At 45.9% G+C, this 280,009-nt stretch overlaps 18 protein-coding genes and 1 long non-coding RNA gene across 46 annotated transcripts in view; 8 read left to right on the forward strand and 11 right to left on the reverse strand.

The window, feature by feature from the left end:
- Window positions 1–345: 345 nt before the first annotated feature.
- KIAA1210 lies at window positions 346–66,707 on the reverse strand. Of its 8 annotated transcripts, XM_080365682.1 has the most exons (14): window positions 45,974–59,828; window positions 44,982–45,069; window positions 37,242–37,404; window positions 29,764–29,840; window positions 24,780–24,948; window positions 19,740–19,869; window positions 17,058–17,216; window positions 15,953–16,018; window positions 11,913–12,125; window positions 10,694–10,796; window positions 8,004–9,596; window positions 7,095–7,246; window positions 6,308–6,413; window positions 346–2,584 (listed from the first exon to the last, which is right to left on the reverse strand). In XM_080365682.1, exons 3-14 carry the CDS (start codon window positions 37,286–37,288, stop codon window positions 2,412–2,414), a joined length of 2,988 nt encoding a protein of 995 aa, XP_080221808.1. In that variant the 5' UTR covers window positions 37,289–37,404; window positions 44,982–45,069; window positions 45,974–59,828; the 3' UTR covers window positions 346–2,411. The 8 variants fall into 8 exon arrangements, with proteins under 8 accessions (XP_080221808.1, XP_080221810.1, XP_080221806.1 ...); XM_080365684.1 differs by lacking the exons at window positions 37,242–37,404; window positions 44,982–45,069; window positions 45,974–59,828 and adding exons at window positions 60,995–63,228; window positions 66,275–66,707; XM_080365680.1 differs by lacking the exon at window positions 37,242–37,404 and having other exon boundaries at window positions 45,974–59,829.
- A 118-nt stretch (window positions 66,708–66,825) lies between these two features.
- PGRMC1 (progesterone receptor membrane component 1) lies at window positions 66,826–73,283 on the forward strand. Its single transcript, XM_080365810.1, has 3 exons — window positions 66,826–67,269; window positions 69,080–69,235; window positions 71,359–73,283. Exons 1-3 carry the CDS (start codon window positions 66,951–66,953, stop codon window positions 71,457–71,459), a joined length of 576 nt encoding a protein of 191 aa, XP_080221936.1. The 5' UTR covers window positions 66,826–66,950; the 3' UTR covers window positions 71,460–73,283.
- A 2,034-nt stretch (window positions 73,284–75,317) lies between these two features.
- Window positions 75,318–92,400, reverse strand: LOC308053905 (A-kinase anchor protein 17B-like). The gene is given in 6 exon segments (XM_080365822.1): window positions 75,318–77,150; window positions 77,718–79,233; window positions 80,497–80,712; window positions 80,715–80,733; window positions 82,529–82,650; window positions 87,545–92,400. Coding segments are annotated over 6 exon segments (2,226 nt in total). The 5' UTR covers window positions 87,761–92,400; the 3' UTR covers window positions 75,318–77,013.
- LOC308053908 lies at window positions 82,659–87,526 on the reverse strand. Its single transcript, XR_013923851.1, has 3 exons — window positions 86,336–87,526; window positions 85,335–85,418; window positions 82,659–83,172 (listed from the first exon to the last, which is right to left on the reverse strand). It is a non-coding gene; the product is annotated as an uncharacterized lncRNA (long non-coding RNA).
- Window positions 92,401–93,533: 1,133 nt separating the features above from the next.
- Window positions 93,534–115,504, forward strand: SLC25A43 (solute carrier family 25 member 43). Of its 3 annotated transcripts, none has more exons than XR_013923847.1 (6): window positions 93,534–94,091; window positions 97,036–97,277; window positions 98,260–98,432; window positions 111,952–112,086; window positions 113,162–113,440; window positions 115,338–115,504. XR_013923847.1 is itself a non-coding variant. In XM_080365792.1 (5 exons), the coding sequence occupies exons 1-5, from the start codon at window positions 93,820–93,822 to the stop codon at window positions 113,363–113,365; spliced, it is 1,026 nt and encodes a 341-aa protein (XP_080221918.1). In that variant the 5' UTR covers window positions 93,535–93,819; the 3' UTR covers window positions 113,366–115,504. The 3 variants fall into 3 exon arrangements, 1 of the variants encoding a protein (XP_080221918.1); XR_013923848.1 differs by having other exon boundaries at window positions 93,535–94,091; window positions 113,839–115,504; XM_080365792.1 differs by having other exon boundaries at window positions 93,535–94,091; window positions 113,162–115,504.
- On the forward strand, window positions 113,317–118,523 carry SLC25A5 (solute carrier family 25 member 5). Of its 3 annotated transcripts, XM_080365770.1 has the most exons (7): window positions 113,317–113,440; window positions 115,338–115,393; window positions 115,509–115,697; window positions 116,447–116,637; window positions 116,776–117,262; window positions 117,379–117,519; window positions 118,129–118,523. In XM_080365770.1, the coding sequence occupies exons 2-7, from the start codon at window positions 115,369–115,371 to the stop codon at window positions 118,284–118,286; spliced, it is 1,191 nt and encodes a 396-aa protein (XP_080221896.1). In that variant the 5' UTR covers window positions 113,317–113,440; window positions 115,338–115,368; the 3' UTR covers window positions 118,287–118,523. The 3 variants fall into 3 exon arrangements, with proteins under 3 accessions (XP_080221896.1, XP_080221895.1, XP_080221894.1); XM_080365769.1 differs by having other exon boundaries at window positions 113,401–115,697; XM_080365768.1 differs by lacking the exons at window positions 113,317–113,440; window positions 115,338–115,393 and having other exon boundaries at window positions 115,652–116,637.
- A 6,462-nt stretch (window positions 118,524–124,985) lies between these two features.
- Window positions 124,986–128,761, reverse strand: STEEP1 (STING1 ER exit protein 1). Its single transcript, XM_080365807.1, has 7 exons — window positions 128,613–128,761; window positions 128,140–128,257; window positions 127,939–127,980; window positions 127,694–127,832; window positions 127,076–127,165; window positions 126,857–126,949; window positions 124,986–126,108 (listed from the first exon to the last, which is right to left on the reverse strand). Exons 1-7 carry the CDS (start codon window positions 128,734–128,736, stop codon window positions 126,046–126,048), a joined length of 669 nt encoding a protein of 222 aa, XP_080221933.1. The 5' UTR covers window positions 128,737–128,761; the 3' UTR covers window positions 124,986–126,045.
- Window positions 128,762–130,154: 1,393 nt separating this feature from the next.
- Window positions 130,155–139,401, forward strand: UBE2A (ubiquitin conjugating enzyme E2 A). The gene is made up of 6 exons (XM_080365814.1): window positions 130,155–130,431; window positions 130,722–130,802; window positions 130,929–130,954; window positions 136,297–136,386; window positions 137,413–137,501; window positions 137,944–139,401. The coding sequence occupies exons 1-6, from the start codon at window positions 130,388–130,390 to the stop codon at window positions 138,070–138,072; spliced, it is 459 nt and encodes a 152-aa protein (XP_080221940.1). The 5' UTR covers window positions 130,155–130,387; the 3' UTR covers window positions 138,073–139,401.
- Window positions 139,402–142,135: 2,734 nt separating this feature from the next.
- Window positions 142,136–150,762, reverse strand: NKRF (NFKB repressing factor). Of its 4 annotated transcripts, none has more exons than XM_080365722.1 (4): window positions 148,260–150,276; window positions 147,747–148,133; window positions 146,805–146,926; window positions 142,136–144,624 (listed from the first exon to the last, which is right to left on the reverse strand). In XM_080365722.1, exons 3-4 carry the CDS (start codon window positions 146,908–146,910, stop codon window positions 142,637–142,639), a joined length of 2,094 nt encoding a protein of 697 aa, XP_080221848.1. In that variant the 5' UTR covers window positions 146,911–146,926; window positions 147,747–148,133; window positions 148,260–150,276; the 3' UTR covers window positions 142,136–142,636. The 4 variants fall into 4 exon arrangements, with proteins under 4 accessions (XP_080221848.1, XP_080221847.1, XP_080221849.1 ...); XM_080365721.1 differs by having other exon boundaries at window positions 147,747–147,837; window positions 147,969–150,276; XM_080365723.1 differs by lacking the exons at window positions 147,747–148,133; window positions 148,260–150,276 and adding an exon at window positions 150,393–150,762.
- A 588-nt stretch (window positions 150,763–151,350) lies between these two features.
- Window positions 151,351–183,761, reverse strand: SEPTIN6 (septin 6). 6 transcript variants are annotated; one of them, XM_080365765.1, is made up of 11 exons: window positions 183,444–183,761; window positions 176,407–176,521; window positions 168,744–168,939; window positions 167,392–167,578; window positions 166,991–167,152; window positions 161,422–161,518; window positions 160,986–161,154; window positions 160,360–160,492; window positions 159,472–159,662; window positions 157,466–157,509; window positions 153,832–154,938 (listed from the first exon to the last, which is right to left on the reverse strand). In XM_080365765.1, the coding sequence occupies exons 1-10, from the start codon at window positions 183,744–183,746 to the stop codon at window positions 157,506–157,508; spliced, it is 1,557 nt and encodes a 518-aa protein (XP_080221891.1). In that variant the 5' UTR covers window positions 183,747–183,761; the 3' UTR covers window positions 153,832–154,938; window positions 157,466–157,505. The 6 variants fall into 6 exon arrangements, with proteins under 6 accessions (XP_080221890.1, XP_080221888.1, XP_080221892.1 ...); XM_080365764.1 differs by lacking the exons at window positions 153,832–154,938; window positions 157,466–157,509 and adding an exon at window positions 151,351–152,246; XM_080365762.1 differs by lacking the exons at window positions 153,832–154,938; window positions 157,466–157,509 and adding an exon at window positions 152,462–153,776.
- Window positions 183,762–185,619: 1,858 nt separating this feature from the next.
- Window positions 185,620–192,808, forward strand: SOWAHD (sosondowah ankyrin repeat domain family member D). 4 transcript variants are annotated; one of them, XR_013923849.1, is made up of 3 exons: window positions 185,621–186,740; window positions 188,185–188,518; window positions 190,499–192,808. XR_013923849.1 is itself a non-coding variant. In XM_080365794.1 (2 exons), exons 1-2 carry the CDS (start codon window positions 185,867–185,869, stop codon window positions 191,221–191,223), a joined length of 924 nt encoding a protein of 307 aa, XP_080221920.1. In that variant the 5' UTR covers window positions 185,620–185,866; the 3' UTR covers window positions 191,224–192,808. The 4 variants fall into 4 exon arrangements, 3 of the variants coding, with proteins under 3 accessions (XP_080221920.1, XP_080221921.1, XP_080221919.1); XM_080365794.1 differs by lacking the exon at window positions 188,185–188,518 and having other exon boundaries at window positions 185,620–186,740; window positions 191,174–192,808; XM_080365795.1 differs by lacking the exon at window positions 188,185–188,518.
- Window positions 192,644–196,129, reverse strand: RPL39 (ribosomal protein L39; the record flags this gene model as incomplete). The annotated part of the gene is made up of 4 exons (XM_080365203.1): window positions 192,644–192,983; window positions 194,672–194,775; window positions 195,061–195,262; window positions 196,065–196,129. 4 exons carry the CDS (start codon window positions 196,127–196,129, stop codon window positions 192,935–192,937), a joined length of 420 nt encoding a protein of 139 aa, XP_080221329.1. The 3' UTR covers window positions 192,644–192,934.
- UPF3B (UPF3B regulator of nonsense mediated mRNA decay) lies at window positions 195,255–203,192 on the reverse strand. The gene is made up of 10 exons (XM_080365791.1): window positions 202,880–203,192; window positions 202,648–202,754; window positions 202,420–202,526; window positions 200,877–200,975; window positions 200,412–200,522; window positions 199,735–199,778; window positions 198,861–199,049; window positions 198,219–198,370; window positions 197,197–197,509; window positions 195,255–196,324 (listed from the first exon to the last, which is right to left on the reverse strand). Exons 1-10 carry the CDS (start codon window positions 203,057–203,059, stop codon window positions 196,178–196,180), a joined length of 1,449 nt encoding a protein of 482 aa, XP_080221917.1. The 5' UTR covers window positions 203,060–203,192; the 3' UTR covers window positions 195,255–196,177.
- A 53-nt stretch (window positions 203,193–203,245) lies between these two features.
- Window positions 203,246–204,097, forward strand: NDUFA1 (NADH:ubiquinone oxidoreductase subunit A1). Its single transcript, XM_080365821.1, has 3 exons — window positions 203,246–203,437; window positions 203,644–203,733; window positions 204,001–204,097. Exons 1-3 carry the CDS (start codon window positions 203,336–203,338, stop codon window positions 204,019–204,021), a joined length of 213 nt encoding a protein of 70 aa, XP_080221947.1. The 5' UTR covers window positions 203,246–203,335; the 3' UTR covers window positions 204,022–204,097.
- A 2,318-nt stretch (window positions 204,098–206,415) lies between these two features.
- Window positions 206,416–211,008, reverse strand: NKAP (NFKB activating protein). The gene is made up of 9 exons (XM_080365789.1): window positions 210,636–211,008; window positions 210,048–210,128; window positions 209,601–209,674; window positions 209,265–209,384; window positions 208,759–208,804; window positions 208,231–208,346; window positions 208,013–208,088; window positions 207,375–207,524; window positions 206,416–206,745 (listed from the first exon to the last, which is right to left on the reverse strand). Exons 1-9 carry the CDS (start codon window positions 210,887–210,889, stop codon window positions 206,571–206,573), a joined length of 1,092 nt encoding a protein of 363 aa, XP_080221915.1. The 5' UTR covers window positions 210,890–211,008; the 3' UTR covers window positions 206,416–206,570.
- A 9-nt stretch (window positions 211,009–211,017) lies between these two features.
- Window positions 211,018–221,993, forward strand: ZBTB33 (zinc finger and BTB domain containing 33). Of its 4 annotated transcripts, none has more exons than XM_080365705.1 (2): window positions 211,018–211,150; window positions 216,919–221,993. In XM_080365705.1, exons 1-2 carry the CDS (start codon window positions 211,123–211,125, stop codon window positions 218,958–218,960), a joined length of 2,070 nt encoding a protein of 689 aa, XP_080221831.1. In that variant the 5' UTR covers window positions 211,018–211,122; the 3' UTR covers window positions 218,961–221,993. The 4 variants fall into 4 exon arrangements, with proteins under 4 accessions (XP_080221831.1, XP_080221833.1, XP_080221832.1 ...); XM_080365707.1 differs by lacking the exon at window positions 211,018–211,150 and adding an exon at window positions 214,631–215,038; XM_080365706.1 differs by lacking the exon at window positions 211,018–211,150 and adding an exon at window positions 215,072–215,701.
- Window positions 221,994–223,338: 1,345 nt separating this feature from the next.
- On the reverse strand, window positions 223,339–251,514 carry TMEM255A (transmembrane protein 255A). 2 transcript variants are annotated; one of them, XM_080365797.1, is made up of 9 exons: window positions 251,386–251,514; window positions 247,079–247,221; window positions 242,536–242,598; window positions 236,911–237,000; window positions 234,943–235,005; window positions 233,791–233,879; window positions 230,915–231,074; window positions 229,440–229,583; window positions 223,339–226,051 (listed from the first exon to the last, which is right to left on the reverse strand). In XM_080365797.1, the coding sequence occupies exons 1-9, from the start codon at window positions 251,441–251,443 to the stop codon at window positions 225,893–225,895; spliced, it is 969 nt and encodes a 322-aa protein (XP_080221923.1). In that variant the 5' UTR covers window positions 251,444–251,514; the 3' UTR covers window positions 223,339–225,892. The 2 variants fall into 2 exon arrangements, with proteins under 2 accessions (XP_080221923.1, XP_080221922.1); XM_080365796.1 differs by having other exon boundaries at window positions 230,915–231,077.
- On the forward strand, window positions 251,442–265,078 carry ATP1B4 (ATPase Na+/K+ transporting family member beta 4; the record flags this gene model as incomplete). Its single annotated transcript, XM_080365781.1, has 9 exons — window positions 251,442–251,880; window positions 254,092–254,156; window positions 256,873–257,035; window positions 259,660–259,788; window positions 260,659–260,763; window positions 261,030–261,226; window positions 261,824–261,880; window positions 262,599–262,694; window positions 263,608–265,078. The coding sequence occupies 9 exons, from the start codon at window positions 251,442–251,444 to the stop codon at window positions 263,767–263,769; spliced, it is 1,413 nt and encodes a 470-aa protein (XP_080221907.1). The 3' UTR covers window positions 263,770–265,078.
- Window positions 265,079–265,229: 151 nt separating this feature from the next.
- LAMP2 (lysosomal associated membrane protein 2) overlaps window positions 265,230–280,009 on the reverse strand; it is a 16,200-nt gene continuing 1,420 nt past the window's right edge. The window contains exons 3-9 of one of the 2 annotated variants that reach the window (XM_080365782.1): window positions 279,575–279,788; window positions 278,780–278,941; window positions 277,782–277,999; window positions 277,131–277,250; window positions 276,787–276,865; window positions 275,763–275,930; window positions 265,230–268,295 (exon numbers count right to left, since the gene is read on the reverse strand). In XM_080365782.1, the coding sequence (XP_080221908.1) occupies window positions 268,153–268,295; window positions 275,763–275,930; window positions 276,787–276,865; window positions 277,131–277,250; window positions 277,782–277,999; window positions 278,780–278,941; window positions 279,575–279,788 (1,104 nt within the window). In that variant the 3' untranslated portion in view covers window positions 265,230–268,152. Of the gene's footprint in view, window positions 268,296–272,216; window positions 274,578–275,762; window positions 275,931–276,786; window positions 276,866–277,130; window positions 277,251–277,781; window positions 278,000–278,779; window positions 278,942–279,574; window positions 279,789–280,009 lie in introns of those variants that run through there. The other variant, XM_080365783.1, reaches the window with a different exon arrangement.

The raw sequence follows: 280,009 nt of genomic DNA on the forward strand, positions 1-280,009 counted from the left end.
TGAAAACATTAATTTCTGAAATCCAGAAGGCAAATAAGTTCCAACTGTAACATCACATGATTCTCATGTGGTTTTCTTCTCTTTTAAAGCAACCCCAAAATCTCTTACAGCAGCTGGTTAGCAATACCAAAACACATTCAAACACGGCTTCCTGCGACCAGAAGTGCTAACCTTCAAGTCAACTGAAGGAGAAATAACTCCAGAACACAAGGAGAGCCATCAGCACTCTGGTGATGCTTTATACTTTTAAATAGCTAGTTTTAGAAAAGTTCATTAGTCTGACCAGCTGTGTTGATCAGTCCTAGGCCACACAAAATCCTCTCAAAACAAGATCTATGCAGTATATCCGTATAAAGAGTCTGCATTGACCAAAGACCTCTCTTTATTTTTTCCTTCATGAATGAGGGCCATCTATCACTCTTCCCAGGAATTATAACATCATCACTAACAACAGCATTCAATCATAAAACAAATAAGGGAATGGAATACAAAACAGGTTCCTTCAAGACAAGGATTACAAAAACATATATACATACCAAACATAAAAGACAGAAACAATATTAAGATCAAAAGCCAACACAAGGAAAGAGAGATTATAGTATCATTTGCAGTACTTTGGGTGAAGGGTCACAATCCACACTAATAAAAAGAGGAGAGTTTGCTGAATATAGAAATCGCAGGTATTTTACACCAGGTCAGTAAGCTTGTGATGGGACAGCAGCTGTACAAAACTTCAGGAATCGAAGCTGAGTATGTTCATTTACATTACACTTAAAAGTTTCAGAGAAATACAAATGTTTCGGTGCTTTGTAAGAGAAGATATGCTTCCTAAGATAGAGAAAAGCAAGTAGTAAAACAGGCGTGAATTACCAAGCCAATGTGAAACTCTTACTCTTTCTGGTGTTAGTATAAAATACACAGCATCTCTAGCTTCAGTCAGCCTACTTGGGTGAGTAAGTCTTCACCTATATTAAAAAAAAATCACAGTCTAGGTCCTAATAAATACTGTTTTCAAATTGCAAGAGCTACATGTTAAATACAGGCCAAGACTGGAAGATTAAAGTTTTGCTTCAGCTGACCTGAAACCAAATTTTTTATTTTGTAGTTAATTCTACCAACAGGTAATATTTTCCTTAAAAATACCTACCAACTTTTCAGCTAAAAACTGTCCAACAGCCAAGTCAGCCTTCAAATTTTGCACTGACTGTAAACAAAAACTACATAAATGTACAATGCTGCCGAAACTGAAAAGGACTGGTAAGCACCGCTGCCACTTAACCCACTAACATAATTTTACAAAGCTTCTTTTTCAAATGACTGCTTCCTTCAAAGTCAACAGCACAACTTCCATCAACTTAAGTGACTGCAATGCCAGGCCCTGAGAGAAAAATCCCTTCCCAGCTGCACATTCTTAGACCAATATTGAGTTACTGGTTAAAGACTGATGCAGCAAGGAGGAAAGCAGATGCCCCTTTTATCACTAGTATTAATACAACTGACTAAACCCATATCCACATGAACACGGAGAGTAGAGTGGCACTTGTTGAAAACAAGATGCCATCTTTTAGGTAGCCAACAGTTCCCATCCCCAACATCTCTTTAAGAGAGACAATTGGCTGAGGAATCTCACAAACAAAAAATCACCATCTGCCATAATTAAATAAGGGTTGGGGTTTTAGGGTTTTTTTGGTAGAATGGCCAAATTATCCCAGATTTCAAAAGGTGTAACCAAAAGCATAGAATATGCTAGAGTGTGGTGATTTTCCAGTGCATGGGAGAGAACAGGTGTGGTTCTGGGCCATTCCAGCTGGCATCAATGAGCAAAGCACAAGACCCACAGTGTTGTGACTTCAAAACATCCAGGAACCAGAATTCCTCCAACTCCTACTGCTGTTCAGATCTTATAGCTATCAAAAACCAGATCCATTAACAATCAGAAGCAAAGTCAGACTGCCCATCCCAGAGCATTAAAGAAGCATGATGATACCAATGCCCACAAGTCATGACGTGTCAGTGCCCAGCATTGTATCTATTCTATAGCAAACATTAATTTCTTAGCCAAAATCACATTGCACAAAATACTGTATAGTCTGTGGAAACTTTAAAAACATATTCTGCAAGGGAAATGTTTCAAAAGCCTGAAGCATGTCTTCTTAGAACATCACTGTCAGATGTGTAAAGATATAACAAATTCATCAAGTTTTCCTAGCATTTGGTAGTAGGAAATGCTCAGCTTCCTAATACTTCCAATTAAGCCTGTGATGGCATTTCTTCATTATGTATTTACATACAACAGTCTGATCAAAAGTTTTAAGGCTCTTATTTCTCAAAAAAATGGTCACAGTAAATAAGAGATTAAATGGAGTTAACACAGCTATTGGCAACACAAAGAAGGATGCTCATGACATTTGCTATTGTACAGTCTGGGGCATTTCACTCCATGCTTTGGCTTTCTTCTTGGCCAGGGATAGCCATGGTGGTTCAGCAGGGCTGCATGGTGTCATTGGCAGGTTAGAGGAGTGTCTGGCTTCCTTTTCAACAGCAGGAATCACAGATGCTTCCTGAGCAATAGGTCCAACTTTACCTGCCAAGAACAAGATATCCATCACTCATCAGAAGCCTAGAGAGTTAAGAACTCAACGTCTGCCAATAGTATTTCCTTCTCTCTAAAGCAATTGTTATACAGCCTGGAATATTTGTGACTCAAAAATAAGTCAGAGGAGTTGTTAAACTGGGTATTGCTAGCACTATCTGGTCCAGCTACAGTAACAGCAAGGACTAGCTATTGCGATGGAAGAACTGATACTGAACTGTTAGTGAATAATCTGCCCATAGAAGAATCTTCTTGGTCCCAACAGCAAGTGTCTAAGCCCTGATAAACGAAGAAGTTCTTCAAAATTCTTCAAGCATGTGGAGACTATAGCCCCAGGTATTTTTATCATTCATATTCTTGGCTAACACATTTCTTAATCTTTTCAAACTCTTAATTTCCATGACAGTGCACAGCAAGGAGTTCCACAGGCTTATTCTGCTCTGTGAGTGCAAGAAAGTCTAGAAATAAGACTCCTGAGTATGCAGGAAAATGGAAACAAAATATCTGCAGGGAAAATATCACCCCAGGCTTGCTTCAGGGTTGAAAGTGACTGGTATATGTTTTTCAACACTGAGAAGTCTTAAGGATTCTTTTTTTTTTTTCAGTCTTCACTGTTGGCACAAATATTGCTCCAGCAATATCATTAAAAACTAGGTAGGGATCAAACCAGTACTTTATGCTCTTGGGCTTGTAAGCCAAGAAAGTGGGATTCTGACGCGGCTAGGTGTTCCTCTTCACGTAGCCTAACACAAGCCTGTCATTCTCACAAAGGATGGAGGAATACAGGTAACACTCCTTGTATGGCTTTGAGTTACTATTTAGAAAAGGCCTCCTCCATCCACCTTGTTTGAAAATTTTCAAGATTAATGGCTTCAAACAGACAGCCTGGAATGGGACTTCAGAGAATGCAGCTCTGAACAGACGCAGCTCTCATTTCTGAAGACATGGTTCACAAGTTTTTCAACGTCATGCTCTCTTCATCCATTTCAACCCAGTCAGTACTTCACTTCTGTGTCTAAGTCAAACTGAGAAAATTCACACTTTTTCTCATACTTGATTAGTCTGTGTGTGGCATGTGGCAGGCACGATGCAGCTACTGTGCTCCAGCACAAGAACAGAGGCCACATGGGGACTTAAGCAATGTTAAGTACAAGAAGCTTGATCTTGCTTGCACTGAATTCAATAGAAAATGTCCATTAGTTCCATCAGTGAAACTCCTGAGCAAAGTCAAAGAAGTTTCTTATCTCCGCTCAGGAGGTCTCTGGTCTTTAAAAACCCTGGCTCATTGGTAGTTCTTGCAGGAGGCAAGCTATACTTAGGAATACTGTAGAAAGTATACAATTCATTAAAAACAGGGTGCGGTTCTACATACACAGGTCATTTTTCAGAAGTACCTAAGAATTTAAGTGTTGCTGAAATTTTTGTTTTCAAAATTAATTTTAATGTTTTGGGAGACTTCCTTCTTTATAATAAACAAAAGCAACAATAAAGTCCTTTGCATGCTCTCAACAGCACAAGGTAAAAACGAAACCTGAAAATGGTGGCTCATGCCTATTTGAGGGAAGATAGGTTCTGGAACAAACCCACCATACTTAGGATGAAGTGGGAGAGAGAAAAGGCAAGCCAAGTAATCTTTCCTTGGTTATGACATGGTCTGCCACACAGCAGTAACAAAACAGTCACAGTCAGTGAAGTAAGAATCTGATTGCTTGGAATTCTCTTCCAAACTTAGCTGACCTTGAGCTGTCCTGGCTCTTGCAGTTGTGTGCAGGATGTATGTATTGCACAGAAAACCTCAACCATCTGTCAAGAAAACCACTAACAGTTAACATAAGCCAAAAAGCATGATCCAAATTAATAACTCTTTTGGATACTAAATCTACATCCTTTCCACCACCAGCATCTTCAGCTAGACAAATGGCTGGTTGTGCTAATGGGAACCAAACCAGAGAAGAGGAGAGTTTACATTTGGGGTTCCCAGTTTTCTACTTCTGTGCTTACAGTAGGGCATGGCTTTCTGAGAAGTAGAGAAGCAGTGTTTTCCTTAACCATCAGCACTGGTCAGAGCTCTTTGTGATATTCAAGGAGTGGAAGACTACAATATGACTATAAATGCTATCCCTGGAGGGGAGGAAACAGTCATTGGATGTCAGGAAACCAGGCCAATTCTTGGGAAGAGGTGATGCAGAAAAAACTGTAATTCTGCTGCAAGGACCGCAAGTGGTGTAAGTTCTAGTAAACAAGTAGCAAAGTACTTTGCAGAGTTCTGAATTTTAACTGATGCAGAGTTCTGAATTTTAACTGAAGGCTGCTGGGATTCCATGGTTTAGATGATTTCAACACACAGAAATCCAGTCTGCTTGTGCCAGCATTTCAAAGGAAGACCTTCTAATCTGAGCAAAAAATCTCAGACTCTTTACATTTCATCTCTCACTTTGTACCTAAAACCGTAAGACAAAGCTGGCCTGTAACAGAATCCTTTTAAAAAACTATTGTATCTTAATCACACACACAGTTAGCTAGCAACTGACATCAGAGCCTCTGTGTTGGTGCACATCTTCAGCTGGTCAGCTACCTGTAGTAAGGGAGAAATCCTATTTTGTAGGACCCGTAGATTCAAAACTGGGTAACATCTCTATAAACAGCTACCATAGGGAGCAGGCACAGAGGTAACCCTAATATCTCTAATATAACATTTCTGGATGCTGGTGCATTATAAGGGCAAAGTGGCCAGGTGCATGCACTCTCTCTAGACAGTATCTCTTACTGACAGTGTCAGCAACCTGAAACAGAAAAGCCACTGCTCTGACACAATGGGGCATTTCTTATCTTCTTAGGCAGTATCTGAAATCAATAGCTTTCAGCTAGCACAATATGCTTTTAGAGCTAAAGAACCAGCTTATCTATATCTAGCTGGAGCGTGTCTCTGAGGTTTGGCACCACACTGAGTAAGCAGGGAGGGATATGCTGCAGCCCAGCAGTAGCCTTGGAAGAGGTATGTGAGTCACGATGTCTGAGTCACACTCTCCCCCGGCATCTGTCTTACAGAGAATCACAGCTGAGAAACACAGCTAACAGGCAGGAGAGGGGCCATCCAGCCTCTGTGCTCACCTGAGGGGGGAACTGCCTCTGCCTACATTATTCTTGATACATGTTTATCTATTAAACACATCCCACAATGGCAACTGAACACACTCTGCAGGCAACCTATGCTATTCTGCGCTTCACCACTTTTATTGTTGGAAAGTATTTCCTAATGTCGAAGCTAAACCTCCCTGGGTGCATTTTAAGCTCACACAGGCCATAAAGACTAGTCTTGTCCCCTGCAGCAAATTAAGCTGTCTTCTCTAAACTCCACTCCCATCAGTAATTCCTGGCTGACTAGAGGTCTAGAAGACCTGACCTTTTTTGCTGCTCTCTTCTGGACTCTTTCCAACTTCAACCACTATTCTTTAGTACTGACCTTTGCCAGTAATAAATAACCATACAATTTATATGTCATTCCACGAACTGGCAGTGGAGATAAAAGTTCCTCACTTGCTTTCTCTGTTAAGTAAGCAAGCCAAAGCGTTGACTTATATGCAAACTATAGTCTGAACAAGCTTTACATAAAGTATGCTGATTATCAAAAAAGTAGTTATCTCCCCCTCCATTACCTGTCACCCACACCACTTAGTGGTGTAAACTATGTAAAGATACAAAGAAAGAGAGTACCTGCTGCAGCAGACACAGTGGTCTTTGTCTGCGTTTTTCTGTCCTGAGAGTTCAAGCTGGAAGGCATATTCTTCTTCAATACGTTCTCACTAGCACAGATCCCTTGCTACAAAAGGAGGAGAGAAAATAATGCAACTAAGAAACCCGCTGGCCACTGGCACTCATAAAGCTCCCCCTGGCAACATCTCTAAGCCTGACTGTGGAAATGCAGCAAGAGCCAGACCAGGGTGGCTGGGGACATCCTGTGGGAGAGAGGGAGAAGGCAAGAAGGATGACAGCTGCTACAAATACAGGGTTACTTCACGTGCAGGCAAGATATCTTTCTCTCTTACAGACAGAGAATTGAGGAACTTGCCCAAGCTGCACAAAAAACTTGTGCAAGCGTGAGTGGAAAAGTCAAACTTTCAGTACACAGTCTCCAGAGCATAGCAGTGAATGCAGCCTATAGGTCACTAATATTGAGGAAGCTAATGCAATTCAAAGTAGCTCTTGGGCTACAAAAGTACATTCTGGGCAATAGGCAAGCTCTGAAAAGGTTCAGGTTTGAGTAGTGCAAAGGAACATATAGGAAGATCCAGCTCTGAAACTAATCACTGTGACAGCGTACATGTGTTTGCTCACTTGCATCATTTCTGTCTCAATACATTTGAAAGGCCAGTCTTTAAAACCTCTCTCCAAATAGTGCTCACAATATACCTCCCATGAAGATGATACTGAGTAGTTTGCAAAAGTACCCAGGCAATCTGGTGCACGATTCACAGCCATGCAAAATTACTTGGTACTCTACCTCCTCTTGATCCACTTTGGTCATAGCTTTGTCTTCAGCTTTATGTTCTTTGGCAAGAGGGTGATCCTGGAAACCCTTTTGTTTTAGTTTTGCCATGGAGACCCAAGCTGGTTCAGAGGAAGCTGTTTCCAAATGTGGAGAGGAGACTTTTTCTACAAAAGAAGCATTTTTGAAGTAAAGAAGGGATTTTTAGGTCAAGTCTGTCTAAAGCTAGTGTTTTTTGTTTTAAATCCTTCAGCATCTGTAATACCCTTTGAACACTGTGGAGATAAAATTACCTTCCCTGATGATTTTGTCCTTGGCAATAACTGTTTTCTGTTTATTCTGGAGTTTTTGACCTGACTCTGCTTCCGTTTAAGTCAATGGCAAAACTCCCACAGAGACCACTGTGAACCGGATTTTGCCTTTGAAACAACATCCTTACATTGCAGATTAAATGAGCATGATAACCATTATTTTTTCATGTAGGCCGTTAAATACAGGCTGCCTTTTCACTTTTTAAATATTTTAAATGAAGTGATTGTAGAAAAAAATCACACCTAATGCAACTCCTAGTTAAGGTTTTAGCTGCTGCAGTCTGGAAAATTAACTACAAAACAGCAGCAAGTTTTAAAAAGCTGTGTTAAAACTCGAACTATATGCGCAAGTAGGTCATACCAGAAATCTTTCAGAGGCCCTTAAGCTATTACTCTGTTGTTATTCTTGCTGGAACACACCCTTCATTAAGATAAGCCAAGAATTCTCTTGACTGGCCAAGTCATCAAGCCAATTAAATTACAGTGCTGACAAACTCAAGGCTGAATTTGGTCCTTGTCAAGAGGACTTTTATCTTTTGTTTTCCATTCTGCCAAGGTTCTTACATGACCACTGTTATTTACAATGTCTGGGTAAAAATACAGCATAAAATACCTGAAGGTTTATGACCATTTTGCTTCTTTGCCACTTCTTCTGATCTTGTCTTGGGAGAATTTTTGTCTTCTAGGAGATCTGGTTTTTTAACAAACGATTTTGGGCTGATAGGAAAGCACGGAGGTGGCTTCCCAGTGCCCACCGATTTCTGATCCTCCTTAACTGAAGCAGAAGCAGCAACAGGAACAGCTGAGGGGATCAACTTTGGAGATTCGGCACGGCTTTCACTCTGGTATTTGAGTAAAGAAGATGTTCTCCTTAGTCTGACCCCAAATGGGTTTTCAACATTTTGTGCTTCATGGTCAGCCCACTCCACAGAAGTCAAATGAAAATCACTGTCCTTACAATCTCGATCAAATCTACCCGAGCTGTTTTTTGCCGATTCCTGGATGACTACATCAAAACGTGTGTGTTCTTTCATCATACCTTCAAACAACTCTGGTCTTATAGGGAACGTTGGGGAACTTCTGGTATAGGAATCTTCCTTTGAATTTGAACCCCCTGAAAGAGATCTTTGCCATGCTGGTGCAATGGTAAATCTGACTGGTTTAGCAGAAGCAGTCTTCCGTGGAGTTTTAACATTTTCATCTGAAGATGGACTGTCTTCCACTGTTTTTCTGTGAGAAGCTGTACTGCTTATCTGGTACTCCTTACTGTCATCAGCGGAAGAAATATTACTCTTCAAGCCAGCCAAACTGGAAGAGGCAAGACATCCAATGGAAAGTTTTTCAGAAATATTTGAGGTGTTGGCCTGTTGACTGCCTTGGTTACCCTTCGAAACAGGAACAGTTTCCGCTTTAAAACATACTTCCAATTTACTGGGAGGTAGCATGCAACCTGCTTCCAAGATAAATGCAGCAGTGTCTATTAATCTTTCTGCATTGCCTTTGGATGACTGAAATTCCATTCTTTCACAAGTTTCTTTGTCATTTCTTCTTACTGAGCTGTTTTCAGGCTTCAAAACAGCTACCGTCTTGATGTCAGAAGACTCTGAATCAATTACCACAATCTGTGAAGGGCCTGGCGCAGTACCTGAGACAATGTGGTTGGACTGATTCTCAATAGTACCCAAGCAGGCTTCTACTTTGCCAATAAACAGTAGATCCCCCTTTTCCTGGTCTTTAATGTTTGGGTCCACAGAATTTACTGAGGACCTTTGTGTAACCTCTGCCAACATATCCTTGCCCTCTGTTTCCACACCATTGCTAAACAAGTCAGCTGCTACTATGTCTGGAAACACAACAGCTTCTACTCCAATTTGTTGTGATTCTGGAAGTGTAGATACTTCAGTATTGTTGTTTTGCTGATGTAATGTCAATTCATCAGCAGACTCATCTGAACAGTGTGACATTTTTGCACTGTGGTGCTCCTCCATGCTCACTGGAGAAGACTCAGGTTTCAGAAGGGGTGCAGCTGCTTTATAGTGATGGTCCATGCTGGGGAGGCATGTATCCTCTTGCAGCAAAGCACACGAGTCTTCTGCCACAAGTGTGGAATCATGAGAGTCACGGGCAGCATCAGTGGGACTTCTTACACCTTTTGTCTCCATAGGATCACCTCCCTTTGCACAATATCCCACCTGGGCTGATAATCCTATATTAAACAGAGGAAAAGAGTGTGCACTTAAAGGTTACCATACAAGCACCATCTGCATCAGTAATTCATTCCAGTTAGTGCAGTCATTTAGCACACATTCCTCAGGTGTCGGCACCATTGCCTGATAAATAAGGCTGTTGAAAGTGTATTTAGAAATGGGCTGTCCAAGTGAGGAGACTATAAAGTTTTTAGTTCAAACATATCTAATCCCAGGAATGACTGAAAGTTGTTGTCTGCTTAAGTGTACCAAATCAGTTGCTCTTCAGTTCTTTTCTGTGCATACCCCTAGCTGTAAGACTACCAGCCAGATTTCCCTAGACATTTCTTCATGTGTGCGCCTAGAGCAGCTGTCTAGAATGATCTGGAGGATTTTCTGTATTTCAGCAGAACATCTTAGCATCAGGTAGCTTTTCCTCCTACAGCTCCAGCAGGGCTGCTGAACATCTGGATAGCTTAGATGTGTCTGCACACACAGTAACTCTGATGTGTGACAGCATCAGGTCCTGAGTCTGCCCTGACAACAAGGTGTCAACATTCCCACTACACTATAGCCTTATCATCAGCCAGTGCATTTGTAATGCAGTGTTAAAGAGAAAAGTCTTCAGTGCTGTTCTGGAGAAATTTCATTTGTTTTTAGAATTTAAAGATACAACTGTGTTACCACTGGCAATTAACTACTATTCACATGATAAGAGGGGAGGTGGCAAAGGAAGATATAGTAAACACAAGCCAATTAAAGTCACCTTACACACATAACAGATATAATGCTGAGGTTAACATTTTTCTGAGTATCACAGAACTCAGATCCCCAGTCAACGAGCTCTAGCCAACTGTGTAGCACACAGGTACTTCTGAACATGCAGCTTTCACCTCATGTATTTTTCAATGCTGCTCTCAAAGCTCACCATTCAGCACCACTGCGTTGAGTGGAGTACATGACTTTTCCATCATAACACTTCAACAGCCAGGACTGGTTTTATGATATAAAACCAAAAGATGCCTAGTTTGAAAGGACTTACAATGCAAATAGGTCCTGTCAGCTTTATAGGGAAGAGTTCACGGACCCAAAGTAGCAACACATAAGTCTTCATTACCTTCCCAATCACTTTTATGCTGGTCATTCGCAAGTAATTCTGTCGAATTTCCCTTCTTTTCTGGAGTTGCAGGAAGACATGCTTCACTTTCCAGCTCTTCCACCTAATGATGTGCAGTAATATCTTTTAATTAAAGAATAATGCACAAAAAATGTATTTTATACACACACATGTTTATGCATACTCAGAACATAGACGCAAAACCCCCATCCTGTAATTTACCAACACAGTGGGTAATGTACTGTTTCAGTTAAGAACCTAGAAATCATTCATGTTTAAAATGTCAAATGCAGCCCACTGATGTCTCTTGAATCTGAAACATTCTGGGATTGACATATTCTGAGTGAACAAGTACATTTTTAAGACATCACCAAAGCTAACTGGTGGCATAGAACAGACCAAGCCATTGAGAAGAGACATTATCACCACTTCTGGTACCTCTGATTGACTCTCCACAATTAGCTTTTCTTCAGCAGTTGCACCAGCTACAGCACAAAGAATATCCAGCAAAGATGTCATAAGGCCCAAGTTTCAAGGAAACCTCATTCTATATTACACTCATCCTGAATTCCCCTGTCAGGCTCCTCTCGACCTTTCTCAGGGCAGTGCACTTCTAAGTCCAGGACAGATTTTTGTGCATGATTCTCTGATGGAGAGGTGAACATGCAGTAGAGAAGCATAACTCCTTATTTCTGTTTTGCTCCAGATCAATATCCTTTTCAATCTGGTGAACTTCACCTTCACAATGTGTTTCCTAGAAGCCAGGATGAGAAGCATCTCATCCTAATTTCCCACATGCAGAGCTACATTCCTTCCCAAAGTCCTTCAGTCTTTCCTTTGACAAACAAAGAATAAAGTTAAAGCTAATCTGAAATAGTTTGTAGAAACAGATTTAAGCTTATTTAAAACTGAAAACTAGGTTTTCAAACAACAGAAATGCTTTTACAAGTGAAGTGTAACCCACAAACTTTTTGGCTAAATAATGAAAAACCAAAGCTGCACTTTTCTTTAGCTCCCATGATATTGAAGTTTTCTGAGTCTTTGGTTGGTTGGTTGGTTGGTGGATAATAGGTGGTTTCCCATTTTCCATTGGAAGATTAAAAAAAAAAAAAGTAAAGGAATGTGGATAGGAAAGAAGAAGAAATAAATATTAAAGTAACAGTTAAAAATTCATATCCACTTCCTTCTGCGCAGTGATTCTTCCCCAGAAAACACTTACCTGGGGAGTTTGCTGATTCTTGTTGGTAAAGCCCTTCTGTTTCCGTGGGTTTATGGCAATCCTGTGCCTGGCGGCTGAGGTGTCCAGGCAGCCGAGGGGACTGGCAGGGATGGTGAAGTCAACAGGAAGGCAGCTGCTGCCCCGAGAGCTGGGGGCCCCCAGAGTGGCGGAGGATGAAGGACTGATGGGCCTGGAGGAAGCTCCAGAAGGTATCTGTAAAACACAAACATGTCACTATACGTTTTGTTTGGCTTCCCCACATCTCTGAAACAATTCCTTGCCTAGCTCATTCCACTTCAGAAGCCTGAAATGGCTGTATTTCTGGACATAAATCCTCACTTTAAAATGCATGTCTAATGTCGTCTCTGCATAGAAATTACTCAGTTCTGTGTGTTCAGCTGTATGTTACACAAAAGTGAGAAATTCCTGTCTCTGCCTCTCCCACAGTAAGAGCCTCAGCTTGTCCCCCTCCCAGTTCTTAACCGGAAAACCATTTGCAATATATGTATACACCAGCAGGAGACACTGGTGCAGTTTTTATAGCTGCTTTTTCATCCCAACAATGTGACACATTGCAGGAGTACATTATTAAAAAGCCACAAAAGTAGCAGGGATGCTTGCTCCTCATTATCTGTATTTCTAAGAAAGTTACTAAAGCCACTTTGCTCTTTTAATATCCACTCTCCCAGGAAAATCAAATGCTCCTCTCCAACAAGTATCCCAGAATCATCTTCCAGACAGTGATGCGGATCTCACCCTTGCAGCAATGCTGCTCTGGGGATCTAAACAGCAGTAACCTTAAGTTATGCTATGAAAAATAAAGGGTTAACATAATTGTTTGTAGAGGGACCCCTAAACGTGCAGTTTGGTTCGTTGTGTTACTGCTTTCGAAGCATAGACCAGACGTTGGAACATTTGCAAAATTTCACAGACATGCCAAACAAGCTTCATTCAGTGTAACGTACCTCCTATTTTGGCTTTGGCCATAAAGCTAGGTGAAACACAGCCATTTAACTGCACTTGGCATTCAGATTTTAGTTTTATTTAGGCTTAGGATATAACACAGCATTTAAAACATGTACGGTGATGAAGTTTTAAATATAATGAAAATATCTTCCCATCTGAGCTACAAAAATTGTCTAGGTACATTGCTTTGTGTTTAAGATAACTAAAAACAACTCCTTTATACTCCATTGAATTTTTTTAGTTCCTAGATCGGAAATAAACCACAGCAGAATGTATTATGACAGATACAGACTCTTCTCATGAAAAATTTACACACTATGAAAGACAGAAAGAAGAACACAGCTAGCAAATAAGCTAATTACTGTTATAATTCTACAAGATTAATGATAAACCTGGAAGGATCATAAGAACTTACAAAAACAGTAACACTGTTACTCATTTCTACATACAAGTTCTTCTGCCTTTCAATTATAAAATGACGGTTGTGCTTATTTAATATAAAAACACCAGCAGCTGAGCTACTGCTGTACACAAACAGCAAATTCCCTACTCCACTGAGGATTCAGGTATTTTTGTCTCTGCACACTGACAGTTGGTAACTTCTCTCAAGGACAGCGCAGCAGACACAAGATTTCCACATCAGTGTTTAAGTGTAAGATAGATTTGGTGTTTGTTGGTTATTGGGCAGATGCAGGAGCCTGCACAAGGAGAATGCTGCAGCTAGGAGACCCATTTCCTGAAAAGTGTTTGTGCCAGCCCCACGAGCTGAGAACCTGCTTTGGTTTTAATCAGTCCTGGTTGAAGATGCCAACAAGGAAGTTACATTTCCATAAAGGTTATCTGGAAAAGGCAGGGTAATGCTGGCTAATGTCTCTGCGAAGTCACTTGCTGCTTGTTTTGAGTGATAGCCTCACATTTAGCTTTAGATTAGCCAGAAAGTAGGTCTTCATAGATGTGGAAAGCGCTGAGAAGTCACACGCATAACACAGCAGTGTTTCACGCAGAGGTGACAGCAGCATGAAGCTCTTGGAAATCCCAGTGAAGCAGCACAGGGAAAAGAAATGAATTAACCATCATCTGCAGCAAGATCCATGCAATGGTAAAATGTAAACTACTACACTGTGTGTAACTTCAGATTGCTTAGGCTCAAATCCTCTTTTTCCTTTACTATATTCCTGTACAACACTGTTAAATGGAATAACTGGTGTAGATTTCTTGGTGCTTTTCACAATTGTCCTCATCTTTGGGATGAGATTTTTCAGTCTATAATTTGTGTTCTGCTAGCTCAAATGCTGGTATTACATAGTTTCAAACGCTACTGCAAAAAATTATGATTATTTAGGAAAAGGGTTTTTATTTCATTTAAACATCTTGGCAAGATTTCTGCTAAGCCAGGCTCCTGACTAAGAAAAGTATTTGGGTAAAGGAACATACATGATACCATAAAGAAGCTAGCCGGATTCCTAGTGAGTTCGGAAGAAAAAGGAAGACACTTTAAGTGGGGAATCCTGTGCAATACAGAAGAGAGAAAAAAATTTTCTCCTGTCCCTGCCTTTCTTTCTTGTAAGAGATGAGGCTGTAACACTGAAAGGGCTCAAAAGCTTCAGAACTGGATAGAAAAGGGCTTTTTGCACTATAAGGAAAAACAGAATGTAGGCTTACAAAAATGGAGCATTTTATTCAAAATATAAGACAGGAGATAAGTTAATAAAATGTACATTGAAGTAAAGATAAAATATATAAAAGAAATTACTAAAAATAATTACGTTCCAAGTTACCTAGATCACTTGGGCCTCTAAAGTGGTGTGACTAGTAATCTGCTATGAGGGGGAGACATTGCTTTATCTTTCTATCCCTAAAGGAAAAGATCTAGGAATAACTGAGCGGGAGAGTGTCTGATCTCAACCACAGATAGGAAAGTTGAGCTAGCCTTGCACAAAGGTTGCTCTCTTCCTTCTCAAAGGCTGGCCAAAGAGAGAGAGAAAGGGAAAGCTTCCTTAGCAGTGGGACTGGCACTAACTGACCCTCAAGGTCTTTCCCTGGCTGCTTAAGACCTTCTTAATCAGGGAGGAATCTTCTACACACCCTGCTACCTCCCCTTTACGTGTGGGCTAGTCTCAGTTTCACAAAGGGTTAGATTTTGTTCTCTCTGGTGAGCTTTTCAAACAGGGATTTTGTATGGAAGACTGCAAAGCTTGGGCTAAAAAGACCTGTAGCTGTTCTGGACCCGTAATTATTCCCCTTCTCAGCTCTGTGGCAGATTACCTTGCTAGACAAGGACTATTCCATGAACCAATCAGCTCTACCAGAGCGGCAGCTGCCATTGTCACTGGCATTTGAAGACCTCATTGGCATAACTGTGGTCTGACTTGTCTTTTAGACATTATATTAACACTGGAGAAAGGCAATACAAGCAAATCTTGCAGGCTTGTCTTGAAAGCGTGAGATGGGCAGGAACTAATTAAGCTTCAAGCGGCAGGGACAGACTGTAAATTTTTCCAAGCTGGTCAAGGCTTAGACTGTGTTGGTCTGACAGGAGAACCTGATGCTTCTGATGGTCACTTATCATCCAAAGAAAACTGCAAATTAACACAGATCTTTTCCTGTATAGTACATGGTGTCAGAAAGGGCTGATACTGCAATTATTTCCCATGATAAGAGATGCAGCGCACTGCCTACAAGCCACTGCTGATGGGCAGGTGTTTAAATTAGACTACTGCTGTTGTTGGGTATTGGGGCTCTGGGACATGGAAATGGAACTGAAGTGCTTTGCCTTCTTCAATTTTCTGTTGTATAAGTTTACAGATTCATACTGTGTCACAAAGCTGACTATGCTGTTCACACAAACCACTTACCAGTAGATTTCTGCCTCTACCTGGTTCTTATTCAAAACTCTGAGAGAGGTATATTTTCAGTATCATTTGCATCACTCTGGAGTGTTTATGAATTGTTTGCTAGGATACACTGTACCCAGAACAGATTTAAAAAAAAAAAATTGTAATTGTACTGGGTCCATACAGACACCACACATGCTGTCTCAGGAAAGTTTATTAGCAGGAAAAGTAGCTATTTACCTGTTCATCTTCACTGTCTGTCCCGCCTAAACTCAAAGAGCTATGACGCTGAACAGGGTTGGAGGACTGTGGGATAAAATAAGGAAGAGGGTAAGTCAAGGAAAGTATCACATTGAATTATCTGGGACTGGATAGCCAGTGCTAATTATGAGAAAACACAAAAGGAAAGATAAAGGAAGGGTCACCGAGTCCCTGCCTCATAGAGTAAGTTTCATTTGTTCACTGGGGATCAAACAGAAAGCAGGGGAGCTTTATCTTGCTTATGAGATATGCCATGAAGGTTGACCGCGTGAGGCGAAGTTATTTTGGCTTATTGTTTTAAGATATTCAAATTTACAAATGCTCACATGTTCACTCAAGTCCAAAATCATGCATCTGCTGTGAGAAGGCAATTCTTAAGATAATCCAAACTCCCTCTGAGTCCCACCAAGACCTGTTGTCCTCACTTACAGCATTGTCACTTTCCTGTCAATACAACTAATATTGCCCTAGTTTTGAGCTATTTCATTCTAAAACCAGTAATTGTTTAAGATTCTTTTGCAGTCCCCATTATTTTTGTTTTCCTCACTAGCTTTAAAACACCTAAAAGTTCTTTCCATTTCACAGGTGCAGGAAACTGCCAATCTCTCCAGCTCTTTGAAGCTGGAAAACGGAAAGTTTGTTCGTGCAGTGTAAGCACCTCAGCTTGTTCTCAGACTGGAAGCAGAACAGTCACAGTAACACAACACTCACCCATAAATAATTGACTTTTTATGCTTTCTGTCATACAGACCTGCCAGGAGAGACTGCCTTGCCCAAAGGCACTGACAGTTGTCATATCAACTGACTTTCTCTCCTCTTCCCCTAATGATTTAGATCACAACTGCCCCAGCATTGGTCTACATAAAAGCATAAAAAAATTGTACTCTGAAAGGGTATTTGTAACGACACTTCCTAAGTAACCCTCATAGTGACAAGTCCACGATCCACCTAGGCAATTTGTTCTAGTTCTGGCTGATCTGTACCATCAGATTTTATCACAAGCAAGCAAAAAGGTCCCCCTGTTCTCCAAATAGATTTTATCTTTTCTGTACAGGTGGTCACTGAAGTGACATAACAATTGTACCTTGCTTGGTGAATCTGTCAGAACTTCATGAAGGGTTGAAATTTCAGGAGGGCTTCTAGGTAAACCATCATCTTCAGAAACAGCACCTGCATCTTCCAGTTTCTTTCCAATTATAACAAGAGGAGGTGATCCAAGTCTGATGTTCGGCTGCAACTGAAGCTGTGGTTGAAAAGAAATTTAGAATATAGACTTTTAATGGCATTATTTATAAAGGACATTTTGGACACTTTTAACCCAGGTGCTTCCATTAGGCATGCAGAACCTATTTGTTAACAAAAATACTTGAAGATACAGACTGCTTACAGAAAATAGCCATTAATAAAATCTTATGTAGTTATATTCATGAAAGACCCATCATTGGAACTGGCTTTGGTACAAAATTAAAATCACTATCAGTTTTATTCAGTAAGTTACCAAAGACAGAAATTTCACCATTCCAGAAAACTTACAGCAGTTTAACTCAGTTTAAATTTAAAACATTAAAAATTATAGATTTAAATATTCTTTAAATAATTACATGTATTTGAATGTTCCAAATAGCCACACAAAATTTTGTCAGTCAGCAGTTCTCAACCCCAGGTTTATATGGTCAGCTTTCCTTTACAAAGCCCTTCCAGATATTGAGAGCTTGTCACCACCCTCTACCACACAAGTAGCTGAGTCCCACTTTTTATACAAACACAATTTAATTCAGTTTCTAGTCCATCCTAATGAACTGCTTGTTAATTTTCCCCAGCATCACATCCTGGTCCTGTCTACAGCAAGAATGATAATGGCAGCCAGGAACAACTTTGTTTGTACAGGAGTGTGGGGATTCTTTTCCAAGATTGCACAAAAGAATGCTCTGGCAGGCTCTGACCTTAGAAAAATAAAACAAAGTCTGCAACCTCACAAGCAGCCAGATGTTCTCTCAAACTAAAAAAGTTCAGATCTCAGGAAACACCACTACTAAAATTCTTGGCTTAAGTCTGTCAGCTATGTCAAAGCTGGAACAGAAACAAGGTCTGAAGCAAAACTTTGTCCTTCAACTAAAAATGTCTCGACTGAATATTCCCAAGATAAATACGCAGACCTGTTTTTTTTCTGTTTCTTTGCTTATTAAACCAGACTGGGAAATTCTAGGTCCAATTCTGTGCTTTTCTGCAAGCTATGAATTCATTTATATCTCTGTAAAACAGATCTAAATAGCTGACATTCTTATTCAGCAAGATTCACTTGCAATGTTAATTCCTATGGATCTAACAACCACGCAGGGTAGCACAATGTTACCCTTTAATCCACCAGTCTCCCATTTCAAACAGCTTTCTCACTCTCTTACCCACAACAGAGAAGTATCACTGATACCAGCTGCAAAAGAGCTGCAAAAGCAGGACAAACTGATGACAAACTGCACAAAGATTGCAATATATGGGCAAAACAAGACATAAGACATACCTGTGCACTTCACGGGAAAGAAAATAGAAAGTCAGTTTTGCTTTTCTCTCTTTTCACAACTTCCCATCTTTGATTTATTAAATTTATTACATGCAGACAGCAAAGTGTTGTGGGGAAAACTCTGAATCTACAGTCTGTCTTCTACTGGTAGAAGTTAATTTACATTGCTAAGAAAGTAACAGCTTTTATTAGTGCTTGGCTTTTATTCTGGCAAGAGTCAAGCTCACAGAAAAAGGCTGTCTTTTATGGCTATAAAAATAGTGCTGGTGGTATTGTATTAACACACAGGATGATGGACGGATGAAGAGAGGGCACAGTAGACTAGAGATAGCATGAAAAGAGCTTTTTTTCCCTGACAAAGTTCTGTCATATATAAACATGATTTCTCCTGCTACTCCTATTGTTATGCAAAAAATACCCTGAATTGAAGCTTAGCCTATTTTGCAGTCTTATGGAGGAACAAGTCCCTCTGTGCATCTTCTGTTACTTAACATGTGATGCAACTGGGTTTTGCAACATGAAGCTCACACTGAGCAAAGGAAGAATTTCAATGGCTTTTGGCTGCTTTATCAACAGTTTGTTTTCAGACTCTGGAAAAACCTTAAACTTTTATCTCAATGCTCTGAGTTGGGCTGTTATTTAAATGTAATTAATATAACCAACAGTTGATAAGGGAGCTGTCAGCGAGGGTTCAGTATGTGCTTTGGAAGACGGAAATGACCCAGCAGAATACAGTATCCTTTGCTGGCAGAGATCGGAAGAATAATGATATAAATAAAGCTGTCACTAAGATTGCCCTGACATATTCATCATCCCACACATTTACATAGCTGCTGGTGCTAGCTAGTGAAAACAACATAGCCAGAAACTGCCAAAAAGAATAATATATAAAGAATAACAGTGCAAGGGACATGCTATAGAATAAATAAATGGCCTTAACCCAAAAGCAGTAGCTATGAAGTTCAGAATGGAAATCCCATTGGAAGAGGAAATGCTCATTAATGAAAGTTTCCAAGAGTCCATGAGCTGGATTCATGTCACACACTGAGACGTGGGCAAGGCTGAAAGCACTGGGACTGCTCAAAGATGCAGCTTCCAAGAGGCAGAATAGGTCCAAAAGTAGTGAATCTGGCTTTGGACACTTTAGTCAACAAAGTCTTAAGGCACACAGCAGAGGAATCAAGCAACAGTTTCCTAGGAGAGAGCTAATACAGAGCAGCACCGTTAATGAGGGGGCAGTGTCCTCACCTGCAAAGCTTTCACTCTTCCAGGTATGTTTTCCTGAGACAACATGTCACCCGCCACATTCCCTGGTGCAGACTCAAAAATGAAGACGCTGTCATGGGACAAGGCTTTGTTTCCCATGCTTCCTTTGGGCCTGGGAAAGAAGGAAGAGTGGTCAGTGCACTGGGTACAGCCCTCCAACACTCCCCTGCACTACTTCACCAGGGCAGAAGGATCATAAAGATGCCAGGGTGGGATGCATCTCACTTAACTTCAGATCTGTGCATGTTAACTGCCCAAGGTAGTCACTGCTAGCTCCTTTTATACTCAGGAGGGAGGAAAACCCACTTTTTAGGATGCTGATCTAATGCAGGTGTTGAGCATCTGCATTGAACACACAGGTCAGTTTATGTGGACTAGGGAGGGAATCCAGGGTGATTAGGTCAGATACTGGGATCTAGTTGGATGTATGCCACCTTGAAAGATGTCTACAGCACAGAGGAGGGCAACATGAGTCCCCTGCCCTCCTTTGGTGGCAACGTGCCTAGCATGAGACATTCAGGTTACAACCTTTGCAGCCTGGTGTGTGTCATACCTGCCAAAGATCGTGGATTATCTTTCCCCTTCCCGCAAATGCAGGCAGAAAATGTAATTCCGCTAATTAACAAACAAGTCAAATCCTCTCAGGTCCAGCAATTAAAACAGTTCCATTCACCTGCATCATGAACGCCACCAGATCCTAAGCATATTAAAAAATGTAGAGGGGACAAGCGTCCATGGCCATAGTTACATACCTGTACGTGGTCAAGTTAAAGTACCCAGGTTAAGATATTCCTGCTCACTGGGTTAAGATATATGCTCACTGGGTGTTCAGCCAAGTGAAGCACTGATGAGTTCCCACAACAGCTGTTAACTGAGTTGTAATCAATTAAGATTGATTGGGGCTGGGCTATTAAGTTTTGCAGGGCAAATTATGCACTTGGGTGGCACAACAAGGCAGGCTCCAAATCTTTTATTCACCAAGTTCCACCAGCATAGGCAGACACTGTCTGTACATTACTTTGTCCAAAAGACCACAAGGATGGCCTCTACCAGGATCTTATTCTAGAATTTAACTGGAAAACAACAGAGAATACTCTCATGTTGTTGACCACCAGCCTCGTAACTCACAAGCTACAAGGATTCTTTTGCTCAACTGCCATGCAGGCAATGTTCATTGCCTCTGAAAGTTTTAATGTGGGTAACGGGATGATTAGGAACAGAACTTTCACAAGAAAAATCCAGTAAGGCTAACATTCTTCTGCAAGGAAAGCAACTAGAAGAGGTCTCTGCTGTTTGCCTAACCCCAGATTCTCTCTTTATTTAGAAGAAAGCCCTGAAAGACTGTGAACTTTTGTAAGGTAAATACACCATGTAAAAAAACCCAAAAAAATTACTTTTCTTTTTTTTTTTTTTTCTTCCTGCATTTCCCTTCTTTACACCTCCAGAGACAACACCTCCTTTGTCTGCTTGACTAATCCTCCTGTTGCCCCAAAGGTACAGTCAATCTGTATACAGTTATACCAAGTCTCACAGTAGGGCAAAACAGTTTTTCTCTGTGTTTATGTTGTTTTGAAGACAATCTGAACTCTTGCCCTCACAGCACAGGTCAGTTCATGCTTTCTCCTGGTGTATGTAATAGTTAATGCCTGTGTTAGTTTATAGGACAGCAGTTCTACACACAACTAAGGCACTTGCCTTATTTCACCACTAAAGTGAATGAAGTCATCCCATCTTTTTGTGTGTTTGATTTTTGAGTCTTTTTCAGGATGAAAGACACTCTATATGGGCAAGACATAATTTTACTGCATTCAGAAAGACAGTGTCATGCAACTTTTTTTTACTGTAATGTATATTCATTATTAGTTGGCATATTTTATTTACTATACATGTGCATTAGGATGTATTAACCTTCTTAACTGGGGATTTCCTCACTTCCTTTACTTGGAATTCTTTAGCAAGAAGAGCTGAGGCTTCCTTATTTTTGAGGCTGCCAGTACAAGATCTGCTTCTTTTTTTCTCTCTCTGCTCATGTTTCATATGTGTTTGCAGGCAAATTACTGTATTTTCTTTTGGCAGTCACAAAAAGAGCACTGGATTAAATATAGAATTAACTGCGGCTTTAGTATAGATGAATCTCTTATGTGCAAATATACATTCACGTGTAATTCCAGGCAGTGTATTCATATTTGCACTGAAGTTAAAGATGCACTGTTAGCTAAACCCCCAGATGTTTTAGCCATTGTATCTCCACAGTGGTTTCCCTATACAAATGCTCATGTGTATCAAACACTCGAGCTAGCAAGACTGAGGAAATGATGGGACTCAACAGCCAGCAATAAAGCCACTCCTAAACTCCACACGGCCTGTGCTGTTTTCCACTTCTTCCTGCTGCAACCCCACGCCTTTTATTAGTGTTTGAAGTAAGGGGAAGAAAGGTGACACAATTCCTTCAGGCAGCCACCCTCTCAAAAACGACTGCAGCCTGCCAAAGCAGTGAGTGTTCATTACAAAGACCAGGACAATTTTACATGTTGTCCCAGCAGTTTTTCCTGCTCAAAGCTTTTTAACTGGATTAAGACTATTTGGGACCCAATTTTCCGCTATGTAAGGTCTTTTATCCCTTTGATGATACAGAAAAGCAGTCATGCTTTAACTTTGCCATCCAGGTTTTCCTATTTCCATTCAAAACTCATGCCTCTTGGAAGATAAAGAGGCAGTGGCACATAATGCTCCCTTCCCCTTCACAGATGCGTAATCCTATTGATTCCTTACAGCACCCTGACATCTAGACACATCCCTTTGGTTGTTACAAGAAGCCTTTGGCACATCTGGGGGTTTGGTCTCTGGTTAGTATTCTGAGAAGTTAAATTTTAAGAAGATTACATGGTGTATTGGGTTTGCATGGCCAAGTTTTGGTAGTGGGGGGCTGGAGGGGTGGTTTCTGTGAGAAGCTGCCAGAAGCTTCCCCCATGATTTGCCCCTGATGGTCATTGGTGAGTGATCTCCCTGCCCTTATCTCAACTCATGAGACTCATTCTATTTTCTCTCCCCTGTTCAGCTGAGGAGGGGAGTGATAGAGCAGCTTTGGTGGGCACCTGGTGTCCAGCCAGGGTCAAACCACCACACACAGTTTAAAAAGAAAAAAAAAAAGAAAGATAAAAAAAAAGGAAGGAAAAAGCAAAGCAGTGCTTCTGCCTCAAGAACAAACAAACAGCAGCACTGTTCTAGGATTGGTTTTGAAATTCTGCATGCCAGAAATTGCAAAGCTCAGGGTCCTGCTATAAAACTTTCACAAGCTGTATTTCCACTCGCTTTCAGGATCAGGTTTTCCAATGGATTGTGTAGTTCAGTCTCTCTAGGTACTTACAAAGCATGCTTATGCCATGCAGGGTCTGGACATGATAGGGTTTTCAAGTAGCACAAACACATGCTCTAATTTTTTTGGATAGTCCATCTGATCCTATCTCTAAGGGAAAAAACAGAAGGGTTTTACTCAATTCCTGATTTCTGATCTTGCAAAACAGTTCATTATCACTGGAGGGTAGTGCTGAGGTAAACAGCAAATGGACTTTAAGTACTTGGTTAAGGGCAAGAGAAAGAGTTCACACTCATGCTGCCTCTGGAGCAGACAGTTGATTTTTAAGCCAGATCCCTCTTATGGGCTGGCGGAGTAAGCTCAGCTGTTCCTAAACTTTCGACTGGGTTAGCTGAGTCAGTCTAATTCCCTTACTCCAGGGGACTGGTTGTGTGGTCACTTACTCTGTCGCTGTTATGCTAACAAACAAAATAGAGAGACTGTTGTTTCATTCCCAGATAATTTCCATGATGCGTTACATAAACGCAACAGAAGAGAGTGGGGAAAGGTGGGGAAAGGAGGAACAGGCACACATGAGAAAGTAACATCTATAAGCTGTTCCACCAAAAGAAATGCAGTGTCCAGCTCTACCAAATACCTTCTTTGGTGATACCAAGCATTTGGCAGCAATGCTGATTTCAGCGTGTCCCACCCCAGTCACCTATTCATGTCCTTTGCCAGTGTCACCCATCCAACGTCTTCTCCAAAAGAACACTGCAAACCATAGGATGTGGCTGGTGTTTTGTCACACCTTGTTAGTCTGCAGCTCCACAGCCCAAGGCCTAGGGTAATCCAAAGGCAGGCCTAGCTGAGTAGCTAGCAGGAGAGTATGAGGAGGGTGGGGAGATGGAAAACAGCCAAATTATAGGTTGCCAGATACTGGTCCATGACACCCCTGGTGAGAACCATAACCATGTTCAGAGGGTTGTCCCACCCCAGATTCAGTTTGAGACATGCAAGGGAAGTGTTGTATAGGTTGAGGGTCTAGGGTTATCAGTGAAGCAGTGTTAGCAGTCCAAGTGTTTGTTTTACACTAACTGAAAAAAGGGTAAGTTTTGGAACTAACATCATTCAGGGTTGTGAAAATTGCTCTGGGCACTCCTTAAGGACTTGCAAACCTCACCTTATGTGCACAGCCCTTCAAGGGTAGCTGACACAAAACTAGAGGCCTTCAGTTGTTGTCTATACCTAAACTGCTATGTAAGAAAGTTAAAGCAGCAATCTCATACTGATAATACACCAAAAATATTTCTTTCCTTTTACCTCAGCCATGACAGAGGGCACTGATGCTAAAGAACAGCAACTCAACTTCACACGTATTCTCTGTACTAGCACTACCCAATCATCATCCTCTTGTAAAGTTGCTGATCGGACCTTCCAGGACAGATTTCAGACACTAAAACCAATCAAAACAATCTGGGCTATCTGCAGTTCTAGACTAAGAGATTGGATCACCCTGCCCCTGGCTGCCCTCCCCCTCCTTTCCTGGCTGGCTTTTGAAGCACTAGCAAAGAAAGAGGAAATTCCCGGAATTCCTTCATCAGCATTAGGGCTTGTTTTGTACAAACTTGGACAGAGGTTGCTCCTAAGGGGCCAACTCACGCTTTCATCCTACTGCTGTGAGAGGTCTGCTTTTATTTATTTATTTTCCTTCCCCGCCAGCTTACCCAGCCTCCTTTGGTGAATGAAGTGCAGTAGTGTCGAGCACAGAGATGCTGACATCGCTGCTGGACTGGCAAGGTTTTAAATTACTCTCACCCCTGGGAGGTGGAGGGTCTTTCCTTTTCTTCTTGGCAAAGAAGTTCTTGAAAGTCTGAAATTTGGATTTTTTCTTTCCTGCAACATGAGAAAAATGAAAATTTATGGAAGTTGGAAGTGTTGCTTAGATTGGAGAATGTTATCTCTTAAATTCTAGAGGAAGCCTCAAAGCTAGAGCAGCCCATTCAGTTTTAGTCGGCTCCTTTGTAAATAATTCAGTGGTGGAGTCCAGTGAAAGGTGAAGCTGCAGTTCTTACGTTTGCTGCCTATAAAGCAACACTGGCATTACGCTGACAATAGTGGTGCCTACTTAGGTTCCAGTTTATGAAAAATACCCCTTATACAGAGAATGCATCTACCTACAACTGAACAGTGATCATGCCAATCACAGTTGGTATATTTTCACTTAAAAAATTGATGCCAATGTCTTTAACTCTTACTGTTAAATGTCTTTAATCATAGTGTTCTTTACTTAGCTCGGTTTAGTTCTGCTTTCTCTTTACTCAATGCTGTAAGGAGACAACACCTCAAGGATATTTAACATTTGGTAAAAAGATTGAAATTGGCAAAAGAATTCATAAACTCTAAACCCAAAATATCTGTTTCCACATTAAACCACTGCCCCAAAATAAAATCAACAACTCCTCCAAGGGCAATGGAGCAAACTTAGATTAAGACACTGCCCTGCAGGACATTAAACCCCTAAACATAGCAGTCCTAAGAAAGAAATTAGAGAACTGTTAATCTGATTTCAGATTTTCCATTGTCCAAATGAAAATACAAAAAGAACAAAATAAACCATAGAAAACATCACTGACATTTCATTTTTAATAACCTAAGATACTTTAACATTCTTACTTGTATTTTCTTTCAGCACACAAGTGCTGCATTTTGTCACTGACCCTTACATTGAGGGGTAAGTTTGGAGCAGTTTGGGCCAAACTATTGTACTAAGACCCTGTGATTTACTTAAATACATATGCAGAGCAATAACATCACTGCATATCTGAGCCAAATTCATTGTTCAATTAATACTTTACAGCAGTGGGCATAATAAATGCCCACAGCTGGAGGATTCCTTCATAAGCAAGGCATTATTTCAACACAATTATTGTCTTCTCCCAGCAATGATTTAGTCGGCGATGCTCTGTCTCAACGTGTGCCCTGTACGTGTAGGGATCTCTGCCAATGGGCCTTATCTGGGCTGAAACTGTGCCACCACACAGCTGCATCAGACAGTAGTCACTTTGAGAAATAAACAATGAAACTGAGATCTACTTGCCCTGCCTCCTCCCTGCTTTCAAAACCAGTGCCAGCACCATGTGTCAGGACACACAAGGACACTGCTACACTGTCCGGCACAGAGTGATGAAATGGCTACCTCTGCAGAGCAGTAGCTCCCACTCATCTGAGTAACAACAGGATGTGGTGCTCCTATGGAGAGTTTATCAGTGGAAGGCCTTTTTGTCTTCCACTGCTGCTTATCAGGCAGTAAGTGGATACGATAGTCACAAAAAACATACGGGTTATATTGCCTGCCCCAGATTACAGAGCTGGCCCCAAGGCTTTTGGATTTGTTAAGACTCTGACAGGGCCCGATGAGTTTCATGCTGCGCCCACAGCAATAACTGGTAAGAGAAGACGGGTCACACAGCAACCAGAAAACCACAGTGCCTCTCAAATAAAACAAGCATGTCGAGTATCATTTATAAAATCTTTAGAAATACCTCCCTACCAATACTGCCATTCATATCAGCAATTAGATAATGTGTATGGTATTCTCCCAGTCAAAGTTGAGTTGGTTTATTTCAGATGAGCAAAACAAAAGATTACAAAGTTTCATGAAAACAGTGTCCCAAAATTACCAATTCAGCAATGTGTGCTACCACAGCCCAACAACTCAAGGAACAAAATGGAAGACTTTGTTATATGTAGAGTGGCCTGCAACTTAAAGGCAGTCTAAATGAAAAACAAGGACACTCTCATGTACGCTGGTCAGCTGACAGTGGTACAGACAGAAAGCAAGTTCGATCCTAGCGCAAGTATTACTGATGAGCTTAATTAGATGCTGCTATTTCCAGAGAACCAAGGGAACGTTTAAAAAAAAGCCCACAACACAAATAACACAACAACAACAAAAAAAAAAAAAAAAAAAAAAAAAAAAAAAAAAAAAAGTGATGACATTTAAAGAGACACAGGATAACACTGCCAAGGTACTACTCCAAATATTTTTTTAGATCAGAAGTGGTGCTAACTTTAGAATGGAGCCCATGGAAGGGATTTGCAGACACTGCCAATGAGTAAACCTCAGCTGTCACGGGACAACGCTTGGGTATCATTGTGCACAGAGATCCTCTGATGCAGACGCATCAGTTACTTTTAGTGCCTTCTCTAGCCTCTAATTTATTACTGATGTGCAGGGTACACCCCCTCCAGCAATAATTCCTCTTCAGCCATGCTCTTACTCAGCTGCATGCCTTCAGCTGTTTCAGATGAATGAGGAAACAGAAAGCCTCCCTGCAGTTCCAGAAAATGGGCACTAGCCATATTATTGTGCTGAAACAGATAAAAATCACTCCTAGACACTTAGTGCTGCATGTGGATGAAAACTGTGGGACTGCTCTGTGTGAGAGCATTTGGCAAAAAAGACATGGTTCAGAAAGACGGTGTTCATATTTGTTTCCTGCTGTGAACACTTGTGTGCTGGTTTTACACGCCATTAAAAGCATGCCACATTAAATTTAAAGGTGCCCACATTTCAGTGCACTGTGAAGCAGCCCAACATATCACTAAATTGGTAGAGTGCTCTATGATACTTGAACTAATAATAATATACAGGAGGATCTCACTACTTACAATGGAAAAAAATCATTGCATAACAAAAATCCAGTCACAGCAGAAAAAGACAATCCAAGCTCAAATGTGTCTATCTCCCCTTCACTCACTGATGAATAATGACTCATGATTTTTTAATTCTTACATTTACCAATCTTCAATTTTATGTCATTAAAAATAAAATATTAAATTTAAAGACTACTGCCCTCAAAAGCAAAAGCCTTCCCAAAAACTAGTTGCTTATGCTAACTATGATTTAGCCCATTATAACAGGAAAAGGGGTAGGAGTAAGCATTTTGCTTTCTCTGTAAAGTTTGTTTATTCTGTATTTTTTATAGTTTGTGTACTGCCTATTTCATTGTTTCTCTGGTGCACAGAAAATTAATGCATCTTTCTGCTCTTTTCATGCTTCTTCCCCATAACAAGATAGAAGAGAAAAAGATGCTTTTTCCAGTGCAAAACTGAGACTAAAAAGCAGAGGGAACATCTAGTTTGGGAGCTCAATGATCATATTTAAATTAAACAGTTAATTTTGGGATCTTCTACGCTCTCCGACTTCCTAAGGTATGTTTAGGACACATTTTCCATTTCTTTTCTGAAATCCAAGGACTAGATATTTTCATCAATAAAAACAGACAATAAAAAAAAATCCAGACAAGATTGTGAAAAAATACCATGAGTCTAGCTTCATAAAAAATAGCCGATATTGCCAGACAGGCAATAAAATCATGGGATTCAGTACGGCTAACATTGGGTGCTGACAGTTTTTGGACTGACCTGATTACTGCCATCAAGAAGGAGCAGCACACACTGGAAGCCCTCTACTACCAGTCAGACAAGAAGGTAAAGCTCAAGAAATCAATCTAATTGACTACACTGTGAAGGCTGGGGATTTTAGCCTCCTAGAGCCTTTACATCACCAGCCAATTAAAGCTATGAAGAGGAAGAGGTGAGGCAATCCTACATTAACTGGAAAGTAAACAAAAGATCCAGGTGCAGTCAAGTGTCTCTGGAATACTTCAGCAATAGCATAGCAGCCTTTAACTTTTTTAAATTTCGGTTCAGTTTGAGACAAATATTCCTGGTCGGTTTAGAGCCAACACTTAAGACAGCAAGCCATCTCCTGCCTTCCCTATCACCCAGGTCAGAAATTGATCCATTTTCTGAATCTTCTAGTGAACCCAAATACAAAATTTGCACGCGTGGGTCTCACACAAGTTTGCCAGTGTGCCATGGGTAACACTGGACTATGTGATAAACTAGGTTAAATTTAAGAAACCAGCCACTGCTGAGCACCCATCATTACACTTTCTTCAACCCCATCCATCTGCCCTGCAGAGTTCAACTGACAGTCACTTTGCCATTTGCTTTTTGATGGTGGCAAAGGTATTTCTAAAGGATAAAGCAAAATGACCTTTGAAACACAAACATTTAAGATGATTGCAAGACATTAGCCAAAGAAAAGAAGAAAAAGTATCAAGATATATGACAGCCACTTCCAAAACGCCTCAGCCATGATACTGTTCTTCATATTCACCTATCTCCTCAGGAATAGTCTGAACACTGGCAAAGGGGATTTCCTTTAATTAAGACAACTCTTTGGCATAAGTAGCGAAATTACTTTTTACTTTTTTACTTAATTACATTTAAAGAATAAGTAACAAACGGTTGTCTCTGGCCAGAAGCAGAGAATGAGGCTGCAGCAGGGATACTGGTACAGCTCCCACAGACGGGGGCTGGCTAAACCGCTCAGCCCCCACCTCTGTAGGCTCCATCAAAGCAGGCACAACAATGAGCCCTTTAAGTTCTAACATCTTGGTTTTGAAAATCCAAGCCAGAATTGAAAAGAATATCCTCCATCAGGTTATGACCCTCCAGTACTGTACATTAAAAGATCCTTCCCATAATATAGCCAGCTGACAAAGCCACAGAGTTGGGGTTTTTTACAATACAAAAACCAAAACAACACTGCAAAACAAGTCACTACAGCCCCCCCAACCTGAAGAAAATAAATCCCAACTTCCAAATCAGCTATACATTCAGAGAACAACTGCTTACCCGTGCACTCTTCAGCTGTCTCTCCTGTTTCAGGTGACTGTGTGACCTCTGTTGGCCCCGTAGCCATGTTATAGTCACTGAAATAGAGATGAAAGCTTCAGTTAAATTTTAGTCCACTTTCCCAGCAGAATATGGTCCCACCCAACATGAAGAAAGAACATGGCTGGTTCCTTTCTGAAACTGCATACTCAAATGCTTATCAGAAATATGGCTTTCACACTTTTTTGCGCTTCAGCCACGAAGCTTTTCCTCATTTTTCAGTAACACCTATTTCTCCAGCCAAAACTAACAAACCCTCTAATTTCTTGCCAGTACCTCTCTCTTTTTAGTAAACCAGGATCAAAGTTTGCGTTAATGAAAGATGTCATTAAACTTGCTCAGCAAAGACTCTAAAGCTTCCCAGCTTCAGAATAATGAACATTTATGATTTCTCTTTTCTAGAGAGTGACAGCTCCATGCTACTGTAAAAAAACATCTTAAGTGCTTTGCTGCTGAGGGTTCATGTATTACAGTGTCCTCACAGCAGGCACCAGGCTAGTCTGTCAGCGTTATTAAAATTAGTTAAGCTTCAGCACTGAAGCATCATCCTGGGCTATGCTACATTTGTGGAAACCAATAGATCAAATTTATTTTGGATTCAGTGCAATCAGCTTTTAGCCACAAGCTTTGAAACCCTATCGCAAGCAGGGCTATTGATCAACCAAATTAGCTGATGGCATCATCTTCCTCCCTGATGAAAACAAAAGTTCAGCCTAGTTTTAAGATCATTCAATGTTAACTGGCTCCGCTATGTATTTTCCAAGACTCCTAAACGGGTGTCTGTTAGACACAAAGGAACTAAGCAGCAGACCACAAGAGTTACAGTACAGATGTCAAGCAACAATAGAAATGTGACAGTTTAGCAGGTCAGCTCATAAATATTGTCCTTTGTTATGGAAGATATCTAGGTGATACATTTACATAGTTAGCAGTTCCAATGTACTGTGTCAGGAGTAAGAAATCTTTACAAATAAATGAAAATACCCAGAAACAAATCCTGCTCCCTTTTCTGCATAGACCTCATCTAACAATTTTCCACATCAAAATGGTATAATTTGGCAGTATAACTGCCAAATTAAGTACCTCAACAGCAAGCAAGATTATGATTCTATACTAATTTGACAAATCAGTAAACTATTCTATTTCTTCTGTATCACCCCCACATTCTATAATCTGTCATGCCCAAAAGCACTGGAACTTTCCTACAAGCCCACATCCTCAGTTAACCTGAAAAGATAAGGTGCACAAAATCAGAGGCAGAGGCGATAGGACTGTCAAAAAAGAAAAAAGGGGGGGGGGGGGGGGGGTAGGTGGGAGGTGGAACACGGATGACACACAGACCACAGAGGTAAAAGAAGCAGGGCTCCTGCAAAAAAAAAGAAACAGACCTCAAAGTAAGCTTTCCCTGTGCTAGACACAGATACACAAACTGCCATGCTGCTGTACTGTAGCAGAAATGGAGGAGACAGACTACAGACTGCAGTTTTCTTCTGGTTTGGAACGGATCATCTGTGAGCAGTGAAGACAGGAGAGCATTAACACACTGTAGTTCCAAGCAATCTCATCCCAACCTGCTAAAATCAATGAAAAAGTCATTGCAGCAACCAGGACCAATTACACCTTTTCCAAGTAAGAAGCACTGAGGATGTTTTTGAAACATCCTCATGTTGAAACATGTTTGAAACATGTTAGACAGTATTGAGAAGGAACAAAAAAAATAAGACTTTTAAGATTCTCCCTTTTGGATGATCATAACCGTTCAACTCTTCTTCCTTTTTTCCCCCGTGTCTCATCAACTATCCATGCAAATGTCTGCATTTTCTGCATATTTTGATTAAAGTGGTCATCAGCAGACTGTCTCATAGATTCTCTGTATTAAAAAGAATTTTTTCCCCATTTTCCTCCTCAACTTTATAGACCATGCATATTGATTATGTTAGATTTTTCTTGAGGGAAAGGGAAATGCATTTGAAATAAAACATCAAGAAAGCACTCAAAAAATTTCCAAGGACAAACTGGCAAATCCCCAGAGATGAGCTTATTTTCACAGAATGTGAGTGGGCCTGACATCTGGTTCATTTAGACCTCTAACTTCTGCTTTACCCATCTTCAATAAAATCAAAGCAAGAGAAAATGCTGCTTTCAGATCCAGCTTTTCTTTCACCAGCTCTACATTTATTTAAATTACTCAGTCATCTCAGCCGTTCACTCCAAATCCTTCCAGCCTTTGGAGATATTTTGACTGCTGTGTTTATTATAACTGGAAACATTTATTTCCAATTGGTATATCTTTTATACAAGTAGAACTATAATTGCAAAGCAGTTCAGCTCCGAGGCAGTCTCTTCACAGTTAAATCAGCTCCAGCATTAACTCAATTTTATAGCTGAGTTCTCTGGGGCATATGGAGGTCAAGTGTCAATTGCAAGGGTGCATTGGTTGTTTGCAAATGTGCCCCATTTAGGACCTAATGGTTTGGTGCCTTTGTATACCTCATCACAGGATCATCTTTTTCCAGTGAACTGAAGAGTGACTTGAGGTGAGGGGAAATCACAGGTTTTTACAAGCTTTAAGTTAGCAAGTATTTAAGCGACAAGAAAAAAAAATACATATATATATGTACAGCAAAGTGTAAGTTCCATCATTAAAAGCTCGATGACACACCCAAAGGAAAGTTAGCAATTAGTCGACACTTAGACTTCTATTTCTGGTGACAGTGAGTTGTACTTTACAGAGAACAGATAGGAAATGTTCTGAGCAAAAAACCCTAGCCTGAGGATCAATATAATGGAGAAAAAGAGGACAAAACTCCATCAATACAAATACATGTGAGTGCACAGGCATTAACTGATCGAATCTTCAGACATTCACCACTTCCAGGCCTTAACGACAGCTGGCAGACGCGGCATCAGGATCTATCAATACCATGTATGTTCAGTTCAATCAACTGTATGAATCCTGTGCACCCTGCAAGCTTTCCCAGAGCATTATGCCATTAGAGACAAAATTTTAAACAAATACCATATGCATATTGATTTCTAGTGATAAAAATATCAGGTTAAATAAATGGCCTTTTAGAGCAGTATTTCTGATACTCTTCAGGCTAGGAGATGCTAGAGGACAGCTGGGAGAAGGAGCTCACAGGGGGGGAAGGAGACTCCCCTCATGGGGGAACAGTCAAGGCAGAGCAGCGACAGACTGATATCTACGGCTGGCCAAGGGAGTAGAGTTGTCAAGTACCAGCTACCGTTTGATTACCACTAGAAGTGGAACAGTGGGCACATTTCTCCAGTCTACAACTTTTTTAATCATGTTCTTATCCTCTCTCCAACAGGATTCACAATCCCTGCATGTGCACAGGCCACAAGATGCTGAGTCTCTCCTAGACACCCTAAAAGCCAGGCCTGGCCATGCCCAGTAAGGCTACTGCAGCAATTCCTGCATAAGGCCATGGAAATGACCGAAAGCTTACTGAGGGCAGCAAGGACTGACTACATGGTGTTCATCTCTCCTTGCACAGGGTGATGGGCTGGGGCATTACATCTACAACCCAATGAATTAACTTGCAAATTGTGAAGTGGCTTCCTATACAGATGCAATCACAACAAAAAATCTGGTATTACTAGACTTTATTTGCATTGCGAGGGTGTATTTTAAAGCAAAAAAAAAACAAACCCTCCTGCAAAATTGCAGGGCTTGCTTTACTTTCAAAGCAGGCAACAGGACCTACTTAGCAATCACCACTACCTTCACATGGTTTGATGGTTTAGATCTAGGCTCCCTGCTATCCCATACAAAACTTCTATTAATAACCCTGCTGTGTTGCATTCACTTGAGGCTCTTCAACTCATTAAAGGAACTAATGAGTCTTAAGAGAAAAAAAAGAATCTCCAGGAACAGGAGAAAAATTCCTGTCTCCCTGCTACAAATGGGGCAACTGGCCAGATATTTGGAGTGCTCTATGGGAGGGCAGTAACAGGGAAAAAGAAATAAAGTCCCAGGGTGGTGTTCTGACCATTCCCTCTTCCCAGATGAGTACATTACTGACTACCTACATTGGGGTGGGGTGGGGAAGCTAAAAGAAGAAAAGACAATTTCCTTTCACTGCTTGGTTTGTGTATTTAAGGACTCCTGGGAAGTTAACATTGTACAGTCCTCAAGTCTCCTGCATTTAACAAAGGCCCAAGACAGACGCTTTCTGCTCAGTCTCAGAAACAGGACACAGCCTCCTTGCTGTCTCTCCAGTGGAGCAGAACACTTGGAGACTGCACAGCAAGCAAGCTCCTACCCCACCTTTAGTGTTTCTTCAGCTTTAGTCCCATGCTTCTGTATAAGCATTCCGGAAGGCCTTATGATAGAGAGATCAAAGGAGATGTTGAATCCTGAACAGCCTCTTTCCTACCCAATAAATGCTTGAGGAAATAAAGACTCAAGAATATAAAGTACTGGATTCAGTTAGCATCTTTATAGCCTACAGAAGATAGACAATGGCAAGCAGCCAAGAGAAAGAGGTGAAATTTTTGCCTGGAGCTTTTAAAGACCAATTTCCTTCACGCTACAAAAATTATTTGAAATCAAGCTTATGCTCCACATTTCAGAACACACACTTTGCACAGCAAGATGGATCATCACTGGGAAATACACTCCCTTCATCTGGTTCTCTAGGCCACCACCCTGCAGCCAGACTCCCCCCAGAATACATTTCAAGCTACAGCAGGACCTCAGAGAAAGCCCTTCTCTGTTTCTTCTCAGCACCAAGTTTCAAAGAGACACAGAATGCAGGATGGTCTAGTATTCAGATTACGTTCCGCAGCAAAAAGGTGACTGACAGGTTAAATTTTCACTCAGTCTTACTAAAGCACATTAAAGGACTTTGTTCTGACAAAATGTGGCTGATGGCTTTGTTCTCAAGGAACCCTACAAAGCTAACTATCAATGAACTCATTAATCCAATGACACTTAAGTGAAGTAAAGTTTACCCTCTGCTACTCCATGGAACAGGATTTCAGTCAGTCATAAAGCAGCAGCAGAGCCAGCAAGATTCCTATCTCATTTTCACATCCCTTGAGCATATCAGAAGCTCAATAGAAGCCCTTTGCCCTCCATGCAATGAGCAGAGCGAACTGCACTTCCAGGTCCAGGTTCAGGGAACATGCTGAATAGCGTGGGATCCCCACACACCTTTGCTGAAACAGCGTATGACCCAACATGACAGCAGGAACTGGGATCTGACCTTGCACAGCTGATCCCATTGTACTCTTGTATACTGTAGTGTTTCTAGGATGAAATTCCCAGCTTTTTTTACCAGCTCCTAGCTGGTATGTCCCTAGCCAGACCGTGGCTGTTTTAGGTAAGCACAAGAGAACAGCACAAACAGCAGTTTACATTAGGACTCTTGCTACTGCCTCCATTGATAACAGTGAGGGGAAGAGTTTACCTTGTTACTGAATATTGCTCTTGTCATTTTCACAGGCGGGAGAGTTTAAGAAAGTGTAAGGTCCTTTTCCAAGGATTACCAATGATACAGTAATAGTAGCGATCAGGAAGTCTGGATAAGCACCTAGATAATATTTAATATCAATAGAATACTCTCCCAGGATAAGTTATGACCAGGGGGTCATAATTACCCACAGCAACAGGCAGCATTCACCTCCTACCCTTGAGGAGATATCCAGAGCAAACAACCATTCACATAAAGAGATCCATTCACAGCTTTCACACTTTGCCTTCAGCCAACACCCCCTCACTGCCCTCTGTCCCCACACCTTGGCTTCTCTGAGAAGGCTTGTCAGAAGACAGGCCCCTATGTGCTGAACTCTCTTAACCTACAATCTGCTTTGAGAAGCCTCTGTCTGACAGCAGTTCTGAAGGATTTCTGCTATTCAGCAGTGCCTGAAGCATTATGTGCTGCTCTCCTAGTGAGTGTGTGTGTAACACTAATGGAAAGCAGCTGGTGGGCTGAAGCTGACTAAAAAAAAAAAGTAACAGGAGGAAATGCCTTTCATACAGTCGCACAGGCTCAGTCTGTAATTGTGTGAGAAGCCAAAAGGATAAGCAGGGGGAAGGGCAAATGAGACAAAAACATTCATAAGCTACTACAGAAAAAAAGTGGAAATGCGCTCTGTTACCAGTCCAGGAACTGGGAGAGTAAATGCCTCTGTCCCCTGCACGCTGCCTGGTCTCCACTCCCTCTCAGCAGTCATGCCATTTGCTACATCACTGCAGAACGGTCACCCTGCACGTGGGAACACAACTGCAGCGTGCACACGCAGGCCTGTGTCACCTTAAACCTGCAGCAGGTACCAGCAGCAGAGCAGCTGTTAGTTTGTACTGAGCTCAAGATACCAAACTGAAGTTGAAACTCCTATAGCTTTGCAACGCTTGGCACCCAGGCCAGATAGATCAACCTGTTTTGGACATGCCACTTCAAGCTGCCCTTGTACACCTAATCACTCTGCAGTGCTTATTAGCATGACCTTGTGTAGTTACTGTCAGTGCAAGGATCTCCACTGCAAGTTTCTATCTGCCCAGACAACAGAGCAAATATCTACCTGTTTGCCAAAATCTAAACAAAATGTTTCTGAATAGCCCGTCCCTGATAATAATTTATCACATAGTTTTTCCAGTGTATTTTCTAATCTGCACCAATCAGGAGAAATGTGACAGAACTTTGCTCAGACCAAAACTGGCACTAACATGGTCATCATCTAAGCACACGCAAGAGCTCAGCCAGTATTTTGGGCCCAGACTGCCTCTATTTTTAAGGAATGTACATTAAATGACCCAGCTGAATTGCACCATTTGGCATTAGCATAGGAATAAGTCAGTGCTTTTCCCGTGTAGTAATTCTTTTTCTTCACACTACCACACTGGGGAAATTCAGGAAACAGCTGGAATGGGGATCTTCTTCCACTCTTCCTAAAAAGATGGAAAAGCAGCAGTAGTCATCCAGCAACTGTGCTAAAGAGCTAGTACCATGCCAACAGTAAGAGACACTCTTAAGATCTACTTGACACAGATGCATTTCGAGTAGTTGGGAGGGAGGGGGAACATACATTTAAAAATCAAGGATATAACCAAAGGCTGCCTTTGCCAGTTTGGGAGCTACACCCAGTGTTACTGCCTTTGGAAACAGTTTCAAAGAGCAAAGCAACAGGAAACATCAAGCCACTATCACTAAACAGCAGGCATGCCTCATGCTGGCAGAGTCAAGATGTCAGAGAGTTAAGAATGGAAATAAAAGTAAAGCTTACTGTCTCTGCCTCTCCATGTGGCTGATTCAACAAATGCACATAATTTTCCATCCCAGACCTGGGTGGTGGGCATATTTGGCCACTGTTTTCTAGCTTGTGCATGTGCTTTTTACCCCCTCTCCAAATTCCTAATTAATTTTGCTCCACCTGTGGCCTCCCAACATAAAGTTAGATGACTGATATCTGACCTGTGGTGTGCAGAGCCCTGGGAGTCCACGGGCTGCTTCACGGGCATCAGCAAAAGGTAGCTAAGGAAAGAAGTTTACCGTCAGCCGGCTTCAACATGCTCTACAGGGGCTTGAAAAACTGCATGTCTGAGAAAACTCCATGGAAATTGCCAATATCTGCAAACTGTGAAGGTGACAATTATTAGTTTAAACAGTAAAATCTCTAAGACAGAGCTCATCTTTTAAACATATCCTAGCAGATGGAGACTACTGGGCTGGGACTTGGGAGAATTGGCTGATTTTCCTGGCTCTACCGCTGGATAAAAGGGCAAATTACTGGATTGACAGCAGTAGCCAAGTTATTTATCACTCAGCTTTGAGTTTCTTTACCTGTGGAATCGAGATGGTCACACTGAATGCCTGGAAAGCTTACAAGCCCTATGGGGAAGTTAAGCACTACCTCCACTATGGGAGACCAGCATGCTGGAATCATACCCACTGACACTGCTAACAAAAAGATGAATAACAAAACCCATAAAATTTCGCAAAAGTAGCATGCATATCTGCCATACCCCTGTATTTGAGTCTCACACTGATTTCCAAGACCTAATTCTCACAGTATATGAAGAATCATTTCATCCTGGGCCTGAAAGAAAGAGTCTGGAGGCATTTTTACCAAATTAAGCTGTTTGAATATTGCAGGGGAAATGAGGCTGAAACAATAGTGAACTGAATGCCAGAACCGAAACATGGGACTTAAGACTATGTTTAAATCTTTCTTTTTTTTAAGGTTTTTCCAAAACAGTCACTTATCCCTCAATTTGTGGGTTAAAAAGCAGCTTAAGGATGGGGAAAAAAAAACCCAAACTTTCAGACAGATCAAAATTCCCAGGACACATTTCTACCAAGAGGAGATAGTATAGGTATTTAATGCCCAAGAATTCAAAGTACACTGAAAAAAAGGAGAGGCTAACAGAAATTTCCAGGGTGAACTGTGTTACAAATTTTCACTCTGAAGATCAAACTGTCATAAAAACAGTGAGCCATCTTTTGGCTACAAGAAAGCAAATAAAACACAGGCTTTGTGGTCTCAGAGGCTGCCTTTGGCAGGAAGCTCAGGAAATCTCTCTTCATGTGAAGTCCCAAGACCTAGCTGGGGCAACATCTACTGCCTGCACACACACAAAAATAAAAACAAAGCCAGCTCCTTCCTATGTTGAAACATACTGTGTCTGGCTGGCTAAACCTCCTGAGTTCCCACTGCCTGCGGGTATTTCTGGAATTCAGACCCCATTTTGGCTCCTGATCAAGGAAGGTCTGGGGCAGCTTCTAGCCTTGTAGAAGGAACTCTTCTGCAGCTATGTGTGAACTTTGGGGGTCTCCCTTTTTTTGCTCTAAAGGAAACCTCCTGCTGTCCCTGCTCTTCTCTCTCTGAAGCCTCAAGTTAGGCAGCTTCTGAAGTACACTTGGTCTTGAAGCACATGGAGAACTGTTAGAACCAAGGGAGGTAATACATGTGCTTAAAGCAGCTTCTGAGCCATTCCTGTCCCAAGGGCATCTACTGACTTTCCTCTTTAGTATGAGCAACCACAAAAAAGGGATCCTGCTTCTCCAGGATTCCAGACACAAATACCTCTCTAAAATAGGATCATATTAAATAAGATTATCTGAGCTAATGCTGTTTTGCACCAATGAAGTATCAAGCTGTATTCAACTGTGTTTTGAAGAAGGTGATACGGTAGCATCAGGCAGCAGAGAGGTTGCATGACAGTAGAAAAACCCAGGCGGGTGACAAAAAAGCAAGAACTGCAAGATGGGGTACTGACAAGTAGGCAGTGGCGGGGGGAATCAGATGTGAACAGGCATTCTGTAAGGTCTTCACAGGCCAAGGCTACAAGAAAGGAAGCAATAAGACAATCTGCTTTTTTTGAAGGAAAGCAATGAAGTTTCCACTTCTGGAACATTCTTTTCACTAAACGGAGATGATGGAAAGCAGTTTGACTGCGAGAGTGAACTAGCAAACAACTCCTCTGCACCTCTGTCAGATCTGTATTTTCCCATGTGCACAGACAGCTTGATGATTAACATGATGTCTGCATCATAACTCTGAGCTAGAGCATTCAAATACATGCCATTTGTATCCGAACTACTGTGTGGATCAGAACCATGTTGTTAGATGAGCAATACTTACAAGCCCTGGCAAAAGCACACAGTTAACATATTTTTGAGAATGAATAAGCATAAATGAATTCATCATGAATAAAAGTCAAACGTAGTTCACTAATTAGCACCAGATTCTTGAAACTCAGAGGCCAAAAGAAACAAGCACCACAAAAATCTGAAGCTGGAATGCTGCCTTAGCTCTGGCTAGATGGTTAAAAAGCATAATCAGGCAGCTTTGTCTGCACAGTCAAGTTACCCTGCTCCAGTGGAGAGGGCTACAATCCCCTCTAACAGTGTACTGATTTGGGCTGGCACAGGGTTCATTTTCTTCACAGTAACTAGTATGGATCTACATTTTGGATTTGTGCTGGAACAGCGCTGCTGACACACGGGTGTCTTCGCTATTGCTGAGCAGGGCTGGCACAGAGCCAGCCAGTGGGCTGGGGGGCACAAGGAGCTGGGAGGGGGCACAGCCGGGGCAGGTGACCCCAGCTGACCCAGGAGATGTCCCACACCGTATGGCGTCATGCTCAGCGTATAAAGCTGGGGGAGGAGGAGGAATGTGGGGACGTTTGCAGCGATGGCGTTTGCCTTCCCCAGGCACCGTCACGCGTGCTGGAGCCCGGCCGTCCTGGGGATGGCTGAGCACCGCCTGCCCATGGCAGGTGCTGGATGAACGCCTTGGGCTGCTTTGCTTGTGTGCGTGGTCTGGCTTTACCTGTTAAACTGTCTTTATCTCAATCCATGAGTTTTCCCACTTTTACTCTTCTGATTCTTTCCCCCATCTCAACAAGTGGAGGGAGCAAGCAGCTGCGTGGGACTTAGCTGTTGGCTGCGGTTAAACCACAACAGTCACAAAGGTACCAATAAGCTGTAGCATGGTGGCAGGGTACGATAGACCACAGAATACCTTGTACCTGTATGAATGCAGCAGCAACACACCGGTATAATGACACAGTTAAAAAATGAATAATGATGTATGTGGCCCAGTTCTCAGCTTTCTCATGCACGTTGTGTTGGAAATGTTGAGCTGTTAGGACAACCCTGGCTGTTAACGCAGTGATGAACAGTGACAGCTCAGCATCTGCAAGCAAACTCAGACGGGATATGAACTGGTTGACTTTTTTTGTTTGTTTAAACAGTGACTCCCACAATGGAGTCTTGGAGGGCCACCTGCCATCTTGATAAAAATTATTATGAATAATATAACAAGATTTTAAAAAAAATCAAAAAGTTTGCAGTTATTATTTGCTGTATTCAAAATACTGTTTAAAACACCTTAATCCATCATATTTTCACCAACCTTGAAACTACAACAGATTTAATGCAGAACTGTACGTTTGGATCATGTTAGAGCACAGCACCTCCTGCTCAACTGTTTTCTTATAGCAGCAACCTTTAGGAGAAATTACGGGGGGGAATCAACCTTGGAATTACCTTGGGATTTTCTTGATTTCCCCACAGACAGACTTATCTCAGGTTTTCCTAAGTTTGGCTAGTAATCCGCTCTAGCTGCCCTACACCAGCTCAGGTAATTATCTACTGGAAGTACAGCTTGGACCTACTACATTTTTGTCTCACTTATCTATAGACAGATTTCAGCTTCTAAAGCCAATTCTAGGCCTTCGCAACACGGCTATTAAACTTTCTAGACCTCTGTACAAGGAGGAAATGACAAATTCATGTCTCCAGTTGGCTGTAAAGGTACAAGCTAGACACTTTGAGCAGCATAAGTTTTTGTATAAGAAGAGAACACAAAGCAAAGTTATGACAAGATGTTTTCATTGCTCAGTCTGGCAAAATAATGTAGACAAAAAACCTGCCAAATGGTGCAGAAAAGTGAGAATCACACTCGGCAGATTGTCCCAAACCAAGAAGTTTCTGCTCCACTGCAAGAGAAGTAGGACAGGCAGCATTAGAGGTGCACATCTGCCAAATACTCAGCACCTTAGTGATAGGGAAAGGGATGTTCTGCTGAAAGCAAACTGGCATGCCTGGTCGGAATTCTTCTGCCTACAGACAGCAAACGCGCTGCATCACGGTGGCTGCTGAAACAAACACCGTCCAGGGAGAAGCACGAACAGAACGAGGACTGGGAGGCGCGGAGTGACTCACTGGTGTATTAAGCCAGAACTGAGCTTCTTGCACAGAGGTGAATCAAATGGAATGAATCAACAAAGAGAAATAGTTGATCTTTTTGTTAATAATACAGCACTATTGTACTAATTGTGCTCAAATGCTTGCAGTGCCACGGCTCTGCTACCTCCTGACTGCTTTTGTTCACCCTCTCTACTATTCTTAAGTAAGAAAACAGCACTTAAGCCTCCAAACATTTAATACCAGGCATTGTAATGAACAATTCCTGTGGGCTGAAGACAAAATACTCACAAATGTCCAAATGCTCTGTATAATTGCCATGTACAGGAACATGTTCATAGGTTGCATATTCAAAGATTCCACTGAAAGACTCCCAATGTCCAAGGATTCCTTCCACCTCAGCTCACCCTCTCTGACTTGGCCCCAGCTGGGAGAGCTCTCCGCTTTCTACAAAAGCACAGCACTTCTGTCCAATGCTGTGCCTCTTGCACCTATTTCTTGATACCCAGTATTGTCACCCCTGTGTAGATCCAGGGAGTCTCTGCACTGATGAACTAGCTTTGCTGGGCAGGAAGCACCTTTCATCCTCAGATGTTTTCATCTCAATAAAAAAAAAACGTGGAAAAACTGAAATTGAGTAATTCTTGCCCTCCCTGGGAAATATTGTGTTAAAGTGGTGTAAAGACAGGTACACAAACACATTTCAGAATTCCAAAGTGTTCATGTGAAGAATTTCACCTCACCAGAATTCACTGGCCACACAGGCAGACCCCCTAGATCACCATGGGACCACAGCACTAGCTCTGCCACAGCTTCCAGGCAGCATGCACCAACATGGAAGCCACACGGCCTCCTGACAGCTGCCAGCCCCACTGAGCCTATGGACCGCTGCTGAGCCAAGCCAAGCCCAGGTATGTGGAGGATGCCACAGGCAGGGATAGCCAGGGAACTCAGCATCTCACTTTAAACAACCTGTGAGTCCAGGAGAGATGCTCCATATCTAAAAGTGTGCCAAAGAGCAGTGTCATGTACTGTGGACAGTCAATAAACATAGCTACTTAGACCCCATGGTGATGACATGCCTCCAAAAAGTGAGAGAGGCCACAGGAGGCGAACGAGCTGCTGACAGAGAAGAGCCAAGCGTTTTAAACTGCCCCATTACTCACAGTGCCAAGTTGCTACTTTGATAGCAGTTGGTGGAGCTTTAAAACACTTCCAATCCACTTGCTAGTGTCCAAGCTAAAACAGCAGCTGCTTGCTGTGGAGGGGGAACCAAAGGCTCTAAGGACTCCACACACATATAACAGCTGTAAAAAGCGTATTACGCACCAAGGACCAAGGGACTTCTGGCACTCCTTCCACTGTCCTCTACAAGCCTCTCCAACAAGAGGGCTTGGGGTGAAGGTGTGGGAAGCAGTGAACAGACATCTGAGCCTACTTAGTTATCCATCATGTGGACAGCACTATACCATCTTTGCAATAATCCCAGTAAACACCAAAACCACTTCCTGATGCTCATCTGAACAGGCAACAATGCAAGCTACAGCAACACAGAAACAGCACCTAATCCAGAAAACACATTTTACTCAATTTCATGGTCATAACATCATTCCACATGTGCAATGACTTCCATCTCAAACAATCCAAAAATGTATTGAAAATTACACTGATGCATCCCTTGCTCAACTCAGTTTACTCAGATGCTGAACCTCTTTGCAGGACAAGAGTGCACATCAAAATTTTCTGATCATTTCGAACTATAAGAAAAGAACACAGTATCCCACTGGAAGTGCAGAGCTTGGCATAGCAAAGACATTCAAACTGAAATATGTCCATAATTCTGGGATTGCTCGTGAAAGGCACCATGAAGCCCTGAGTGACCACATTAAGTACAGAACAGTTAAATACATTTCCTTATAGTCTGCTACAGAAACCAGTTCTGAGCTGGCATGCAAAGCCTTCAGCCAAATATTTTATATAGCTTCTAGCATACTATATTTGTCTTTGGAAATTGGCAGTTTGTGTTGACCATCAGTGAACCTTACTATTCAAGCAACCACATTTTCAGCTCATAACTATATATTTGGCTAGTACCAAAAATTGAGCAATGTATAAAAAGATCCCTCCACAGACTTTAGAAAACTTCATCATATCTGTCCAGGTCTAATATTTATTCCTGGCACCATACTAGGATGAAGCACAACAAAACTTTGCAACAAGGATGATGAGCTATAAACATAGTAGAATAACAATTTAAGATTATTCAGAATCCAGATGCTGGTCAAAGAGAAATATGAAAGCAATCTACAACTTTAATTTCAGTGGAATAGCAGCCAAGATTGGGGCTGTGATGAAGAATTACCTGGTGGATACCTTTGGGCATTTTTTTTTTGTGACATCTCATAAAAGAACATTAACAAAGCACAGAGACAGGAGACTCTGCACAAAGATCAGATTCAGCCATACATTATCCATGTATCAAGACAGAGCCTTTGCTTCCCCTTGAAAAATGTGGGGGAGTGAAAGTAAATGTGACAGCAACACAGCAGAGCACTACCCAAAGCAGCTTTTAAAACAGCCCAGGTGCGTTAGCTAGACCCAGCAGCATAAAGCCCTGGATGGACCCCCTCTTTCTCAGCATCAGTGGCAGGTTTTATGGCCTTCACTGAGCTCTACATTGCTTTGTCTAAATCACTACTGGCACCCAAGCCAATTGTTTAAAACATAAAAGTAATTTCATTCCAAAACAGCTTTCATTCAGAAAGCAAAGTAACTCCTACAGGTCAAATGACCATGTGAGGATTTAGGAAAGCCGTTCCAGTGACCCATTTGTCCAGAAGGACAAACACTTCATGTCAAACTCCAACTAAATTTAATCCAAAATTAATTTCAGGCTAAAAACATCACTGTTACTGCAATTGGTGTCTTAGATTCATTTTAACTGCCAATAATCACAGCCAAAGCAGCATATAAAATTTGTAAAGACTGCAGAGTATTAATAGTTGCACTAATCCACTTGGGAACACATCACAGGGCTGAAAGAACAGATCAAGGAATACAATCTATACACATATCAAGCGTAAAGACATAACTGAAGAGTAACAAGAAAGAAGAATTTGTTGATGAAAAAAAACCCTATTCCCCACAGATCAGGTGGAGATCCACCAGTAAAGAAGAGATTGTATGCCACATGAAAAAAGCTTCACCCACCCGGCCTTTATAGCCTCTCTCAGACCTCCAAGTTTGTTTTAACTTCATTAGATGCTGGAGGGTTTGGGGGAAAAACAACTTAGCATAAAACAAACAATGTAAATTGATTTTTCTTTCAAGTGTCAATCCTCCTACCTTCATCAGGACTCACTCTTAGCCCTTTTGCTAGTTCTGATTGCATTCTTCCCCTTTATCTAAGGCAGACTTACTCTCCAAATATTAATTCCTTCTCATAGACACTGTTACAAATTTCAAAGGAAGACAAAAGTCAATATGGGATGGAAATGCTACCTGAAATCAAACAAGATTGATGTGCCTTTGAAAACGCCTGTTTCCACTAGCATAATGTGAGACAAACTGTTGGTATGAGGGATACAACCTTTAGGAGAGAGGCAAGGAGAAAGAGTGAATCTTTGAACTACTTATTTTTCCCTCTGCTAAATAGGACTTACCCATACATTTAGCTATCAGCATTCACATCTTAAGCCTTGAGATACAACTTTGCTTGCCTTTCACTGTGCATTTTCACTTTCTGTAATCTCATACTGTGTGCAAGAATAGAGCCCTCTACAGTCTGCTAAAGCAAAACATGATGAAAAACCACTGTTCAGTTTTTGCAACAGAAAATTTTGTTCCATTCCTTAGCAGGGACAATGTCAAAAGAAAACTAGAATGTATCTTCATGGTGGTTTAAAGCACAAATACTAACATGTATTGTTGCATCCTCTTCTACCTTTACAGTCTGCTCCAACAGAATTATGTCAGTGAAGCAATAAAAGAAATATTTCCTTTAAATACAACCAAATCTCTCAACGGGGAGCAATTACAGAATCAAACCTCAGGTTCCTTATATAAAAACTGAGCACATCAAGTTCTCAAAGAGCATTTACTGCCAGATTCTAAATGAACATTTTTTAAAAGCCAGTGTGCATTTCTGTATTTCTCATTTTTATGTGTTAATAAATAAACAATATAGCTAATCAATAAAGAAGACGACATTTTCCTTCTTGTTATAATTAGAGAGGAAAAGATTCTTAACTCCTTTTTCAGCATTTCATGTTTATACCTCTGAAGAAAAAAAACATGACCAATTTTGACCAATTTGGTATTTCACGCAGGAATGATTTTTCACACTTTTGTACTCAGAATGGTACTTCAGTCTCAAGGTATAAGCATTTTTTTCAGTGCTGCTGCTAAAATACAACAAAGACAGAATTTCAAAGTACCCACTAGCCTCAGCTCAGTTTGGAAAGGTGGAGGGGAGGGCTTAGCATGGCACTTACTTTTTACTTTTCAGGCAACCGTAGAATCCAGCCATGGTCCTTCCCAGGAGGCATGTGTGCATTTAATTCATCCTTGTGTGTGGATGCCAGCACAAAGATTCTGCTTCGTATCCTGCTCACCAAATGCCCACACACGCACACAAGAAAGCCAGCATGCCGATGCAATTACTAGCCAGATAAAGTTCCTGATCTGAGGCCCTCAGACTCTGCTGAACTGGGTCCAAGGAGGGCTGTGCCTGTTCCATACATGGTTATGAATTGTTAACTCCCCCTTTTCCTGTCTCCTTCCAGCTCTTGGTAAGCACAGCATCCTAAGTGTAAAATACCATATGGCATTTGATTCTGTCTCCCTGTGGGACTAATGAGAGGCTTGGTTGTAATTAGGATGTGAAGAAGCCCTGAGGAGATTAATTTTTATTGTTATTTTTTAGGCAGAGAAAGGCTACAGAAAATACTTGCAACATCTTTGAAATAACCACTAAAAACCGTAATCATTTCCAGCACATAAGGGGTGCATGGGACCTTCCAGAACAGGCATTATCCCATCTCACTGTAAATCACAATCTATTCTAACAAGCTATTCTGCACATTAACAGAAGAAAAATAAATAAATAAATGTATCCATGCAATATTGCAAGGTCAGGCAAAAAGCTCTGGGCTTTAAAGTAGCCAGCACACCCATACGAGAAAAATACTGCCTGGTGATGCCCTCTGACAGTACACTAACATTGTTACTACCGCAACTAAAGGAGACCCTCACTGGGTCTGGAAGGAGGAAAATGGCTATGGTTTAATGCTGGGGAACATAAACCTCAAGCAGCTTCATTCACAGGGGTGACCCAAGCCCTGGGGACAACATAGCCACACACATTTCTGACATTACATTGTATTAAATTCATATGAAAATGAATCCACGCCATGGCTGTTAATGTCCCCTGTTGAGGTAAAAGCAGAGAGATGAGGCAAGACATTGTTTGTGCTGCCTGCACACAGCTAGGGAGTACCAGCAGCCAGTAACAAAGTGTTAGCCTGTTGCTGGAGTCATATGTCTTGGTGAGAATCTCAGCTCTTGAAAAAAACCCACATACTTGCATATTTAAATAAATTCATAATTGTCAGAATTGCAAAGGAAAGATTTACACTCATTCCTAAAAGATCAGAAGAAAACAAATTTATTTTTGGTTTTCAGGCTAGTACATAGTATTTGAATCCTTGGGTCTGGCAAGCCAGTAAGAGGGAGTATTTATACAAGTGTTTCTATAGGAGTTAAAGGCATTGAGTAACAAGACCAGATCTAAGGTGGAGCAGTTCTTCCGGAATACCCGGGAAAAATATTTTATTTTAACACCTTTCCCATACAAGAGACATGGAGGTTGAGAAATGCACCTCAGCTGAGAAGTCCCATAACGGACTCAGCTACATCAAATTCGTAACAGTGCAGAACTTTCCAATCTATGAACAGACAACTCCATTTGTCATTTTTCTATAAAGCCTCCCACACAAAGGAAAGCCATGACACAAATAATAAAATGCAAGAGCCATCACAAACAGGAACCAAACTATATTCTAGTCTAGTTTCCCACTTAGCAGGAAGAGAAAGCCTCTACAAGCAGTCAACTTCAATGCCATTCACAGAACTGCAAATCAAACCTGACCTCAAGCAGATACACTTTCTCCCTCTTGGGAAAAGACAAAGAATCAAAAATACAATGACACTACTTGAAGTTTTACCCAAATGAGTTTCACTGTTGTCCTGAATTACTGCACTACTGGACTAGTCAAGATAACTTCACGGTGAACTCCGAATCCTAACAGGAAAAGGGTAGCTAAAAAGCATTAGTCTCCACCCATCAGAAAGCCCACAAAAAAAACCCAAAAAACAACAAACAAACAAACAAACAAAAAGAGGTCAAAATTAAGGATCTGACTAGACTACTGGGTAACAACCACCAAGAAGGAATTCCTGGAGATTACTGAAGAAACCTTCTGATGGGCTTAATATACAAACCCTTGGATGTAGGATTGCATCTGAAACCTGCCCGGCATTTAGTTCAGAAAATGCTGCCAATGGAAACATTTATAGTAAGAAATAAAAGAGACCTCATGAGAAAGTCACAATTGTATTTAAAAGCAAGAAAGATCAAATGGCCTTCCAGTGGGAAGACCCAATCCCTAAAGCCAGTGGAAGGGTGTAATCCTGACGGCTTTGGAAGAATTTCATCACTTCAACTGGTGTAGAATATGGCCCACAAGCTTCAGAAGATCAAACTTTTTGCTAACATGAAGCAGATTCCCTGTCTCCTAACCTCCTCAGATGGTGTGCCTTCAGAATATGCTTCCTTTCATTATTATTTTTTCTTTCATTTATTTTTGTCTTGAAGTTACTTACTTGAACATGCAAATCTTCATCTGTTGGGTTCCATTTAGGTCAAACATAGCCCTGTTCCCAGGAACTGACAGTTTAGCAAAACACATTTCACCATCTAGAAACCTCCTTACTTTCTAAGAGGCACAGACTAGTAAACATTCATTAAAAATAATTACACCACCTCAGGATTTAATCCTTTTTGATTCTCTATCTTCATATCAGTCTCCAAGTCACTTCATGGTCTTTTCCAACCTAAATGATTCTATGATTCTACAATCCTATGGCAGCATTTATTATTCACTGCTCTGCCTTTCTATCACTAGCACAGCTCCCAGAGGCTACACATTGAGCTTTTTGGGTACAGATCTGAAATCTGAGATGTTGATAAACATCATGGCTCTACATCCACAGGCAAATCAGTGGGAGTAAGCAGTTACGTACTGTACCCCAGGTCTGACAGCCAAAGAGCCAAAAACGTTAGCTCTTCATTTCTGAAGTGCTAAAGTAAATGGGCCGCTCTGCTGCTGGTTAGTTAATTAAAACTGTTTCCAGCTTGGAAAGTAGAAGAACGCCAAATAGCCACAGAATATGGACTTTGGCAAAGTAAAGATGTTTCTTAAAGATAGAGAAGGCAGCAAGCTTAAACACCTGGAAGTTGAATCAGATCTGGATTTCCTCTAAAGTTTGTGACTTGGCTTGACTGAAATAGACCAGTCTAGGCTCACTTTAATTTGAAAATTATGGCCTTCCCCACTGACTTCTTCAAACTCACTGTCGCCGCTTTCCCTCAACAACCCAACATTGCACCACCCTCCTGTGATCACTGCACATCCAAATCGGCCTTGCTTCACCTTCTGAGTCTGCAAGGAGAACAAGCAGTCCAGGTGGCAAGCTGCCCTCCCGCAGCAGCAACGGCAGGGATGAAGAGATAGCAGCAGAGCTCCCAGCACCTGATAAACTTCCCAACAAGTTTCTCAATTTCTGCAAACGGAATGAGGGAGGCAAGTTTGAGCAAGGCCCAGCAACCCAATCACTGAGAAATGCTTGCACCAAAACACAGCTCCCAAAATCAGAGTTACTTGTTTCTCTGGCACTTTCACCTGCGTCATTGCAAAAAAAAAAAGGCCTCTTCAACATAAGTAACCAACAGCAACTGGTAATCCAACAGGGGAAACTCAAAGTGAGCTAAAAAACACTGGCATGTTTCCACCGTCACTTCCTACACATATACATGTACACAGGGTACATGCCAGCAGCCTGACAGCAGAGGTGTGAGGAGCTACACACATAACCAGCAATTCAAAATACATTTTGTGTCCGACAGATCTACTGCTTTTCTTCAAGCCTCTTACAACTGGATCTCTAAGGGCTAACTACATCCTTGCCTCTCTGGCTCTCAGCTAGTGAACACTTCACACTTTGCAAAAAAGTCCACTCAGAGCTGGCTTGCACGCGATCAGGACATGTACACAGTGCAAAGCAGCAGGGATGGACCAGATGTCACACAGTTAGGAAATCCCATGATTCACCAACTGTGTTTAAACATGGATGTTTGGTTTGTATTTTTTTGTATTTATTTTCAAACAAACATAGGCGTAGGAGTAGAAATCCTACAGCAAGCTGATAGACCGTAGCATTTCAGATTTTCTCTATATTCTGGCGTCTCTGAACTGAATTCTGGTTAACAAGGCAGAGTTCTGTCTCTCTTTTTTAGCCTTTAGCCTCTACCAAAAGCCAGTCTAGTTCCCTCTCTCCTAGTCACTGTAACAAAGTTGCATTTTGACTGCATTCCTCTGGTAATTTCTGCTGTTGAAAAAAACACATCTATCAGGTCAGAATTCACTGAACGTTTGCAGCTCCCCCTATCACCATTGTGACTGATCTATATGCACTTGGATTTTATATAATGAAGATTCTGTGTATTTCTTAACATTCATGTTGCATCTGTACCCTTAGCAACATTTTGCACTTCTCAGTTATTTTGCCTCCCCACCTTTCCCAGCCACTGCCAGCCTGAAAGCACCATGTGCCCTCCTGCATCCTGTAACACAGTTGAAGATCTGCAGCAGCATAGACCCTCCCCTCCTTTTAGGGCAGGGCTGCACACCCTCCAACAACTGACATTTTCTATTCATTTGTTTAACTCTGAAAAAGTAACCCTGTCAGTGTCTGGACATCAAATGAGGTATTTGGGGCAAATCCAGCAGAATTCCAGTTCTCGTCTCTTTACCATTGACCAATGAAGCCTAGGTTAATTGAGAACTTTCAGATTAGATTTTATGCTGCACTTGATCTTGCCCAAGTATTTACAAAAATGTGCTGCTCCAGCTGAATTGCATGTAAAGCACTCCTTCCACTATAACCAGGAATCAACCCTGCACAGAAGTCGAACCATAACATTGCAAGTCACTCTTCCCATACCCCAATTCTCTCTGCTTTTGGTGTGGATTGCTTACCTGTGTGCTAACATTAATGTGACTCAGGAAATACTTTCCTGAAGCAGAAATGGATTCAGCTTTCTTACAAGTGAGGTTCCCAGGCTGGCAAATGGGCCTGGCTTGGAAATTTTCACCAAAACCCCTTCAATACTAAAGGAACAACTAAACATGCATCACTGTTAAATGCTGCATTATCAGAGCTTTAAACAAACCGGGTTGGAATCAAACACAGTACTCTGCAGAAAACAAAGAAGTGGAGATAAGAGGATTTCTGCCTTGCAGAGTTTATACATCCATCTGTGATTAATATTAGGAGGAAAATGAGGGTCAAATCCTATCTCTAAAATTGAGACAGTGTAGTCAGGGGCCTCTAACTATGCACTATATCAGCTTTTTATTCATGCATATAAGCCTGAAGAATCTGCCATAATACTTGCTCTGGAGTCTAATTACTGTATGTTGCTCTAATTATGTCTGGTTTTACACCATGTACAATGTGTGGGATTTGGGGGATTTTTATTGTTGTTATTCCCTGTTAGAGGAAATCCTGCAAGCTCCTTCAATAAAAAGAATATTTCAAAGACAGCAGCAATACATACAGTCTTTTTGAGTCCAGTGTTCGGTAATTCTGAGTCTGAATCATTTCTTGCAGTTTACCACAAACACACTGTATTCACCTCTTAGGAAAGAGTGAAGATAAACTTTGGTATGGGGTATCCACTGCATTCCTGAACTCTAAAATATGGCCAAAGAGATACTGGGATACTAAATCTGTCCTTTGTGTCCCCGCAGTCAAACATGAACTCCTCCTGGATTATCTGCAGATGAAGGTCAAGCCATGTGTCATTCAAAAGGTAATTTCCCCTAGATTTGCAACAGGATCACAGATGTAACCTCAGACTTCAGTGTCAGAAAATATCAATCGCCAAACAAATAAGATAGATAAAGACACATAAGCGTTTGTTCAACATTTTACAAATCTACAAGGATTGATTTGCCTATAAATATGTAATTTATTTACAGAGAAATAACAGCATCCCTATATAAATAGACAATATAGCCAGGATGTGCTGCCTCTCATATATCTGCTTTTCTCATCCAAGACCATAAATCTAAAATCTAAGATTTTAATGAGTCAGAATGAAAAGCAGATTATTTTTGACACAGTGGAAGAGCTTGGTATTTCCTGTGAAAATACTAGCATGGTCAATATTTTATATACTGGAAACTGTGATTCTTTTGTCTAAGGGGTGGGGGGAGTGCAGAAGCTGAACAAAGGAGCTCTATTTCTACACATTCTGACATAAGAAAACACCATGTTAAAAAATACTAAGTTCCAACAACACAACTTTTCCTTCTTGCTGTCCAGGCAGGCACCAATATAGAAGAGCATCTGGAAAGAAATGTGAGAACACAGTATGTAGCTACAGGCACATGGACCAGTGCCTAGCCTAGATGTAGAACATCAGAGGTAACAGTTACTTAGTCTTAACAAATAATCCTGAGACAAAGTGAATAATGAATTGAGTTTTCTACACCCCATTCTTTCCAAATTCCCCTCTAGGGATAGATCCAATCAATGTCCCTGCAACACTCCTGCCAAGCTCCCTTGGAGACAGATCAGACTGACATTGCCACTAATGTTTGTGCTGTGAATAGCAATCAAGTTTAATGACTTCCCATGTATATTAGTTTTGCACTAATGTAGACCCACCTCTTCAACAGAATTACTCCCGATTTGTTTGTACAGGTATAAGCAAGAGGAGAACCAGGGACTCGCACATCTGGAATAATATTCCTAAAGCCATCAACATCCTGAATTTCAACTGCAACTGAAATAAAAATTCAAAAGCGAAGGTCATCTCTGATACCATCTCACTGGCTGTCGACTGAAGTAATAATACGGGAAATCACAGAAGTGCAACTGGGGAAAAGGCTGTCTGACTCCAGTGCCTGCAAACACAAGGCTAAAGATAAAGTGACCATTAACCTTCAGAGAAGGGCAGTGAGGTCCCAGAATGTCCTGCCTGCAGGCTTTATTGCTCCAAGGGGAAACGAACAGAAAAATAAAAGTAAAAACTACATACCCTTGACATTTAACTCAAATTAGTAGGCAATGGTAACATCATGCTTTCTTTGTTAGCTTTCCTCTGTATAAAGGCACAAATACAGTACCTGGTTCATTCCACAAACTGCAAAATCAGTAGAAAGTATCAAGTAATAATAAATTTACTCCTACTACTTGATAGCTGCAAGATTAATCACAAGTACCAGACCTGTATCCCTCTGTACAGAATATATTATTACTCCACACTGCCGATACAGCTGGAAGAACTGAGGCAGAGTAATTCAGTGACTATTCCAGAATCCATAAACTGCAACTGAACCCAAAGTTCCTAGTGCCTGCAACTGTGTTTTAAGAGACTTTCCCCATCCTTCCTTGCTCAAAAAGGACAGCCAGAAAGCCCCTACAAGAATAAGCACCCTATAAATATCCAGGATAACTTTAAGTTCACTAGCCAGCCTTCAGCCGTGGGAACTCTTACAGGATCACTGGCATCAGAATGCTGAGTTAAATTAGAAATCAATGACTGCACTGCATGATTTGGCCCAGCCTGTCCAGAGTTTTAAAATCACCACATAATAAAAAATACCTCATACTGAGCCAATTTCACCAGAACAGACCCACAGCACAGCGGAGTCCTTACACAGCAGCCCAACGCATTACTCAGATTCAAGTTCTGGGAATCTTTAAATATCTCAGTGTGTTCCCAATTGTCTCTTAAATATGCTGGAGCTGTTCCCATCATAATGGGAAGGGAAAATATCTAATAAATATCCAGAAGCAGGAAATAAGCTAATTGAAGAAGAATTTTACCTAAAACTGTTGAATAAACTACAGCTCTGTGTCACTAAGTCACATAATCACATGCTTAAACTGGATCTCTGCTTGGTCCTTCCCATTTCAAACAGTGCAACCACAGAGCTGCGCATACACTTCAGTAATGCACTGCGGTGATGGTCTATCTATCATTCCAGGATCACCAATATCTGAAAAAGCTGCAGCTGAGAGCCACGACAAACATAAGTCCATTGTTTTAGTATCTTTTTGCTTTACCACAGAGATTAGGAGATACCTACAGCTTTCCTAGGATAAATGCCACTCTCAGCCTCACCACTCCAGCCCCTATTGCTAGTCTTTAAACAGAACATACTTGAGATCCACTGGTGTTGGCCTCAGGTACTGAACCGTTGCAACTAAGCAGTTCCATCCATCTAAGTAGTTTCCACACCATGAAATACCAGCCGACACTGCAGGTCTAAGCAGGAAGAGGAGCAGTTGTCACCATGTGCCATGTAGCTCAAAAGTCACCTACCCCTTCTACAGGTTTTATCAGCACCTATGCACCAACACAAGCTTAGATCCTCTCATGGAAACAGCTCCTTTGGAACATAACATAGAGGCTAATATAACTGATACTGTTTGGCATGGTAATAATCAAGTCCTCAAGGGACTCCATATATTACCTGGAGATAAGCTAATGTGAAGTGTAAAGATTAGCTATGCTTGTTCTGCACCTGGAGAGCTCCCTTTGGTCATCAAAATATTAAGCAAGCCCTCCATCTACTGAGAACTATTGATATGTAATGTGTATAAGACTAGATAGTATTTAAAAGCAACTAAAGGTTCATGAGCTAAGATAGAAGATGGATTTGCACTGCTTTCTTGATGATGCAATACCTATATTGTAGTATTTTCTCACTGCGGATGAGATTTAATATTTCATGAAGGCAACAAATCCTAAATATTAGTAAGACTTCTTGATTGTTTCCCTAGTTTGTGCAAAGTTTTCTCACCATGAATTCATATGTCATTGCTAAATATAATGGGATGTTAGTAAAAAAACATCCAAAGCAAATGACATTGAATGTTGCAGAATAACCACTGGTCATCAGTAAAAATGGTATTAGTGATGATATGATCAACCTTTTATTTTGATCAGAATCAGTTACAAGAAGAGCAACTATGTTATCTCTGAAAAGTCCCATTCACACTACAAATGTAACACCCCTTCCACCAAAATGAAAACCTTTTCAAGATCTGAAATATTTTTCCTTTGGAGGAATGAGGGCACATGATCATGCTGATGCTCTGTAATGTACAGTAGAATAAAATCAAAGTCACACCCTATGACTATTTGTATCCCTCTTGTAACTGCAGAATGAAGAGCAAGTGGCAATGATCATCGCTGGAGGGCCAGCAGAGCAGAAGAAATGTGATCACCAGAATCAGAGCATGTGAATTGCTTGTATTCCTTTTCTTCCTCTAATCCAATCCACAAAAGTTGTGGTGGTATTGTTCATAATATAGTTTCTTCAGACTCATCACAACAATAATGACTGGTTTACTCCTTTTTTTTCCTCTTTCTTCTAGTTAATGTCATTTTGCACTGCTTCGCATTAAAAAGATAATATAAATCCTTTTGCATAGCCTAAAAGCTTGACAAATCAACTAATGCAAGAACTTCTGAGATAAACGATAGTCTTTCCTTGACTCAGATTTCTTGCTTTTAAGCTGATTTATTGTAAGAACCTTAACATTTTAATGTATTTTCTTGTACAATACGATATCATTTTTAGTTATTGCAGAACCTACAGCTTTAGGAGTTTAACTATCATTAATTCCAGTCCTCAGTCAGCACAGTAGCAACAAAGTGATAATGTAAGAAAGATAGATCAAAAAAAAAAAAACCAAAACATTAAAAAAAAAAATGCTTAAAGAAGTACATGCTGGTAGTTAACAACAGGTATACAAATGGTCTAATGTTCTTCTCCTCACTGTATTGCTCTTGAACTCTAAGCACACAAACACATTGCATTGTGATTTTGAAATTTACTCCGATGTGGAACAGCTGCATGCTACGTTTCAAAGGACCGGAATCTTTAAAAATGAAAGATTTGTGCATCTGTAAATAAGGTCTTTCTTAATATATCTGCAATGAAAGAACAAAGGATTTTGGAAAGAACTTTCATTAGTATTGTACACAAGGCAATTCTGACATGGCATCTCCAGCTGAGTTTACTCTCTCAATCTACAGACGGTTTTCTAAGCCACATTCTCTCTAACATTGTGTTGACATCTCCTTTTTTTTAACTAAGATTTAAAGAATCAATTACATAAATCCACAAGCTCCCTATGAGGTGTTAAATCATATGCTGGCAGACTTGAATATAACATATAAATTGTAAAAGCAACAAAATTAAGCAATCACCGTTCACAAACAATCCCCATTTGTAGCACGTTCCTGGGTAATTATACCACAGGTCTATAGTTTAAATTTATAGAGAAACTCTTGGACCATTTCTCAAATGTCAAGTAAACCACGCAGCTTACCTCCTCTGCTTTCTTTCCCTCCCCCTTTTACTTCCTCCTGCTGAGATAATGAAATGTATAATATAAAAAACAGAGGGTAAATTCAGGAGAATTCAGAAATCCTGACACTGCTTTCAAAGAAAATAGGATGAGAGAATGCATCTTCTCTAAACCTTCTCCCTCCTGCCATTACCAGTGCTTAGGAATATACAAATAGTTTCTTGAATCATAGGGATAAAATTTATCCTGACATTGCAAGAAAGAGCCTTACACCCCTGTTATCTGGCTGCAGTCATTGCAGCAAGTCAGCAAGTTCCAGGCCTGGGAAAAGATGTTGGTTTGCCAGAACCACGATCCAGGGTGATCGCATGGCAATGGCTGCAGCTCCAACTGTCCTAAGGTAGCAATCTAAAAAAAAAATAAAAAAAAATAAAAAAAAAAATCTGAGCACTCAAAAGAGCAAAGACTGGAAGACTAACAAAGAACCAGCCAAACTAAAGCAGCATTAACCCTTTCTGTGCTGCAAGGTATCCTTCCCACATAACCTAGTGGAATACATAAATGGTCTTATGAAGTGTAAACTGGAAGAAGGGAAAGGATGCACTTGACTGCAAGCTACAGTAACATTTTCTGGCAAAGTATAGCAATAATACTAAATAGACTTCTATGAATGATGGCAGACTCTTCTTACTAGCAAATACCAGTTAAATTTAAGAAATGCATGTTCAGCAGAAAGAAGAAAGGACTGGAACAGCAGGTGAAAAGCCCAAGAATGGCAGTGAAAACAGGATAAGCTGTAAATCCTTGACATTCCATTTTGCTGAGGTTAGCTCTAGAGAGGGTGTCAAAGTTGTAAGCAAGATAAGTATGTGCACTAACCACCATTTTCCCCCTCAGGCTTTTAAGCAGCAATTTAAAAAGAAGTTGTGAAGTAAGATCCTTATTACTTCCTACAGTTTTAAGAGCTTGAAGTAGTGCGGCCACCCCAAAATCAGCATTCCTGAGTCAGCAAAACTATGTGATGGCTTAAACAAGCGGATATATTGGAAATATTGGGTGCTTTCTTCATTTTCAGGCTCTGATTCATTAAAGATCCTGCTTTCAAGCTTTTCAGCCAAGTATGTATTTTGGCAGTTTTGCCTGGGTTTGGTTGGTCAGAAGAATGTTCGGAGTCTTGCATGATCACTTGGCTTTGCAAGCTACAACCTGATGAGGTCTCATAAGATTTAGGGGGGGAACGACAAGTCAGGAGGAGTGAGGGAGGAACACCAGTTAAAACTAACTTTGTTAATAACATCAGCTGGAAATCTCAGTGTCTGCTGCTCGCCAAAGAGGTGGTTTCAAGTTCTAACCTGTAACACTCCTTCCACTGCACATACAAGCTGTCAACCAAAGATACGGAGATAAACCTCTTCAGATGGAGAGGAATCTATTTAGCTTTATGCTTAAACTACACAATAGATTGCCCTTAAACAGAAGAATTGGCATAGAAACTCATCAGAGGGAATGATGAGGGGATGCAGCCCTGTCTGACTGCATATCCACTAAAACCAATGTCAAGTAACAAAATCTCACAGAACGTGTTTGAATTCATTTAGAAGAAACTGATGAAATTCAAATGGCATCTATGCTTGTGGCATTGGCATTCCTTTTGGAAGCTATTTTAAACTTTAAGAGGATGCATATGTATCTGTGTATGCATGACTCAACATGATGTTGGTGGCATTCCAATAAAGTCAAGCCACCGATTCTTGAGTTTGGCCCATATCCAGAGCTCATTAAAATCAATTACAATCTTTCCACAGAATTCAGCTCTTCCTATCATAACCTAAGCTTGCAGTCTGATGTACAACAAGGACTACAGTCACGCTGCTTTGTCCCCTGTTTGACTTACTACACAGCTTGATGTTTACGTTACATAACTAAAGATACTGAGACCAACCACACCACGTACACCGTCCACAGTACAAACATAAGGATTACTGAAAATCCTCAGGGGAAAAAAAAATAAAATCAACTCCCCAGTTTGCTAAACCAATGTGTGCTTTCTTTTCATTTATATAGTGAGAGTTCATATAAATAAATAAATGTGAATGAATAACACACTTCTAACAGTATCAGATACAGTAAGCATTCTGGTCAAAGTTGTAGTGGATTTTAGCAGAGATTAAGCAGTCAAAGATGTGTTTGTTGGTATTAAACATATTAGTCTCTCCCACGTACACACAGGATTGTTCACTGAGTGTCCATTTTCACAGCTGTTCAAAGCTGAGTAACATCTTAGCCTTAATGCTTATGCATCGTCCCAGTATTTGCACTTGCAGCTAGTGCTTTCTTGTAAAATATTCTCAGTAAACATTGATCTCTAAATAAATTTATTTAGAATCTAAAGAAATGGCCCTGTACTAAGCAGTTCTTTGGACCAAGTACAGTTTCTCATTTCTTCTTTGACTGTCATCTATCTTCTTCTGGTAACAGAAAACATAGCTGTACATTTGTCTGCAGCAAATTCTCTGGCCAGTACATAAAGACACATTTCAAGTGGAGGCAAATATTAACTTTGAAACTAAAGCCAATGCCAGTAACACTTCTGGAGTTGTAAAACTTAACTTTTGCTAGTTAAGTCTGCACTTAACTGGCTCCTGGGAAGACTAAAAAAAAAAGTCTAAATGGAGATCTACTTCCCAAATGTCTGAATACAGCCAAAAACCTGTGCTGTGGGTTCTAAAGGACAAAGAGTTTTGAGTCATCAAATCTGCACCAGGCGTATCTCCACCTTTGTGGTCACAGGAATCTGTGACATTTCATTTTCAGAAAATTTCCATCAAATCTTTGACAGAAACACAAGCAAACAGCTTAAGTGGAGAAGTATTTCAACTCACAATGATCTAAAAAACCCCATGAAGTATACTTTTGGTTCACGTAAAAAAGCCCATGAAGTATACTTTTGGTTCATGTAACATCCAAGTAACTTGGTTTTGCATAGCAGAAAAAGCATTTGTGTACATATATAATCACATAAATATCTATATATACTAAACTTTAGTCAGTCATAAAGTCTAAGGTGGGAAGTGCTTTGCACTTATACTATAGTGAGTAAGAACTGAGCCACTTTGAATTTTGCAGATATGGACCCAGATTCTCTGTTGGGCTGGATAGTTCTGGAATCCTTGCAAACCTCACATCCCACCTGTGCCACAGGGCTGCATTTTTTTTTTACTATGTAGGAGCTCAGTCTGGAGAAGTGTAACTGTATTGATCTTGCGTTAAGTCATCTACTGACACACTTTAGAAACAGATGAGCAATTTCACTAAGTCAACGCAACTTTTCAGGTGCAATATTCTTCAGGAATTGGTCTACAGCACTAGCAACGTACTGCTCCATACACTGTATAACCAGAAGTCCAAATTATAAACAACCAATCAACCAAACAGTGCAGAAAGTTATTTCGTGTCTATTAAATCACTGAATTAATTTTTCATTGTATTTGTTTTATAACAGCAAGACAAATATATATTTGCATTTTTCATCTTATCATGTATCTGCAAAGGTACTGGAGTCCAAATTATTATTTATTATGTTGTGTGAGAGAAAACAAAATAGAAAATTCACATTAATGAAGCTGTTAACAAAAGGTAATGCCATCAAACTTGCCTTTCTGTTTTAAAGGTTGCTAACACTATACTTGAAGTTACCTGTAACCTTCAGTTTCCACCAAGTATCAGGGCAACAGAAAGTGTAAAAGATCCACAGTGACAGTAATCCCAAGCAGCTCAGACTATGTGTACTAGGCTACCTCTTTCTAGTCCTCCAACCTGCTACATCAAGTCTGAAATGAACAAAACCCCATCCAAATCGGCATCAGACAAGCTGATTGCATGGGTCTAGGCAGAGGACACCACACTGAGAGATCTCTGTAGGATGTGGTGCAAGGGCACAGCACAATGGCTGGAAGGGGAAGAGGACATTTCCAAGACAGCAGTTGGACTAGACTATGGAAAAGACTGGAGGTGGTTTGCTGAGGTTCTGCAATACTCCGTGCTCATACCCTGCATGCAGCTCGTTACCTTGATGAAAGTACTTGCCCTTACATGAGCCATCCTACTTGCACAAGGATAGTTATCACAGGAAATCCATCAAAGTCATTACATGATTAAGGCTTTACTCCTGCATACAGTTGTTTATAAGACTGAACTCTCAAATTATGGAGTTTATCAGCAAAATAATTGTGAAAGAAATGACACAGTGGGTGACTTTCATTCTAATACAGGTTATGGATCCGATCTGCTCCCTTTACAAGACCCTACTACTCCTCTCACACCACCACTGCACGCTCGCTCCAAGATCACATGGATTGCCCCAGTCCGCAACACCAGTGTTAATACTTGGCATGTGGGAGACAGCCAACAATTCTGCTAGCAATGCAAGAAGGAAAGTCAAGTCCAGCTCATATTAGTAACCGTGCCTACGTCTGCTAAAACTGGTTAAAAAATGTTTTAGGGCGTAAGATGCGGAGATCTGACACTGAAAGACCGCAAGGTCTTAAGTGAAGGGTAAGGATGCCAGTTTAGCCCGACAGACCCGACACCGGCAGGAAGAGTAAGGAGCCGTTAGCTGCAGTTGGCGAATAAAGCGTTTGAACAAAGAGCGCATCGGGGAAAGCTCTCGCCGCTCGCCTACGCCACAAAACGCCCGCCAGCGCTGCCCCACACCGGCACGGCCCCGCTGCCGAGCGGCGGGCAGGGCGGCACCACTGCCCGGGAGTCCCCCGCTGCCGGGCTGCGGCCGCCTCCCCTGCCGGTTACCGCCGGCCCCCCGCGACCCCGCCGCCGCCACTCACCGCCGCCGCCCGAGCGCCCCGCGCCGCTCCGCCGCCCCGGAGCGGCCCCGCCCGCCGCCGCCCAGCGGCACCCAGCGCGCCGGCCGGGCACCGGCCCCGAGCGGCAGGTAGCAGGGTAGCAGGCCCCACCTCCCTCGCACCGGGGGAGCGGCGGGGGGGCCGGGGGAGCAGCGCAGACCCCCGAAGCGAACGCCGTGCCACGCCGCTGCGCTCGGCCGGGGGAACCGCGGTAAATAAAATGGAGGCTTCCGACATCGCCGGAGTTGAGGCTTTCTCTTGCCCGGGCGGGGTGGGAAGGCCGTGTTACCTTCCTGGGCCTCCGCACTGGTGTCCCGGGAATTCCCACGGGCTCGGACCCAGGAGACCTGCCATCATTCAGCTGGGTGCAGCAAGCCCACGCGTAGAGGTCGTGGTGGTGCTGTGGCCTTGCTCTCGAGACACAGCGCTCGGGAAGATGCGAAGCCACGTAAGGGGTCTGCATCCGGCGCGTTGCCCAGCGGGTCTGGGGCACGGTGCGAGCCATCTTCTCAGTGTACATAATCCACGTAACATCTCTCAGGCTGTGGGGTGACTTTGAGGGTCTGAAAGATTTTCCCACTGAGGACATTGCACTAGAACAGCTGGAAATCCATCAGGCTGGGAAACTAACGGAGTGCTTCCTTAACCTGTTGAAAACTGGATTCCACTGGACCGCTGCTTAGCCAGCCAACTTTGTGTGAAACCAAGCATGACTGAACTGTCTTCAAGTATTTAATAAAATCAGAAAACCAAAGATAAAAGGAACCATTTGTGGAACAGACAGAAATTTGGCTTGCGCCTGGAAGTGTGTTTAATCTAACCAGACACCTAGATGATTTTGAAAAAAAAAAAACCAACCAAGCGATATTTCTTCCACATGTCTGTCTTCCTACCATGGCTTTCTTCTTTTTACTCAGTCACCCCCATCTTGTCTCTACTGCTTTGTATGTGAGCACTTAACTAAAACAGAGCAAAGACAGACAGCAAAAGCTTTCTTGGTAATCAACAGAAGCAGATTTCAGCTAAATAAAACTGAGATAAGAATCCATGCCTGTCTCGTTACACTTCTACAACTAAAATGTTGTAAGGTTACACCTAGAAAACTCTACCATCCTAGCTCACTGGTACCTCCCTTTTTCTAATCTTTAAATCTATTAATGTTGAAGTTGGTTGTCAATTCACATCGAAACAGACTGGCCTGCTCCGTAGCAGAACTAGCACACTTTCATAGCAGCAGAGAAATAACAGGCCCTACTTCAGGGATATAGTGACACCAGTGAAGACAGCTCACGCATTCCAAAATGCAAAGTGAATGTTTCCAGCGTAAGCAAAAATTGGTCCTTGTGAAGAACACATGTACATGCAATGGATACCATTTCCCCATCCAACACTACCAGAGCAGAGAGAACATTTCCTACTCCCTCTAACGGTGCTACTGATTTGATTCAATCTGTGAATGCACCAAGTCTCCTTTATGTCATCCAGTTATTTTTGATACACAAAACGCTCCTGGCTCATCAGACCTGTAAGCAAATCCAAGTCGTCATTTTCAGGAAGTCAGGGACTTTACCCTTTCAGTGTCAATCATTGTGCTTTCTAGGGATACTGAGACTGTTACATTGCAAGAATCACATGCAGACTTGTGTGTTGTTCTTTCCTTGCCTCTTTCAGAAGTATCTACAGCTTGCCCAGATTGCTTTCGACATCTGCTGCTTTTCAAAAAAGGAGCCCATACTGAGAATTCACACCCAGATTTTAATCCACAGTTACAAGACAAGGCATCTCCAAAATTTTTGTAGCACAGTTGCTGCACAAACTGACCAAGCCAGCTTTCTTGTCATAGTGACTGTCAGTCCTGTTCGGCATGACTGAATTGAAAACCATAGTCCAGGCAGCCTAAAAGATAAGCAAGCAAGGCGGGAGATGAAGCTGGGGAGGAGATTTTATTTGCAAGCTCCCATCAGTTTGTTTCTGAGGAAAGCAATTCTCAGACATGAGCAGACTCCGCCTTTCCAACCTCCCTCTCTGACACCTTTTGTAAAACTTGGTAAAAATTCCCATCTGGAGCTGGTTTACACTGCAGATGTTTACACATATATCTCCAGGAATGACAGGATCTTGATAGCCTTCAGCATAGTGTCATCTTCACATTGCAAAGTTCTTTCTTCTCGCACTTCATTGGATGAAGAGCACAGCTACAAAGTCAGAAGATGCAACTGAAAAATAAACAGAAGTGTGACAGAAATGCAAATAAAAACAAAACAAAAAAAAAGAAGACCAGCAGAAAGATGATATATGCTTTTGACCTGAGGACTAGATGTAATTCAGAACATTCCTGGGTCAGGTGCCTGCTCTGCACCTGGAACAGACCCACACTAACAACAGCTTAATAGAACGCCTGCTGCCAGCATTAGGAGCACACTTGACCTACAGGACCTCTGCAATTTAGGGAGGGGTTCTGTTTTCTTGGCACGGGTAGGCATGGGTAGGCACTACTCAGTAAAATAAGAGATTACAGCATCTCATCATTCCTTTCTTTTTCCTCGTTAGTAAGTTAAATTATTGTAGGAGGAGGGGGGAATGAGGAAGAAGTAAGACCCATATTAGACCAGCTGTGAGAAACAGGCAGGTGTGATAGAGCTTGCCTACGTCAATGTATTGGATGGCCTCATATAATATGTTGTCTCTCTCTAGAAGGCTCAAATTCCTCATGTCCTTGTAAGGCACATTTAATCTTGCTTTTTAATTTCTTTACTTAATCTACAAATTCCAAGAAGCCACTTGGACCACAGGGCAAAAACTTCTATGGTTGCTACTTGATGTTACAAGCTGTTTGTAATGCAGTACTATGGTACGTTACTGAAGTATCTCAAATTCCCAGGTGTGAAGTTACAAATCAGACTTTAGGCTGAACAGTAAAGATCTAACTTGCCAGTGGTTTTATTCATCACCAGTTCTCGGTAAGCTCAAAGACTAAGATACCTCATCTGTCCTTCAGAAAGCCTGGGTCCTTGCAGGTCGAATGAAAGCCAGCAATAGTTCCAGGTGATCAGCAGCTCTGGTAGTCTGCTCCCAACTAGTGCAAATTAGGCATCAGTATCTTTGCAAACTTCTGAAAACTTTTTTGCAGCCATAGTTTGAATTAGATTCATCAATCAGTTAAGTTAGAGAAAAGAATTCTTGTGGAGGGCTTCCAAAGGAACAATGAAAGAATGAGAGGACCAAAATCAGCTTGGCAAGAATGGTCTCCATGTACTCAGCCATGGTAAAGCATATCACGGAGAAACCAGGCAAAGCATACTTTGTTCAGAAGCATTAAATATGCTCTCAAAGATTCACTAAATATACCGGACAAATTCCAAAGTGGAAATAGAGCAGCAAGAGGAATGCTGAGGTGTAGCAGAGCTCATTTTGCTTCATCTCTAACAGATTCATGCTGGCTATATAAAAGAAAAAAAAAAACCAAGTAGGAATATTTTAAAGCCATTTGAACTACTCTGATTTGCAAGAATATGAAAGTTACCCGAGTCCCAATGTTTTCTTCCACTAACAAGAAGAGAGCATTATATTAGAACTGCTTTATCAACCCATCTAATAGATGTTGTTAACAGAATGGTTTCAGGAAGGAAACTGTTGTTGTCTATGGAATAGAGAGGAAAACCTGTGTGGGAGCAGAGCTAATGCATGTGGTATTTAGCTGGGGCCAACTCTGTTCTGACTAGAACCTCAGTTCCATTTAAAGGCATTGCCAAATAAGCTTGCTAGCAAGAAATGTACAGCAAAGGATTTATTAATTTAGATAATGTTGACTGATGTATCATAATTTTGTTTATGCCCATTTATTTCTAAATATCTTTCTTACTTTTTTGTTAAGTAAGATACATTCTGAGGCATACAAATATTTTTTTATATGCTGCAAGGTGAAAAGAGAGCTTGAAGTTGAGCAACTGTAACTTGCAGTACCAGTGGCACATAACAAGATTATATCAATCTCAGCTATGTTTCCTGGCCTTTCTTTATCTAGGAATGAACTGTTCTTAGATGGTTTCTCTAGGATACTAGGAATAAACAGAGCTTCTTTTTCCCTCCCTTCAGTGTCTGGTTCATGGTCAAATTCAGGGTTGGAGTTGTTTTGGAGTCCAAGTTTTTTCCTTGCTCTTGAACAGTATGTATTGTAAAAATGAAAGAAAAATCTCCTTCCAAATGTCAAGTTTTTCTACATCTATTCCTCTAACATGTAGTATCAATACAATGAAGTGTAGTAGTGTCACGTCTACACTGAGCAGAATTAACTGTCATCTAGGTAATACGGTTGAATAATTCTGAAGTTTCAGAGGTTTATTTAGTATCCTAAATGGGTCAAAACGCAGACCTACTTTACTACCAAATACAAATCTCAGTCATCAGATCGATCAAACAATGGGTTTTCCAAGTTACACAGCAGGTGGAAGCAAAAGTCAGTGTATACCATGAAAGGACAGATAAAGGTCCAAGTACTGATCAATAAAACAAGGAGCTTCCCAAACCAGACAGGGTGTGGAACCAAACACCCTACCTTGCAAGGGCCAACATGATTAAACACCTTAGAACTGAGAGGTCTTGAGCAAATCCCAAAAGGCAAAACTCTTTTCTCACTAAACCCACAGAGTTAAAATTTTCCTAACACGGAGAATTAGAAAATAAATTAAAAGCACTGCTTTTGATTTTATTTATCTAAATGTCCCAATGATAGGTTCAAAGCGGCCTTTGTCACCCAAAGCAGTGGTACGGACCATCTGCCATCGAGGTATGGACCACCTGCCAAGCGACGAGGCGAGATCAAGGCTGGCACACCACGCTTCCCCACGGGTGCCCTGACCGATGGCACTCACTCGTGAGGAGGGAACGATGATATTCTGACTGGGCGTTGGTTTGGGCTCTTTCTGAAGGATGGTGAGGACACAGTTTGCAGAGACAACTACTCAGACCCAAAACATCACCCTGCTTTCTCAGGCCTGATACCGAGGAGCAGAGGACACCAGCAGTGCTTAGCTGTGTTCAGGGCTCCAGCTGCTCCATGCGAACACCACAGCAAGTCCACACATCAGGCTAGTACCTCCTTTATCGGAAGTTTTACTTCACCAGAACCTCCACTGAAAGAAGCCTGGATAAAAACGTCCATGTCCAGACACTTTTCTGTGTTATAATAGTACCTTGTGGCTACTGCTTCTGTCTTTTTTATTATTTTTTTTGGGGGGTGGGGGAAGGGCCAGGGGGTATTACCTGAAGAAAACCCCAGAAGTCTGGTAATTTCTTCCCTTTTCTCCTGAGTTTGGCACGCTCGCTAGTAAGCACCCGAAGAGATACCGCCTTGTCAGGAAGGCTGAGGCGCGGCCCCGCACGGCAGGATGGCGCAGGGAGGGCGCCGGCAGCTCTGATGCTGGTCTAACGCCACCCCGAAGCTGGTTTTGCCACAGTTTCTGTGAAACCGCCTGCCCCGGAGCCGCCGCTGCGGTGGCCCGGCCTGCCCTGCTGCCGCCTGGGCGGGGAATGGCGGCTGGCGGCGCCCTCCGCGGAGCCGCCCTCGCCTCAGCCGCGTTCCGGCCGGCGCCCGCCATCGCCGAGCTCACACCACCACCTAGCGCCGGCGGCGGCCCACCCTGCGCCCAGCCCCGCTCCGCTCCGGCTGCGGACAGCAGCCGCGCCCCGGCCTCCTCCCGCCCTCACCCCTGCCCGCGCCTCAGCCCGCCCGCCGGCCGCGTCCCGCTCCCCAGCGCGCGGAGGCGGCCCGGCCCCGCCTTCCCGCCGCCGCACCGCCCCTCAGCCCGCCCGCCGGCCGCGGCCCCTCCCTCCTGCCCGCCGGCCCAGTCCCGCCCCGCAGCCCGCCGAGGCGGCCCGGCTCCTGTGCCCGCCGCCGCACCGCGCCTCAGCCCGCCGCGCCGGAGCGCAGCCGAGCCCCATGGCCCGCGAGGAGGCGGCGGTGGCCGGTGAGGAGGCGGCGGCCGAGGGGGGCGGCCTGCTGCTGGAGATCGTGGGCTCCCCGCTCAACCTGAGCCTGCTGGGCCTCTGCCTCTTCCTGCTTTACCAGATCCTGCGGGGCGAGCGGCCGGCGGCGCCGGCGGGGGAGGCGGACCCGCCGCCGCTGCCCAAGATGAAGCGCCGCGACTTCACGCTGGCGCAGCTGCGGCCCTACGACGGCGTGCGCGACCGCCGCATCCTCATGGCCATCAACGGCAAAGTCTTCGACGTGAGCCGCGCCAGGAAGTTCTACGGGCCCGGTGAGGGCGGGGGCCGGCGGGGCGGGCCCGGGAACGCCGCGGCCCTTTGTGCCCGGGGGGGCCCGGAGGGACCGCGGGGGCTGCCGCCGGGAGGGCCGGGGTCAGGCCCTGCGGCGCGGCGATCAGCGCTCCCCGAGCCGCCGGGTGAGCGCCCGGCTAAGCCGCCCGTGCCCTCTCGGCCCTGCCCGCGATCCGGAGATCGGGAAAGGATCCGGCTCTCCCGGAGCCGGGCGGGGCGCGCACAGCTCGGGCCGGGGGGCGGCTGCTCGGCCTCCGCCGCGGGAGAACTCCGGCGCTACTCCACGTTGCTGCGTTACTCTCTTTGTTTCCCCGGGGCAGGTTACACGCACCCTCGGTGGTTGTGCCGCTGCCGGGCCGCTTCGTCGTCCGCGGGTGCCTTTGCCCGACGCCGGGCATCAGGAGCGGAGTGTGCTTGCAGCGCTGACATCCCATCCCCAGCATCACTTGATTGCATAATATTTATACTAAATACCTCGGAATTTACATTAAACCAGCTTCCTATCATGAGTGTAGCCAGTTGGAATGTGCAAAGATTAAGCAAGCTACATAGGCTTATAGAGCAGCTAGTGATGAGGTGGGTGGGAGTATGTGCACCCAGGTATAAGAGTTTAATCACCTCCACGAGGACATGGGATTTTACTTTTAACAGAGGCCTCCTGTTAAAGAGCCTCACAGAGGCTTGCTAATTTGTGCCGGGATCTGTCCGGCATAACCATTCTTGAGCTCTCCAGACTGTGGGTAGCTGCAGTAGCAAGCTGCCAGTGCTACTCTGAGGCAAGGAGAGCAGTGCAGGAGATGCCACGTATTTGGAAGCACAATGAGGTTACTGCTTTTGGTCCAAATATAGACTGGAGGCTGTCATTGAATGATGTGGGACTGTAACTTTGAGTTCTGCAGCAGTCAAGATGATAATGTGTAGCTGAGTTAGGCATGTAGTTTTGTATTTGTGCAAACTAAACCCACTTGACTTATGGACCACACTTTGGATTCCACGCATGACAGTCAAAGCTCCCTATTGTATCTAATTTGGTTAAATGCTGAATGGTTCATCACAGTGTCTGGCTAGTTTGGGTTTCATTTTAATGGAAAAGTAAGATGCTTTTGAGGAATTCAGAAAGAAACCCTGGGAGGTGTGGAAGATGGCATGCTGTACAGTAACAAGAGTTCATGTTAACTTCTTTTAGCTCCCATAAGACTTTTCAGTATCTAACTGCAAGATGTGATACCTCCATTTTCAGCTTGTCATGCAAGCAAGTGAATCATTAATGAAGTTTAGCAAGAGTCTGTCTTGATAAGATATCTCTGATCTGCTGTGAGTTGCATGTTTTGATCATTTGAGCTTATCTTGCACTTTGGGAGTTGTAATAGATGTTTCTTCCAAGTTGGTAATTTCTGGTATCTCCACCACATTTTCTGTCAAGTCATCCTTTCAGCTCTTTAAGTCAGGAGCATCTCTTAGAAAACTTCAATTTCACCTCAGACATACACCATATGTATGCTTATTCTTACCCTGTTTGTATGTGCCATGCACCGTTCTGTGGTTCATTGTCCTGATGTTTCAGCAAACTCAGGATCTCTTCCCATGGTTTTGTTTCTTGTCCTCTTCCTCTGTTTTCTGTTATTACCAAGCAGAATAAAACTTCAAAACATTTCAGAAGTTGGAGGCACCTCTGACCCATGGGACAAAGTAGGAACTCATTGTTTGTTTCAGTTTGGTGACTCTGATCCATGAAGAACATACAGCATCCGTTACCCCTGTAATAATGCTGCTTACATTTTTATTTTAAAGGGGGCCCGTATGGGATTTTTGCTGGAAGAGATGCATCCCGAGGTCTTGCCACCTTCTGCCTGGATAAGGAGGCTCTGAGGGATGACTATGATGACCTCTCTGATCTCAACGCTACACAGCAAGAGACCTTGAGGGACTGGGAGTCACAATTCACTTGTAAGCCATTTTTAACCTATTCACAAAGTAGCTAACTAGTGTGTAATAAGGGAAGCAATGGTTAAAATGCAGTTACCAGCTGGAAGCATCAGTCTGCAAACTTACTTTGAGTTAATACCTGTTTACTAAGTATTACTAGAATTACTGTTAGTCAAAAGAATTAAGATAAATGTCAGGTTTTCCCTCTGCTTTCTCCCTCCCACTGCTCCTTACAGAACAGCAGGAGAGATAGAAGCACTCTCTCATAGGGTAAAATCTGTAAGGCCACCCAAAAAGTTGACAGGAATTGGAAATTAAGAGCATGTTTTTGATGCAGTTATGACCCCATCTGTAGAGACTATTAGATTTTAATGCTCTGAAAAAATTAAGCTTATGTCCCATTCAGCCTCTCAGAAATGAGAGTAGCATTTCAGTTACTACTACTTGGGGGGTTTGAGTTATGAAGACTGTTTAAACTAGGCCTTTTCCGCTTGGAGCTCTTGATACAACTTTTTTTACTCTTAAGTTATTCTGCATGGCCTTGCTGGTGGCTTTATTAGATTCACAGACAACTGTATCCAGCTGACTTTCTTCCCCAGCAGGTGATGGGGAATGAGCAAATGCCACCTCTGTGCTTGCAAGCAGCCTGGTTGTTACTGTACCAGCGATGGCCAGAGTGGCAGAGGAAAAATGGCAACTTGCACACTTGAGATGTTTGTTCTAAAAGTAACAGAAGGAAGTAATTTTCATAGTTGCCTTGTTTTTCTATGCTCAGTATTGGAAGTTGAAAAGACGCAATTCAAACTGTTTTCTGTCATGTGCCTCAACTTGCTGCTCAAAAAGAACTTCAGCCACAGTTTTATGGAAATTGCTGCGTTGACCTTGTACCAGGGCATGCCAACTGGCATGATTTTTTTTTCTCCCAATGTGTCTTGTTGATGAAAATTAATTCCTCTGTATCTCATGATGCCTTTTAGGCAAGTGAACACCAAAGGGATTGTTTCTATTTGGATAAGACAAAAAATAAATGTATCAGTTGTTTGTCTTGATGAATTTTTATACGCACACACGTAAATATATATATACGATGGAAACTGCATATACAAAATAGTAGTACAGTGGAAGTAAAATGTTTTTTGTTTTTAAATCTAGTGTTGGGTTTTAAAGATGTACTATGACAAGCTAGAATGGAGCTTTACTCCACTTGATGTCATCCAGAGTGTCTCAGTCCTGACCTGATGTGCCCCTCCTACTTTGGCGCTCTTCCTGTCTTAATCAAGACTGTTGATCATGCCATGCAGAATGGCTGTTTTATTATGCTAACACAAATATGTCACAGGAACCAGAACTATGCTACCAAAATACCTGCCCTAAACTAGTGTTTAAATCTACTTTTTAAAGAGTCAGGCATCAGGACCAACAGTGAACTGCACTCTTTATTACTACATTTCTAGTAAATTTGGCAATTAGTTGCTTTAAATTCTTATTAATTATAACAATGCTAGTCCAAAATGCCTATAGTCAGAGGCATCTTTTGCTTTGTTGAAGTTGACAGATGGGCAATATAGTGTAGCTCTCAGTCCTTATGTGTATATGATCTCAGTGTTTTAACATGTTCAAAAAGAGATATAAAATAAGGCAGAGGCTTAGCTGCATAATCGGATAACAGATCCATCTTTATCTCTGGGGAGAAAGGATCCCTCTTCTGTCCTATTAGATACTTTCAACATACGTTACAGACGATAAAACCCCTTGAAAGCTGCATACACATATGCAAATATGTATATGCGTGCGAGTGTAATACCTAACATAAATATTCTAACAATGCCATTAAGAGAAATAATCTAATCCTGGATTCTGTTTCTTAGTTGGATGAGTCCCCCAGTTTACATGTGTCTTTACATTTATTCATCTTTTGGCTTAGGCAGTAGAAGGAGAATTACAGCTACATTCACTTTACACATTTCTTACTACAACATTAGTAGTAGTTCAGGTAGTTGAGTTTGGCTTTTCTCCTTCTCTGCCCAGTGGTTGGAACAAGTCGCTGAGAGCTGTTTTATTATTATATAGGCATTTTGTTGAGTTAAAAAAGGCACATCTTTCAGGGAAGAATAATTACTTGATTTCTTTTTTTCCCCCCCCAGTTAAGTATCACCATGTTGGTAAGCTGCTGAAGGAAGGGGAGGAACCCACTGTGTACTCTGATGAAGAAGAAAAAGATGCCCAAGACACAAAGAAAGACTAGAGAGTACAGTGAGGAACAATCTGGTTTTTGAATCGTAAAGGATCGTTTGTAACATTCCACTTCTGTTTTACAAGTTGCAACAGCAGCAATGCTTACAAAAGGTCCAGAGTTACAGCGAATTGTTGCTTTTCAAAGGTTTCCTTTTAAAATTCAGTGGTAAACTACTAAAAATCTAAGATCTGTCTTACTTTAAACCTGCATAATCTGAAGTATGCATGAGAAATGTCTGTGCACAAGTAAACTGCAATTTTGGCAATAAAGGACTATTAATGTTTTTCTTCTATCACCATTTAGCACAGAGTAGGTTGAAATCCAGTTTTTCATTAACAACCTAGTAACTGTGGACACAAGCACAAGAGTAAAACTTCACACATGCAACACAAATTCCACTAAATCTTGTTTTGTGTTAGCTTTTGCAGGATCTGGGCCCCAGGCTGTATTTCCTTTAGAAAAGGGACTATATTTTATTTGTCCATGAAGCATCATACTCATTGTGGTGCAGAGTAATTCAATATTATGTAAGGTAATTTGGCTTTTAAGGAGTTACATAGTGGTTTACAGATGAAACACTAACTGCTTTAAAAAATAAGAATTTTTTAGAGGTTAAATCACTTTTAGATACTTAAAAAAATAATAAGGACTAATGAATACTTGATGTATTCAGTCATGCATAATTATGCATGGATTAATATTCTTTGTTCATGTTTAAAGCCCATCTGAAGTGCTACAAAGGATTAGATATTGAGTGTAACTAGGCATTACCTGAAAACCAGGTACACCATGAAGCGTAACTCAACTGGACTACTACTCATTCACTTTTCCTCCTAACAAAACTTTTCTGTGATTGTTAATGAAATTATATTAAAAGGGGAAGATCAGCTGCTGTCAATTCCTAGGCCTAAAAAAGAAGACTTGCTGGTATGGCATAGTTTACAAGTGCTCTTGTACACACAGCTTTAACTAGCAGAATAATGTTACTGGTCAGTGTAACTTACACAGTTTTCCTGCACAAAATAACATGGTGTAAGCCGTTTCTGTGTTGAGGCCTTTGTTGCTTTGGAACATTGCCATTAAAGAAATGGCACAATCCCATGCATAATCAGCAATACTATACCTGGGGGAACCTGACCTTTGAATTGCTTTTTACTTACTTGCTCTCTTAACTTACATCTATGCTTAATTACTAGTCTCCTGCCAGAGGGGGCTGGGTAAACAGATTTGACCAAGAAGAAAATGTCGATGTGCTCCATCATTATCTAAAATACTTCCGCAAAACTTTCTTAGAAATTCCAAGGAGGTAACTAATGATTTGCTGATCACTTGTAAATGTGTTTTTTGTCCAGGTGATTATGCTTGGGTGCCTGTCTGGGGTAGTTCCCCCCTATGTAGTTTCACTGTCCAGTTGAGTTGTTTCAATTTGGCAACATAACCAAAATGATGAGTCCTGAGTGGGAAGGTGTAAACTGGGCCAAATTGTTTGGAAGCAGAGTGCATTGCACAACAGCAGCTTTCGTGAACAAGCTGACACAACGCGTTAAAAGTGCCTGAGACCATCTGTGGTGAGAATGAATGACTTTCCCTCAGTCCTAACACTGTCATGGCATTTTCTTCTGGTTACACTGGGCCTTCAAATGAAGATGGCTTGTGTAAAGTGGTACTGTGTGAACTACCTAACGAAGGTCTGGAGATGAATTTAAATCTTGTCACAACCTTTGTGTTGCTGTTTTTTTAGACATTTGTAATACTCTTTGCAAAGTACTACTAATGGTTTACCTCAAATCAGAAATACGCTTTTAAGCCAGAAAATAAAATACTCTTGTGTAATGGTGGTGTTTGGTTTTATTCACTGCAAGTAAACGTGATACTTAATCCTCCCCAATGTTTCAAGTTTTGTATTCTCTTTCTCCAATGTCCAACATTATCCAACTGAGTATATATTATAACTGAATGCCTGTAAATGTGGTTCTGTAGTATAACTTGAACAGAATATTAAACACAGAACATGTGCATGTTGTATAACATGCATTGCTGTTGGAAAAACAGAGTTAGGTGTAAAAAGGCGCAAGCAATCGTTAACACTGAGCAAAAGCTGGAGCTTTGGAAGGCTGACACGTAGCAGAATTAGGCTAGGCTATAACCTACCCTTCAGTGGACCCAACCATCTGACTGTTAAGGTAGCCCATAACATATCCTGAGGAACTCAACACTGTAACACTTTTAAATATTAATCTGTACCTTGCAACATGATGCATCAAAGAACAGTAAGAATACATAAAAACTACACAGAAAACTGGTCATAACACAAGACAAAGCTTAATGTTAAGCATCTGTGCTTCTTGGGAAGGAAATATGCTTTGGCAAGACCACTGCTTTTTCAGAGAAAACAAAGCTAATTTATTGTGGAAGGGGAAGAAGCAAGTAACAAAAGTACAATTTCATGAAGCACCAGGCATGGATTTTATTTTCTCCTACAGTACTGGAGAAAATGGATGGGTTTTAACTTCATTTTTACTCTGTTCATTGCAACTTGGCCCCTTCCTTCAACAGTGACTGGCTGCACTGATTAAGCAAAACCAACTGTGCCAGGTAGCTTATCAGACTGTACATTAACGAAGTAGGACATGATGACCAACTATGAGCAGAGACTGTCAGCCATCTCCCCCACGTGAACCGTTACTGGTGTGTGTAGCAAAGGCATACTTGAGGAGCTCTAGGACAAATCAAAACTTGACAAATTTGACACATCAAATTGAGCAGCATCTCCTTTCCAACCACTTCTGTCACTGTCAACTGCTTTGTAAAATTCAGGTATTCTTTTGTCTGGACTCTCCCTGCTCTTAATCATCTTTATTAGCTCTTATTTCATGCTGTTCCACTTTTATAAAAGTTCAGTAATGAATGCTTATGTCTGGAGTTATGTAAGGGGTTTACAAAAGGTGAGGTGTTTCTATGCATTGCCTGGAATCTCTGGATTAAGAGAGGGCTTTATATCATAATTGCTGTGTTCTTGTATTTCAGGCAGACTGACTGATGTAACAATGGGCATTGTGTATTTCTGCTTTAAAACAGCCCGTAGGGTTTTGACCAGCATTCAGCACGAGGTACAACAGGCTGTGTATTTCCAGTAACAAAGCTTAGTTCAGACAGCTCCCCGGAGAAGACTTATGTGCTCACTAGCTCTATTAGGAGTCATTTTCACTAGTTCTGTAGGAAAAGTCAGATTTGATTGCAAGATCTGATCTGCAGTCTCAGCACCCTACTTCATACTTGTCACAGTAAACAGTGTTTCCAAAAAAAAAAATTAAATCCCACAGCTTGAAATGCCGGCTGAACAACAGCACACGCCAGGCTCAAACTGAAAGGTGTGAAATTATGCCAGCAAAGTTATACACCTCTGTTGCTGAACTATATAAATGCCGCTTTTAATGCATCTTTTCACCTGTGAAGTGTTACAATTGTCAAAACATTCCGTAACTTTCATACCCGAGATGTGACATTTATTCCTGTAACTATTGACATTTAATCTACAAAGCTATGCGTCTTAGAAGTCTTAAAGCAAAATTTATACGCATCTTTAAAGATAAGCCTTCAGGATAACAAGCAAAATTATACTGAATAGTCCAGCGTATGATAGCCTGGGGCTATCATGGGGAATTAATATTAAAACACCTAAGAACAGGTTCTACATAATGCCACCTGTAAACATAAATGTTGTTTCAGTATGAAGCTTACAATGGTGTCTCACATTTTAAGGTGCACACATTTTATTTACTAGCAATGTTTTACACAGAATGAGGACTTCGAGAGAGAGGATTTGCTTCATCAATTTCAATCAATATAGGTGAACGCAAGAAGTGATTACAGAACTGGTATATTTATTTGTTATTGAATATTGTGACAACATGTTGATAAAACACTGGAAATTTACACCGAAGGAAATCTTTAGTTCCTGCTCCCCCAGATTAGCAAAAAGAAATGCTTCCTCACCTGTAATCAAAAGGCCTGTCTCATGGGAAATGGGTACTCACGGACACAGAACCGTATGGATCGACAGAGGGGGAAGTCTTGTCATCTTTAATCCGCAAATATTGCGTAGAGAGAAAACACCCTTGGTATGTCACATCAGTGCAACTGAAACGTTTCACACAGTCAACAAATACAACAGTTGATCTTCATTATAACTGTATAAAATACTAAAAAGGAGACTTCAGAGGGGCATAAATGTTCTCCAAAATAGTCAGAAAATATTTCTGTCAAGAAAATAAGATCTTTTTAGATAAAAGTAATAGATTAACAGTACTTTGAGTAGCAACCATTTGTCATTCACGACCTGAAAAGGCACTCAACATCTGAACGTGTGAATAGAGAATACTGATAAAACTTGGCTGAGAAGCCTGTAGGAGTCACCAGTATTGAACACTGGGGAAAAACCTATCTACCATGAACAATTACAATATTTTTTTTAATTACTATTTATTAGAGCAGAAGTTACAAACATGGGTAAGATTCTATGTAATGAAGGCAACATTATTACATTATCTTCCTATATTAACATGTAATGAATAAAGCATATTAAAATGATAGCTGAAATAATCAGTATTGAACTTACTGTCCTCTACATCTTGCTAAGGGACTTTGTCCAAAAGCAATTGTGGCTGTTTTCTAAATATAGCCAGCTGAATAAATATTAATATAACTCAAGCTCCTAGACTGTGTTTTTACATTTTTACCTACATGCAGCACAAGTCTGACAAAATTTCACAATTTCTCTGGAAATTATTTGTAAGCAAACACACTAGCTATCTCACTACACGTGCCTTCAAAATATTGAGAGAAAATTTTCAACCTGCATACAGATACGGGGACTGTCAGCATGCTGACAAGTGTGGCCCTTTCCCCACCTAACATTCAGAGCTTTGCTTAGACAATCATTCAGATTCCTGGAAGCACCACATCTAGCAAAAGTTCAGTGAAACCCTTCCTTCCAAAGACCAGCAAGGCTTCAGAAACACTTCTAGAACTGTGAATAGAAAACAAGCATTTTCCCAGTGTGAGTTTTACAGAAGTTTGATTTTTTTCTTCATATTTGGAAATCTATTACTTCCCACAATCGAGTATAAATGTCCCCTACACCTTCCAGTCCCACCATTTTAACAACCTGATTGAGGAGGCACTTGATACGCTTGCTCTAGGACTTACATAGCTATGTTTTTTCCCAATGATTCATTACTGCTGAAGACTAACTTTGATATTTACATGGGCCCCTACATTTAATCAGGGTATATAACACTCCAAGATCTTAATCTGTACCCTTTCAAGTTCTTAGCAACTGGTCCATGAAAGCCTGTCTGGTCCTCAGGAAAGTTTTGGTCCTCTGTTATCCAAAAGGCAAACACAGACACTGGTGTTGCGTCTCACTACACCAGTTAGATATTCAAACCAAAGGAATTACCTAAGCAAAAAGACCCCAGTATTTCATATACCTTATAATGGTCAAAGGACTTCCTTCTCCCACTTCTGTATCAAAACTTAAGAGCTATTATATAGCAACTGTTCAACATCCTCTTCTGGGCTCTGCTCCACAGAAAGTATCTGAGCAGGGATTTGTCTGAATTATCTCAAGAGGAAATAGAGAGCATCCTCTGACATCTGCATCCACATCTCTTCTGAACATTAACTTCTTATCATCTCCTGTAGGTAAATATACGAAAAAGTTACTTTAAATGAGTTTATCATGGGGCAGGGAAAGAAAGGGTATGGGGAGGCAGCTGTAAGGTATCACCAATGAACTGAAAGCATAGTAAATTGTGAAAGGGCTGTGAGTAACAATAGCCAGAAACACAGCAATCCTGTATGGAGATCAGATCACTACCTGTATATAAATTTACTAACTTCCCACCCAGATGTACCACATACTGAGTTACCTAGCAATGTTTTAGTTGTCTCAAGCATGTTGAGTTGTTAGCATGCATGTTATTAACAGTATAACCACCTACCTGCTAATGCCCATATACTTTGCTATCCAATTAAGCAGACAAATCCTGCTCTTGAACCGCCGCTGCGCATAGCGTTTCTGAGCTAAACTGAACAAACCTTTAACTGCAGAGAACTCGCACTCCTTTTTTTACACCATGTTTATATTCTTTAAAACTTTTTTAAAACAGTTACCATTCATCACTGTAAGAACTGGCAACTAACCTTACCTGCCAGAGACCTGTCAAATTCAGTCAACTTAGTTCTGGTGTCCCTCTTTCTCACCTGTGCTCTGGATGGTCCCCTGAAGTTGTGAGCCATCATGAGGGGTAACACCTGGTGCTGCCATGGTGCGGTGAAGGGTCTTGAATTTCACTTTTTTGTGGAACATTTTCTTGTATTTTCTTTGTATCTTTCTGAGCGACTCCAGCTGCATGCAACTGTCCATCTCTGAAAAGCCACATTCATCAGATAAAAGATTAGAAGAAAACTTTTTTGGCTTTTTCTTCATTTTGTGCGCACTTCTCTCCTCTTCCCCAGATTGTCTCTCACTTTTCTGTCCTTCATGTCTTAATTTACTACTAGACCTCTTGCACGACTTTTTAAACTTATGTTCACACTCCCTTGCCAAGTCCTCATGGACAGCATTACAACAGAAGCTACATTTGCTGTTTTCCTTCTCTTGACCTTCCAGAGTTACATTTTTAAGGTAAACCAGTAATTTTCTCTCCCCTGCTCTTGCAGGCAAGCACCCTTTGCCACAATTGCTGTAAATTTCTTCACACCTTCTTTCTGTTCTCTTCATCGAACTGCTACGTGCCCCTCTAAAGTACTCTGAATCACTCATCTCTTCCAACAAATCCTTTAGCCTGCAAGCAGATCTGCATGTTTTGTATGGTACAGTACCTTCATCACTACCTTCTTGTTTGAATTCCTTATCATGAGTAACAGCAGTGCAATCCAAAGAATGATTCAGTCCAGCACGTGGTAAGTTATCAGCAGTGAGAGAGTCATTCCTCTGCACTTCCAAACTTTTTGCAAGCCTACCCCCATAGGCTTTGTTTTCTAACACCGTGTCTGTGGACCCCAGTTCCCCAATAGTGATCACCAGTCTATAATTACCATCGCTACTACAGTTTCTCCTGTTGAGGTTTTGCAGAGGGCTCGCTCCTCTGAAGCGTTCACCATGTTTGTTACTTAAGCAGATGTCAAAGCCACTATCATCATCAGACACCACTCTCTTCCACCAGGACTTGTTCACCGTGCTTTTTGGCTCTAAGCAAACACGTGCGTAGCGTGGTGTCTGATAGTAGTTTAGTAAATAATGGATGAATTCATCAGTCTCATAAACCTTTGGCTTTTTGCAACCATCTTCATCAGACACTGTCTGCGTGTGAACTACATTCAGTGCTGGGAAGTCCCTTCCATCGAGGGATTCGATGACCCTGCAGTCTTGTGTAACCGTAATCAGTAAAGATCCACAGCCAAAGGAGTTGTGTGCATCTCTGCCAGGCAGTCCGTCAGAACTCGGGGCTGTAGAGGGATCACTTAAAATCGTCCTGACTATATGACAAGTAGATGCATGGTAGTTACTCGCATCTCCTTCCTCACTACATAAGCTGCTACTTTTTCTGGTTAATGGGCACTTAAACTCTTCCTTACGTTTCAATTCTTTGTATGTAAGATAATGGGGGTTAATCAGTTCCTGATGTGTGCCTTTTAATGCTGTTTCAGGAAAGGAATTGTCCTTCCTTACGCCCAATGAAGGATCCACTTTTTGACTTGCCAACTGCACAAAATCCTTCAAATAAAAAAAATCAGGAAAATTATTATGTACATTTTTCAAGCACTATAAAGAGTGCTAAACTGCAAACTCATGAGCAAGCAGTCCCACAGTCAGAAGAATTACACAGGTGATGGGTAAGTTTGGCTGAGTTCAGAGCTCAATAGTACAATCTCACAATTCCTAAGTTAGAACTACAGATATTTCATCATCTCAGAAAGCCACATTCTCAATTAAAGGAACCTTTCAACCAGTTCACCTTTCTCACTGCAACTGTGTAAGAAAACATTCTTTGTTTGATCACAGCATCACAACAACTAGTATTGCCGGCAACAGTTACATTAATACACTTTTGTAGATCAAATAGTTTATTTAGAATAAATTGCTTTGTTATACATTGTTGTAAATGGCTCCAAATACAACCAATCTAAAGCTTTCCAAGTGGTGAAACCAAGAAAGTTGAAGTTTATTTAACACATCACCTTCATGATTAAAAGGGTAATGTCAGATTTTATAGGGCCCTAAAATCACGCAGAATGCCTCTGATTTCAACTCTAAGTAAATTATAGTCCTTTAGAAATCTTTTAACATTAAGGACTGGGGAAAACATACACTTATAAGAGCTGTAAGCAAATGTTAATTAGCAAATAGTAAAGACAAAGTCATGTCAGTACCCCTGAGAAATTAAAACCCCTGTTTTCACTTAAAACATTATTTTTTTAGCCCAAAGCACTAAAACAACCTCCAAACATTAGCCTGTGTGCAAAACACTCAATTGTTTATCAATCCTCTGCTGACTTTCTCAAGACATTAGCCAAATCAAACTGAAATAAAACTGATAGCTTCATGCTGGCCACAAAAGAGAGGCTATTAGAAATGCAGCTGCCATAAATCATGTCAATTTAATTCTGCCACTTGTAGACCTGAAACCAAAACAAGCAGAGATAGCATCATTTACGTCCCCGCCCTGAAACTCCTTGTTTGCAATGCTGGATCAAGTCTAATAGAGCTGATACAGCCCTTCCAGCCCTATTTTTATTCAGTAACGACAAGGCCTCAAACAAGCATCAAAGGCAAAGTTTCCAGGTGGAAATGTGCTACCTTTGCTCTCAGCGTAAGACAGAGCAGATTGTCACAAGACTTAGACCTGAGGCCTTCTCAGTGTTTGGTCAGTACCAAGGCATTCCTCTGAACAGCATCAAGACATCAAATGTCTAGTGAATTATTCAAGGTCTAATAAAAATCCTTCAAAATTTAAAATATGTTTTAAAATAGTCTTACTTTCACATGGTTTAACAGCACTGTAAGCAGTCTGACAGACTCCACTCTTCTCTGAGCTAGCAGGGATTTCCTTTCTTCCCATTCAGGCATATTCTCTGGACACTGCTGTTCTTCAGCTGGTACCTTCTGCTGCTTTGGGGGATGTTTCTCATCTCCATCTATCTGCCTCTCTTCTCTCCTCTCGAGCTTAGCTTTCTTTTTTCTCTCTTGAACTTCATTTCATCACCACGTCTTTTTCTAGGTAATTATCAATATGGGACAATTTAGACGACACTTGCTTTACATTTTGAGTCCAGGGGAATTGGATACAAGTCTTTGAAGTGCTAATAAGCAGCAACCAGTTGCCAAGAATCCGCATGTGGCTAACAAAGAATCTCGTTTGTTCGAGTAATATGTTTAAAAAAACACGGCACATAGATGACATGCATCCAACTGATGACATGTTTAGAAAGTTCTTTGTGTCTTCAAATGGTTTGTATTCTAGGGTGTCTTTACAAGCACTGCCAAGACGACAGAGCCGCATCATCTTTTGTCTCCAAGGACACAACTAGAGACTAATGATTTGGATCTAAATCTTAAGGTAATACATCTCCCGTACAGATTAGAATGAGGGTCCCATTTAAGAGATATTACAAAACTAACGCAGGGATGTTTTTGCTATTGCTGAGCAGGGCTGGCACAGAGCCAAGGCCTTTTCTGCTCCTCACCCCACCCTGCCAGCGAGTGGGCTGGGGGTGCACAAGGAGCTGGGAGGGGGCACAGCTAGGACAGCTGACCCCAGCCAGCCCAAGGGATATCCCATACCATATGATGTCACGCTCAGCATATAAAAGCTGGGGGAGAAGGAAGGGGGGGATATTCAGAGTAATGGTGTTTGCCTTCTCAAGTAGACGTCACATGTGATGAAGCCCTGCCTTCCTGGGGATGACTGAACACCTGATTGCTGATGGGAAGTGGTAAATTAATTCCTTGTTTTGCTTTACTTGTGTGCGTGGCTTTTGCTTTACCTATTAAACTGTCTTTATCTCAATCCATTGGTTTTCTCTACTTTTACTCTTCTGATTCTCTTCCCCATTCTGACATGGGGGGAGCGAGTGAGCAGTTATGTGGGGCTTAGTTGCCAGCTGGAGTTAAGCCACAACAAGCCATCACTACTTTCTGGAAACCCTGTTCTGCAGAAAGGAGATCCACTAAACAATCAACATGACGTGTCACAGAAAACTCCAGAAAATTCAAGGAACAAAGTGTTCACCCAAATAAGTATTTAAAAAAATATTTTTAAAGTGTTTGAATTGGAAGGTATTAACAATAGAAGCATAGCAATATTTTCAGAGACCTAGCATTACAGTCACTATGCTCCACATTCCAAGCATTTGGGTTTTTTAAGACAGGAAGGTGTGACAATTTAGGATGCCATCCAAACACATTTTCTACAGAATTAAAACTTCAATATACTACTATTACTCAAATACAAAGATTTAAAAACATTGACCAAAAGATAACAACAATGAAAAAATAACATGTAAAAAGGGGCAGCAAGAAAGACAGAAGTGTTCACCTCTAGCTTTGGACCTTCCAGTCAAGTGGGAGGCACCCAGAAACGTACGTCACATTAATTTTACTCCAGGGCATAGAGACATTAATTTGTGATGTTGCAGCACAGAGCAATACAAAAAGCCCACATGCAGAACCTTAAGCAATCAAGCCTCAGAGCAATTTGAGACCAACGGCTCTCCGATCTCACACCAGATCATAGAGCACTCCAATCTGAAAGAGACCTCAGGATGTCTCTAGTTCAACAATTCTCATAACCCAGACCCCTCCATCTGATGTTTTACACATAGAATTATCATGATGCTTTTCTTTCCAACAGTAACACATAAAAACTGCATAGTATTGCTTCAAGTTCCCTGACTCCTGTTTCCTCAAAGCCTGGATTTTTAGAGTAGCCACTCTCTCTGGATTTTACTTGATATGAGGAAGTGTAACAAATCTCAAGAAAATGGGACATTCTCTAAAAATACACTCTCACCTTTCAACCCCCTCTCCTTTCCCCCTTTTCCGAACGTGCTCCTGTTCTTGCAGCTTTAGTCTTTCCAGGCTTCTCTTTCTTATGGCTCCTTCACTGAAGTGTCTGGTTGTATCAAAAGTCACCTGTCACAGAAGAAGCAGAGTCAGACTTAGCAGTCCAGTTTGCCGTGTATTTATACAAACACAGACAACCTGCTGAGCAAATGAGAGACCCTAGGTGACTAACAAAATATTACTATACCCACGAGACTCACTCTACCCTAGCATACTAGAACATCTCTTCTGGTGTTCATGCTGGGGTGTCAATCAAGCTCAAATGTCCCACTCCCAAGTGTCTCTTCCTGCTGTGGCATCAGGGGCCCCCAATCTGACATCATACCTTTGGCCAAATCTGTTCCTGGCATAACCTTCTGGGGACTCAAAGTTCAGCGTGTTCAGCAGAGCATTCCTACTGCAGGATTTGTGCAATTCTGCCAAAACTAGAGTTCACTGACTCTTAGAGCAACATCTTTTGGATCAAATACTTGCTTGCTTAAAAATTGGTGAATTCTGTTGATGTGTGCTGCATTTCATCAGCTTCAAATGACTAGATGTGAGCACAGTCAAAAAAAACACTCAAGGAAATTGCATCAACGTCTATCTACACTGAAAAAATAAGTAATGTGAAGTGTTATTTCCAACATAGAGGTATATTTTAGGGTCACAGTTTAGAAATTACCTGCTGGGAAAAAACACCGAAACAGGGTACGCTATACTAAGTACCTACAGAGGTAAGCTGTTAGGCTGTGGAAATCAAGCTTACAGACTTCAAGTTTTCTTTTGTAATGTCACACTAAGCATAGCACTTAAATGGATTCATCTCTCAGCATACTTACAACAAAAAGATGCACAGAAGAGAAAGGGTACCCCTTACTCACCAAGAACCACCTAAATAGGGCAGCTGCCACACCTACTTCATGCTTAACAATAAGAAACCGAGTATCTTTCAAAGAGTCTTGCCAGCTCCTGAGATCATCTCCCAGTTTGAGTGCCAACCACACTGAAAATATTTACAACTTTTAGCTTACCCAACCAATTTTTCAGGAAATCAAAGCAGTAAAATGTCATTTTTCAATTAAAGGACTTAAGTTCAGATACATGAGCTTCATGTATCAGTATCTCTGTACCCAGCACAAATAGGATAAGCATAAGGGGTTTTTCCCTGTCACATGCTTAACTCTCCAAAAAGTTTGCAGAGAGGCTTCCACTGATTAGCAATGAAACTAAAGGATTAGGTTCAAGGAAAAAAAGAGCCTAAGTTGGCAAACCACCATCTATGCCAGCTTCTTCCACAAAATCTCAGCAGCTAGTTACAAATAAAGGTTAGCATATTTAAATGCTGTCCATAAGCTATATTTTTCTCTCTTTTTAGCCACCATTTTAACATACATACAGACTATAGGAAAAAAATAACATATATATACACAGAAAACTGCAGGAGTGCCACATAAAAGCTTCCACTGAAGCAACGTGAAAAAAAGTCCATAGGATGGTTGTCACAGGTTAAAAACGATACTGCCATCACTTGAAAAATACCTGTTTGCCTTCAATACAGGAATCTACAGGGGAAGATAAGTGCAGTACAAGAAGTTGTTTGGTAAAAGAGGGTAAATACACTTCACTCAGAACAATGAAGAAAAAACCCACATATGTACTGAAGAAAAACTAATGTAATTTAAAAAACAACAACAAAACCTGGAATCTCTGGAAGCATCAGCTACAGCAGACTGCAGCACTGAATTGCTTGTGTTAAGGAACTGCTGCCAAATGCACTCAGAATTAACCACAACTTCATCAGGCAAAGCCGAGTATCTCAGGATTAATCTTTGAATACGGTCACTTACATATATATTTAGACACACCTTCAGCATGTCATACAAGCAAAGCAGATACACTACAAAACTCAAAAAGTGAGTAGTCTCTAGAATCCTTTCTGCCCACCGTGCATTAAGATAAAGAGCTTCCTAAAGCTATCTGTAATGTTAATATCAACTACACTTTTTCCATCACACTAAGATTTGAGCTGCAGCAGATTAAAACATCGAGGACACTGGTGCTGAAAGCTGTGGAGACATGAAAGTCAAGCCTGAAGAACGGCTGGTGTACACAAAAGCTTCTTCTGTTTTGCAAGTGCACCTTCTTTTAAACCAACTGATATTACCCTGCCCTCGCAAATCTTTCTTCACTTGTATCCTTACACCATCATGGCTGCAACCATATTCCTGCAATAAATCACCTAGAAGTAAGCCCAAAATTCTTTTCATAGGGCTGAGTAAGCTATGGCAATTTGCCAGTGCAGACCATTATTACCCTTGCTCCTCCCTGTATTCTTCATAGCCAGCTCTTCAAGCATCAGAAATGTATTTCTCATCATGCAACTGTGTATGAAGCACAGAATTATTTACTGTCTGATCCACCAGCTTACTACTCAACAGCATGGGTTTTTGGAATCAACCCTGACATATTAATAAGCTGTTAACTTTAGGTTTTAAGCGTTCCAACTGACAAATCACAAGGAATCTGACACTCAACCCCTTTACCAAGTTATTATTTCCTTTGAGCCAGTCTGACATGGTTATAACATCAGAAACACATTTGCCCTTGCACTAGGGTTTACTATGAACTGCAGGCTGAACTGTCCTGTGCTACCTGCATGCCTGTCTTCTGTGATCATGTGTTCTGGTAACACTGATATATACTCAAAATAATAAAAATAATAATTAAAAAAGATGTTACTTAAATGTATAAAAAGGAATCAAGATACTGACCTGGAACTCTACAGATCTGTGACAAATTCTCAGCTCTACTGAGGAATTCCTGTAAAAGCCAGTAACTTCCTATGTCTCAAGGGCCTAAAATAATACAGTATTTTAGAACAGATTCAAGCTGATCAGGACAACAGGCCATCAAATCACTTACTCCAGCCTGTGCTAACTGCATTGGGCTGAAGCATCTCTTCCAGGAAGGCATCTGGCCCTGGTTTGAAAACACAATGATACGAAAACCTGCCACTTCCCACAGGCAGTCTGCCCCGTTCCTTACTCATTCACTGTTTGAAATGGAAGCCACTTCTAGATACCGATTTTTCATAAGCCCTCCTCTACTAGATTCACATCCTTTTAGCATCTATGTGGTTTTTTGGCGGGTTGAGCTGTTTTTTTCCCCCTCCTCTTCCAAGTGATAATCCAGGTGCCTCTCTGTCAGCTTTCTTATATAAGATACACAGACTGAGCTCCGAGAGCTTTCTCAGTCCCTCATTATGAGACACTTTCTCCAGCCTGCAGGTATTTTTTGTTGCACTGTTCTAACAAGCTCCAATGTAGAACATGAATCCCAAACCCACACACAGTATTAATTTGGTCAGTGCCATGCACAGCTAATTGACTCCTTTAAGCATGCTTTCTATCGCCACTTATACTCCCCACAACACTGCAATGGAAACCCAAGCCGTTACTAATGTACTACAATAACCCTTTCAGAGCTTTAAAAAAGACAAACATGAGGATAAATCAGTAAAACTCTGAAATTACTTGCCTGAATATCTGCACAATCCTTTTTACAGTGACTATCTTAGAACACCCTGAAATATGTCACCCAGGCTCAGACTTAAAACAAAATGAAGACTTTAGGAGAACATTAATAACCTGGCAATATCTAACCTGAAACACCCATATAGCCCATATGAGCAGAATGCAATTAGTGAGAATAATTCAATGCCAAGGCGCCCCTCACATTTGCTTACAGTACCGCTAGCTCAGGCAGCTCTTACCAGCCCCAGTGTCCCAGCTGGTCACTCATGTCAAGCCCTGGGGCACCACAACTGTTTCTGAGACCGTACCATCAACCAGGTCAGGAAACAGATCTAGCTTGGAGGCAAAAAAAAATTTAAAAAAAAATCATATTTCACCAGGTGACTTTTCAGAGTCTGTTGACCTGCCCTCAAGCAGTTCTGCCCGCAGAGCTCGACACCATCATTCCGCAGAGGTGGGCACACAAGAGCACCTACGGCAAGGTGCCCAGCGTTCGACATTATTGATCCATACCGCTACATACTATGGGTCCACAGTAGCAGACAAGAGTATATCACACAGGGGAAAGCATGTACCAGAAAGAGCCACTCGGAGAAGTCAAAAACACGGGTTTAAACAGATTTTCAACAGATTGGACTTGCGTGTTCTGCTTACTCTGCGCAAAATTAAGCAAAAAGGAGAGGTGATCGGCAGGGCTGCCGCTCAAAGCATCGCAATGGAAGGGGCGTTGTGAAGCCACCGCGCCTGGCGTCCCTCCTTCATGGAGCGCCTTCCCGGGGGGGATGAAGCCGCAAGCCGGCACCATGGCAGCGGCCCCTGCGCCCCAAGAAGCCCCGTGGCCAGGGCCCAGCGCCGCCGGGCGGCCGCGCACCCCTCGGCCAGCGCCCGGGAGGCGGCCTGGGCGGGAACCGGGGGACGGAGGCAGCAGCAGGGCCAGACCCGCTCGCCCCGGTGAGGGTGAGGGGCGGCCGGTGAGCCCCTGAGCGCGGCCGGGGCCGGACCCCCCCCGGGCCCAGCGCCCGGGCCGGGGGCGAGGCGAGGGGCTGCCGCTCCCCCGGCCGAGCCTGCCGCCGCCCCGGCAACCGGAGGGGAGGGCCGGCCGGCCCGGAGCCCAGCCCGGCACCCGCCAGCCCGGCCCGGCAGGGCCGCGGGCTCCGGGCAGCCCCACCTGAGCTGCCGGGTACCGCTCCGCGGCCCGGTGCCCCGGAGGACGCGGGCCAGGCCCGGCACGGCCGGCACGGCGCAGAGCGGCAGCCCGCCGGCCGCGGCCCCTTCCCCTCACGGGCCCCGCCGGAGCCCCCAGCGCCCTCCGGCAGCCGCGTCCCCCGAAGGAGCGGGGCACCGAGCCCAGCCGCCCGCCCCGCCCCGGCAGCGCCTCCCGCAGCGGCGGACGCCCTCCGCCGGCAGCGCCCCGCTCCCACAGGCCGCAGCGGGCCGGCTCCCCTTACCCCTCCGGCTGCCGCCCGCCGCCGGGCGCCCTTCCCGCCGCCACCCCGGGGCGGAGCGCGGCGGACGCCGGGCAGCGGCGGGGGGGACCCGCCTCGGGGGCGCGGCCCGGTACCGGCCGCTCCTCCCGCCTGCCGGAGCGGGGCTGGGGGCGGCGGGCGGGGCCGGCTGCTCGGCGCGGCCCCGGGGCGGGGGGGCGCTGCAGGCGCGGGGGCCATTTTGGGGCGGCCAGGGCCCGGGGTGAGGGCGGCGCGGCCGTGAGGTGCTCGGGCGCTTCACGCGTTTGTGAGGCACGATTCACACAACGGGGCTCCATGCTTCCCCTGGCTGCTGCTCCCTGCCTGCCGCCGGGCACCTTCAGCCTGTGGTCGTCGTGTGTGTGGGTGTTGCACTAAAAAACACCCCAAAGAGCCCCCTCCTCAGCCATTGCCTCACTCAGGCAGCATGAAGGCCTAGTTACAGGGGTGTGCTGCAATACCGTGGTTTTCTTTGTCCTGTCACACAGGTAACTCACCTACCACTGCTTCATCTGGGCAATAGGTGTGTGAGGGTTATTATCTGCTCTTCCATGCTGCAGGACTGGCCTGTACGTGTTTAATCAGTGCAAACGCGGTGCCTGTGTCTCTTCCTACTATATGGCGGTCAGTGCGGCTCCGGGCGTGCCAGCACCTCGCCAGCACACTGCTGAAGGTACCCTCCGTGCTTCCCAGCACCTGGTTGTTCTTATTTTAATGTCCCCAAGGGAGCTGAGTTCAAGGCAGTCATTTACTTAAATGCTCCCTCAGTTTTCAGTGCGTTTTTGTCTCTTGTGATCTTCCAAACGCAACTGTAAAACATGGTACATTTTATATTCCTTGCGCCCGTTCTTGAAAACAGACACCTGATTTCTTCCCTTGTGCTAGGTACAGTTGTAACCACAATGGGCAATGGTCATAGGATGCACAGGAGGCTGCAGACAGAGGTGTGTACCAAGCACTTCTCAGGTGGTCTAATTGCTATTTATGCAATTACAAGCTGCAAAGAATTGTTACGTGTGTATTTATTTAGTGTGGGAGGGCATTTATTTCTGTTACAACCTTGTGTGCCAAAAAGCATTCTCACTGTACAAGTTGAAACGGTAAAGATACTGCCTTTACCTACAAACATTTTTGGGGTCTAGTTGCCTTCTCCGCAGTTGTTGATTCCCCTTGCACCAGGAAGGTTTTCTAGGAGTCTTATCATAAACTGACATTTGTTTGTGTTTATCTTAAAAGATAAAACTGTTAATGGTACAAAAAGTTACATTTCAAAGATACTGTCTCTAAGTTGTGGTTTTTTCCTTTCCATGTGTATTTTTCCAAATCCAAACTGGCAAACTGGAATTTGTGATCAGTTTGCAGCTGCAGGGTCATTATATTCACCTACTCTGTACCTGATGCTTTTCCAAAGATGCAATAAGCTGAAAAACTTCCATGTTTTAACTTGTAGATAAGAAGTTTAATGTAGTCATACAAAGTTATTTCAAGATCTGAGTATGGGATACAGAAATAGGAGTTAAGAAGATATACACCTACTGATTCAGGAGACAATGGCTGTTACTGGTTTGCTTTTCCTGTTATGAGAGAGGTTATACAAAAAGTACATTTCCATTTTGTAATTTTATTGGCAATTATTTTGTAATAATGAAATTCCAAACAATGAATATAGTTTAGATTTTCTTTTATATTGAGCTCTGTTAAACTCCGCCACAATCATCTATAATTTTCTTGCTGCCAGCACAGTGGGTTTGAGGCTTTTGGTTTCATTTCCTTGGGCTTGTGACTGGCATAAGAATGCTGTCTTCCTTCTTAAGCACAATGCATTCCAACCCAACATTGTCGCATCTTAACATCTCTGCTACCAGAGGTACTACCTGACACAAGTAAGTAAAAAACTTATACTGTGCCTCCTGGTTGGAGAAAAAACCAACCAGTTTGTTACCTATAATTAAGGAAATTTAAATGTAAATAAAATCTAATTTATATTCTGTGTTTCAGGGAGCAAACAACTGGAAACTGATCGTTTGCAACTGCAGAATATCCTCTCTACTACGATCAAACGCATTGCTGGAGGAGCATGGTGAGTTACTCTGTGAATGAACAGTAAGTTGTATTTCCTCTGGCAAAGGAGACAGGGAAAGCTAATGTTAAGGAAATCACTCTGGCAATGTTCTCATGTTGAGAAGTGCCATGTCATATTAATTAAAAGTGCCACATCCAAAACGGATAAAATAATTCACTTTTACACAGTGAATGAACTGATTCACTTTTACGCAGCAAATAATAAAACTGTGGAAATCATTGCTATAAAAAATATGGGAGACCAAATACATCGCTTCAGAAGTGGGTTTGATGTTTACAGAGGCAACAAGAAAATATGGAGTTGTTTTGCAGATGCAGTTTTGACCCAGTATTAGCTATCTTGTTTTATGCAAAAGATACGTCTGAGACATTAGAAAGAGATCTCGAGTGGCATAATTATCCCACATTTCCCTCTTGCAGAATAATTTCATTTTTCTCTGCAACCTGCAGTCTTCTAGGCTTTATTCCATCTGTTACCTACCTAGATTGTACAGACCCAAGATTTGCTCTGCTCTTACAGAAACCTTCTTCTTAGAACTGGACAACCAGAAAAGTTGAAACCCAGTCTGCACAAGTCATGTGATGTCTTTGAAAATCAGTTTAGATAGAACTGGTGCAAAGGACTGTGTAAATCCAGCTCATTTGCTTATTCTGGGGTTATTCACATTTAGTGGAAGTGGATTTGAAGTGAATTAACTTTAGGGCACAGGGGCACTCACACAGACATTGCAACATCATAAGATTATTTCATTTCTTTCTAGATCTCATTCTACTACATTTCAACTGGGTTTGATTTAAAGCCTGACAACCTGTGCACATAGACAAGCTTTCTCTGGGAGCTTCAGGAATAGGCTGGGGAGGAAGATGGCTGTAAGAAGTCTTGGACATAAAGCATATTCAAGTATGTGCAAGTAAGAATCTTGGCTATGGTTCTGCTTGTGGCTTGGTAACGTCATTCCGTGAATTATGCCTGGATGTTACATGCTGCTCGAGTAATTTAAAAGCTAGGATAACTTTTCCTATTGAGACTATATATCTCCCTACCTTTAAGTAAGTAGGAAAAACCAAACCTCCATTTTGTATTTATTTTTGAAACAGAGCACCAAGACCTGTTCCAAGGGACAGTAGGAAACTTGCATAGGTTTATTTCATAAATAACAATGATACAACTGTTGCTTGTTGCAAATGGCTGTCATTACAGGTTTGACTCATGAAACTAATTTGTGGACTGCTGAAATATCCTTTCCCTAAATACTGATGTGATCAGTTACCGAGTGAGAAGCAGCTCACCTACACGACCACTTTCTAGTCAGAAGCAACCGAAGGATGGGTTGAATACTGCCATCCACTGGCTGGCTGCACAGAAAACTTGAATTTCAATTTCTTTAAGGTAATTAGAAAGTACCTGGTGGCATTTTGTTTTGTTTTTCTAACATGTTTAACTTCCCAGTCACGACTTTCTAAACAGCCTGTGTGATGATGGGTTTAATCTACAATAAGGTTACCTCAGAAATACTTCATATATAAGTGGATGGTTTTGCTTAGAAGCCATTAAAAAAAAAAGTTATTAGTCCAACAGATATGTTTTGGCTGTAAGGAGAATTAGTTTTCCAAAACATAAGTTGTCCAGCTAGGAAATACAACAATTTCTACAGAAGGTCCAGAATACACAATCCTTCTTAATATAATTCTGGTTTATAACATTTCTGAGCTATGCTTAGAATGTGTATCAATGGCATTAATTCTAGCGTGAGCTTTTTGTTAGACCCAGAGATTGAAGAAGTTTCTGGGTTGCTTCCTTCTTTTAAAGTCTGCTTTACACCTGACAAAGCCAGCTGGCACTGTGAATCGTTCTTAGTACAGAAAGGCAGGCTTGTGATTAAGTCACAGGAGTAGGAGTACAGGATTCTATTTCTGGCTTGGTCACAGACATCGTGGGTTATCATAGGCAAATCTGCTAATTTTCACTATCAGTCATATGGACAACACAACTGCTTGCTGGAGTGGCTTCTTCTTTTACCACCAATGAAGGAACGAACCAAGAATACGTTGTGCTCTACGAGTCTCCAGCAAATGTCCTGGAAAGCAGTGGCAACTGAACACCTCAGGGCAGTGCTAAATTTAGAGCTTTTCTAACTCATATTTGGCATGGGCAGAGAAATGGTTCTTTGACAGCTTTGTTTATTCTCCCTCCCTGATCTCAGAAGTTTTCTGTGAGACGTTAAACACAGTTAGGTACTGACATGCCCGAGGGAGGCAGTGTCAAAGTAGAACGGAATTTAACGTAAAAAATGACAGCATGCTCCAACACCACCTTTACTAATAAAACCAGTGTGTGACAGATTTCAGTGTTGTGCCTAATTCTGATGCTAGCCACAACTGTATTATCCTGAAGCAATGCACTGATAGTGACCAAACTATTTGCAGAGTTCAAGAAAAAAACAAACCAAAACAGAAACAAAAACCACCAAAACCAGTCCAGAACAGTACAAGAAACTAAGGAGGACATAAACAATATAAACTCAATTAGGCTGGCAGAAATGGTGAAAAGAAGGTGCAATGTAGAGCATTCATTTTTAGTAATCTCATATCCTGCAAGTGACATCCATTTTTTTTTAATGACTGGTTTTATTTTGGCAGGTTCCTTTACACAGGAGAAAAAATTGACAACAGACAATCTCACACCAGCCACCGTCTTCTCCACAGATTAGACTGTGCTGTGGAAAGCTGAGGTCATCTGCTGATTCATTTTATCAGCCAGAACAAGGTATGTAAAAACTTGACCAAAAATGAGTAGTTGAAATGGGAAGACTGGGTGGGAAAAAAACTGTGCTCAAGAAGAATCTTAAGCTGAGGTTTGTCTTTCTTGGGCAGATGAGCAAGAAAGGCAAACGCCTAGAAGAAATGTCACATTTTTATGGTTAGAAGTCTTCTGTTTCCAAGCAGTACTAAAGTATAGCAAGTTGATAACCTGTTTATTGTTGTTTCAAATTCTTCCTTAAATAGTTGAGTTCCTGGCAGCTAGAGAGATGTCTTTTAGCTGTTTTATTGATTTGGGAATACTCTATTGGGTTGGTGGCAGAGCATTTTTGCCAAAGTTGAGCTAAGGAGCATCTTTATACTGTTTTGTTGGATCCACAAGTAAAAAGGTACTGAATGTAGGCTAATTGAGGTTTCAGTTTGCACCTTTTGTTTGTTTATTTTATTATTACAAGAAACAGAGCAGACATCCCATTTTGGAGTATATTGCTGCCACTGCCTTCTTACGAGCTGTTACCTCCTCGATCCATAGATCCTGGTCACTCCTGTACCTCCTTTCTACTTTCTTCTCTCTCCTCCCCATGCCTTTTCCCCCTTTTCTCTGGCAGCACATCAGCAAAGCCTGAACTAATTGACCTCGTAAATCTTATTAATGATGCTCACTCAGTTCCTCACTTTCAGCACGAATGCACAGGGCTTCAGCAGCAGGACTCACTAGTTAGGAAGCAGTATTTTTGGCTAGTAGTGTGGGACGTAGAGCGGTAACCTATGGATGCAGTTGATCACTGCAAAAATGTGTTTCAAGTTAAAGATGAAGGGAAGTGTCCTGGCTGCACCTAGGTCACTGCTGTCAGGGCTTGTTGTTTTAATGCTACATAAATGCAAATAATGTCATGCTATTGGGATTTAAATAGGAGCAGGAGCAGCGGGTGCTGTTGGCTGCCTTCGCGTGGGCCCGCGCAGGCTCGGGGCACCCTGCGGAAGGTACCGGCCCTGCTGGCGGGGTGGTACTGGCCCTGCTGGGGTGGCACCGGCCCTGCGGGGGGCACTGGCCTTGCTGGGGGACACCGGCCCTGCAGGGGGCACCGGCCCTGCGGGGGGCACCGGCTCTGCTGGGGGGACACCGGCCCTGCGGGGGGCACCGGCGGCCGCGCACGCCGTGCCAACCGAGGGAGCGCACCGGACCGCGGCGCTGCCTCTGTCGGGAGCGCGGCCGCGAAGCCGGGCGGCCCCGGCCCCCCTTCCCGGGGGGGCAGCGCGGCGGGGGCGGGAGCAGCGCCCCGCGTCACGGCGCCCCAGCCTGACGGCGCCGCCCCCCGCGCTGGGCGCGCCCCGCCGGGCCGTACCGGGCCGTGCCGTGTCGCTGCCGGCGCCCGCAGTGCCGCCGCGCCGCCGGCCGGTCCGCCGGGCCTCGGGCCATGGCCACCTGGCGGCGGGACGGGCGGGTGACCGGGCTGCAGCGGCTGGGCTGCGCCGGGCTGGCGGGCGCGCTGAGCCTCAGCCTGACGGCGCCGCTGGAGCTGCTGACGGTGCTGGCGCAGGTGGGCACCTGGCACTGCCGGCGGGGGCTGCGCGGCGCCGGGCGCAGCCTGTGCCGCACCGAGGGCCTACGGGCCCTCTGGAAGGGCAACCTCACCGCCTGCCTCCGCCTCTTCCCCTACAGCGCGCTGCAGCTCGCCGCCGCCCGCCGGTAAGCGAGCGGCCCCGGCCCCGGCTGCGGGGGGCTCCGCGGGGAGGGAGGGGAGCGAGCTGCCTCCGGCCTGGCACGTCTGTTGGAGGGCAAGGGGGGCACTTCAGTGCCGTCTCTCATCTGGGTGGCTCGCTGGTGGTGTGTCCCCTCTTCCCACAGACATGTACCCTGGCTAATAACTCCATTGGGGTGATTTATTCAGCACGTAGCAGCTCTGAGGGCCTTGTGACATGCCAGCAGCTGCCTGTAAAGTCATAGGTGTTCTCCAGACTGTGAAGGGTTGATGCACTGTTAAATCTCTTCTGCTCAGCCAGACTCCTTTAGCAATGAAGTTGCAGCACTACCTACAAAAGTGACTGCAACATCTGTGCTTTGCAACCAATTTTTTCTATTCATTTGTATGCTCTCAAGTATTTATGTTGTCTGTATCAAAATAAAAAAGCAACAAAATCGTAATTCAAATATTTTACCCTGTTATGCAGTAGTTGTTATGCAAATCTGATGAGTCCTGAAGTCAATATGTGACATCATTTGTTTTATGATCTTGTTTTCAATAATACACAGACAATAAATTAAGGTAAACACTGGAAGGGTGCAGCACGGTCAACATGGGGCAGAGCTGACTGAGGTCTGCTGACCCGTGCTGTTCCCTAGGATTCCCTTGTGCTGCCAGTTCCTTTTAGCCTTTAAAAGGCGTGCCTGACTCTTCGTTCAGCGTGTCTTGCCACTTCAAGGGTTGTGTTTCTCTCTTTTTTTTTTTTTTTTTTTTTTTTTTTTTTATTGAGGTCAGCTGTGTGCATGGTATGCACTTGACATTTCTGCCCAGCTGGGTGATGGATTATTCCAGTTTGTGGGCCATGCTGGGTGGGGAGAAGCATGGGCTCAGCCCGTGCTGGCCAATCCTGCCTGCTGAGGCTCTCACCCGGGCTGACGCTGCGGAGCCTGCTTGGGCTTGTCATTCATCTGGCTGAGCAAGAGTCACCCTCCCAGCTCTGCCGCCTTTCAGGAAATGACAGATGAAGCTACCCTGGAACCGGGCAGCTTTGTGGTGTCCTTCTGCTTCTACTGCATGCGGTGGTCAAACGAGGGGAGGGATAATGGCATTGGGAGGCGGTAACAGTGATTTACATGTAATTTAAAGTTCCCAGAAGAGTCAGTGTATTGCGCCACTATAAACCAGTTGATTTGGAGCAAAATAACTAACTTCATTGTTTGTTCAGTTGAAACAGTGTATTTATTTCCTTTGCAAGGCTGTAGTTTGTCTCTAGTTTGCACAGGGTGTTCTTTTGAGTTACAAGTGGAAGGAGGCTACCAGGAAGTTAGATAAAAACTGCCTACCCATATCTCTTGATACATTGTTTGGGGATTTTTTTAGTGTATTTCCTAGTGGGAGAACGGTGCATATAAGGGCAAAAAACACAAAAAGAGAAATGTTCCTTGGTGACTTACATAAATAGTAATGCCAGTTGCAGAACGAGCAGGGCGAAGCAGGGGCAGGGGGGGTTAGCTGGCTCTGCACTCTGTAGTTACTGTGCATAGACTCTGTCTTCCCGTGCAGTTTTAAATGTCTTCTGGGTGGTGCCTAGAGACACCCCAGCACACTCCCCACGCATTTGTGCTTGCACAGGAAAATAAGGCTGTGTTGCTTTAGGGACCGTACAAGATACATAGGAAAAAAAGTTTGTGTCCTTTCGCTTTTGCTTGGCTAGTCTTTCTGCTCTGGGTTCTCTCCAAGGCACGAGACAAGTAGATGCAGGGATCTATCATGCAGTGCGAAATGAATGCTTATGTGAAAAAACATCAACTAAGCAAGCAGTGACTTGTAAATCTTTGCAAATTATTTTGTTCTGGACATGGTAACGTCGTGTAGTTTAAATGTAAATCTGCTGTTTAGGTGGTTTAGTTAATGCTTCCAAAATAGAATAATAACATTTCTTTACCTCCAGCTAAGATTGTCTTCTCTCAAGTCTTTTTACTTGCTTCTTGCTGCCTCCATGACACTTCTCCCTGGTGTAGGAGTGTCCTGGGTATGTAGTAAAGTCCTTCCATGCATCACAAATGCTTGAGTTGCAGGTTAGCCTTTAAAATTCTGTGCTTCAGTTTCAAAATTCCAAATTTAGACTTAACCTCCCATGCATAATAGTGCCTGGAAATAAGTCTTCTCTGCAGAAGTATCCCTGTAGATATTTCTGTCTCAACATAAGCAACCAAGGAAGGTTCAGTTGTTCTCAGAAGGTCTGTGATGAAGTTATCTGTGTATTTCTTCCTACATGACATCTTTGACTGGGGGGTTGGACCAATGTCTCTAACTGATGACTGATGATCAGGGAATTTCTTGCGGACATGTTTTAAGTCATGGTAATTTTTTTGCTGTAGATGGGAATATATATGAGGATTCTGTGGTCTTTTGACTACTTTTGAAGTTTCTTGCAAAACAAACAAGTAAATCAAGTCTTTGAAGGTTTTTTCATTGTTGAATTGGTGCTTTGGACCATGATATCGCAGCTCAAGTTACATGAGTTCATATAGATAGAGCTATGCAAGCTGCCTCTAAAAAAGCTCTTTCAGGTACTGGAAGTATTTTTGCTGAGTAACATTAAAATCAAAGCAAATTGCAGAGTTACATATTCCAGTTCCTGACTTAGTTGTTAACTATAACTTCTGTGCAACATGGATTAACCCAAAATGTCTTTGGGCTCTTCGGTGCGTGTTTTGGACTCTGATCATGTTTGCTCATTCACATGTTCTGTTTCGCAGAGGTTCTGATGCTTGTGTGGTGTTATATATAGCAAGGTCTTGGATGGAATACATGTTAAATTGTCAGCTCCTGCTGCTGAACGGGCTTGTGGGCAGAAGTACATTTACATCAAGAATAATGTGCCATAATTTTTCATGTGTTGTTTGTACTGTCATTAATAGTGCCTCTTTTATGTGGTTATTCTAGACTTGTTATACTTTTCACGGATGAGCTGGGTCATATTTCCCACTGGAGAGCCATCATGGCAGGAAGTCTGGCTGGCATGGTTGCAACCATCGTGACTTACCCCACTGATGTAATTAAAACACGTCTTATTGTGCAGAACCGACTGGAACCATCTTATGAAGGAATTCTTCATGCTTTTTACAAAATTTATCGTCAAGAAGGACTCCTTGCGCTCTACCGTGGTGTTTCACCAGCTATATTAGGTAAAATAATATTAGGGAAAAATCACCTAATTGCACATTGTTTATTGCAGCTATGTAGTGCGTTCATTTGCTCACTTGATTTCAAAAGCAAATAGTAATATTCTTCTGTAGAAGATCCGTAGATTTACAAGGCACAACAATACTGATCGCCTCTGCTGCAGCTTTATTGCTTCAAATTACTACTGAGTGCATAGGATTTTTAGGTATGGTTATGTGTTCAACAAAATTTCCTTCTTTTATAGATGATCTAGGTGTGCTTGGATGCAAGATATCCACCATTTAGTTCTTAAAAAAAAACCCAAAACATATATCCACACACAGAGTTTTCCTAATTCTTATGTAGGTGTGAGAATGTCTCCCTAGCTGTTCAGTGAAACCAGCACAAGCAGTAATGTATAACTGATGTGAAAAGTGAAGATTAGTGATATTCTCTAAGTGACTTTTTAATTTTTTATTTACTCTTTTTAGCTTTTAAAAATGCCATTAAACTTTGAGTCCACTTTTTCACAACATGACATTATAAAAAATGCATCATCGTAATAATAATGTATAATCCCACTATAAAATTGATGAGAGCGGGAAACAAGCAAAAGAGGACAGAAGTATTTCTCATCAGCTTGACTGAAGAAACTGTTTACCTGTGCAACTGCTAGGGTTGGTATGGGCTGGAGAAAGAGCTTGTCACAAAAGAGATAACCTGGAGAAAGAGCTGACCTGTCACGAGAGTAAAGCAGTTAATGGTTCTAACAACATGCACATTTTAATATGTAAATATATGCCCCTATCAGCACATCTAGGTGCTACAATATGGATGTTTGGTGGTAAGCCAGTGACTAAAAAGTGAAGTTCTTCAAAATATTGAGTTTGAGCAATGCAAGGTATAAACTGTCAGCTCATTCCATCTTTCTAGGTTATGTGATGAGCAGCGCTGTTTTCTTTGTGTACAGTGCGTTGATACACAACTGTCTGGTTTGCTTTCTAGGTGCTGTCCCATTTTCTGCAGGCTCATTCTTTGTTTACATAAATCTGGACAAAATCTGGAGAGAACCCATAGTTCATTTCACTCCTCTTCAGAACTTCATAAATGGCTGTGTAGCAGCTGGTGTGGCACAGACACTTTCTTTCCCCTTTGAGACTGTCAAGAGGAAGATGCAGGTACAGAGCGTTTGTGTTACTAGTGCTTTGCTATAGGTTCTTGTTGCAGGAGCTTGGGACAAGACTAGCCAGATGATGATGAGTCTCACTTTATTTCTCTTACCAGTAGGCTACAGAGACTTTGTTTCAGGTTGATTGGGTTTTGTTTCAGTTTTTTTTCTTTTTTTTTTTTAAGTCTGAAAATTATTGTCAGAAGTGTGCTGTTACACTTTTAAGGTGGGTTTGAGTACTAGCATGGGATATGTGTATGCTCTCAGACTGTCTCTTTAGCTTTATTTTTTTTCTTTTTCATAGTAAGTCCATCAAATTCTCACAGTTCAGAATTGGCAAACCTTCAGCCAAATGTAGGCATTCAGTACCCTTGGTGATAGGCAGGATGAAGGAGATCCATGTCATTTTCAGAGCCTGTGTGTCTGCCATTTATGCCTGATCTACGTACTGGCAACCACAAGAAACTTGCACAGCCGGTATTAAGTCTGAAGGGTCAGAACTATCCTTGTTCTTTCTGACTCCTGTGGTTAACAGGTGACTTCCCAGTTGCTGGTGCTGCTGATTTCCTGGGGCGTCAGCAGCATGAAAGTTACTATAAGCAGTTACAGTATAATTTTATATCCACAAATCTGTTTTTTATATCCACAAACCAGTTACAGTATAATTTTATATCCACAAAACATGATGATTTGATGATGTTGGCTTTTCATTAGAACTTTATCAGTAGAATAACAGTGAATAGCTGTCATCATCTGGTGGCCTTCTGGCTGTGGCATATGTGTGTGTTCTTTTAGCCTATTTCATGGGACTGCAGGTTTTTAAGAAGCTTTTGTGATCTTATAAAAAAAGCAGTCATTTAGTATGGCAGCATTATATAGGTTCCCATCCCCTCCATCACGTTGGTTGGTAAGTCACAAGCTAGCAAAACGTCAGTGGAACTGAATTCCCCTCTCCTGCTCCCCAGGTTCCCTTTTTCAGACAGGGCTCAGATCCAGTGGCACAGAAGCCTTTGTTGCCCTCTCTCCATCTCGTAACAGAGGACCTCAGCAGGAGAGTAATGTCTTTTTATAGACCAGTTCATGTAGCTGATGTGTTCAGAAGTCAAGCTTTAAGCTGAGCCCTTTCATCAGGTATCTCGTAAAATGGCTCAGGTGAGAAGGATTCTGAGCATGAAAACTTGATCATTTTTTCCAGCTTTATCAGTGGATCTAACAAAAGCAATTACTCCTTACAAGTCCTCTTTTTCTTTATATCCTTAGGCTCACAGCAATGCTGTTGCCCTAAAGAGTAAAGAAAAGTGAGGCATTTACTGTGCTGTTTCCCTTTTAATATTTTCTGTCAGTACATTAGTTACTTGAACATTCAGGTTTTTGTAATCATTTCAAAAGTAACTTTCAGTTGTAGCTGGTGTGGTGTTAAGTTCTATGTCAAGCTTTGTCTTGACAGGCAAGTAGGGAAGTGGAACAGGTTCATCTTTCATTTTCCTGCCACTAGGCTGTACTCTTTTACCAAAGGGATGCTTAAAACATCTGATTGGCACCTCTAGAAACAGGGGAACTGGATTTATTGCCTAAATATGTAGGAAGTGGGTATGCTAAAAATACTTTGGATGGAAAAAAGGCTCAACAATGGAGAGGGTTTTTTTCCTCATAGATGCATTGCAACAACTGAATAGTGATTTTTCCAAGCTTAGAGAAACACCTCCTGTTCAGTGATTTATTCTGAAGGCATGGGAGAAAGCAAAGATGTTTCAGAAGAACTAGCTGCTTAGGTGTGATAGCCCATAATTTGTTTGGTCCTAGAAATGACATAAGTCAGGGAGGCTAGTCCAGAAAAGATGCCTGTTGAAAATTGTACCCAAACTGATGCTAAGAGCTCACCGGAACTCACGTGAGGTCATCCAAGAAGTTTGTTTTTCATGGTTAGCATGCCAGGGTATGGCCCAGCTTTGCAGGGATCAGCTCTGCTTTGTGCTTACTTGTTGGCCTATGCAGTTTGCAGAGTGGTGGTGGTCAGAAGGGAGAAATGTCTAGGACTGCACCAGAAAAGGTACCATGCAAAGGGACCTAGAAAGAGGGAGAATGAAGAGGGGGGGGGGAAAGAGCTTCAAGACATTTAAGTGTTCTGTAGAAAAGAAGGGAGCAGATACTTCTGATCATGGTTTTTCTCAGATATCATATTCTGGTCAGCCTCCGTGCAGTGATTCACCTTCCTAGCTGATAATAAGAGGGGTGTAGCAAAGCCTTTAGCTACCCATGGGCCTGGTGCAAGCGCTCTGCAGTGAGTGTAGGAAAAAGCTGGCTTTGTTTTGAAGCAATGTACGAAGAGGAACCCAGCACATTGCGGAGGTCAGTATCAGATTCCTCTTCCTTCTCTTCTGTCCCACTGATCTGACACATAGAGGTAGTATATTGCCAAAGAAGACTTTTCCAGGGAACCTGGTGACCAGGAACCGGGGGGTTGTAAGGCAATCTCAGGAGCTTCGAAAACTGAGAAACCAGGGCACAAGGCTGTCTTCACTAATTCTGGGATGGAGTACAAGCCTGAGACCAGGATATCCGGTACAGATCTTCACATGACATGCTAGGCAGTCTTGGAAGAGTTAGCTCCATTCATCTCATCTAGACAATGTTTGAATTGTTTGCACAGACTAGAAAAGGAATTCTGCTGTGGGAGGAAGGATAAGGTGTTATTTTTAATCTCAGTTGTAATAATTTTGTTTCATCCTTTCTCATTTTACATATCTGAATCCTACACTTCTGACGTTGGCAGCTTTTGTCACTGACATCTTGTGGGAGTAGGAGCTGACTGTCAGTAAACAATTCTTCCTCTGTGTTTTGGTGGTGATTTATGATGTCAGATTTGCTCTGTAACCATGGTTTCTTCCCCCTCTGCTATTAGAATTATCTTTATCATGTTTACCTTTTTTTCCCAAAAAGATGCTGTGTATGCTAAGTATACTTGAATGTTTTTCTTAAAAGAAATGTTAATTAATATGAGTGAGTCTTACTGAATATGCGAGTTCTCTGTGTTGTGCTTATCCTAATTTTATTCCTTTGTCTTCCTTTTTTCACTTTGCTTCTGATTGGCATGTTAGAGAATTAAGAGGTACTGTATGCATGTTTCAGCATGGAAATATGGCTTTTGTTGTACATCTCTTACATCTGTAGATGGGGATTAGTGAAGGAGAGGGTTATTCAAAGGATTGTTCTATATCAAGTGCTTTCCTGACACACTCTTAACGCTGTATCAGTTTCTGAAAAAAAGCTTACTGATCTGTATGTCCTTCTGACATATGTTATTCTTGGCTTTCCTTCCTTACCTCACAATGTCATGGTCTTTGTTAAATCTAGTATCTAAACAATACTTAAGTACAGCACTTTAACTTGCATACAAGAACACTTTTTTCCTTCAATTTTTTTTTTACCTTCAGCAGGGAAATACCTGCCTATGAATGAGTCTGAATTTAAGGGAAGCACTGGTAGTATGTTTCCACTTCCCCACATCATCTTTTTGCCTATAATGACCTTTATAAGTGCATATTGGACTGAGCTGTGGCATTTCAGTAAGGGAAGATGAATTTAGAGCTGTTATATGCTGTACAGAAGATTATTATTAGAATGACACTGATCCTAGACTATGTGTAGAACTGAAAAATCTACAAACATGCAAATGGTCAGCGCAAACCTAATACCCAAGTCTGGCACTTCCCTCTGTGCACATGACCCTCAGAGGTAGGCTCAGATACTCCTGGCTGGCCTTTCTCAACCTTCATTCCAAATTGACCCGTGACTTTGGTAGTTTTGTTAAGCAAGATGCACAAAGATGACCCTAAAGTTTCACAGATACTCCACCAGCTGTGCACCTGCTATATACTTTTAGTATACTGCAGGATTCGTCACATTTTTGGTGTTGACTGCATAGCATCCTCAAGTTGTGAGGACATTTCTCTGGGGAAAGCATTGCTCAGTAGTGATCTTTCTGTTTTAAAATCCAGGCTTTGAATTCCCTCTGCTGCCATAAACAAACAGGCTCACTGTTCTTGGTTAGTGTAGGCTGTTGCCATGCATCACCCAAGAAGTGGCCTCTTTTCAGTGACAAAAGTGAATCAGTTAGGCCTTGGCTGCCTATAAATCTGCAATGTGTTGTGAGGTTTTTTGTTTGGCTTTTTATTTTTTGGTTCTTTGGAACACAAGTTGCTCTGCAAATGTGAAATCTGTTGTAAATGATGTAAATGCTATGAGTTCTTAGTAACCTGGAGAAAACTAAGCAGTCATTCCCTTTGTGAGGTAGCCTGTTTAAAGTAAATGCAATCTTATGCCCTGTTGGCCCATTTCTAGTCTGAAGTCAGTTAAAGGAGATAGTGAAGACTCTCTTTAAAAGTAGCATTGTTATTTAAGTATTTATTTAAAAATAGTCACCTTACTATGTTCCCTGCCTGGTGAAAGTCAGTTTAGCAAGAACGCTGGGTTGTAAACTAAGCTTTGGAAAAGAAAATTATAAATGTTTGTTAGAAAAGCACCTTCTCTCTGCTGAAATGAAAAGAGAGTGCTCCTGTGTTGCTTAAACATGAGTAACTTGCAAAGAGTGCTCTGTCATTGGAGATGGTCACTGGTGCTGGCCTGGCAGCTGCTGAAAGCTCTCAGGCTGTGGTGTCACTGCTGTTTGTGAGATCTCTGTCCTTGTCAGCTGGGAATATGAAAGTTATTGGAGACATGACCCAGTTTAAAAATAAGAAATCTTTTTTGGGTCCTGTGGTTCACACGACATCTCAAAAGCATACGTGCTCTGAGACTTCATGCAAGGAGACTCTTTAATAGTGAACGGCATGGGATCCTGAGACTTGAAAATTTTCAGAGATGGAGCCATTTGGCCATACAGAGTGGCAAATTCCATAGTGTGGAAGCAAATAAGGAGCAATATTACAACTTCTAATCAGATTTCCTGTGGAAGTAAGGCTTAGATGGTTGCTAGCTGTCTGTCCTTGCCCCCAGTAACTTTTGATCCTGCTGTCCAACTTCAACCAAACTTGATGGAAGAGTGGAGGTTTCAGAGAAACTTAACTTCCTTCAAGTTTTGTGAAAACAAGTGCAGATAGAGACAAGACTCCAAAAATATTTCACCTGAGAGAGATGCAGTGTGAGTTCTTAGTTTTCTGACTTTTCCCTGTGGTGTTATGCTCCCCTTCTTGGTGCTGGGATTCAGGCATCAGCCAGCACCCCACGCCCTGGGTGATACTTGAACTTGGGACCAGCATGGCTCCTCTGATTGTTAGCAAATAGCTAATAGATGTCAGATTCTGGTTTTGGTAAAATCCTTTCCTTCCTTCTCTTTTTCCCTATGTCTCAATGCTTTGAGCAATAGTGTTTTTTATTGTTTTGCTGATGTTGCTAAGATATTTTATACCACTTTCTCTGAGGCTGTTGTGGAATAGTGCTCTACTGCTTTGGGAAGTACTTGGTCCAGTAAATGGTTGAGACACTGCCTGAAAAAAGCTGCCAAGCATAACATGGGCTTTACCTTCTGTAACAGCCTAGAGCAACTTTTGTGCATCTGAACAAACCTCAAAAGCATTTCTCATGGATCCCCAGATTTCCACAGGAGAGAATCATGAAGACTGCCTGTGAAGCTGAAACACTGAACAGTGCCAGTGGAAAAACTGGTTAAAAGGGAAAAATTGTAAATCAAGAATTGGAAGCAGGACTGAGTGACAGCTTGTGCTATGTCTAGTGTCTTTAACCCTGTTCATCCAAGGAGCTGTGGTGTGATAAGTACATAATACTCACTCTGAGGTGGATTACAGCAGTAGCTTAGCACTGCAGCACAGTAGTGTGCAGAAGAAAAGCAGGAAAACACACTGTACCCATCTGAAATGCAGGAGGTCTGAGGGAGGGCAGAATGCAGTTCTCTCCGAATGATTTTCCCAGATACCGAAGCAGCCACCACGCTCCCAGTCCTGGATTTGGTAGTGCCACCTGAGTATGGCCACCATCCTCTTACAGCCTCCGCAGCTCTGTGATCAGTGTGGTGTGAGTGAGAGCTCTTTAATCTGCTTTGAAGCAAATCAGATGGGTTAACTTAGCCCACCTTTTTAAACTTAGTAAGCTCACCCAACTGACATGGCCTGGCACAGGTCAGGGTACGCCGCTGTGCACACACAGCTGTTACAGCTGTGATTTTCAGCAGGGAGACAGTAATATCTCCAGAGTGATAGCTGTCAGTGTTACCCCTAGCATGAGTACTTTTGCATCAGTTGCACAGGAGAGCCTTGTATCCATTTGTCTGTGCTTAAAATGATGTGCCTGTGACTAATTATGCAAAATACGCTAGGAACAGGAGCTAAAACTTTATGGACACTCTTTTATATCTGATTTATTTTGATTTGGTGTAATTCCTTGCCTCATACACAGAAGGCCAATGGAAATGCATTCTCTGTAAAGCCCTGATCCTGTAAAACGTTAATTTTCTCCTCAGCTCCTATGCAGACAGCTGGAGATGTGAGAACTAGTGTTGCTATTCATTGTGTGAAGTGTGGCACCAAGCTAGTTTGGCTAAGGGCTTGCACCATTAAATAAAGTAGTGCTAATGTACATGATGAAAATGGTACACCCATTTGTAAGGATTGAGCTGAACCACCACGAGGCATTCAGAAACCACCCAGAGATGTCCATGCAAGGGGGTTGCACTGCCTTCAGGGGGAAAAAAACCCCAACGACTTATATTCTATATCAGAGATTTCTTCATACCGCAGGTGTTAAAAGCAAGGAAAGCTTTGGTTCGGTAGCAAAGGAGGAGTTCTGCAGCAACCTGTGAAGCCTCAGTGTACACAGGCCTGTCGATAATGTATTTAAAGCTAACAGTCAAACTTCCAAGCAAGCATTAAAGTGTTTTGCTCGTTCGGTGCCGTTGATCTCAGAAAGGTGAGATGTCTTGGCCCCAGTTCAGGTTACAGAGGAAAAGGACACCATGTTCCTGGAGTGCAGGAAGCTGGAGGTCAGCTGCTCTGCTGTGCTGCTCTCCAGCTGATTGCCTCCTGATAACTTGTCATCGTTTGCCTTCCTACATGCCTGAATACCTTTGGGTGCACTGTAGCCAGGGGTAAGTCAGCATTATACCAAACCACTGACACAGAAAAGACAATGACTACCAGGTAGGGCTGTCCTTCAGGAGAAAGGATTAATCAGCCCAAGAGAATGCATGCTTTTCCCCCCTAATATTAAAATTTATTTAAATTTTAATTATTTTTTATTTGAGTGCAATGAAATATTCTTTCAAGGATTCAGCCTTCGCTTGAGTGAAATTTCTATTGACTGCAGTGGCATTAGCTTGAATGAAAACAGCAAACTGTCCTTCAGTTTCCTTTGAACTACAGTTACGCTTGCCTGTTGGATGTGTCCTTATTAACCCAGGCTGCAAAGACTTCTTATTTTAGCTTCCAGATTAGAGCGAGAATTCTTCTTGAGCTGTGTTGTAAAGTGCCTTCCTATACTTTTTTTTTTTTTTTTTAAATTGATTGGAAGTGTAGGACACCCAAACCTGTTGAAGATATACAAATAAGAAGAAATGTTACTATATCTACCATCAGGGTCACATATCATTTATGGCAGCTATTCGCTGTTAGTTGATCTTTCATACTCCATGCCAAACAGTACTGCATACTCAAAAAATCAATAAATAGCAAATCTTTGTACCAACAAACTTTATGAACGGGGAGGAAAGGGGAGAAGCATGTGAATTGAAAGGGAAGTATTTCCAGATAGTCTCTGTTAGATGTAAATTCAAATAGTTGTGCAAACCAAAATGTTCTGAAGTGCTGGTGGGCTTTTTATTTGCACAGCTCTGGGCTCAGTCTCAAGTGGCCTAACCACCGTGTCTGCCATTCCCTGACCTGGTGGTCTCTCTGCTTGGTCCCTGTGCTGTATGAGTCTTGACAAGATTCAAGTGATTGATCTTTTGATGAGCACGGTTCCCACTGCAGCTGCGGTGAACTACATCCATCCTTCAATCCTAAGAGGAAGAGAGGAGGAGGAAGAGAGGGGCTGGGAGAGGTCATTGAAGGGAAAGTCTTTATAAGAATCTGTGAGATTAGTTCCCAAAATGAGACAACTATGTTGTTCTGGCAGTCACCTCATGATGCAGACAGTGGGGAGGGATGGTGTCTGAAGACCCTTCAGGTCACAATTAACTTTAACAATTAACTTGAGTTTTGTCATTACACTGCACCTTTATTTAAATATTTTGTTTATAGTTGTGGGGGGGTTTTATACATGTCTCTCAGGTTTAGATTGTTAAAATAGAACATAGATATAAATTTGGGGCTGTATCACAGTGCTCTGTCAGGACCCCTTAAAATAGAACCGCTTTAAATTGGCACCTTGACTTCTGTTGTTAACAAATTCAAATCTCAAATCTCACAGAATTATGCGATTGACTGAAAAGACACTAGTTTAAAAAACTAAAGGCTTTCTTTGGGTTTTTTGTGTGCTGTTTGGTTTTGAACCTTCATGGTACACTTCACTCATGTTTTCAGACTCTTTGCCGTGATTGTAAAGACTTAACTGTTTTAGTAAGGCTTCTGCGAGGAGCAGGGGGTTGGACTCAAGGAGCCTTATGGGTCCCTTCCAACTTGAGATATTCTATGACTTAATAGACTTGGTGGCCTCTGGATACTAAAAGACTGCTTGTAAGAGACCAAATTGAGCCAATTCTGCATGTGATGTTTTTTAATCATTTAGAGAACCCTTTGTCCATTAGAGGTAAAAAGATTAGCAACTTAGCCCCGCTGTAACTACTGTGACTAACAACTTGGCACTCTGTAATCAGCGCAGTGGGCTGTACTGTTCCTCCAGGCTTCTGCAGTATGAGACAGCCGTAACTAGAGAGGAAGGAAGTCTTCAAAAATTTCATAACATGCAGGTTTCCATGCAGCAGCCCACAGTGTCAAGGGGTGTTAAAAGAACTCAAGATGATTTGAGGTGCATGGCATGAAACGCTTCTGTCATGAACTTGATCTTTTTGGTATGAGATGAGCTGTTTGATTTGTATGTCATAGTAAGTTTCTGCAAAAAAAGGTAGAAAGACAAGTTTGATCTGGTTCGTTACTTCCATTTTCTGGATCTGGTGCCATAGGGCGCTTGTGAGAATTGCAGTGTTGTAGACATGCTTAGATGATGCAGAACCATCCAAAACCCACAGCTACTTTTGTCATTAAAAACTGCCAAATGAAATGCCTTCTTAGTTTTTTCTTTTATTAATACATTTTAAATTTGTTCAGGTGTTCCAAAATACTGAAGTTTTAACTCCACACTGATACAGTTTTTAGTTTTCCTTTTGCAGCAGGTGAGTCTGAGAGTCTGTGGACAATTGTTACTTGGTACTTTGTGTAGGGTCCTAGAAAGATACTGCCTCTGTAAAACAGAAAGACCATCAAAACATACCTCACCCCACAGACTGGAATCTTGAAAATGGCTGTAACCGTGGGGAATGTTACTATAAATAATCTTTCAGTAAGTCTCTTAAGAGGTCAGTGTCTCTGGGCATATTAGGAATCTGGGGGGGGTTGACTTACCTGTTCCTTTTTAACTGCCTGCTGGATGTATTTACTGCGTGCAGAATCTTACTGGAACCTGAGTGTGCTTGTCGCCTGTCGTGGTGTTGTAGGCAGGAGTACTGTACCAAACCCTTCGATGTCTGCCTTTGCAATGTATACAGTAATGAAAGGGATTAAGTCAAACTCATGCAGCTAATTCTGGCTCATCATGCCCTGCCTACTGCAAAGGGACTTAAAAAGGAAGGGAATCGCATGTTAACAGCATTCCTGCTTTCCCAAAGTGTTTTATAAACCTGTCCCTCTTTGCTGCTTGACTGCCTGTAACTTCCTTTACCAAAAAAGCTTGTGGAAACTGGCTGACAGTCCAGAAAGCAGAACAGGGTTTGAATCCAGCTTTCCTATGACTGCTGACCTCAGTGCCAGGGAAGGTTATGGAACAGATCACCTTGAGTACCATCATGCAGCATGCACAGGACAACCCAGCACAGGTTTATGAAAGGCAGGACCTGCTTGACAAACCTGATCTGCTGTGACAAGGTGACCCGCCCAGTGGCTGAGGGAAAGGCTGTGGCTGGTGTCTGCCTGGGCCTTGGCGGAGCCTTTGGCACCGTCTCCCACAGCATCTCCTGGAGACACCGGCTGCCCGTGGCCGGGGCGGGTGTGCTCTGCGCTGGGCTAAGAGCTGGCTGGGCGGCCGGGCAGAGCGTGGTGGGGGGTGGGGTGACATCCCGCTGGCGGGGGCACACGGGGTGTCCCCAGGGCTCAGCGCTGGGGCCGGCCCTGTTTGATATCTTTATCGATGACCTGGATGAGGGGATGGAGCGCACCCCCAGCCGGTCTGCGGAGGACACCAGGCTGGGGCAGTGCTGCCCTGCTGGGGGGCAGGAGGCCCTGCAGGGGGTCTGGGCAGGCCGGGCGAGGGGCCCAGGCCGGTTGTGTGAGGTTCAACCCGGCTCCGTGCCGGGCCCTGCCCGTGGGGCACAACAGCCCCAGGCAGCGCTGCAGGCTGGGGCAGGGGGCTGGGAAGGTGCCCGGCGGGAAAGGGGCTGGGGGGGCTGGCTGGGCCGGCTGGGCAGGAGCCAGCCCTGTGCCCGGGTGGCCACGGGGGCCAGCAGCAGCCTGGCTGGTGTCAGGAACAGTGTGGCCAGCAGGGCCAGGGCAGTGCCCGTCCCCCTGTGCTGGGCCCTGCTGCGGCCGCCCCTCGAGCCCTGGGGGCAGGTTTGGGCCCCTCAGCCCCAGGCAGACCCTGAGGGGCTGGAGCGTGTCCAGAGCCGGGCAGGGGCTGGGGCAGGGGCACAAGGCTCACGGGGGGGGGGGGGGGGGGGGGGGGGGGCTGGGGGGCTCAGCCTGGAGAAAAGGAGGCTCAGGGGGCACCTGATGGCTCCCCACAGCTCCCTGACAGGGGGGTGTAGTGAGGTGAGGGTCGGTCTCTTCTCCCAAAAAAAGAAGTGACAGGACGAGAGGAAATGGCCTCAAGTGGCACCAGGGGAGGTTTAGAATGGACATTAGGAAAAATGTCTTCACTGAAAGGGTGGTCAAGTGTTGGAACAGGCTGCCCAGGGACGTGGATGGGTCACCATCCCAGGAGGTATTTAAAAGATGTGTAGATGCGGTGCTTAGGGACATGGTTTAGTAGTGCTGGGTTAATGGCTGAACTCAATGTTAAAGGTCTTTTCCAACCTAAACGATTCTATGATTCTGTGCTGTTGCATTTTCAAGGATACTTACATTATCTGAGTGCTCTTCTAAGCTAATATTACCATCCTTAGTGGAACTGTTCCCTGAAGTCTCAGTTGCAGCACTCAGCATCTTCCACGGTACAGTCATGAGAGTCTGTGCAGGAGTTTCTCAAGTATTGTGGATTAAGTCTTGAAAGCTTATTTATGTCCTTCTCACTGCTGGATTTTGCTATTCTTTTTAAAGCCTTACACCCCTTAAGTAGCAGAACCAAGCAGACAGCTGAGCTTCCCTGTAGCAAATGAGCATAAGTTAATATGTGTATGACCCTCGGCTGCCAGACTGGGTCCGTTACCTTGAACTACCTGCAAAGGCAGTGCTGGTCATACTGTAAAATCAACAACAGTTAAATCCCATAATGTCTGCGTCTCTGAGTCCTAAAACAGAAAGCTGTGGGAGCTTGCACCACAGTTAGGAATTATGAAAAAAGCTGTAGCCACATGGAGTTAGCAAGACCAATGTAGACACAAAGGGGATGAGCAATTAGAACAGGTGAAATACTTTCTGCCCCACAAATGTAATCCCTGTCTTGCAAATCAGGTACACTGTTGAGAAAGTTCAGAGAGAAGCAAGTGCTTCTCTTCTCTCCTTAAAATGTAAAATACAATGGATTAAATCCTCAGCCCTACTCTTTCTTGTCTGGGGTAAAAGAGTGAGGACATGATAAAGGGGATCCAGAAGATAACAAATCAGGACATTGTGGAAGCCTATTGCCTTCTTTCTCAGTGCAGACAGCTGCTTTCCCAAAATCACCTCCCAAAGGCCTGTCAAAAGGAAACTGAATGGTTTCACCTGTTACCTGCCATCACATGCGTATTCAATCATGCACAAAAAAAAGGGAGAAAAAAAATCATGATATGTGATTTATTTTTTTTGTACATAAAGAAGACTACGCAGTTAGTGTGTGGGATGATTAGGGTTGTTTTATTAGCTTCACAATTGTAGCAGTAGACTTACCAGTAATGCAAGGGAACACAACAGCATTAAACTGTTTGATTAGCAAGCGTGAGGTTTGATCTGTTTCCATTTCCATCATCTACATTGCCAAGTATTTGAAATGCTATAGCTGAGGCATCTAGAAAATGTCATCACCACTTGTTGATTTATGAGAGGCTTGTTATAGGCTTAGCAGCTCTAGGTTAGTCTGGCCAAGGAGGGAAAAAATGCTACACCATATGGTGTTTCAGATCAATGAGGGGATAATGCCATCCATATTCACCAGTCAGTTAACTGTACAAGTCCCATTCATTTTTATCAAACTTCTGCCCTGTGGTGATCCACTTGCATGCACAAGTCATCAACCTGTGTCCTGGGGTCCCCACACACTCCTGACTGGGAAGTGTCACTTGCCATGTATTTGAGTGAAACTGATTTGAAAGTAAGCCCATGGCTGCATGTGCACAGATGGATGAGGATGGGATTATTCAAGGTCAGGTTACCCTGTCTGTGCTAACGCAGTAGGAGATTAATGAAGGAAGGATTTTGCTGTTAAAAATGACCTGCTACACTTCTTCCATGTGAACTGACACTGTCTATACTGCAGTTGGAAATGTAGCTGCAGTCCAGCAGGATGCTCCCAAGCTAACTTTAACCAGTCTGGATCCACCAACCATGTAGCAGAGATACGGGAGTACAGGCACTAACTGCTCACCCACAGCCCTTGGTGGGCTTGGACAGCTCAGGCTGAAATCTCTGTCCTTTCCTTTCCGCTGCGCTGTTGCTACTCAACCCATAGTAAAGTTTGCCCTTCTCATTGCAGTGCGGACACAGCCTCGGCAGCCAGAGTCAAGCCAGCAGGCTCTTCTGTTTTGATCAGAATTACAGGAAGGCAGTGTGGCATCTGGGGCCAGCCCCAAGGTTCCCTCTCACAGCTGCTCCACTGCCAGCGATGTGCAGTACCTCTCCCCAGACCTGGTGCGGGGCTGATGCCTTTATGTGGCTCTGGTTTGGATGATTTGTCTTCACAAGGGTGGGACTTATTTCTAGTAGTGACATGGCACAAAAGGCAGTGCTGTGTGAAATTACTGCTCTTTCTCCATTGTGCCTATCAGAGAGTGAATTCCCTCCCTTTTTTGTTTGTATTTCAAGGCAAAATAGCTGGGTTAATGGAAGAATCCAGATCAGTTTGTTGAAACCTGATATTAAGTGTTCCTTATGTACCAGAATGGAGAATACAATTATCTTTAACTACTCTGGTTTTCCTTTGCTTGTTCTAAACCCCCCTGGGTGTCTCTTGAACAGGCCCAGAGTCCTTGGCTTCCCCACTATGGAGCGGTTGATGTCCATTTTACTGGCATGGCTGACTGTTTTCGGCAGACTGTGAAGAACAAAGGTGTGCTTGGACTTTGGAGTGGACTCACACCCAGTCTGCTCAAGGTGAGGTTTTGCTTTCATCCCTGTCAAAGACTATCCTGAAGTAATTGAGACACACTTTTGGACCGTTGGGATTATAAAGTTTATGACATGCCTCTGAACTTATTAGCAGCTTATAGATGACAGTCTGTGACAGAACAGGTATAACCTCAGGCAGGTTATAAACCAGCTCTGGAACTGAGTTTGGGCATACTTCCCCAAATGTAACTTGGCTGCTAGATGTCACTACTTCCGTTTAAATGTCCTTAGAGAAGGGAGTGCTGCTAACACACAAGGTAGGGTATGGATGGGCGGTTGCGAGGGATCCTCTTACAACAGCTAAACAAGTTCTGCTTCTCAGCTGAGCTTCAGTAATTTGGCATGTAGTACCAAGCTGTAGAGAAAATTGTGTGTGTACAAGCCACTTCCTCGGAAGTCAAAAGCAGTATGTCTGACCAGCTACTTAATGCATCCATATCGGTTACTGCAGCCCTTGCTGAGTTAAAAGCATGAAATAAAAGAAGGTAGTTTAGTTTACATAAATGCATTTTATAGCGCTGCAGTAAGGATTACCTACATGGAGTACTACAGCACAGCTAGGGAGTGGTAGTTGAGTGACAATATGATTGATTGTGACGGCCTGCCTGTGCCTGGCTCTGCCTTGGCTGGTATAAAGCCACATGGCACCAGAGCTGCCAATTTTGCATGGCGCAAAAGAAGAAAGTTGTTCAGTCAGTCTGCTGTATGTAGAGTAAATCCCACGTTTCCTACCAGGATTTGCTGAGGTTGCTTAGGATTTGCATAAGTATTTGGCAAGTTGTGATAATCTATAGGCTAGCACAGACCTTGTTCCTCACAATATTGTTAAATTAGTTATCTACCAATAATGAACTCCTACTTTTAGCATGCTGCAGGTGCCACCCTAGTTTGAGGTGGGACTCTGATTTTATATAAATGAGCATAGCTCTATTATCAGATCAGATCAGATGTGAAGTCCCCGAAGTTTCCTTTTATAAAACATCTAAGCTAAGAATGCTACTAGTGAGTGTAATACTGCTTTTTTTATCTTATGTTGCTTTTTTTATTATTATTTTATCAGATTGTCCCATACTTCGGTGTTATGTTTAGCACCTTTGAATTCTGCAAGCGGGTCTGTCTGTACAGGAACGGTTATATTGAATCCCCTTTAAATTACAAGCTAACTCCTGGGGTGGACCAGAGTTTACAGCCACAAGAACTGAGAGAATTAAAGCTCCTTCGAAGGGAAAACTTTGAACCAAGGAAATCAGCTTTTGAAAACTGACATCAGAGTGTCCATTGCAGATATACGTACTACCTTTCTTAAGGAACTTTGCAAGAAAGACATGCTGAGCTACAGGTACCAGCGTTTCAGCGGATTGCACGGTTTTAGTACTGAGACACCAGTGCTGGGGTGAATAAATCTTGTATCTCATTTGCTGAGTGGATATAAATAATATGAATAGCGAGCATATACTGAAGAGGAGAGATGCAACTAGTTTGAAAACGCTATTTGAACTTGAAATTACATTATTCTAGGTGCTTTTCAATATTGAATAGCCATTTTGAGATAAAACCACTTGCAGAAAGGCAAGAGAACTGAGATGAGAGTATAAACTGCATTATAAATATTAAGAAAATTCAAATGGATTTTTTTAAAGTAATCTGAGATAGTGAGTCAGCCAAATGTGATAAACAGACCAGAATACATACAACGTCCAAGAATTTCTACTGAAACATCTTTTTTTTTTTTTTCAGTGATACCGTATGGACATGGCATTCTGCAAATGCAGAATTAGTCTCATTTCAGTCACACTCCAGAATCCACTCTTCATTCTTGAGACTTATTTAAGAATAATGATTTTATATGAATCTTTGGTGTAGAGATGAAAATATGCTGCTGCAACTTTGATTTTGCTAAGGGAAAATTGCAGTGTGCGAAATGAACTGTAATACACTGGAATGACAATCTTGCAAACTTAAGTGCATACTGGAAAATCTTCCCCCTTTTCTCCTGTGTTGTTCCTGTGTGTATGTGAATTATTTCAGGCTTTGACAACTGGTTTTCCTGAAGTTCTCTAACTGAAATATTTCCTGAAAAACGCAGTTCTTAAATGTGTTAGATATTTCAGAGCCATAAGCCTTGTCATGTTTTGCTATTCTTAAAGCTCTATTTTTATATTAAACTACTTTTTAGTTCCTATGCGTAGACCCAGCCCTACTGTGCTGCTCAGAATTTACCAGCAGAATAGCACTGTGCACACAACCCGTGATTTTCCCACTTCCAACTGTTGTGATCTGGGAGCCACAGATTAGTTCCTGTAGGTAGGAACCTCTGTGAGACCACTAGGTTATTGCCAGTGGCAATGCCATTGGTAGTCCTCTGACCAGTGCAGGGAGCTTTTGGACAATAAAAGATCATTGGTATTATACCTGAGGACCTGGGGTATTGCTCCGGTTCCTTTGTGGAAGTACAGCCGTGGAAGAGCCCCATCCAAGTGCCTTAAAGCCCATGTCTGCGTGGGAAGGTGGTTCTGCCCTCGGCATGCCCCACCAGCCTCGGGCTGTGGCAGCCTGTGAGTGAATCACAGCAGCCAGCGAGGCATGTCCACACCAGCTGAGCTCCTGCCCTAGCTGCAGCACCCTGGCTCAGCACAGGATTTGCCTGCTGGTTTACACGGCTCTATGTGCGTGTTTTTGTACCATTTATGACCCTGCTGGGTGGAAATAAGTAAATCTCAGAAACTGCTTGGTTAAGCCAGGTCACAGCGGGATGAGGCAGTGGCAGATCGATGCAAGAAGTCTGTGACTACGGAGAGAGATTTGCAGAAAGATTTGTGATAAGTAAGGCCTGCCTTGCACCTAGAACTCAACATTGATGTACCCTACAGCTAGTCTCTTAATGTGCTTGCTCAGTTCTGCTGCAGTGGTGCTTGGTATTGGTTTTCTTCTTAGAGAAGAAATATAAGCATGGATAGCGAGAATTAAGGTTGTAGAGAGCAGATCTGGTGGCTCTTGCATCACACTGAGGCTGTAAATGCCTTTGGCTCTCTAGTCAACCTGCCTAGTGAACATGCTTCTCCGTGCCTCAGTTTCCCCATCAGCACAGTGCAGGTAATAATACTGAGGCTTATTTCAGGTGTGTGAATAAGGAGATGTGACTTGTGGGCATGTTGGGGACAAATGGATTTTCAGAGTGGCCTTACCTCGTCCAAGCATACCTGTATGTTTTTCACTAATGTTGTATTTCTAAATAGATTTTAAAGATTGACTGATGGGTGCATATGAATGTCTGATCAGCTCTTCAAAACTGGTAAGAGTCAAGCGAGTCAAGAAATTACACCTACCTTGTTTCTGATATGCTGGATAGCACCTTCGTATTGTAATGCACTCCTGCAACTATAAATCACTTACTAACCTGTTATCAGCTAAGCCTCTGCTTTTCGTCACATCACATCCATGTGTGAGAAATCCCCCAGAAGGTAACCCTAAAATACTGAAGACAAAGTGCTTCAGCAGCGGATCGCTGACATGTAAATGGTGTGTGATTGTGAAGACCCAATTAATAGCAGAGCTGAATCGCAGAGACAGCTCTGGGGAGATGAACGGTAACTCAGGTGAGTTGGGTGCAGCCCTGCGGTGGGGCTGGTGGGGGGTACCTGGTGGGCTGTGTGCCCACCCGGGCATCTCACCGCAGCCGAGCTCAGCAGTGGGGCTGGCGTAGGGAATCCCTATGGTATTTGGAGAGCCCTGTGATGCCCGGAGTGTTGTGTACGCAGGGGGCTAGTGATGGGAGGGGGCTCTGAGTGGGGGTCCCGGCTGATGTGCTGTGGGTGTGAGCGGTCAGGCTGGATCCCGTGCGTGTCTGAGGCTCCGAGCCTGCCCCGTCCCCGCCCGGAGCACAGCCGTGCTCTGCCCCCGGCCGTCTGCATCACCCTCACCATGGCAGCCGGCTGGCGCGGAGGGGCTGGGGGAACGTGGGCACGGAAGGCCCCGTCACCGCCACGGGGGCTGCCCGCCGGGGGACGGGGGTGGCCGCGCCTGTGCCAGTGCGGCGGGGGGCCGGCGGGGTACCCCCCTCCCGGGGATGCGGCGGTGTGCGCCGTACGGGGGCCGCTTGGCTCGGTGTGCCCTGCCCGGGGCCGCCGCTGTGTGGTGCCCGCGCCCACCCCGCCCCTTCCCGGGGCCGCCGATTCCCCCCGCCCGGGGCCGCGGGCCATGTGCCCCCCGCCGGCTGCCGCGGCGGCCCCGTCCCCCTGCAGTGGCCACGCCCCCCTCCCTCAGCCAATGGGCGAGCGGGACGCGGCGGCGCGGGGCGCCCCCGCCCACGTGCCCGCCCCGCCCCTATATAAGGCGGCCATCTCAGCCGCCCGCAGCGCCGCCTCCCGCCTCCCGCCTCGCCTCGCCGGCCCGGCCTCGCCTCGCCTCGCCCGCCGCCTCCCGACCATGACCGATGCGGCCGTGTCCTTCGCCAAGGATTTCCTCGCCGGCGGGGTGGCGGCCGCCATCTCCAAGACCGCCGTCGCCCCCATCGAGCGGGTCAAGCTGCTGCTGCAGGTGAGCGCCGGGGGCTGGGGCCGCCCCAAGGTCGCTGCAAGGAGGGAGGGAGGAGTGGGGGGCGGGCCGGGGGGTCGCGGGGATGCGGCGCTGACCGTGGCACCCGGTGACATCCCGGTGGCATCCCGGCCCCCACAGGTGCAGCACGCCAGCAAGCAGATCGCCGCCGACAAGCAGTACAAGGGCATCATCGACTGCGTGGTGCGCATCCCCCGGGAGCAGGGCGTCCTCTCCTTCTGGCGCGGCAACCTGGCCAATGTGATCCGGTACTTCCCCACCCAGGCCCTCAACTTCGCCTTCAAGGATAAGTACAAACAGATCTTCCTGGGCGGCGTGGACAAGCGCACCCAGTTCTGGCGGTACTTCGCCGGGAACCTGGCGTCTGGGGGTGCCGCCGGCGCTACCTCCCTGTGCTTCGTCTACCCCCTTGACTTTGCCCGAACCCGCCTGGCAGCAGACGTGGGCAAAGCCGGGGCTGACCGGGAGTTCAGCGGGCTCGGTGACTGCCTGGTCAAAATCTTCCGGTCGGATGGCCTCCGGGGCCTGTACCAGGGCTTCAGCGTCTCTGTCCAGGGCATCATCATCTACAGAGCCGCCTACTTCGGCATCTACGACACCGCCAAGGGTAGGTTGACCATAAAGGCACGAAAAGGGAGATGCTGGCCTGTGGCAGGCCTGCGGTGCATTTCAGCAGATGCTGGCGGCTCACCTGCCATTCTCCTCAAAACCTCTCTCCTGCAGGCATGCTCCCGGACCCAAAGAACACCCACATTGTGGTCAGCTGGATGATCGCTCAGACCGTCACCGCTGTTGCCGGTTTGACCTCCTACCCTTTCGATACAGTTCGTCGTCGCATGATGATGCAGTCTGGCCGTAAGGGAAGTAAGTGCCTGCCTCCTTGTGTGGGAAGTATTGAATCAACCAACTGAATCAACAGTTGGTGGGGGAGCTAGGGTGAAGGCAGAGTGGCTGGGCTTTCACCAAGACGTGTAGATATCCTCGCCTCTTGCAACCGGCTGGGTGCGAGAGGGGCTGCAGAAGTGGATGGCAGGTGGGGGGACACGGACTGGTCAGTCTCCACAGCACACCTGTAAGGTGGTGTGCACGAGTCAGATACTTGTCAGTAGGTAGGAACAGCAGAACTTGCCCAAGGATGTTGCAAACTTGTGTCTCTGGGCCAAGAGGAGACATCCCTGGTAGCAGGCACGGCCTGGCTGACTGCGCAATAGCTTTTGGGTCTGGAAGTGTTGGTGTCAAAGCAAACAGTAGCTGCCTTCTGCTCGAACCAGTCCTTCCAGTGTCTCCTGGGGGTGGTGCAGCAGCAGCATATCTCCTGGGCAGTCTTGTGCTCTGATGCACTAGTACTAGGGAAAGTCACTCAAGAAATGGGATGCACTTAAAGTCACGAGGCTGGCAGGTACATTAGGCCATTTCTAACCTGGGTGGTAGGTGTCACGGGCATCTGATTCCTAATGCTGTCGTCTCCTGCAGGTGACATAATGTACACTGGCACTATTGATTGCTGGCGGAAGATTGCCCGCGACGAGGGCTCCAAGGCGTTTTTCAAAGGTGCATGGTCAAATGTACTCAGAGGAATGGGTGGTGCTTTTGTCTTAGTCCTGTACGATGAGATCAAGAAGTACACATAAGCTGTTTCCTGTTGTGAACTGGCATGTTGTTATGTGTAGTCTATGACCGTTCATGGACTTGTTTGAAAACCATCTAGTTACTAAACAGCGATGGCTGATGTTTGTACAGGTTGGCATGGGGCAGAGGTGACTGCCTGCCCTGCCTTTATCAAGTTATTCCCCCTGATGGGACTCTCTGGTTTCTATTTCAGTCACTCCTGCTTAAAGAGTACAAAGAAATAAAAATCTGAAACCAGCTTTCTTCATCTCATGTTTGTTCTTGCAGCAGCTGCAGCATGAGAGGGTTGGGGGTCTCTGCAGTGAATGTAGAGAAGGAGGAAGATGAGCCACCTCCATCCTGCAAGCCGTGCTACCTTGGCCTCCAGCAGGTAAACACAGAGCAGGCTGCTGAGGAGGCTGTGTAGTGTTTCCTCGCCAGTGGTGTGAGCTGGAAGGGCGGCTGGCAGCCCTGAGGGACTCACCGGGCTGATCTCCCCTGAGACCCTGGTAACCAGAGATGATGCGCTGGCTGTGTGCCACCAGTCCTGCCTCTGGCCTGTCTGCTCCCCGGAGCTGATGAAACCTGGTTTTTACAGTGCCAATTGCCTAAACCTTCTGGAAAGCACAGCCTTGCCCATGGCACTGAATGCCTGGGAGGCTGGAGAAATGTCTACGGGATATTTGCTGCTGTCTGGAGGAGCAGAGCTGGCGTCGCGTACTCTGGCTTAGAAACTGAGCTGCCTACTGAGGCATGTTAAAACCCAGCCAGAGAACGTAAGTGCAGGTAACTGCTGCTCTTCTGTAGAAACCCCGGCTATCCTTGCCCTCGTGTGAGGTGGCGCGCTGTGGGGATGTAGTAGCTGAGCAGAGACAAACGGCTGCTGTGCCAGGGCTGTGCTTGCCAGGCAGGGAGTCGTATCCCCAGGCTCATCCCCTACCCCTGACAGTGAAGTTTGTCCCAGCCCCAAACTCTGGGGGAAGGGAGAAATTCCTTCTGGGATTCTTGCTGGGGCAGTTTGGGGAAAACACTGCAAGACTGGGCAATGCGTGTGGCTTGGCCTTCACCCAAACATCCCTGTGAGTCTGCGAGCCGCCCCAGTGGAGCTGCCTGGTTTCTCCCTGGGGAGCTGGGGTGGTGAGTGGATGCTCTCCTTTGCCCTTCCATCAAGGAGTCCTTCCTCGCCACCCCCACGCCTTTGGTCCTTTCTGGCTGCCCGGGCCTGCTCAAAGCAGTTGATCTCAATCACTGAAACTAATCTCAGTGCCGTCCAAGGCAGCCAAACAAGCCCTGGTGTTGCAAAGGGCAATAGCTGGTTTTATTGCTGAAATCTAAGCAGGGCAGCCGGGCACGAGCGTGCAGCACCGTCCCACTGCAGACGGCAGTGGCGTGCTGGGCTCCCTGTGAACGGGTGCGTGGGTTCGTGACGGGAGGGGGTCTCGTGCCGTGCTGTTGAGCCTAGAGCCTGTGCTGGTGCTTTCCAGCTGCCCCTGCGGTGGGAGATACCCCCGCTGCCTGCTGTGGAAACAGTGGGGTCAGTATTTCCCTGTGAGATGCAGAGCAATGCCACCAGTGGTGGGGAGCAGGCAGGGGGGCTGTGTGAGGGGGCAGCGTTACAGGGCAGCCCCTCTCCTGCTGCACAAATGCAAGCTAATTAATTAAGGGCTCTTGGCTCTTACTGCCTCCTGCTGCTAAGCTCTCGGGGATTTCAAGGGCTGTTCTGAAATGCTGCTGGTTGCTGAACGCGGGGCATCCTCTCCTTTCCTCCTCAGGGGATGCTTGGCCAGGCTGTAGCACAGGGAGGTAGGCGCATCATTTCGTGCTTTACACAGCGGGGGGTGACCGCAGCGCTGGGCCAGGCTGTTGTGCCAGGCGGTGAAGGAGCAGAGCTGGGGGACTTCGGAGTCCTTCACCCTACAGCATTTTGCGTTGGGCTTGGAGAGCAGGGCTGGCACCGAGAGAGACGGGTTGTAGCTACTACCTGCAGTAGTTAATGCCTTTGGGACTCAGGAAACCCAGCCTGTGTTTCACAGCTTTTTTTAGCTCTGGCACATGGAGATGCAGGGCAGAGCCCGCGATGGGTTTTCCCTGCGGGGAGCACAGACCGGCAGCCCTCTCCAGCCTGGGGTCCCACGGGATTTAACCTACCCCCCCTCTGGGAGCGGCTTTATCTGGGGAAGCAGGCTGGGGGGGTCAGCTCCTGCTTTTGCCTGCCACAGGAGCACGTTACAGAGGGATTAAGGGTTTTGTTCTTGTGGGGAAACTGAGGCATGGGAAAGGGACTGGGGCCAGCCAGCGGCAAGGCAGCAAGCTGAGGGCAGTCCCCCAGCACCAGTGGTGTGGGTCCAAGGACAGCTGGGGCAGGGGAGGATTTTCCTCTTAAAAACAACTCCCGTGCCTGGAGTACCAAACATCTTGTACGTCATGACTTCCTCCAGAGGAGCTGTGCCCAGCCTGGCGTATCGGCCTCATCGCCACGGGGAGGGGTGCAATGCCGCTTTCGTCTCGGCCCCTTGCCCAGCGGCCGTAAATCCCAGGCTTAGGAGCTGTTGACGCAGCATCGCTGCAGACGGGATCATACGGAGCACTTGTCACTGGCTGGGGCAGGTGGCGAGTGGCGCTGGGTGTTTGGAATGGCTGGGTGCTGTGCTGGCTGTGGGATGGGGCTGCCCTTGTCCCCCACCAGCTCTGCGGGGCTGGGACCTTGCTGGCTGGGCTGGAGGCTGGGGGGACCACCCTTTGCCTGGAGGTTTGGGTGCCAGGCAAGGCAGGGGCAGCTGCCTTCTTCCTGGGGGGGGGTTGGGTGGTGCTGATGGCAGCCGGGATGGGAGCGGGGCTCGGGGGCTCACCCCAGGCGGCGGGAGGGAGGTGTGATGGCTGAGCTTCCCTGCGCTCTCCTCTGCTGGAGATGGGCGCAGGGCCAGGCAGCGATGGGGACAGCAGTGTCCCCCAGCCCTCATCTCGCCCCACATCCAGGCTGAGCTGTGGAGACCACCAGGGAGCACCGTGGCTGGGAAGAGGCAGGAGGGATCTCCAGCCACCTGGTGCAGGCAGGGAGCGGAGGCTCAGGGTATGGTCAGCAGGCAGGGGGCAGCCCCAGGCTCACTCTGAGGCTGCTTTTCTCCCTCATGTTTACACCTTCCCATCTCTGCCTTCCAAGTGCCACCAAAGCCTGACCTGCTCCAAGCCGTGCCAGCGCCGGGCGCAGCTGTGTGGGGTCTGAGCGGGGCAAAGCTGCGCCCCAGGGCCGAGACGCCTCGGCTGGAGGAGGAGCAGCAGGAACCAGTTGTGTTGTGTGGAGTTAACCTGCTCCTGGGGAAATAGGGGCTGGTCTGAAGGCTTTCTCCAGCACATACACCACCCCTCTCGCTGCAGGGGCTGGTGCCTGGATCTCACCAGGCTTTGCGGTGGAGACCGTCCCACCTCAAGGACCTCGCTCACAAAAGGTCAGTGTGATGCCGGCTCATCCCTGGTGGTTGGGCCACCCCAGGCTGTGTCTCTGGGCTCTGGATGGAGCCAGGAGTCCCCCTGCCCCTGTGTCCTTGTCACTATGGGCCAGGCATGGCCCCAGCATCCCCCACATGCTGCCTGCACTGCTCTGGCAGCAGCTGGGGTGGGAGAGCAGGGGAAGAGGCGACACTTTGGGTCACACGGGGTAGAATCGGTTGTTCCCAGCGGGATGGGTGCAGTGAAACCACCTGCAGGACTGATCCTGCTGCTGCCCAGCCGTGGGAGGTGTCCCCATCAGCTACCCAAAGCACATGGGGCAGCCTGTGGGGCAGGAGCTAGAGCTGTCCCCGCAGGGACACAGCCCTGTTTCTGCACACCCTGATGCCACACTGAGCTGCTGAGGGAGGACAGGGGGAGCAGTTTTGGGCACACCGAGCCCTCAAGAGCTGCCAAGACCCACACCAAACCCCACAGCATCAGGGAGGTTCTGGGAAGTGGTGTCTCGCTAGGGGTTTGATGGTTGTCGCTGGCCACTTGTGCCTTGAAAGGCACCCAAAACCCCAGCATGCTGTGGCCAGCTCGGTTCATAAGATCTCCCCAGTGGAGTGCTACATGGCTTCCTCTCCCGTCCCTTGGAGTCCAGCCCTGCAGCTTTTTAAACAAGCCCATTATTTTATATTTTTAAATGCCTGGATGTGGCAGTGCCCTAGGGACCTGTGGGGCTCTTTAGGATAGCACCAGCAAAAGCTGAGGCTAGTTTGATGTAGGTTGACCAGTCAGTGCTGTTCCCAAGCTGATCACATTGTCATACACCAAAAAAAGTTAGTGTGTGTTTATTGGGATTCATTGCAAGCGTCTAGGGAGTCAGAGCGAGCTGTCTGTGTGTCAGTCTGGTGGGTGACATAGCAGAAACAGTGCACAGCCCAAGGAGAGCTGTAACAGCTGACCAGAAGCATTTGCCTTCAGGCTTCAAGAACCATGAAGCACATGGTCCAGCCACCCGGTCACTATGGTGCCATCACCCCGTGGGGATGCAGGTGGAACTGGGGAGCTGGGAGCATCCCAGCTGGGGCTCGCTGCTGCCGTGTCCCGCAGGCGTCTGGCAGTGTCGGTGGGGGCGGTGGGCGCAGTGCCCCGCACGGCTCCCTGCAGCACATCCCAGCACACGAGGCACCAGCCGTGGGTGCAAAGCAAGGCAACCGCTGCCGCCTGCGCCCTGGAAGGCAGCTTTCCGTGCTGGGTGGGAACGTCTTCCTTGTGCCGTGTGCCAGAACAGCAAACGCCCGGCAACCCTGCCCTGGGAGACAGACAGCCCCTTACTGGGCTCCCTCTGAGCTGTTAAACCTCAGCAGAGCCCAGGCAGGTGCCCGTAAAGCTGTACAGCAGCTTCTGAGCAAGCCTCAGGGACGCCCAGCACCCCAGAGCTGCGTGTGGGGAGGCAGGCGAGGAGGACCTCGTGTTGCTCCCCAGGTACAGCTGTGATTAACACCAATGAAGTTGGATTCGCAATTACTGCTTCTCTTCAGAGTTTACAAACTGCACGGGGGGGTGTGTTTTTACAGGTTATGAGGAGCAAGGCAGCATTGCTACACACGGAGCTATTCTGACGCAGTAATTCAAACCAGGTTCTTGCAAAGGTGCTTGGAAAATGGACCAGACTAAGCTGTGAAACACACCAAGGTAAGTCTGGCCATGTGCGGCATTATTCTTGAACAGATCCCCTCCTCCACTTTGATTTTTACACGCTACTTTTTGCTTTGCAATACCTCTGCATCCAGACAAGTTCTTATGTACAATACAGTGCTCAGTTAAACAAGCAAATCTATCACCCACCTATATTTACAGATTTCTAAACACTAATGTTGGCTTTTATGCTAATGCAAAATCTGACTCAAAAGAAATTTGGTCTGAAGGCTGCTGCAGATTACCCAGTTGCTACCAGGCTGTGGGAAACTCTGTGGAATGGCTAGTTTTATCCGTTATAATTGGACATATGACCAAGCATTTGAACTAGGTGCCCCTCCCTGTTGCTAGTATCTTTTAATTCATTTGGATCTAGAAATGAAAAACCAACTTGATTCAAATCGTTGTGAACTTGATGTAGTTGGGCTAAGAAGTACATACTTAGTAACGTATTGGATCAGATTATCTCTGTTGAAGTTGTTTCAGCCATTGACTGTGTAACTAGGGTGTATGAAAAGGATCTAGGGGACTGCCAGCGTGACAGACTACATGGTCCCTTCTGACTGGGTCTGTAAGCAAGTCCTGAGCCGAACTAGGCAGATCTTTAATGACAAGAATGAAAACCACTGACTGAACACGGGCTGGTTTTCTAAAAGCCAGAAAAGAGGAGTCTTGTGCCGTAAGCACTGCTGGGGAAGTTAGTTGATGTCAGTCGGTAACTGCTACTTTGGACAACTTGTGCGCTCAACCAAATTTTCTTTGTGCCTCACCAAACCACAAAGATGGTCCTAGCACCGCCTGGCAGCCCTACATCAGCTGAAGCCCTGCGTTTTGTCACTCCCAACCGTAACCCTAACCGTAAAACACACTATCCCCAAGTCAGCTTCTGTTCTGGGTGTCCCTTGAAGCAGGACCATCCCTTGTCCTTTATGGCACCTGGAGACTAAGAAGTTTGCATCCCAGCAGGCCTCACACAGCTCCAAACCTATTTTCAGATTTTAAAGTCTTTGACTCCCGCTTGGAAAAAAAAAAAAACTCCTAATTTTTATGGAGACCAACCTTCCCGGCTTGGGCCGCTCCCAGAGGAACCCCGAGGCCCTCGCCTGGCCGGGCTGTGCTACCACACTTGGAAAAGGGCTTTGCGTAACTGAGTTGTACCCACTCATTCCTCCTGCCCTTACCGAGTATTACACACCACCTCAGAACTGCTTAACTGAAGAGCCTCTGGACACGGGCTTCTGGAAATAGGCTTCAGATTAGCAGATGATCAGCAGTGTCCAAGATCAGCGCTGCTTGAGTTAACCCGAACACACGCTCACCCAGCCTGGCATTAAATTGTCACACTGACAGATGCACCCCAGCTTGCCAGCTCTGGGGTAGAGTTCACTCCCTTCCTTACGCCTTACTTTTCTAAAGAAAGGAAGGACACATCCTTAGGCTAAGCAGACCTGAGGTTTCCCAGTCAGGGTTATAAAGCCAGATGGAAAATCTTTATTGATTATAGGTAGTCTTCCGTAACGATTCTGGGAGATAAAGCATCTCATTCATCGCTTGTATTATTTTATGATACTTAGTACAGTAAGAACACCTTAGGAAAATTATTTTAATGCAAATCTGTAGCCCGGTACTTAATCCCAAATAGAGCAACAAAGACACAGGCTATAGAGCGCTATTACAACATGTAAGAGACAAAATATTATTGCCCAAACAAGGTACTTTACACACCCATCCTTAATGTTGTCTTCATCCAAGTCCTCGGTGGCCAGTGCATTCAAAAAAATCTTCCCTTCTCCTTCACATTTAACCACTCCAAATACTGACACCGTTTTGCAGAACAGGTTAGTTCAGACATGCAGTTGTATTCTACTTCAAATGATCACCAATCATAGCAGCAGCTTCCAACTACATATTTGTACTCATCAGCGGTATAACATGCAGACAGTTTTTGTTTTCAGTAGTTTCCAGAGTTGGGTTTCGTGTTCTTGTATCAGGCAGTATCAGCTGGGACAATGTAATTCTGTCCAACTGCAGCTTTCCAATGTTCAACAGGAGCTCTTAGAGCTGCAGCCAAGCCTGTGCTGGCTACCTCTGACAGCCTGTCTGCTGGCCAGGGTGAGCAGCAGCACTGTCCCCAAGCCTTGCATCTCAGTCGTTCCAGCCTGTGGTGGAATGGCATCTCTCTCAGGCTGCTGCACACTTTGGACACATTTAAAATAATAAAATGAGCAACAGGTACAAAACTTACTTTTTTCATGACTTCTTTGCTGTGCAGTTTACCTATTGCTCGAATACATTTATGGAAATCTTAAACGTTTGAAAACTACCAAAATAAAAAAGACAGGTATCTAAAGGTGTACTGAACTCAGGAAGGCACCCAGCAAAGGCTTTCCCAAAAGTAAATATTCTTGCTGAACAGCTTGCTCCTAACACTGGGTCTGCAGAGAACTGCAGTTTCAGCAAAATCTCCAGTGCCACTGGAGTTAGAATTGGTACCAGAGTACCACTGATGACAGAGAGGTACTCATCCTCCAAGCTAGTTGCAGCACGTTGCCCTTGAATGTTGTCTGTTACTTCTGCTTTGTTGACAGATAAGCAATAGCTCCTGGTAGCTTTCTCCTGTCTCCGAACACCCAGCAGATGTGCAGTGTTTCATTTGAACTGGTTATCAATCAGGGTTCCTTTCATCTTGGCTTTCTTAGCTTCCAATTCAGCCTGATTAAGAAAATTAAGACAGAATGAAATAATGTCTGGATATATTTCCCTTCAGTGCTCCAGTGAGGTCTGGTCTTCTTGTCTGACCACTGCAAGCTTTTCACACCAGGAGCAAAAGCAGCTCAAGTCCTTTGCTGACTCCCTCCTCCCCTGACATACAAAGCGAGGACCACCTTTAAAATCATAAAAAGCCCAAGACTAACTGCACAGGAGACAATTTCATATGTTCTGTCCTCAAGTGGAAGCTGCACGTTACCCCCTGTGTTCATCTACTGCTCTCCTGTTGCAGCAGGTAAGATCAGCTGTATGTTCTTGCCATTAATTCTTCCAAGTGACCCTTTAAGTAGCAGCTGAGCTGTCAGGTCCTCCACAAGGACCTTAGCTTGCCCCAACGCTGCCAAGCTGGCGTGACAGCAAAGCATTACGGGGGTGTTCTGGTTGGCAAAGCTACAGCCTGATTCCCCCTTCCCTTGTTCCTTGTCGTGTTGGTCATGGAAAGCCTCCCCGCAAAAGCCCTGCTGGCTGCTCTTCAGTTAGCCCTACAGGTAATTGCATATGATTTTAAGTTCAGGAGGACTAAAAGAACACCTCTATAAAACCTGTAAAGGAAAATTCATCCTCACAAAGCTACCAGTTACCTATCACTGTACCAGGATCTCTCTATACTTGTAGTCCAATATGCCATATAGCTTTTGTGTATGAAGCCAACAGATCTCAGGGATTCGTGTTCAACACTGAAGACACTCACCAACTCCTGCAGCCTTCTTTTGCTCATGCCTTTGCGCTCCAACTGTTTCTCAATCACTTTTGCGTTCTGTGCATAAGAGTCTGCAATCTCCCTCTGAAATACATAAAATGTCACTTTGCAACAGCAAACCCCAAAGTAACACCATCACTGGCTCTGAGCAGCGTCTGAGACAGCCACCCAGTTTGGATGTCACTGCCCCTAAGGGCAGACAAAACTTACCGCTTCAATCTCCTCCTCCTCTTCATCAATTGTGGAGACTGTGACAGAACTGAACTTGCCCATGTCTTTGGTCCGTTTGGTCATCATCACCTGGGTGAGGAACAGAGTATTTTGTCAAACCTTGGCAACAGTTGTGCCACTAGGGATCACTTCCCCCTCCAGAGCTTTTAAGGCTTCTCATGCAAGCCATTGAGATTACCTGAACTCCATGGCTTGCAAAGAAGAACTATCCCCAGTGATTTCTAGGCTTAGGAGTTGTCATTAGCAGAAGCAAACTCAGTGACTTTTAACAGGTGAGACAGATTTTGTGAATCACTGTGCAGACTGCCAATCTGACCTACTTACAAGCAGAAACATTCTGGTAACCGAGCCTAACTATCAGGCACAGTCTAGATTTCCAAGTTTATTTTGCTTTCCTTTAGTGCTAGAACTTCAAGGTGCAGTGACCTCTGTAAAGGAAAACTTAAGGCAGACAGTGAGAAGACACCAAAATGAGTTATTGTTTAGAGGCCCTTTCCTTTCTTTTTTCTCCTCTTTGCCCCCTGCACTAAGTGATTTTACTCCCCACACCTCTCTGAAAAGCAGAGGTAGTCTTTTCACTTCTCTAAAGACAATTACCTTTTTGGGAGGTTCTTGTTTCTGAGTGTATATGTTTGTTTTCCCAAAGCCCTGGCCAAATTTGACCACAGCACCATCAACAATGAATGTCACGGGTGCGTTTTTCTGTTGGTGTTGATAAAAGAGCAGCAGTCCACACCTGGAAACAGAAACACACGTAGCTGTAAGAAAACCCTGATTCTGCATTCCTACGGTTGCCTCACAAATGTTCTAAAAATCAGTAAAGAGCTGCTGGGGTCACTCACTTGCCACACTTCTTCCTGAACTGCCGCTCTATGCCTTCTGGTCTGGGGGAAAGAGGAAGAGTCTGAGAGGAGTGCACAAGCAGCGGGCACTGGTGGCTGGCTGACAGACCCCAGCCTGGTGTGGGGGCAAGGCCCGAGCAGGGCAGCCCCCTCCCCGGGCCATGGAGGGGCTCTCAGGGCTGGGCAGAGGTCGGCTCCCACCTGCGCAGGAAGACGCTCTCCTCCTCCTCGGCGTTGCAGAACTTGTGGGCATGCTTGGCAGCGTCCATCACCCGGGCGCGGTCCCGTGGCCGCATCGGCAGCTTCTCCAGCTGGCAGTCTGCGGGGCGGCAGCAGGGCCGGGCTGGCGGCGGGGACCACACCGGCACCGCGGCCCCCCGGCCTGACCCTTCCCCGGGCCCCGCGGCCCGTATCCCCCGAGCCCGCGGCCTGTAGCCCCCTCCGGCCCGGGCCCGCGGCCTGTAGCCCCCCCCCCCGGCCCGGGCCCGCGGCCTGTAGCCCCCCCCCGGCCCGGGCCCGCGGCCTGTAGCCCCCCCCTCCCAGAGCCCGCGGCCTGTAGCCCTCCCGCCCCGGGCCCTCGGGCCCCGCGGCCTGTCTCCCCACCTCCTCGGGCCCCGCGGCCTGTCGTCCCCCCCCCGGCAGCCCCGGCCTGTGTCCCCCGGCCCGCGGCTCACCCAGGACCAGCACCATCTGCCCGCACAGGCAGTAGTAGACGTGAAGCGGCTTCTCCCCATCATCGTACTCCTCGCGGTCACGGGTGTCGGAACAGACGACGGAGCGGGACACAACCTTCGGCATGGCGGCGCCGACACCCGCCCCCCCCGGTAGGCCCGGCCTCCCCCCCGCTAGCCCGGCCCCGCGGCCCCGCTCCGGCTGGGTGCCCTGGGAAGAGCTTTGGGGCCCGGTGTGTGCCGCAAGGCTGAAGGCGCCCCGCTTCCGAGCCCGGGCTAGCGCAGCATGATGGCGTGTTAAATGCAAATGACAATGGCGCAATGGCGGCGTGACGTCATTTCTTACAACAAACGGGCGGCTGAAGCCGGCCTGGAGGCCGCGGGGGACGGGAGGCAGCCCCGCCCCCCCCGGGGTGGGCACCGAGCGGGGTCTCTCCCTAGCAGGCACCCGGACCTCGTCCAGATCCTGCTGCGGGGGCTGGGTGAGAGCAGGAAGGGTCAAGAACAGGAGACTTTCAGTGCAGCCGTGAAAGCAATATTTTTATTATTTTCTTTCAGCTTCTTGTGCAAGGCGGTGGGCCTTCCTGCCGTGGCTTTTTCTGAGGCCGCCCCCCCGTGGGGCTGTGTTACATGAAGTTACACGTGAGGATAAACTAGAAAAACAGGGCCTATCCAGTCTGTTCTAGTCAACAGCAGGGAGAAATTCCTTACTCCCAAAGGCTATTAAAAAAAGGTAGAGATTATTTTCCCTTGGAAAAAAGCTCTCTGTAGAAGCAAAAAGTGCAACATAACAGTTTGTGCTGGTTTTGGCTGGGACAGAGTTAATTCCCTTCACCGTGGCTGGTACTGGGCTGTGGTTGGATCCTACTGGAGCAGCGCTGCTGACACAGGGGGGTCTTCGCTATTGCTGAGCAGGGCTGGCACAGAGCCAGCCAGTGGGCTGGGGGGCACAAGGAGCTGGGAGGGGGCACAGCCGGGGCAGGTGACCCCAGCTGACCCAGGAGATGTCCCACACCGTATGGCGTCATGCTCAGCGTATAAAGCTGGGGGAGGAGGAGGAATGTGGGGACATTTGCAGCGATGGCGTTTGCCTTCCCCAGGCACCGTCAGGCGTGCTGGAGCCCGGCCGTCCTGGGGATGGCTGAGCACCGCCTGCCCATGGCAGGTGCTGGATGAACGCCTTGGGCTGCTCTGCCTGCCTGCGGCTCTGGCTTTACCTGTTAAACCCTCTTTATCTCAACCCACGGGATTTCTCACTTCCCGGCCCCGACGCGGGGAGGCAGCGGGCGGCTGCGCGGGGCCCAAATGCCGGCCGGGTTCAGCCACGGCGCCGGCCAAGGGGCAGGAAGAGCCCTGCCGGTACCGAACGCCCGCAGCTCGCCCGACCAGCCGCCGCCATTTCCGCGCCGCCGCCACCCTCCCCGGGACGTCACAGGCCACGTCCCACCCCCGCCGCCGCAGCTCTTGGTACAGCCCCTGCCTGAGGCGCCGCCCCTCGCCCCCGCGCCGCGGTGGTAGAGGCTGGGACGGGGACTCAGCGACATCCGGCTCCGCCCCCTCTCCCCGCGCCGTTGGTACGTCCCAGGATCGCCCGGCAGCCGGCGCAGGAGTCGGTGCAGCCCAGGGTCCCCCCGCGCTCGCCTCAGTGGTAGGGGCCGCGATCGCTCCTGTCCGTCGGCGCTGCCGCCGTCTCAGCCGGAGCTCGCAGCCGCCGCCGTCCCTGGGCGCTCCGTGCACCCGCTGACGGTGTATGAGTGATCTATAACCCCGAGCCCGCCATGTCCACTCCGGCCCGTAGGCGCCTCATGCGGGACTTCAAGAGGTACCGAGGCCGCCGGCTGAGGGGAACGGGGAGGGCGGGCGGGAGGAGGACGAAGGGCCCGGCTCTGCCGGGGGAGGAGGGGGGCAGCACAACATGGCGGCGGGGTAGGGCGCGCTCCGCCGATTGCGTAGCGCCGGCCGACGCTGCCCGCCCGCGGGTTACGCCGTTTGCGCAGGGGCGTGTAGCTACCTGCCTGGGTTACGCGAAGTGCGCAGGGGCGGCCCTGGCGGCGCGGGGGGGCGCCGGAGGGGCGGCAGGGCCGGCGCCTCAGCCCTCCCCGTGTCCCGCAGGCTGCAGGAGGATCCCCCGGCCGGGGTGAGCGGGGCTCCCTCCGAGAACAACATCATGGTGTGGAACGCCGTCATCTTCGGGTGAGTCGGGCGGCGGCGGGGGGCTGGGGGCGGCAGGCCGCGGGGGCCGCCGCCGCGCTGCCTCAGGGTGGTGGGGGCTGGGCTGCCCGCGGGGTAACGCTGTGCTCTGCTTCTTCCTTCCTCCAGGCCCGAGGGGACTCCGTTCGAGGACGGTAAGTGCGACGTGGGCCCGTGGGTGGGCTGTGGCGGGGGGCCCTGCTGTGATCTGTCAGGGCTGTGGGGTGCCGCGGCCGGGGGCTCGCAACAGGTGTGGGCCTGGGGGGGGGAGGGGCGGGGGTGCCTGTGCACCTCACCGCCTGTCTGTGTGCTGGACTGGGGTGAATCTCCCTTATTTTTATTTATCCCACTCCAAGAACGTGGTGTAGACCTAGATTGCTATGTTGATTTACAGAAACATACGAATCGCCTTGTAGGGGCTTGCTTGTAATCGCTAATTCTGACTACCCCAAGTCTTAATTTAACGTACTATTTTAAGGATTTCCAAGTTTTCCTGTTGAGCCCTGGATCGTGTATTTAGGGACACTCACATTGGCAGAAACGTCAAAAACCTGGTACAGAACCACTGTCACTTGTTCTGAATTGTTTTTTCTTATGCTGGAAGTGTTTTGCAAGTAAGTCCCAACGTGAGTCAGCTGAAGTAGGAAATGGGCTAAATGTTTGAGGAAGTTCAAAATGGATTTTTAGAAAAAAAATTTTTTGGCATATACTTCATTCTGCTTTAATTGGTATCGTTCAGGGTTAAAGATTGAAAGGACTTTCTAACTTTAGAAGCTGACTAAATGGGTCCTTGTGACATACCTGTCTCTTCGTAGTTTCCATCTGGCCTTAATGTGTTTTATAGCTTTACTGATGCTGTATGAATACTTCATCATCTTTTGTGAAAACTTGTTAGACACGAAATGCTGTCTAACTGAAATCGGTGATGTGTTTTTTCAAGATACTTTCGGTGCAGGCTGTAATTAATCCTAGATCTCAATGACTCATGACAAAAGCATAGAAAAAATTTGTGCTTAACTCTTATGTTGTTCTTGGCCAACTCCTTTGTCTCTGTTTATCCTCGGAGGTAGTACCTGTGGGCATGCCTGTAAATGGCAGATTTCTTTCTTTTTTTTTTTTCCTGTGAAGATCTTGAAGACTTTAAATATTTCAGGCCTAAGAAAACCCCAAAGACTCCAGTTATTTTTTAAAAAGTATTTCATTAGTTAAGAAACCTGCTGTGGTAGCTGCTTCAGAAGTTTTAATGTTCAGAACTTCAGTATTCCTTGATGTCACATAATAGAGCAGATGGACTAATACATTCTGTTATTTCATCTTTTAAACCTTAAAGAAGGGCTTCCTTAAACTTCTGCGAGGGTTGCTAGAGCTGCTTAGGTTCTTGGTGCACTGCTACTAATAGAGTGATTCTATGTTTGGAGCAGAAAGCCATCTCTGCACTGTGCTAAAATACAGGTTGTTTCCATGTTCAGGCTCTTCCAGCTCAGTGTGGAGTTAACAGATGCTATAAGGGCTTTTTTCCATATATTTTGATTTAGTTGCAGAAGGCTGGAGACTACTTTTGAGAGCCCTGACATAATGATTTCCTCTGTGCTTTCCACTGTGGCAGCATTAAGTCTTTATCTCAAACACTTAGGACATGTTGCATTCACAGCAGTTTGAAGTCTAAACACATGCTTCAGTCTGCTACTGCTGTCCTACTGCTTTGGTTGATCTAATACAATCTTGGTGTGTGATGGATTGCTCTTTTCATAGCAAAGTGTGTATTTTCACAGTATGCGCTCAGGAAAACAGATAGGTCTTTTGCTGCAGGATATGCTTATCTCCTTTTCTCTGGGACATATCTTACATTGTGCTAGATAACAAAATACTAAGTGGTGCCTAGAGATAGGGGTGTATTGGTGCCTCAGCTGTGCTCTTCCATTAAGTGAGTAGAGTAGCACAGTTCAGGTAATGGTAGCACAGTTCAGATGCAGTTTAGCTTAATGTAGGTAAAATAAAGGGAATTCTTATTTAACTGTATTGAGCTGCTAGTTTGGGTTTGTTTTGTAACTGTGCAGACTTCTGAGTCAAAGGTATGCTGGAGTTCTGTAATCCTGGTGAAGCCTTTGCAGGGCACTGTTTCTCAGAAGTTACTTTGTATTTTCATTTTTAGGCTCTTGTCACTTCTTGGTGATACTGTAAGACTTTAGATACCTTGTGAGAGTAGCCTGTGATTATTTTTTGTTGTTGTTGAACTAGAGGTGTAATAGTCTCAACATCATGAGAATTACTGTTCTTTATCCTCATTCTAGTAAGGCCCTTCTCCAGTCTCAGCTTCTGAGGCTTCTTATCTTTGTCCGAACTGAAAAAACTTAAGTTCAGGCATGTTTACTTGCTGTGCAGCATAATGCAGCTAACAACCCTCCTTCCCCTCCGCCCCCAGACTTCAGAGGGTGTTTTCACAACTCTGTGCACAGGCTGACTTGGCCTAGGAGCAGCTACTAATTTAGATCACCAGCATAACTTCCATCTTCTCGTTTAAGAGGATTCGATTGCAGGTGTCTGCAGTAGGACCCTGGGGATATTTATCCTGCCCTTCGTATTTCTGAGAATCTATATGTGTGGGGTATCTAAAGGGGTAGTGCTGTCACAGTGATGGAAACCCAGGCTCTCCCGGTCCTTCAGACCTGTTTCTTTGAAACTGGATGATGATAGTGTGGTTAGCGCAGGATTCCTGGCTTGGAGAGAGTTAAGTAGCACAGCTATGCGGGAGGCTTGAACAGAGAAAGCAAGGCACTTGCCGCCTTTGTGGTTTGTTCCTTGCGTATGGAATATGGATTCTGTATCCTCATGCAGGAGGGGAAGAGATTGCCCCTGCTTTATGGATGGTGGAGTGAATAGCGGGGGCTGCTCTTGTTCCTTGCAGCAGGAAGGGTCTGACAGCAATGTGGGTGCTGGTCGGGCAGGGGTTACTCGGGACAGCATACAGGTCATGCAGAAACCTCACTCTTAGCCTTGTGAGTCTCACTCCCGGAGATAGGAGGAACAGATCAACAAGGTAAATACAGGAGAGAAGAGAATGTTCTCCTAAGATCAGTGATGATCCAAATATCTTATTCACTCATTATTGATAACTTGATGTTTTAAAATTGGCTGTCTAGGGTAAGTGGCAAGGAATACCAGTTGAAAGCTTTAAAATTAGTGACAGAACAGCCTGGATACTGAAGGCCTCGTACCCAGCAGTGTGTGTTGTGATACCTGTTTTGCTTGTGTGGGCTTCCAGTGTAAGTGACCTTTGGACTTTGGTTCATCAAATTCCTGGATTTGTCCTTTAATAAAGCTCAACAACAAGGTGTTGAGTACTGTGGAGCACTTTCAAGAGCCGTTGCCACTCTGGGTCTTTTTTGACTTGGAAACCTGAGTCAATAGATACTCCAGCTGGCAGCTGTTTGACCGCTCACTCAGATCTGTGTTAAAAGTAATGCTGCCCTGCCCCTGGTGGGACAGCTTCCCTTTCCTGCAGTAGCTTTAAATGGATTCTAAGACCAAACCGCCTCTTGTTACTGCTTTTTGGCCATCTTATCTGTCCCCTCTGCTCCCACTTCAGCGTTCTGGAATAGCATTCATTTTCTCAAGTATGCTTGTTGAACTGTACAATCTGATGGTTTGTGCTCAGTTTTCAGCCTACTCTTTGCTTAGTCACTCTTCCACAGAAGAAAGCGCTTGCTTTCCTACCTCATAAGGAGGCTACTGAGAAACAGAACTAGGGCAGGGAGAGCTGGGAATCTCTAAAAATTTAAAATGAAATCTCCAAAGCATTCAGTTCTAAAGGCCCAGTGTTGCTTGGGACTGTCACTGTAGGGAAGGACAGGTAGTTCTGAGCTGATGTTCACAGCTGCTAGAAGTTGTTGCTAACTTCCCAGTGCCAGCTTTCTAACTGATCTCAGATCTGGCTCTGTGCCTCTCTTTTATTAGCTGGAGTAGGGCTTGAAAGCCCCACTGCAGACTTCCGCTAATTTTAACAATCTTAACTATACTACTGTGGTTCCTTTTATTGTACAGTAAAATAGCATGCTGTTGGCTCTCGTGTTATTTTTTTATTAGCAGCCTAACAACATAACAAACATGCAAAAATTTATTTTTAGGATGTTGAGACTTCCCACTGCTGTACAGAAAGCTCTGGAGCATCCGTACTGTCTTCATATGCAAACCGGAACGTCAAAGCAATGACCTTAATTTCTTGCAACTCAGTGTTATAGTTTATGTCCTTATAAAGGAAGGAGTCCCTGGGAAATACTGCAGATCTTTGCTGATCTTGGGGGGGGGAGGCATTTTAAAATTCGTTCTCTGGCTACCAGTTGTCGGCACATGTTTGCCAGCCAGCCAAAGCAATACATTTGTTATATTGGTGCTAGAAAACTCCCTAACTAAGAAGCAAGGTTGAGCTTTATGTCTGAGCCTCTGAGTTTTAATTTGGGCACTGAGTGCTAGGCAGAGAGAAAAGCCCTGTCACTGATATGTAAGAATGCCTTTTTTAAAAAAGGTGCTATGTCTGCCCTGGCAGCTTGTTACAGCTATTACTTACTGTAAGGTGCGTTCCTTTTACAGGAGAGCTATGTATTTATATGAAGGTGCTTCAGCTATTTCTCTCTGGGCATTCCCAGGACATAAAGTGCCTCTTGGATTGGTTGGTCTAGGGGTGGTAGCATGGTAAAGAGACGCATGTTTTGAAGTGGCATACGTAGAGTTCCTTAGTTACTGATCTGAATCACTAGCAGTACTTAGCCCCTTGGACCCATTTTTATGCAGCTTAGTTGACAGACTTCTTATTCTCAGATTGTCATAGCCTGAGGAGAAGGGCTAAAGTAACTCCTCTTGGTGCAGGCTGTTAAAATGATTGGATTGGGACTTAGCTACATTGTTTCCACTCAATTAGTCTTTCTCAAAGGAAGATTAGTTAGGGTGAAGTGAATGATCTCATTTTTATTTTAAAGAGTCTTGCTTTGGATTGCTGCTTTCGATACTACTTTCCTACAATACAACCTGATTACCTTACAGTTGTCGATTAAAAAATTAACCAAGAAATAAGTAAGAAGGCCCTTGTCAGGATAGCATATTCCGATTTCTAGGACTTAATAAATCACGGCCTGTTACGCAGATGGTTATACACCCACTTGTGGTGTTTTTACAGTACACTGGGATTAGGCTTTGTGGAAGAAAACCTCAAGGGCAGATTTATTTCTTTACACAAACCTTTTGACTGGGGTGGTGGTTTTGGCAATAAAAGTCAGTCACAGGAGATACTCTTGTATCAGTGGTGTCTAGGACTTCAGGGTTAATCATTAACTGTGAAGAGAGCAGGTGAATTGTTGTAGGACTGAGCAATCTGTATTCCTTATCCAACATGCGTGCATGAGCACAATAGTATTGGGTTGTGCTTGTGGAGGGGATGCTCTTTATTCATCCCTTGTGTAAATTCATTTTGAATAAAGGTTCCTTCTCTCTCTTTCAACTCCAGGAACTTTCAAACTTACAATAGAATTCACAGAAGAATATCCGAATAAGCCACCTACTGTTAGATTTGTCTCTAAAATGTTTCATCCAAATGGTAAGTAATTAAGGAATTATACAATGCTGCTTTTCTTTTGGGGTTTTTTTGTGTGTTTTTTTTTTTTTTTTTAATTACAGCTTGCTATAGCGCTGTAGAAAAATATGTATTTATTTTAAAAGTTCCCACTATCTAATAAGGTGGCAAAATTCCAGCGTGGTTCTGTGTAGTTTTGGTAAGGATGAGTATGGGAGCGGTGCTCAGGCTTGAAATGAAAGGGGCAATAAAAAGAGCCTCCTGTCAATACTGTTCTGTAACGCCTAAATGGCGAGACATTCTTCTCTCTCAACTGCCTGTTGTTAAACCTTACAGAAGAATATTTTGTTCTTAAATAGCAGTGCCTTGGACTCCTGTCTGTACTGATTGCCTGCCTAGCGTAATGATGCTGCTGAATGCAGCTGTCTTTTATCACTTTCCCAAAATGCCTGTAAGAGTGACGTACCTTGAAACGCAGTGCTTGCTTCCAACTATAGCCAGTGATAGTAAGATTGTTTAATTAATCTCTTTCCTTACTAATTAACGGTTGGCAATATATTCCTTGCATCCAAACAAATACTAACTTTGTGAAGAAATACTGGAAATTTTCACAGGTAGCAAGTAAGCATGTGTGGATAAAGTGCACTGAGGGGGGGGTTCTGCTAAAGCTGCTGTGAGAAAGGGGGCTAGACACTGATGTTGTAGGTATTTTCTGGGGAAACCTTATGTGTAAAGAGCTTTTCGCTTGTGTTCTTCATTTGGGTACCTTAAATGTTTTTGCCCTAAAATTTGTTACTGGATTTCCTTGTGGTAGTTGCAATGTCACAGAGAAGCTCGATGTTGAAGAATAAGCAGGGGTCAAGTTTAAGTACCTCAGGCAGCTGCCCATGACAAGCTTCACCTCTTCCTACCTACAGGCTTGTTTGCTGGATTTAAGGCTGTCAGACACTGTTGACTTTTGTAGTGTTTGTCAGGATTGGGCAATACTAGGAAAAAACTGAGTAGCTGTACAACTTCTGTTTTAAGCCATTCTTCTTGAACCTTTTCTAGTCTATGCAGATGGTAGTATATGTCTGGATATTCTTCAGAATCGTTGGAGTCCGACTTACGATGTCTCCTCCATCTTAACATCCATACAGGTAAAAAGAACTGCATGAAAAGACAGAATGAAATTAGGCCGCTTTGACAAAAACAGCTTGGGAAACACTTTTTTTTTTTTTTTTTTTTCCTTCTTGCTGATACCCAGTATAGATAGCAGCTCTGTTGATATTTGCTAAAGTGTGAATACTTTCCAGATGTAAATTGACAAGACAGTGGCAGCAGGTGGTCACTAAAGGAGCCCATCCAGTGATTGCACTGCATGGGTCTTGCTGCTTGGCTGTCAATGAAATGGTCACTTGCACTGCCAACAGTAAGACCGATAGTGAAAGCTTCCAGTAACTTACAGCTGGAATAATGCAACGTACTCTACCTGTATCTAGCTTAACTTCTGCACTCTTTATTAGTACCGATAGTTTGCAGAGCATGTTGGAAAACTATGCATCCTGTAAAGCGCCTAAGAATCTTTTTCTCTTTGCACAGTCTCTATTGGATGAGCCAAATCCTAACAGTCCAGCAAACAGCCAGGCAGCTCAGCTATACCAAGAGAATAAGCGGGAATATGAAAAACGGGTTTCTGCAATAGTAGAACAGAGCTGGCGTGACTGTTGACCCAGGATGATGCAAATGAACACTCTGTTGACGAGGAAAATAAACAAAGTGTCTGAGTCATCTTTTTCCTCCTAGCATTTACTTTGAAAGCAGAATAGCTGTTGTGCTGTTGCCACCCTCCCTTGCTGAAGCTTCTTCTCCCTGGACATCAGAAAGCACCCACTTTGAAGTCCAATGTTCTGTACTTGGGTTACTTGCAAAAGAGTTACTGATGCCGAATTCATTTTTTGTGGTCCCTCTCCAGTCTTAGGGCAGTATTGTGCATTTCTGTAGTGTACACTAAGCTTTTAATTGTAATTGTGTTATACACAGTGATGCTTATGTGTAGCTTGATAAAAGGGATGTTTATATACATACACATTTTTTAACTGATATTAACTAAAGTGCTGATGTGTCCAGGCTGGTCATTTACCTCTACTATTGGTTTAGACTCCACTGCATTTGTAAGTATTGAGAGAAGAAATAATCTCATTTCCCTTTTGTATTGGTTTATCAACTCCTTACTTGTGGGAAAAAATGCAACTCTTAAACTGATTCCAATTCAAATACTTATTAAGACTGTGGAATGCTAGATACTTCTGCACTTCACATGCAAGATTTATGTACAGATATACATAAATCACTACGGTTGTGGTACTCTGATCTCTGCTTAGGGTGAGAAACAACCCCCAATTTTTTTTTATTTTAAAGGACACGCCTACAGAGACTGCTTCAATATGTTTCTATAGTCCTGTCACTGAGGCATTACTGGACAAAACCAGGTAGACCTGTGTACTATTGAGCGAAAGGTCTTCCACATTAAGGAAGAGGTAAAACCTGAAGTGTTCCAGTGGTGGAATTACTCTCCTTTGGTGTCCTTCTCCTGCCCCTTCTCTTTTAGCTGAGAAAGCTAAGGTCTTTGGGATCCAGCTTTGCCTTGTGGAAAGTTCGAATAAAGAATGGGGCAGGCACTTGAGTCTCTGCAGTTTCTGCTCTCTGTAGATTACTGTGTGGTTTGTGTGAGCTACTGCTGCATGCTTGAGTTAGTTTCCCTTCAGTTTTATGAAAGTATTTTTTCAACTCTGAAAAAAAACCAAACAAAACATTTGTAAGTCCAGACTCACCTTTTTTGTAAGGCTAAGTTTGTACATTTGGATACAGTACCTTAAAGCAGCAGTGTGGGATGAAACCTACAATTGTGTTGTCCACTGTTCCAGTGTCTTTTGTGTGCACATTTGGTCTGTTAGTTGAGAAGTATAACTTTGCACAAGTAACCCATGTAAGAAACTGTACATTTTTCAAAACTTGTAAATAAAGTGTAACCTTAGTGCTTATTGTATAAATAGGCAAGAGGTGTATACCTGTGGTTATTTTCTCTGGGAAAATATCCTATCAGGGCAGGATGGTGGCATCCTGGCCTGTAGTTGCTGTGCTCGGGTGAAAGCTGTGCCAGTTGTAGCGCAGGGGTAACAAGCTCAGCCCTGCCAGCCAGGAGGCGTGAGGGGCAGAGGAGGAAAGAGTGGCTGGGATCAACTAACCAGCAGAGAAACAGAGGAGTAGGCACGAGCCTGAGCAAAAACCACTTGCAGGAAGCTCAGCACCCTGTCGTGCCTGTGAGGGGTGAGCTGTCAGCAAAGAAGGAGCCTATGAAACGAGTTAGTTACAGCAACTTGGGCTCAGTAATGAACTGATACAGGAATCGTATTTATTTTCCTCCTGCCTTATGAGGGGGAGAACAGGATTTAGACTCATGCCTAACAAAAGCCGGTACTGCTGCTTAGCTCTACAGTTAAGGTAGAAGCTGCCAGGCTCTATCAGTCGGGATTTATACCCGCTGTGACAACAGCTCCTTCCCCCGGACAGGCCTTTCCGTCTTGCCTAGAGCAGCCTTTTACCCCTGCAGCCCTGCCTACCATTACCCCTGCCCCTCAGGGGCAGTGTCTTAACTGGTCCCCCTACCGCAGAGGGCCGGAGCCATGCTGCCTCAAGTCACCACACTTGTTCCTGCAGCATTCCCTGCGCAAGGTTTTCCCCCACTCCTCACACCCACTAAGTTACAGACCAGCTCAAAAAAAGCCCCCAGGCGCCACCCCCTGCGCTGTGCTCCTCAGGGCGACCAGAGCCAACCAGCAGCACCACAACCATTGCCCCTACACCAGCTGCAACCGTTCCTGCAAGTAGAACCTTTCCTGGACAGGCCAAGTCATCTGGCAGCCACAGAAGCCCTTGGATCAGTCCCTCCCTTTTTGTACGTGTCTTGCTAGCTACTAAAAAGAGAAAGGATAGACCGAACACATAAGGCAGCCAGAAACAAGAACAGTACCGAGCTGAAAATAAATACAAAACCCCACCTTCACACCCTTCTTAGGTAAGGCCTTCGTCACAAAAGTCCCACAGTGGCTCTCCAGAAAGCTTACAGCTACAGCCCCCCGGAAAGGGAGAGGCTGGCAAGCCCTTCGCTCAAACCGCTGACCCCCTGTCACCCAGCCAGGCCCCCAACTAACCAGGGAGGCAGCAGGCGGGTCCGGCACAGAGGTACTGCGCTCAGCAAAGCCAGGTGGCCCAGAGTCACGGCCACTAGCCAGGAAAAGCAACACCCTGTGCAGCCTCATGCTGGGCAGCTAATCCTGGTGAAGCACCATCACAATTAGCCACCCCCCCTCCCCAAAACAGAGCTTTTTTACCCCAAATACTGCAGTGCTGCACTTGCTGCCTTACTTGGCATCACAAAGCTCTGAAGACCTGCTGCATAGCCAAGTTAGGGAGGGGGAGCTGCACCCCGGCTTGCAGGAATATCGTCTAAAAAGTACCAGGCTCCTTCTACTCCTACATCGCCATCTGCTAGAGCCCTGCCTTCTCTGGAACAGGATTCGGAAGCAGAGAGCAGGAGCAGTGCATGCAAAAACTCGTAAACAACAAAAGCCAACATACTTTCAGAATGAACTGCCAGATTACTTTTTGACAACAAAGACAGCAGCGTGGTTTTAAATCAGAACTCCAAGAGCTGGCAGCAGCTGTGCTGCAGCCATCCAGGCAGAGGCACAAACGCTTGCTCTTTTCTTCCTTGAGCAAGTCTTACCTGCCAGGGCAGCCTCTTCCTTTCCATGCTGTAGGGATGAAAATGCCTCTAACTGCACATCACCAGGATGTTCTGCTTCATCAGTAGAGGTCAGTCACTCTCTCCTCAGCACTGAGAGTATTTAAAAAGAAAACGGAACAGGAGGTGAGGAAAAAAACTAGAGGATGACATCAGACGAGAGAGACAAACACAGGCAGCATAAAAACAAAAGCAATAGCTGAGACACGACACAACAGAGGAGACAAAATACTTCATTAGGACTGGCTTCATGCTGAAGAATCACCAGCGTGCCTTACTGTGACAGAAACACCGCAGCATCTCTAGGCACGTCTCACTTTCAGCTCTTCCAAGGTCAATTCCTAAGCTGGATGTTTTCCAGGCACGCAGCGAGCGTTCCTCCAAGGCTCACAAAGCACCGTGTCCTGTGGTGCTGCTGGTGGAACGGCACAGGCAGAGGTCAGTCTGCTTCCCTGGCGAGGAGAGGAGCCCTCCGGCCTCCCGGCAGCGCGCGCCAGTCCTGGAGAGACGCCAGACTCACACCACGCATCGGAGCAACACCAGAAAAAGTTTACTTGTGAAGCGTCCTTGACAAGCACAGGTACAGTAAGGGAGTAGAGAAATAATTAGGCACAGACTTGATTTTGCTCAGGATTAAAGAGCTTATATTCAAAGTAAAAAAATAAGTTATATAACAGTCCCCACAAGCTACACCAGCATCTTCGAGCGTGGGTTCTGCATTTACCTCCAGTTTTTATATTTCACACTTCACCGTGGTATTTGCACATGTCAAGCAGCGCTCCAAGGTGAAAATGCACTGGAATTCTCTTAGTCTGATACACTGACGATTATGGCACATTCAGTAATTCGCAGGACAGAAGACTCAAGGTACAAATGTATGAATAACCCTGTGCTGTTGCACTGGTTAAGGAATCTCTCTACGTACATACACAGTGGAGACAAGACCTCGCTACATATACTTCTCAAGAATAAATGCAGCTTCCATACTTCTTTTTTTTTTTACACAGTGTGACAAATCCTGCTTTTTTCCAGAAATAAAACTTTATTTTTTTTGTCATTAATACCAGCTTTACATACAGGTTTATTTCCCCAGACTGCATTTCCTTTGCTTTTTAATTTTTTTTTTTTTTAAAAAAAAAGGCTTTTTTTCCTCCTTCCTCTGTCAGAAGAATAAGGGAACTGTAATTTTAAATTATGTCAAATTCCTTCTCATTGGATGTGTGTTTTTGCTATTACAAAACTATTAAAATGTGAAGGAACAAGTAATATCAAAGACACATACAGTGACAGCACTACTGCTTTGGGGTTGTGCTAACATACTCGAACAGAACTTGGTCAGTTCTAAACGTCTAACAACATTTTAGAAATTATATTAACGAAGTAAAAGAATCAAACGTTAATATAATCCAACAACAAAAAAATGCAGCATCTCTTTCTTTAATTAAGTATCTAGGAAGCTCAGTCTCTGGTCAAATGGGACACTTGACCTCAGTCTGCCTGAGGCATAATGAGCTCGTAATGTCCAACCTGGCCTTCTTGCTTCAGCTGGTCTAACAGATCCTCCTTGCGCCGCTTCCTGCTTACCACCAAGTATCTGTTGTGCCCCTGCCCATGAGATTTACTTTTAAGACCATATTTTTGGGCGATCTGATGTATCTGCTTCCGCTCATCCATGGTCAGTTCTCTAGAGAAAGTCAAGTCAATGTGACTCTCTGAGCGTGCATAGTTTCGAATGATCTCTTCAATATCTCTCTTAGCGATTTTGTTCACCCTTTCAACATCAAGCCCAAGTCCCTCCCTTTTGAACTGCTCCTTCACTGAAATAGGCTCCCTAATGCCTTCACCGTCTTTCCCTAGGCCACCCCCTGTCCAACCCATTTTTCTTAAAATTTGATTCCCAATGTTGTCTTCTTTGATCTTCTGCTTGAAAGCCTCCTCTGCTGATCGACCCCGAATCTCATTTCTGGAGATGACATCTTCGACGGTGCCTTTCTTTAGGTTATTAACAACAGTTGGCTGAGTCTTTTTGAGGATTTTCACAGCTTCCTCTGCTGCCTCATGCTTGACAGATTTTTTCACTCCAACTGCTTCTGCGATGAATTCATCTTCAAGCAGCACCTTGCATTTCCATCGCATGCCAGTCATCCTTTCAAAAACGTACTCCACTGTCATCTTGTTGAACTGGGCAGTGTCATTCAGCGTACACACCGGGTTACTGGAGTTCTCATAAATCACGAGGTCCTTCAGGTCCTTCTTCCTCCCAGAGCCCCGTGATGAGCAGCCCACTTTCTGAACCTGGGTCACTTTGATGGCTGCTATATTTGACTGCATCTTCTGCAGAATTTTCAGTGCCTCCTCAGCTGCTGCATGCTTGCTGGTCTTTTTAGTGCCAAAGCCCTCAGCGAGGCAGTGATCCTGTAGATACACTTGACACCGCCACGAGCGATTGGGCATTAATTCGTATTTATATTCAATAGACATTTTGTTATATGAGGCAGAATTGTTAAGTATTCCTATTGCATCGCTGGCATTCTCCGTGAGGACAAAACTAGTCCAGTGTTTGTTGGTATTAGTGGAACCTTTCACGGATTCAGTCCCAGGCTGCATCGGGACACAGTCCCTGTTGGCAACTACAAACTCCTCGTGAGGTTTGAGAGCAGGAGGGAAATCTGGGCGGCTCACGCCTGCCTCACACACCACCAAGTCTTCGTGATAGGTGTGCTTGAACTTCCGCTGAATGACTCTAACTTCCACAGACTTCTTCAGCAGCCTGACTGCCAGCTCTGCGGCTCGATCCCTGGATCCATTTTTGCTGCCAGCGTAACCGGTGGTCAGGTAGACATTCTGACACCGCACTTCACAAGCAAAGCCATCTGTTAGGAGCTTCTTGCTCTTGGGGAGGTCAGCAGGGGCGATTTCTTTCAGAGGAACATAAATATATTCAGGATTTGTCTTGCATGCCTGAATCGAACGTGTCAAAAGATACGTATAGTTAATTTTATCAGTCCCGGTGTTTGCATCTGGGTTAGCAAGATTTTTCCAGATAGCTGCTGACAGTTTCTCGATAAAACTCTGCTTCAGCATTATAGCTGACGGAGGGAAAGTCTCTGATGCAGACTGGACAGTTGAAGGAGAAACAGAAGCCTGCAACACGCTGCTTGTGGTAGAGTCCACACTATTCACAACCTTCTGGGCTGCTGCTGCCTGGCCTGCAAAGCCAAACCCAGCTGAGTTGGAGAGCTGGGGATCCGCCTCCCGTGCACTCGCCAACGAATTTGTACAGTTTTCAACTGGCTGTGCTATGCTGTTTGTATTTGCCTCCTGGTTCACCTCCTGCATTTGGTTGTCCAGAGAATCGTCCTTCCTGTCGTCCTTCTCAGCACTGGTGACAAAGTGTATGGGCTCAAAACGCGGTCGCACCCGGAACCTGGGGGCCATCTTTTTGGGTGGCTCAGGAATCTCTTCCGGCTCTGGACCTATGGGGTGGAAGAAAATGACAAGATCACAATACGTGCTATGACAGGGAGACAATGTTTTTGGAGAGTGTTCTCCAGGAGGAGCCTGCAGGCTCTGAACACAGGATTCCCACTTCTTAGCCACAAACCAAAAGGTTTCTCTCTGAAGACATGCACAATTGGTCAAATAAGACCATTCATCCATGTGCAGGTCGCTGCAGTGGCATTTCCAGCTCCACAACTACCATACAAGAATCTCTGCATATTTAGTTGCATGAATTTTAGGTCCAAATCACCTGGTCTGCCCTGCAACATTGCCCACCGAACCCATCCAGTCGTTTCTGCTGTTAATCCATTCAAAGCTACTAAAACAAGTAAAAACTATGGCCAATAAAGACAGAACAGAGCAGGACTGCAGCCTCAGCTCTGACTCTGCCACAGGGTTGCAGGATGATCTCAGATAAACTACATGATCTTCAGGTCTTCTCATTTGATGGAGGAACACAGTAACACTGAACCCTCATTTCCAAAACACGCAGGGCTGTTAATGACAGTGTTAATAGAAGCATATTTTCTGTAAATATAACTACCCTTGGCTGAAGGACACCAAACATGGAGAAATCTGCCCGAGCCTCAGGCGACAGCTGCAGCGGCCAGGGGGGCCCATTACACATTACTGGTAGACCTCTTGTTTCTTAACCAGAAGAAATGCCAATGAGGCAGAATATCCTGAGATGCACAGCTACTGCAGAAAATGAGAATCAAATAGCTGATAAGCAAATATGTAACATCTAAAAGATGGTTATACAAGACTTCTCATGGGAAAGATTTAGCCCCCACACACTGAAGCGGTACATGTGTGTAATTTCATCAGAGGAGCAAAAGGCCACCTCAGCACCCTGGAATGAGCTGCCTAATCCACTGCCAATGTGTGCAACCATAATATAGGTCAGGCAACACATCTGTCTAGACACCACACTACCATAGCGTATTTATCACAGCCCGGTGCACTGCAGATGCAAAACCCACTTTGCATGCGGCATAAACAGGCCTTCACATTTAGATCAGGTGAGAAAGCTCTTACACATGTGTTAAATCCTTCAGTCATCAGTTTTGATGAATTATGGCAAGGTTTAAATTTCTTGCTCGGTTCGGTATTTTGATGATTGCACTGCAGCAGAATCTAAAGGCTCTCACCAGCAGAGCAGCTTTTAACGCTGTCTGTGTAACATGCAATAGGGAACCCTTCCCCTCAGCCTCAGAGCTGCTGCCTGAGAGACAGACAAAACACGGGAGAAAAGCAGTGGTTTTCTCAGTTTTGCAGCTGGCCCATGGAAGCACAGAAAGACTGCTGGGTGTCAAAATCAGGGAGGAAACTTTGGCAGAGCTAGGGATTATATCCAAGCCTAGAGGAGTCCTGTGCTTTCTGACCATTTGTCCTTTAAACAGCCAAACTACTGGTACTGCCTCACAAAGCAAGGGCCTGCCTGCTCACACCCACAACCTGCACACATCAACAATTCCCCCACCCCTCCCGCCCAAGAGAGGGGCGGAAAGCTCCAAAGGTGCAGGAGAGGAGGCAGCGGATGGAGCCACTGAACCACCAGCCCCTCTGCCTGCTGCATTTCCTCCACTGGAAAAGCTACAGCTGGAACACTGACCCCTGAGAGCAGGGGACTGGGCTGACATATGCAGGTCTCTTCGAGGCCCAGCAGGGAGAAAAAAATAAAAACAACAAAGAAATAAATTAATGTCCCTGCAATGCTCCAGGCAGGTCATAAGTCAAAAAGCTAAACCCCATGTCTCCATGCACATGTACAGTCCCTTCTCAGGTCAGAACATCGCTCCTCACCACAGCGAAGAAGGGCATAGATTCAATTCCCTTGAACTGAAATTACATAGATTCAATTCCCTAACACTATCACTAGGAAAAATCAACCACCTGGTAATTTCAATGAAAAACTACATTTTCTTAAGTAAAAACGGAACTCTGCATGACTTATGTACACCCCACAAATGGCAGAGGAGGGGAAGCAACTGCAGTCTAGCAGAGTACATCATGGTTACCGCTTTTCAGTTTGCCATGCTGGCTCTCTCGGAGGTGGCCCCATGGCACACCACTCTCCCCATGCTCCCACAAATGCCCACCAAACAGTGACAGGGAAGAGTATCTCCTTTGACACACAGGCAGATATACTCACTGTCAGACGGAGAGTGGTGTCTTTTCAGCTTCCTGCTAGGGACCAACTCGTACGTCCTCATTTCCCCAATATCAATGCCGTCGGCCATCTTGAGAACCTTCTCCATGACCTGCAAGCCATATCTGTGTGGATTCAACAGCAAACCACTTTAGAACTGGTCCCACAGCAACACACACACAAGCTTTTATTATGCAAAACAAGAACTAAAGCTGCCTGAGACATAGTACTTGATGCAAGGGAGACACTTCCCCTATTTTGCCAGAATATTATCGTGGAACCTGACCACGGGCCCCAGGCTAGCTCAGCGCTGGCAGAGAGCCGGCACACCAACTAACAAGCTACCTGGCTCCAAGTGAACACATTTGCGAATAACAAACCATAAAGCCACCAAACTATCAGTGTTTTAAACTTAAATACATTATCTGTCAAAACACAACATTTGGCAGAGTTACTAGGAACACTAAGGAATGCAGGGGTGTGGAGGAGTCGTCTCCGTGGGCATCAGAGCATCAGTGAACTAAACACCGGAGCGACTGACTGGCACGGAACTCTTGTCTGGGTCAGCAGCCACAGACTGCACGTCACCAATACTGACGCTGCAGATGTCAGATGACAAAGGCACTGCTCAGCCTTTATCGACCGCTCTTTAAAAAGCCATACTAATTTCTGGCTTGGTAGTTGTAACTGAAACGTTCCAAATCTCTGAGCCACGACAGACGTGAGGTGGCTGTATCAAGCTCTGTGCAAACCCTGACCCTGCTGCAGCATGCCTGCAGTTCCACACAGGCAGGACACGCACTGTACAACCCCATCCCTCTTGGCCTCACAACACTGACCATCTCAGTTTTCCACCACTCTGGGAATTTGTCACATCAAGCCGTGTGCACACGCTGAAGCTGAACAAGAAAAAACCCCAAACTTTTCTAAGCAAGGAGAACTTACAAACATGGCCTGAAACTAGCCTCTGACAGCTTCACACTGTGGCTCACAAAGAAGAAAAAGCAATCTTGCACCTGCTGTGTGGTCCGCTCACCTTCAAAAGGCAAAAAACATCAGGTCACTGCCCATGGACAGGAGTCCACAACTGTCCCAGCAGCTAAAGCTGCAGTAACTTGCATGAGCTTTTAAATACTGCTGTTCCAAGGGCTCTGGAAATGTACTCACGCTCCACTCAAGAAATGCCCTTCCTGTTCCTGATTTAGAGGGCCAGGCAGAAATAAGATCCATTCAAATTACTAGGAGAGAACTCTGAATACACACTACTGTGGTCCCTGCTTCATCTGAAGGTACACAGCACAGCTCAGCCCCCGGCAGCGAGGCAGTGGAACCCTACATGGGAAGAAAATGCCAAGAGGGATCAAAGGGTGGCAATACCCTCATTCTCCCACAGCCAGAAGGGAGCGGGGCAGGAATCTCTATTCCTCTCCCTGGCTTACAGAGAGAAGAATACATTACCTGTGATGGGAACATGAAGGACAATACCCTTTTCCAGCAGGGTGCAAGAACAGCCTTAGATTTGACGTGAGCGTGCCTCTCTTCTTCACAAAAGATGGAGATACCTGGGGCTCAGATTTCTGCATGGGGGAACATCGACCAGTCCCAACGTGTTTGTCTAACCTGGCCTTAGACATCTCAGGTTGTGGTGACTGCACATGGAGGCGGAGGAACCCTATCCCTCCAATGCCTAAAAGTCTCCTGGGCGTAACTTAAATGTTACCTCTTATCCTCATCCCTCTAGCTCTGGAGCACAATGCTCCCTGCTTCCCCCCTCTCCATTTTGCAGCCACTTTTAACACACCTGATAACACAAGGCATCTTCTCTCATCCATCCCTAAGCTAAATGGATCCTGTTACTGAATGCCTTCCTCACAGACCATGTTTTCTAAGCTTTCTGGACATTTTCCATGTCATCCCCCAGCAGAACACACCTTCACATTTCATCAGCAAAGACTGTAATGAACAGACTGCCTTCAACTAGCACATGCTCAACATTTAAAAAAAAACCCACAAACCAAACCAAGCAAACAAAAAGCCAACCCAATGAACTCAAACCAACAAAAACTCCCCAAACTTTGAAGTTATTCACTTGATACAGCAACAACAGCTCTCCCCAAGCAGCAAAAAGCAGTTCCAGAGAAAGCTGTGGGTCTCCTCCCTTCCCCAGACAAATCTTAAGTAAAGCTGCCAAGTGCACGTGCCAGTGTAGTGCATTCACATTCATGCACAACACAAGGTTTGGGGACACATCCTCGCTGATAACGGCTCTGCGCTGCATCGTGCCTAAATCTATTGCTCACGTTTCCCCCAAGAGCTGCAGATAGAGATGTTCATCAGGGAAAGTACATGTGCTTACAGGCTTAAGTTGCATCATTTTTTAGGATTTGAGATCTTGGCACACAGTTCTTCACTTCTGTCATCAGCCCCCCCGTAACTATATTATTGCATTGATTCCCAAAAGCACTGTCGCAAAGACAGTGTGCCATTAAGACTGCACATAAACACATTAAGATGAGCTGATGGACCAAGAGACTATAAAGCTTAAGAAGATACTACTCAGGCTTTGGAATGTGAAGCTGTTTTAAAACTATGTTCAATTTTGGTGCTTGCAGAGCAGAACTGTCTAGTACTTGGATTTGAAAGAAAGAAGAAAACATGCACGTCTACATTTAAAGTCATTGGCGTGGCTGTGTACAAATAACACAAAATCCTGCCCAACAAGGCTTCAGGACAGTAACGTTAATACAAGTCAAACTACATGCCCTTTAGTGTTTACAAGCTCCTCCGTCCCTGCACAGTTTGCTGAAGTTAGTCATTAAGCAATTGCCTCTGTCTTTAAAGCCTTATGTCCAGTTAAAAATAATCGCAACATCAGTAGTGGCAGTTGGGAAGGGGTGACGTTCCTACAGATCTCTGCAACCTTGCTAGTGGTGACAGCACGGTGGTTTCTGCGTGTTAGCAGTAACCCTGGCGAAGGAAAACCTCTTCTCTCAGAAAAACTGAGCTTTAAGGGGACTAAATAGGCTGCCGGAGGTTTGGAGGGCCACTTTCACTTAAATTACAAAGCACAATACCACACGCTTAACGAGTCTTCAGGGGTGGGACATCAGGAACTACTTTCAAAACACATCTATAGACTTTCTCAGCAGCTTGCTCCCCTCCACATACGCATGTTCGAGCCAAGAAAACTACCCGGGAACCGAAGCTCTGCCCCAGCCCCTTCCGCCGTCACTGCAGAAGCCGGCTGGGGCCCAGGCTGAGCCGAGCAGCCCTGGGCCACGACGGGAGCCGGAGCCGCTTCTCCTCGCCCGGCCCCGGCTTCAAATTCCTGCCGCACCTCCGGGCAGCGGGACAGGCCGCCCCAGGCCTGGGGGGTCCCGCGGAGCCGGGCTGGCACCCCGGGGCCCACACGCCTGGCAGGCAGCGGGGCCCGCCACAGCCACCCCGGGCGGCCGCCTCAGGGCCCGGGCCCACCTCAGGGCCTCCCCCGCGGCCCCGGGCCCACCTCAGGGCCTGCCCCCGGCCACACCGTGGCTGCCAAGCCCCCGCCCGGCGGCAGCCCGGTGCCGGTGCCGTCCCGCCGGGCCTCACCTGCAGCCCATGAAGATGTGGTTGGTCCAGAGGACGGAGAGCGAGAGCAGCTGGTCGATGGCGGCGCCGGGGTAGCCGTGGAGGTGGCGGAGGATGAAGCGGCGGCGCAGCCCCCATTGCCGCTCGGTCTCGTTGTACTGCCGCCACTGCTCCAGCACCGACTCGGGCACCTGCTCCGGCTCCGGCGGCGGCATGGCGGGCGGCGGCTCGGCGGACGGTCCCGCCCCCGCCGGTGGGTGCCGAGCCGCCGGGCACAGGCGCTCACGGCGGCGGAAGCGGCCCGGGCGTGCCGGAGGGAACCAGGCCCCACGTGCGGACCAGGCCGCGGCTCGCCGGGGAGCGCCGCCCGCCCTCAGCCCCCCCCCACCCCCCCCCCCCGCCACTCGGCCCGGCCCCCCCGCGCCCCCCGCCGGCCGCCGCGGCCCGGTACCCCCCGTCACCCGCGCGGAGCGGCCCGGCCGGCGCCGCGTCACGTGGCCGCGCGTCACGAGCGCGCGAGACGCCGCGAGAACACGCCGCGCCACACGCCGCCGCTGCCCCGCGCCCCCTGGCGGCTGCCGCCGGGCCGCTCAGGGCGCCGAGCGGCGGCGGGGACCGAGCCGCGGCCCCCACAGGCCGCCGGGGGAAGCGGCGGGGCGGGGAGAACGGCCCCGCCCGCCCGGCTCCGGGTGCCGCCCCAGAGGCTCCCGCTCGCCGGGCCCCGCGGTGCCGGAGCGAGAGGCCGGGTTCCCCTCGCTCTCCGCGGGGCTCGCCCCGGGCAGGCAGCGTAGCGCCGGGTGCCAGCCGCCGGCCCCGGGGCGCTGCAGGCAGCCTGGCGGGCCCGAGGTGGGGTGCCTCCCCCCGGAGAACCGCCCTTGCCACCCCCGGTGCCCACGAAGCCAGGCTGAGCCCCCCGGCCCTGCGGGCACCCTCAGCCCCACACCGACCGCGCCAGCAGCAAACACGACCGCACGCATGCTGCCTTTCATATTTTTTATTTAAATTTACATGAAATTTATAAAGGTATGGGGTTGAACAGCGCTGGTTCCTCAGGGTTGGCGGCGTAAACCGGGCTCTGGGCCTTTGTACCGAGGCCACAGCCCCGGCATGGGGAGAGGAGATGGTGGCGGCCGGGCAGGGCCACGGGCCAGCGGGCTGAGGCGTGAGGGCTGGGGCCTGTGCGCTCCCGGGCACCCGCGCCGGTCACTGTGCCTACGGTACCGGCTGCCAGCATCGCCTCTCCCTCCTGATGCCACTAACTTTTTTCTAACTTCAAAGAACAAGAGGTTTCATTAGGGAAAAACCCCAACACAGTACCGCAGCCTGTTCCGTAAGGTGGTGAGACACAGGAGGACACCAATGAAAACACATAATTCTTCTTACTTTATTTCTTTGTTAAAATGATTTCGTGGCTGCCAGCAGAGCAAATTGCACCGTGTTTATATTTCCTTTGACTCTGAATGCACAGTTTCCAAAACCAATCGAACGACCGCATATTGAAAATATTCCTTAGGCTTCACACCTCATGGAAGCCCATGACATTTACATTATTAAAGACAAAATTAGAAAAAAAAATATGCCCGTAACAATGTTTGAAAATGTATTCGCTACATTGTTAGTCCAAACATCATTTCTGTTGCTCTTCAAAATCCCAGTTAAACAACCAGTTCCCCCCGTATTACCCTGTCTTGTCACACAAATTACAAGACACTTCAATTTTAGCTATCATGCAAGTCAGTAAAAGAGCTTCTTCCCAATACACTAACACTGAAGATTTCCCCCCCCCTCCCCAGACATAACACCCTTAAACTCTTCTAGAAGTGGCAGTCTTCTCCCTCAGACCCAGTGCAGCTGGCGAAGACAGATTAAAAAAAGCTACAGAGAGAGAAAAGGGGAAAAAAGAGAAAAAAACAGAAGATTAGCAAAAAAGAGAAAGACATTCAAAAAGCAAGAAAAAGAGATGCAACATGAAAACAGCTGACAGAGGAGAGATGGAACCTCCTTGTGGTAGCTCAAGTACTTCAAGGAAATCACACAAGTAAAAACGTTTTCCCTTTGAAGTCTTTAAAAAGACTTTATGTAACTTTAAGTAACATTCTAGTAAGGCAAACGGTCAGGAAGAACAGCTAGTGACCTGCAGTTTCATAAAAAAAAAAAAAAGCCACATTAAATGGTTCTTTTAGCAGATAATCTAGAAATCACTGACAGACTGACACCGACTGGTTTTGGCAGCAAGCCAACATTTGACAGCAAGTCAAAACTTGTAGTAAATACTCAAAGAATTATTGAATAGTAAATACATTATTTTAACTTGCTTTAAAATACCCCACAAAAACAAACCCACGAAACAGTCAAAGATTTTTAGGGGAAATAAAATTGTATTTATGGCAAAACAGAATACCTGAGAATATACATGGCGATCAAGAGTTTTAACTGCCTTGGCTGCCAGAAACAGAGGCCAGGCTGTTGCGTGATCGGGGCTACTGCGTAAACTTTGCTGCCGCCGCAAGCAGCGAGCCAGACTAACGCATCGTATGCAGAAACCACTCGTGAGGCTTCGGCATCATCCAGACTACCTTTCAAGTAAAACTCCCAGCAGTGCCTTGCGCTAAAATCAGCATTACCTATCACGGCTAGGTCTGAGGTACGCTCATCTTCCAAAAACCCAGGGTTTGCAGGGTTTTTGTTGAAACTATTTGGCAGCATGCATCCTGATCTTTCAGCAGGGTCAGGATGTGTGGATGCACCCACATACAGAGAACTTAGCCTGCACACAGTGTGACTGAAGGATCAGGGTCACAACAAGCAAGTCTGAAATGGAAATGAGGATTAAATGCTAGTCTTCAGGTAGCATGAATTAGCAAAATAAAAAATAAAAGCAAATAAAAAAAGACAGATGCTGTCATGAAAATTACATCAAGTATAAAGAGAAAAGAGGGGTTTTTTTATCTCTCAACTATGTGATAATTAAACTAAGGTGGTGTCATCATTCTAACGTCACCAATAAATACATTTAAGCTGTGTTGTTATTTTGCCAGCAAAAATAACTCACAGAACTTATTTCCACATCCCTTATTTATCTGGGTGAAGAGGGACCAGGAAAAAGGGAAATCCATTAATTGTAGGGGGAAGTTAAAAAAAAAAAAGGGGGTAGGATTTAAAGTTGCTGCATCCAAAACCTTGTTAGGACTAATTTTACATTGTTTAATAAAAGCAATAACCACCAGTACATAGTAAAGACAGAATCACAATGAGGATATAGAAGAGAGCAAGGGTAACACCATGGAAAGGTCACAGCTGAAATGCTGTCACGCTTTATTAGACCCTCCGATTTAACAAGTAAATGAAGGTCCATTCCAGCCCATTGTATTCAGGGGTAACTACTCAGTACAGAGCCATGGGTTACTGTAAGAGAAGGGCAAAGAAAACAAAAAACAAAAGAAGTAAATGTTAACCAGAATTCACTGTCTGATGAAGTCTTTATTTAAAAACAAAACTCATCCAGAAATACACAGAGAAGACACCTACAGGCAAACCACAGTTGCACTTGGCCAGAGTGAACTCCTGGCCCCCGTGAGCAAAACACCCTCCTTCTCAGTGCAAATCTTGCATTAAAACAAGGCTTTTGCTGAATAGAAAATACGAGAAGCAACCTGCCAGCACCTGCAAACTTCTAAACAGATGCCAAATAAAAAAAAAATTAAGGTAATACTTTTTGCATTAAAACCAGATATTGTTGGAATCACTGAGAAGAAAGTAAAAGAAACATCATCATCATCTTTCTTCACAAACACTGATATGTACAGCAAGGTGACCAGCTTTCCCTGAGATTGGATCCAGGATGTGCATCCAGGCCAGCACACTGAGAGGGAGACAAGGCAAGAGATCCTTCGTGACCCCTGCAGCATTCAGAGAACACTTAGTTGCAAACCGTGGATCCAAGTTTGAGAATCCCCCAGGCCTGGGGACTAGAGGTCTGGACTCAGGCCCACGCCTGCGAGGATGTCAAGTTTTTTTGCAAAAAGTCCTTTAAAATTGAGTCACACATGGCGGCACAGGATGGTAATGAGGAGTTAGATACAGCAAATTAATAAGGGGAGAGAGGGCAGCTGGCCTCTTGAGACAGCACGTCCCACCCCATGGCAGCATCGAGTGGCATTCAGAGCGGTCCCACAACAGGGGCTAAATGCACACCAACAAGCAGCCGCGCTCTCTTACCATGCAGCCCTCGCACAAAACAGAGGGAGAGACAAAAAGCTGAGCAATTTTGAAGAGGGGATGCTAGCCCTACGAGCGCTCGGCAGCCTGCACTGCCCAAAGGGGAAGAGATATCAGCCATGAGCACCTCTTGCCAGTTCCACGCAGGCTGTTGCCGAGCTCTTCGCCAGAACAACCATAACCCAGAACAGCCAAGGGTGCGGACTCTCGCTTAAAACAAAACGGTGAGCGCAGGAAGGGAGCAATGAGTAAAGGTGAGCAAACAGGCACAATGGCATAGCTGCGTGTTAACCGAATGTGGGGGCATTCGCTTCTGGTGTGAAGGGAAAGGTTCTACAGGAAACCTGAACTGAAAATGAAAGAAAAAGGCAGATTAATGGTTTTATGGATTAATGACAAAAACCAAAATAAGAATAAAAATGTTTCCTAACACACACACACAAAAAGGAAATGTTGCTCAGTGTTAATAAGGTTTAATTTGATTACAAAACATGCTTTATGCAGTCACAGGCATACACGCACACACACTCAGCAGTGGGATGAAGCAAATTTATTTTCTAAAACAATCCTTTCACAGTGTTGTAAGCTACAGGACTCATCAACTGTGACTTGTTTGTATCCTTGCAAAACAGTGGAGCCCTGCAATACTTTATGGATCAATATGGAGAGTATTTTTCTGAATTCTGGAAAAGTACCATATATACATATTTAATTCAGCAATGACAAATGCCCATTGAAAAAGGCACTGTCTGCATTTGTATAGTGGGAACAAAGAACTTCATTGGATTCAAAGCCTGGCGTACAACAGCGTGTAGTTACGAGGGCTGCCAAAAGCAATCCAAAACCAACACAAATCAGTAATGTTCACTCTAACTGCACTTTAGCTGTGCCTTTGTACTCAGCACCAGAATGAACACTGTTATTCTTTGAGCTTATTTTTTCACTATCAGAGCCTGATAAGCAGAGAATTGTTCTTTTCGTTGTTTTATAGTTACCATTAGCAGCAGAGACATTCATTCAACTGGACTGCTCAAGATGACAGCAAGCTCCAGTTCGAGTCAGTGCAAGACCCTTCTGAAGCTCTCCTGTTAAGTGGAACGTCCCATTGGAATCAAATTCAAATGCCTCTTACTGACAGCGTAATGTTTCCTCACTTTTCCATTTCCCTTGGTGGAGCTAAGAGGGAAGGAATCCTGGAAACCAGCTTTTCCGTATTTAAGGGCAGACCTTAAGTTAGTTTGGACTGTACCCTGGAGAGAAAGTAAATCCTAGCTTTGTCTGCAGGGAAGGGTGGACTCAATGCTGAGGTTTTAGAGCGTTTTACAGTTAAGTGCTGCTGTTTCAACAGGTCCCTCCTCTGAGACACCTGTGCACCTCACCTGGGGTGCTGTCACCCTTGCCTTGCGTAATTAGTATTGCTGCTCTGTCAAGAAGCAAGACATTCCTGTGGGAGCTTTCTTTTTCCTCTCACCAGAGAATCAACAGCAAATTAAAAAGGCTCAATTAAACACACTCAACCTTGCAGTAAGTAGACCACTGTCATTAGCAGCTTAACTAATAAGCCTTACCAGGATGCTGCTCTCCTGCCAGGCAGGTGCATTTCTTACACATCTTTGTTTAAATGAGCCTTTGTTTTACAACAGATGCTGGCACTTTGCACTGCGGATGCTTATGGCCAGATTTGTTAACTCTTTCAGGCAACCTTATCCATTCCACAAGCCTGCCCATGACTGTGTGGCCACCTTACATCCCTGCTCACGTGCAGCCAGAGACAGAGTTGCAGCAACTGGAGCAGAACAGACTCACAGCGTAACACCACAATCTCTGCTGCAGTGGAAACTCTCTATGCCTTGGCAAAAGTCCTCAGAAACTCGGATGCTGGCCTTGTTCAGGGGCAAAGTGCTCTGGTAGGCTTTCTGGACACATCTTGAATACAACTTTCTTCTACCACTAGCCTTACCCAACTGTGGGCACATTTGGCATGACTGCCAGGAACATGGGTCTGAGTCCATCTGCTGCAACTGAACATCCAATCCACGGGCGACTCATGTGACACTTAAAAATGTCATAAAGTCTCTCAGTCTACCTTCAGAGCCTTCATTATGTGCTAAATGCTCAGTCCATCATCTCTTGTGGTTTTGGATGATCAGCTGTAATCGGTCAGCAGGTGAATAGTGGTTTGGTTAGGTCTGGTTACTTGGCTGTAGCTTCTTTAACACCCCCTCACACATACACACACACACACACACGTGTACACACACAGTTTGGTGATTCTCTGGTGCTTTGGGACAAAGGAAAAGCTCTAGGTGTGGCAAATTTTACCACCCTTCAGTATGTGAAGGGCAGGGATAGAAGTCTTGCATCTACTTTCACCTGCACTGTAACCACGAGTTAACGCTACAACTTGGAGGGGTGGGAGGGAAGGAGGAGAAAGGAAAAAGACATTTGCATGGCTAGCTGGGTGCTATCATCAGCACCACATCTCCATAGCAATTGTTGCCACAGTATCAACATGGCCTATGTGATTAAAGAATATAATTTATTTCTAAGGGAGATGGAATAAGGAAAACAGAGCCAATAAAGTGCTGGAAAGGTTTAAAAGGGAGAGGACCTAATCCTTATTTTTCTACATTTCATGTCCTAATACTGAGTCCCTCTGCATTTTACTTTGCAGAATCTTTGAAGACAAACTTCACTGCACCCTTCTTTGACAAGTGCCTATATGTAGAAAGAGACTGGTAGAGCATGTGTAGTAAGGGTGAAAGCAGAGGAAGATAGAGAGAATACTTATAGGCTTCTGGACTTGCACAGGGTCTGCTTTTTTAGGAACTGTAACTGATCCCACTGTGAGGTCTACATTAGTTAATGACGCTTACCAGGACAATGTGCCTCATGCACCATGCAGCCAAACAGCAGCTAACTGTAAAACAGCATACATGTAAGAGCTAATAATGATGAGAATAATGTAACAACAACAAAAAAAAACGCCAAACAAAAAAAAAACCAAATCATGATTAGTGCAAATTACAGAGCTTGGGTTTAACAGAGTCACCTGTGAAAGAAAAAAGGCTAATGTACTGTCAGCCACTAGTAAACAAGATACAATTAAGCTACAGCTTGTGAAATTAATGGATTGTTAGAGATATTTATGATCTAAATACTGAAATTGGTTATTAAGGACAACTGGAGATGTTACAGAGTAAATAAAGCAGCACCATTTCTAACACAGCTATTTTCCTGGAGGAGAAAGAGGCCTCCTAGTATCTTCCCAAGCCTTACTCAAGCACTAACCTATCCCCTTCATAGAGTTTTCTGTGCCCTTAACCGACAAGGATGGTACCAATGATATTCCATATGAATGTGCTTGGTGTCAAGGAGCTCTTCTGAGATCAGAACTGCTTCTAGGAACAAGAGTGTGACTTGGGCCACTGCAACTAGTGGCTCATACTAAAGGGCATGTCCTCTCCCTTTTCTGCATTCCTGACCCTGGCTGATCTCAGGGCTGAAGTTTGCAGTCCTCAGCATGTGGATGTCTGAGGGCTCTCAGCATGAAAGAACTCAGCTGTGTGCTCCTCACACAGTCCAGGCTGGGGAGAGAGGCCTTTCCCCAGTCAGTCTCAGGCTCCTCAGTATGAAAAGATACTAAACCCCCCTGAAGGTAATTCAAAAGCGCAAATCAAAATACACAGTGGAAAAAGGAACGAACAAGCGAGAAAAGGGCAGCACGAATTGCTCATCGCAAAAGAATGTTGACACTAAAGCAGCTCCACCTCAAAACGAAAAAGACTAAACTAGGATTTCTGGTTACTGGGTTTTCCCTCTCCTGTCTCATTCGATTCCAAGCTTACCAGTCAAGGGCTATTTTCCCTGACAAACAGTCCTGTGAGCTCTCTGGGCACATGCCGTATTGTTCATATTAACAGCACTTCTCCACGTACTTAAGACTGTGTAGCGCAGGCAGGATTTACCCTGGATTTGCCCCAGGGATGTGCAGAGAGGGGATTATGGCAGTGGTAAAGCAACCAGAACCTGGTTTATCTGTGCACCACTCTTTGTACACATGCTAAGGTGGCACAGCACTGTGTTTTGGGAAACATACCACAAAGTGAGAAGAAAAGGACCTGCTGATTGCTACGTGAACTGGGAGGACTGTTTCAGCTGTACAGCTGGCTGCTCCCGACCAGCTGCAGAGCATTAGCAGCCTGGCATTGGCACTGCAGACAGCCCAGACCACAAGACCCTAACGAGGGGCCGGATCCTGTCACACTAGTCCCTGGCATGGGGAAACCCTGCTAAAGTCACGCAGGATCTTCTCACTGTTTCTGTGGAGAGCAAAAAGCTGATTTAGGGCTGGAGAAGAACACCAGCCCTAACAAGGAACTATGACCTATCCCCTAATTTTGCAGCCTTATATTTTGCACATTCCAGAATTCAAGACTATTAGTCTTGCTGAGTAATTTCCACAGTATAAGCTTTTTCCCAACCTAAACAAATAAGACTCCGAGACAGGACATGCGCCTCTCTGGGGGTAGCGGGACGTCCCTGCTATCTGCACCCTAGCCTTGGCAGCCAATACTGTCCCACTTCATTACAAGCACTGACAGACCAAGGGAGGAGCAGGGAATCTCAGGGAATAAAACCAAGTTCATCCTCTCCCATTCTGTCAGCAAACAATGAGGGAAGTGAGCACTACTCCCTGCTCTTCAGGATGACAGCTAAAAGTAAAATGCTTCCAGCTACTAAACCTTACTACGGATTAAATCTGGCTGCAAACCTTCCCCTGGTAATGACTGGTTAGGCTGGAAGAGAGATATGAGCACCCAGAAAAACAGTAAAGGAGAACCATTACCAAAAAGCAAATACCACTGGCTTAGCAACTTACTTTTTTCTTTCCTTATCTCTTTTCAGAGTTTGCGATCCTCCAGCCTGCTGAGCTTGAGATTGGAGCAATTCAGCTGCTGTCTTCCTTTGTTTAAATGCATTTACTTCATCATCCAGAGACTTCTTCTTATCCTCTAGCTTCTTTTTTTCATCCTGATGTAACTTCTTCAGGCGATCAAACTTCTCGTGTAGCTGGAGGGAAAGGAGAGAGGTGAGCAGGGCCCAGCACTACCAGACATTCTGTTCACAGGAGAAGGGAAGATGGAAGGATCCCATGAGATCTGAGCCTGCAAGACTCCCTTGGTCCCTACATTGTTTCTAGCCCCCTGAGTTGTCACTGTGTAGACAAAAGGCAGGGAACAGTCCCCTTCCACAACAGCTTACAAACCAGGCAGTGTTCTAGTGATGCACCATCGCACAGACTGACAACAGAGGATTGGGAGAGTATAATCATAAAAATAAAAAAAAAAAAAAAAGTAAACCATTTCCAGGGGTCTCTGCCTTATTCCTCTTTAAAGGTCAGTAAATTAATGGATTTTTTACAACACTAAGGAAGTTGTATAGGTATATTTTTTATATAACAAGCTTATATGTGGGGCTGTTTCTCTCCTTGAGTTTTGCCACATTGCAACTCTCCATCAGAATCAAGACTATGGCACTTTCATGGTGCACTAGGTTGTACACTGCAAACACTGTGATCTAGTCTTGTCCCACAGGAAGAACGTGTCCCCATGTCCCCTTAATGTCACCATGACCCCAGTCAAACTTCAGATTTCTTGATAAGAAAGTCCTAAACTGTGGTCTGCAGAGAGTGCTTTGGCAGCAGCTACCTACTTTGGAGTGGATCTATCGCTCACAACCATGAAGAGACAAGTACTGCAGTCTTCACCTCTTTTTCAGCCTCCTTCAGCTCCGCTTCTTTCTCTTTGACCCTCTGGACAAACATCTGCCTCATTGCCTCTTCCTTTTTCTGCAGTTCCCCCAGAAACTCATTTCTTTTGGCTTCGTAAGTTTCTTGTAAGCTAAAAAGAAAGGGAAGTCCAGTGATATGACTTGGGACAAACTCTGCTTCCCCTGAGCCTCTGAAATCAGGCCCTCACCATGAATATTGCTTGCCCACAGCACTTTTCCTACTCACCCACACGTGCCCAAGGTCTTTTTTATCCAACTGTTTCTGGGGTCTGTAAGCTACTGCACTTTTCTGCATGTTGAATGCTGGGCAATTCAAAGAGACCAGCTGGCAACTAACACTAGTTCAGAGGGACATTGCTGTATCTCTCCAGCACAGACATTTCTACTGCTACACTTGCAGTTTCACAGTTAATCCTGCACATGCTCTCTGTGTTTTCACCTTCCCTCACTCAGCCAGCACCTTTGCTGAAGTCTGAATTAATCTGACCTGGCAGGTTTTCTTGCCGCATTGGTCTTTTACGTGTTCTCTCAAGGACACGCACACACACGCAGCGCATGAACAAAGCCAATCAGGAGCTCTCCTGTCTCCTCCAGGGATCCCACCTGAAGGGTTTGCTGTCTGGATCAGTGTCCTTGAAACCCATCTCTTCCAGCTTACATCGCCGGTACAGCTCATAATGGCGTGTGTGGGTCTGTTCACGAAGGTCTTCCATGTTCACGCGAATCAGCATCTCCCGCAGCTTCACAAAGTCACAGTGAGCTTCGTTCTCCACTGTAAGAAAACATGACAAAGGAGTAAGATGGGGGCAGAAACAAAGGTCTCTTCCAACACTCTCCACCTGTCTACTCCTCCAACAAGTTTAACAGCCCTTCCAAGCAGAGAAAACTGTTACTCCAGGCCTAACACAAGGGTTTAACAAAGGATAATTCCCAGTGAGATACTTAAGTCCAGCAGCCCCTTACTTCTCTTAGGAGAGCCCACTGCCTCCCAGCAGGAGTGTCACCATTCATGCTACGAAAATCCCAGGGCTCAACTCACCCTGCACTGTGCCCCAGGGGTACTGACGAGCCTTCATCATTTTGTTTCCTATTTTCAGCTCCTCCGTGCTCCCGACCACTGCAAATGGCAAGTGGGCCTGCAACACAGTTAATGATACCTGCGTTAGTCCCTCTCCACTCGGGCTGACTCACCAGCACACAGAGATTAGCACAGCCACTGAGCAAGACAGTCATTATGCACACACAAATCTCAGGGAGTCTAGTCACTGGCCACTAGCCCAAGACAAGGGGGGAGAAGGGAGGCTCCTTTTTGGAAACCTTGTTAGTGCTACCGCTCTATATCCTCTACCTGGCTGATCCTCCCAGCCACAGGGTCTCAGGTGAGATGAGCCAGTGCAAGACTAGCATCAGAATGACAGCTCGAACAACGTGCTACGCGGCTCTGACTGCGGTGCTGTCCCAGGGGCTTGCCGTGGCTGAGGAGAACATCTGCACAAGCACAGAAGCAATAAAAGAGGTCTTGGAGCCTTCTTGATTCCATTCCCCCACCACTCCCTCAGCTCACACTGCAGCACAAGACAACTTGCTCTGTCGGATGGTGAGATCACAGTCCCTCCTTGACCCCCAGAGTAACAGCTCTTTCCTCCCCACGTGCCTCAGCCCTGCTGAGGAAGGGCTGACCAAGTCCCTGCACACCGGCTCAGCCTGCACGTCCACATGTGCGCCCAGGCCCGCGCCAGGCTGAGCTGGGAAGGACTGGGCATCCCCGGGGGCTGTGCTGAGCCTGCCCCCGCTAACACTCCGTAGTGCCTCGCGCTTCCTGCGGCTGTGTTGGGCTCGCCCTCGGCACCCCCTCTCCCAAATCCTGCAGCACTCCTTTATCAAAACTGGTTCCGAGAAACCCAGCGGAGTGCCAATGGCTTTATAAAGTCCTCGTGATGCTGATGCTACATGCAGCCACAGCTAGATGGCTGCACGGCTAGGGGACAAAGGAGACCAGATCCAGGGAGATCACACCCATGAGAAGGGATCCTGGGGAAGGCAGAGCAGAGCTGTACCACTAGCTCAGCGGTGCCTTGTTACGCTCTTCAAGCCAAGACACACACTCCACAGAATACAGTTGCTACAAGCACCTGAAGGCTGACTAAGAACAAGAGGGATTTGTTCTGGAAAAACTCAGAAATAAAAAATAAGTCACTTTTTAGTAAAGAAAATACCTTCTGCAGAGAAACTAAGAGACTTGCCCAGTACAAGCTCAGCAGAGTTGGAACAGAGAGTCCTGACACCTCTCTCTAGGCTCAGAAGACCTTACCTTACACCCCCCTCCTTCCCCAAACTCGGGCAGCCAAGCAACCCCCTCCCAACCACTGCCATCATACTTTGCTGCATTTATCCGTCATGCAATAAGTGAGATCTCTCCCCACCTCCGCTGGCTCCTGGGAATTACATTGCATTCTGCTAAGCTGCAAAGAAGTGCAAAGTTTCAGCACTTAAAAATAGTCATCTCCCTTCTGCTGAGTTTTGTGCCGTGACATTTGTTAGCTAGAGCTATTAAAGTGCACCGAGTTCTGGGCAGTTAAAAGGGCCCCAAAAATATGGAAAATCAGTGACCCTGGACCGCTCTCAAGAGCGGGTGGTGAAGTCTTAATCCCACAGGTTATCTGAAAACTCGGACAAGTCAAGTTCATGACAGTTGGTACAATCAAAAGGTTTCAGAGATGCTGCTTTCTGCTTTCAGAGCGTGGCTCATACAGTCAAATTGCAGTAGAGCAAAACTGCCTGCAAGCACTCGCAAAGATGGGCTCCTCAGCTTTCACTGCTTGGCTTCCCAGCTCTTGCACAGGACACAGGCAGAGTAAGTGGGGCTGGTCAGTCTGATGGGGCCATCCTGGGCCATGCAGAGGCTCTGCACACTGGGGCCTCCTGGGCCAGTCTCCACGCCGAATTGCCTTTGCAATCAAGTCGACATGCCAGCGCCAGGAGGGACACAGGCCAGCACGGCTGTGCCTGCTCTGTGCAGGGTAAGTTCCCTGCGGGACAGACCAAGTAACAGAAAAAGGAAAGTGGTCTCCTAGGCTGAAGGAATCTGATTTTCAGCGGAAGGCTGTCTGGTCGACCTCAGGGTTGAGCAAGGGCCACATGCCACCTTCAGCTGCTCTGGGAGGAACCGGAGACATCACACCGTGGGGCCACAGTGGCTACTGCCAGGCACTGGGTGGGCTCTGCACCGACTGCAGGTCAGGCTCCTTGCTACAGGATGCACTGGAACTGGTCTGTACCTGCGTTCAACTGCTGGGAACTCTGAAACACCCCAGGTACCAAACCCCACAAAGGCTTCAGCCTCCTCTGCAGGTCTACACAGTGCTATTTCCAGAGGAAAAGCCATCACAGTTCTGCAGCGCCTGAGGTACCAGGCCAGCCGCTCCCCCTCCGGGACACAGGACCAAGTGAATTCTTACTAGTGATAACATGCTCCCCACTGGTGACCACCACAGTCCAGTGGAGCTGCCCATTTCTCTCCTCTTCCCATCTTGCCGCTCCTGGGTGAGAGCTTCTAGACCTCCCTGCTGGTTTCTTCAGACTGCCCATGAGGAGCATCCCATGGCTGGCTTCTCCCACAGCTGTTAATGCTTTTTGTTCACTTCGTATCCAGGTCTCCGGGACAGTGAAGTAATGGGATTTCCAAGGGACAAAGCGAGCAAGGGGAGCAAGAGGAGCAACCTGAGACAGTGGCAACAAACACATTCTAAGGCCACACAGGCACAGCCTGAACCTCGGCCGTCCGTGGGCCTGGTTACCCTCAACAACAGCGTCAGTTCTGCCACTGGTACCAATCGTTCAGCTGCTGTCTTTGCCAGGGAGAAAGTGCTGGTGATTTCCTTCTTCCAACAGCAAGGAAGCTCCAGCTCCCACCATGTGGGACAGCTCACTGTAGCTGCACATGGTTTCGTTTAACTGGCAGGTGCAGGCAGAATATTTTCTCCCGTAATTAGACTAATTCATTCAAGTCAACAGAGAGTTGGAAGAATAGGAGAGCTTGTTTTTCTTATTTAAGAATAAAATCCAGATGGGAAGAGACCTAAAGAATTTTGGACAGTGTTTTCTCTGAACCTCTAAACATATGTTTGGTGGGATTCTCAAAAAGATCAAATCAGTTTCAAGGAGAATCAGGCATCTTGTTTTGAAGATTTGTTTAATCTGATTATTTTCTAAATACTTCACTTGATGCCTTTGTTCATGGTTAAATATTTTTGTTTCTGATCCATGATGGCACAGATTTTAAAACCTGCAGTTAACCAATTCCTGCCAGATCAGGCAATCATTTTGCTGTTTAGTAAGCCAATCTGGAATACAAAATACTCTAGAAAAAAATTCCTAATGCACCCAGCACAAGTGGACATAATAAAGTAAAATGCATGTGAAATGGTGAGTTTGCATATTTTAAAGCCTAATTCTACTTTTCATGCAAAAGACAACTAATGCAGGTTATAAGCAAACCATTAAGTACTCAAAAGACCAGTCTCAATTTTCTCTGTAATTAAAAAAGAAAATAAATAAAATAACTGATCTAGAGAAGCCGCTGGACAGCAAGAAGCACTACTTCAGCATGAAGACTGCATTTATAACCTTTGTTGATCTGTACAGGCAAAGACAATGAAGTTTTCTGTAGAGAAGTACAAACACAAAGGTTAAGGCAACTGATTTAAATCAGAGTTTCCCATTCCTCGATTTTAAACATTACCAAAATCGGCAATTTAAATCACAAACCCAAATCAACCCATCCTGACTCTTTTCCTGGTCTCAATCCCTCCACAAGCTCATTTTCTGACCTGAATTGTAGGCAGATTTGTCTTATGTTGTTAATAAAATCAGTATTTGGATACAAGTTTTCCAGGTCTACAAAATTGCCTTGATTAGATTCAGATTCTGGCCTGCTTAGTCCCCATAAACCTGGTAATTATGATTTATATCAGTTTAATGGAGGATTTAAAGAGCCGACCTCTCTGCGCAGTGTCTGACACAACCCAGAACGTCTATGACCCGAGACAGCAATTCCCTCCCAGGAGACATGTAAATGGCTGAAAGGGAAGACAAGCAGAGGTTCACCTCCTCCCCCAGAAGGGCCAAGGGGAGAGGACTTAACCCTTGGTCATCACACCTCTGGTTCCTTGAGGACGGAGTGATGTTGCGTCTTTGTTTCCAGGAGTAACTGTATTCCTACAAAGTTGAGAGCACTAAGCACTGAGCAAGATGCCATGACAAAAGTACTCTGACCAGGAAACCACCCCTGACAGCTCTAATAATGTTAGGACAAACTTCACGTTTCTTTCAGGCCTCTCCACAACACAACACAACTATTAATATTAGATCAAATGGCAACACAAAAGCACATCAGCTAGACCTGTACTTCATTGACAGCGGTTAAGCAAGCAACTTCCCCTACTTGCTTTCCTGTAAAAAGCCTTCTGGAAAATGGGAGCATGCTCAGGATGCATGAGAGGGGCCAAGGGGCAGCATGCTGTGTTTTCAGGGAGCCGCAGACAGGCACCCATGATGCTCGGAACGCTAGAGCCAGAACGAGCGCCTGCAGGCACCTCGAGACATCTTTGGCCCAAGCTGTGTACTGTTTTTCACACTTTGCTGGTTTAGCTGTGTAACTCCTCGCTACGGGATCCTGGAAGTTCACTGGTGGCAGGTCATCACGTGATACATGGGACACAAATCTAAAGAAACCCTTGAACTGAACGGGTTTAGACACTGGCGAAGTATCTGGGGGAAGTGAAGCATCGTACACATTTTCTCTCTTCTTACATACTCCAAAAGTGACCAAAAGCAGACATTTAGGGAAGAGAAGGGACACTGCACTGGATGGGCCTTTGGTGCCACCCTTGTGTTTTATTTCTCACATCAGCACTTGGATGTAGCTCAAGTGAAGCCCCTGCTCTAACCAGCCTCATTGTATCCCCCCGTCCATCCGTTCTGGCCAACGGTACCAGAGCCAAAATGCCAAATCAGACCCAGGACCTAGCTAAGTAACCTGATCAATAATTAAACAGCAACTCAGCGCAGACAGGAGTCCCAGAGCTGGCCAGGTGAAGGGGCTCTCTGCAAGGACAGCCACAGGCAAGAGGAGACAGCTGGAGGCAGGGCTTTGCAGGAAACACCAGCCCAGGAGAGCAGAACTGTTTGGTGCGAAAAACACAGGGTGAGGAACAGAGAGGTGCGTGTCCGCAGGCAGCCTGCCCCTCACACCAGACAGGGCACAGCCACCTGATTCATTCATAACCCAGGACTGTCCTTGCCCTGCACAGCCACGTCTCACCACCTCTCCAGTTTCCTACACGTCCCTCAACAGATATCCATTAGGATAAGGAAGGGTTAAAAGACAGTCTGTTTTCTGACTAGAAAAGCCCACCAGAGAGGCAGTAGCCTACCACAAGGCTCTGCTAGCCTAGGATGACACTACAAGGACAGGATCCCTGTGAAAGCCTCTGTTTTTAAGACACAAAATAAAAGGGAAAGTGGATTTAAGAAGCGTCCCCATATGGGCCACCAAACCCTACAGTGACAGTGCTGTTCTGGGACAGGAGGAAGCACCAAGCACTTACATTCATTGTTCCATTTATCTCCGCCACGGATTCATCGTCTGTTGGGAACTGGTAGATCTGAACTCCATTACTGACCAGTTCACTTGTGATTTTAATTTTAAATTTGGTCAGCTCACTCTTGGAAATGGCATCAGATTTGGCAATGATGGGAATGATGTTCACCTAGAAAAGAGCAGAATGGCAAGAAGTCCTCAGCTTTGCTCCAAGGAGTTTTTCCAAGTCTGCAATACAACTTAAAAAAAACTCAGAAGCGCTCAATAAACCTACAGGATTTATCTTGCAACCCAGTCATCTCCACTAGCCTAAGTGGCTATTCAAAGTGGGGAGATGTGCTCTGTGAAACAGCAGCCTTTCTGCCACGCACACGGCCAACCTGCCTGGTCTGAGTTAAAGGTGCCCACCTTGCTGTCAAGCTTCTTCATTGTTACCAAGTCCAGAGATTTCAGCGAGTGGCCTGTCGGAGCAATGAAATACAAGCAAGCATGGATCCGGGTGTCATGGTAGTTGTGCAAGACCCTTTTTATCTTCAGTTCTTCTTGCAAGTAGGCTTCAAACTGAGCATCAATGAACTCAACAATGGGCTTATAGCTTTGGTGAAAGTATAAGAAAAAAGAAGAAAAAAAGAAAAAAAAAGTTACACATCTTATAGTCACAGAGGTAAACAGACAGCGCTCCTTCGCTTGCTTTTAAGAAACAAGCTGCTTATTAGATTTCACTTCCTAGGACCAGTTCTCACAATCTGCCTTCCTCCCTGCTCATAAAGTTCCACTACCGCCAAAGAGATGTGGTCCTACACTAGACCCTAGCAGCCTGTTTGACAAAACACAGTACTGGAGATTCAGCAGAAAACAGGAGACGCACCATCCTGTCCAGGGAAAGTGGACTGCCATACTTTGAAAACGTGAGGGTGAGAGACTTTCAAAAGGAAAGATAACGTAAACTTGTTCACAGCAGTGTGTAACCCTTGCTTGCACTCCAGGAGCAAATGGCTTGCTGCTCTCACAGCCCTGAGTCCTGTAGGTGGAAGACACATCTCCCTTCCATACTACTTTTGCCCAGTGCTCTGGGGAAGGAAATCCCTGCAACAGCATTGCAAGGGCATCTGAAATACTGAGCCTGTTCAGACTCAGAACGTGAAGGACATCAGTGCATCTTAAACAAAACTAAAAATAAAATCTAACAGACCCACAACACAGCAAATCCCACCTGCAATGCCTCTGTGAAGATGCACCTTGGAGATGATCTGGTGGAATCACACACCCCTTAACTGCCACGCTCCAACCATGCTGGGACGTGAGCTGCCAGAGATACTCCCCCAAGGTATCTCACTCCACATTTATCCTGCTTCCTGTGGCAACACGGAGGAGGCCTGCCAGAAGTGGCTGGTAAGCCAAGCGGTCACTAGACTAGTGGTTTCATCAGCAGCTTGTGGTCAGCACAGCACGAGCAAACAAGCGCAGCTGCCCTGGAGCTCCCTGCTCTCCCCACCAGATGAACTTGGGCAGAAGGCTGTCAGCAGGGCAGATACTGCTCTGACAGCATGAGAAAAGCTGCTTTGAAAGCTGGAGCAGTGCTGACACACCACTGTCTTTGTCGTCTCTTGTACCTGTCCCATCCCAAAGGGATGACAAGGACAACCCATAAGAAGGACGGAGGAAAACTTTACAGCACAGTCTGGCCCAACTAGGGCACAGCGAGTGACCCTGCAGGAGAAAACTGGGTCATAATACAGCCTCTCTCCCCCTTCACTCACCTGTCCTCTTTGTTGATCTGATCCCCAAAGCCCACTGTGCTCACAATAGTCAGTTTGAGGTTGACGTTGCTCTCCTGAAGGTCATAGGTGTTGGATTTCAGCTGTACCCCGGGCTGTGAGTGAGATGCTGGGTCACCTTCAAACTTGGTGTTGAAAAGTGTGTCCATGAGAGTGGACTTACCAAGGCCAGTTTCCCCTATTGGAGAAAAAGAGTTAAAATATTGTGTTGAGTATTAATATGGCTTGGCCTTTCAGCTTCCAAATGTTAACGGGGGTGAAATTGTAGCAGATGAAAGCAGATCTCATGCTCCAAAGGGATCGTCTGGCAAGCAGAAAGCCATGTACAATGGGAGGTCTGTATTCTGGGCAAATTACATTTCACAGTCTAATGGCCACTAATATCATTAAAAAATAGAGATGAAAAGAAAGAGGTGAAAAGGCAGAGGGGAAAGCGTTGTTCAGATCCTACATAAATCCGTAACTACACTACAGAAGATACCGTTTTCATTGAAAAGTGGGAGGGGGAATGTGAGTCATTCGAATTTCCAAAAAAAGATGCTCCAGATCAATGTCTCTAACAAGCAGCCACTGAAATAGGCTCCTTCCATGCAGAAACACTTAGAGCTGGTTCTAGTCCTACAGCAAGTTGTGCGGTTGGTTTCTTGTACTCAAAACAGATTGAGTTGGGGGATCAGCCATCTAGACTGCGAGGGGACATTTTCTGTAATATCTGGTTTCCGTACCACATAAGCTATACAATACTCCAAAAATTTGCTTCCAAAAGTTCTGCAGCACTGAACTGTTATTTGGATTCCATCTATCAACGGGGAACTATTTCCTTGTCTGGAAGGAAGAGGCAAATCCCAGAGACCAGACTTAAATTTCTTTTAGATACATCCCAGGAAGAACAAAACAAATCCCTCCATGTACTAATTCCGCAGGGCAGCCTCACTTACCGCGCTCTGACAAAGGAGCTAGCTTTCCAAGCTCAAAGGATCTGACTTTGTGCTAAACCCATAAGGAGTCTGGCTGCTGCCTTATGAGGGCTGTTGTGTTTTGGGGAAACAACAGTTGCTGAGCTGCCCAGCTAGCTTTTGCTAAAACTTCAGGAACTGGCTGATCCCCACCTGCTGCAAAGGCTGCTCCACTAGCCCACTGCAGGACCACAAGGAGACTGTGTCTGGCTGAAGCAGCCTTCCCCTCCCTCCCCCAAGTCCTCAGCTCCCAGCCAAGACAACTTCATCATTTTCCTACTTCACTCAGAAGAAAAGAGCTTCTTATTTTTGTAGGTTTAAAGCCCTGCAACAGATCCAACTTCCATGAAATGCCCAATTCAACAAGAGGAAACTCCTCCCCATCCTCCCCCGTCCAAATCTCCAAGCCTCACCCCTGCAAACAGGCAAATTCCTTTCTCTTGGCCCCAGAAGGGACTTTCTCACTCAAGGCTGAAGTACATGACAGGCAGGGCTGGGCAAACATCCACTGCTCTAGGAACTGAGCACTCTCTGATTGCCAGGATCATTTATCAAGTATCTTTCCAGAGGCACCAACTTCCATTAACATTTGAAAATCAATGCACTCCTTTGGCTGCACAGCTGCCTGGGAGCCAGCTAAGAGCTTGTGCTCCACCACCAACTGATGCCAGCTACAGCCAAACGGCCACAGTTCCAGCTGCTCTTCACAGCAATCTTGTTTGCAACCCAAAGGGGAGAAGAGGGAGTCAGCAACACAAGCCGGCACTGCTGCGATCCCTTGTGCTACATCCATGCATCAACTGTATCTATAAAACCACCAACTGGAGTGCACCGGCACAAGGAAGGGACAGGGACCCAGCAAAGCACAAGGTCACTGGAAGAATGAGCTGGACCATCCAGAAGTCTCATGGCTGATCCCAGCAAGCCCTTCATTGACTTGGAATCTCATAGTCCGGGCTTTGGGGGTACTGTTTGCCCCAAATAGGGAGCAAATGCACAAAGCACAGCAGACCAGAGCACCACCATGGTTTGCACAGGGATTGAGAGAGTTAACAGCAGGCAGCCTGCAGGACCCGCCAGGCCTTTCTCAGGGATTCCAGGAAAACAGGAGCGTAAAAAAAAAAGTCAAAAACCTAAACAGCCTAAGAAGGCTGCAGGATTTCCAGAGCCCCTGCCAAGGGATGGGTGGGCCACAGCAGGGAGTTGGCTGCTTGCCTGCAAACACCAGGAACCCCGACGGGGTGTCTCAGGACAGGGGAGCTCGTCAGCGCTGGGGTTTGGGAGCATTGCCCACACACCAGCCTGCAAAGCCTCCTCCTGTGCTGCTGCTCCACATTCTCCATCCCATAGCTTGGCAGGCCCCGGAGCAGGGTTGGATCCAGCACTCTGTGCACCGAGCCTCCAGGGCTGCAGGACAGGGCGAGTGGGGAGCAGCAGTGGCGAGCAGGGCAGGGAGCTACTCTGCAGCAAATACACAAGACCATCTGTAAATCACACCGGCTTCCAGGCAGACAAAACACCCTGCAAGCCACCTCCTGTTTCTGCCTCCCTCCTGCTTGAGGCCAAGACTACTCTTTAAACGTATCCTGAACCTGCTAATCATTGCCTACTTTAAAACAATCTAACGTGTTGTTTCCAGCAGGGGTGACTTAGACTGTCAGAGGGGCCAGGAGAAGTGCCTAAGAGATGCAGTCAAATTTTTAAGACAGAACATGCTTTTATACTCCATCTCATGCCAGCTACACAGGGCCAGCGAAGGCAACTCTGAATTCACACAGTGAGGTTTTCCTTTTGGAAGGGCAAGATCTGAACTGGTGAGGCATTTTTCCATAGGTGGGAGGTGCCCATCCAAACACCTACAAATTCATGTTTAAAACACGTAACACCCAGCCATCAACAGAGCATCTCAAACATGAAGCCTGCCCACCAGAAATGACATTGAGCCAGCAGATACCCCCGCAGCGTGTAATGCCACCGACCTGGCACGGCATTAAAGTCTGCCAGGGAAGAGGAAGATGGAGAGAGAGGAATGACTGTCTCAGTTCAAAGAAACATGATGTTAACACTGATGGTGTGACATGCGATGGTAAAAGACTGAAGATGTTAATAATAAAGTGCTTTGCAGTGTTAAATATGACCAGAGCCAGGGAGCAGTGCTGCTTTGAAGGGCAAAATGACAGACAGGAGGATTTCTGCATCTCCTGAGTTTCTGCCTCACACAGAGGCAACTTTCTGCTGGCTGGAAGATGTAAATGGTGCCAACTGCTTCTTGTAAGGACAGGAGTCCAAATGGAACAGATGGTCTGATGAAAAGGACAAGTAGTCTGTGCTTGTTCCAGCTGACAGCGCTGGAATCTTCTCCAAAAAGCAGAAACAATGAATGGGATTAAGGGAGGCAGAATTACCATGGAAAAGGCAGCGGTGTATGCAAACCGAGTGAGAGGCATCCTTGTCGGGGAGATTATTTCCTGATGTCAGGCTTACAGGCACACATGTGATTTGATCTCCGAAACTGTGCTTAAGGATTACACAACTCTGCATCGGTCTGCTCTCCCAAACCAGGGCTGACAAAGTGCTGTGGGGAGGACAGGGCAGGGATGGTGACCTTTACTGATACGAGTTCTGCACCAAGAAGCTCTGACAGCTACTGAAAAGCTGTAGCGTTGTGCCTTTCATCATGGGATGGACTTCTGCTGTTAACTGACTATTTTCAGAGACGTAAGAAAAAATGGCAAGAGACACACCACCACTCAGGCTCTGCACATGCAGCAACTCCACACCAGTGCCCAGAAGACACCAACGCATCGACTCTTAACACCCAGCAGTTTGCCAGGCCAGAGGCTCTGCGCTGGGCTCCCGTCTGGTCTCCTGAGGGATGCTCCCTTGCTCCAACTGCACATGCACATTGTGTCTTCAGTGCTCAACACTGATGGAGCAGTGGCACCACTTGCAAAAACACAGCTGAGACAAGTGCCACTCTCTTCCCTTCAGCTACACCACAGAGATCCTCTGCTCTGGGACCAGACTGCCCTCCCCGTGTTGCCTGGGCAGGACATCGCTCACACTCTCTGGGGTGCTCCAGCTGGTGACCTGGCAGAGCTCGTGCCAAAAGACAGCAAGGACCAGTGCTGCAAGGAGCAAGTGATCCAGCCATCAGTAGTGATGCCACACATCACACTGTGCAGGCAAACGACACGAGGGCTACCAGCTATTTGGGGTGAGATATAGATGAGGTGAGGTGCTACTGTTGACACTGGCCAGCAGCTAACATGAAGGAACAGAAGCAGCTGTGGCCACAGCAAATACTCTTTCCTTTAGGAAGCTCCCAGCTTCCCAAACTAAAACTGGTATCTGTGCTGAATGCACCTTCAGAGCTTTTTCCTTCCACAGAAATTTTGGCATCCCAAGCACCCCGCAGCAGTAAGATGAATTATACACCACAAAAGCTGTACCTCCTTTTTTGTCTGGTGATTTCATCTGCTTTTCCCTAGTATATGTTAAGTGAAAAACCAAACAATGGCTCACTGGCCCCCTTCTCCACATCACTCAGGATTTAAGAGGTCCCAGTCATATCATCCTCAATCGACTCTGTGGGAGGACAGAGGAGTCCTTGGACTATTTCCCTATTCAGAGGCACGGAGCAGCTTTCACAAGGGAGCAACACCTGTCCTTCACAAGATTAACAACCATGGCTCCAGATATCAAATAATTCAATCTTAAAGAAAATGTATATACATGCACAGCCCTTTCATGTAGAGAAATGGGAGCTAATCCGATGTAGCAGGTTCGTTGAGACAAGCCCTGAGGCAGCTCAGCCTGATAAGGCCACCTCTCACAGAGAGAGGAAAAAATAGTTCTTTTCATCTGACAGGTGCACAGAGACACTGCACAATTCGCCTGTCGCAAGGCAAAGGCTGGGCTGTGAGGGCAGGAGCAGCAACACGGGCTCACAGAAGATGCTGAGGCGCCTCAGAGGACTACCCAGCTCCCAGCCGCTGCTGCCCGCCCCAGGGGACCAATGGCTTTACAGTTGGAGAAATCCCGTTCTCTCCTCAGCTGCTTGCACCAGTGACCACAAAACCAACCTCTGGGCAACCTCCAGGCAGCACAGCTCATCACTCCACAGAAAGCTGCCTGCTGGAGAGCAGACAGTAGCTCTGCACAAGGAAACCTGTGTGCATCCCTCCGCTCCTGAGCTGGTGAGAGCTCCTGCACACCAAGGGGCTCACTAGTTTGGAGTGAGAGACAACAAGCAGTAGGTGGTACAGCACCTGGGAAAAAAGAAGGTATTTCTGCCACAAAACAGCCATTTCTCATTGCACAGAATAGGCCGGTTAGAAAAAATTGCCAGCAAATCCTGGGAGACAGGAAGGGGGAAACTCCTGCTTATAATGGGATACTACTCTAATGCAACTTTAATCTACCCTGGCCAAAACTGAGAAAGTTTACACTAAAAACATCAGCCTATTCTTCCTCTTTCTTTCCACCATCTCACTGAGAAATACAGTCAGCACAGAAAGTCTCAGCCATTAAATACTCCTCCAGCCTTTGCACTGAACTAAGAGGCAACTAACATTTTATCATGGAAGCTTTAGGAAGGAAATGGTTGTGCTGAGGAATAACATATCAGAGAAACCATCCCCAACCCCTAACTTCTTATGGGAGGTTTGCTCATTTATTCTATATTTGGCTCTAATCTCAAAGGGGAGACAGCTTTCAGCATGAGAAGAGCTAAAAATTGCTCCACTCTGGACGTGCTGCTGAGAGTTGTTTCTGAAGCTTTCCTTGGCTCCTCCACCAGGAGCTGGAGGAATCGGTGGCTCAGATCCAGTACAGCGCAGAGCAAAATTGTCATTGGATTTTTCCTCCAACAGATGCCACACACAGCTGAAAAACGGGGGGCAATGAAGTGCCTTTCTATCATGCTTAGTGGCCTCACTATGGGATCAGTTAATCCACTTCTTTTGTTGGCTCCAGTCCTCATTTCCTCCCTGTTCTTCCAGTTTTTCACCCCAAACTCCTGCTGTACGAGTGAGACACAACAGAATAACGGACAGATAGACTCTGGGGTTTTTTGTTTCCTTTCTCCAGTATGTTTAGTAAGATTTTAACTTTGCTACCACAAGTTAACAGAGGCACCAGAAAACTCTTAAAAGACATTTTAAAGTCTGACCTCCTCAACTCGGTATCTGCAGATCTTTTGCTAATGAAGCTCATTCATTTTTTTCTATAGTTTCTTTATTTCAAGATTGAGCATGTCTGTGTTATTACTATTGATAAAAGACTGACATTAATAACTAATGCACATTGATCTCGGCAAGTCCTCGTTATCCAGATCAACGATTGATGCATTCCATTTCTGTCCTGTAAAGAGGAAAGCAGAGGCATTCAACTCCTCTCCATGCATTAAAGTGAACATATAAACACAGGAGGCATCCACTGCTACACCTATAACTTGTAGAAAAACCCCACAGCAGCTCAGTAAGTGCAAAAGGAAATACTTTAAGACTTCAGCCTTTGGGACAAGAGTTTCACTAGGTCTTATCACATTCATGTACTGTGGAAATCACCTAGCGACTCAGCCTGACAGTGACCTCCACTTGTCAGCAAAGTTTATCATCTCACAGGAATGCCACTGCCAGGGCAGGTTTTCTTCTCAGATCCATTTAACAGGGCTTGGCTCCCCTCTCCCTGCTCTGCTCCTCTCTTCTCAGAATTAACCCTGTCCTGGGCAAACACCAGGTCCATACCATGAGCTGGATCTCTCACGGAGGGGACAGACAACCTTTTCTGCCTACCACCTAAGATGAGTCCCCAGGAGGTATCCACAGCTGCAGCTCTCCCCTCTATCACACCAGGCGCGACTGGGAGCAACTGCAGACAGGGCTTACACTGAGCAGCCGTGGCCACACATTAACCTCCTGCTCCCAGAGGCAGGGCACCAGCATCAGTAAAACAAACTAATTGTCCCATCAGACAATTAATAATTCCCTGTTATTAATTTCCTTATCCCCCTTACCAAACTACTGCACTGAAGCCATACAAGATTTTACTACTGTTACCTAGGAGTGCCTCCGAGGAGGGACCATTTGGGATCCTAACCCTGTGGAAGACCTGTGAGACTGGCAGACGCTGCAGGAACAGACACAAACTCCTACTACAGCGCCAGGCCCCAGCTGAGATCCACACCACATGGCAGCGTGGATAATCGTCTGACCAGCTAAGGCTTGGCCAGACGCTATTTTAATTCAAGAATGCACAGAAGGGAGGAGAAAAAAAAATAGCTTTTAGTGATTTAAGAGGAGCATGACTTGTATTTTGTTAAAATAATCATAATAATAATAATTCAATACCTAACCAAACAAGATCTCAGAACGAAGTTCTCTGGCACAAATACCTATTTTCTTTTTAAACATGAAATTCAAACATGCTAGGAAAATAAAGATCGTAACAAAACCCTGGGATTTTAGGTATTTTATTTCTATGGTTCACTGCTTGGTAGAAAGCCATACTGCATAACTCCAGCAGGGATTTCCCAGGGCACCAGTAAATCTTGTTACTGAAAATAGACAGAACAGTTGGGGAAATCTAAATCAAAGCTACCTTGTTAACGCCATCACCTACAAGCTACATCCAGCTGCAGAGAAGCCCTTTTCAGAAAGAGAACTTCCCCAAATGGAAATACTCACCCACGCACAGGATGTTGAAACAAAACCCATGATTAACTGACTTATTAACCAGCTGGTCAGGCAAACTGTCAAATCCTACATGTCCGGAAAGCGGGACAGTACGACAGCCTTCACCCTGAAATACAATAAAATAGTTGTGTTATTTTCAAGCAAAATACACTTATCTGTACAAATCCTTAAGACCTCCCAAGTAGAATCAACGGCACAGTGGAAGCAGAGATTTGCACATACACCGTAAATCATGTCAGCATGCTTCCCTCTTCTCCAAAACAAATCCAGACAGCACAAACAGAACGTTTCATTTGCCACACATTAGAAGGTAGCCCTGTCACTAAAATATTGAACTGTGCAAAACACATACCCAAACACAGCTGCTGAAATAAAGAGGTGGCAAAACATTTCTTTCTTGAGAAATTATGTAGACACTCCAGTCTCACCTTATACTGAAAATAAAAAGAATCCCCTGTGCAAAGGAATGTTTTAATGATGCCTCCCCATATAAGCCTATTACAATTCACTTAATGCCAATTGTAACTCACACATAATTCACATTCACAGCTGCAGTTACAGAAACTAGCTAGGAATTACAGAAACAGTGTGGAAACCTGTATCTACATCTAATAATTGAACCCAAACACACTGCCTCTGCAAAGCTCAAGTGCTGTAGCACAGAAACAGCAGAGAATGCAGTCCTCAAGCTACTAAACACAGAAATATCTTCCACGTTGTTGCAAAGCTGAAAATCTCAGACTGCAAACAGGAGCCTGTCCAAATCTATAAAATGGCCATTAACACCAGAAAATCAGGGATCACTGAAGGAAGCTGCAAGGAAGATGCTCACATGGGCAGGTGGCCAGACCATGCAAGGCAGCAGGTCTTCTCCAGCTCTGAGTGTTGCTAGCTGAGCTTTGCAGCATTTTTCAAAGCTAGGAAATAAATGGGGGAAAAAAAACCCAGAAAAAGTGTCCAGAACTGAGCTGTTCCTAACCACACAGGCCCATCAGAAGGGAGCCTGCGCAGGGGTTTGGGAGTGGAGGCACCCAAATCTCCCTGCTGGGGGGCACGGGCCGCTCTTGCCCAGCCACCCAAATGACTTTATGAGGAACTGCTCCCACAACCTGCTCCCTCCCATGCCCGACATCACTAACCCAGTCTCCCCAGCCAGATGTCCCCTTTCTGTCCCAGGAAGCAGAAGGGCTGAGCTCCAGCTCCAGCTGTGCTCCACACCCATCACGGCCGCTTGCTTCTGGAGCGGGGTCAGAAATTTTCAACCGGCCATTCCACAAAGGCCTATGTACGCCAAGACACTCCGGGTGCCAAACCCACACAGCAGACGGTAACGAACGACATGCAGAGGCTCACCCTCAGAAATGCCATCGTGCAAATCTGAGAGTCAGTGCTAACCCCGGGTGGTTTTGTGTCCTGGGAAGTTCCCCTCCTGCAGCCCCCCAGAAAGGTATTTCCCCTCTCTGGAGGCAAAGGCTTTTCTTAATGACCTATTTTAGTGTCAAATACAGAAAACTCCCCCCGGCCTTTCAGGGACATCATCAGTTTGCAAGAAATACTATAGCCAAAAGGCAATAGTTTATAGGGTGTAATTTTTAACTTACTCTTTCAGAATAATGTTTTCACATTTCACTGTTTATAGGGACAGGCATACTGGTTTTCCCTCTTCTGTTAACGGCACTGGTATTTTAGGCTAGGAAAACATCCCCAAGGACTGCATTTACTACAGCAGCGTGTCAGAGTATCATTACTTGCCTTGTTACTCTTTTGCTGGTCTGTTGTTTTTTTTTCCAAATATAAGGCTCCAAATACACTTCAGCCGTTAACCATATTTACCACCCTGTCATGTGTAAATATGTTTCCCCTTAACCATATTTTGTGTATTAGTCTGACTCTTCCTGCCAAGATGTTCACCAAATATGGCGCTTTATTAATTCCTGAGCACCTTGCCTCCAAACGACATGTTCATCAGGAAGGCGCTCGAGCTCCCCAGCAGATTCTGTTTTCGCCTTCTAAGGATGCAGCTCTGAGGCCCAACAATTCCCAAACAAACCGCTAAAGCAGAAGCAAGGGAAACCATCAGGCACACAGATTTTGTGATGACAAACCTAAACTCCCCTGAACTGCCTTCATGAAAACAGAAACCCAGCACTGGGATAATATCTTGTGGCAGGGTCTGACCTGCAGCAGGAGCACCATGGCCCCAGTAAAGAACAGATGGGTGGACAGAGTCCACAAAGGCACACAAGAGAACCACAGGCAGATTCCTCTTGGGGAAGGAGAAATATCAAGCGTATTTTTAATACTCAGCCTTAAAACTGCACCGTTGGAAGACTGTTTGAACACTACTCTCCCCAGGAAGCGTGGGCAGGAGTGTGGGCTTTCATTAAGAACAAATCTTCTCCTCACCCCTAAATATAAGTGTGATCCAGATGGAACAAAATAAACGGTAGAAGTTAAGCTACTCTCAGCTGAGAGGAGGCATTTACCATCGCACAGAATTCAGCCTGCAAGTCATTTCCTGTAGCCTCTTTTTCTAGTCACCTGTGGTTTTATAAGGCAGTTAAACCACACTTCACATCTGCTACAGGCCAGGAAACAAGTACTGCAAAACCTGATTTCCAGCCACAGCAGCTGAGCCTTCACGTTAAGTACACAGCCACGAGGTATATTGTGCTACTCTGGTTAAAAATCCAAAGCCTGCTTGGCCAAGACATTGAGAGATCCGATGAGGTGGAAAAAAACAAAACAAAAACATTTTAAGGTCAGACTAGTACTGAAACACATCAGAAAGTTGTCAGCAATTACCAGACCTGCAGAGAGAAAAGAAATGTTTTCTAGCTGATCCACCACGAAACACTGCAAGTCACTAGTCTTCACACATCAAGCAGTGTCTCTCTATCCAGAATGCTGCTATATATAAACAGCATCATCATAAACAACATATGAACACAGTGATTAGTCATCCTGCCTGTACATTAAAGGTGGATTTGGATTACCTTGGTCAAAACTGAAGGAGAATATGTAAAGCTTACAAGCTTTTTGCTGAAAAAAAACCGTTCAAGAACTATCTTCCATTACTTACCATCAAAAATAATCTTTCAGGTCAAATTTAAAACATATAAAGAGGTACCAACAAGGTTAGCAAGGTTTGACTACTGTATGTGCAAAGGCTTTTTCCACAAGCATCAGTGAGCACTGGATGGCTGAGAGTCCTTCCATACTCTCTGTTTTAAAGTTATCATCTTGGAACAATGATGAAGATGGGATCTCTGGGCAGCCAGTGTCAATGCTGGCACCACACCAAGATACCAGATGCCTTTTCTTTCCCCGTATACACAGAGTGACCTCCTCTAGGACAGAATGGGCTGTTGTTGCTCGGGAGGAAGCAAGGCGTGTTTGCCACAAACAAGATTAAAAGAACAAAAAGAGCAACGTGCTCTCTTGCTGCATTACCAGGCAGGGCTATTGTAGAGTGAAAGTATGGAGCAGCCACTTGGAGAGGTTACTTTATTTTTTCTCTGTCTTTGGAGGATTTACACCCCTTTTGTTAGGGCTTCTCCATGCCACAGAAACCACCACTGCCTACTCTTAATTCTTACAGAGAACTATCAGAAATACATGGAAAATACAAAGATGTTATAATAAATGACCCTAAGCCTGAAAGCACTGCACATTAAATGTTTACAGAGAACGGGCAAGATTTAGACACTATGTGTTTGTATCACTCCAGTGTCCTCAGGATGAAAAAACAATTAGAGGAAAACCTTGCTGAATGTGCATCTCTGCCTTGTTCTGCTTTACGTGACAAGTAGGTACAGCATGGCCCCCTCCTAACATCCTCGGAGCCCCAAGAGGCTGTTACCACTTTGTGGAGATAAAGCAGAGCATCCTCCCCGAGACATGCAATGGTGCTGCTCTTTGCAGATGTCAGCACTCCATATTCAGGACAATTTCTGGTAGCCTGGACTAAAGAAACAATGAAAAAGGACACCATAGAAAAGGAAAAGCCTCCACTCGGCAATATTCAGGTGCAGCACAGCAATAAAGAATGCTACAGCTCTGAACACAAGGGACCCCGTGCCCAAACAAGGCCTGAATGACGAGAAAATGCTCCCAAAGACTGTGGTACAATACTTCTTCTGCATCTAATAGAAAAGACTGTTTCTGCTTAGGACACTGACAGCTGACATTTAGTACTTCTGACACAATCCCCCACCTCTCCCCAGATGAGATTCACTTTGAATGCCAAAGCCCTGAAGACTCCCTTCAGAGGATTTCCAAGCAGCTGCAACAAACACAACAGGACCATCCCTCAATGAAAACCAATGAAGCAAAGCTCAGAGCTCCACCACTGCGGCCAACGCTCACAGCAGCCACTCCCCTGCCCCTCTGCCACTCCATGGGCAGAGCTGAGACCATATATAACCCCTATACCTGAGACAACTCTTCCACGAGAAGTCAAATGTCAAATTGCAAAGCAAGGGAGAACCTGAATTCAGGTTTCCACACCAGTTTTTCACATCATCTTTAAGCCAGAACAACATCAGATCCCTTCTCATGACCTCGATGTTATGGCATCCACTTCCCCAGACTGCATTTGGCTCTGATTAAACAGCAAATTAAAGCAACACTTGTACCAATTACTTCTCACTTGTACCAGTGTGTAATTCTCTTATGCAATGACAGAATTATCCAGCAGACAGTATAAACATCCTCCAAGAGATAAATGCAAAGCAGGAATGTAAAGTGTAGATAAAGATTTTCTATTTCTTTTCCTTGCTCAGCTGATAACAGATCATGAGGACATATATAAAACAAAAACAACAGAAAAGTGGGAGATAAATAGTTCTGAATCAGCGACCACAGAAAGCAAGCAATGTCTCACCAAAGCTCCTGACCACTGACCACCCTCCTCAGGCACATTGCATCATTCAGTCATCCAACCTTCACAAATGGTCAAGTGCTTCCGAAATCTCCAATTCTGACAGCTCTTAAGATTATATTTCTTTATGCTTCTGCCAAAGGGCTGCAGAAATGCCATGCTGTTTGGATACGTTCCCAGGAGAAGTCTCCTTCAGCAATTAAAAAATATGTATCTGTATCAGCAATCTTAACGATTTTTCTGACCTGTACTACAGAGACCGAGAGTGAGAGCCCAGCGAGCCGGTCCTCTGCACCTGTCTTTCACCCACGGGAAGCAGGGTGCACACATCCCCCGTGGGTCGCAGTGCTTAAATCCTGCACCCTCCAGGGCAGCAGAGGACAGGAGAGGGGCCTCGGCTCAGCGGTGACAGGGAAGAAGGGGGTTTCACCAACCATTTCCACAATAAAAGTGGGTTTAGATAAAAGGTGGTGACCACAGCTCCCCCTCGCACCCAGCCTCAGCTCTCACATGTGTTTAACCCTGCGGCACACACAGAGCAGCCCTCTGCATCACCAGGACATTACAGCTGACTGCTCCACAAACCATGGCCACAACCAGATGTCCAAGACCTGGGCTGACAAGTTGTCTGTCTGGACAAAGACATTTTCAATTTGCAACATTCTAATTACATGTCCCTCTCACAGCTAGCTTCCTCTTTTGCCTCTGAAGAGAGGCTGTGCTGCAATTGTAATTCATTCCAAGCCACAAGGAGATGTCTGAAACTCCTGTACATTATCTTAGGAAAGTCTAATGCTCAATTTCTCTACAAGACAGGGGAGCAAGTGAGTCACTTTACATACCTTGGCAGTCACATACAAGACAACGGGTATGTCCAGGAGGAAATAACATCACAAACTGGCAAGGAATGGCTACATCTACCCGTTCAACAGGACTGGGTCCATGCTAAAACCTACTGCTTTGAAGACAAAACAGCGAGCATTCATCTCAAGTACTATTTCTGGACTAATGCACAGACACAAAAGTTGGAAGCCCATCAAATCACAGACGAAATGCTTCTGCATGCAAACGTGTTACAGCTGCCTCCATAGCATTTCTCTAACGAACACCGAGGTGGCTCAAGTCCCTCTGCTCCTCTTCTGGATAATTCTCTGCAGGCACAGAGAGCTCTGCGCTGCGCTAGGAAGGCAGGCGAGCATCGGCGGTGCCAGGTGTGCCCATGGGCAGCCAGGGAGACACCGCAGGGGGACCCTTGGGGACAAAGCCCAGCGGTGCTGCGGTGCCTGTGTTTGGCGTGAGCTCCCACAGCCCGCCCCCCCCGCACACGGTGCCGGACCGACGACCTTCCTCACATCACGCCCTAACAAGTACGGGATGGCAGTTTCTTTGGGAGGAGAAGCGCATCCCTGGCCAGATAGGGATGCCAAGGGGCGCTTCACCCACCACCGCACCCTGGCCTGGCAACGGGCCCCCAGCCCAGCGTGAGGGTGCAGGGCCAGGGGCCAGGTGTCCCCAGCACGGCAGCCAGGGGCTGCGCTGCGGGTCCCTCTGCGGCTCCGGCGGGGCACGGGCACGGGGGGCCCGGCAGGGCAGGACCCCCGGGGCCACCCCGGGGCGGGCAGCCCAAGGTCGCCGGGCCGGGCTGCTGCCCCGCAGCAGGGAAACCCCACACCTCCCGCCCGCAGGTAAACCCGGCCCCGCTGCGAGCGGCCGCCAAATCCCGACCCTCCTGGGGGGCCGCCGCCACCCCGGGCTGCGCCCCGGAGCCCGCCGAGGCCCCAGGCCGGTGCCCCCGCAGCCCGCGCCCCGCCCGGCGCACCCCACCCCGCCCCGCCCCGGTCCTGCCCGCCCCGGCCCGCCGCCCCGGCCCCACCAGGCGCCCCGGCCCGCCGCCCCGGCCATGCCCGGCCCGCAGGAAGCCGCCGGGGGCGCCCGGCGCCCGCTCCCACCTGCCGCGCCACCTCGGCCGCCGCCATCGCTGCGCGCCCGCCACGGCGCCCGCCCCGGCCGGCCGGGAGGCTCCGGGCGCGCCCACCACGGCGCCGCGCGGGGGGGATAGACGGACCCGCCGCGCCCCCGGTCCCGCCCAGCCCCGCGCCCCTCGCGCCACCGCCCCCTCGCCCCGCCCCGCCCTGCCGTCCCCCACCTCGCCGAGCTCGATCCCGCCGGTCCCGCCGCCGCCGCCCCGCTCCGGGAGACGCGGAGCTGCCCGTCCCCCCCCCGCGGCCGCTGGCGATGGTGCAGCCCGGGCCGCGGGCGGGGCCGCGGCCGCAGTGTGGCGGGGCACGGCGGGCTGAGGCGCCCGGGGCAGCGGTGGCGAACGGGGCCGCGGAGAGCGGGACCGGGCGAGCAGCCCGCCGCCCCCAGAGCCCCTGCCAGGCCCGCAGGCTGCCCGGCGGGCCGCTGCCCGCCCCCCGCACCGTGATGGGTTCTCCCGCACTGACTCCATGGGCAGGCCCGGGCGGCCTCGCCCGCCGCCCTGTGGCCCCGCAGGCGGGCCGGGGTTCAAGGTTTGGGTCTGGGGTCTCCCTGCCTCAGTGAATCACTCGATATTTAAAATAAAAGGGCTCTGTGCTTTGCGCACTCTCCCTGCGGGCGGGCGGGCGGGCGCGCTCGGGCTGGCCGGGAACGTGGCTGATGGCAGCTGTGCCGGCTGCTCGCCCACAGCCCCTTCCCCAGCCCCTGCGCCCTGTGGTGCAGAGGGGAAACTCGGTCCTTACCCAAAGCAAAAAAAATTCACACTGCTGGAACCCCCGAGTAAAGCCCCCAGGTTGGCACCCCAGCTTTAGTCCAGCCAGAGCTCACCAGTGTGACCAGTTCCTAATGCAGGCACGGCTGGGATGGCCCTAAACGGGTGCTCTGCTTTGCACTGTCTGTGCCCTCATTCCCCCAAAGCAGCACCTTGTTTCCCTCCATGTTTTCCCTGGTTGCCACCCAAGAAGTGTTTTAAACTGTTCCCCAGGATCCCACAGCCATGTGGGTAAAGTTCTTTGCCTCCCTGCACCCGCAGAAGCCACCAATAGCTAGTGACAAAACCAGGCAGTGCCAGGAAGGGAGCAAGGGGACAATTATCTTTTCACCACCAGTTGTTTGGGCTTTATGGGATAATGCTGGCTCCTCACACATCCCAGAAAAACTGGTCCAAGTGGTTGGGGAAAGGCAAAGCTGCCTCAAGGGCTGATGACCAGCCCAGGAGCAGGTTGGAGCAGGGCTAACGCTGCGGGAAAGGCAAAGAAAAAGGGCTGAAGGGGCTGGTGTGGCTCTTAGCTGCCTGACCAGCTGCAAAGCCACCTGGTTCAGCCATGCTGTGGGTGTCTGAGGAGTCACGGATAAGAAAGGCCTTGGGAGAAACCGCACTGGGGACTTCCAGGGCAGAGGAATTTGTCCCGATACCTAATAACTAATAGGATACAGACTGCTGGTGGCGGCAGCTGCCAACAACACAGGCATGGGGCTTTGCTGCAAAGTGAAACACAGCGAGAGAGGAAGGACACAATGGGGCTGGGATGACACCTTGGGGGGTAAGGGACCCAAAGCACCGCCCCGGGCTGGGTCTGCCTTACAGCATGGAGAACCCCTGGCCACCAGGAAAGTGGCCCCTTGGGGCAGTAACCTTGACCTTCCTGAGCACAGCACCAAGGAGAAACATTGCAATGGTGGGTGGCAACGGTGGCGGGTGGGGGGCTGTAAGGCAGCAAAGTACCTGGGGCTTTGGGGTGCTGCCGGGGCCAAGGGAAGTGTCCCGGGATCAGTGTTACGGATTTATGTGTGCCAGCCACCGCAGCAGGGTCCGACTGGAGGATCCTGCTGAGAATGCCAAGCCCAAGTGAAGGTTTCCAATTAGTCTTTTATTAATTCCTGGGTTACAGCTTGAGCTGGGTGCCTCTGGCGAGGGACCCCTACCCCAGTCACCTCTCGGTTACATCCACGCCACCATCACACAGCCCCCAGATAAGTGTTGTCAGTGGTCTCCTGATTCCTTACTGGGTTTGGCTGTCGCTGGGCTGGCCGCCTTCTGGTTCCTGCATTCTCTTGGGAATGTCTCCTTGGTCCTTAACTTCTTCGCTCTGCTCAGATCTGCTGGATTCAGGGAGTTCTTTGTCGGCAGCATTACTTGTATCAAAAGTTTACGCTTGGGCGGCTCTTGCGGCCTAAGGCTTCAGCTGCTTTAGCTGCTAATGCTAACGAGGCTGTTCAGGGAGAAGAACACAGTTAGCTCATCAAATGTCTTCTGTAACACCAGCATCAGGCTGCCCAGGACCCTCCACCTCTGCCCGCCGCAGCGGCCCCGCACACCCACCCGCTCTCCCTCTGTGACGCTGCAGCGGGGCCGGGGGGCGGGTGGCCCGTGGCTGCAGTCGTGCTCAGCACCGGCAGCAGACGCAGCGTGCAAAGGTCGCCTGCGCCACCCCGGCAGTGCAGCAGTGCAGCAGATCCGCCGCCCTGCCTGGTGTGCCCTCCCGCCACGCACAGTCGGTTCCTCCTTTGCCTGCCGCTGGGGCAGCGTGGGTCGAGAGCTGTGCCCTGCCGGGGAGCGAGCTGCCTGCCAGCCCCACGGGAAGCACTGCCATGGCCCGGCGGGAGCGGGAGCAGGGCTCGGCAACGCAGAAGGTAGCTGGCATCATCCGGACATTCACCTTCCTGGAAGCCACCCAGCCCCAAGCAGGGAGCCTAGCCCGCAGCTCCCATCTCTGGCCGGCCGCCACAGGGAGTAGAGAGCGTTTCCATCCGCTGCAGAAGATGGACACCAACAGGAGCATCAGCCGGGGAAGCCAGGGCCTGGGGAGCTGGGGTAGGACAGCAGGTAGGCTCTCTCTCGGCCCTGGCAGTGCCCGGAGGAAGGAGCTGAAGGAAATCCTCCTGCAGAGCAATAGCCCCAGCAGCACCATGCGGTTTGCCACCGCTCAGAAGACATCCAACAGCAGCAGTCTCCTTGCAGGGCCGCACCAAGAGCCGAAACCCGAGCAGAGCCCTGAGGTGCTGTCCCTTGCTCTGGATCCCCTGGAGCACGAGTGGCTGCTGACGGTGGCCCAGGGCGATGCAGACAATATCATCAGGCTGCTGGACCTGGATCCCAGCCTGCTGACCAGGAAAGACTTTGTGACGGGCTTCACCGCTATCCACTGGCTTGCCAAGCATGGCCACCATGAGAGCTTCATCCAGGTCATCTCCCACGCGCAAAAGAGGGGCTATCCCGTCGACGTGAACATCCCCACAGCCAGTGGTGGGCTCACCCCCTTGCACCTGGCTGCCCTGCAGGGACACGAGCTGCTCATCAAAGTGCTGGTGGGAGCTTACGGAGCAGACACCAGCCGCAGGGACCACAATGGGCGCAAGGCTTGGCAGTACCTGAGGGCAGACACCTCCAGGGAGCTGAAGGAGCTGGCGGGGGCCTTGGAGGAGGACTTGGTCCAGCTGCACTCTTACAACACCAACAACAACTGTAAGTCATCCAGAGAGGCCAGGGCAGGGCAGGACTGTGTGGACTCCGGGGCTGCGGGGAAAGCCCCGCATTCCTGGAGCCTGTCAACCCTCCGGGACTTTGTCAGGCAGGCATTTACTTTCTTCCAGGAGCGCTGAAGCTCCCCTGGCCCCATTCGCCTGCAAACCCACGCTGAACAGCAGCCAGAAAAGCTTGCAGGGAGCTGGGAATTTGGCAAGGGCTGGCACTTGAAATCCCGGCCACGTGGGCATTAACCCCCTGCACAGGGGCACCACAGCCACCCTGGGTCTCGCATGGTCTTTTGGGGCTGTGCTGGTGTGAGTGTGTGTGGGGCCACCACAGCCATGGGGAGCACTGCCTGGGGACAGCCCTTCCAAAAAACCGCCCATCCCTGGAGGGGGTTTCACCCCCTGCCCCTGCTGATGGGGACTCCTTGCTGCAGCCCAGCAAGGACCCACAGTGGGGGCCTACGTGCCGGCCCTGCTGCTTCCCGACCCCCCGCTTCCCCATGGGGGGATGCTGACCCCCCACAGGAGCTGATGTACCACGCTGGGAGCTGGGGGTATGTGTTTGGGCTGCCCATCCCAGGCTGCCGGCAGGCTTTGCGTGTGACTGTAGGTGTGTCACACAGCGACTCGGTGACTTGGTTCTCCCACCTGTAAAATGAGGCTGTTGGCACTGCCCTGGCTCCCAGAAGTGCTGCGAGGTTGGACTGGTCATGGCACCTCGGGTGCCTGGATAGAGACACTGACAGAATATCAAATATTTCACAAACATACTCTGAGATGCCAGAGACCTGGCACTGGGCTGGCGATGTAGAAGCAACTATGGCTTCAGAAACAACCCCCCCCCCCCCCAACACTTTTTTATGTACGCTTCTCTGCCGGCAGGGAGACCGGGTACAGACAAGCAGACCGTGCCACCGAGCTGCAAACCCTTTCCGGCTCCCTGTGAGATCCCCGGATCTCTGCCACATGCACTTCCTCTGGGCTGCTGGTTGTTTATGACAGCTAAAGCTGTTTCTCAGTGAAGAAAGAGCTGGAGTGCCCATCTTGCCAGAGGAGGCCAGGCCCAGAGAAGCCTTTCAAAGTGCAAGACAGGTCCCCCTGGCAGCCCTTCCATGGGGACCCTCATCCAGAGGAGCCCAAGATGCTCAGCCTCGCTAGGATGGGGGCCAGAGCGGAGGAGGCAGGAGGGATGCCCGTGGTGGCTCCCACAGGGACTGAAGTCCAGGAGCAGCTCTGGAAAGATGATTCATTGCTTAAAACCATGGAAAAGGTACAAAGGCTGTGAAATTATCTTTGTTGCTACTGAGGTCATGCTCGAAAATGAAACTTGAGAAACATTCCCACAGCAGCATAACCCCACATGTATGTACGGATAACTGCATTAAAAGGGGAAAGCCTCTGCTCTCCTGTTTGTGTTTTTTTTTCACCAAATGCAGCTCTGCCCAGCTGATTTCAACTCGCTTTTCACATTCTGGAAGGCAGGGCTGCTTCAAAGTATCCTCAGAAAAACAACTGCTCTTCCCCTTTTTCATCAGCATGAGGCCATTTCTACTCCTTAAATAGCAGTCCCATTTGAGAAGAGACTCAGACAGCAACCGGGGAGTTTCTGTTCCCCACTGCAGAGCAGCAGCCCCTGCGGAGACACCTCGCTTCAGAGGGAAGTCGCAGTTTCTTTCCAGTTGCCTTTCTGGGGGTCTGCAGGGGTGACCAAGCGACTCAGGATCACCTCTGGCCACTCAAGATCTCGCACCTTGATGCAGAAAGATACAGGTAACTTCCTTGGGGGAACTTCAGCCTGTGGGTTTCACAGACCCTGAGCAAACCCCATTTATATTCAGACTCTGCACTGAAATGCTGCTGTGACACTGGAATAATCCAGTCTCAGTGGATGACACATGGAAGAACAGCCTCCAGATGAGTGGACGGTGATCCAGTGACTGATAGTGTCCGTCCAGGTGGCTGGGTGGACACGTAGATGTGTCTGGACATGTTTTTAATCACTGAGGTCAGCAGCAGAAACATGCAAAACACACTGGGAATGGATGTAATGCCTGATCTATAGTGGTTTTGTAATGCTTTAACTTCTTAAGAGATTGAAGACTATGGCAACATAGCTCCTTCCAGAACTTCTCTGGCCACATCCATGCCATGGGGCAGCAGGCTGGCTTCTAACGAGTCTGGTCACACCAGCCCAAGTTTTGGTAACCCAAGTGCTGCTGATAAAGGCTGGTGTATGTCTGACAGAATATTTTTTGACCTCTTAGTCCTCTGTCACCCTTTCACAGCGGCAGGCTGTCGGGGAGGGAGCACAGGACTGCTCTTACATCCTCCTCTGAGTAAGGCACAGAGCAAACAGTGGAACTAGTGAGCATTTCCTTGGAGGAGCGGTTTTCTTGGCATTTGTACCCGCAGCTTAATCACATTGCACCAGGAAACGTGGACTTCAATGTTCCATTCAAAAGTAAAATTTAACTGGCAAGCGCTATGGTTAAATAAGACTAAACGTTTTTTAGTACTTGCCTCCCCTTGACAGCTAAGCAAACCCCCCTGAAAGCAGCCTTTCCTCCCCCATGTTTTGCTTGTGAGTTTGAAGCTGTATTCTACTCCAGGGCAAATCAAGCAGGCGCTTCAGGAGGAAGACCAAAGCCCTGCTTCTCTGAGTGGTGTTACAACATACTCATCACCACCACCACCCCAGCCTTGCCTGCCCTGCAAGGGTTCCTCTCCACAGAAGAAAAAAAAAGATCTTCTTCAAATCGCAATACTCTTTCTGCTGCTGTATGTTGTGTTTGCCCCAAACACCACGCCACTTCCAGTGACCCACACCTCTGCCTTGCGTGGTTTATTTTCATACCTACAGAGGGGCAGTCGGTTTGGAAATACAGGCATGTGTAAAAAGCAGTCTTTAAGTATACAATCAGCTCTCCCTTGCTTCTCACTCAGAAAACAGACGTATATCCACCAAAATTAATGGGCTAGAATATCCAAATGATTTAATTTTTTTCCTTAAAGCTTCTGTTGACATCTTGGTTATTGTGTGTTAGCCCAGTCCTGCAGAGGTCCTTGATCCCCTCCTGTGACTCTCACATGGAAAGAGAGGGCAGAGAGCTGCCACAGGAACAACAGCAATCATTCAGACCCAGGGGTACCTGTGTCGGTTAAGGTTCTGCAGATTGAGTTTAACCCAATTTTATTTTGTACTAAATTTACTTTGTGCGATGCCTTAATGTCCAATGTGAAAAGTCAATCAAATTTGAAACTGGGAAAAATAATATGAGGGGTTATTTTCCAAAGCAGCTTCTTGATAGAAGCTGCTTCCATCTAATAAAAATAGCCCAGTAATGATAGTAATAGGGAGACTACTAATAAACAGTAATAAATAGTTCAATCTATTGCTCAGGAAAGCTTTCCCACAGATGCCATGGAGAAAACTGTCTTCTTCCATTCTCAAGTCCATAAAATGACTTTTTTCCTCCTCAGCCAGATCCTCAGAGATACGATTAAAAGAGAAACTCTTTTTTAAAAAAAGCAGCTTTGCCTGCCAGCCGCGGTGATGGGGAGAGGCAGGGGGTGGTCTGCAGGGCTCCAAGGCTGATCTTTGATCCTCAGCAGCGCTGTTATTTCCTAAACACCTGCTTCAAAGAGAAGGGCGTAGGAGAGACTAAAAACCATTGGGGTAAAGGTGTTTGTATCACGTGAGCGTCTGTTGAAACATCTCTGGCAATGCCGTCTGCTGCTTTCCTGTTGCAGTTACTACTTCCCCCTGATCACGAAGTAGAAACAAGACTCTTGGGAGACAGGAAGAGAAGCCAGAAGATACTGCTGAAGTGTCCTGAAGCTGGTAAAAATCCCAGCCTTGCTCTCCTGCGCTCACAGAAACCTCCAGCACACTCCAGGAGGCAGAGGCTGCCATAAGCTCTGAGCGAGGTATTGTTGGGCATTTACATGTGCTTGGCATATGCTGCTGCCCAGCATTGTTTGCAATGAATTGTAACACGAAGGAGATAAAAATCCATTTACCTTCCACATGAAAAGCCACAACACAAAAAGCGTGGCAGGCTGAAGCTTCCTCCGGAAGCTGCCACCCAGGAGCTGAGCCACCACAGCAGGCTGAACCCGGAAAGCAGCACCTTCACAGCCCTCGGCATCAGGATGGGCTTTGCCACAGCTACATCCGTGAACGGGCTTGCACCTCCCTCCCGTTCTTTCCTGCTGACCGGAGCGTCCATCCCAGGCCTGCAGTGCAGAAGGGAAAGGAGCAGCAGCCACGCAGAACTCGGCACTGAGCCACAGACGACTCCTCCACTTCCCTGCGGTAAATAGATGTTTCACAGGCCCCAGTGGAGAAGGCCAGTGCTGAGGAGCGGGAGTGCTGACTGTTCTGAGTGGTTTAATCGCTTCTTTCCTCTCACCCTTTTTACATAGCTGCCAACTCTTCCTTTGAGCAACATCTTGAGTTACTACCCTTCTGCTGAGAACATCTTACATCAAGCTGCACCTGTGGCTGGCATCAAGACCAACTCCATCAAGCCAACACAAAGCTCCGAACAAAACTTGAAAGGTTATTACATATCCTAGGGAACACGCAGACATTATGTACTAGTCTGTAAAAGTATTGCATTTTGTAGGAGATAAAGCTATCCGCTGCCCTTGCCGTATTCTTCCCTTTCCTCCTCCTTTCCCACCTCCCAAGTGAAACTTTCAACTAGATTATTCCACTGCACCCACTGCCCATCCAGGATCTTAACCCCAGGCTCTAAGGGCTGCCCTGCCCCACGTCCTGAGAGCAGCTCCGGGTGCTGTTCTGATCTCCGGGACCAGACCCACATGTGGTAAGAAACCGCCACCCTCAGCTGAGCACAGGAGCCACCTACAGCTGACACAGGCGAGTGTTTGGGGCAGCCTTGCCGTGACGCTGCTCAGGTGCAGGACCAGGACGGGCAATGGTCTCGGTATTCAAGCACCACTGACTATTCTCTGCTCCATGTTCTCACCACCTGGGCAAGTATTTGTACCATACTTCTGGGCATGTAACGTGTCAGCATTTGCCCAGCGCTGTTGTGCCACCTTTTGTGCTGTTCAACACCTGCAGTTCAGACATGCTCTCCCATTACTGAAACAGTTATCTGACTGACCAACAGGCCCAGCTACACGATGTGGGATGTGGCCCACGCTGGATTTTCAAAAGGGCCACGTAGGACATAGCGGTGGAGTCAAGAATCTGCAGCTGTGACAGAAGCCAGCCACAGGGAACATCAGACTTTTAAGCATAATGGAAGAGAGGGTGGTAGCTGGGGATTGACTTGGTTTAGCAAAAGGTTGTTAGTCTGGATCCCCCTCACCTACCACAACACGCCGCCAGCGGGAAGCCACCTTACCCCAGACGAGCATATTCAGTGTGCTTCACTTTTCAGCCCCATAAAATGCACCCAGTGGCTATACAGACACACCTTTAGCAAATTCTGACAACGCTACTCACTTTTCTTAACAGCATTTCATAAATCTACAAGAAATGTAATCCAGTCTTCCGCAGGGTTAAGTAGCAAGAGGCTGACACTCCTGCTACTGTAGCCACCATGGTCTACGGATCATAAAGTGAAGTCTTTTTCAAACATGTCTCTCCAAGACTTTTTTTTAACCTATTTCAGTTTGCCTAGGAAGAGATTTTCTTCCAGTTAACTCCTCTAAAATCAGTTCTGATTCTTATCCCTTTTTCTTTAAATAATTGGTACACTTGGCTCTCAAAAGGTTTACAAAAGTGAAAAGGAAGCCACAGTCTACCTGAAAAGAGCTGACAAAGCGTCTCACACCAAGTGAGGTTACATTCACGATACTGTTAGTTTTTGTTCTCTGTTACTATCCATATATAGATATAAAATAATTCCAAGCAAGATATTCAGGTCCATATTTATTAGTAAGCCTGTACACTGTCAATACTCATGATGAAGCCCGAAAAAAAGAACACTAATAGAACACAGTCTCCATGTTTCAGATGCAAATTACTTCAAGATTTTCCCCAGTTAACATCAATATCCCAGACCAGCTCATAAAAAACCAAAACTACTGGTAATTGCAGTCCAACACTACAGCAGGAATCACTCAGGGGTCACCGAACAGCGTACAGGGTTTATCAATCTGACGCAGAAAGACAAGTGTTTAATTAGAGTTCCCAGGAGACAGTCTCTCTTACAAGCCCAGCTTGGTCCTTCTCCAGTGTCTCCTTTTGGAGTTGTACCTAAGACAAAAGCAGTGTAAATTAGCAAAGTGCACACACACATTCGAGGATCAAGGCGGACTGAAACCACCTTGAATTAGCTCAACAGTAAAGGACTGAAATCCTTCTTTAGACAGCAAGCTGCCAACAATAATTAGCTGTATACTTTTTTAAAAAATTTCCACCTGTTTACTTTCTTCATTCACTAACCAACTAGCACATAAATTGTTACCGTGACAGAATCCAAACCTCAGAGACAACAATGCCTGCACAGATGCATCAGCACTGGCGCGTGAATATCCTGCCTCCTCATTTAGACACAAGACCTGGGATCTTGTACATACTGTCTAACGATAATGAAAACTACCTCCTGAACGCAGTTCATGGTCTAACACAAGTATCACTTTTTTTCAAAATACAAAAGCAGAGCAGCGTATGGAAAAGGCCCTCTTCCAGGAAAGTATATTAATTTATGAGTATGTACTTGTACATGTTAAGAACATACAGTTTCACCACTGTATAGGTGAAACCGAAGACAGCGTTAACACGAGTTACTCTCAGCAGGAAAATGGCAGTACTCCCACAGAATGAAGCACTGTAATTGCAGCCTGCTTTAGCCACAGTTCGGATAAAACTGATGACTGCAGTACTGAAGTGCCACAGGACAAAAAAAATCATGGTTTTGCCCCATGATAAAGTATTTCAAAGTACTGTGATTTAGCTAAAACAGAACCCTGTTACAAGTCGGTGTCTGGAAGACAGGGATACAGTTTGGGGCACACGACACCAATTTTGCCTGGAAAGAAACCAGTCAGGGGAAGTTAACAGGAACAGAATCTGGCACTTCTGTGCAGTATCACTGCCTGAGCCAGCCACTGCTACTGTCACTCTCCTCAGTACTTAGGACTAAAAATGATCTGGAAGAATCCTGTTCTCTCAGAAAGTCTAGACAAGGGAATATACGAGATAAAAAGCCAGCTGCACAGTGTAAGTGACCAAACTGTATTGGTTGAAGCTTTTAAACCAGAGGGCTCCGATACGCACCACCTTCTGCATGCCTCACATGTACCCAGTATTCTACAGTACTCACTGCACTTTCCTAAATACAGTGCTTTAAAACAAACACTGTAAGCAAACAAAACCACACTGTTGTACGTTAATTCTGAAGTCATGTGTCAAGGATCTTAAACTATCCATTTTATTTCCCATCCACCCAACAAGCCCTTTGCTCCTTTACGCACAACCTTCTGTATCTCAGAACACCCATGCCCAGCAAGATACTGTTCCTTGGAAACACAGGAACCCAGAGGGACAGCTATGAGAGAGGGGAAAGGTGTTGCAAAGTGGAATGTCAGAAGCAGAGAGGCTACCAGGGTACAAGTTCTGGAATTAATTATCCACACGTACAGTTCACGCTTTACACGTGCCATTACGTGGACACTTGCAGAGCCCTGGCAGGAACTAACCTGCCGCAGAAGGGACTGGCATGAAAGCCCCACCATGCCTCAAGAAAACAGCGAGCCAGCAGCATCCAGAGGAGCGGCCTATCGCCACCAACATGCCTGTGCTGTAGCCACAGCCACAGCCTGCACTTTCCCTTGCAGAAACACTCTGGACAACGGGCTTGTGAGCTGAGCGCGCAGGCAGGGCGGGCCTGAGCCTGTGCGGCCGCGGCCCTGGGAAAGCACCAGCCCGCATTCACAAGTTACCTGATCTTATTGCCCGTTTTCATGCGAATCCACTGCGGGATGGGCCGGTTCTGCTTCTGCTTCTTAGCAAGGAAGCGTTTGATCTTGAACGTCTTGTGGGACGACTGGAAAAGAAAGCAGGCAGCCGTTAGCGCCGCACGGCCCCGCGGGCAGCTCTGCCGGGCCCGGGACAGGGGCTCCGCCGAGCAGGGCCCGGGCCGGGGGTTCAGCCGGGGCGGGCGGCTGGCCCCGCCGAGCAGGGCCCGGGCCGGGGGGCTCAGCCGGGGAAGGGTGCACCTGGGGCCCTCCCGCTCCGCCCCCCCGCCTGCCGGGATCCCCAAGGCAGCCAGCGGCGACCGGAGCGCTCGGGGTGGCGCGGCAGGGCGGCGGATGGCGGCCGATGGTCTCACCATGGCGCGGAGCTGCCCGGCCTCCCGGCGATGGCGGCGGTGGAAGAGGCGGAAGGGGCGGGGGGACGCGGCGAGCGAGGCGGCGGCGCGGGCGGGAGCGGCGGGCACAGCGCCCCCAGCGGCGCGGCGGGCAGCGCTCCCCCTGGCGGCGCGGCGGGCGCGACGCAGCGGCGGGCAGCGAGGCAGGGCGGCGGCAGGGTTTCTGCGAGTTTATTGGGTTCGGTACAAAAGAGCTACGGGTAACAGGCGCTAGCTGGGGAGGAGCTGCTACTGGCGAAGTCTCTCTCTGGGCTGTAAAACAATAATACTTCAGGTTACGAGGGAAGAGGAAGCGGTGCCAAGAAGGCAGGAGTTCGGAAACATTTCAGCCTCCAAGGGAGAACGCTGGAAAAGAACAGGATGCCCAAACCAGCTACATTTGATTAAAAATAAGCATTTCAACATAGGCAGACTTTACATGAGAATTTGTCAATTAAGCCAGCTTATTCATACACTCCAACTTGGTTACTTTATCCAGAGAACCACCGAAGAGGAGGGCCTCTCCCTCCCTACTGCTGCCACTGCAATGCCAGATGTTCTCCTCTCTACCTGCCCAAGGGCTCCTGGTCACTGGATCCTCAACAACCCCCACCTGGTACCTGCCTCAGCCAGACTAACACAACCTAGTCCTCACTGCCTCAGGCAGGAGCACCACGCAACACAGCAACACCTGTGTTAACTCCAGGCAACTTCGAGCTCGCGCCGCTTAAGTGCGTCAAACACTGGCTCCCATGGCTTTACAGTAAAGCTCTGGCTTTAGATCCAGCTGTCATCTCCTCCTGACCACACGACTCATTTATTATCATACTTAAGGCCATAAAGTCTTTCTACTTTGCAAAGATTCTCTTCTCCGTTGTAGTTAGATGCTGGGAAAATAAATTCAAATAACTGAAAATACAATGAGAACACATTTCAAATTCCGAATCTACAACTGAGGGTCTTTAACCAGAAACATCCAACAGCACAATGCCCCCTTTTCTTCCTGTGTTCCTTCTTCACTTCGAAGGCACTTCTGGATTGCGTAGTACATGCTCTTTGGCTGCACAGACAGTCAGAACACATAAGGCTTGCACACTAGTCACTCCTCTTCCTTCGTATTACTGGTCTCACTCTCTTGTTTCTTATCCGCTCCCTGATCTGTGGGCTTCACAGCACTGTCTTCATACTGACACAATCTGCTTCGGCTTCGGGCTCCTGGCTGGTACAGCTGCATTGCTGGACGATCCTGAAATAGATCAGAACTATTTAGACTCTTTCACAGCCCCATGCTATCATGGTTATTACAGCATCAGTGATATCAGAAACAGCTCAAATTCAAAATTTTCAAGGCGTTTTAAGTTAAATTATTCCACCATGGTGGCAATGTAACTGCAACTGTCTCAAACCAAGGTAGTCTCTGTTGTAAGGCAACATCCCTGTTCAAGCCACAAAGAACACTTCACATAGTTGAAGTTATTTGTAAAGAGTTTCTTCTTGGATGAGTTCAGCTCACCCTCTCTCAGAATAGAGGCCAACCTCAAAGCTTCTTCAAAACCTTGAGTTTCATTTGTACCTGATAACGCCTTAAGTGACACGGAAAACATGCATTCTGACACTGCAAAAAGAGATTTGCAAAGTATGTAAAAAAACTAAACTCAAGACACTATTTCTTGAGTCTTCAGATTTTCCTATTACATTCTGCACGTAGCAGTCTTGCCCTCGTTTTGGAGGAACCTGTTCAATCACACTCCCAACTTTGAGATGTATTTTCAGGCATGTATAGCACCAGCAGAGATACAGGCAGATTACCGATGCTCTACTGAGACCTTAAAGGTACAGCCTACGGCATAAGTCAGCAAATGAAAAGGGATCAGTGCCTTCACAGTTTAGCCCAAAGTATCTGGGCTTAATTCCTGCAGTGGCAAGAAATACCACAAACAATTTAGCAGGCTTTAGCAGACAAATGGGTAAACTTTCTTGCAATGGCAGAGTTTGTTACCAGAACAGGGAGAAGTTTCAACAGAGAAACCACATGGTTCTTTCCTCTAAGTGTTTTCATCCTAAACAACCACAAACTGGTCCTGTGAATCAACACATGAATTTAAAGAAATCCAGCACCTTGTTTCTGATACGATCCCTCTTAATTGTATCCTCTTTTTTATCGTCTTTGGTTACTTTCTCAGATTTGTCCGTGCTGCTGGTAAAGTCTGTAAGATCACTTTTCTTTCCCTTTTCTCTGAGTAAGTCTCTCTCCTTTTTCACCTCTTCCTCTTTTCTTCTAAAAACCTTCTCTTTCTCAAAGCGCTCTTTCTGCCTCCGACGCTCCTCTTCTTGGCGTCTCAGTTTCTCCCTCTGTGCTCTCTCATATTCTCTGTCTCTTTCAAAATCTCTATCTCGGTCCCTGTAGTCCTTTACACACTCATCTTCCGATCTGTATGAAAACAAAACTGAAAATTAAGCTCAAAAGATTCATCCAACAGACCTGGGAGATCAATGCAATAGGGGTGTAAATGTGCAACATGAAGACGACACACTGGTAGGTTCTAGGGAGCTTTTGGGAAGCTGTAATAACCCAAGTCATGCATGATAACCAGAGATGACACTGACTTGCTGGCATTTCCTAGCCTTCTCCTCACACAGCTGGCTGAGTCTCCTCTGGCTTTGGAAAACACCCAAGTTTCTCTGTCTCATCTCTATTTCTCACATGGCAGAACTGAATCTGGAATGGATCACGGAGTTGTTGAGAATTACACTTCTCACTTTGACCTTCCACAAGACTTAAAGGGACTAGTAACTGGAGTACACTTCTCCTCTTGCCACAGTTATAATTCTCTCATTGCAAGGACAGTGCTCACAGCCTGCTGCAGGTCACCTGCACCTGGGCTTCTTTTTTGGAGCTCCTACAGTGAGTTGCAAAACTATTAAAATTTGTCCACTAGTGAAGAATTGTCAGGTAGTTCACACAGCTTTCTGTAATCATGGGGATGTGCACTGCCACAGAGAATACATCCCATGCCTTATATCAAAAAGAATTTGAAAGGTATTTGAAGACATGGTCATGGCAGAGCAGCCTAAGCCTTAGCATGATCAGGAAACAAGTTATATATACATATATATATTTATAGCAAGTACTAGAATACTTTTTTGCCTTCTCTTCTTTTGTCTCCCCATCAGATCGTTTGGCAGATGCACTACTCGCATTTTTTTCCTCCCTCAGAGTCTCTTTTTCCAGTTTCTTGGATTTTTCTTTTTTCTCCAAGTCTTTTTCATCTTTTTCAGGCTTCTTAAGTAGCTACAAAGAAAACAGAAGTCTCAACTAAAAAGCTCACTCTAACACATATTGTCTGGCACAACACTGAAATTGCATCAAAAGGAACCATAGTCCAGTAAGAAATAAACGTTAATATTACTACAAATCTGTAGTATTTCTAAAAGCTGGAGTGTATGAGTAAGCATAATCCACACAGCAGACTAAGATTTTTCTCTTAAAACAGGCCATTTTAGAAAGCTTTAAAATAGTCTCCGATTCCACAGTGAATTCACAATTGTTTACCACAGCATGTACAACAGTCACATGACAAAAGCTTTAAATATTTCTATGAAGCATTACAGCATGTAAACCTTTACAATGCCCAATATTGAATATTACAAAAAAGTGGTAATTTACTAACACCAAACTTATGTTATTCTTCACACAATACTCAAAGCACATTTTGAGAGACTGATATACAAATAATAGGGAAAGGGAGCGTAACAGTTTATAATAAAGAACTGTTCTAGACCTTAATCTTTGGTTCTTCTTTTGATCTGTCTCTTTCTTTTTCTGGGCATCTGTCTACCTTCTTCAGTTTTTCTGCTTCTTTTCTCTTCCTTCTCTCCTCCTCTTTCCATTTTCTTCTTTCTTCTTCTCTTTGCCTTTTTCTTTCCAATTCTCTCCTCCTCCTCTCCTCTCTTTTTTCTTCTCTCAGTCTCTGTGTGTGTAAAAGCAAAGAGAAATAGTGTATTTTCACACTAGAAAACATCCCTTTAAGCTTAACAAGACACCCTGCTGCAAAGCAATAAAGTACTTCCTTGCCAAATAACTCACTTCAAAAATGCCCCTATTATAAAAGGAAAAAAAAAAAAAAAAAGGTCCTGTCGTCTCTGCTGTTCTGCTGTGAATCCTGACCATGTCACAGCAGCATCTCATTTTTCCCCCCCTTGCTCATAAGCCTTGGTTTGCACAGTCTTAAACACACACAACACTAGCCTCAGCCTTTAGCATTCTAATTTTTAATTAAATCTACTCCGTTTGTGAACTTTTCTGTTGCTAAAAGTTAAAATGATATCACGTGCTAGAAGATAGATCATCTACAAGGACCTCAGCCATAACTGCACTAAAAATGAAACCATTAAAATGGAATCTGGTTTGGCAGTGCCACAAGAATGTTTAGCTGTGACCAGAATGCACGCAAAGCACCACCATTCCTGCAAAGGCCAGCATTCTAGTAGTTTGCAACATGTGAACCAGATGTTAACAAGTAAGCTGGGTCAAAAGCTGCTTCTTCAAAAAGAAGGGCAGAAACATAACAATATATACACTGCAATATACACACCCATGCTTTAAATGAGCAAATTGTACTTTCAAGCAACAAGAAGATTCTGGAAATGTCTTACCTGTTTATTTTTCAAGAAGTTCAATAAAGGAGTAGTCTTTTTAGCTAGAGAATATATAAAACAAATTTAAACAATTACTGAAATACCTACAACAAAACCCTATATGAAATGAAGCCACCACATGGATTATCCAGCCTATCTCTTCCCCTCACATACAGCAGTGAAACAAATATTCCAATCCTATCCCTGAACAGCAGCAACCATTAGGATTCTATAAACTTCTTTAGGACACTAATACAATATCCAGTACACCTATCTGTAAAGCGTTATTCAGCCTGCATTAGGTTTCCTCCTAGATTTTCTCACTTTGAAACAGATGCAACATGCTTAAAAAGAGCATTCTGGTCATTTCTGTGGTATTTTACCCAACCGCACCACCTCCTAAGTTGTGCCTGCAGGGAATATCACTGCATCTCACTGAAATACAGCCCCTCCACAGCCTCATCTGGCTAACAAATATCTGACTAGCAGCTTAAAACAGGAAGGAAGGTTATAAAACTTAAATCTAGGGAGGAATTCGGAGCACAGGAGCAACATAAAATACACTGAAACAATATTAGCCTAAAGGTTTAACAAATACCAAGCAAGCACACAAAAGAATTCGGAGCTCCCAATTACACCACATACATTTCTTTGTGCTCTACGAAAATGTAACTATAATACACATATTTCCATACCTATTAACTCTTTGTTTCTTGCCTCTATTTCCTCCAACAAAGTTTCAGGAGTGGAGGTTAGTTTTTCATCATCTGCACTGTAACTTTCCAAAAACTTCTTGTACTCTGGATCTATAGGGGAGAGGAAAAGGGAAGGAGGAAAAAAAGGGGGGAGGGGCAGGGAAGACACACTGTAGCATGAAAAGAATTTGCATTGCACACTGCTGGAAGTCTGGGTTAGATTTGCATAAGTTGTGTTTATAGGTCACCTTCTCATAAGCTGGCAGCTCTCAAACGAGCTGCTGCATTGTTTCCCTAGGATGATGGCATTTAATAGATTCACAGCTGACAAAGCAGTGCTAGTAAGCTTCACATACAGTTAAGCAAACATTCTATTGATCAACTACAGTGTCACAATAAAACCATTATACTCAAATTACTGTTAGGACTTTGAAGTCTACACATGAGAAAAACTAGCTGCTGTACCATCTTCGATAGTTCCAGTTTTAGCATCCTTTTTCTTACTCTTCTTTTTTGCAGCTTTTTGGAAGGGTGCAAACTCAACTATGGCAGCATATTCCTGACCTGTTATGAAGAAAAGGAAAAATACATTAAAATAGAGATGAAACACCTATAAAATAATGAGTATATTGTCCACGTCTAAAGCAGGAAGGTAAGCCTCACAAGAAATATGCAATACTATAACAGAAGACTTGGACTGCATTAAAAAAATCTAGTATTTTGAAAGCCATTTAATTAAAAAAAACCTGAAACAACATTTTAGAGACAGCAGAATTAATGAACTAAACACTTTCACAATGTTAACAAACCAGCAAATTCACAGACTCACAAGAAGGAAATAGTAGATTTAAGACTGTCCATAATTGCCAGTTCAGCCACCTCGGCTACACTGCACCACATAATACCCTCATCCTACAGACCACGTGCTCACTATGCAAGCAGAAGAGAGTATTTACAGTTAACACAACTGAGGCAACTCTCACTTTTTGGCACACTACAAGCAGGCTTACACACTTTATCTTCTGACAAAAGTGCTACATTTATGGCTGCATAAATCCAATATTGCTGTTGGGTATGGCAAATAGTGTGCTGTTACACTGCCAACCAGCTTTTTTAAAAGACCTAGGTCTTATTAGAACCTTGTCACGCAACCCTCCTAAGTAAGGAGAAATCTTGCAGACAGAGCTGTGTGTAGCATAAAACACCTGGCTGGACAAAATGTGAAACTCACAGACTGGAAACAAAGTTCAAGACAAAATCCTTAGCCAACAGGAAGACTCTTGTTAAAGCTTTTGCAAAATATCTAAATTTAAAGGTCTACCAATGAGAGACTAACACTTTTCAGTGCTACTAAATGTAAGCAATTCTAAAATGCAAAATCTAAGAACATGAGATGCACTGAATACCTAACATATTTAGAAAAAAAGCTAAGCAGCAACTAAATACTTAGATGTTTAACCAATGAATTAAACATTTGTTTCCTACAGATTAACATCTCCAGAGAGCAGTCACTTTCACCACTTAGACTGCAAGGAACAAGCTGTTCATTTTACAGAATCAAGATGACTCACTCGGTTGCAAACCGGAACAAGTAATAATCTGAATTAAAAACTGACCAAAAAATAATTCAGTTACACGTGTACAGAACAGGTGAGAGGAGCAGCAGAGGATGTCTGGTATCATTAAACTCAGCTTCACTTAGTTTGGACAGCGACACCACCTACTCACTCTCACCTTTCAGGCTTTATCCTGTGGTATGACAACACAAGTATTAACGTCAGTAATGTGGCAACTGGTCCTGTACTGATACCACTACCGCTTTCACATGTGCTTAACTGCACTTTACGCATGATCTAGAACATCAATCCAGAAGCGTACAAAACCGATTTTGAGTAGTTTCCACAAGGAGTAAGAAGTCTTCTTTGAAATACCGCATGACATTCACTTAAGGCAGTAAACCCAAAGAAACCAGAAGCGGCTCGCCAGGCAGCCCACCCCCCTCACTTGCCTTTGTGATCCACAAAAACGTAGCCGTCAAAACGGTCCCTGAAGAGGACTATATCTTCCTGGTTTTTGAAGTTGATGTAGGCTCTCGAGAACATGTGAGGGTACAAGCTACAGAACGACAAGAGGGAGAGCGCCAGGCTGAGGCGGCGGCATTCGCCGGGACCCGGCCGGCGGCAGTGGCGGCTCCCGGGAGCCGCGGGGAGCTGAGGGAGGAGGGCGGCGGCCGTACCTGGAGTCGTTGGCGAAGAACTCGAAGTAGTCGTGCTCGGGAAGGGGCTGCAGGTGCTCCTCCAGCTGCTCCTTCGTCAGGCTGGGCGGCAGCCGGCGGATCACCACCTGCGCACGGCGGCGGCGGTCAGGGCGGCCGGCCCTTTCCCCCCCGCGGCGCCCCCCTCCCCACGGCCGCCCCGCCAGGCCCGGTACCGCGGCGGGGGCCCCGCCGAGCCGCGCGCAGGCCGCACCTTGCTCAGCGTCTCCTTCTTGTCCTTGGGCCGCTCGAGACGGTCGAGCTCGGCACCGCCGGCCCTGCCGTCCGTGCCGGGGGCGGTGCCACCCGCCGTGCCCGTGCCCAGCGGGGCCCCCGGCCCGGCGGCGGGCCCGCGCCGCTCCTTGGGCCTGGCGTTTTCCTTGTCCTCCTTCATCCCGGGCCGCGGGGCAGCGCCGCGCGCCCCCACGCGCCCATCGGCCGCCGCGCCTCTCGCGCGACTGCGCCTTAAAGGGCCACGAGCCGCACCCTGGGCCCCGGCCCGCCCCGCCGGACCACGGCTCCCGGCGTGCCCCGCGCCCCGCCTGCCCCACCGCTCCCGGCGTGCCCCGCGGCTCCTGGGTAGCGGCGGCGCGGGTTAGGCCGGGAAGGCGCGCGGGGCAGGCCGGGAGTGCCCGCAGCGAGCCCGGGGCGGCGGGGCGGCAGCGGCGGGATGTGGTACGAGATCCTGCCCGGCATGGCCATCATGGGCATCTGCCTCAGCATCCCCGGCCTCTCCACCCTCTACATGCACCGCTGGTGCAACGGCGGCAAGGTCAGTGCGGGGGCGGGCCGCCCGCGGCCTCCCACCGGCGGCCCTGCCCACCGTCCCGGGGCTCCGCTTTCCTCCTTGGGATTCCCCCCTGCCCCCTGGGATCTTCCCTTCCCCCTGGGGTCCCCTCCCGCTCGGCCCCACCCTCCCCCCCCGCCGCGACCCCCCTTCCCCTGGGCCGTAACGGGCCGTTGTGTGGGCCTCGGCAGGAGAAGAGGATCGCCCGGTTTCCCTACCAGTGGACCCTGATGGAGAGGGACAGGCGGATCTCGGGCACCAACAAGTACTACGTGTCCAAGGCAGGTGCTGGGGCATCGGGCCGAGACTGTGGGGGGAGGAGCAAGGACCACCTGTCCCCGAGCTCTGGGCTGGGGGCTCCCACAGCTTCCCAGGTGGGCAATGGCTGCTCCTGGGGCTGTCGGAGCTCCGTGCCGACACTTTAATTTTTATTTATGATGGGATTTGGGTACTTTGGCATAGCTTGAAGACCTGTGTGTTCAGCAGTGCCCTTTGGCAGTTAGCCATGGGAGCGGTGCAGACGCAAGCTGTTATGTTTTCTTTTTCAGGGCCTGGAGAACATAGACTAAAGTAGCGGCACTTTGAAGAATCCACCTATCTATATAAAATGATTTAACTCTTTAGTAAAGATACACATCTATTCAAGCCTTGTGTCTGTGTTGCTGTGGTTTTATTGCTGACATACCATACGTTATATGGTATGTAAGGCCCCTTTGGTCAGTTGGGGCCAGCTGTCCCACCTGTGTCCCCTCCTAATGTCATGTGCCCCCCAGCCCACTCGCTGGTGGGCTGGGTTGAGGAGCAGGAAAGGACTTGGCTGTTATTGCTTGGCAGGCTTTAAATGAACACCCTGTGTTATCAATGCTGTTCCGAGCACAGATCCAAACCGTAGCCTCATGGTAGCTACTGTGAAAAAAAATAACTCTACCCCAGCCAAAACCAGCACAACAGCTCATAGCCACTGCTCAGAAATCTTGTACTGTAGCACAACCTTAAGACTGTAATGTTTGCCTTCACAAGAAATTACTCCCAGAGGCTTTAAACCAAAACTAGTTTCATCCATGAAATTTTCAAGTACTAGATAGTAGCTTTCACCTAATCCATCTGCTTTTTGAGGTCCTGTATGTTAACTCTGCCCCACCTCTCCTCTCCTGCAGACCTTGCCTGCGGAGGTATCTTCACTCTGAGTCCAAGCAGGCTGAATCACAGGTAAATAGCACTACTCCTTCATCACCAACAATTTGGGAAGTTCTAGCAAGCTTCTCCATGCCAAAAACAAATAGGGAGGAGCTTGATCTAAGTTAGTTTGCAGTAACAGCAGAGAGGGGGAGAAACCTGTCAAAACCTTGCTATGTAAAACAATTATAATTGACTCTGCTTATGATTAGCTTCACCGCTCCACCACAAGCAGGGATAGCCACCCCATAAACATCTGCCGTGTCCCTAATGACTTTGTCCTGGGCTTACACAGGTCTAGCAGTGTTCTTTTTAGCAGCCCTGCTTACACAGTTACACAGTTCTTTTTGGCAGATACACTTGCCCTGTGCATGAAGGCCAGCTCTCAGCTGGCCAAACTCGGATTCAATACTATTCATACTATTTATCCTCTTTTTATTCCACCTTCCAGGCCAGAACAGCGTCAGTTTAGACAAAAGTGGCTTAAGGACATTATTGAAAATAAAACAATCCTCATGGAAAGACTTATTTTCTCCAGTTTGCCGTCACCAATGCTCTGTTGGTATTTTGTGGAGAATCAAATAAACATAACTAAGAAAGAATGACTCATCCTTATTAGCATTTCTGCTCTGTGGATACATAAAAAGCATTAAATCTGTGCAAAATTAACTACAGCCTGACTTGGCAGCTGGCTTTATATAACGGTCCCTTGCAGGTGTGGTGGGTATAGCAAGATGGAACCAGGTTCCAGAGCGCAAACAGGAAGAGGCAACTGGGCCAGACTGGCTTGTTTGCGAACACCAGGTCTGAAGAACTCCAGGGCAAATGTTATAGGACTTTTATTTTCTTTATACAAATATACAAGACATCTCTGTTGCCAAAATTACAACACAGAGACTCGGGAGAAAAAAAAAAAAAAAAAAAAGCCTTTAGAAAACATTTTGGCTTTAAAAGCATTTGAGAAAAAGGTGGCTAACGCACAGTATGTTTGGAAATATGCAGTTAAGTCAAAGATAACCACCACAGAAGCACTATCCGGAATAGGCCTCCAAGCACAGAGTTTAAAGAAAGCCTGTGATACTGCTGAAACAGACCAAATTAAAGTACCACAGGAATTAAAATAAGGTTTTAATCTAGAACAATTCCACAGGCAAAAAAATTGAAAATAAATTAAAAGACACATCCTTGTTACCATCTGTGTACATCCAGGGGTTCCAATCACTGCACCCCACTGCTCTGATACCTATGTATAACATAGGAGAAAAAGAAGCAAGCAACGTAGTTCTCCACCATGGGCTTTGGCAGATTGAAGTTCAGACCCTCCTATTGATACCCCAATGGCAATCTGCTTGCTTTAAAGTAATTGAAGCCCATCTGTATTAAATTACAAACTCATTTCTATTTACAAGTCTAGTTTGAACCACAAACGAAACAACTGTTTCAAGAAAAAAAATAGTATCTAAAAGACTTACAAAAAAAAATACCTAAGTGGATAGTCTTAGATCTTAAACAGGAACCAAGGAGTTCCTTTGTTTTTGCTGCTGTTACTAGTAGCTTGCTTCTGATGGCCAGTCTACTCTCATTAACCAAAATAAATGGAAAAATCACACTTGTCAGCATCAGGTAACAAAAGTCCTTCCATGGAATCCTCCTGCTTTTCCAATTGAAAGTGAGCACAGAACACTGCCAGCTCTAACCTTCCCTGCCTGTTCCTGCCTTCCCTGCCTTGTAGCCTTTCACTTTACAGGGATTCCTTGTAGACTGTGAATAAATCATCCAAGACAATCTGACAAAAGTGTTTCCTTCATACAAGTGATCCACTCCTGAGGCTTGGCCCTGTTGGGTGAAAGGCACTGCAGCACTTGGAGCTTTTTTCAAATTATGACTGGAACAGGTTAGCTGCTGCTTAGTAGAATCTCTGGTGTACAGTTCAAATAAAGAATTACTTTTCCTCTTTGCCCTTAGTCTTTCTGTAGACCATCTCTCGAAAACTTGCGAGGATCTTATTCTCTCGTTTCCTCCTCTCCTCCTGGTTGAAAGATGCCAGAGCTCTCTTTTCATCTGCACTGTAAATCTGGTTCTCTTTACGCAGACGCACAGCTTCCATTCGGCGATGTCTGCAGGGGAGAACATTGTGTACATCAGCATGGGCAGAGGGATGCAATTCCCTGTCACGGCTTCCATCCATCAACTGGCTTGTAAATAAAGATACCTACACTAGGGAATCCAAACCGCACACAAGCTTTCTCAGAAAGGAGCATGGCAGAGCAAGAAACTGACTTATGGGAGTGTCTGCTCTCAGCCTGTCAGCTGGAAGCCCTGCCTACTCCCAGGGTGTCAACTGCTGGCTCCCTAGAATTTAAGTGAAATTCCTGTTGGACTCGGAGAAAAGTGCAGTCAACCTCTCACATCTTGATTTGTCTCCTACTGAAGAGCCAGCACATCACCTCTGCTGTCCAAACACACCACCTTCGAGCCACCTGACTGACACGAGCATCTCTTCATTTGGAATACAAGATACTTAAAAGTTATTAACTGGAAAGAATTTTTGCTCTTGGGGAGAAAGTGTCCTTAAAAAACTCACCATCTGTCTATAGCAATAGCGAGTTTAGCACAGATTATTGCAAGCGCACAGAGCACCTTCTCTACGCTTTCATCTAGAGCTTGGAAGCAGTCTTCCAATGGGCCAACAGAGGAAGCAGCTCTTGAAAATTTCACTGAACCATTACCACCATCAAAACCATACCTGCTGCCACTCATGACATAACCAGAGCTCTCAAACGATGCAATCTCTTCACTGGTCAAGCCGATTTCACCTCTCCGGGGTATACGTTTTCCTGCTTTTACGTATTCTGCCATGGCTGCACCTTCACCAGGCAAGAGGGCATGTCCGTAGCTTAAACAAACAAACGAACAAGCATCCCAGTGATTTCAATCAGTCTCAAATATAGAGCTAGAACATGATTTAGATGAGCTAAACATCCAGCTTCCCTCTTCACTACTTCCTACAGTTGCATTTTTAAGCATTCTTTTTCTTTCCCACACATTGCTCCATTTCTTCCTTATGGCTAACACTAGCAAAAACATCTTAAATAACCAGTTGAATCCATTCCAATTACACAGGAATGAAGACACTATAAAGTCACAATACTTCAGAGCATTAGAATAGACATCTTACAACTGATTTTCTAGAAATCAAGGTTAACACACATAAACCAGACTTTCCTACCTCAATTCAGGCTAGCACCCCTACTACTTCTGTCTGAGTTTCTGGCACAGCATTTCTCTGATGCATGTACACTGTTATAACAGCCCTTCTGAACTGTGACTTTCAGGCTTGATTTACTTGATGCAATCAAAGTATTGTTAGAGCTGGCTACTCACTTCAAAGGCCTATCATCCTGAGATGCATGAGTTTTGGGGGCTTCTGGTCCAATCAAGCTATCAGCTTCTGTATTTTCTGCAACAATCAAATAACAAGGAAGATTAATATTGTGCCCATTGTTATCAGAACAGTTACGCAGGTCAGCAACACCTAACAAAGAATTCATGAAAAGGACATCAAGAAGTTTCAACCCAAGTTTAAAGTCAGGTGAACCTACTTGACCTCTCAATCCAGAGATCTTCCCCTTGAAACGTTTCATCATCAGAATCCTCACTACTTGAATCACTGGATTCCTTCCTGCTTCTTTTATTTTTCTTTTTCTTATACTTCTTCCTGTGATAAAGTCAAAGACAGACATGCTATTTACCAAAATCTAAGATGAAAGAAAGTGCTGGAAATCATACTCAGGTAATTAGTTTCTGAAGGCAAATTCCACCTACAGGAAGACCAGCTGTCTGCATATAGATTGTTGCTTCATAGAAAATGCCTTACAACAAAACAAAGACAATATATACTCTGTTAAGCCTTTCATATAGCGTTAGAAAGTGGCTCCTTATTTTTGCAGCAAGTCTTCTATGCTGCATATTCTGTAGATTTAAATAAAATCTGTCAAATTAAGATTATTTGACAGCATTTACAGCCCTAATCACAAGAGTGCTCAGCCTTCCTCACTACCTGCTAAGGAAGTGGTACTTCCCTCTAGTTAAAAGCAGGGAGAATTACACACGACTACCTGGAAACTTACTTTCTGTTCTTCTTTTTCTTCTTCTTGCTTTTCTTTTTATCTTCATCTGAAAAATGAAAGTATGTATAATTAGCAAAAGGAGATGAATAGTTATAACTAAGGAGTTTACTGCACTGTGAATAACTAACTGCCTCCACCAGAATGCCACACTACACAGTTTCTCAGATGCAATTTGTCTAGGTACCAAATAATACTGAGAAGTATTAGTAGAAACCTACCTGCAGTATTGTTCGGTATGAGAATGTACTAAACATACCTCTGGCACAAGATGCTTAACAGATGCTAAATTCAGAAACCCTATTTCCTGAGGCCAGACCACAAGCACTCAAGGAAAAGGCACTACAAACCCAGCAAGATGGTGAAAGAAAAGAACAGACTGATGCTGCAGCTCTGTAATTTCAGAACACTGCAAGCGTGCAACAAAAGCCAGAAGCACCACTTTGTGTTCAGAGGAGAGAAGGAGAGTTCTTGCACCATGCACATTAGCTGAAACCCTCGTTTCTTACCGCTGGAGTTCTGCTCAGACTCTGACTCGCTGTCGCTGTCCTCAGAATGTTTTCTGCGTTTTCTTTTGGATGCCTTCCGCTTTTTCTTCTTTCTCTTCTTCTTCTTTTTCTTTTTTTCCTCTAAATGTATTAAAAAGATAACATTGGAGAACAAAGATCATCTAGCTCCATATGCATTTCCCGACCTTTCCAAAGCAACGCTCTCCTTTGAACTGGAGTCCACCACGCTCACTTCCACCTATCAAAGCCAGTGAACCTCTTGCAAGCAACAACAGCGGGTTCTAGACTTAGTAGCATCCCATTTTTAAAACAAGCTGTGTAAGCAAACCAAAATACCTTCTGAGCTGGAATCTGAAGAACTACTCTTGGATTTTGCCTCTTCATCTTCTACTGGTGTATGCTCATCGGAACTGAATAAAAATAAAAGTTTGCTATTTAAAATCTATTTTGTAATATTCAAGATCAAAGGCACATGCTTGCAGATTTTGAGTCAATACTTGCAATAGAGTAATTATTAAACAGCTAATTTGCAGCATGGGAGCTGCTTTCAGAACCACAACATGAAGGCCACCTGATCTACAATAAATCATCTCTCTCATAATCGGTATGTTAGAATTATTTGGGGGGAAAAAAGAAAACTAATAATCTCATTATGTTGATTCAGAAATGAACCGACACATGAATTGTGGCAAAGGGACCAGAGTAGGGCTAAGACTTTTTTTAAGTTAAACTGACATACAATCAATATCATAAAAAACAGAAGAAAAGAAGAATATGCCTTACTCAGGGTCAGGAACCTTTGGTGACAGTCCCCAGACTTCAGGTGCCCCCAGTTCTCCAATTCTCTCTCTCTCATTGAGTCTCCTGTAACGGAAAACACCTTCACTGAAGCCCAGGTGCTACACCCAGCACGTAAACATCTGAAGTCTGACACCTGTTCCCACTTCTAATCGCCTACAGCAGCCACAGTAAGGAGAATAAGCAGCCAGCAGGAAAGCTCCGCACGCTGCAGATGGGCGGGTAAGGGGTGTCAGCACCCTCCCAGCCCAGCCCGCTGCGGAGGATGGGGTGTCAGCCCAGCCCGGCCCAGCCCCAGCCCGCCCGGGCGCCCCGGCCTGCCAGTACAACCGCGGGGAACGCCTCACGCCGTGCCCGCCGCCAGGGAAGGCCGAAGGGGTTAACGCAACGCGCCGCCAGGCCCTGAAAGGCCCCGCACAGCAACAGGCCCGGCCACCCCCGCCCCGGGAACCACTGTCCCGGTTCCTGCTCTGCGCGCCCCGGGAGCGCCGGTTCCTCCGAGCGGCGGGGAGGAACGGGCACGACAGGCCCCACGGGAAGCCCCGGGCCGGGCCAGCCCGGGCGGGCGCTCGCCTCTGCCGCAGGATCTCCTCCTTCTCCTTCTCGTAGTACTCGGGCCAGGCCTTGCCGTGGTGGTGGCCGTGGTGCGCGGCGGAGCGCGGCCCGCCGGGGGTGCGCTCGCGGGAGCGGGACCAGCTGCAGCTCCGTCGGTGGCTCGGGCGCTTCAGGCCGTTGCGCTCACGGGAGCGCGACCGGGACCGGGACCGGCGGCCGCGGCGCTCCGGGCTAGCGGCGGGCGGGCTGCGCGAACGCGACGCCGGCGCCATGGCGGCGGCGGCGGATGAGCCACTTCCGGGCGGCGCGCGGCTTCCGGCGCCCTCCCGGCCGGGCGGGGGCGGGCGGCGGGGCGGGAGCGGGCCAACCCCGCCCGCGGGCGCACCGCCCCACCCGCCCGTGCGGCAACACGGCGCCGCGGCGGCGGCGTTCCCGGCGGCGGCTCCCTTTGTGCTGCCGGCGGTGGGGGAGCCCCGCGGCGGCCGGCTGGGCTCCGGCCGGCAGCATGGACGTGCGGACAGCGGCGGCGCCAGGTAAGTCGGCGCGGGGGCCGCGCTCCGGGGGCCGCGCTCCGGGGGCCGGGGGGGAGCAGCGAGGCGGGCAGCGGCGGGGAGCCCGGCGCCGGGTGGCGGCCGGGAGCTGTCCAGGGCGGCCCGGGAGCAGCACTGCCCGGCGGACAGCTCACGGCCCACCCCCGCCTCCCGCCGCCGGGGCGGCTCCGTCGCTCACCTCCCCGCCGGGCTGCGGGCGCCGGGGCTTCCCCCTTCCCCGGGCACCGGGGCCCGGCGCCGCCCGGCACCTTCGCGACCGCTTTTTTGAAGATTAAAAAAACAAACGGCCCCTCCCAGAGCGGCCTGGCGCGGCCCTGGCCGCCGGCCTCGGCGGCAGCATGTAAGGAACACCTGGAACAGCAGCGATTTGGGGTTAAAATTGTACAAATCGTGTGCTAAGATAAGGCGCTCACTGTCCTTCTGTGAGCGTCCTTCCTCTTCAGGCTGCCAGGTCTGAGCACCCTGCGGTGGTGCTTGCTTAAAAAAACAACCGAATTTCTGCTCTGACCTGGGAAATGTGGTGTGATATCACTAGGCTCCTGTGAGCTCGGCATAAACGGGGCATATGCTGTCTAGAAAAGGCATCGTATGTCAGCCCTCTTTTTTACAAATGAAACACTACTTTAATTCCCTAACCTATCATAAGCGCATTTAAAAAAATATCTGTAAGGAGGAAGCTTATTTGAATTGTGTATTATTTTGGGTGCATGTGACCACATGCAGAATGGGGATGGAAAAGATGCTGCCAAAGGTTTGCATATGTGTAGTGTTACCGTACCCTGTGTCTGTCCAAGGACAGCCTGGTATCTCTCTCCTGTGGAGCTTTGTGAGTATTTTGATGTCAGGGAGTGTTGCTTTTCTAATTAAACTAGATAGGGCTGTCTTTTAAAAGGCTGTTGTTTTGATTGGTGATAGGGTCATCTGAATGAGACAGCTGGCAGCCTGCAGTGGCTGCATTTTTGCCAGCTGGCTCAGTGACTTTGCCTCTCTGAACTTCCAGTCTCAGGAAGAACCTGAAACCTAAAGTGATCCTGAGACTTAGCAGACTGTGTCCACGCTCTCCTCGCAGGCTGCCCACGTTCATTTACCCCTGTGGTATGTGAAGTCAGATGTCCCCAGGAAGAAGTCCAGGCCACTATGTAGTCCCAGCACTGGTTACAGGAGGTCATACCATCAACCCGTGAGAAAGATGGAAGCTGCTGGGCCAGACATGTAAAGTAGGGACCTGTCCATGTGGCAAGTAAATGTACCCCTGAGGCCTTCATGAGGGCACATGGTCCTTCCCAGCTTCTCCCCTGGGATCCCCCCCAGCCAGGGCTTGGCGCTGCCCCAGAAAAGGGGTGGAAGGCCCTGAAATGCGGCCAGTGGTAGCGTGCTGTGGACTGGAGTCTGGGTTTGCTGTGTGCTGACTCGGGCTGGCTGAGAGGCGGACGGTCAGGGGGGTTCAGGGGCACTGAGCGCTGCAGTGCTTGGCACAGCTGGCTGCCAGCCTTCGGTGGTGCTGAGGCAGCTCTCATGATAAGGCCACTTGTGTCTGCACCCCAGGGTCTGTCTTGGCAAAACGGTGACTAAAACATCTACTTCTCAGGAGCACTCTGCACCTCCATGACTTAATATTGTAAAGTGATTTGAAGTATTTTTATACACAGGTTACACAATGCACATATATACAGTATGTAACAGCATCTACAGCAACTACTAATGTCAATAAAACGTATCACTGGACTTTAAATTCAGTTATATAAGGTTTTATATGGGATTGACAGGAAAAATACTCTTTGAAAATTCCTCAAAATGTGAATGGTGGAAATTAGTATTTTAGAGTCCTTTGGAAGTAGTGGTGTTTCATTTTAAATTCCACAGTGGAATAATATTTCTGTCTCTAAAAGTAGTCTTAGCTAGGATAACTGTTGAATTTTGATTTTACTGAAGGCCCTAAGGGGAAATTCCTGTCCTGTTTATCAAATTTATTTTAATGTAAAATACATTTTCTCATGACAGAGAATGCTTCTTTGTGTCTCAGATTTGTCAAGTCTTTAGAAGAATTTTCTGTTCCCATAAGCTGTATTTTTAAAAAAGATGAGAGCTCTTCAAATTGCTTAGCTAAAAACTTGTCACTGAATTGTGTATTTTTTTTGTCTTTTTGCAAAAGCCTACACATTACTTCTTTAAATTTATACTTAGGTTTTTCAGAGCCTCTATTCTAATTTTTTTTATAACTTCTATGCATTGAAATAAAAGTTGCTATTGTGTCTCTTATTTATTTTTTCAGTTCCAAGAATGTCACATTTCATTCTATGTTCTAGATGTTTCTTGTCAATATCCTAGATAAAATGGTTCTTTTAATTTGTCACTATGTAAGTTTTTATGTGAGTCAAATCACCAAATACTTTCTAGGATTATGTAAATATAAAAGAGAAAAAAAACAACAATAAAAACTGAGGGGCATGCTAGACAAAAAAATACGCTGAAATTCGGCATTCAGGTGCAGGAGGACTGAATGGCAGCTTTAATAAAATTAAGCTGGTCAAAGCAGTAGCTGTGCCCTGACCAGGGCAAGGTGACAGCGGGGTTCAGATTTTCTATCTGATATAAGAAATTGCCAGAGAGAGAGAAGTTTCTGCAAAAAGGTAAAAGTAAAGGAGATGGTGCAACTCTCACAATTAGACCAGCTTTTTTTTTTTTAATTACCCAGCATTTCTGTGCTTAAGAGTAAGCAGTTTAAACCTGATTTTTGAGAAATTATGATGATACAGAGCAGGGCTCCTTCCAAATCAGTGCTCATCTTTATCTGTAGATTTTCCTGTTAGTTACTTAGAAATGAGATAGGCATTGAGGAGAAGAAAACTCCTTAAAGCAAAAGGCTAAGAAATGGTTTAATTGGACCAACAGACATTTTTGGAGGAGAAAAAAGAACACTGGATTATACATTAAGAATTAAACAATTACAGTATTTTTATTTAATATAACCTGCTGCGTAAAACCGACTAAGAACCTGTATCAAAGGAGAAAATTTAACTGAAAAGTTATATAAGGAAGAAAAGCTTACCTTTCCCCCTGATTATTCTTTTCTACTATTTATTCTTCTTCACTGAACTCTGTGGAAAAACCTACAAATAAACAGAAACCAGCTTTGTAACAATTTAGTTCTGAAGGCTCGCTTTAAAAAGGCACTTCTGCTACTAGCTATACAAATACAGGGAGCATGGCAGGTGATTTTTTTTCTAGAAGAGATCATAAACCTAGGCAGGACCATTTTGTTGCTGATGTATGCAGTGAGGGATTGCAGTCATTTGTGCCGGTGATTGTGGCCTGTTGATATTTTTGGTTGAACTTGATAGAAGGACATTTGTTCTTAGCAGTTTCTGAATCTTGAGAAATATCAAGACCCCCTGTGGTTCAAGTCCACAAAATGCATAGAGGATGGGGGGGGGGAGGGGGGGGCGGGGAAGAAAAGAGCACAGATCAGTAACTGAAGATGAAAAATATCTTTTATGATCTTGGTGCTCTTTGAGAATTCACAAACAGCGACAGTTTCCAAGAGACCGTATTGTAGATGTGTCACTTTGATGACCACATGTCGAATGTGCCAAGACCTGCATTTTGTCAAAGGACATACGTCTGCACAGCTCCTGGTGGAGTCCAACACGTGCCACTGTGGTGCAAAGAATACAAAATAAATGATCCTGCACTGCAAGCGTGGGTGTTCAGGTTTAGGTTACAGGGGATTTCCTCCCAGCAGGGCGGAGGTGTCAGCTGCATCAGGGCTTGGCAGAGCACCAGCAGCCTGCTCTCTGACCCCGGGAAGGAGATGAGCCGCAGCGGGAAGTAAGCTGCGGCCAGCACACCTCCACAGCCTTGCCCAGCACGGTCAGTCACAGGGTGGGTGTCGGGGGGGCTGGCTGGGGGCTTCACCCGGGCACCGAGAGCGTGACAGCTGGGCGCCAGGCAGGCTCCGGCAAGGCTGGAGCAAGGCCCTCGGCTGCCCAAGGCCTTCAGTGGAGCAGGGCCGGGGACCGGGGCAAGGTGCAGAGCCTCCCCAGAGGGATCCCTCTGGGATTCCCAACAGGCGGGGCCTCGGGGCCTGCCACCGGCCTTCGGCGCACCTGGCGGCGACCACACGAGTGGCGGCGGCCCGGGCCGTGCGGCCCCAGGCGGCCTCCCGGGACTCCTGAGAGCTGCCAACGGCCTCAGCCCGCCGCACCGGTACCGCAGCCGGGGCGCCACGGGGGGAGCCCCCGCCAGGCACCGCCGCAGCGCGCCCCGGCCGGCCCAGCCTCGGGCCCCGCTTCAGGCGGCGGGAGGGCCGCCCCGCCGCGCTTCCGGCCCCGAGCGCGCCCGAAGGGTCCCGAGGCCGTTCGGTCGGGGAGCCGAAGGGTGACGAGAGCGCTCGGGCGGAGCGTGGCGGCCCGCAGGGGCAGAGCGGCGCGGGGCAGCGCCCCCTGGCGGCCGCGCAGCGGGGGCGGCGTCCGAGTCCGGGAAGCGGCGGCGGCCGCCGGTGCCTGTTGTGCGGGAAGGGCGGCGGGAGCGCAGGTAACGCGGGCCCTCGCCCTCCCCCTCCGCGCCGCGGGCTGCCTTCCCCCCCCTCCCCCGCCGCCGCGGCGGGCCGGCCCCGTTCGCCTCGCCACCAGCAGGAAGCGGCGGCGGCGGGCACGGCCTGGCTGCGGGAAGGCGGCGGAGGGGCCGCCCGTCACCTCCGGCCGCCGCTGCTGGGCCGCTCCCGGGGCCCGCCGCCTGTCAGCGCCGCCGCCGCTCCGGCTGCGTGAGGCGGCCCCCGGCGCCCGCCCGCCCGCCGCCCCCACGACGGTGCCCTCCGGGCTGGCAGCGCCCGTTTTCACGGTAAACTTCCGCGGGGCGGCGGGCGGGGGCGGCCGGAGCAGCGCTGGGGGCCGTGGCCGGGCTGGGGGGGCTCGGCGGGCGGGGAGGGGGGGCTCGGCGGGCGTGGGCCGCGGCCTCCTCGGCACATCCTGCCCTCCCGGCAGGAAACAAAGTTTTACGAGGGGGAAAAAAACCCATAAACCCTTAAACTCGCTGTCGGTGGGTTTTGATGTTTTTTTGCCGCTTGTTGGGTGCTTCGACTTGGAAGTGCCACCAGATCACAGCAGTTTGACTTTACAGATCTTTTTTTACCGTGTTGCCTTAGTGTTTTGGTTCCAAACACAAAGCAAGCTTGCAAGTATATGGAGGGGTATGTGTGTAAAAAAACCTTAAAAGTTTATTTTTCTGGGCCAGGAAATGAAGTCTCTGAATAGCATCGGCATTACCCTCAGTCGGCTGGTGATATATAGGTACACAGGTTTTGTTGTCTGGCCCATAAATAACCCAGGCTTTCTCACAACAATTTGTGGAATATTAAAGTAAATATCAAATTATGTTTAAAGCCTTTTGAGGGACCCACATCTTGCACCCTGGTTCTCAAATTTACCTTACTTGCTGTTGAATCGGACAAGCGGTTCTTTCTCTGTTGCTCACCTGGTAAGGATGGAGGATGTATTCAGAAGTTCACATGCCTTGTGTAGAAGGTAAAGGGAAAAATAACAGTAAGATTTGCAGAGTGCTACAGCTTGTAAGCTTATGAATACAATCTCAGAATTGTATCTCCTTCTACAGCTTGTAAGCTTATGAATACAGTCTCAGATTTGTATCTCCTTTTTTCAGAAGAAGGAATAAACAGATGTGGGAACGTTGTGCAGTTAAAACCGTAAAGCTGTATTTTTACTAATTTGATGCCTTTTACTTTCTCTTTGTAGGAATGGAGGGGAAAAACCTGATTTCTGCAACAGACGCACAATATTCTAGCGTGCTCCTTCAGTCTTTGAACGAACAACGTGGCCACGGACTTTTTTGTGATGTTACTGTCATCGTGGAGGACCGCAAATTTCGAGCTCACAGAAACATCCTCTCAGCCTCCAGCACTTATTTTCACCACCTTTTCTCAGAGGCTGGGCAGGTGGTTGAACTGAGCTTTGTAAGAGCAGAAATTTTTTCAGAAATTCTTAACTATATTTATAGTTCCAAAATAATCAGCATTCGATCAGATTTACTTGATGAACTCATTAAATCAGGGCAACAGCTTGGTATTAAATTCATAGCTGATCTGGGTGTACCTCCATCTGAAGGAAAAGACATGCCAAGCGAGGTCAAAGGTGCTGCTTCCGAAGCTTCAACTTCCAGTCCTGGTCAAAAGGACGCTCAAACACAAGTACCAGTAATAAGGCCAGAGAGTCAAGAGGTAATGGATGGGATGCCGGTTATAACACAGTCATTCTCCTTACGTGGCATAGAATATGAGACTACAAAAATTACGGTGAGCGATTCAGATGATGAGGATGATGATGTAATTTTTTGCTCTGAGATTGTTCCCCCAAAAGAATGTACTAAAGATACAAATGCTGCAACCCAGAACCAGCCTTGCCCAAGTCTGGCTGGAGTTTCTGACCAAAAATCGTGTGGCAGCGGTGGCTCTCCCCATTTGACAGGCATCACAGCAGCTCAAAAACTCACTTCTTCTGCCAGTCAGCTTAGCCCAACCCAAATGCAATCGAGCACCGCATCGCTTGTCTCTGCAGCACCGCAGCATTTGACTCCTAGTATCATTGTGCTAAATAAGCCTCTGCTTAACTCATCACTCAGTGCCAGCTCCTCGCATCAAACACATGTGACCCCTACAATTAATTTAGTTGAGGAGAACCAGCAGCCATCTAATAATGGCTCCTTAACTGAAGTGGAAACAACTGCTGTTGATGATGAAGAGGTTGTTGAAGATGATGTCGCCATCATTAGCTCCTCTAGTCCTGATTCAGTGAGCAGTAGCAATTTGGTTCAGCAACCTTCTACACCCAAGGCAGCAACCACAGAAGGATCAGGTGTACAGAAAAAGCAGGTTGTAACATGTTCACAAGAGCCATCTTCTAAACCTGGAGAATTTAAAATAAAAATCTCAGATGTCCTTACCGGAAACAACAAGGAGTTGGGTTCAGGTATAGCATCAAAGCCAGCGGTGGAAGGGCAGAAAATCATAACATTAGATACAGCAACTGAAATCGAAGGCTTATCCACAGGCTGTAAGGTTTATGCAAATATCGGTGAGGATACGTACGACATAGTCATTCCTGTGAAGGGTGATTCTGAGGAAGGTGAAGCCAAGCCTGATGAAACGCCCAGAACATCTGGTGGTGATTCTCCAAACAGGAAGCGCATGAAAGTAAAGCACGATGACCATTACGAGCTCATAGTGGATGGAAGAGTCTACTACATTTGTATTGTGTGTAAGAGATCGTATGCCTGTCTGACGAGTTTACGGAGACATTTTAACGTTCACTCCTGGGAGAAGAAGTACCCATGTCGATACTGTGACAAAGTGTTTCCTCTTGCAGAATACCGTACAAAGCATGAGATTCACCACACCGGTGAGCGAAGGTATCAGTGCTTGGCATGTGGGAAATCGTTCATCAACTACCAAATTACAGCCTCCCACATAAGATCAGTTCATAGCCAAGACCCTTCTGGAGACACCAAGCTTTATCGATTGCATCCTTGCAGGTCTTTGCAGATCAGACAGTATGCGTACATTGCTAATCACTCAAGCAGTATACCGGTAATAAACGAGGGTGGAATTGTTTATCGTGTTGGCACAGGGAAGGATGGTACTGAAGGAACAACATCTAACACTCCAGCCAAACAAATTACCTGGGATGACATTTTCATTCCACAGGGAAATGAAGCAATTTTTAAACAAAATCCATCAGAGGGAAGTACTGAATTTGAGTTTGTAATACCGGAATCTTACTGAAATACATTAAATGCTGGAAAAAGGATTCAGTGCAGCTGAATATCGCAGCTGTTTTAAACGAACTGTTAAAATCATTGTAAAATCAAATGTTAAAGTGAAAACAAGTTAACTTGTTCTACCAAGTCATCAAATGGTAGCATTTACGATGGATCATTAGTAGCTGCAAGTGATTTGTGGAAGCAATTCATCTGAAAGGTTACTTGCATAGGAAGTGAGACATTTCTAAGGAGCTGGCAGTGTTTTCTGGTATGATAATTTTGATCAAAACGTGGGGATTTGTAGCTTGAAAAGGTACAATTTCTTCTAAAGAGCTAGAAATCTTTCTTCTAAAGTAATTGAGGTATTTCTGTACCCGCACTATGTAAACCTTTTCTTTTATGTTAGCACTTTAATGCTGGATTCTGTTTAGATGTTAACCAAGGAAACAGATTTTTCGTTGTAGTCACTTGAATATAGAATCATTAAAAGAAAACATCCCACAACTTAAGTTTATTTTTGTGAACAGTGCATTACTGCAAGGGTCCAAAATAACTGATTCAGTAGTTTGGAGTAGTGTATTTTTGAGCCAGCATCTTAGTTCTGCTTATGAGTGCTATGAATCATCTGTCGTCATGCAAATAGTCTTGTCAACAAGAGATATTCAGTGAGGGCTAACAAACTTTATTTATACTTGGCAGCGTGGTGAGCAGAGTATGAATATTCAGTGACTGGACCATCATATTTTACTCTTTTGCTATGGGACAGCCCCCCCCCCCCCCCCCCCCCCCCCCGAAACCCATGAAGCTCAATAGTGAAGAAGCTTAGAACGCTTAATGAGGAGATAATTTTGCCTTTTCAGAGCTTGAGGAATAATGCTGGGTGTTTACCACTAGAAAAGATGCCAGTAGTTAGTTTGGAATAAAGTGCTGTTCTTATTTTTTGCTCTTCAAAAGGGCTTCAGTCTGGTATTTTTTAAAAAATTAATACTGATGATAAAAGTAATACTTTTTAGCTGAAGGCTTTGGCATATACTTCCAAAAACTATGAAATTATCTATGTGTTGTGTTGATTTAGCACAGAGACTGCTGAGGATCTTGTAATGCCTGTTTGGTTAGATATTTAAGTAAAACAGGGATTTGGATATTGCCCCCCCCCCCCCCCCCCCCCCCCCCCCCCCCGCCTTCCCTGTTTATAAGGTGTGGAAACATGAGGACTAAACCAACAATCAAAAAAATACCCTCCATCCACCATAATCCAAAATATCATTTCTCTGTGGTGGTTGTCATCCATTTTCAGTTTTGGGTTTATTACATTGTCCTTTTTTTCTCCTTGCAGTTGGTACATGTTTAGGCACTTAGAAGATGAATTAGATGTCCAACTTGAATAGGAAACAGATTGAGAAAAACAAACAGCTGTTTACTGGAGTCATAGTTTAACATTTCAGATTTAGTGACTTGTTGAGTTTTTGTAAATGGTAATAGGAAAGCAACTCAAGTTCTAGAAGATGACTGAGAAAGATTGTTGTGCATAGTATTAGTTATCGTAACCTTTCATTGCTTAAATGACAGTTAAAAGTTTTTTCTTGTTCATGTTTTAAGCAAGCATCTTGATCCTGTGACCTTGAAAGTTAAGGTTTTAGACATATAATGCTCTAGACAGAAAGACATTTAAATGGTAAATGGTTGAAATGCAACTTGAACTATAAAAAAGGGTACCAGAAATCTGTATGAGTAACGATGGGAAAAAGAGGAGGATTTGTTTACCTTATTCATGTAATGCTCAGCACCTCTGTTTTGTAGGACAAGAACATGATAGACATGATTATTTTCAGGTCATATTGCAGACCCCTTTGAATATAATGGGGTATGCTTTCAGATGTTACAGGTTGGGTGTTACCTGAGATGGCATTTCAGTAGTCAAACGTAATCATCCCAAGATGTAAGTGCTGATGGCCTGCATTGGCACAGGTAGCTCTGACACACCTGGGTGAGTGCTATATTGAGACTTCCTGAACTTTTTGATGAGAAAAAAATACGATGTTATTTTTGTTATTGATGTGACACATATGGAAGTAAGCGTACATTGCAAAGTGTACATTCAGTAATAGCTAAATATAATGGCTATCAATATTTGCTGCTGATATATTTAAGACCTTAAATTAAACTGTGCCTACTAAAGGTCTCTCTTTTTTTTTTTTTTTTTTTTTTTTTTTTTTTTTTGAGGAAAACTGGAAAATTAGGGCTTTGTAACTATTTTTGCTAGAAGACTCGTGCTTGCTTGCATGTGTCTCAGGGTCTTCAGTTTTCCTTGGAAGTGATTTTTGATATCCAAAGTGCAGAGGTCATGTAAAACATTTTTTTAATTTCACTACCTGTATTTATTGGTTTGGAAACGTGTTAAATCCATTCGTTTAAAACTTTTTATGGGGCTATGAGCTTTTATATTTAGATTTCTGGCTATTGCACATACATTTGATTTTTTGTTTGTTTTTGTAAACACTTACCTTCCAGTTTAACTTAATGAAAAATCTTATGTAAATATTGAGAAATTGGCTTTGGGGTAATGGAAGAAAATGATTGAATCTGAAAAAGCATTTATATAAAAAGTAAAAATTTTAACAGAGTATGGTAGCAAACCTCACAGTCATTTATATGCATATAAGAACAATGGATCTGCTGCAAAGTATGATAACGGTGGCTGCATCCTCACTGTATGGTTTCTTTGGGGACTCATACCATAGCATTCCAGTATGTGAATTAAACAAATATTGAGACAACAATTGACTGCTTATTTATTTTGTAATGTTAAGGCATGCAGCTTATAAAAAGATGCAGAAGCTGATGACTATATACATTGAACATGGAGTTCTACAGCTATTGCCTAGGAATTGTTCCATGTGAAGCATTTATCACTTTTGCCACATCTTTAATGTATATAGTTGTACAGTCTTTCCTTAACATACTTTTAAAAGTTGTGTTCTACTTTCCATTAATCAATACTTGATATTAGTTCTTAGAGCTTTCTATGGCAAAAATAAAAATGTTTAATTCTAAAGATGGGTGTAGCATGTTTCTTTCTAATGACAACTCAGCTTCTACAGTCTAATGTGTTACATTAGCAACAGTTCACATAATTTCCCTTTCCAGGTCTTTGGGAACAGTAGGGAACCCCTGGGGGCTCTGTGTGTGTGTGTGTTTGTATTTGGGACTTAGTTTTTTTCTATTTTTTTTGTTTTGTTTGTTTGTTTGTTGGGTGGTTTTCTTCTGGTTGAGCACTTTACAAAGAAAACAAATTAGCTGAAAAACTCCCCTGTGTATTGTAAGCTAACTGTTATGATGCATGCTTACTCTCAGAATAGGCAGTTTAACAGTCTGTCTGACTACTAACATCACTGCAAATGAGCTAGAAATCAAGAAAAACACACCCAGTGACCAGTGCAATGCATTTCAGCTAACTCATGGTTAGGGCACCTCCTCTTACCAGGTTGCTGACTAGTTACGATTTGGAAGAGTTAGATTGTTAGTGAGCTGTGGCTAACGTGGAGAAAATGAGTTACTTTATGCAGACTTCTTACAGGTAAGGAATGCAATTTAATAAGTAAGGTACCAAATGATGTTTTAGATGTTTTTATCTCCTTGGCTTAGGGCTTCCACCTACTTCTGCTAATATCAAGGAGCAGCTGGCATTAGTAGGACAGAGTTATAGAACCATAGAATGGTTTGGGTTGGAAGGGACCTTGAAGCCCATCTAGTTCCAGCCCCCTGCCATGGGCAGGGAGACCTTCCACCAGCCCAGGCTGCTCCAAGCCCCATCCAGCCTGGCCTTGGACACTGCCAGGGATGGGGCAGCCACAGCTGCTCTGGGCAACCTGTGCCAGTGCCTCGCTGCCCTCACAGTGAAGTTCTTCCTAATATCTCATCTAAACGCACCCTCTTTCAGTTTAAAACTATTACCCCTTGTCCTATTGCTACAGGCCCTAACAAAAGTCTTTCTTTTCGCATCTTTTTTATAGGCGCAATTAAACCCAGAGTAATCTAGGAAACATGAAAGTAAGTAAAGGAGACACTGATGCTGCACTGGCTGGATTATTCGACTCAGTGTTAAGCAAAAAATCAGCAGTAATACGACTTTACAGTGATTGAAGTCAGGACACCCCGCTGCGTGGGCAGAACTGGAGAATTACAAAGTGGGGGGGCATTTGGGGCTTTTACAAACAATCTAAAAAAAAAAAAAAAGTGTCTCTAGCTAATCCTGGTAGAAACACGGGTTTGCATTATAGCAAAATACATTTTTTTGGCATGCTTTTTTGTGTTGCCACTGTTGGGGTTTTTTTAAACGGTGCTATTATACTGGGATTCATCAACTAACATTAAAGATGCTTGTAAAACAGTGAAGTTGCTAAAATGTGAAATGCAATTTATAAATGTTTACAAAAGTCACACAATTTTATTTAACTTTGGTAAAGTAATAAAAGGGTACATATGAGTCACAATCTTGACATTCTCATAAGAAATGATGAATACAGTGCAGAATGTTGCATTTACATTAAACGCTTAGTTTTGATCAAGCAGAAGGAAACAGGTAATTCAACAGAAAATCCCACCGGTAATTTTTTAAATGTGAAGATGGACTTGTCCTTTTATAGTGAATTTAAAGCAGCAATGTAATTTTTGCTTAAATATACCTTACAAGAAAAAAAAAAGATAATTTGGATAATTTCCTAAGTTTAGTATTTGTCAACTCAAAACCAATGACACAGTAATTTCCTAATTTATCTGCCACCAAGTCACGTTCTCATGAGTTTCTTAGTCCTGTCCTGTAGTGTCCCCTAGTCCTTCTAGCCCTATTTAGTTGACAGGCACAAATGGTAGAGTTTGTTTGTCAGAAGTGGGACAGGACTGTTAGCTTTTATATCAAAGATGCAGCAATAAAATATTTTATGATATTAATGTGCCCTTCTGATTCTAGTTTTGTGGGGAGTTTTATCAGAAGTACTGTCTATTTTGAAATTGCCCGTGATCTCTATCAAGATTTAATTCAGGAAAATGCAGTACAAAATGGATGATGCCCTAGTATATAAATTTATTTCCAGTATGCAAATTTATAGAAGCTGCTCTTTAACAATCTATAGTAAAACAAAATGTCACCAGGATATATTCTGCATACACTACTGCTTTAAATCCTGTGAGTTGTATTCCTTTCTCCAGCCATTTATTTTTCTTTGTTACTGGAGAAAAGTTAACACTTGCTTCTGGATAAACAGTGTCATTCTTTAGCTTATTAATGTACTGATTAGTATTTAACGGTGGAAATAAGGTTAACACATAGCCTAGCCTACAGGCTTTGCAAATGCATAGGATTAAAAACAGCGTTATAAAGTGTGGATGTACTTTGAAAAGTGACATTAGACTTCAGTGTTTGTTTTCCATGTTGACAGTATTTCTTTCTTTCTTTTTTAGGTTAAAATTAGAGAGATGCCACAGTTTAAAACCCAACTGGACTCCCCCCTCCCCACATATATCCCATTTCTAGATTCTGAAAGCCAGATTTAGCTTTTAGGTACCCTTTTGTCTGAAAGTAAAGGTAGACAGCTGAGGATTAGGGTCAACAATCTGACGCCAAGGAAATGAAGTCTTTAGGAAATAAGGGCTAAAATGTCAGTACCTTCTTTTTATCCCTGAAGTAAGCAGTTGAGAACACTCAGGCTGAGCAGCTCAGATCTGAACACTGTCATCTGAAATCACTTCCTGGAGTAGAACCACACTTTACAGGATGCTGTGTAACAAAGCTGACCTTCTTTTGTTATGCAGGATGCATGCAAAATCTGTTGGAATCTAGATCAATCAGCACAGTCATCAGCTGGAGATTAAATGAAAGTCACAACAATAATTGCAAATTCCTATCAGTTTCATCCTATATTACAAGGTGTTGAATTGTATCCGTGTGAGACTTACATCTTGGAGAGCTACTAGTGGATATTCCTTATGTGCAGCCCATAATACAGCTACTAAAACAGTGCTTATTCAGTGTGATGACTCAGTCCATTAAAAAAGTTAAAAGCACAAGCTTAAAAAAAAAATTCTCAACGAAACAGAAGGGAAAAAATATTTTCACTGCACTGTTTCAGTGACTTGTGGACAGTTCCTGATGCTCTTTATAGGAATACAAGGAAGATTTAGGCAGTGCAACCACCCAAACTATTTGACTTCAGCATTACTTAGACAGAATTCAGAGACAGACAACTCCATTTCACCTTCTATCTTAAGAATCATCCTGAAATAGAAACAGCTTGCCTGTTAAAGCTTATCCCCTTAAAAAACAATATTCCAATTGTTTTGCTAGACATACATGAAAATATCCTATGATGTTATCTCTTCTCATTAGTGTTAAAGTCTGAGACACTGTTGTCATTCCCCTCAAGATTTTTCCAGTGTGTAGGCTGTAACCAACACATGATGTGAGCTAGGTTCTACAGCCCCCAGAAATCCCAGCAACTGGAGCCTCAAGGCCAAATAAAATAAGTGTCAAATCGAGTTGTCTGCAAGCACCCTCACCTTAAACAGACTGATGCTCTCTGGCAACTATTGATCTTGGCTACCCTTACTTCAGCTTGGCACAAGGTGGAGTAAGGCAGACCAGAATCTATCATCTGTGTTGTATCGCTTTATTAAAAACCCAGGACTACATGAACCTTGCGGTAACACAAAGAGGTTGGAATTTAGGTCACCTGCTACTCACTGACATTGCAAAACATCAGTAGTATGTCCCCTTCCTCATATTCTGTTGTTAAACCTTTGAAGTAAGTCTCGCAAGAAAGAACAGTCCAGTCTAATATTTGTATTTGCAATTATCTTCTGTATCTATCCTTCTGCTCCCTACCACAGTAAAATATAAATACAAAATGTTCACAATTATTTCAATGGCAAATATTTTTTTCTTCTTTCCCACATTCTTTATGGTGTATAAGGCGGTGGCTTTTCAAAAGGTGGAAAATACGGTGGTGAGTAACGAGGTGGCGCATTAGAGGACCACATATAGCTGGGAGACGGCGACACTGACTGGGGGTCGTCGGAGAGGCCAGAAGGAGTGGAGGCTGGAAACACACTGGAATGCTGCAGGGAGACAGCAAGAAGGCTGTAATGTAACCACTTCTTAATGTAAAGGATCTTGGCAAAGGGATACTTCATTACGAAGCAGTGCAAAATTAACATTTCAAGGCTCACTTCTGCAAAACATATGTACATACAAATAAGTATTCAAATAACTTGTTGCATTCCAGGTAAGCACAGCCTGTAAGTAAGTTTTGCATGAGACTCCTTAGACCTAAAACTGAAGAAGGCATTTAAAAAAATTAAAATAAAACACTTCTCTCTCATCACTTCTGTGTACCTGCTGCATTTCACAGAGGCTGGACAAGTGAAAACTGGTGAGTCGCTCTCCAGTCTTGGGCTTCACACATCAGCCAGTAGCAACAATGAACAAGCTGCAGATAATTTCTTTTTACACTACCTTTTTTCTTCACCACAAATAACACAACACCCCCCGCCCCCCGAAATTAATGATAACAAAGTAATTTATTCCTTCAGTAAAGTAAAAAGCTTGCACAGGTGGAGAAACAAAATTGTACATGCCTGGAGATTAATTTCTGCTCTCCAAAATGACTTCATTATCAAAAGTACCTTAGGTCTAAAGCCTCAAGTCACACGGTGCAGGCAGTGTCAGAGACCTGCACACAGGCTGGGTTCTGTCCAGAAACAGGCCAGGCAAACAGGTAATCAAATACAGTTATTTATGTTTGCTCCTCTAGCCACTAATACACTGCGGTTTTATCCCCGACAGCCATGCTGCGCCCCGTGCTGCTCTCGGCCATCTGGCCCACCCAAACAAGCCACCTGCAGAGCAAGCAGTGCTGGATGGTGCCCGGCTGCACCACCGGCAAGCTGGAGCGCAGCACCTTTCTGCTGAAGCACCACGCACCCCTCCAGCACCCTCCGGCTGTGGGCATGGACTGCAAATCCAAAACGTGCCCGGCTTAAGGCCCCGGCAGAGACAGAAGTGCAAGGAGCATCTGCACAGGGCTGGCAAGGGGCGTGGGAGTGCACGTCGGGGGGGTCCCCGCACGCAGTGGGGACCATGAGATTTTACCTGGGTGGGTGGAGGGATGATGGACTCTGCGGTAATAGCAGGTTTTCAAACGGCATTTCTTTTTTTAATGTCACTCCCCTAACATTAACCTGTGATGGTTTATTAAGCAGGTATATAGACCAGCCTGCTCATCGAGGACCTCACAGAAAGCCATGCAAACTGTTCCCATTTCAAACACCACAACAGTTCACCAAAAGCCAAATGACTGCACAGACATTTGGAAGGGCACCGCCGTGGTGCTGCCACTCGTTAGCAAGCAGGTTTTCACTGTTACAAAGTGCCTGTGCCCACTGCCTCAGCGCGGAGCTGCCACGGCTGCAAGCCAGCCTGGCTTGCACAGATGCAGGCAGCAGCTTGGCTCTGTTAACGAAGCGGTGGCTGGGATGACAGCGCTAATTCCTCTTTCGACAGAGGGTGAAACGCAGAGAAGGCCACCGCTCGCCTGCCTTCTCTCGTCACAGCCTGCAGAGCCTTCTGCAGGGCTTGCAGAAGTCAAAACGCTGCAGGACTGAGACTTTCTTGCCTCATTGCCCCCAGCCAAACACAGAGAGTGAGGAGTATGATACCAGCACTGCTTCCAGTGGGGCCTGTTCCTCCTGCCTGGTTCCTGTCATGGCACGCTGCAGAGGCCTGCTGCCTTCCTCACCATGACCGGTTGGGTGGAAAGTCACTCGCCGTGGCACAAGTGGTGACCACCACAGCACCCATCAGCTTGTGTTCCTCCAAAAACCAGAGAGCTGAGCGTGCCATTTTAGAGCTGTGTGAGAAAGCCAGGCTCTTGCAGGGGCACAGGCTTTCTTAGAGATTCTGGAGTGCTGGTGGGGTTTTTTTCCTGTGAAAGATGTGTGGGATGAGTGGGAAGCACTGACTTGGCCAGTTCTTGCATCAGAGGGAGTGCAGCCTTCAAAGGGGATGTGAGAGGCAAGGCTGGGCTTGCTCTGTGTGCTGTGGGATGGCAGGGGAGAAGGTGTCAGGGTGGTACAGACACTGCTCGGTCAGACTAGGGCTCGAGGCAAAAGAGATTCTCCACAGCTAATGCTTTCACACACGCCCTCAGGTTCCCTAGAAGATAGGCAAGGCTCAGACTTGGAATTGCACCTGAAAGAGACACTTGGCGGCTATTTTCACTTTAGATTACCTCAATTTATGCCCAGCTTTTGTGCCAGCGCCTGTGCTCAGCAGTGAGACGCAGAGAGACTTCCACCCACCCGGCTGAGCTGTACAGACTAGCAGAGCCCCTGCAGCACTTCTAGCTGGGAAGCAGGGTAAACCCACCCATGCCAAGCTCTCTGCTGGTACTGCGGCTGCAGCACAGACAAACCCGGAGTTAAAGAGCACTCAGCGGCTGAGAAGAGAGGACTTCGCAGCAGAGCTCGGTTTGGTATGCGCTGAGGTTGGCATTTCTGTCACTGTAAAAAGTTATACAACACTAGTGACTGTCTCAGGTTGTGTTAATCTCAAAAATGAGTCACAAATCTGTATAAATACATCCTAGAAATTCTGACCTAAGTGTTCAAATATTTCCAGGAAGCCCTGACAACAGCGTTGTCTAGTGGCACTGGCAGCAAAACCAGAAAGGTTTAGATTCGTGTTACCTCTGATGAGGGAGATGGTGGCTATCACAGAGCACACCTCTTAGCTGATGTCCAGGACCTTAAATTCTTGTTAATAAAAACCCAGTCTTCAGCCCAGATGGCTGCAAAGTAAATGTATGATGTGTTAACACCACTATTGTGGTAACATGCACCTGACAGAAGATCTGAGGAAGAAATGTCCTCATCTGCTCCAGCAAGTGAAAGCTGATTATTGACAGCAAGGTTCACAAGAAATCACCGCTTCCAACAGCACAGCTCTGTAACTCAGAAGGGATGCATTACAGCAGAGGTAATGTTTGCGAGCACTGTTCTTAGACTAGCTGAAACATGTGGAAAAAACCCCAGAACAGAATAGCTTTTCAGCTAGTATGCGTCTTCAGGAGCTCACACAGCTTGTTTCCAACAGTTCATCTGTTTCTCTCAGACATAACTGGCCTAACAAGACCCAGCACCTGAATACCTCGCTTTGCCTCTGCCTTCAGAGCATTGCGAGTGCCAGAGGCAATGCATATTTTTAATGTGGCCTCTACCAGCGAACAATAGGGAAGGCAGGCAGGCAGCCTCCTGTTGCCTTCTCTTCAAGGACAGCTTTCAGGAGAACACTGCCAAGGACCAATGCCTAGTAGGAAAGATTTGGTATTCTCTGCAGGAACAGGAAAATTAAACTGTGAATGACAGGAAGACAGGCTTCCAGAGTCCTGCAGACCAGCCGGATTTAACTTTGCCGCTAAACAAGGAAACATCCTGTAATGTTCCCTACCTGAAAGTCATATGCGGAGTAGGGAGGCAGGTGAGGAGTGCTGTGGTAGTAGGTGTTGTAGGATGTCACTTGTGGCCTTGAGTAGTAGGAAACCGAAGGGTGGGCATTTTCAACCGTACAGTTCAGCGTAGGGAGTGAAGGAGTCTGTTAAAACAAAAAGAAGAGAATCTCAAGGCTACCAACCAAGTCATGCAAAGCTGACAGCTGAATGAAAGCAGAAATGATTTAAAGGAGCACTATGTGTCTTTAGAGCTCAACTCTGCTGGACTAGCAACTGGCAATCTGGTTCCCTCTCAGGCAGCAAGTAAGTCCCAAGGTCATTTCATTCCTCAGCCACCTATTGTTTCCTCTCAGATTCCACAGAACAAACTGGCAATAGTCCACTGTATGCCAGCACTCAAACGAAACGACCGTTCAGATTGAATCTTCTTGAGTAGGAGATAGAATCCATTAATTTTGATTACCCTGTTACTCAGTGCATTTTGAGATAAGCATAGTTCAAATCCTTTTGAACTGCTGTTCACAGACAATTCTATACATCTTTTTTTTGCAGACATTTACAGGCCATCTGATGTGGCTCAAACCACAAAAGGCCATGATGAAGAGCTGGGGATGTGTCTCCCATTTTGTCTGATAAGATGTTGGTAAGACTGAAAGGAGCATAGGAAAATTCAGAGCTCTGAAATAAGGCACCCTTAGTGCAGGGCCCAAGATTTGTTTGTAAGAAAAACATATTGCCAGGACAATAAATGCTCTTTTCTGGTGTCTCATTTTGTATTAGTCTGAATGAGTTGCAAAAGACTGAAAAAAAACCCCAGATTTATCAGTTGAACATTAAGTTCTCCCCATTGATTTGTCCTCTGCAGAACAAAACTCTATGGAAGGTACAGGCAGCCTGATTAAGTGAGGGTATTTCAAAGGTCATGTTGTCAGAACAGCATTTTTTTCATTATCTGAAGTTTGCAATCTTTCACCTAGTTTTGGTCCCCAGTTCAGCCTCTCAGATTCTGCATAATGAAGAAATGAGATGGAGAGTTTCAGCCTAACACGGCTGCTTAAACAGTCTGTAAAGCTCAGAACCTTAATACTGCTATAAAATCAACAATTCATGAGTAAGCACCACACATTTCCTTGTAGAAGGTGATGCTATGAAAAGGAAGATCAGTTTTTAACAAAGAGCTTATTTTTATTCATCCTGGTATTGCCAACAGATCTGAGAAGATTCCTCTTGAAAATATAATCTCCCAATTCTATTCATCTTTTCTAATTGTGTTCAGGTGGTGACACCAGGTCAGAAAAGCAAATAATTTCAACTTTCTACTTACAGTTATTTTATGCCCTTCCTTCTAGCCTGGTTGCAGTGATGCATAGATCATTTGCATTGAAATACTAATAGCTGTTTTCATGATTATTTTAAAAAGGCAATTTGCCTGATTTGTTGCATTTAATGCACAGAGAAATTGGTACCATCTTACCATGTCTTTAAAGCCTCCAAGTATCGCTGCTGTAATGATCCCCAGGAATAGCCCCACTATGTTGAGAATCGTTGCCGACCAAAGCAAGTGGTAAAGGTGGATGATGTCCTGGCAGCTGCTGACATCAATGTATTCATAGTAGCCTCCAGAAATCTCTACTCTGCTAGGTTAGAAAAAAACCACCAACAATAATGATAAAAAAATGCACCACACATCATAAAACCTGCTGGACAGTTAAATGCATTCTGCAATTTAATGATAGCCTGGACCTAACTACTGAGGGAGCGGGGATGAAGCCTGCTAGATCCCATGCTTGTGGCATCTGAGATCTCCCTGCACGACAACAGCAGAAGATGGCTCCATCTGTTGTGAAACAAGTCCTGCAAGACTTGCAAATACCCAAATGACCTTGAGTCTGAACCTGCCTCTGATTTTTACCATCTGAAATCTCCACAGAGATCCTGGAGGCTTCCCAAGGACAAACCGGTCTTGGAATTAACCAGAGAAATCAGTCCATGTCCAGAGGAGCGGCAGCTGCCCCTTAGGGCAGCACTGGCTGCTCCTCACAGCCACAAGAGCAGCGGGGTGGGACAGGCACAGGCCAGCACAGTTGGCCTCCTGGCACCGCAGGGCTTGGCCCCAAAGTGCATCCAGCTCAGCCGCCCCGCTCCTGCTGTCTGCCCCTTGCAGCTCTACAACGGCATGGGCTGGCAGCCATGGGACCCTGGCAGAGAGGCCTTTCTGCCCACGGTGTTAAGCTTTTCAACAGGAAGAAAATAGATGGGTAAAACTGGGTTGAATCCACTTAGGTCATTATTTTGGAAAGGGAAGAGCAGCTCCTGCAACACATGGGCTGGAGTCTCACAGGCAGGATTCTTCAGTATTGACTCTGCCACTTGGGGAAACAGGCTGGCCTTTGGCATAGCTTACCAGATGTAGTGGGCTACAGCAAATTCTCCTTAAGAAAACATATTTATTGGGGACAAACAATAACAAGGGCTTACGAATGACTGATCTCCCAGCTCACATATGGGGTGAGGCTCAAACTGCACGAGGGCTTAGAGGAAACAGGGAAGAACAGGCTTGTATTTAAGGCCGAGAGCCAAGGAGATCCAGGCTCAGCTCCCCAGCAGACTCTGCAAGGCCTGCAGGAACCTGTCCCCTTTTACAAGAGCCACTCTCCTTCCCTCATTACTCATTTTTTGTTTCCTCTTCTCCTTTTTTCCGTATCTTGTTGCAGCAGGCCACTGCAGAAGCCATTGCAACAAGGAGACAAGGACTTGAAACAGAATCAAGGCAGAGCATAACCACACGTTGTAAAACCTGTATTAGCTTGCATGACCTCTGTATAACCTGAGCACATACCATGACTGCCTTTAACAATACAACCTGTATTTACTGTTTGCAAGAGCTTGTTCCTATGGAGATGTGTGAGTGTAAGGCTCCCAGCAAGCCTTGGTGTAGCACCAAGGACATTCAGCATTGTACAGATAAGTACAGCATGTACTTAGCAACTGGAAGAGGCTCAACCGATGCTGCCATAGCCAGGGTTCCCAGCATCAGGAGGGATGCAAGATTGCTGTCACTTTTTCTGTATTTTCCATCCTTTCCATAACATGTGAGCTAACCAGCTTTGAGTGTCTGTGTCTTTGAGATCCCAAAAGAGTCAGCACCTCCTCAGTACAGAACAATTGTGTGGTACTAAGCTAGACTGAGATGGTAACAACTGATAGAGAGTGAAAATGGGTCACAGGACCCTCAACCAGCCAGGCTGTGTGTGTGTGAAAAAATAAAACAACTGAAAAAAACCAGAAGAGTTACAAGCTTTTCTATTCCAATCACTTCTCTGTGTATCACTTTCTTCAGCTCGTAAAAAGGTATTGTGTTCTGTAAACTGCCATAGGAAAGCGTGAACTTCACCCATCTGCAGTGGCTTCCACAGAAACAAAGTCCTACAGAGACCAGGGATTACCCTCCCAGCTTGCAGAACCACCCCAGCTTGCAGAACCACCCTCTCCCAACAGAAGCTTCTGATCTTCCTCCACCACCATCAATGATTCAAGTGGGGGCCAGCCCAACTAAGTACTGTGAGAAATGCTGAGGCTGAAACAGCCCTGGGCAAGAGCCAGCACTAAAAAGATCAATTTATTAATTGCTTGCTGACACACATTAGACACTCCAAATGATATAAGCAGCACATGCTATAAATTAAGTTGGTTTAGGCATAGTAGCCAGATCTAATGATGGTGTGATCACTATGCAGTGGCTCTCGATCGGTAAGCACCCTTCTGACTCATCTTTGCACAGTGCTGGTATACCTTCCAACCTCTTGTGACCATGAAAGATATTCATTGGGCAGAGAGGACGCTGATTTATGAACACACAGGTGGCACCAGCCTGCAAACTCTCCTCCCTGTTACCAGGATGGGGAATGAAACAGTGACAAGGTGAGGAAGAACAGTGTCCCGGTTTTTAAATCTTCAATCTTCTAAACCAAAATAAAATCCAGCGAACAAACAATGCCAACAAAGAAGGAAGGTGTTAGGACAAGGGACACTCAATAGGGGAAAAACTGGGGAAGGCACCAAGTGTGGAAATAAAGGAAATTCTGACCCTCTCCATTTTTCCAGCTGGGCTGGCCCAGAGCATGCTCACCCGTAGCCGGGACAGCTTTAGTGCATTTCATACCTCCCTTTACTTGGTATCTTTTGTTTAGGAGTCCTTGTGGCTAGCAACCACAGCTTCAGATACCTTTCCACAACAGCTGTCATTAACTGATACTTTGCTCCTGCCCTGTCCTGGCCGTTCAGACACCTGCAGACCAGCATGACCACTGCTCACCCTTCCCACAGCTAGGAATGGTATTTTTGGCTTACTTTCCACAGTTGTACAGGTCACAGCAGAAGCAGGTGTTGGTTTTTATTTTCGGTGTGCAGGGCGCACGGCGCTGTGGGTGACAGATTGCCTGTGTGAATACAGAAAAAAATATATAAAAGTACATAAGGACATAATCACCAAACACTATTTCTGCTGCTATTTGGCCTGCTCTACAGGTAGAGATTTTGCACTGATCTCCAGATTAGCCCCAGGCAGACTTTTCTTTCCTTATCTTGCAGCACAGCTCCTACAAAGTACACAGTTACACTGGAATAAAGACACACTAGACTAGAAGAGACCAGCATTTCTTTTCACTATGGGGAAGTCACAGATAAGCACATGTCTGCGTTGGAAGGGCGTTGTGCAGCTCTCACAAGCAACCAAGACCTGACTGAACTAACCCACCACACTACACAGCAGCTCAGAGCAAAGAGTTGGCAACAGGATGATGCAAACTAAGAGCAAGATTCCCATATTGGTGAATAACTGACTAAAGCACCGAACTGTCTGCCTGTGGGTAGTAACACCCAAGTTTGCATGGACGGTCTTGGGGCTGAAAAGTAAATGGACCCCATGAATGCCACTGGGTAGTACTTTGCACATCAAGCAGACATTTTAATTTGGAATATAGTGGTTATTCAAAACTATTTGGGAACTTGTGAGGAAATCTCAGAGGGACTCTCAGCACACAGCAAAGGTAGCTGAAGATGTTCACACACACTATCAGTATGTAGCAGGAACATCCACCACCAATGGGCTTCTCTTTGGAGAAGACAACAGACAATAAGAGGTGCAGAGGCTGGTATATGTTGCTCATATCCATAGAAATTACTGCTGTCTGAGCTCCTAACCCACCATCCTGCTCCTGTAATGAATGCGCAGCTGCAAATCTAGAAAAACTGGTGTATCTTCCAATCCCACATCCCCTTCCTCTCCACCTGCTCCTTCACTAATGTGGCAGTACCAAGCATAGAGAAATTCACTTTCCAAGTCCTCCCAGCACCCTGCTCCTGCCCCAGACCCAGCCTCCCACCTCTTCCTCACTTCCCAGACCTCTGGGACACTGGAGCAGCAGCCTAGCAGCAGGTTCCTCCACCTGCACCATGAAGTTGGCCCCTTCCCAGAGACAGCACGGCCAAACCTGCTCTCACCTCTGGTGGGGTGGTACTCTTGGAGTAGTACTGACATCGCCCCGCATACAGTGGCCTCAGATCCTGCAGACAAAAAAGCACCAGGCTTAGCATTGCAGCAAAATCAACATCAGCTAGCTGGCCTGGGCGAAGGGGCCAGGCTTTAGAGAGACTCTGCTCTCACATCAGCATCTCGATACAGTGGCTGTTCTGCAACTTCCCCACCCACAGCAGCCCCGCCAAGCCCCAGGTCCCCTGTTTAACCCTGGTCCTTGGAGGCATGTGCTTGTTGCAGCTAACACAGGAGAATCAGGCTCTTAAGCCAGGCTTGTCTGGGTGAGGGCGGCCACCCTGAACTGAATGATTCATTCCTCATCCCCCCAGACACATCCCAAGGCTGCCTGACATGTTTCTGAGGGTTATTCATGCTGAATCATAACAATTTCTCATTAAACTGTTGGCGAATTTGTCTTTCTGGACTCTTCAGTGAGCTGTGGGAAAGCTCTGGAGGATTACCAATGGCTCAGCCTGCAAACATGCATTAATGTCTCACTTTGGGGCAGCCTGGTTCCCAGGACAAAACCTCAAGGAAAGCAATGCTGGATGTGCATCCACATCAGCGAGCTCTTCCCAGGAGCAGTCAGACTTGCTCCCTGGGCACCTGATCCAAAGCTCAGGGTGGCAGGGCAGCAGCAGGCAACAAGGGGAACACTATGTCCTAGTGTGGCAGGAGCGCATCTCCAGCAAGACATTTTTGGACTGTTAAAGGGTGAAGCGAGGCCAAAAGCACGTCCGTTCATCAAGAGGCAGAAACCAGAGCCCTTGTCATCCCAACTGCTCAGTTCTGACTGCCTCAGATATGCAGAAGTCCCCAGGGCCAGCCGGGAGGAGATACCAGCTCATGCCATCGCCGGACCCATGAGGTCAGCACCTAAAAATCCCAGAACAAGTCTGCAGGGCTCAGACCCGCGTGACTACGATCAGGAGTCAAACGACCTTCACCTTTTTATCAAAGCTAATGCTTCACATGTCCTCACAAGGGACATCAGAGATAGCCAAGACTTGCTGGTTGCATCCAGACAGACAGAGACCTATCATGCAGCTGATCGGAGCAGCCCTTTGCTCTGTCAGCAAATCCTGCCATCCAGATGTCTTTCTACCATTGGAATGCTCAGAGGCAGGAAACAGGAGCCAGCTTTACAAGAAGAATAACAAGCCAGCTGACACGGGGAGTTTCTACTTCATGGGTAATTCTGACCTTCTGAAATTCCTTCCCATTCTGATCACAAATAAACCCCAAATCTGTCTTTTTAATCCCATTTTGAGAAATACCAAAAAAAAAAAAAAAAAAAAAAAGTCAAACTGCAGAGTTGCAGGACAAAAAACTGTTTGCAGTTATAAATTTCAATTAAAAGGCTTAAATGGGATTGTGGTTTTTAATTTCTATACTGAAATATATAACCGAAGCTTTTGCATGTCCCGCAACTAGCAATTGGTCATGACAGCAGCAGCTCGTATATGTCATCAAATGGAAACTGAGAACCTACTGCAAGTGCTTCCTGTTCATACTGTAACACTTTAATGAGCTTCATATCAAATTGCTTCATTCTAGCACAACGGTAGATGCAGCGGTTCAATCAGCATTAAGAACTACCTCTGCTAACATTTAAAATACCATAGGTGTTACTGCTCATATACTGTCCCTGGGCAATAGCTGTAATTCACATGACATCTTAGTTTTGAGACTCAGTAAACACATAAAGCATACATAAAAAACAGAGCAAAGTTTTAAGATCTTAATGCTTGCTGCTAATTTCAAAAATATTTTTGAAAAAACGGTACATTTTTCTAAAGCATATGATTTAAAACAGCATTCAGCACATGACACATTTACAGGGTTTGATGTGGCCTGACGGGATTACAGACACCATCACTTGTTTTCCTAGATTAAAAGCACTGCAGGACCTGTGTTTTCCTGGAGGCACTTACTATGTGTCTGGCAGCAAAGACGCCGTCTACTATGGCACAGCAGAATGCAGCAATGACGCCAAAGCTGATGAACACGATCGATGCAACCAGCTGAGAAAGGAAAACAAAACAAAGTATCATCTGCCTCTCCACAACCAAGTGTTTCATGCCCTCTCCACAAGGATATAAACCACAGTCAATACACCCTCAAGCAATCAATGACCCAAATGTTCGCCCAGGCTACACAGACTGGTCTCATTGAAGGCAGTGGGATGTGCGTCTCAAAGGAGAGCGTCTGCTCCTGCAAGGCAGCAGTAGAGCGTTGTGCCAGACTGGTTCTCTGGGGACTTGATGTTGTAATGCAAGTTTTTCTGTGAGTCCAAAGCACTAAACTTAGGTGGAGGATACACCTCCTCTTCTGGTTGCTGCTGCTGTCCTTAACTGTTCCCTGGAGAGAAAGGAGGGGATTTCTTCTCTCCCCATCCCGGAGTGCTGTGGGGAGCTGCTCCAGTGAACACTTCCCCGTGTCCTGTAAGGCTGTAAGGACATGGGAGGCTGCTGTGTGCAGACCTCTCTGGTGGGACTGTGCCTTCAGGAAACAATGCTTTCACACAGGCATAAGCACAAAGCTATGAGACCAGAAGACAGGCGAGCAGCCTATGCCATCGTGTTGTACACCCTCACGGCAGCCTGGCTGGGCTCCTCAGTGCCAGGTTGCAGCGAGCGCAACCCACGGAGCCTCCCCTCCGGCCTGGAGGAGCTGCAGGATCCAGATCCATCTCCACCTTCAGCACAAGGAGGGAAGCCAGAAAGGCCTGATCCGTTTCTGCACCCATCCTGCCCATTTGTAAAATTAGGGTGAAGGCATTCAGAAGGTAAACCAGAAATGCTCAAACCCCAACCCCAGTATGAGAAAAAGCCTCTCCTCCCACTAAACACTTTAAACACCACCTCTGCCAAGGTGCCAGTGCTCAGCTGAGGAAATGTGTAAGCGCTGACATGACCCCTCTCCTTGCTCCCCAGCAGCCAGCTTATCACACACACAGATCCTAATCCTCCTCACCAAAGCACATCAGGAATACAAACAGGGCCACGGAGGGGTGGCAAGCGTGGCGTTCGGACAGAGGTTCACAGAGACATAGCTTGAGGAACAGCAGTATTTCCATTTAAAGAACTGGAAACTTCAGTGGGTTTTTCCCTGGTGGTTTTCCACTCCAGCAATCACAGCCTTCAAGTGTTGGTCACTGGCAGCTGTTAAAAACTGCTTTTCCACAAGTACAAGGGTGACTCTTGTCATCGGGAGCTTTGAGTGACAGTAAAAATCACTAATAGCACAAATATAAAAGTAATAGTTAGCTTGGCCAGTGCTGATAGATACCTCAGGTCTCCTGGCACCGGGGATGTTTGTTTTAAAGCTCCAGGTGCTAAGTTTGCTCGAAAACCTTGGTTCCTGCCACTGCACGAGGCTCAAGCTCCCCTTGACAAACACAAGCCAGAAGGATCCTAGATGCATTTTGAAAGCATCTCAGGATTTTTAGGTTAATCACACTGTTTTTACCTAAACCTCCCTCAGTGAAAACACACCTTCCTCCAGCAACATCCATGTGCAGACCAGGCCAGCTTGAGCAATGACTGGAGATGCAGGAGGGCTCACTCGGGACAGTGGAAATGGTCCCTGTACAACTGCTTACTTCAGTCAGCTTCCAAATGAGAAAAAAATAAATGGTTTTCTAGATAAGGCAACTATTCAAGATGTACACTGCCCCACTGCAAATAAGAACTGCAGCAGTAGATAGAGCAGACCGTGAAGTTAACCCAATGACCATACAAACAACTCACGGTCACTAGTAACAAGCTGTTACTGGAATATTAGATGCTGTGCCACGAAGTACTTGCAGATGGCAGCAGGTGACAAGGTTTCCACGATCAGGTCCTCTGCTGGGACCCTGTTTCTGTCAGCTGTAAACACCAGCATTTCCTCCCCACTCAGACCCACACCACCCCCACAAGTGGATCACAACTTGCACTACCCATTACAGCAGCCACCCACGGCCAGTGAAACCACACAATGGGGGAAAGCACAGCTTCTTACAGTCTTGGTGGAAGAAATGGGGTTTATGGCTTAGGTTATTTTGTAGCAATTTCTCTGTTGTAGTTTTTATCTGTACTGTCCTTTGTTTCATACGTATATGAAAGAGGATATTCTCCCTAAATAGCATGACCCTTGGAGACGGGATATGAGCAAAGCACTAAATATATACAATTAGGGTATTTGTCAGTCGCCCCTGCTTGCAGATAGGAGCTGCTAATATGGTTATTTAAAATAATGCAAGGTTAATGATGATACTTTCGTAACAGTCCTACTAGGATACAAGGATCTGGTGTTAGAAATGGGTTTGCTCACTTCATTTACACACAGTTTCCTCTCTCTCAGCTGGTGAAAGAAAAGCCTGAAAACCAAACACTCAGAATTTATACTGAAAAAATCAAACAGCAAATAAACCCACACAAATTAATTTTAAAAACCCCATGGTTTTCAACTAATCTCATGATTTGCCAAGAAGATTTTTTTATTTGGGGTTGACAATACTGTTACTATAGCAAGTAGAAATCCCTCTCAAAAGCCAAGTGCTAACAGTGATTGGTCTGCTCATCTAACTCCTGCTGAAGTTAGTCACACCGAGCAGCATTCAGTCAAGAAAAGACAAACTGGGTTCAAGATAGCGCAGGAACCACAAAGCAGGAGCGTCCTAGGCTGAGGTTCCCTTTAGGTCTCGGTCCCGCGACAGATGGGCTGTGAAGCTGGTGGTTATTACTTTTCCATGGCACGGACGACTGTCACAAAAGCACATAAAATGCTGACTCCTCACTTGAAAACTGCTGAGCGGGCAGCTCGGGTATAAGTCAGAGCTGCCTGCAGTGCCAGCAGGCAGGCGGGCAGCTGGCCCTCCCTGGGGGGACAAAAGCTCTCCCTTAGTGTGACAAGGGAGAAGTGCAGACGTGTGGCATGAAAGCCAATACACTCGGGTGGGAAAAACAAGAGAGGTCTATTCCTGTCGGCAGGCTGGAGAAAGTGAGGAGCATTGCTTCAGGTTAGCTCTCCCCGTCAGCCACACTGGCTTGCTCAACTCCTCACGCTCCCCGGCCACCTCATGGGCAGAAACACGCACTGGAACATGGCAGCAGAAGCTGCTTTTATCTCTTCCTGATGATGGCAGGGAGCAACTGCGTAACCGAGCTTGCCTTTTAGCAAACTAGGACACTGGGGATGTTCACAGAAAATAAAAAAACCAATAATCCTGCACTGCCAGTGGCATTATGGAAACATGTAATGGAGAAAGCTGCCACTGTAAAGCGCTCCTGGGGAATGAGGGGATGTGCTAAAGCATGGGAACAATAAGTGACAGCTACTGCATGTCCTTTCTGTGGTCAGAGCAGAGACATACTAGCTGACAACGGAGGCAGCAGCGATGCAGTCCCTGCAAAGCTGGGTCATGCCTGCTTTTTAGGGCACAAAACAATAGAGATATGAAAAGAATAAACATGGGTTAACCAGGGCTCTTCAGAATAAACAAACATGTCAAGTCAGAGCCATGCTGTCACTCACAGACAATCCTGTGAGGAATGCAGGACTGGCCTAACATGGTCATTGCTCAACCAGACCCTGACATGCTGCTGATACATGATGAGTAAGAGGCTTAGAAACCGTGCTAGGACAAAACGACCAGGACATCTTGCTCTTGCACAGCCATGGTGAAAACAATAAAAAACATCCACTGGGAAACCCACCTCCCCCGCACCATGACCGACTGCGTGAAAGGCAGTTTTCCTCTCCTACAGGCTGTGCCTCACCCTGCTCTGCAGGGAGCATGCTATTTGCAAAGCAAAGGGCAAGGCAGCCCAGCCCAGCCTCTGGATCAGGGCAAGCAGATATTTCTCCCAACTCTGAAGCTTGGCAAATGTACTTTAGCCTCCGTCAGCAGCAGACCCTGCTAACCTGATCCCTGAGCCCCCCGCAGAGCTCCATCTCTGCAAAAGCAGGCAACAGTGCTGGGCCAGCAGGACAGGCTGCAGGGACAGCATGATTGCCCCTTGGCCCTATCCAACCTCATACAAGGAAGGATGGAGGGATCTTGCTGTCAAAGCATGGGGCAGCCACTCGGGAGGAGGATTGCAGCCACTCTCCCAGGAGAGCCAGGCAGAGGCAGGCATGCCCACAGGGCACTCCGGGAGCTGGCCTGTACCTCCCTCACATGCTACCTCTAGCCAGGCACATGCAACAAAGCAGAGAAAACAGGCTAGGAAAGACTGGGCTCGAACAGCCTGCCGGGACTGCCTCAGGTACCATCTTCTTTTGATCTCTCTCTACTCACACCTTTTGATAAATTCTCCCAAAAGACTTCCTCCCACCCTAAGTCTTGTTACTGACACATCCAAGCACTCCAGCCAGCCTCTACCTTCAAGCGCAGGCAGGAAGATGAGGGGTTTGTGAAACAGTGTCTGCAAGACACATTTAGGGGCCATCAGAGATCCAGGCAGGCCCACACAAGTCTCCTGTGCTTGCCAGAGGGGATAATCTGGGCCATCTTTGTCCCCACTGCACAGGGAGACCCCCCTCCCACCCCAGCACAAGCTCGGTTGTGATCATATTGCATCAAGCACTGGCCTTATCTGGTTTGTATTATCTGCATGTTCACCGCCCACCTACTCTCTTCCTAATGTTGCTCCCATGAGATGGGACACCAGAGACCTGCCCAGACAGTGGCTGCCCAGCCCCAGCCTATAAAAGCCTCCTTGCAGCACAAGGAGGGAACCAGCGAGTGCTGTGGTCTGCACATCTGGTCTAGCCAGCATCTTCTGTGCTTCTCAGGTCCTCAACTGCTGCTCTACAGCATGCAAAGTTTTTTGGGTTTCCTTCTTACTTGAAGAGGTGTTTGGAAACAAAGACCAGCAACACACGTTAATCCGCAACACTGGAAATGTTGGTTGTGTTTCAATTACACCAGCCTTCATGCTTTTTGTCATGTCCATATCTTGAGTGACTTGTTCTCTAGACATATTTAGAGCAGAGAGCTCTGAGCACTCCTGTCCTCAGGAAGGACTTTCTGCTGGGCCCTTTAAGGGTTTTCACCTCCAGTCTCCGGGCTGGCTGTTATACCACCTGCTTGATCTTCTTCTCTGTCCTTTGCTTAGAATAGAAAGTGGCCATTTTTGCAGAGCTCCAAGCCTCTGATTTATTTTAAAAGATTTTAAGTAAACGTATTATGTTTATGTTATTTATCATATTATGTATTGCATACTGTTACAGCTCAACAGGAAAAGCTCTGGGCATGAGTCGGTGAAGCACTGACTATCCTGAAAACTCCAAACACGCAATGTCAAGCCCTTTTAAAAAAATCCCACTGAGTTCAATGAGACTGTGTATAGCCATTTTGTGCTACCTTGAGTGTTTTGGTTTTGGGTTTTTTTATTATTATTTGAAAATATCAGGGTTAACAGCCTTGTTCTCCTGGGCTGCCAGAAACCATCTCTAGTTATAAAGAGGTATGCAACACTACCTTGGGAGAGTTAGGAAAACAATACTCTTTACATACAAAATTTGAGTTACTGTCACTTTTTAAAAAAAAGTTGTTATAATGAACTTACCATTTGCCTTTTGTTTTCTATCAAGTTTGATCCAATTATTCCAAGAAATGACCCAAAACCAAGCTGCAAAACAACATATTGTTAGCATTTAGATCAGGATGATATCCAACATATTTTACATACAGACAGAACAAACACAATTAAATCCAGAAGCAGCAAAGGAACATACTGCAGATGTGTGAGCACTCTTCCTTCAGCAAGGAATCAGTGGAGTCTCTCACTAGCAGAAACTATCAAGTGCACCCCTTAAATGACACTAAAAGCGTGTGTAGAAACCAAAAGGATGAGTTCTGAATTCCATCCCCTCCCCAATGATGCTGAGAAATGGCTGGTGGATGAGGATACGTGCTGCTGTCTTGAAACAACCCTGTGAACACTCAGGAGCCTCCAGATGCAAACCTAGCAGGGCTACATCACTAGCATGTGCAGGACCAGGCTTTTGCAACCTCACCAAGGGTGTGAGCAACCACCTCAGAGAGTTTTTTGACGTGAAGTATAAAATAGGGGAGAAATATACTTGGGAAAATTTAGTAGGTTTCTGGCGCCTTTTGCTCCTCTCTCATTTTCAGGGGTGAGGATGCATCGACAGGGTCTTCTACCAGAAGAGCTCACGCCAGCCCAGCCAACAGAATAAACTGCTCCAGCAAAAGCATCTTTTCTTGCCGCTGTTAACTGACAACACTGTTCTTATTTCAGCTCAGTGAAGTCAGCCAGGAGTGCAATTTCCCACCTCCTTTCTCCATAGCCCTAAGCTATTTAGCTACACTAAATAGAAGTTTCTAGGACAGAGCACACCTCAGCCAGGCCAGAAACAGGGACTTCAACCAGGAACCATGGACTGCAGGAGCAGATGCAGAAATACTTCTGTGTCACACTGAGAAAGGTCTTTGATCAGTGTAGAGCATATTCAATCCCACTTCTATGGGTCAGCAAAATGAGAAATGCTGGAAAAGTCCTACAGATGGACTGGTCATATTAAGCAGGTAAAAATCCAGTCAATGGATTAGGGGGGCAGTAAAGATCTGGGTGAGGATGCCAAATAACTGGCCAACTCCTCAGGAAGCAGAATAAGGCATGAGACAAGCTGCAGTGATTCAAGAATGAGTCAACTAACCTGGAATCAATACTTTAAGATCCAGAAACAGAAAACAAAGGTTTAATAAATCCGATACCAACAAGCAGAGGCACGTGCAGAGAACAGCAGACGTAAATGTGATGAAAAGTTGGGCTTGATTCTTCCCCTGCTCTGCTTAAGCCCAGTACCATTTGGTGCAGTGCCACAGGCAGCAAGGGCTGCTGGCTCCAACGGCAGGATTAGAGCGGAGCAGCCTCAGGCTGCTGCTTCCCGTCTGCCTGCCTTGCACCCTGAGCTCTTGGAGACTGTTGTCCCCACATCAGGGACAAACTACCACGGTGGGAAGCACAGCAACGAAGCCAAGTGCTGCTTAACACTGGGGCAGCAGGCAGGCACGGTGCAGAGCCAGGGGCACTGCTGAACTGCCCCAAACATATCTGCCAGTCCTTCTGGGCTTATTACTTTGCTCAGCTTAGGCAAGCAACAACCCCCACCTTCCCCAAGTAACAGGAGTTTTACAGCTCAATTCCAGTCCTCAGACCTGGGGGATCCAGGCATTAACAGCGACATGGATCTGGTGATGTTCAGCAGTAAGGAAGTTGTGTAGCAACACACACCTAAGGCAAATGCTCAAGAAACCTGTTTTGTGCCCTTTGAGCTTGATCCAACACGTTTAAGAGAAATGTCCACGTGGTGTTTCGAAGCAGCTTCAAACCAAAAGGTGAAATACTTAAGATAATTCAAAAAGAAGAAATTAGAGCAAGTCTGTACATCCAACAGGTGAAGACCAAATAAATCAGTGGATTTTCATTAATTAATAGGAATTCTCATTGCATTAATGGGAAAACCACCCTTTCTTCGACGGATGGAACAGAGAGATCTTAGTAATCTGCATCAGTTGTATCACTTATTTTCTGGTGGATATGATCCCCTGGGATGTCTGTCTGAAAAGAGGACAGGACACAAAATGAAAGTGATTTTCCAGAGTAAAGCCCCAGGCTAACACGCTTGACAAGGAACCATTGCAGGAGAGGTTTGCCAGTCAAAACCTAAGAAAGGTCAGTCATTTACTCAGATGCTGGAAGCTGGTATATCTTGGAGACTCGCTTCCATAAGGGTGCTTGCCCTCTGCACCTGGTTGTTACTCTTGTCTGCTGAGCATCACTGTTACACTCTGGGCTTCCCAGCTCAGTCATCCAGCCACAGGTAAGGACATTACCCAGAGGTACAGCTGCGGTGTTCACAGATGTAGTCGTGGAGGTGTCGTGGTCACAGAGGAGGGTGAAGGCAGCCTGGCTACAGGACATGTCATTGCACCCTCTGCTTCAGCTCCTCCAGTTGTGTCAATGAGGAATTGCACTGTTTGGGGGGAAAAAAAAGAAAAAACAACCCCCCCGAAAAACCAACCAAACAAAATCCCACTGATGTGTGGAAGGTCTCCAGTGTCCTTCCTTGGGAGCAGAGGCCTGGGAAGACAGTCCCCCACATCAGACAGCCACTCTTTTCATGTTTCGTTCTTGCACAAGAGGTGCTTGCCCAAGACACACAAGTTAAAGGAGGAAAGAACAGTGCATTAGGCACGGCAGTGTTGAGACATCTAATGTCCCAGAAGATGATCCCACCCACAGATCTGGTCCACAAATGGAGAAGTCACCCAGCACACAAAAGAGACTTCTGTCTCTATCTTTTGCTTACCGATGCAGGGTACTCAGAGCATGACTAACGGTGGTGCACCTCTAACGGTGCACAGAAACCCCTGATGGGGATGCATGCAGGCCTAACATTCACGTGAAGTTCTGGATGACAAGACCTGCAAGGAGCTGCTTCTTCAGGACTGTGGAAACTACCAGCCTGGGGACAACTCACTGAGTACCCATCACCACAGCAAGCCCTTTCTCCACAACAAAGGGAGAAATCCCAGCTTGTTACGAAACACCAGCTATTTTAAGCACCTGCTAAAGCATCCAGCAGTACACTGAAATGTTTTCCTGTGCAGGGAGAGAGGCGAGGTCATCACACATTTCCATACAGCAGATTAATGAACTAACAGAGACGGAATTTGGTGACAAACACTGTCAGGGTGCCTCTGAATAAAGTAACTCAACACCCTTCCCAAGTCCAGGAATTTGTTAATTCCTTCAGTAGACTGAATCTTAGAAAAGCGTGAGCGATGCTGACATTCCCAGAGCATAAATAGCACAGGAGATGTCAAGGAGACATGAACAACAGGCTCTACCCATCTGCATCAGTCTGCAGGACCTGCTCTGAAGCACAATGTTCAAGTCAGGCTGACGGAGCATATGCTAAGTGTGGAGAATTTGAAGCCAGCCTGTCACCTTTCTCAACATCTTCCTTCTATAATTCTCTTTAAAAAAAGATCAGGCCTAAACGGAGGAGTTACTGGGACAAGCCAGAAAACTAATCCTAAACCAGAGTCTAACAATGTTCCACTCTAATGGCTGGAAAGGGGCTTTCTTCAGTCACAGAAGAGCTTGTCCACAGAGAAGTATAAACGTCCTTGAGATAGCAATGTGTGGCAAATAAATCAAACCACAATAAGGCAAGAACAAATCTCCACCTAGTTACCTGGACTGATTTTAAGCCTCTGACTTCATGGCTTCAAACCTAAATGCAGAGCACTCCACACTGCTGCACCAGGGGCCTCTAGCTGGGGGTCTGCAGTTACGCTCAACCTGCTAAGACCCCAAACTTGGCCAGTCCTTTTTGGGCTTCTTTTTGAGCACATCTCAGACACGCACCGGAACAGACCTTGCTTTCCAGCTAGTTTTAGACCTCTGCGCATAGCGGGAGGGGAATGATGTACTTGCCCCTTATGCTTCTGCAGGAGATTATACATCTGCTGGCAAGAAGGCTGGGCACCATCAGTCTTCTCTAATTTAAGCTATATGAAGCTACAAGATTGTCCTTTCCCATTTTCATCTGTTGATAACAGAAAAGAAGAAATGGATGTGCTAGCTGCTTTGATCTGCATGCTCCCCTGGCAGGCTGCCACAGCTATGCTAATGTGCTTCTCCTCATTCAAGAACGCTGAATTGTTAAACCCTTCTGCAAATGAACTTTCATGAACAGCATTTCAAGACCTGGTCTCTCAACTGTTCTTGGCACCTATGGCCCTCCTTTGCCTTACTTCTGCCTGGGGTTAATGTGATGTATGCAAACAAAGAAGTTCTAAGGTTGCTTTGACTGACATAAGACCTATTTATCTGTCTCGCTGTTAACTCAAAAGCATGTCATTACCTAAGCTCAGAGAAAGCTGCCACTTGGATGGGATTTCTGCATGGGAATGAGCAGCAGGTGCAAAATAATAATAAAAAAATTAAATCAAATGGCAATGAAGTAGCTGAGCATAATATTCAGGACAAGATCACCCTTTATAACATTTGCAGCATTACAAGGGATTTTGTAGGCAATAAGTTTTCTAGACCTACCTAGGAGTTCTATACTTACAATAACCCCTGGGTAATAACCTCCAACAGTCACATTTTGGGTTCTTGTTGTAGCAGCTAGGCCCACCGTTAGAATTAATACTGACACAATGAGGAGAGTCACAGTTACGTAGAGGGAATTTCTTTTTCTTCTATTGAACGACCCTAAAAACACACATACACAACAGAATTTGCTGATTCCATCTGGGGACAGTCACAGTACCGCAAATTTCTCCTCCCACTACCAACTACATTGTGGAGAATTTTCTTTCTTCTAACTTGAGAGTATTTTTGGGTTTGGCTGTCACTTTTCACCTTCACTAACATGCTTTATCAAGCGTTACTAGGGCATCTGAATTCACATTTACTTATCATCACTCTGACGTAGATGAAGAGAGCCTTAAGAACTGTAACTTTGCAAAGCTCCTTTGGATACATCGAAGCCTCCCAGCCCCTCTGGCCTGGGGCAGTTGAACTAATGAGAAATATTACCATTAAGTATTTATATGTTTTCTGATATGTTTACTTATAGCAAGCTAAATAACCACACTGTATGCCACTTGTTCTGAGGAGGAAAATCTGGGCTGCAGTCATGTCATAAGGCATCCATAATTTTCCATGTGAAATCACCAGTAACAGCCACTTCTCCTCCTCATATAGTATCATCCTCTACATTCAGCAAGGACCCAGGTATTTTTAGATGCTTGAATAATGAATTTGTGGATTAGTGAAACTCATCTACAGCTGCCTGATCATGTTTTTTTTTTCCTTTTATATATTTATAGATCTCCCAAATGAGCATAAATATAAAATACTGATTCCAACAGCCAAGAGGAAAGCTGGCTGCAATGTTACGTTCAGCAACATCTTTAGGCACGTTTATTTAATGTGTGCTCTGCCATCTTTGCATCGCTTTGTGGGACAATCCTTTTGATTATATTTCATACATTATGTAGACATGACCCAGCACCTACAAGAGCAGCTGGTAGGATACCAGGCTGTAATGGTCCCTGCCGTGTTCCCTGTGGGCTGCTGGGGCTGTCTTAGATCCCATCCCCCATGAACAGGCAAAGGTGTTTCCCACCCCAGAGGCTCGCCCGTGACGTGCATGCTACCAGCACGTCTCAGGGTGTTTCAGAGAAGGACAGGGACATGTTCCACGAGCAAGGAGCTGCTTCCACCATAGCTGAGCCTATTCCCTAAAGCAAACCACATTGGGAACCCCAGCTGAGGAGGTCAGGGGCTCCCTGACAGCCTGTATGTGGCGAGATAAATTCCTGCAGAAGGGCCAGGAGGAAAGACTCAGCCAAGCCAAGCACAACCTCCTTGTCCAAATTATCTAGAAAGAGCGCACCAGACCTTGCTGGGCATCTTTCTGTCTTGAAGGTGTATACCTCAGCTGTCCACAGGCACTTCTTTAGGGTCTGCACATATTTGCAGCACAGCTAGAGAGACCTTTTAATCCTTACAGCTTTTCCGAGGCAGCCATACAGACACATGCTGTACAAACTGTCTCCCTTCCTCCACAGGGACAGCTCTCCCCAGGGAAAAGTGCAGCAGCTCCCTGCTGCTCCCACACCGCCCTCCAGCCTGACCACCAGCCGTGCTGCTGGCAGAAGCACTCCCTCTCCCATGCTGCTCCATGATCTGGGCTGGCACAGCTGCCAAGGGCATGGGGCTAGATCATTTCACCCATGCCAACCAGATGAACTTGAAATCACAGACCAGTCCTAAACTCAGGGCTTAAAAGCCCAACACAAGGAGTTGAAAGGCAAGAGGGGTTTATAAAGAAAAGACACATGACCATGTCTCTGGAAGGAAAACCCTCCACTCACAAACCTGCCCATATCCCAGAGCACAGCTGTGACTGCACCACTAGGACATTACTGGGTCTAAAAGCAAGGAGCCTAGCAACTCATTAGTCCTTAGCTGGAATGAATAGCTAGACAGATACTAATTTCAAACAAAATAAAATAAGTGCTAGAGAACCCTAAGATCTAGGCTGGATCTTTTATCAGTGATCCTTAGTTTTTCATGACATTTTTTACAGGATGGAGCTAAAGGTACCCAACTGTTTGCTGCAGGTTGCATTTGGGGTTAATATTTTTTATTTTCCCAAATATGCCAAACAAGTTAATAACATAAAATCTAGACTTCTGAAGAGTTCAAATTTATCAATATATTATGCCATTCTGTATGTATTGCCTCCCAAATACTATAGCTTGTGCCACACAATGTAATAATCATTGAAATTTAAGTGTCACATAGATGCTTTAAAATTCCAAAGTACTAGGACCACAGGTTTAGCTGAACAAAACTTTAGAAACCAGAGAAAAAATTGCTACTTTGTACATAGTTTAGTTCTGAAAGGAAAGAACGAACCTGTCTTGCTTACACATATGGTAGATTACCAAACTTCTGATTTGGCTGATTCTATGGTTTGGCTGGCAAATGAGCAGAAGATAAGTAAAACCAGCCATATGTTCCTTACACAGCTTAAACTCTTTACAGCTAGGCTGTGTGGGTGTGCAGATGTTTGTGTGCCATGCGCAACCCCCCTGCAGAGTACGCTCAAGTGAACACCATGGGTACACCAGCGGGGCGGCACACACACAAACCGCTATTGCTGCATTTCCATCAGAGATGCTTCAAGAAGTTACAATGAAAAGACCTGCAAAATGTGCCACTTTCCTCAAAACGAGAGTGCCCTGTATGAGCATTGCTGCAGGAAAACACTCTGAAGTAAGCAGCTTGACACACTGTTTATGGATTCTGAACTTGTTTCAGGACCACCATGTTTTCCACTCTTCCGTTTCTACATTGTTTCCTAGCTCGCAACTGGCACACCCCGACAGGCAATACAGAAGTGAAACAAAAGGTTTCCAACTGGAAAATTTCTGAAAGCTTTTCAATATTCCTGGTAGGAATAATAATAATAAAAAAAGCTTTTATTCAAAGTCCTGACAAAACCAACTATAATCTTTTCACTGGATATTGGCGAGAAAGACATGAAATTGAGGACATAATGTGATTACCTCCACTTTAGCTCTGTACGGGGACACTAATTCCATTTTTTCTTTCTCTGAAAACACGTTTTGTTACATGGATATTGAGCAAGTGGTTTTGTGCTCCTACAAGGATGCTTAGGCTGCCCCAGCACTAATAGGCCCTCACGGCATCTCCACCGACCGGTGCTGAAGGGCTGCCCGGGCAAAATCCTCCCGGTCAACATTAATTTTTGCTGAAAGCATTTCCCATCATATCATTTTCCTCTTTGCCGCTGAGGCCGGTACAGCTTCACAGACAGAAGTGGATCTACAACAGCTCTGCTATCTCTGCCTTTAAGCTACAATAGCAGCTTTTTCTCTGTGATTTACCCAAACCAGGCACCTCAGAACTTGCAGGGCAACCTCAGCGTAAGCACACCAGGTGCTCTGAAACACTGCGCTTAAGTCTGTGAGAAAAATGTAAAGAAATTAAGACCAACTACAGTCTGGCTATTTCTTTTGGTAAAACGGCGCTCAGAAACATCATCTTTATTTCAAGACTCAGAAACATCCCCTTATTCTAGTTGCTGTATATAAGCCGCTCTAAAAGCCAGGCTGTAGCAGGCTTTTCCACCAGGTTATGTTAGAAGTTTACAGGGATGCGTATCTCTGCGCTGGCCCTGATTTAACTCAGTTTCTTCCTGATTTTCAGGAGAAAACAGACAAGATGGCACAGGAACAGCACCGGCTTCTCCATCTTGCGCTTTGGGGGTCAAAGCCGCCAAGGCCAACAAGCCCCGGGCAGCTTCGGGCAGCTCACTTTAACTCTCACCCGGGAGAGGCGGGGGCCAGCGACCCCGAGCCCCCCGGCCCCGCTCCGGCCCTTCCATCCCTCCGCTAAAACCGCCACCGTGTGCGGGCTGCGCCCCGCCGCGGGCCCTGCCGCCAGGCCCACCGCCTCACCGCCCGCCCGGGCACCGCCGCGGAGCGCCCGGGCCCCGCCAGCCCGCGGCGGGGGCGCCCCGGTCCCGCCCGCCCGCCCCGCTCCGCTGCGCGGGGCTGCGCCACACGGGCGGCCGCCCGCCCCACCGGGGTCTCTGCCGCAGCCCCGCGCCGGGGGGACGGCGACCACGGGGACGACGACGACGACACACCGTCCCCCTGCGACTGACACTGCGCCCGAGCGGCGGCGGGCCGGGGGAGGCGGCGGGCGCCCGGCCGTGGCGGGGAGGGGGGGGCCGGTGTGGGGGGCGGCGGCGCCCCCGGGGACCCACCGCCCAAAATGGCCGCACGCCCCCGGCCCGCGCCCTCCCGGGCCGGCGGGGCCTCCCCCGGCACTTACCCACGGAGTCGGGCAGCGCAACGCCGCCCGGGCGCTGCTGAGTCAGGGACTGCCGCATGCTGCCGCCGGCCGCCGCTCCCCGCCGCAGCCCGCCGGGCCACGGCGGCGGACAGAGCCCCGGCAGCGGCTCCGCCGCGCCTGCGCGCTGGGGCGAGAGCGGCGGGAGCTGCGGGGCCGGAGCGCTCCGCGCCGCCCGCTGCCTCCGCCCGGCGGCGGGCCCGGGGCTGGCGGCGGGGGCGGGCCCGCGACGGAGCTCGGCGCCGCACCGGGAGGGGCCCTGGCTGCGCGCAGTGCCCGCCCGAGCCCCCGCTCGCCCCCGCTGCGGGGCGCCCGTGGCCTGGAGGGCTCTGGGGAGGGTCCTGCCCCTCTCCGGGGGGGTCCCGGCGCTGGGCCCCCCCGCACCCACCGGCAGCGCGGGCGGAGGGGCTCAGGTCCCTCCGCACCCACCGGCACCCCAGCGGCTCCCACCCGCCTCCAGCCCTGCTTTCTCCAAAGGTACCCCTGCACCGGTCCGTGCCCCCCGCTCCCCTCCCGGGCCGTGCTGGTGGCACACACCCCTCCACCGGCCCCGGTTTGGGCTTCTCGGTGCCCCGACCTCACTGCACCGGTGGCGGTGCCCGCCGCTGCCCAGCAGCTCCCCGCACCCCGGGCTGGGGCCGGCCCTCCCTCAACCTCAGTTTTCCATATTGTATCTGTCAAATGGGGATAAAAGCATCTTCCCAGCAGGTTTCGTAATTGCTTGTAAATCACTTTAATGCCCTGGGCTGAGAGGTGCTAAGGCAAATCAAGTAATTATTTCAAGCAAAAGCATGTTTCATCAAGTTAAAAGAGACTAATTCTATCTGTGCTTCAAAAAAAAAAAAAAAAAACCACCCCACTTTTGTTGGATAAGAGCCTAATTACCAGCTTCTCCCCGGAGAAATGAAAGGGTGCGCTGGCAGCAGCGCCCGAGGCGAGTTACCAATGCCCAGATCAATTAATGGCAAAGAACATGTCCCCTCCAGAGAAAACAGCGGTTATTTACCCGGGGTGAACTGGTTATTTACCTGGGGTGAACCGGAGGAGCCCCGTGCTCACTGCCTGTGCCCCACCGGCCAGTGGGGCTGGCACTGGCCCCCTCGTGCTCCGCTGCCCCTGCTCTGCACCAGTGATGGAGGGGACGGCTCTCCGCTCCCCGCTCCGCTCCATGTCAGGGACATGTGGCAGCGTGACCGCTGTGCCGGGGCATGTGTGTCCTCAGGGAGCTGCTGGTGGCCCGCGATGGCCCATGCCATGTTAAATCCCTGCCTTCCCAGCACCCCAGTGCCCTCCTGCCCGTGGGCGCAGGTGCCGAGCCAGCCCTGCCTGCGTGCCCAGCAGCCGGTGTGCGGCAGCCCCGGCCAACTCCCAGCTCGCCGCAGACCGGGGCAGCTGCCAGGCCTTTTTCCTTCCTGCTGTGCCCGTTTGTTAGCACCGCCGGTGAGCGGCTTTCAGCCACACTCAGGAGAGGGAAAGGAGAAATGGTGCTTGGACAGCGTGGAGCAGCCGTGCAGAAGCCTGGGGCCGATGTCCCCAGCCTCCGGGCTAAGTGAGGCAAGGCAGCCTGTCCCCACCGTTGAACAGGGGTCTCCTGTGAAGGGAAGGGTCGCCGGACCCACTGGAAACACATCGAGGGAACGAGCTGGTGGATGGTGCCAAGCTCTGCTGGCACAGACGGTGTGAAGCAAGCCCCACCATTTCTTGAGAGCTGCGTGGGGCACAGGCAGGGACAGACAGCCCTCGCACGCTGCTGTCACACCGCTGGAGCCATTCCAGGTGCCGCTGGCAGAGCTGGCCTGACACCAGTGATCTGTCCTCCCACTGCCCCCCAGCACTCCCACCACACTGGCCCCTCACAGCCACGGGACTCCAGCACGCACCCCCCATGTCCGTAATGCACCCGCTTGTGCCCATAATAGACTGAAGGGCGATTCCCTTCAAATCTGATATTCCCTGGTCCAGGTCTGCAGGGTGTCACAACAAGGTGTCCCTCTGGATTGTCTCTTGGTGGCTGGGGCCAGCTCTTACAGCCAGGTCGGGGAAGCCAGCGCTGCGCACTCGTAGCTGCTGCCTCAGTTCAAAGGGATAAATATAGACCTTCCCCTCGCACTACCCCTTCACTGCAAAAGAGATTTTGCAAGCATTAACCACGGCCCCACTGTGACTGACAAGCACATATTGACAGACACATGCAGTCATCGAAAGCCCTAGTGATTTCCCAATGTTTATTAACAGCTACATGGTTTCCCCGGGGCGGAGAGCCTGGCTTCCCCATGTAGGGTGCTGGCTGGCATTGATGGGGACTAGGGTGCAGGGCAGGATGCTGCGAGGGTGCTGCAAAGGGCACCAGATGCCAGGGGCTTGGGACAGGATCCTGTTGCGTTGAGCTCACCCCTCTTAGGAAAGCAAGTTATTTTTTGACCCACTCCTGAATGCTGAAGTCCTGCAGGGTAGGGAGGAAAAGCAGCGTGGTTCCTTGCAGACAGGCAAAGGTCTTGGTGCAGCAGAGCTCACCCAGCCTTTTTGGGGGGAGATAGGGGCTGGGGAGCTGTGCTGGGGAGGGGGCTGTGCCTGTGGGTCCCCGAGAGCTGGGGCAACACGACATCCACAATGGGGCTGGTGCTTGCTGGGCTCAGCCCTGGGCTCCTGCAGTGCTAGCCCTCATGTTTCTCTGCATTTCCCACCCAGGGGTGGACGGGAACGCCATCGCCGAGGGCATGGAGGGCCAGGACAGGAGCCCCCACTGGAAGGTGGTGAGTCTTTTGGGGGCCGCTGGCCACCCTGCGAGAGGTGAGGCGGAGGCTACTGCCAAGAACCTGCTTTGTGGCTGATAAATATAACCACTTTGCTTTAGGAAATGCTGCTGCATCCCTTAGGCAAAGCATAAGCACTGTGTACTGAGAGGGGAAGGGGCAGCAGAGGGTCTGGCTGGTGGTCCTGGGCAGTGAGGGGGGCCAGGAGGGGCGGGGACACCTGGGCACGGACCCTCCACATACCTGGCTTTCGTTTGGAGGAACCCGCCGTTGAGAGCTGACCTGGTCGGGGTTGAGGATGGGGGAAAAACCCCAGCCTCCCCCAGGACACACACGACCATCAGCACAGCGTGGTCCCACCAGGGGATGAACCCGAGCTTTGCTTTGCCACCCAACGTCACCTCAGCTGCCACGGCAGGCAGCAGCCGAGGGTTGTCCAGTGTCCCAACAGGTCCCGCCATGGCTGTGCCCCTTCCCTGCCCCAGCATGCTCCTACCCCATCTCCTGCTCCTTTTCCAGGTGCAAGGGACTGCTCCGAGGCCATCTCTGGTCCTGGGGTACAGAAGTAGAACACTGGGGAGGTGTTCCAATCCAGACCTAACCTAGCTCCCTAGCTCAGGGACCTCGGGCAGGACCTGGCAGTGGGGACATCCCATCCTGTTTGCCCCACACAGACCTTCCTGCCTGTGGGCAGAGCCTGGGGCCTCCTCAGCCTCCCTATGCTGCCACGGAGCCCCCATGGCCTCTCCCAGCTGGCAGGATGGGACCCTTCATTGAGTACTGGATATGCAGCATGGAGCCAGGACAGCCGGAAAGTTTTCCGTCCTTGCAAAAGCCTTCTGCAGGGCAGAGCTGTGGCGTTCCCTGGGTGAGAGCCCATGGGGGGCTGCCCCCATGTCCCCCCACAACTCTAAGCACTGATAGCAGCTTCTGGGCGAGGGCTCTGCATACAGCCCATGCGCTGCCCTCACTGCCTCCGAGCTGCAGCTGGTGTGAAATCCAAAGGGCTATTCCCAAAGCAGCACTAAACATTGGCAGAGTTCCTCTGAGCAGTCCCTGCTACTCTGACAGTCTGAGAAAATGTTTCCATAGCAGCTGCTGGTAGCTCCTTTATTTAATGGGGAGGAGAGTGGGAGGAAGGAGAACTCCTTCTCCTCCTCTTCTTCCATCACTTACTCCTCTGCAGGTGTCCTGGCAGCAGCCCCTCCACCTCCTCTCCCATGTCCCTGCCAGCCACTCGTGCTGGGGCTCCTGCTTCTCTGCTCCGAAATCCTCTGGTTTCATCAGCCTTGTGTGGTACAGGGCTGTGGCCATGCAGGACCTGGCTCGGGCAGGGCTCCAGCCCGGGGTACAGGACCCGAGCCAAGCATTGCCTTCGCTGTACAGGCAGCTGCAGGCATTTTGCTGGCAGCAGTGCTCTGACGCAGGCGTGCTCCCAGAAGAGCCCCACGGGGGCCTTAACCGGGGCTGATCGGGGCAATTAGTAGGATGGTGATAGTTTACAGCCCCCCTGGGTCTGACCCAGAATCCCCAAGGCATGAATTCGGGCGGTAGAGTCAGTGCGCTCTCCCCGTTCCCACTGTTTTGCAGTATTTGTGTGTCTGAGCAGAGTTTAATCCCCCCTGATCCCAAGGTGTTTCCAAGCCAGACTTTCTGCCAAGCTGTTGGCCACTTCTTGGCTCTCCCAAGGCAACCTGTAGGGTGTAAATATCTCACTTGTTGGCCCTGGCTCCAACAGGTGCTCACAGACGGCAGATTTCCACGGCCCTCGGCGCAGACACGGGGCAATTGTGCCAGTGCAGCTGCTGCCAGGCTGTGTTTGCCATGGGCATGGTGGCCTTGGGGAGATGTGGCTGTGGCAGGCAAGCATGGCCCTGACCCATCCGGGAGCAGCTGAACCCTGCAGCAGTGTTTGCATTAAAGCACAGGGAAGCGATGAACCCACCCAGATCTCAGCATCACCTCTTCTCCCCAGCGGTACCTGGCCCAGCCCTGCCCCAAGCTCAAAGCAAGGTCTGCACCCTCTGCCACCTCGTCAGCTGCTTGTAGAGACACAGAGCCTGCCCAGGTTCAAGGGCGGTGAGGGACAGCTGCTGTGTCTCCTCTCAGGTGACTCTTGGCCAGGCACAGGTACAGAGAGATCTGTGTTCCTGAGCTCTGGACAAATGAATTTTCACCACCGAGGCAAAACACAAACTCTCACCGCCTGGGGAGATGCTCTTCCCTGGAACTCAGTGTAATTAAAAAATAACAACACAGGGATTTCTCCAAAGACTAAACACTTGCTCACATGCCAAGAAAAACAAACTGGATGACCTCTTAAATAATGCTGCCTGCTGTTATCTGTGGTAGCACAGAAAACGTGTGCTTGAGCTCAGAGATGTTGCAGAAGCGTGGGAACAGCCCTGGCCCTCCCACGTCACAGCTTTTCCTTGGTCATGTCCTCGCAGGTGGAAAAAGATGAGTTTCTGTAAATGCCAGGACAAGGAGACAGTACCTGGTGTGATGGCAGTGACGTATGTGTAATGGAAAAATGGATGTTGGGATCTAAGCAATCTTAAGTCAGAACAGCCAAAACTGCCTCTCTTTAACTCAAGAGTGATGATGGGAAAATGGAAATTTGAAACACTTCCAGCTATTAAGTGTTTTTGCATTTATTTTTGGCCAATGAGATGTTCAGCTTGCGTGTGGGGGTTGTGTTCTGTAACTCTTCCAGGAAAATAAGCACGAGGAGAAAGTCCAGGATTCTGACAGACAGAAGGACGAGACCAAGGCAGAGATGGGGAGCAAAACCTGGGCAGACCTGGCTGGGGAGATGAAGGTATTCCTGTGGAACCCAGAGGAGAGAACATGCCTGGGGAGAACAGCCAAGAGCTGGGGTAGGTCCTTGCTCAAGCCCTGCTTTCGGGATCGTTGCCTTTTCTGCTTCACCACAGATGCACTTGCCTGTGACCATCCTTGATAGCTTGGACTGACCACCCCCACCCCATATTTCCAGGGCAGATGTTTCTAACCACTGCAATAAAGAACTAGTGAGGAGGACAAGCAGAAAACGTTGGGGAAGTTACCCTTAGTCTGGATGTTGATGTTTCCTGAGGGTGGGAAAGCAAAGATTGCAGGCTGCCCAGACCATGTACTGGGAAGAAATTAAGAGCCTGAACAAACATGGGGACTGCAGGTTGGTCTGATGCAGCCACTCACCCCTGCTGCTGCCAGCAACCTGGCTCCTGCCTAAGTCAGGAGCCCATGGGGAGGTGGCTTTGGGGTCATCAGTGTGGTGGGAGAAGAGCACCTGAGCCACAGGGCAGGTGTTTTGGGGAGGGTGTGCACTGCAGGGCTGAGCAGCCCTCCTTGCCTGCATGTGGCCTGGCTCTGGGGCGGGAAGGGCTGGTCATCGCCACCACCCTGCAGCTTCCCAGGGCGTTACATGGTGCGGTGCCCACAGCAGAGCCCACCCATGCTGTCAGGGCTGGGATGTACCAGTGGGTCTTTGAACACCCTATTTTAGCCATGTCCATGTGGCTTCAAAAATTATCACTGCGTCTGGAGGTGCTCCGGGTGGTTCAGAGCAGCCCGTGGCTGCAGGGACGGCACTGCTGCAGGCTCAGACCAAGACTAAGGTGCCACAGCATGTGCAATGCCATCCGCCTTTGCAGCTCTGCTCTCGTGACAGCACGTAGCCTCAGCAGCAGGGCAAAAACCCACGACCTCAGCCTAGCATCACATGCACATCGCACCGGTGTAAGGCTGTGAGTTATCAGGGGCTGCTGCTCAGTGTTTGCAGCCCTCCTTGGCTGGCACCAGCAACACGCTCACAAGCCCTGCAGCCTGCCCGTGCCCCCACCGCGCGTGCTGGGTCTCCTGCAAAGCCTGTGCTGACAGCCAGGAGAAACAAAGGAAACTGCCCATGAGTGCTGGAGGAGTCTGAAAACTCCCAAGCACGAGTCTGGGGCAGGCCTTTAAATCCGCATTTGCTCCCCTGTGCCCTTTGCTGGCCATGGAGGCAGCCCAGTTTTGCTGCTCCTTTGCTGGAGTACACCCAGCAGTACAGGGGTGATGGTCCCTAGGGAAGTGGGTTTGGTTTCTGGAGGCTCTGCCAGGTGCTGAGAAAAGCCCTGTGCGAGGACTTGCTCAGGCTGGTGTGGATGTGGCCCCAGCTGGCTACTGCTGGGAGTTATTTACGCTGTAGTGTCCTCCTGTACCCTAGGAGCATCATGGTATGCTATATGGCCCCTACGGACACACGTACACCTGGCTGCACACATGTGTGCGCTCACATGCCTGTACAGGTGGGCAGGAGAGAGGCAATGAAGCTACTGTGAAAACAAAATTTTCTTTTAAAATGAGAGCATTTGGAGATGAACGGAGCTGAACTTTCCAGGTCTCATCTGCTGGGTGAGGCAGAGGGCGTTTGCAGAGCCTGGGGCTGCTCCCCGTCGCAGGGACAGGGTCTCAGGGGACTTGTGCTGCCAAAATGCAGGGAGCCAGCTGGCCACAGGGTCAGCACCAGAGGCCCCAGCCCCTGGGAAAGGCTGCATCCCTGGCTCTGCTGGTGATGCTTCCTGCTGCATTGCGGGAAACGTAAGAACAGGAACAATGGCAGCACCATGTCCCGACAAGCATTGGCTCAGCACCCCAGTGGCAGCTCCAGCCCTGCCAGGCTGGTGCGAAGGCACAGTCCCAGCATCACTGTGGCGGCGCTGGACATTATCCCTGCTGCGCCACCAGCAGCGGTGATGGTCCCATCCTCCCCAGCTCAGCCTGCAGCAGGACACAGCACTGCAGCCTCGGCAGAAGCATGGCAGGAGCACACATCTGTGTTCCCAGGGCTCCCCCCGAGCTGCTGGTTTCTCCTGGGAAATGTTTGGGTTAGGGCTTCAGTTCGCTTTCTGAGCTGCTGGGTTTTATTCATAGGCCATGGTCTCTTGAGACATCCTCAGCATCAGCCTGGTCCAGAGGAAAAACAAACTCATTCCCTGGATGTCAGGGCTGTGAAACAGCCAGCGATGTTGCAGCCCCTGCACGGTGCCGCTCGCTCCAGTCCCAGGTCGGGGTCACTGCTGCGCTGGCAACAGGAGTCAGGGCAGGAGCATCGCCCCACAGCCCCCATCGAGAATTCGGATGGGCTGACACCACTGGGCACCCTCACCTGAGGGAGTGGGAATGGTAAGAGCCAAGGTCCTGTCTGTCTGTTGGGAAGAGCCGAGGCAGGTGGATGCTCAGACCTGGTCCTGACACAGCTCTGGGAAGGGGCACAGAGCCAAACGGCAGCTGCCCTCATCCCAGGATCCCAGGGCTGGGCAGGGAGCGTGTCTGGCTGAGAGCTCTGCACCCAAAAATGCCAGGATCTGTCTGTGGAAGGGGGCTGCCAGCTCCCACCTCCGGGATGGATCCAGAGCTGCGGAGGATGCCACACCGAGCACGGCTGTGCATCCCTGCAGCACACACCCCACGGGAGGCGTTCTGGTTGTGCCAACAGCAACATCCCCTCTCTGTTTTACAGGTTTGATCTTACTGTTTTACTTCATTTTTTACACGTGCCTGGCAGGAATGTTTGCCTTTTGCGTGTACGCGATGCTACTCACACTGAGCCCCTACACGCCCAGGTACCGGGACCGCGTGTCTCCGCCAGGTATGTACACATGTCAGCCCAGCCTTGGGCACTGCTGCTGGCACTCGCACAGCAAAGTCCTACCGAAATGGTGAGACTGGGACCTTTTACCAGCAGGTAAAGTCCTGCTGGAGCTGTACACTCCGGTGTCACTCAGCCCTCCCCAACACAGGGTGCTATCGCTTACCTCAGGGCACCGACAGTGCTGCAGGTTCTCTGCAGAGGATCCGGCGGCGTCTTAAAAAGCCCTGTGTGAAGCATTCATTCTAATTATACTAATTGTTATTCTAATTATGCTAATTATTGTTATCCTTATTCTCAAGGTAAATGGGGAAGTTCAGGCATTTCATAGGTGATGCCCATTCTTTTTACTTGCTGCTCCTTTATACCTCGTATCTTCAAATAAAAATGCAAATCAAGAGCAGCTTTTACGCATTATTATTTGGGGGATTCCTGGCAAAATGATGTTCAAAAACTCCTTTCCCTATGTCAGAAGCAGGATTTTCCCTATGTTTTCATGCTGGTGGGGAACATAAGGCCCCCTCGCCCTGCTCCCTGCTTGGAGCCAGCCCTGCAGCAGGGGGCAGGGGGGACTCCTCAGCCCCCATGTGTAGCCCCAAGCCCATCACTTTCCCACAGCGCTGCTGAGACCCTCCAGGTCTCCTATGTTTCCTGGGATATTTTGACCTGCACGATGTCCTCTGGATGTGTAATGGAGGTGAGGGATCCGTGGGTTGGGAAGGGAGTTGGTTTGTGAGCTGGTGCTGCTGCTCCCGTGCCTGTGCCCGGCCCCAAACCCAGCTGCAGTGTAACCAGTCCCTGCAACAAGCACCCCAAGCCCGTGACCAGACCACTCATACCTGGTCTAACTGGGTCCGTCTCCTTCTCCAGGAGTAATGATCAGACCATACTTGAATGGGTTCACCATTGCCTTCAATGTCTCTCAGCCCAGCACATGGCAACCCTACGTGGACATCATGCACCGCTTCCTAGCCGGTAAGCTCTTAGGCACCCCAGGAGTCACGCTGGAAAGTTGTTTTCATCCATACACACATGTACAGGGTGCAGGGGGCTCCTCCTGGGCATCTCCCGACCCCCCTCCAGAAAGGCAGGCTCAGAAGGTGGTCACAAGAGCTCCCGTGGGAGGGAGCCTTGCCTTTCCAGGTGGGACTTCCTAACTCCCTTAGCATATGGATGTAGTCTGAGAGCGTAGGTCCCTGCAGGGCTTGAGAAATGTTAACAAGTCTCTTGGTCCCCACCAGCTTATGACGACAAAGTTCAAGAGGAGAAGAATATCGAGTGCATCTCAGGACAGTACTTCATCCAAGGGGGCAATGAAAGCGAGGAGAAGAAGGCTTGCCAGTTCAAGCGCTCTGCGCTGCAGAACTGCTCTGGCATTGAGGATCCAACGTTTGGCTACTCTAAAGGCCAGCCCTGCATCCTGCTGAAGATGAACCGGGTACAGAGGAAGCTGGTCGTCTCCATTCCTTCCTTCAGTGCATCCCCGTGTGATGAGTAAAGACCTTGCAGGGACTGAAACTCCTCCACTTCTCAGGCTTAGGGTAAAAGGGAATTAGAATCCCAAAACCTGCTGGCTCATACCTGCTAGAAAACATAAAAGCACTACAAAACTTGATTTGATTTGCTGAGGCCTGAGAACTTGGAAGGTCTTGTGCCAGTTCCCTCTCTGGGAGGAACTGAGCTTCAGGGCTACACGCTGGGCCCCAGTCTCTCTATAATGGGAATTCTCATAGAATTGAGTTTATCTGAAATCTTCTAATAGCATGGTGGCTCGGTGCTGGGAAAATACACGTGGAGAGGGTGTGAAGTGTGAGGGGCAGTGGCTGTGTACTGCAGGGAGGCCGGGTGCTCTGCTCTGCCTGTGCCCTCAGGCACCAATCCTGCACTCGAGCACAGATGGCAGACCCTCCTTCTGGGGGTACGTAACTCCTGTCCTGAGCAACCTGACTGGCATGTAGAAAAGCTCTCCAGAAGGCAGGCAGCATGCACTTGGCACTGCATTTCGTACAAGCACGAACATCTTTTGTTTTTGCAGATCATAGGCTACCGTCCTGGTGCTGGGGTCCCTGTGAGCGTCGACTGCAAAGTGCAGGTACTGCTTTCCTCCGTGCTCGGCAGCGTGGTGCATAGAAGGCCAAATGTCTCCTTCTGATGCACCCCACCAATATCTGTCCTCATCTTAGCCCCAAACACTCACAGGACCCCGTGCTGCTGACGCCTCCAGGTGCAAGCAGGGGTTGGTCTGCTGGGAGCAACAGTAGCCACCGGTCTCCTGCTTCCCACCCTGGCCCTTGCTGCTGGCTGCTGCCAGCCTCCCCGGCACTGCTCTGAGGGCAGGCCTGCAGGTCTGGGTGGTGGGGTGCCAGTCAGAGCCTGGAGCTGTTGGGGAGGAGGCAGGAGCTGCTCACATCCATCCCCAGCTGCTCCGTGGTACCCTCAGTCCTGGGGAGCATCCCGCAAGCCAGCAGCCGTGGGGTGAGGGAAGGGCTCCCACTGCCTGCACAGCCGCTAGATCATGGCCTTGGAGAGCAATAAAGCAGTAGGCAAGTGCAGGGGGGGACTGACAAGCAGCAGATCCTCTAACCCTTGCCTGTGCCTTTGCAGCAGTGCTGTGCTCTGGCTCGCTGAGCAGCAGCCGGCTTCCACAGTAAACACGCTGCGGGCGGGCAGGCACAGCTCAGCCCTAGTGGGGACCTGTGAGAGATGCTTGTAGTAAAAGTTCCTTCTCCTTACTCTGAAGGGAGCCGTATTTTGCATCCCACGTGCCATGCATGTACCATTGGTTTGTTTGGGTTTTTTTTCAATGACAGAAAGGCAATGAGAGCGATCTCAGGTCGGTGGACTTCTACCCTGGAAACGGGACATTTGATCTCATGTATTACCCCTACTATGGCAAGATGACTCACGTGAGTAAGGACTCTGGCATACTTGTTATTTCTCCTTGGGAAGGAGAGGGCAGGAGCTGGTGCACAGAGTGCAGATGTGCTTTCTGGCTATTTTGGGCAGATGCAGGCAGGAGGGAGGTCACGGGCACTGGGATTACAGCGCTCTATTTCTGTCTCTGACAAACTGCGGGAAATCCTTGGGGACTCCGGTTCCCCTTTGCCAGCAACGAGAAAGATTACATTTATCATCTGGAGACTAAGGCTGGTTCTGCTAACTCCCAGAGAAGGTCTCAACACCAGCATTTTCCCAGGGCATCAGAGAAGCCAGGGTTTAGGTGATACAAGAGGAAAAGGATGGAGCTTCTATCAAAGCCCTGACAAACCCACCTCAGGCTGGGTGGTTCAGAACAGAGCAGCCCCACACCAGCAGCTATTTCTGAACACACTGCCCAGCACCGCTTCGGTTTGTGCTGGACGGTACGGTGCTAGGAGGTAACATACCTTCATGACAAGCTGAAATAGGAGATGAGGCAGGCACTAAACCCTTGCTGCCACACTGCTGCTGGCTGAGGATGAGTAACAGCCCCAGCTGTCAGGTCTGCACGTCCTTTGAGCACACAGACTAATACAACACCACGGGTTCCCTACCACAAGCCACAGACTGGTTTTTAGAACAGGAGAGTCCCATTATCCAGTGTTACTTCTCCTGGCTCATCAACACAAGAGGCACTGGGCAGTACACAACCCAATGTGATGCCATCCCTCTGAGGCACAGAAAGGCTCAGCTTCAGCATCCTGAGGGACCATGATAGACATCAAACGCACCCAGACGCCTGGGAACTGTGAACAAATGGCTAACGATTTTCATTGCACATCTAAGCACTGCCTGCTTTCTGCTCCCTCAAAAATTTACTTAAATCTCCCTTCTTTTCAGGTCAACTATACATCCCCACTGGTGGCTATGCACTTTACAGATGTAAAGAGGAATTATTTGGTCCCTGTTCAGTGCAGTCTGAATGGGAAAGGCATCATCAACAATGTTAACAGCGACCGCTTCCTGGGACGAATCATCTTCACACTTAGCATTGGAAAGTAGCCACCAAAGACGCTGGGCACTTAGGTTAAGTCAATCAGAGGCTTTTTCCTTTTTAAAGCATAAAGCCAGCATTTTTTCTGCTAGGAAAAACAGGCACATAGATATTTTTGTTAATTTATTTTTGTTCATTTATTTTTGTTCATAGTTAGGAAACAAATGAGATGTAATGGAGCGTGGAACCGCATCTTTCATCATCTGTTGTAAATCATTATTAGTAAAAATTAGAAGTTATCTCCTGGGCAGAGAACCTGCAAAAGCATTTCAGTTTTGATTAAAAAAACCCCCTCTGGTATCTGAACACTATTTTTGTAAGGTCTTTTACAAGTGACCCCTGTGGAATGCATTTTTCCTGGCTTTAAACCTTAATCTCTACCATAGTTTTATATGCATTTCTCAGGCAAAAGCTAACAAGAGGGTAGTTTATTAGCACTATTCTTGTTAAAATAAACAGCAAAAAATTCTGGATTATGCCTGCAATGACAGAGTTAAAAAGTGAAAATGGTAGATCTCAAAATGCCTCCTAGGATCTTCGGCACCAGGGGCATCTGGACTGCAGCGTTTCACACGGCTTGTTCAGAACACCCAAGGCACTGGAGCAAAGGCCACATCAAAAAAACATCTGCCCTCGAACCTTTCCAACTGCTCCTTTCTGAAGTGGGAAGATGAATGCATTTTTCCTCCTTCCTCCTCCTCATTCCAGTACTTCTCTCTGCCCCAGGAATCCTCACCAAGTCTATTAAGCAGGGAGGAGTGAAAGCTCTCCCCTCGCTGTCCCAGCTGGCAGGGTGACGGCACCCCCTTCCCCTGCTCAGGCACAGAGGTGACAGCGAGATGTCAGACACATACCCCCCCACCCCCCAATATTTCAGGCTCGTTCTTCCCTGTTCCACAGGGGTCACAGCTACAGCACCGTAGAAAAACGCAAGGGAACGCTCAGTCGTTTCATCCTTACGGGGTCAACGCTGGTATGAGTGAAACCATCAATTTATCATCCCCCAAGAGACACGAAGCACAGGTGCCCTGGTCACAGCACACCTCCCTGGCACGGGGTGCTGAACCCTGCTCAGCACGCTGTGAGCCGTGAGCACAGCAGGATGGGACACCTTGGGGTCATGTGCTAGTTGGAAAGCACGCTTACTAAAATTACTGACGGAACGAGAGCATTATGGTATGTTTGCCCTACATCCTAGTCCAGGTACTGACTCTGCCATCACTTCCTGATCTATGTAAGTCTCTAAGAAGTAATTTTTTTTTTTGTATTAAAATTAAAGCGACTACAGTAAGATTAACTCTGTGGTACCGTTCTTAACACACTGGTGTAAGAGATGCAGCTTGTGACTTTAGCTCCCTGTGCCAGCCAGTTGGGGACTGAATTTGTAGCACATAATGTGATCCTTTGAGTTTTTAGCACTTGATAAACTTTCTGTAGCCAAAGAGTTCAGAAGCCCAGTACAAGACCCACTATCCACTCAGCGCCACAGACAACTATCAGGCAAAAGCTATTTATTAAGAACTGTTAAAAACCTGAACCAGAGGAAATTTAGGAACTAATTTTGCTCAGATGTGATTATTCATATGACGCTGACAGAACTAGGGCAACGCAATCACTGCCTGCACGGCCCACCTGAAAGGGCACAGAAACCGGCTTCTGCCAAGAAAGATGCTGCTGTGGTAGCGGCTCTTCCTTTGACATCAGAAATAAGTTAAACCCACAAACATTTCCCCACCTGCCGATTGCTTTAGCTCTTTTAAACCCAAACCCTTCATGCTTCAGGCCATGGAATTAACAGCTCTCCAGCTTGCAACAGGACAAAACTTTGCTTACTGCTATTCCCTACCTGCCTAGTGGAAGGATGCATAAAGCAGCCAGTCCCTTAACAGATGCTGGACCCACGCTTTGATCCAATCAACAAAGATAGATAAACTAATTCAGATATAACTGCATGAACAGCTTAGAAGCAGAAGTTTCCTTTTTCCCACCAACATCCAGATCCAGGCACGCTGACAATCCCGTTGGAAAAGCTCTCAGAAATGGCATGCATGTCTACTTACACTAAAACAAAGCTTTATAAACACTGTAGTTTATTTTCCATACACATATTCTACTTTCAGCATATTTGTACAGTCATTTCAATATCTGGAGAATTGTATACACCACTTCATGCTGCAACAACCTTAAAGTGCCGGTTCAATTTCTGACTTCTATTGAAGCCCAAAATATTACTTTATATGTATATATAAAATATATCTACATATGTGTGGATCTAGGAAATTACCACAATTTACTAAAATAACCTAGCAAAAGTGATGCAAAATACTTTGATCTGCAATCTGAGCATGAAACCGTAGATGGAATCCATCTGCTGGCAGCAGAGAAAAGCAGCACACTAACAAGCATGTGCTTGTTACTGAGAAGCTGCCAGTCTCAAAAAAATTCTCCATCTTCCACTCTGGCTGGGAGAGCAAGTAATGCGAGAGCAAAGGTACAACACAAAAGACCAAGACAACCAGAACCAGAGCACAAAGTCAGACTCAGCAGCATTAAGTTACACTCCTAGAAGTAGACAACTTGGTTCAAGAGGCCATTTGTGGTACAAAAATCAGTTCTGTCAGATTCAGGTAAAGCTTGTCTTTGGTCACAGTGAGGACAAGAATAACTGAACATACAGGTATTTCTCAAACATCAAAACTAACTGTTTAGCAATCTCCCTTCCCTGCATATATAGCTATTGTGAGTTACTTAAACATCAGTGTTGACCATCTCTTTTGTGTATGTGAATTATTGAAGGTGCTTTCCCTACAACATAGATACAGGCTCAATGCACAAAGATTAAATATTACAGCAGCTTTAGTAAACACCTGCTGCAGAGGACAGTAACTCCATGTCCATCAGTAGCCCTCTGCAGACCTGGCAGCTCTTGAGCCATCCCTCAGCCGGAACGCAGGGTTTACTAGCTGCAGAAGGCTTTTACCAAGATGGACCGAAGAGGCTGGAAGAGCAAGAGGCTTCTTTCACCCTACCAACATGAACCTGATGGGAACGAAGCAGCATACAACCACAAACAACTAGCTTCTGTTTTGGTACAGTTTAAATAGGGAACTTCGAATTGCAAAAGGTATGGCATTAACAACAAAGAAAGCATCTTCAAACAAGCCAGGTGCTCTTACTCCTTTGGAAGTCACTTTCTTCACTACATATAGATATATATTAGTTTCTGCTTTACGATCAGCATTCCTCATGCCAGAAATTTTGTGCTCTTACCCTATTCAACTGTTGTTTGAGAGAGAGCAATAATTAGATTAAAAGCAGATTAATCCTATCAAAACAGACTGGGTTTCTATCTCCACTTGCATGCCTAGATGACAGCTTTTCGGTGCTCCCTGTCAGCCCATGAAAGCTGGACAAAGGAACGGCAGGGATCTCTGAACAATCCGTGTTCTTAGGCGGTCTTTAAGCCTCACGTGGCTGAGTAGCAACTCGCTGTGTAGCTCCTTTATGCGCACACAACCAAAGCTGAGACAAACGGCAGCCAGCGAAATTCCAGCCTCCCGCCCTCATTCCACAGTTGAGCTCAGAACAAGAGGGAAAACACAGTCAAGAAAATAGCACAGGACACATTTCCTTCAGCGGACTGTTGGCTTTTCTTAGTGGAAGTTCTCCAGGACTGAGCCTTAACTTGGTGAATGAAGACAGTAAAGACATCGTGCTAGTGCAAGGCTATTTAACATCTGTTAGCAGTCAACTTCTCCATACTGATGTTAAACGAATTAATTTGCTAGAAGAATCAGATGTTCTTCTCATACTACGTTAGTATTAAAGAGATCAGGTACTACCTTTACATTCAGAAGGAAGAGGAAATTCAGACCAATTCATAAGAACAAGCTGCTAATGAAAAAAAGACGACAGCCACATGCCAAATTCCCCACAGAAGTCTGTTAAGAGCTTGGTATTCATTTTCCCATAGCATGTACAAGTCCCTTCTGACATAGCATTCACACCTTTAATTATGGTTCTGGCTTCAGCAGTATCCAAGATAAGCTGTATGCAACTAGAAGTTTTCTTGTGTAAAAAGATGAAACAACAGAAATAAAAAGTTTCACAGATTTTTTCTTTACTCAAGCACACATTTCTCATGTGGACACGCATCAACCCTACTCAATTCTATGGTCCTCAGAACACTTCAAAATCGTACAGTAGTTTCAAGTAATTCTGCAACTCATCTTCAGACTTATGGCACATTGTTCTGTCATTAAGTAGTTTTTTGTTGTTTTTTTTAATAAAGAAACTATTAATTAATTTTTCTTATTTTTAAAGGGGCAAATCAGGGAATCTGGGAAAAGGAGAAAAGCAGGAAAGGTGGCAACAGAGATGGAATTAAGAGATTATACAGACTGATAGCCAGTACGACTTTTTCTTCTTCCAATGATATAAGATATAAAGACAAGAATGATAAGGAAGCCAAGTGCCATGCCCACTGCGATGGGAATAAGAAAGTTCAGGTCAGAATCAGCAAAACACTCTTCAGCTGCAGAAAGAAGAAAAACAAAAAAAAAAGCAAGGGAGAATAAATTAGTAAAGGAAATCCAGCATTAGAAACCAAAGCAAGCAAGGAGCAAACAGACATTTTTGAGAACTTATGCTGTACTGGATACAATAATGCATCTACAGTAAAATCAGTATTGAGTGAAGAATTGATAGAAAGATAGACATATATAGCACACGCATCACTTGTATCGGTGACGCCCTACTTCCAATTTGTATGTTTAATTCCATCTTCCTCTAGCGAGCAGTCCACTGATCAGGAACGTGAGGACACAACAGCAGCCTGAACAGGCATTTGCTGCTCACAGCTCAGTTACAGAAGTGTAGCAGCACAGGCAGACAGACCATATATTACTACTTTTCCAAGTGATTTCCCAAACCCTGGTCACCAGCACTTCTCTAGGTTCTAGGTACAAAGTAACAGACAGCAAACCAAAGGAGAAACCTACTCAACACTACAAGAGACATATGCTGAAAGCACCAAGCAGAAAACACTGAAAGGCTCTCTCTTGATTGAAAATAAAGCTGCCCACCCAAAAACACAAGGGAAGGGTTATCAGTTTCAGCTGACAACCATGCAGACCTTACTGAAATCAACACAGGAGAAAAAGAGAGCTGTAATGCTGCAGTGATTTTAGATACACAGGTTGTAAAACACAAAGAACTCCTTGCTGATACAAACATGCAAGGATTAGCAAGCCACACTGGGACCTGACTTCAAACTCTGACACAGAGGCAGGGCTTGGCATTCTTCTCATCTGTAGAGAGGGCAGAGCTCCACTGGTGTGGTGCTGAGACAAGATGTTTAGCAAGATATGACACAGCGTCTGTGTACTGCTTCAGCACGGTAAGGGTGCTTGACTTACATGCCTTTAATAAAGCAGAGCTCCTTATAAAACTTTTTGCTTTAGTTTATATTAGAGCGGAGTAAGGGTCATGCACACAATCCAATGCTTTAGCAAAAGTTAGCAGCTATTAACGAGTATTTAAACCACATCAGCCTCTGTCAGCCTTAGTTAGGGAGGATTTACTAGCTCAATTTAGCTCTCTACAGCCCAGTACACCCCTGCTCCCCCCGAAGGCTATACAAAACCTTCAGCCAAGGGGAAAGAAAACACCACACGGTTTGGCACCCACAATCTGAAGGCACCTACTGCCACACAGAGTAACACTTGGGAGGAAAAGACAAGAGGAAAGGAAATATGGACCTTATACAACAAGCTATTTCAAAATATTCTGACTACTGAAAAGGCATTTAAACATCTTAAAAAGATAACTGCATTTGATGTTTAATCATCTTTGTTCACCAAAGATCAACATACACAATTTAACTACTGCATGCTGGATAATGGGTCATTAACACTAAACAGGATGGAATCTGCTAAGGATGAAAGGTGCCCAGCAGGCAGTGGCAAATGCCCTTTCTCTTCTTCAAAGGAAGGAGATTGCTGCAAAATACATCACACTGCTTCACTGTTACAAGGAATTCCCAGGATAAAAAAGGTTTAGTTTCACACCAGGGACATTTCATCCTTTACCTCTCTCCAGTTTGCTGCACGCATCTATGCATGCACTGTTACTGTACAATGGTTAGATGCCTCAGAGAAGTGTCTTCACATGCAGAACGTTGTAGCAGTATATCATGACAAGCAGACTCCACGCTCAGGCCAGGAGGAATAGCTTTGTCAATGCTATTTGGTTGAATGCGTCTCCATTCAAAATTAAAAAAGAATCTTGGCCCCCAGCATTTGTAGCCTCAGTATAAAAGCTAGCTTTCCTTTTAATTCCAATCATGAGATGCAACTGATAGCCCCATTTTTTTTTTATTGGTATGTGCTATACAATAGAGAACACTGTGGTAAATTTAAAATAAATAGATTTTAAAAAAGGTGTTCATTGGCTGGAAAAGCTTCTTTTGAGGAGTACTAGCATGGCATCTTTACGCTACAAGATCAGAAATCTTGGTATCTTAGAGCATAATTTTAATATTTAGTAAACTGTATATAAGGCACAGTCAACAGTAATCAAAACAAACCACAGTCTAGGATAGATTATATACATTAACACTCAACATCCACAAGCGCACACAAGTTAATGCTATTTTTACAAAACAGAACGAAACTATTTTCACTCATATAATGCCACTGCACCTCTTTACTATTCTGAAATTTAAAGTGTATTTTAGAAGAACTGAAATTAATTCATCAACAGAATATGTTCTAGTTCATAGTCAAAGTTGTTAGTTTATGTTTGAACCTATGACAACACACTCTGCATCACTTGCTTAACCAGGCTTGTTTTTAACAAACTTTTGCCTGACTCAGCAAACAAGCAGCCCTTTGAGTTCAATTTTAAAAAAAACAGGACTTAAACTTGCTCATTTTAAAACTATTCCTACCCAATATTACAGCATTTCTTGTAACCAACACAGCAAGCACTAGGACAAATCATCTTCCCAAAGCTGCTCCTACTGCTACGGGTACAATGAAGTTGTCTACCTCTGGGCTGCAATCTTCAGCTGAACAGAAAAAGGGCAAGTCTGAAATAGAAATGTATTTAAGTAGAAGTATTTAACACTATGATCTCCCTCCAATTGCTTCAAAGGTATGCCTTTCCCCAGCAGAGCATCATTCAGTCATCCGCAAAACACTGACCCCTCTTTCCCCTCCCCAAAATACAAGAGCAATAGCTCCCCTTCCCAAACATCGTAACTAACAGACTCACAGCTCCAGGATGCACTTTCTGGAAAAGCACGTCTCTGCCTATTACTGTAGATTTAACATTACTGTATACCACAAAGTCCAGTCTTCCAGTGTCTAGATATTGCAAGTCTCCAGAACAGCCAACAATATAGACAGACAAACAAGACAATTACAGTAAAAACAGTAATGCTTTGACATACACCACCCCCCACCCCCCAGTCTTTACACTTACTACAGGACAACAGCAACTCCTGCTTGTTCAGAGTTTTGTCACACTCTTACAGACTGACTTGTACTAACAATTTGACAGAATTTGATGCCTGCAATCCCATTGTAGTTTAATTTTACTTTAGACAGATTTGCATCCTTAGGAACTCCACTGTTGAACTTTTTAAGAAGAGCCTACAAAAATATTTGTGTGTTTCTTCACGTTAAAAAAGCTTCAGCTGACACTTCAGCAAGGTGCTAACGTTACTTTGACTTTGTGTAGCAGATAAGAAGGGAGCTTTAACAGTGATTATATAAGCAGTTCAGGCTAGACTCAAGAAGATGATATCTGATTAGACTGCATCTTTTTCCTCTTGTCCTATGACCAGAGTTCACAGGACAGGGCAGAAAGAGGTATGGTAAAGGGAAGAGCAGTGCCTCTCGATACAGACAAGTAGTATATAGTAGTACTGTTACCAGAAGAACTGGCAGCACAGACAGCATCAGAGCTTCTACCATAAAGGATGAAGCTACTAACCAATTCCCAGAAGACTCCCTAAACACTTCTGTTGAATGTAGAGACGTATTTCTTTTTCCAAGACAACTGCTAGAAGAAACTGAACCGTTCACAGCTGTACACCCATTTCAAATGACTAGCAAAATCAATCAAAAACACCTGGTCTGGAGGGAACTACAACTGACAAAAACCTTTACAAGCAAATTTCTAATGATGAACCAGATGTACAGTGTCTCCATTAGTTCCCAAGCTGTCTTCTGCTAGTGGATTGTACCCAAGCACAATTCACAATATGCTACAAAACAAAGCATTAAGACAGAGGACTCTTTGAGGAGTGCCTTCACCAGCTGTGTAACAGGATCTCAGATATAGACTGATTCAAAGTTGACCTTACTCATTTAGTTTATTTTTTTTTAAAAAAAAAAAGACAGTACAAGATGTCTGTTTTCAAATTAGTTAAAAAAAAAATGTGAACAGGTTTCCTTAAGAAATAGAACAATCTTTATTATTTAGAGCACATATTGAACAGGTTGACAGTTCCCTACGGTGCAATACATACAGGAAAACTAGTGGTTTTATAACAACAGGCAGTCAGGTGAAACTTGAGATTATTGTTTGGTTTTTTTTAAACCAGTTATCTGCACATCAGTCTAGGAGTACTTTAATCTCTTAGCCAATATACTTGTAAATGAAGATTAAGTAGCAGGTTTTTCCAAAGATACTTCCAGTACTGTTGAATTTTGGGAACAGTTTGCACTCATCTTCTATATTGTCACTTAGAAACTGCACAGCAAAAATTTGCATGGTCAGATGAATACAGCATGGTAACTACTCCTTAACAGAAATGCAAGTGTAACTGGTGCCACTGAACATCAGTCACAGAAGTGCTAAAAATTTATCTGAACTTCTGCATTTGAGCTATAGTAATACCAAAGTCGTTAGATCCATTTTTTTTAATTTTTTTTAATTAAAATGTTAAGTCTTGAAGCCTGTTTCAGGATTAAACTTAAAGTAGTTCCCAACTTTCGTTAAAATGAATTTCAGTAACTGATGCAAAATTCAAGCTGTAGACTACAAGCTATAGTAAGCATTATCCACCCATACTTGCTTCCTTGGCTAGTGTCAAGAGAAAACTGTTTTTACAAAAAAAAATAATTATTGAAAGTGTATTTTATGATTTGTATACAAACATGCCACAGACATCTCTACAACCCTAGAAAACACTAATAAAACACTAAACCAGCTTTGATGCAGAGTAAACTCATTCTAAAGGGGGAAACAATGTTATGTTCATTAAATAACTAGTTTAGGCAGCTCATGTTATGACATATGCAAAAAAAGCCACACTTACCTAAAAGTCTAAAAGACTTTTTTTTTTCCATGCAGTAAAAACTATGTATTACAGCACAAGGAGGCCAGAAAAAAGTAGTGCAGCAAAGGTTAAGTCTCTATAGAGCTGCAGTTTAAGAACAGTCCGGTCGTGCTGCACTTAAGCTAGTTATCCTTTCCATACAGCAAGGAAAAACAGGTGTTATGGGTCCATCTCAGACTCATTTGGCTTTTGCATTCTTAACATTAATAAATGCTACACAGCAAACAATCAAACATAAAGTACATTAATCATTCAGAATGCCAATGGCAGGCAGTTATAATGTGAATTTTGATCAGCAGAGAACCATCCAAGATGAAGATTTAAAGACAGCTCAAGCTGTAACAACAGATACTGGCTCATTAAACAAAAGCATTTTTTTAAACAATGGTCATTCAAAGCAACAAGACAGACTAGTTCTGTGCAGAGTAGGATATAAAGTTAAGTGCACTTTAAAGTTCTGGAATATTTAGAAAGGTTATTCCCTTTAAACTGATGCCAGCAAAAAACCTTGCATTAATTTAGCAGAACACTACCTCAGTTGAGTATTTTAGATGATTGCCAAGGTATAGTAAGCAATGAAGAATTCAGTGCCTAACAGTAAATTCTTTTTTTGAAAGCATTTGAAAACGGCACTGAAGTCTTCCTCTGTATCTACCATTTGGCAAGTACAGGTTACCCATTTTGTTTGTACAGTCAGGGTATATGAATGATTCCTGAAACGACACTGAGGCAGGAGTAAACTACTCAAACTCTGTCAAAGCTAAGTAACTTACTGCTGCCACTTCAAAAGATCATTTAATCACCAGCCTGAAGTTCAATTCTATGAAAAACAGAGTTGTTACTGGGCATCGTACAATCCTTGTTAAATACTATACAAGTCAACATAGTGACTAACACTGCCAGCTTAACCCACAATTATGACAACAACTAAGGAACGCAGAGGAGAGAAGCAAGTACAAATTCTATGCTATTCTGGGAGTTGCCCAATGCACATCAGTTTAAAATGTGTTCTTGTTTCAGGCTATGATTTTTAAAATGCAGAAATAATTCCTTAACACTTTAGGGTTTTTGCAAGATAAAATCCTTAGCCTAGCAATTTATCCAGTATTTGACATCTTCAAAACAGCTATGAAACCCATGTTGTCTTCTCAGAGCAGGAAAACTAAAAACGTAGCGCTGCTTCATCTGAGATAAACATTCTCTCTTTGTTTCTTAACTCCAATTACCTGCGGCTAGTAATTACTCCTAGGTATTGCGTCTTTTGGGGACTTCAGAACTTGCACTTGCTTTGTTAAAAGTGAAATCAGAACAGGAATCACATTTAGATTCACAAAGTTTGATATCCAGCATAGCTTTTTCTTCTGCCAATTACATAAGCAACCACTATAATGGCAATCAAGCCAGCAAGTGCAGCACCAACTACAATTGGGATTAGAATGCTGTCATCATCCAGCGAACACTCCTGGGCTGTAGATGAGAAAAAGGTTGCAACAAGGAATAAATAAAGACAGAATACTTGCCAAGTGTGCTATAAAAATCTGTTTCCCTTAGTACCAGGGTGTTCAAAAAATCAAGTTTTATTACATCTTTAAGAGAGAAAGAATTACAGAGGTCTCGTGTAAGTCTAGCACGTATTAAGCATTATAATCACTTGGAACATTTGATAAACTAGAATAAGCTAATGGTGTACAAATTTTCAGGTGTGCAAGATCTGTACTAGACAAAGGAGTAGGCATTCTGCTTTTAAGACAGAACAAGGCTTATCTATTTCATATTTAAGGCAAGTCTGGTGCTTTTATTCATTAAAAATAAAGTGACCTAGGTTTGGTAACAAGAAAAGGCTATAATTAGAAGGAAACTAGCTGCAAATTGAACACCACAGTTAAATGGGACCCTAACTCTTTAGAATGTATTGTGATAAACACCGTTTACCCTGCATACATTTGGGGACTTCTCTCTGCCTACAAAAAGCTGTTTCAAAACCTGCACCCGATCTATTTGTCTGCAGATTAGCCTAGTCTGGTAAGACCGCTAAAAGTATTATCAGTAAGTACAAAGACCAGGTTACACTAAAGATTAAGAGAGGGGTCATTTAAGCCATTCCAGTTTTCCCCAGAGAAGACCAGGACAATGCAGCAAACAAACATTTTTAGAATCTTTCTTTACTTCTGGATATTCAGGACTGCTTCTGAAGGAAGCTTGGCCAGTTCATGCCTCCCCCCCCCCCGTTCCTTTGACTGTCAGGAAAAAAGAAACAAAACATCTAACTGTATTACCAAAGTACACTTCTGCTGAAGTTTTGTCCCATTTTCTTATACATTTGAGCTACAAAAAGCTGTATGTCAAAATGGTATCAGATAACTTCTAATTAATTCTGCAAGGTAATGCTTATTATGTTCCTTTTCAGTGTCTCTAGCTCCTTCAAGTTTTATGAAGGAGAATCAGCATACCTAGCAGACATTTTTTGAAGTGAATACAAAGCTTTCCTTAACTTTCAAGTCAGTCTCGGAACTTCTCTTCATTCCATGTGTCAAAAAACAAACAATGGAACAAGAGCTTCAAAAATAAAGTGCTTGTGCCCAACACTGGTGCTTTTCAGCACATAAGAATTTTGCTAGCATTACAAGAATTAAGAAAAAAAAGAACTCTTACCTGTAGAGAACTTATTTGCCTTCACAAGGAATGGCTGAATCCATAGATTAAAAGTATGTATTTGAATATCATCACTAATTTCAAGAGTTTGCTCTTTCCGGCACATGTAAGAACTACCAAGGAAAGCATCCCACTTGCTGAAATTGTTGTTATCTGCACTTGAAATGACTAAAGAAAGGAGGAAAAAAAAATAAGGAAACTTGCATGCCCACTTTGAATGCAAGAGAGTTGCTAATACAATCATAAGACTAAAGAGCTGAATCTAGAGGGGCCAATTTTCATCACTGACTGCTCTGAAAAACAAGGTAGTCTGAAGTGTGATTTATCTGTTTAACCAGAAGTCATGCCCTGAAGTTACACAGTACTTAGCAGTAACCTATGCTTCATATAGACATGACATTAGGCTTTCCTTGTAGCTCCACTCATCCCAACATCACAGAGTTACAAGGATTTTAGCTTTAGTAGCCTTTTAACTGCAGCAGCCATGACAAGCAACTTACAGCATACTTTCTTCCAAGTCAAAAGCATAGGGCTTTGTTTGGGTTTTTTTTTTGTTTGTTTTTCTGGGGGGTTTGTTTGTTGGGGTTTTTTTTAGTTTTTGAAGGACTGGTCTCTTTTCCCAGTGAGAGTTAAATAGAAACGGTTGGAAGATAGAGCAGCATCCTCAGTCAAAAAGACAATAGCTGGTTTAAGAAAAACAAAAAGCTCCAGAGTTAGTACAACTGTATTTCACACCTCAAAAATTATGTTACTGAAAACAGTTATAAGGAAACCCTCTTAATTTATAGGGACCCCATTAACAGAATTTTCAGGAAAAGAGAATGAACCCACACTGCTGTTTAAAGTAACTCCTACGGCCTTTTCTGCTTATTACTTTCTTCCCTAATTTCAAAGACTTAAAGTAGGAAGTAACAGTAAGCATTAATAGCACGGGGGGGGGGGGGGGGGGGGGGATGGAGTATTTGATAAATACAGACATTGAGTAAAAGCTTATGCTTGTGTTAAGATAGTTACTATTTCTTACCAGAACCGTTCAGACGGTTGAGCAGCGTAACATTCACCTCTTTCAGATAAAATTTTGGTACACCTGCACTTGTATTTTTCTGTTTAAGAAGCAAGAACCAATTGTCAGTGTGCAATTCTGCATTTTTAACTTTAAGAACACGTGCTTTACAAAGGGTAACACAGTCTTACATGTTCTACTTTAACCCAATTCTCTGTTTGCCTTGAGGTGGCCTGCTAGCCAGTTCCACATCCTACATGGGAACAGCCTACCACCAGCAAGTGACAGAAGGATTTTACTATGAGCAATCATCATGCAGTGCTGTTAAAGTAGAAACTTGGTTGAAACTAAAAGAAGTTACTTACAACAACAAATGTGAAACTAATCAACGTGCTATTTCCATCATTCAATTTCAGCATCGCCGTTGTGTTACCACATGTACCATCTGCGCTAGTTGTCTTTGGATTGACGTTGATCAGAACAGGCTGAAATATAGACATATATCAAAGATGTTCAGCTGCCATTAGGAATACAGAGTTTCAGTCCGCAGCAGTCTTAGGCTAGAAGAGCTTGTCATGAAGATTACAGCAGGAAGACTGAGCCTGGCTACTACTGAACCAAGGCTACTTAAGTTAAGTTTACATGCTGGTAAATACTGAAGCACACAGACTGCCCAGTGAAGTTTTGTTTTGTTGACTTAACACAACAGGCTACCTTCGGCTCCCTCTGTGGGGAAAGACAGGATCTGCAGGGACCAACAGCCTTAAGAGCAAAGAAAGTTCCAGGCTTCCAATGATGCTAGAGGTACTCCCACTAACAAGTTATGCTGAATCCACATCAGGTTTTGAAGCTAAATATTACACCACAAAACTATTCTGATGTCAGAGAGGTGCTATGTACAATACTTAAAGCAGTTCTGGACAGCCAGCAGCGTACAAAGCAAATACCCTGCACTCTGATTTCATACCAAATAACTACAACAACCTTTCTACTCTTGTAAAACAGAAGAGAAGTACCTTGTCATGGGAAACATTCAGCTGCAGACCCACAGTAGCCAGAAGACAAGTTTTATTTCCAATTTTAAGAGAATAGTTTCCTGTGTCTGGATTCTCCACAGGTTTGGGAGCAGTGGTTGGAGCAGGTGACAAAGTGGTGGTAGATGCAGTAGTTACATTGGCAACAGTAGGTGGAACAGTAGGTGCAGAAGTAGGTGTATCAGCAGGACATCTAGACTCTGAAAAGATTTTAACCACCATTTCAGTGCTGAGATTTTATTAAAGTCTTACGACTCAGAGGTCAGTTCAATACAGACACCAATTTCTCTGCTGAAATCTAGGCTCCCTGGGAGTCTGCTAATCACCAAGTCAGAAGTCTCAAACTTAACGCTATGGCACAGTATTCCAAACAATTTACAGCTATCAGTTATTCTCAGAAATTCTGTAATGCCCACCGTTTCAAATCCATGTAGTATATGCAGTACTACTTACCTCTGAACACAGAGGTGAAACACAGACAAAGACAGCTAAGTAGTCATAGAAGTATGATATGTATTTGCTGTAGACAAAGTCAGCAGCCCTATTACACCATTTGTAGAAAAGTAACATGCTCATCTCTTTTGAGCAGCTGAGCTGTGAGGTGAGACAACAGGCTCTGGACTATTTAAATGAAAAAGCAAAGGCTACCACTGAAAATGGAAGGCAGTCAGTTAAAAACCTTGAAGCTCAAATAATCTAGTCAGCAACAGCAGCTCTGAAGTGCTTATTTTTAATACCCCAATTACTGGAATACACTAGATTACCACCTTGGCATGGGAACAATCTCTATTACTATATACTACTAAATCTGTTCTACTAATCTACTTTTCCAGGAACAAGGAAAGACATACTAAAGGATATTTACATGAATACGATTCAACACAGCACATCTCAGAACTGGTAGATTTTTTATTACGGCACTTTGCCCCCTGCACTAGGATGTGATATAAAAAACTTCATTCACAAATCAAAATGCTCACCTTTTTCACCGATTGTGCCATTCTGAACAAAAGCCTGCACGGTAACATTCCAGAAAATCTGCGTTACGTTTTCTGCTTCAAAAGACTCAATACTATGACACACGAAGACATTATTCAATTGAACTGGACTCATAGTGTCCTTTACAACAATAGTAACTGGTCCTGCAAAAAAGTACAACTATTTTAATACCTTATGAACTACAAGAACATTTATAGGTAGTGTTCTGTTTTATATAATTCCCTAAGACAAAGATAAAGAGATAATTAAGTTTAACAATCCTAAGCTTTCTTGATTGTTTTACCTGTGTGTCCTGACCTGAAGTGCTAAGTAGTGCAGAGAAGTAATCAAGCTTCCAGAACCAGACAAGCCATTACAAACATGACCCCTTTTACTTAAGTTTTTATTTAAGGAAAAAAAATTTCCTATTATTAATAAGTATTATTACATGGAATGCCTAATGCTGTATTGCTTTGCTGGGTGAAAGGTCACATCGTGCAAACTAAAATGAATCTTCCATATGCCTGTGGTCTACTAGCAGCACCTCACTGATCAGTGCTGTTCAGTTAATCCTCCCCTTTCACTCCACTTAAAGAAATTATACATTCAGTGAAGCCAACTAGTCTGTATTCTTATCCAGTAGGCAGGTGTGATTAACAATAGGCTGTACATAGCACAAAAGACATTAGATAAATTAGACCTTCTAACTTTGAAAAAGTCAACCAAAGTCAGTTACAAAAAAATTAAAGCTTGTGGCCATAACTGCTTTATAACTAGTATTCTGCATTGCACATTACCTTTTCTTTTAGCATCAGGAAATACAGCAGTATCATTAGTGTTGTAGGTAAACGTGATGAAGTCCCCCTGGTAAGTCTCATTGGTTTTTGTAAAGTTAATGCTCCAAGAGTGACCTTCGCCAAACTGTACTGCCAGAAGTGCAGCATGTGTGTCATTGCCACAGACGCTTCCATTGTGTGTCACACTGGATGACAAATTCAAGGTTGTGTTTTTCTAGGAAAAAAAAAATAACTTGAAATGTTTTCACAGATAGCAGTCCTTCCCCAGGACAACATTATAAACCTGCTGGAGTTAGAACCTCGCACAAGATCAGTGAGATGATTTTAGGTTATTCTACAAAATTATGAAAAAGTCTCCCTGACACCTGACTTAGAAAAGAATCATATCACATTCAAGACAAAAGTACAAATCTAACTGAGCTGTAAGCCTCGACC

Source organism: Falco punctatus (assembly GCF_963210335.1).
Source record: "Falco punctatus genome assembly, chromosome: 15".
Classification (NCBI taxonomy): domain Eukaryota; kingdom Metazoa; phylum Chordata; class Aves; order Falconiformes; family Falconidae; genus Falco; species Falco punctatus.

What these genes read in the sequence shown, in the direction of transcription:
- KIAA1210 (XM_080365679.1), bottom strand. Translation starts at nt 46,035, where the DNA reads ATGCACACATGCCTCCTGGGAAGGACCATGGCTGGATTCTACGGTTGC. An exon ending in CAGACAGTGAAGATGAACAG is followed by an intron (nt 12,126 to 15,952) that starts GTAAATAGCTAC and finishes TGTGTTTTACAG; the next exon opens with ATACCTTCTGGAGCTTCCTC. An exon ending in GCATAAAAGTGATTGGGAAG is followed by an intron (nt 9,597 to 10,693) that starts GTAATGAAGACT and finishes TGTTTAATATAG; the next exon opens with GATTATCAGCCCAGGTGGGA.
- PGRMC1 (XM_080365810.1), top strand. Translation starts at nt 66,951, where the DNA reads ATGGCCCGCGAGGAGGCGGCGGTGGCCGGTGAGGAGGCGGCGGCCGAG. An exon ending in CAGGAAGTTCTACGGGCCCG is followed by an intron (nt 67,270 to 69,079) that starts GTGAGGGCGGGG and finishes TTTATTTTAAAG; the next exon opens with GGGGCCCGTATGGGATTTTT. An exon ending in CTGGGAGTCACAATTCACTT is followed by an intron (nt 69,236 to 71,358) that starts GTAAGCCATTTT and finishes TTCCCCCCCCAG; the next exon opens with TTAAGTATCACCATGTTGGT.
- SLC25A43 (XM_080365792.1), top strand. Translation starts at nt 93,820, where the DNA reads ATGGCCACCTGGCGGCGGGACGGGCGGGTGACCGGGCTGCAGCGGCTG. An exon ending in CAGCTCGCCGCCGCCCGCCG is followed by an intron (nt 94,092 to 97,035) that starts GTAAGCGAGCGG and finishes TGGTTATTCTAG; the next exon opens with ACTTGTTATACTTTTCACGG. An exon ending in CTGTCAAGAGGAAGATGCAG is followed by an intron (nt 98,433 to 111,951) that starts GTACAGAGCGTT and finishes TCTCTTGAACAG; the next exon opens with GCCCAGAGTCCTTGGCTTCC.
- SLC25A5 (XM_080365768.1), top strand. Translation starts at nt 115,870, where the DNA reads ATGGGAGGGGGCTCTGAGTGGGGGTCCCGGCTGATGTGCTGTGGGTGT. An exon ending in CATCTACGACACCGCCAAGG is followed by an intron (nt 117,263 to 117,378) that starts GTAGGTTGACCA and finishes TCTCTCCTGCAG; the next exon opens with GCATGCTCCCGGACCCAAAG. An exon ending in GCAGTCTGGCCGTAAGGGAA is followed by an intron (nt 117,520 to 118,128) that starts GTAAGTGCCTGC and finishes CGTCTCCTGCAG; the next exon opens with GTGACATAATGTACACTGGC.
- STEEP1 (XM_080365807.1), bottom strand. Translation starts at nt 128,736, where the DNA reads ATGCCGAAGGTTGTGTCCCGCTCCGTCGTCTGTTCCGACACCCGTGAC. An exon ending in GCAGATGGTGCTGGTCCTGG is followed by an intron (nt 128,258 to 128,612) that starts GTGAGCCGCGGG and finishes GCCGCCCCGCAG; the next exon opens with ACTGCCAGCTGGAGAAGCTG. An exon ending in AGGAGGAGGAGATTGAAGCG is followed by an intron (nt 126,950 to 127,075) that starts GTAAGTTTTGTC and finishes TATGTATTTCAG; the next exon opens with AGGGAGATTGCAGACTCTTA.
- UBE2A (XM_080365814.1), top strand. Translation starts at nt 130,388, where the DNA reads ATGTCCACTCCGGCCCGTAGGCGCCTCATGCGGGACTTCAAGAG. An exon ending in TGGAACGCCGTCATCTTCGG is followed by an intron (nt 130,803 to 130,928) that starts GTGAGTCGGGCG and finishes TCCTTCCTCCAG; the next exon opens with GCCCGAGGGGACTCCGTTCG. An exon ending in TAAAATGTTTCATCCAAATG is followed by an intron (nt 136,387 to 137,412) that starts GTAAGTAATTAA and finishes AACCTTTTCTAG; the next exon opens with TCTATGCAGATGGTAGTATA.
- NKRF (XM_080365723.1), bottom strand. Translation starts at nt 150,586, where the DNA reads ATGCCGCCGCCGGAGCCGGAGCAGGTGCCCGAGTCGGTGCTGGAGCAG. An exon ending in CACATCTTCATGGGCTGCAG is followed by an intron (nt 146,927 to 150,392) that starts GTGAGGCCCGGC and finishes GAATCCACACAG; the next exon opens with ATATGGCTTGCAGGTCATGG. An exon ending in ACACCACTCTCCGTCTGACA is followed by an intron (nt 144,625 to 146,804) that starts GTGAGTATATCT and finishes TCCACCCCATAG; the next exon opens with GTCCAGAGCCGGAAGAGATT.
- SEPTIN6 (XM_080365762.1), bottom strand. Translation starts at nt 183,746, where the DNA reads ATGGAGTCAGTGCGGGAGAACCCATCACGGTGCGGGGGGCGGGCAGCG. An exon ending in CAGATCAACAAAGAGGACAG is followed by an intron (nt 167,579 to 168,743) that starts GTGAGTGAAGGG and finishes CTTTCACCAAAG; the next exon opens with CTATAAGCCCATTGTTGAGT. An exon ending in AGATAAATGGAACAATGAAT is followed by an intron (nt 161,519 to 166,990) that starts GTAAGTGCTTGG and finishes ACTGTGTTGCAG; the next exon opens with GCCCACTTGCCATTTGCAGT.
- SOWAHD (XM_080365793.1), top strand. Translation starts at nt 185,867, where the DNA reads ATGGCCCGGCGGGAGCGGGAGCAGGGCTCGGCAACGCAGAAGGTAGCT. An exon ending in TTACAACACCAACAACAACT is followed by an intron (nt 186,741 to 187,630) that starts GTAAGTCATCCA and finishes CTCTGCCGGCAG; the next exon opens with GGAGACCGGGTACAGACAAG.
- UPF3B (XM_080365791.1), bottom strand. Translation starts at nt 203,059, where the DNA reads ATGAAGGAGGACAAGGAAAACGCCAGGCCCAAGGAGCGGCGCGGGCCC. An exon ending in CGTTTTTGTGGATCACAAAG is followed by an intron (nt 200,976 to 202,419) that starts GCAAGTGAGGGG and finishes TCTTCATAACAG; the next exon opens with GTCAGGAATATGCTGCCATA. An exon ending in AACTGGAACTATCGAAGATG is followed by an intron (nt 200,523 to 200,876) that starts GTACAGCAGCTA and finishes TCTCCCCTATAG; the next exon opens with ATCCAGAGTACAAGAAGTTT.
- NDUFA1 (XM_080365821.1), top strand. Translation starts at nt 203,336, where the DNA reads ATGTGGTACGAGATCCTGCCCGGCATGGCCATCATGGGCATCTGCCTC. An exon ending in GCTGGTGCAACGGCGGCAAG is followed by an intron (nt 203,438 to 203,643) that starts GTCAGTGCGGGG and finishes GGGCCTCGGCAG; the next exon opens with GAGAAGAGGATCGCCCGGTT. An exon ending in ACAAGTACTACGTGTCCAAG is followed by an intron (nt 203,734 to 204,000) that starts GCAGGTGCTGGG and finishes TTTCTTTTTCAG; the next exon opens with GGCCTGGAGAACATAGACTA.
- NKAP (XM_080365789.1), bottom strand. Translation starts at nt 210,889, where the DNA reads ATGGCGCCGGCGTCGCGTTCGCGCAGCCCGCCCGCCGCTAGCCCGGAG. An exon ending in GAGGAGATCCTGCGGCAGAG is followed by an intron (nt 210,129 to 210,635) that starts GCGAGCGCCCGC and finishes TTTCCGTTACAG; the next exon opens with GAGACTCAATGAGAGAGAGA. An exon ending in CCAAAGGTTCCTGACCCTGA is followed by an intron (nt 209,675 to 210,047) that starts GTAAGGCATATT and finishes ATTTTTATTCAG; the next exon opens with TTCCGATGAGCATACACCAG.
- ZBTB33 (XM_080365705.1), top strand. Translation starts at nt 211,123, where the DNA reads ATGGACGTGCGGACAGCGGCGGCGCCAG. An exon ending in GCGGACAGCGGCGGCGCCAG is followed by an intron (nt 211,151 to 216,918) that starts GTAAGTCGGCGC and finishes TTCTCTTTGTAG; the next exon opens with GAATGGAGGGGAAAAACCTG.
- TMEM255A (XM_080365796.1), bottom strand. Translation starts at nt 251,443, where the DNA reads ATGCGGCAGTCCCTGACTCAGCAGCGCCCGGGCGGCGTTGCGCTGCCC. An exon ending in TAGAAAACAAAAGGCAAATG is followed by an intron (nt 237,001 to 242,535) that starts GTAAGTTCATTA and finishes TTCCTTTCTCAG; the next exon opens with CTGGTTGCATCGATCGTGTT. An exon ending in GACCTGTACAACTGTGGAAA is followed by an intron (nt 231,078 to 233,790) that starts GTAAGCCAAAAA and finishes TTTCTAACCTAG; the next exon opens with CAGAGTAGAGATTTCTGGAG.